Source organism: Sarcophilus harrisii, chromosome 5, assembly GCF_902635505.1.
Source record: "Sarcophilus harrisii chromosome 5, mSarHar1.11, whole genome shotgun sequence".
Lineage (NCBI taxonomy): Eukaryota > Metazoa > Chordata > Mammalia > Dasyuromorphia > Dasyuridae > Sarcophilus > Sarcophilus harrisii.
In genome coordinates this window covers 187,842,184-188,130,541 of record NC_045430.1, presented here as the reverse complement: position 1 = coordinate 188,130,541, position 288,358 = coordinate 187,842,184, and the positions used below count along the sequence as shown (strand labels likewise).

The following is a 288,358-nucleotide window of genomic DNA, read 5'->3' as shown; positions in this document are numbered from 1 at the left end:
TTTAAATCCTTAGCTGACATATTTAACATCCCGACAGAACCAAAACTGCATATCTAACAATTTCTCTAATAAGTAGCAATTCACAGACACAAATAACTATAACAAGAGCTGAAATAGTAGGCACCATCTTTAGTATTGCCAAATTCTGAAAATTAATACACTTTATTTGTAACTCTGAAAAATTACAAATTAAAATTTCCCCAATATATTTTCCTAGGGGTAAGAGATTTTGTCCTTCGCTTTAAAAATTAAGTAACTATAAGAAAATAAAAGCTTCAAAAATACTTATGTATTAAAATATTTAATCACAACTGCTAACCAATAACTAAACATGAGCAAAATTCAAGAGCAGAAGAAACATTAAAGAACTATGGGAGACAGGAACCATGCATGCATGGTGTGTTTCTATAGAAAAGTAATATTATTCATGCTTCTCTGTCACACTGAGGCCAACCAGAAAGTAGTTTACCATATATGACTATAAAATATAGACAGTAAAGTAATGGATTTGTAACTTGTTAAATAACCATACCCAAAGAGTAATGATTAATGGACCAAGGTCAACCTGGAGGGAGCTGGCTGGAGTGAGCTGGCCACAGGGTTCTGTCCTCAGCCCTGTTCTGTTCAACATTCAGGGATGTTGTAGAGGTGATTCCTGCATTGGGTGGGAAGTTGGAGTGGATGACCCACAAGGTCCCTTCCAACTCTGGGATTCTAACATTTTCATGTGAGAACTAGAGAATCAGTCTTATTAATTTTACATTGCTCTATGATTCACATATTTGGGTTGTGACCATCACATCCCCTGAGATCCCCATCCCTAGGAATATACCACTCAAACCAAGAGTAAACACCATGTTGCATTAAGACTCAAGTAATACCAAGGAGATGTGCTTAGAAAATGAAATGTCTGGTTGGATCTATCTTGCATTTGAAGGCCTCTGCACATGATAGTGGTAAAACACAGTCTCATGGCCTCCTCTTAACCTGTTGTGCCTTTACTCTGTATCTCCAGTGTGACTTTGACAGAAAAAGAGCAATCTTCTTTCCTCTTTTTTGCATGATATCCTTATTTGTCCCTCCACCCCACCCCCCACCCCCAAGGGTGTCAACTGCAGGAAAAAAAATATTCTCCACCCTATTTGAAACTTTTGGAACACCAGACCCTGGGATTTCAATAGAGCTTTGGGGGTTAAGGGGAAGGCTAACATAGATGAACCACATTCACTTTTCTCACCATTTTCTTATCATTGAATTACTAAGCCAACTCCCTCACTTAACTGCAAAATATGGAAACTACACTTTCCTGTAGGATCCTATCATGCCTGCCTCCCTTTCTTGCCTATTCTCTATTCTGATACTGAGTTGCAGAGCAATAGAATCAAAGGAAAAGTACTGTCCAGACCAAATAAATTCTTTAGGAAAGGGGATTTCTGGGAACCCCATCCATGCTCTCCACAGTTCCTCTACTCTTCTCCACTACTAGTAATATGAAGGAAGCAAAATCAGTTGTTGATGGACTTTGAAGTCCATCATTTTAAGAACTTCCTCATTCTAAGAACTAGGGAAGCAGGCCCAAACAAGAAGGACCTGCTTCCCTTATCTTTTAACACCAAAAGTAAGACAGGTTCCTAAAGCTTGTGTGCCAAAAGATGGATGAGCTATCTGCTACAGCTTCTGATGCTGTCATGCAGACAAAGTGTCCTTAAGAATGTGATCCTAGGAAACACTTGGGTTTTATGCAAACCATATTTGGGTTGAGGAACGAGAGAAAAATATATAACATAACTGGGACCAAGAGGGACTTTTCTGACTGATTTGCCTTTGATCTTTCCCCATTCCATTTTATCTTATAAGACAATTATAACAATCATCTTACTCATTTCATCATGGCACTCCCTTCTTTACAACAGAGTGGTTCTCTAACAGCTTAGTTTATCAAATCCAAACTCTTTATTCTTGCTTTCAAACACAGAAACGATGAAAAAAAAACTTCAATGTCATCCCACAATCTTCTACATAGATTCTCAAAATGTAAGTATTCAGTTTGTATTATTTTTACATTTAATGTACATTCAATGATTTTTTTAAAAAGTATTTTCTGTAGCTGTTTCATATTATCTCACTATTTAGATCTAAATGCCTTCAAGAACAACTGAAGTTTATCAAACATTTTTGTATATCCCCCATAGTTTCTACTAAGAAGAAAGTGAACAGCATCTTTGACAAGTGTTAACAGACTATCAAGGCTCTATTTTATTGCCTCTATGAAGAAAAATAAGTGACAGAAATAAAGGAGATGATATAGAAAGAATAGAGTATTTGTATTAGGGTAGAAGGAGAGGCTGGTCTATATGTTTTGCAGATATTTTTCCCCTTAAGATTTTATTAGCCTGTAATTTTTTTTTTTTTTTTTACTGATTCTGGTATAATGTATTTCTCCACAAATGACTCCACTATATTAATTATGTATCTTCAAACCAAAAGTAATAGTCTCTGGTCACTCCTACCACATACCTAGTTTAGCATTCCTTAGTAATAATCTTGGTCAATTCAACTTTACCAGAAACTGGATAAAGATTTTCTTTTCTCACTTTTTAATACACACATACCACATCCTATGCCATATACATCCATGGAATCTTAAGTGCTGGAAGTAATAGTAGAGGATAAACAGTATAACTTCTCTTCTAATGCAGAAATCCTATCTATAAGATACCTGTCAGGCAGTCATGTAGCTTGAATCAACATTTTATGAACAAGGCAATTTGATCTATTTTTGCACAGATTAATAATAACTGTTCTTCCTTTTGCTAAGTTAGAATATCTTTTGCTAAAATTTCTATTCATTTACATTATTTCTACCCTCTAGAATAATATAAAACAAGGTACTTATATAAGAATTATCACTTTCCTTCTAAGACTTCTCTTTTCCAGACTAAACACCTCCACTATCTTAAATAATACATCATATGAGAGTGTTGCAAGAGCCCTCACCATCCTTATTGTCTTTCTGCAGATACTATCTGGACGTCATCTCCAAAACTGGACATAATACTTCAGATATGATCTGGTTAACACAGAGCATAGTGGAATTATTGCTTTTGACTTGGACCTAACACTTATAGGAGAACAAACTTCTATTAAAGTAGAACATAACTATGTTGGCAGTTTCATTTTTATGCAGTTGTGAGACTGCTAGTTCACATTAACATATAGTACAAGTTCAGCAAATATTGATAGATTACCATACATATATGTGCATATGGTATCATTTCTCTTGGACTTTTTAGTCTCTCTCTCAGGATTCACATGAAGGCACTGATACCTGTCAAAATCAGCTTTGTGACCTATAGCTAGTTGCTATCTCTTGGTAAAATTCTACATCTACTTCTTGGGGTAAGAGAAGTCTTTGTATATCAAATTTCACCATATATTTAAAAGGCTGGCATTGTATAAACATAGTATAGTTATTTATGAATAGCCTTCTCTTGGGTAAATGACATGAAATACCAGCTACAATCTAGTTAAGTATTTGCAGCTGTTAACATGATCCAGTGGTATGAACAAGGAGAGAAGTGTCATGATTCATGTACCTCAGGCCTTGTCAGTTAACTATTGAATAATTTGGGAGTCAAAGGAGAAAACCTATTAGGAAAGAGCTAAAGGGGAGAATAACAGATCTGGTAATTGGGTCAAAGGGAATTAGTCTTATAATTGGAAAAGAGGCAATTTGATAGAATGATAAAGATGTAAAGAAATAATCTCAGGGAAGGTAAATAAGTTAGTTTAAGTCATGAAGCAGGAGTCAGATATATTTGGAATTAGGGAAAAGAAGTAAAATCTAAATTGGAATGAAAATCTACCGATGCCTGAAGATCTATCAACCAAAACAACCGAAGTCTGATTTCATATTAATTTAAATTTGAATTCAGAAGATTAAGGATCTTCTACTTTCTGTAAAGTCTTCCTTATTTTTCTTATGCCACTGTTTGTCCTTTGTGTTTAACTTTGGTTTTATAGCAAAAAAAATTTTTTAAACTTTATTTACTTATGCATGGTTTAGGGATAGTTCTATCATTGTGTCAAGAGAAAAAGAGGGGAGGATTAACATGCTCCTAATAGTAAATAATGTTGACAACAGTAACCTGTCATTTCCACACCTAGAAAAGGATCAGGTAAAGGTGAGAGAAAGAAATGGAGTCTTGAGAAAACAAATTGTTATATAATGGCATTTCCTCCCCGTTTCTTGATTGCAAGTGCCATCACCTTTCCAAAGAAGGAAGTGGATTGGAAGGGACAAAAAGATTATAGCTACTAGAGGGGAAGTGAGAGACTATTATACTTTAAGAGGCTGTATAATTATTGACTATTTTTCACTTTAAGTGTTTGCTGCACTGTAACATACAAGGTCAATATAGTGTCATGACTCCAAGCTTCATAATTTACTTACCAGTATATATTTCTAAGTGGCTCCAGAGTGATATTTGATCTAGCGGATTATTCCATAATGAACCAAATCTAGAATACATGTCAGTGAAATGACCTTTTTTCCTTTGAAAACTAAGGCTGAGGGGATAGGGGTAAAGTGTGGTAAGAATACAACCTGAACCTGAATGGCACCTAAAAAGTATAAACAAACATCTTGTTATGTCCATGAGTTTGGTAAGTTAAAACTTCTATTCTAGATCTACTCACTCAGCCTACTGAGGGTTTCAAATTAAAAGTGTATTTTAAATATATTTAATGTTGATTTTGCTTTAAAATTACATTTTTGGAAGCTTGATTTTCTTTCTCACCTGAAGAAAAGCTTTCTAATGAGAAAAAAATTCTATAAATCTTACTTTTGTTTTTGGAACACCTAGAAAACCAATATGTGAGGAAAACATGGATATCACATTTTTGAAATTACTAAAAGATTTTAATTTTTTTTCTCCTGACTTCTATCTGGCAATTGGATAAGCCCAATACATTTGAAGATGGAATTTAAAATATCTATTAATGAAAAGTTTGTCATAAATTTATTCTATAGATTCAACATAAATGGATTCATTCATAATGTTATCCAAACGACTTAGGAAAAAGAAAGATAACAATCTTTTACATCATCAGACAAATATAGATTAAGTACTTACCTGCACACTGGCTGTTACAACTGAAGACCCTGAGGCAGTGGATGGTCTATGTGGAGCAGACAACTGTTTAGTAGCACCCTGTGTTCCACTTCCGGTCCCCCCAGACAGACTAGTCCTATTAGCTCCGCTTGAATTTAGATTGCCACCTCTGCTGGAAGGTACATTCATTACAATTCCACTCAAGCTATTTTTGCCAACAGTTCCAGTGGATGCTGGGTTAGCTAACTTTGAAGAGGCCTGAAGATTTTTTGCAGACTGAAGGCCTGAAGTGCGACTAGAGGGCAGTAAATTCAAGGTAGGAGACTGTCTGCTGATATTTACTCCACTGGGCTGTTTATGGATTGGATTGTTACTGGTAGAGTGGCTACTCTGGGCTACTAGTGCACTTGAATTGGAAGAACTGGGGGATACAGCAGGTTTGGAAGTTGGATTGGATTTAGATATAAGAAGTTTAGTTGACATAGACGGTTTAGTTGATATAGAGGGCTTAGGGGAGGCAGAGGGTTTGGGGGAGGCAGAGGGCTTGGGGGAGGCAGAGGGTTTAGGGGATGTTACAGGTTTAGGAGATGCAGCGGGTTTAGGGGATGCAGCAGGTTTAGGGGATGCAGCCATAGAAAAAGGAGACTTGAAACCCTGGGTGGAAACTTGTGACACCATGGCCTTGGCTAAATAGTTACTAGAGGTAGAGGTGCTAGGTGCTGTCCGAGAGACCAACGGATGGGACCCTTGAGAGCCACTTCCAGAGGAAGGGTTAGACAAAGGAAGGCGGTATACAAGTGGTTTATCTGAAGTCTTGATGAGTGGGGAAGAACAAGAAAGTTGGGGATTACTACTTAATTTCACCACTGGGTTAGTCTGTGATTTACTAATGGTGGCTTGCAATGGGGACACATAGTTTTGTTGGACAGCTGAATGCTGGTGCACCTTTGTCACTTGTGTTACTGAGGAAGGTTCTTGGGCCTCTGAAGATGTCACCAAAACATGAGAGGAGGCAGCAGCTTGGGCTTGGGAAGAGGAAGAAGAGGCATGGGCCTGTGAAGAGGAAGATGCTTGGATTTGGCTTGACCGTTGGAGTCCTTGCTGAAGAAGCCTGGCTGGCAAAGGTTCTAAGGAAACTTTAGGATTCTGAATTGAGGAACCAGCAATAAGGCCTGAAGAGATGCCAGTATGAGCTAAGTCCTGGGGTTTCTTTGGTACTGGTCCTATGTGGCCAGCAATAAGACTTGATGAATGTGCAGTCTGTGCTGACTCTATTTTTTTTGGAGTAGCCAATGGCAGCTTGCTCATGATACTTGCTAATTTTTCTTCCCGAAGTCCTGGTCGAGGTCTTGTAGTTGGTACGCCAACTCCAGAGCCAACTGGAGGGCCCTTGGTCCCATTATTGATAACAGCTAATGCCTCAGAAACAGAATCCAGTGAAGGTGGATGAAAAGAAAGGTCTTCATCTAGTGAATCATCAAGGCAAATAGTTTCCTGGGCAGGTGTACTGCTAGAGCTGGCTGGAGCAACAGCAGAAGTAAGAGAGCTCACCGATGGACCACCAATTGAAGATAATAAAGACGCAGGTATTTTCTGGTCCTTTTTTGGACTGCAGTCCTTGGGTAAAAGCCAAAAAAAAAAAAGTTACACTGTGAAAATTTCTAAGAAACTAGAGTTCCCTCCCAATTGATTTTTAATTTTTTTTTTCCAAGGAAATTTTCATTAGAACTATAAAGAGAAGCTAGAGGACTTGGTATTCTGACTGTGCTACAGTCAGTACCTCTAGTCCAGTCTAGTTCTAATGAACAATACATGACTAATGGTCTTTGTCTGCCTTAACCCAAGAAGACTACTTGAAAAGGCAAAGACAAGACTTCCTCTACAATCGTAGGATCAAAAGTCACATTTCAGTGTGGACTCATCTGCCTATTCCAATTCCTGAGCAACTATTCCTTTATTCTCCTTGTTTCCTTATGCTTAGCTTGAATATGGCCTATACCTGGATTGTGCTTCTGGCTAAGGTTCCCTTTGCAGCCTGGATCTCGGAACAGAACAATAAAACCAGGTTTACTTTTTGTCCTATGCATTTAAGACTAATTCCTCTTAGTCTGACCACATTCTGGGTTTACGTCCACAACCTGTCCCTATCTTTCAGTACCTATCTATACTAAATGACCCTTTGATTTTCATTTTTCATATGTGATACAATATTCCAAACAAAGATGAGTTCTAGTTCTTGACATTTTACTTTGCTACCACATATAACCTGGAGATGACAAAGATGTTGATGCCTCAGTGCCATTAAATAGGAAAATGATTTATTTTACAACTATTTATATTGTGAACCTCATTCATGGGTTAAGAGAGAAGAGAATAGTAGTGAAAAGTTACTGGAACTTGATATTCTTCAAAGTACAAAATTTATTTTAAGAAATAATTCATGTTTTAGAAAACTGTAAGGCAAGGAGAACCCTAAGAGCTCATAGGGGAAAAGGAAAAGAAAAAAAAAAATCAACAGAAATCTATATATGTAAAATGCATTTTAAAATTCTATTCAATAAATATTATATGTACTGAAAGGAGGACATTTTCCCCAAGTTTAAGATAAATTGTAGAACTTTAATCTATGAGCAGGGTTTTGCAAACTTTTCTGTAGTGGCTTATGGGACATCTGTTAACTTGAGGATAGTAGATTCTTAGGCTTCAAACTAAGAAGAAAGTTTAGGGATGGCCTTAAGATAGAGGTAGCAAACTCATTCCTGGCAATAAGATTAAAATGTAATTGGGAAATATTTAGCAAAATAAATAAAAATAATAAAACATAATGTTAATTTGTACTTTTCAAAGTCAATATACTGCCCAGGAAATCTACTTGAGTTTGATAGCACTGACCAAAGGAATAGTCTAGGGAAATGTGGAGAAATTCAAAATCCCATAAAGGAGGAAGTTAAGAACTAGAGAAATTAAATGGAGGAGGCAGCAGAGAGAATGGATATGTAGTCTTATCAAATTCTTAAAATTAGTCTAATAATGCATTTTAATACCCAAATTTCTAACTTCTTTGGCAATACTAAAAGTTTTCTCTTTGAAGAAAACCACACACTGCATTACATAATACTAAGCTAAAGGGGTAGTACAGATGAAACATCAATTTATTTTGACATGCTATCCAAGTCAATATATATTGAAGATAGATAATCCACCATCAAAAATACTTTTGGGGAATGAAAACAAATTAAGGATTGAACAAAGTTTGGAATAAAAGAGGCTACGTTAAGAAAGAATATTTATCCTAGAAGGATTTAAAAGAAATCTAACACAAGAATACCATTGTAAGTGAAATAAATATGAATATGTGATTTCACTATGAAGAATTCAACTCAATAGCAAACATGATAAACAACTATTATATATGAGACTCTGTTGCTAGGCTATAAGGATAGAAAAATGGAAAATAACACAATTTCTGCCCTCAAGAAGTTTAGAATCCAGAAAGAAAAAGATATGCTACACAATTAAGTTTCATAAGAGATAGAATATCTATGATAGAGTTCTAGAGTGCTATAAGAATATCTGAGGAGGGAAGAGATCACTTTCAGCTAGCATAATTCGAAATTTGAAATACTTCATGGTAGCATTTAAGCTGGACTTAAAGGAAAGTAAAGACTTTAACCAAGCTATGGAGATGGGGTATTCTAGGTATGGAAAATTCTTTACGTCAATAGGTTTCAAACTCAAGGACTCCTATACAATCTTAAAAAATTTATTGAAGGCCTCCCAAAGAGTTTTTATGTGAGTTATCTTTACTAATACTTACTGTATTAGAAATGAAATATTTTGACATTATGAAAATAGTTTCAACCTCAAAAATTCCTTGAAAGAATCTCAGGGACCTCCAAGGGTTTCCTGGACCACATTTTTAAAACTACCACTCTGTGAGAATATAGACAGAAAAATGATTAACAAGAAATGAAGCTCTTATACTTAAAAGAAAAATAAGAAATTTATGTGAAAATACCATGTCACTGAATAATGCTAGGGCTTATAGCTAAAGTTTCAAAAATGTTATATATCATATTCCAGGAATAGACTATGCTTTGAAGCTGAGAAAAGTGAAGATAATAAAAATGATACTGAATGCTGAGGTAGAAAAATGTGGCAGTGATAAAAATGATGTGAAGGAGTGGAAAATCAATAGTAGTAAAAAAGGAGAATGGACTAATTAACTTCAGGAAAAACATTAGATAAATACATCCTCATGGTACATTAATCACTCAAATGAAACCAAGATATCATTAATTGGAGAATTCTCTCCGATGATGTCTAAAACATAGTCCATTAAGGCCACCTATTCCATACTACTCACATTCATGTTCTCTCAAAAGTTCAATGCAAGGGTTGTTCCCTAAACATGCTCTCAATCTCAATGTCAATTTCATTTGACATCATAAGCACTAGTAAACAATCTGATTATCTATCTATTATCTCTTGTTCTTGCCACAAAAACAACACTTTTCTTTCTGCCATACAATTTTCTGACGACATCCTTTATTCTAAGTTCTTTTCATTGATTATATGTTGCAACCACCTTCAACCTACCACAAGCCGTTTCATTGCCCTCTTTTGTTCTTAAGAATTAGAGATGTTCCACATTTCTGCCATATAAGACCACCAATAAAATGGCTATCCTAAAAGAATGGGCCTAGGAAGCATAAAGTCAAAACTGTGATGCAATTTCCCAAAGGTAATCCAGTCGTTGTTCCTTTTCAATTGTCAGCCGAATCCACTATCCATCTGTACTATCTGTTCCAGGTACATAGATTGTTGGGCAAGTTCTAGATGTAAATTGAAAACTGAGCAAAAGAAATTTGTTATTTATTTGGTCTTTTCTGAATGACTGGACAGGCCAAACTCCTTAAAGTGATCACCAATCTTTTCTAGGAGGCTCTGAAATGTTCTGGAACTTGATGCAATCAGCACAATGTTTTTCTCAAATAACTGAATTTGGAGGAGCTCATCATCCACAGGGAAGTCTCAAACTAGATTCTGTGCTAGACTTTCATAGTAGCAAATATTCTTGGCAAGCTTGCATGTCCCTGTTGGATGCTTATTATAAGATGATTACTGAACAAATTTATATTTCTTGTTAACATCTTCTTAGGGGCCTAAATGATCTTTATAGGTGGATAGAAAATACTCTGCTTTATTTTACTTGAGTTTAATATTTTGTTTTGGGGTTTTTGTAATCAATATAAATACAATATCATATCTTTATATTTCTCAATAAACTGTATCAATAAGTTAGTCTGCTGTTAAATATTGCTTGCAAAAACTTGATTGCTTTTTTACTAATGCCCTTTTGAATATGTTCTCAATTTCTATGTATAATGAACCTCAAAGATTTTATAAAGATATGAGGAAGGTAGTTACACAGGTCAGTAGTTATTTATGTTTTCTGGGTCACCTTTTTGGGCATATTAAGATTTATGATTTTTTCCATATTTTGATATCTTCCTCTCCCTTTAGGCCTGGCATTTCAGTTCTTCAATGCTCTTACATCTGTATCACTTCCTCTTGTCTTTGTTTTCTTTAATATCGTTTCTATCTCTTCTGTAAGCACCTTAGAAACTCGTGAAGTTATTGACCAAATGTGTAGTAGTTTATCTATCCTTGATGAAAAAAGGTTTGTTGAAATGACTTTTGCAAATTTTTTCCACTTATATTTGTTATCCTCTTTCCATTCTGGAATGTCCTTGGGGTGACTTTGCATAGTTGGATATCTTACCAAACTTGCTTTAAATCAGCTCTGCCTTCTATTGTTTCATTGTGCTTTATAAGACAATACAATTTATAACCATTCATAATCCATTTTTAAGATTTTACAAATGAGCTTATAATTTAAGTTGATGCTGTCTTTGACAACCATCTCTATTTGGCAAGTAAGTTACAAGTCTGTTTACTAAAGGACTACTCATGGGCTTTTTTAATGTTCCTATATGCAATTAATTTATAATGGCTAAATTTCTTAATTATTATAACTATGATCAATGTAATTTTTATTGACCATTCTCAACATTTTAAATAGTTCATTTAAACAAAGTCTTCATAACTTTATGCCATGTATTTTTAAAATAAATTTTTGTTACTCTTAATTTTTTAGTGTCATATAATATCCTCATTATGATTTCTTTGTTTATTATATTTCTAATATTTGGTCTGATGAATCATATCTATATTATAGTAATGTATGGGAAGAAGGATGTGTGCATATGTAAGGATGTAAGGATGCAATCTTAAAATTCAGCATTTTTCTTTCAAGTATACTCTATCTGCTATCTAATCAATATCAATCGTAATTTTATATTAAATCTGATTAAGGGACAGAGAGTCAAGGAAGGAATAGAGCAGAGAAATGAACCAGAAATATAGGAAAAGACAAAGACATCTCAAAAACAATCTAGAGCAAGTAAGGCTGGGACATAAAAGATGACATAATGAAAAAATTGTGAAAGGTCACAAATGAATATGGGAACAGGCATAAAGAAATTATGACACATACATACATAGAGAGAAAATCATAAAGCAACAATCACATTTTATTGTCATTTGACTCAGTTTCAACAGGTTTTTAAAACCATGTTGTATTTTTCCAACCATAGGAAGGCATGGAGATAACAACTATCAATGCTTGTTTTGAACAGTGAATGAAAAAGGTGCTCAATTTTTTTTTTGAGGAAAAAAATGATAGTTGTATTGCTACCATGTCACTTAGAAGGATTTAGATCACAATTAACACTAAATAGATTAACTGCAGAAATTAACCAGAATATTTTTCCTATATGAAACATATAATAAAAGGCCAATATTGAAACATACTAAAAACCTATATAATACAATTAAAACAAATGAAAATTCTATTAAGAATGGCCAAAAAATTAAACATTATGAGTGAAATAGGCCTAGAGAGAAACTCAGGACTAAGGACATATTCTTTAAATGGAAGTGGCCAATTCCATAAGGGAAGGGGAGAAAAAAGGAAGAGAATTCAGAGCTGAAAATAAAATTGAATTTTCAGTTCTGAATTTTTGCCATTCTTTCTCCCTCTTCCCTTATTCACCAACAAGGCAAAAAAGAAAAATTCATTATAAAGATGTTAGATTTCTAAGACATACACTAGATTAGAGAAGGCAGGAGGAAACAAAAAAGGTGAAAATGAAAAATTATAGGTATTGTTAAGCTGTAAAGGGCAGGGCTTAGCTATAAAGATAAGAATGAAAAACAAATGCATGAAATAAAATTCTGTTCAGAGGCAAGAGCAAAAAATCTATGCTTCCTCCTATATTATAAAACCCCAAAAGGTCTCCATTGTCACAATGAGAATCCTTAAGATTCTTCTTTTTTTTTTTTCCAAAGAAATATTTAGTTCTCAATATTCCTCTCCATGTCAATATATGTCCTCAAACTCATGCATTTCAACAGACACATTAATGTTCTCTTAAAAACCCTCAACTCCCAGTTCATTAACTTCCTCATAAATCAAAATCTACTTCTTTACTCCAGCCACTTACAGATGTGGTGGTCATCTATCAGATCTCACTGTTATCCTTAAATGAGTCCCTTTTATAAACTTGAATTCTCAAACAGTTTGGATTATCACTCCCATTTTCCCCAATGCTTCATTACTTCTCAACTTGTAAACTCTTATCATTATTTCCAGTCTCTATGGTCCTTCCTTGCCCAATCCAGCATCCCCTTCATTTGTCTCTCTCTTCTTCACAAACTTGAGCCTGTGATCAACCATTTCAACCAGAGAAAATATCCCATTGTTGCCATTTTTTGTATCTCCAATGCTTTAGTACAATGACAGATATGTATTAAGTGCTTACTAAATATATGCTGATTGGCTATTCACCACCACTGAAAACCCTTGCCCCCTATAGCCCAATGGTATCCAAATTCTGTCCAAAACCAATTCTGGGCTACTCTCATTTTCTACATAATTACCAGAATGAGGCAATTTTAGTCATAGAATCATGAAAAACAGATGTCACCAATCTTGTCTGAATTTTTACTGCTGTAATTTTCTTATTTTTTCCTTATTATATTTGAAAGGGGGGGGGGGAGGACATAGAACTTTATAAAAAATATGCAGATTATATTAATGCAAAATGTGTAGGATTCTGAGTTAGCAAAGGAGATAAGACTCCAAAGTTCTTTACAAGATACATTGTAGAGGAAATATCCTACCCTAGATTTCCCCAATGTTAGTACCCCCAAATAACTGTATTTATTTGTCTAAATATTATATTCTCTCCCTTTACCACTGAACAATATAATGCAAACAAGTCCATTTTTGTTTCTTTACCTCCAATAACTAGAATAATATTTTGCACATAACGGGTATTGTTGAATTGCATTGAATCTACAAATGATACTTTCTTCTACATTTTATAACAATGTGTTTGTTTGAGGACAATTGCCATATTATACCCAAAAGGAAGAAGTAATATTGCCTTTTGCTCCTGTTATATGTATTATATTTGTTTTGTCATGACCCACATTAATATAAAAAGAAAAGACATTTTATTTAACTATGACCTCTATCCCCAACTATACCCAAATATTTATTTATTATTGCTTTAATGCATACTGCTGGCTATATTCTAACAAATATTTACACCACTATAATTAGCTTTTATTATTGAACCTTTACAACTTGATAGCTCTTTGAATTTTTAATATAAAGATTTTACAATGTTAAAGTTTGAAAATGTCTTAACTATTTACAATGCCTATGTTGTATACTAAAATATCCTTTTGAACTGTAGAATAATTTTCTAAATTCATAATTTACACTTAAAAAAGCTGCTTTTAATACTTACCTTCACTTTGGGTTTAGGTGCCAGAATTACCTTTTTCTTTGCCCTAATTCAAGAAAGAAAGTCAAATGTGAGACTAAGACTAAAACTACTTGAATAATAGAGTGTTCATACCAACTATCTGACACTTATCACACAAGGTCTTATAATATACAAATTCTCTCTCTTACACACACATTTCCTAAAAAATAAAGAGACCTTGTTTTAATACATCTCCAAATTTTCTATAATAATTACAACAGTATCTTAGATAGTGCATTTATAAAAAATATCTGTGCAATGACTAGATTTTCAGTAAATTATAAACAAAATGAATTAAAGAACAATTTTTTAAAATTATGCCTTTATTGTATAATAGAGAAAATAAGGACTTCAGATACAGATTCTAGTTTCAACTGTACCACGCTAAACAAGGCTCTAGCCTCTCTAGATCTGTTTTCTCATTAATAAAGTAAGAGAAAGGGTTGAAACAGAGTCTTTCTAAATTTAGTACCTTTCCTGTCTCTCACTATTATTCTGAAGCTATGAAATACATATAACTCAAATTTAAAGAATAGAGCATTTATTATTACTAAGTATTTTAAGTAATCAAATATTTTTTCTATAATCTCATGTACCTTATTGAATATAGTCTTTCTTTATAAATAATACTAAGGTGTATTATTTTTCTGGCCAAAATGCTTTGATAGACTCTGAATTAAAGATTTTTTATGGAAGAAAAAATAGTAAAAAAGAAAAATAGGCAAGGCAGTAAAAAATGAAATCTTGTCTTTTTAGTATTAAATATAATAGAATGTAAAAAGAAAAGTACATTTAAAAATAAACATTATTTAGTCTCTGTAAACTGTCCATAAGCCTGTTTCAGAAATGGAAGCACAATCTAGATTCTGCATGTAAATAGGTTCAGAGAATGCTGAAATATGACAAAGTTGGAATCTAATTTCTTTATGTACCAACTAAACCTATTCTCAAGGCACAAGAAGATAATATTTCTTCTATTCCTTAGAAATAGACATACAATAAATATTTTAAGAAAAACAGGACCTGTGTAGTTTTCCTTCTATTTTTAAGTGAATGACAATTATGGAGAAGTTGAGAGCTATACCAATAAAGAAATAATATTGTCTTTGAAAAAGGAAAAAAAAAAGTAAAAGGAAAACAAGACAAAAATTTTACTTTATTGGAAGTCTCCAATTTATATGTAAATAAATCTACAACTGCTTCTAAAACCAGGTTGACCTACTCATTCTTCCAGCCCATACATACTTCCTTGCAATCCCCGTAATTTTTCTATCACTACCATTAAATGCCCTATGAAGAAAATTCAGAATTCTTCAGACAATATGTGAGTTCAGAGGTAGAAGAAAGAAAGGTAAAAAACAAGAACTTCTAGAAAGCTGATTTGGGAGTAGATATGAGGAGGGATTGGTTTATCTATATGGTTGTTTCCCCTGCCTAAAATTCTCTTCTTGCATGTTGCTTGAAGTTTTTCGCTTGGTTACCCTAAAACCCTACCAATTATAGATTGAGTTAACCAGTGTTCTCTCATAAAAAGACAACTATATATTTTGAATATTAGAGTTAACAATAGTATGAATAGCAACTCTGGTACAATAAATTGGTCTGCTAGGGAAAATTGATTAACTACCCTGAGAAAATGAACTTTTGACTATCAAGATGGAAAATTGCTAACTTCTGTAGTATTTTGAAGAATGGGGCAGGCATGAGTCAGAAGGCTACTGTTTGGAAGTTAGCACAACATAAAGAAACTGGGAGATACTAGGAGAGAGCCTGGAGGTACAGAAAATGAAGTAGGAAGATATATAAACAAATCCTGCCTGTTTCAAAGATTTTGCATAGTAACCTCATCTTAAGAAAAGATAAAACTTTTTTTTTTCATTTGTTTTTTAAACTACATGGATTCTTCCTTATAGGACCCAGGAATCAGGCCATTAATACTGTTAAAAAACATACTGGCTTGGGGGAGGTAGATGAGACAGTGGATACAGCACCAGCCCTGAAGTCAGGAGGACCTGAGTTCAAATCTGACCCCGGGCACTTAACACTTGCTAGCTGTGTGACCCTGGGCAAGTCACTGAACCCCAATTGCCTCACAAAAAACAAAACAAAACAAAACAAAACAAAACAAAACAAAACAACAACAAAAAAACTCTACACTACTTCAAATTTATATACAGTATTTTATAATCTACAAAGTGTTTCTACATTAAAACAAGCCTATAACATAAGTTATATAAGATAATTAAAATCTATAAAGAATGCTATTAATAAAGACTTAAGGGCACAAAAGCTAAGATTAGAGTAAGTTTTCTGATTCCTAGCAAAATGTGCTTTCCAATATACCACACTGCATCTAAATATTGTCTTTAGCTAGTTGTCCAGACTGGGGAAAAAGGGGACACAGGTAGTTTCATTTCTTAAGAGTGACATTATTTTTAGGGAAATCTGTATTCTAAGTATTAGCAACCTACTTATAGATAAACTTCGGTAATGCAATTTTTGTATGCTGAGTGCAGCTTAGATACTTAAGAAATTCAGTTCATCATCTCATTACATTTTTAATTGATTTCTTTTATCTCCTAAAATTCCTTATTATTGGTTAAAATGGGTTGAATATTATTAATTTTCCAGAAATTTTAAGAGACTAATATAGCATGACAACTGTCAAATAAGGTGAAATGAAAGCAAATGAGACTTAAAAACAACAATAACACTGTTTTTACTCACGGAGCAGAAGTGAGATGATTGTGAACACTTCGGCTTTCCTTAAAGAGCATTCTAGAAACAAAAAAGGCAGACAGATAACATTACCACTGAATTTTCAATCAATTATTGCTTACCATTATTTAGCACTTAAATTATCAGTCAATTTAATCACTGAGTTGGGGAAAAAAAATCTCAGTTATGGATAATCACAGGTAGGTTAGATGTTCTTACCAAAATGGCTGGAATAGGAGACTTTGCTTCTAATTATCCCACTGACATTTAAAGAATCATCATATCTAACTATGGGATAATAGATCTAATTTTTTCTATGAACTAAAGTTACACTGTAAAGCAGTTTGAAGACACAAAAACTGGATGACCTCTCAATTTGCTGAGGCAGGTCTCATTCAAGTATTTAGAAGCTATTTCCCTGAATCTTTGAGAAAATCCTTTTGAAAAATCTTTTTTTTCAGTGAAAAATTCTAATTGTCTACCTCCTACAGAATCTGATGTTCTTTTTTTTTTCCTATATACTCTAAATACAGATTGTTTTTGACTTGAATGTAGGCACTCATAATCCTCCTATTTTTGCTATTACTGAATTTCTAATATAATAATACAGTTCCTTCCCCCCAAAATTTATATTGTTCCTCTGAACCTTACCATGTTTTTCACCTTCCTATACTTCTAACAAAATAAAAACACACAAAAAATGTGTTGGGTGAAAAAGCAACTTTTTCTATTTCCATATTTTTTGTATCTATACCTACTTTATCTCTCTAAGGACATAAATTTTGTAAGACAGGAGGCCTAAGTGTTTCTATCCTGCTGTGTATAGTGCCCAGCACGTAGTAGGCTCTTAGCAAAATGTTTTTTTAAAAAATTTTTTAAGTAACATAAGGAACAAAATGGTACACAGCTTAGGATGCTTAACGTCTTACCTAGCCTGCATCCAGCCCTTAGGCCACAATGGTTTCACTTCTGTCTCCATAAAGGTCTTAAGATAATCCTCAGCAGATTGGCTTTTATTTGTCTCTAGCTCATAGCATCCCAACTTAATCTTGACAAGGTTACATAACAAAGCCCTAAACAGGAAAAAAAATCTGACTATAAAAACTGTAGACAATTATTTAAAGAGTTCAAGAAATGAAATTAGGGTAAGAGATACTATCATTTATAAACTATCTGGTGATGCATTTACTCTACTTCTAAAATACTTTGTTTAGATCACAGTGTTCACAACTAATGCAACTAACACCTTTTCAATTAAACTATTAAGGACTGACATAGGTTAAAAAATAGTGATATTCCATTAAGGAATACTGGCAAAAAAAGATGGAAAAGACAGCTGATTTATCTCACAAAGACACTCTACCCTTACAACAAATTTTTGGATCTAATCTATAAAAATGACAGAAAAATGTATTGCTTCTTGATTTATTCTGGGGAAGTAAAAATTTTGTGATATCACATAACTAACTGTGTAGTTTTAAATTAGTAATGACAAAAGATCTAAAGCAAAATAAGATCAATCTTTTCTCCCTATTCCTTCACCAGATTTAGTCTTCCATATAACTGGAGCCCTTTTATTACAAACCATACTGCTTTATTACATAAATAATTAGATAAAAAAACAAAGGATATATTTCAAAATACCTAATGGTATCATCCCAGTGGAATTTTTTTCTTGGTCCTATGACCCGTTTTCCTGGTTTTTCATCATCATCATCGTCAGATCCATTTTTTTCTCGTTCTTCATCTGCCTGTGACCTGAAAATGAACCATTTAATTTCATGGAATGGCAAAGCCATAATCCATGATAAAGTGTGCAGGGGGGAAATCAACATTTCCTACATAAAACTCTCAATTTAATATTAATTTCCAAATAATGTGGTAAAGAAGATCTTCTTCAGATTGTAAATCAAATAACAGCATATATAGTGCTTGGCCTCTCAGTTCAAAAAATATTTAATTGGAGCCAGTACTCAAGTTGGTCATTGTGGGTATTATCTAGCCAATATAAGCTGTGGCTGCACATTAGATTTCAATTACAACATATCCATTTAATGGAACTACCTTTTATTGTGATGATATCATGGGAATAGTAGGTATGAAAATTCAGCATGAGTAGGGACTACAACACTGGCACATTTGGATTTTTACTGAGGTATGGCACAGCCCTCTTGAAAGCCAATCCCTAGGATCCTAAAGTTCTGGCTGTGGGACAGATCAAATGCAGGAGGTCTATTCAATCTTAAATTATACATACCTAACACTCTTAGCTTGACTTCGAGCCTGACAATCCTCTTGATACTTAAACAGTTGTTCAGGCATGACATTGCTGACAGCCAATTTCAGCTTCTGCAATGGTTCTCTTAAACGATCATCCTAGGAGAAATACAACAAAGTTTTTTCAAGCAAATATACAAATGAATGCTGGAAAAGAATCTGGAGAAATCATCATTTCAGATTTGGGGAAATGATTATTTTAAATCACAATTAGGTTTCCAGAATAGGAATGTTCTAAAAATAATATACCCAAACATATTATAGTAAAATTCCTTTAAAATAAATTCATAAAACAGTGTTTAGTTTTTCCAACTCCATTTCATCTTTCTTAGATATCCAGTATCTGTCAATAAATAAAATTAATGACAGCATAATTCAATAATCAATATGCAATATATAATCTATCAGTTTGACGGCCATCTTGGGGAGGGGGGAAAGGGAGAAGGGAAGGGAAAGAAGAAGGAAGAAAAAAATAGAAATCAAAACTTCATAAAAATAAATGGTGAAAACTAATAAATAAATTTTTACAGGTATCCATGACTTAAAAGCAAACTTTTAAACCCAATTTAAAAATGGAAGCTTTACAAGTTAATTCTCCACAAATTTACTTTTCCTAAAGTCAACATTAGGCAACCAAAGCTTTAAAAATAACATGAGAATTCTATTTCATATTTTTATATGCATTTCTTCAAAAGACATCAAAGTTGTCATATACTGCCTAACTCATTGGTCTTCATAATTTCTTCCTAAAATGTCTGATTTAAGATAGCAAGGTGGCACAGTAGATAGAGCACCAGCCCTGAAGTTGGGAGGATCTGAGTTCAAATCTGACTTCAGACACTTAAAAATTACTAGCTGTGTGAACCTGGGTGAGTCACTTAACTCTAACTAAAGAAAGAAAGAAAGAAAGGGAGGGAGGGAGGGAGGGAGGGAGAAAGAGAGAAAGAAAGAAAGAAAAAGAAAGAGAGAGAGAGAGAGAGAGAGAGAGAGAGAGAGAAAGAAAGAAAGAAAGAAAGAAAGAAAGAAAGAAAGAAAGAAAGAAAGAAAGAAAGAAAGAAAGAAAGAAAGAAAGAAAGAAAGAAGTCTGATTTACACCTAGTTTAAAAATTGGGCTTAAAAAGAAATTATATAATTTACTCAGTCTTATCATAAGATCCTAAGACATAGGATCATTAATTTAGTTTAAGAAGGAATCTTTGTACTATTGATCAGAGAAATGCAAATTAAGACAACTCTGAGATACTACTACATACCTGTCAAATTGGCTAAGATGACAAAAAAAGATAATGAACAATGTTGGAGGGGATGTGGGAAAACTGGGACACTGATGCATTGTTGATGGAGTTGTGAATGGATTCCAACCATTCTGGAGAACAATTTGGAACTATGTTCAAAAAGTTATCAAACTGTGCATATACCCTTTGATCCAGCAGTGTTACTACTGGGCTTATATTCCAGAGAGATATTAAAGAAGGGAAAGGGACCTGTATGTGCCAAAATGTTTGTGGCAGCCCTTTTTGTAGTAGCTAGAAACTGGAAAATGAATGGATGCCCATCAATTGGAGAATGGCTGAATAAATTGTGGTATATGAATGTTATGGAATATTATTGTTCTGTAAGAAATGACCAGCAGGATGAATACAGAGAGGCTTGGAGAGACTTACATGAACTGATGCTAAGTGAAATGAGCAGAACCAGGAGATCATTATACACTTCAACAATACTGTATGAGGATGTATTCTGATTGAAGTGGATATCTTCGACAAAGAGAAGATCCAATTCAGTTCCAATTGATCAGTGATGGACAGAATCAGCTACACCCAGAAAAGGAACACTGGGAAATGAATGCAAACTGTTTGCACTTTTGTTTTTCTTCCCAGGTAATTTTTACCTTCTAAATCTGATCTTTTTTTGTGCAACAAGAGAACTGTACGGATCTGTATACATACATTGTATTTAAGATATACTTTAACATGTTTAACATGTATGCTTGCCATCTAGGGGAGGGGTGGAGGGAGGGAAGGGAAAAGTTGGAATAAAAGTGAGTGCAAGAGTCTCTTACCCATGCATATGTTCTATCAGTAAAAAAGCTATAATTAAAAAAATAAATAAAAAGATGAAAAAAAAAAAAAAAAAAAAGAAGGGATCTTTAAGGCCATCAGTTCAGCCTCTAACATATATATATATATAAACAAACAGAGACCTAGAGATTTAAGTGACTTTTCCTAGGTCAAATGGCTAATAAAGTGTCTGTATCAGGATTTGAACCGGGATCTTCGAGTATACCAATTCCCTAATAAGCCATGCAATTAAGTGATAGGGTAGCTGGAATGAGACTTCTAGTCCAGCACTATTCTAAGATTTATCAACTCTTCAAATTTCTCAACCAAGCAACTATGTTCTAGACATATATAGCTTGAAAGTAATGAGAAACTTCCACAAGTCACTCAGTGAAATAAGCTTCATGACTACATCACACCGCATATTCAAAATAAAGCTCTAAACTCTAAACTCTATCTTACCTGTACATTGAGGTGCAGCTTCTTTAGACGTTTTACCAGTGTGTCTTTATTACATGGTACAAAAGCCTCAAGGTGAGAATAGACTCCACTTCGGATGCCTGGGCTTTGTTCCTGTAACTGTAATTCAATGCTAAACAAAAGCAATTAAAAAATTACTACAGAATTTGTTAAGTAGCATCACAACTCGTAACAGCAACTAAGAGATGGATGGCACAAGTACATTAAGTTCCCCCCCCCCCCCCCCCCCCCCCCCCCCCCCCCCCCCCCCCCCCCGGTAATTTTCACTTCTTTGGTTGAGAAGTTCCAAAACTCCTGGTTAAGGTTACAAACCCCTCACTCTCCCTCATTTCACATGCTTATTTCTTATTATTTCTACCTTCAAAACATCTTTTGCATCTGACTTCATAATAATTATTGTTTAAGGGGGCAGCTAGGTGGCGCAGTGGATAGAGCATCAACCCTGAAATCAGGAGGACCCGAGTTCAAATTTGATCTCAGACACTTAACACTTCCTAACTGTGTAACCCTGGGTAAGTCACTTGACCACTGCCTCAGCAAAAACATAAAAAAACACTATTGTTTAGTCATTCCTTGTGACCCCACATTTGGGGTTTTGATGACAAAGATACTGGAATGTTTGCCATTTCCTTCTCTATTTCATTTTACAGATGAGGCAAACAGCATTAAGTGACTTGCTTAGGATCACATAGCTAATACATGTCTGGAGTTGGATTTGAACTCCAAGTGTACAAAGTGTTTTACAAGTATCATCTTATTTTTATCCATCCAAGAGCCCTAGGAATTAAGTGTATCCCCATTTTAAAAATGATGAAACTGAGGCAGACTAAGTAATTTGCTCAGTCACACTAAGATTAGTAAGTTTCTAAAGACATCTGAACTCTAGTCTTCTTGACTCCAAGTCCATTGTTCCACTTTGCCACTTGGCTGCCCCTTCTCTCCATTCACATACCAATTACAGTCAGTTCTGTATTTTTCAATATATGTATTTCCAAAAACATCATGCAATGCAAAACTACACAACAAAAACCTGTTTCCTCCATTAGAATGTAATTAGTGCCTTAAGAGTAGAGATTGTTTTATTCTTTGTATCTCCCTAGTATCTAGCACTTGCTTTGGCACATTGGGGGACACTTAAAAATACCTGTTCATCCAGGAAATTTTGCATTGATTTCTACATCTAACACATAGTGATCTTGACCTAAAGGACCTGTTCCTGGTAACTCAAGAAAGGTACAATCTAAAATCCATGGGAAAATTATACCCTGACACAAGGTAAATAAACTGAATAAAATTTTCCCACATCTAACTGTGGCAGTTTCTTTCTTAACTCAATCCTAGGAAAAAAACTAACACTTATAACATTTCCCTTTATTATGTTCTAAGAATTATACAACTAAACGAGTTTCCTTATATAATATACCTTCCAAGGGAATCCTGCTAAATAAACTCATTAATGTTCAATGTTCAAATATAGTAACTAAATTCTCTCAAGTGCCTGTTAATATTTATTTCTTTTTAATGTCTGCTTATTTTAACTGGTTGTTTTTATTTTCAAGTAAACTGTTTCAACCATAGTTTTATAAAGAACCTCAACTTCTTTCTTTGGAAGTAGGAAAGGAATAAATTCTAAGCAAACAAATAAAACGTTTAAAAGGTACTTGACCTAAGACTTTCTTAGGGGGGGAGGTGGGGAAATTGCCGGGGCGAGTGAGGGAGTGGCAATGAAGGAATATTCAGAAGTTACAAGAGCTTTCTATTAAGTGTGCTTTTTTCTTAAAGATGGAAAAATTTGTATGTGGCAGCTTCGGATTGTATTAAGTTGTAAAGGCTCAGCACAGTCCCGGTAAATATAAGACCACATTAAGATACAGCCTAGAGCTAATTAATAAAATATTACCAACAAATGTATAAAATAGGGGGATGATCTGAAAATTTAGACAATACTCTTAAGAACTAATACCATGGCTCAACTACTTCAGAATGAACTGTAATTTTGAAAAGGAAATGTAATCTAGCTTCCTTGTACAGAAGGGATTGGGAAAGGAAAAAATTTATATAAGTGCCTATTGTGTGCCAGGCACTGTGCTAACCACTTTTTACAAATATCATTCCTCAATGCAGTTGAGGAAACTGAGTCAATGTTAAATGACTTGCCTGACTCAGGGTTACAAATCTAATAATTGTATGAGACCACATTTCAACTCAGATTTCCCTGATTCCAGGTTCAGCACTACACCAAGAAGGTGACTCTCAATTAGCCTAAAAGGAGAAGGCTCCTTTGGATACTAGTTGGCTATGTCAAAGAAAATAAGGATTTCTCTGTCTCTCATGTTTTTACATGACATTACCCTCGTCTGGAGCTCCTTTCAGGCTCCTTTGCTAAAATGGATAGTTCCTATTATGTGTACTATCTGTGGACATTCCCCAAGTCTGTTCTTGGGCCTTCTTTTCTATTCTTTATTGGTAACCTCATTCATTCCTCATGAGGTCCTATGGATTTATCATTTTAATATAGATGACTCAAATCCAATCTGTCCCTGAATCTTAGTCTAGCATCACCAACTACCTGCTTAGTAGACACTTCAAAGTGAATGTTCCAAAGATACTTCACATTTAATGTCTCTAAAACAAGCATTCTCTATTATTTCCTTGGAAAAAACCCAATCCTCTACCAAAATTCTCTATTTCTATCGAGGGCACCAAAATCTCTCACATTTGAACTCAGGTTCTCCTAACTTCAGGCCAGTACTCTATCCACTGTGCCATCTAGCTGTCCTGAGGCATTCCTTTTCTTAAAGAAAATATTAAGAAATATTTCTCCAATCTTAACTCTTTCCAAGATTCACTTAAATGAAGGAAACCCTACTAATACCAAATCAATATTCTACAATAACAATCATTTCCTTCCTTTGAAAAGCCTACCTACTTTCTACTAGGAAACTCTGTAAAAAGGTTAAGAATATATCCTATAACAACAAAAAAAGGATTAAAGCGAGTAACTAGATTTAAGAGTGGGGACTACTTTAACTTAGTTAAAATAATTGCCCATCTTCACTTTTAACCCTGATAAAATAATTTAAGAAATGATTTTCTAGAATGAGATCACATGTTAAGTCATGATTATACTATTTGATGGATACATAGTTTTAACTGAATTTTTTATCTGAGCTCTGCAACTATGTTCTACCATACTGTGAAATATTCCTTGCTCAGAAATACTATGAAATTTAACTCCAAAATGGCTAATGGAAGATAGATTTTTAAAGGCATGAGAAGACTCTAGCAGTATTCTCTAAGCAGAAAAATGCTTAGATTAAATTAATTCAAATAAACGAAATTGTTTTTGTTGGATTTGTATTTAAAGTACAAAGAAAATAATTTCCTTATATACCATTTAATAAATGTTTATTGATTGACTTCTCCATAGAAATAAAGACTTTCTTACCTATAAAATAGAGAATTCTAATCAGTAGAAAAATAATTTTAACAGGTTCATGAACTAACTTCAATAATAATTTCATGCTTCAAATGGTAAAGGTAAAAGGACTGATATGGCTAGACAAGAAATGCAACTGACCAATTCAGATTTTTAATAGAATGTATAGAAGAGAAAACGTGCTATAATGGACAGTTAGCCTCTGAATACTTAAGACCTAGATTCATGAATTGCCTCCGATACTTATTGGCAAAATGACCCTGTGCAAGTCTGTTAACTTCTTTAGTATTCTAGGCAATTCATTAAAATTGCAAATTGCAGAAAAGGTACTGGCTTGCATTAATAGAGGAAATTTTCTATGTATAAAGTTGGAAGAGTATAATAAAATGAGGATTCCATTCAGCTCTATTCAAGAAAAACTTATTAAGCACCTAATATATACAAAAAACTATGTAAGGACACTGAAGAGAGACATAGTCCTATAAAAATACTGTCAAGGGTTCTAAAGTCTAAAATGATCAGAGGTGGTGAACGATAAGGACAACATGTACACGAGACACTTAAAATTCGGTGAATGATTTTTTTGAAAAAACAAATAACAAAATAAATTTAGGATTCTAAGAGGCCAAGGTAAGGACAGACTGCATGAAGTTTGTCAGTATAAAGACACAGGAGTGGGAAAGAATTTAGTATAGTAAGAATAGCAAATAGGCCAATTTGGTTGGCCTACAGATTATGTAAAGTGACATATGAAGACCTTTAAAAGCCCAAAAGAGTCGGTATTTGATTCTACAGGCAATAGGATTCAGGCAACTAACCACTGTAGGTTTGTAAGCAGAAGAGAAGAACATGATCAAAACCATGCTTTAAAAGCACTATCACTGCCCCAAAAGTTATCAAACTGTGCATACCCTTTGATCCAGCAGTGTTACTACTAGGCTTATATCCCAAAGAGATACTAAAGAAGGGAAAGGGACCTGTATGTGCCAAAATGTTTGTGGCAGTCCTGTTTGTAGTGGCTATAAACTGGAAAATGAATGGATCCCATCAGTTGGAGAATGGTTGGGTAAATTATGGTATATGAATGTTATGGAATATTGTTGTTCTGTAAGAAATGACCAGCAAGATGAATATAGAGAAGCTTGGAGAGACTTACATGAACTGATGCTGAATGAAATGAGCAGAACCAGGAGATCATTATATACTTCAACAACGATACTGTATGAGGACGTATTCTGATGGAAATGGATTTCTTCAACAAAGAAAAGATCTAATTCAGTTCCAATTGATCAATGATGGAGAGAAGCAGCTACACCCAAAGAAAGAACACTGGGAAATGAATGTAAACTGTTTGCATTTTTTGTTTTTCTCCCCAGGTTATTTTTACCTTCTGAATTCAATTCTTCCTGTGCAACAAGAGAACTGTTTGGTTCTGCACACATATATTGTTTCTAGGATATACTGTGACATATTTAACATGTATAGGACTACTTGCCATCTGGGGGAGGGATGGAGGGAGGGAAGGGAAAAAATCAGAACAGAAGTAAGTGCAAGGGATAATGTAAAAAATTACCCTGGCATGGGTTCTGTCAACAAAAAGTTGTAATTAATAATAATAATATAAAAAAAAAAGTACTATCACTGCTGGCACTGGAGGCAGAGACCAATTAGGAAAATACTGAAGTAGTCTAGATGAACTAGGATAATGGGCACATGAAAGAAGAAAAGGAATGCAAGAGACATTGTAGAGGCAGAACTGATAAGAATTGTCCACAGAATGGATTTGGGGAAATAAGGGAGAATGAATGGTTTAGTAAGATTACAAATCTGGGTAATTGGCAGTATTGTAACAGAAATAGGGAAATTAAGAAGCATGGGTAGGGGGAGGAGGAGGACATGAGGAGATTCTGTCAATTTGGACTTTTCTCTAAGCAGAAAAATTAATGGATTAAATTAATCTAAATTAATCAAACTTTGTTGAGATTGCACCCAAAATCCAGAGAAGTTTTTCTTCCACAATACTTAAATGTTTGTTGACTGATTTATTTGTCCACAAAAATAGACTTACTTATTTATATAGCATATGCTATGTATCAGGCACTGTGCTAAAAACTTATAAATATTATCTAACTTGATCTCATTGTATGTATGGATCATCTCTAGTTATATTCCATAAGACCAGGTAATTATAATTTGGGTACAACAAAAGTATTGGCAGTTGTAATTGTTGAGTATTTGAGTAATCATTTCAAGATCTTGGAGAAATTTGCCAAAGGGCAAATGTTTTGATTTTTGATAAAGGGAACTAAACAAAGTCTAAAAACTTTCAGTCACTGATCTTGACATTTTTTCTGGAGAAATTCTATTGTTAAAGAAATTGTTTGTGAACGTTCAGAAAGAAAAACAGTAACAACTAAAAGTCAACATGTTTTAATCGACAAGATTTCCTTTTCTGACAGTTAAATAGGTTATAGAAGTCAGGGAAATGTACACTTAAGTATGCTTAAATTTCAGTAAAACACTAAAATTTAGAGTCCCTCATATTATCCTTATAAATAAGACAGAGGAGGGCTTCTAAAAATCTTTTCCACTCACAAGCCCTTTTTTGCTTAAGAAATGTTTACATGATTCTGGGTATATTGGTACATAAAACAGATATACAAAATCAAACATTTACCAATAATAAACCATAATTTCGTGACCTCCACATTCAATTATGAAACCCTATATATGGGGTCGCAACCCATAGTTTAAGCTTTGAAATAGATTAATGTGGGCTAAATGACCATAAAAATCATAGTATCAAAGATTTAGAGTTGGAAAAGGTTTCAAAGGTAGAGGTTAATATTTTCATTTTATGGATAAGTACATTAAAGCTAAAAAAGGATCAGTGCTTAAGTAACTACACAAGCAAGTAGCAGAGGATGTCAAAACCAGATCCTCTTCCTTTTCTAAATGCAGAATTCAACTACACCAAACTCACAGGACATTTAGATGAATTTGGAATTGGCTGAATGATGGGCCAAATGTAGTAAGATGAAATTTAACAAAAATGAATGTAAATTTCTACCTTGGTTTAAAAAGATTAAGATGACAAAAATATAGCTCAATAATAATTTCTATAAAAAAGGTCTGTGGGATTTTAGTGAATATGAGTTAAGAGTAAGACACAAGAACTAGAGATAACCAATTATAAAAGTTAGTCATGCAAATATAAAATTGACCTTCTGCAAAAATCAGATAATTATCAAGAACTTCTATTTTCCAGGCCTTGTGCTAGGAATCAGTGATACAAACACACAAAAAAACAAAAAACAATTCATACTTTCAAGGATTTTATATTCAATTAGAAGAAACAGCATGTAAGCACTGCATAATACAGACTAAATTAAAAAATGAAAAATAGGGAGGGAGGGCATTAATAGAGGGGGAAATCAAAAAAGGCTTCATGTAGAAGGCAGTGCTTGCCCCGTATCTTGAACAAAAAGAGAGATACTATGAAGGGGAGGTAAAGAGAAAATGCCTTCCAATTATGAGGACCAGTCAGTGCAAAGGAAGAGAGATGGAAGATGGAATTTCATGAATGAGGAAGAAAATTAAGGCCAGTTTGGACTATAGAGTGCAGGACTGTGAGTAATGTATAATGAGGCTGGGAAGATAGGTTGAGATCAGGTTTTCAAGATCTTTACATGTTAAAACAGTTTGTTTTATCCTAGAGGCAATAGAAAACCACTGGAGCTTATTAAGGGAATAATATGATCAGAGAGGTGCTTAAAGGAAATAACTTTAGCAGGACTATAAAGGATTGTTCAGAATAAGGAGAGATTTCAATCAGGGAAAATTAGGAGGTACTTTTCAGGCAAGAGGTGATAAGGATCCAAATGAACTAAGGTCTTGATTATGTGAACAGAGATAGAAGGGGTCAGGTGTAAGAGATGTTGGGAGGAAGAAAAGACAAGATTTGGATATGTAGAATGAAAGATAGAGAAGAATCTGTAACTAATGCTATAAATTTGGGAAAGAGTAGAATAGTGGCACATCTGACAGAAACAAAAGAATATAGTAGCAAAGTTGAGTGAGTTCTGTTTTAGATATGTTGAACTAAGATGTCTTTAGGATATCCAATATGAAATGTCCAAAGGGCAAATTAGTGAAACAAAACTAGAACTCAGAAGAGAGAATAGGACTGGACATGTACATCTCTAAGACTTCACAGTCAAATCTATGGCAGTTAATGAAGCTACCAAAAGGTAAAGTACAGTCACAAAAAAGATTCAGAAAGGAAGAGGTGAAACGGTAGAAGACTCAACAAAACTTGGCACATGGTTGGATAGGGCAGTGGAGAGCTGCAATGTGGAAGAGGGAAAAGTTAAGGACTCTGAGGTTACAAATTTAGATAATTTTAAAATTACTTATAGAAAGATGGTGGTAGCTTCAAGAAAGAGAAATGAATTTAGGCAAGTTACAGGTTGTCTATTTAGGGTTCAGGGTTGATAGGGAAGGAAAAACCATGAAAATTACAAGCTCCATTTTAGACTTAGGGCATTTTAAATACCAATGCACAACCAGAGAGAGATGACCAACACTGCTGATCTAGAAAGAGAGAGCAAGGTGGTATAAATTCTAGTGGAACAATATACAGATGTTGCAGACAGATGTGGAGTAAATTTATTGAGTTTTGCTGAGATACATGTATTTCATTCCTAGAGCACATAACTTCCTACTAGAAAAATTACAAGCTATGGATGGAAAAGGAACCACGGAAAAAGGAACTGAATAGAAAATTCTATTTTAAGAAGTAACAGGTCAATACTAAAATAATGAAAGTCTGCTGACTTAAGGGGTCTGTCATGTCCTGGAGTCAGTAAGCACATGACTGACATTTTCCTGACAGAGGAATGGCTCTGTACTTGCCAGGAGAAAAGAGCTAAAAAATAAATAAATTCCTGCTTGAGGGGTGTGTGTGTGTGTATGTGTGTATACATATGTATACACACATACATACATACACACAAACATACAGACATAAATGTACACATACATATATAAAATATTAATGTTATACATATTATGAATATATCTTCTTAATTACATTTATTTATATATTTGCTTTATAAGACTGTACTCTCAATTGTCTCTATCACTATCAAAAATGTTAGTTCCTCCTAACTCCAACTGGGCATGCATTTGATTTTTTTTTCCTTCAGTTAGAGAAACAAAATCTTGTGAATCCAGTATTAGTCTGTCAAAATATTTTTGTTAACAATTTTATCCCCTATTGTCTTTGAGAAAACAGTCAACATTTGATACAATTTTTGGCCATACTCATTAATCCACAGGCTTATCAACATTACACTCTAGCAAAATGAACCAAATGGCTATTAATTTGATATCAAGCATGTGCGCACACACACACACACACACACACACACAGGGTAAATAACTTTTGTAGGAATATGGAGGGTTGCTCAGAATAAGAGGCAAATTCTCTTAAATTCTATAGTTCTTTCAGTTAAGATATTTTCCATTGGGTCACAGACACTTGATACAAACATTTACATAATTCATATTTATTCTCATTGAAAGCCAATAATCAGGGGAATAATAATTGTTCATAAGTCCAGAGAAATACCAAAGCAAAACAATGTAGTGAATCTTAGTATTTCATGGGATCTCAAAATAGGAAAATCATCAGAAGCTATCTAAACACAAGCCATACTTGACTGAGAATTCCCCTTATAATATTCCCAGCAAATGGTCATTTAGCCTTTGCTGAAAAAGTTCTATTTAGTGAAGGTACCTCCATGAAATATGATGTAGAGCCACTGTTTTGTTAGGTTTAGTTTTTTTTCTTTTTCTTTCTTTCTTTCTTTTTTTTTTTTTTTTTTTTTGGTAATCTAACCCAAAACACTGTTTCTTTTTAATAGAAACCTATGTAACAATTATCTCAGGGGTGCTTAACCAAAGAAATTAGTTACTTACTCCAGTAGAATGTTGTTCATATCCTGTGTGAAGAATTTTTTCCTACCTTCTTCATCAAAAAGCTTGGCAGCCTAGAACATACACAGTATAAAGTAAAAACTAATGTTTGCTGTAACTTTCATGATAAACAAACTATCTTGAGTTAAAGATTAAGCACATAATAGAGACCCAGAACTCTATACGCTCTTCATCCTATTCAGAGATCTTCTTAAAATCAATAGGAAATATAGAACATTCTCTTTCCATAACATAAACATCAAATATTTAGTGTAAATCCCCAGGTTAGTTCACTAACAGAATCAATTATGAAAATGCATTTTTAAAGTATGGTCAATTTAGGATTAACCACACAAAATAGTGGGGAATAAAAGCACCAGTAAATTTTTAAAAATTATTTTATTTGGAGTTTGAACAGTTTATTGTGCACAAATTAAGACTATATTGGTTATGGTATTATAAATTTCAATTTACTTCAAAGCAATGACATTATATTATTCAAAGACAATTTAGGAAGGGCTGTGGATTAAGGCCTGGTTTGCTACCACATTATATGGGATGATACCAATACTGAAAACCTTAATACTTACAAGAGCTATCTTCTCTAAGGATGCATGAAAACTCAACAAGGAAAACCACCCCCATGACTACTAGTGCTCTATTCATTCTGCATTCTCCCTCTTTATCCCAACTATCCCAGAACCCATCCGGGGCAGCTAGAAAAACACTTCTATTAAGGGTGTCCTCTTACCTTGCCTCACCCTCTACCCTGATTTCTGGGCTAATGATAAGGCTGGCACACCTGCACTGCCTCTGTGCTCTATAATCCCTGGTCTGTTACTTGACCTCTCAGAGTCTTTTCATCCATTCTACCACTGTACCAGTAGGACATCAAGGCCTTTCCACATAGCCTATGGCTGAACATTCTTTTATGGGTTATCTTTATCAATTAAAGTGTGAATTCTTTGAGAGAAGGTTGTGTCTGGCCTCTTCTATTTGTATATATGCACAATAGTGGTCAGGGCTTAATAAGTTCCTTTTGATGTCTTCATTTACTCAACAATTTCTAAGAAATGATCTTAATTAAAATGGTTGTACAAGGACAAAATCAACATTCTAATAGGAAGAGGAAGGAAGGTGTTCCTTCAGACCACAGTCTTTAAAGTATACTTGCAATTAAATAAAACAAACAAGAGACCTGAGGGTTGAATTGCTTCTATTCTGAAGGTTTGAAGAGAAGAAAGAAAAGGGATCATGAAAGGCATACATTTGTGTATAAAAAGGGAATAAAGAGGATAGAATTTGCTCTCTCATAAATGAAGTACATCAGATGAAGAGTATGTAAACATGAAGGAAGAGATAAGGGCAATAGCATCAGATGAAATCACTCTAATCTGATCACTCCCCCTAATAAGAAAGCTCCAATGGCTTCCTATTAACCCCAAGATCAAATATAAAATCCCATTCAGCATCTAAAGCTTTTCATAATCTTACACCTTTCTCACTTCCTAGTGGTCTTCCATTTTATTCTCATGAATACCTTAATCTTTTGACAGTTTTGCAAATATGACATTCTATCTCCAAACTCCCTGTCTCTGCACTGCTTCTTCCCTATTCCTGGAATGCTCTGCCCTTTGATCTCTAGTTCCTAGTTTCCCTGGCTTCTTTCAAGATTCACTTCAAATCCTACCTTCTGCAGGAGGCCTTTCCTAGTCTTCCACATTCATGCTAACTAATGCTGTCCCCCTTTCATATTAACTTCTTTTATTCTTCATACATCTTGGATATTTGTATGTTCTATTCCCCATTAGAATGTTTTCTCCTTGAAAGTAGAGATTGTTAGGGTTTTTTTGTATGCCCAAAATGACTGGCACAAAATAATAAGTGTTTAACAAATGCTTGCTGACTAATTACAAGTACCATCCTTCATCTGAAAAATATAAATAAATGTACGCTAGAAAATAAATACATAAAACACCACAAAACCAACCAACTTCAAAACACTTAAGAACTTTGGTCAATGCAAAGATCAATTATGTTTTCACAGGACCAAAGATAAAGAGTGCTATCTACCTTCTGACATAGTGGTAATGGATTAAATGTGCAAAATGAGACATTTTTGTTTTTCATGAATGCATTTTTTTCAAGAGTTTTCTTTTTACCCCCCAGTGGAGAGGAAGGAAGGAAAGAAAAAACACATAGTTAATAAATTTGTGTGTGTGTGTATAAATATTTACATTTATACTTATATTTATAACTAAAAGTTTTCCTCTCCATGGCTGGATCTTTATTTAGCAGCCCAAGGAAAAATGTACCAAGTAACAACATCAGAAAATTTTTGATTCTCACTGAAATGACAATTCAAAGCTACATACACAGCCCCAGTTCAGGCAATTTTAAGAAAGACTATCCCAAAAAACGCATCTGCTACTCGTATAGCTAATTAATTTTAATCTCTTCTTTAAGTTTGCTCTCAACCGCAAAACTAATTGAGGCCCTTTTGCCAATTTTAACTTTAAATGTCTACCTAGACCTAAACAGCCCATACAAACCTAAGATCTTAAATAAGTTCCTCTCACCCTTGGTTCATCAATCTCAAATAAAATGAGAAATATTCCAAGCCCAAATCCTTATCTCTCTCAAGCAATTTCTGGGTTTAAATATCCCAAAGTAAAAAATCTAGAAGTTAACAGATTAACATCTTGTTCCTCCCCAATCAACATCCTGAAACACTCCAAAAGAAGGGAGCTCTTTATCAGATATGTACAAAGCAGAAGGATGGGAAACCATCTAGAGAACTGTGACATTACTACTCCAATATGGATGCAGATTTGGAGATCACAGCACCCTACCCCCATCTTCATATGGCTTTAACGAATACCCTCAAATAAGACATTTAGATAAGTAATAAGCTAGCTTTCTCCTTTTCCTTTACCTAGGGCAGACACTGAATTACTACATAATCTTTCATCTGGAGAAGATTTTACAGTGAAATATAGAAAGTGAAATGAGTGAAATCAACCATGAAGATATCTCATTTTAGAATTCTTTAAATGTATAGAGAAAGCCCTCTTTCGGTAGTTCACCGAAGTGCAGAGAGCTAACTCAGGAATGAGCCCTACATCAGTAATGGGTCATCTCTTATCAGTTAAAATGTAATCAATTTCATTTTGGGGATGCTAGTTAGTGCTCTCCATGTCTAGAGCATTCTTATTCCCCACCCCAACCCCCAAAGCTAGTATTCACATGATGCCAATTTATGAGGATTCTTCAAAATCTTTGGTCTCTTTCACTTCTTCTAAATTACATTGTCCAGCAGATTTTTTTTTTTTAAACTATTCTTGCCTGTCACTATTTTGTGTTCAATTCACCAGGTATATTTTAAAAACTAAATTGATTTTATTTTGAAGGCCTTAAGAATTCTTTATATAACTTCAGTAATTCTTCATTTACAACATTTGTTGGTATATAAACTGCTATTATTTTTATGATGGTCTTTCTTGTACAAACTTATGAACACTAAAATACAAGATGAGTAAATGTTTCACAAGATTATTTCCTGAGATTTTTGGCCAAACAATAAAATCAACTTTATTATTTCCTTCTATTTGCTACTGTAAGGAAAATCTGTGAGCCAGCCTTCTATTTAATTTCAACATCATTTATAACAAAGATATCAAGACTGATACAATTTAGTTCCCCTATTAGGAGTTACGCTACTTGCTGGTCCCTGGACAAAGATATCACAATAGCAAATACAAAAGAAGAATAGCAAAGTTAATAATTCTGATAGTTTAAAAGTAGTATGGTTTTTAGCAGCAATTTCTGCTGTTCTGCTGTCATCACTACAGAAATGCAAGAAAGATATGCAACATGAAAGCTGACTTTGTTTGCCATGGCAAAAGAATTTCTAACCAGGGGGCAGTCTACTGGTAATGAGGGTCTTTCAACCTATATAAACTGATTCTCACAAAACTGACTTGGACTGTGCTCCAAGCATCTCCACTATGGCAGAATCAGGCAAAATGGGAGTTCTGCTAGAGTTCTGTCAAATACCTGACAGGATACATCTCCATGGTATAATGAGGTATGGTATCTCAGGGGACTTTACAAAAGAAAATTATATTAATACTGAAAATGTTTGCATTTGAATAATTTTATTCTGGTAAATGAAAGTCAGATAAAAGAGCACAGCCATTTTAAAAGCAGTTAAAATCTAATGTACACGTAAATGTATACATAGTATTAGAAAAAATGGTAGCTTAATGATTTGTCTTTAAATAATTCACCAGAGGATTGCTTTAAATAGCAGCCTTTTAGAACTTATTTATTTGCAGAAAGATACTCCCATGAAGATAATCTGTTTAAGGTGAAATTAATCTACACCTTTTCCCTTTAATTCCAGCTTTCCAGTTTTAGAAACTATTTAAGAAGGCACAGGAAAACCCTGAGGAACGATTTACACTAAGCAAGTGCGTGATTTATAAATCAAAATATCTATCTATTTACATATAGGGGAAGACATATTTCAAATACTCCACCAATTATCTACACAGAACTTCTACTTCCTAGTGGTTAGAACCACTGATGGAACTAAATTATATATCACATAGGTATATAATCAGAGCAAAACCAGATAAAGACAAACTAGAACTGCCTGATTGATTCCCCTTTTCCAGTCTAGGGGTATTTCTGCATAAAAAATAATTTATTCCAAATTACATATCCATTCACTGCAGAGCTCTTTGTAATTTTTTTTGTTTTTGTTTTTTATCTTATGAATCTAATGAAATTGCCTTCTTTTAGATTACCAACAATCTTATAACTATTAAATATAGTATTTTCTCATTTTTCATTTTACCAGATTTTTCTGCAACTTATAACACTGTTGCTATCCTTCCCCTTTCCTCTCTGGCTTTTTTTCATTTTTCCCCCAATGGTTCTCATTTTACCTCTCTGACCATTCCTTCCCAGTGTCCTTTTATAAAACTTAACTCAAGAATTCAATTGTACAAATATTTATTGAGTGCCAAATATTGTGTGAAGTCCAGAGGATACAAAAACAAAACAGTCCCTACCCTTCTGACGTATATATTCTACTGGGGGAAACAACATGTGGTACACAGGTAAGAAAACAAAACAAAACAAAAAAATACATACGTGTGTGTGTGTGTGTGTGTGTCTGTAAAATAGATACAAAGGAATGTTAAAAAGGAGAGCGCTAATAAGTGGCAAGATCAAGTAAAGCTTCCTGAAGGAAGTACCACTACAGCAACTCCTTGACAAGAATTAAGGTTTCTAAAAGGCAGAAGTGAAGGAGGTCATTTAAAGACTAGGGGGGAAACTTGTACAATGACATAGAGAGGAGAAAAATTGAACATTATTTGCATAGAAACAAAAAGGCCTGCTTGATTAGAATGTAGGGTGTGTGACTAGTCTGAAATCAGTTTAGAAAAATAGATCAAATTATAAAGGATCAAGTTTCAAAACAAGGGATCTATTATCTTAGGGACCACAGGAGCCATTGAAGCTTCTTGAAAAAGGGAATGATGTGATCAGACCTGTGCTTCCCTTCTTACTGGGCTTTGATAAATGTGGCACCAAATCAAATATTCTATTGCAAGAGCATAGAAAAGATCAAAAGGCACAATCTTGTATCCTTAAGCAACTTACAATTTAGTGCAAGAGTTGAGGCAGAAAACATAAATCAGAACACGGAGAAAACATGCACAGAGAAAACAAAGTTTAAGGTATGAAAGCCATACAACTACGGATTCAGGGAACTGCTGAGAGTAATTCTAACCGTGTTGGTTAATAGTCACTTGTAGACAGTGAGTTCCTTGAGGATAGGAGACTCTTTTGCCTATCTTTGTCACTGGGCTTAGCACTGTGCCTATCATATAGGAGATATAATTTAATAGCTGCTTGTTGACGTGTTGATTTAGTTAAGGATTTCCTTTTTTTTTTTTTTTTTTTTTTTTTGCTGAGGCAATTGGGGTTAAATGACTTGCCCAGGGTGACACAGCTAGGAAGTGTGAAGTGTCTGAGGTCAGATTTGAACTCAGATCTTCCTGAATTCAGGGCTGGTGCTCTATCCACTGCACCACCTAGCTGCCCCTAGTTAAGAATTTCTTTAAGAGATAAGTCAATCAAAAATTTGAAGGAAGGTACAAGATAGTACACATGAAACATGGCACTCAACAATTTAATGCACAATTCTAAGACACTATGAGGCACAGCTGAGACAGAAAACATTCTACTCATATGCCATCATTAATGAAGCTGTTCCAATTTTAAGGCTACTCTGCCCAGATTCATTTCCTATGATTAGTAAACTCAGACTACCTCTCTCTCTTCCAATCTGTGAAAAATGAACTGCTGACTGCCTAAGAGTAAGAAATCTCTGATTTCTCATTCTCTCATCACCAAACACCTTAGATATGTGCCTTTCGTTTACTAACAGTTACTAACTGTCATCTACCGTTTCAAAAAACCTGTGCCACAATATTTTGGAGATGAATTACTCCAAAGCTTATATAAATGATGAGGAAAAACCCCGACACTTCTATATATATGACATCAGTCCACAATTTTTTATAAGTTGTCTTAAAGTTTGACTTAACACTATTTCAGGCTTAGGTAATATTTTAAAAAGGTATTTTTAATGGTTTGAGTTTTGAAATCTCAGAGAACTTGTATGATGTAAATTTCTCATGCAACAACATCCTGGTGCAGAGAATGAGTCAATGAGTATCTAATGGTGACAGAAAGATAGTAAAAATATTACTAGACACTAATTTTATTTCTACAGGATGACCTCAGCAACTGTTCATTAAAGGAATATATGTGCTCAGACTGATGTAGTTTAGCCTGATTCATGGATGCCCCATAAGGACCACTGTGGTTCTTTGTCTCTCTACTAGACCACAACACTATTCACTCTTCATTAAATAATAGGTTTGCTCTTCTTCCATGGAAAACAATTTGACTCCTGCTACCTTCATTAAAGCTTTTAAATTCCACTACCACTATATATGCTAGATATGACTGCCACTTCTGCTATTAACTCTAGTGTTTGTCATTCTCTTTCTTCTATACCACTTCTTGTCACTTCTTAGTTTTGGGAATAGTGCTCATATTTTAAGAGCCTATGTCACTAGGTAAAGATTGTCCACATCATTCCGACCAATATAGCATCCTTAAATGTAGATTTTCAGGTTCTGTCAAATATAATCCTAACTTTCGGTTGGTTGGCAACTGCTTTACATTCACAAACAAATATAACTGGTGATTTCACTGTGACATTTAGTGTGCCATTTTCCAGGATAACTTGGCTTGAAAAACTTGGCTAAGTACATGTAACCTTTCTGTTCCAGAAGCACTTTAATCTTCCTTCTTTCCTTCCTCTCTTCCTCCCTTCCTTCTCAGCAAAGGACCTAATACCTCAAACTTTACTAAGAAAATAAAGGTCTTTCACCTTGAATCTCTCCTCTTTTCCCCTGCTATTCCAGGACCCCATACCTCACATTATCATCTCCTTGAAGTTCTGTATAATTCTGGTTCTAACATATCTGGCACACTATTTAGAAAACAGATGGAGGAAGATCCATCAGGTAAGGCTATCAGATGGTTCAGCGAAGACAACCGGGACTTTAAGCATGACAATTAAGTGTTTGCTGACAAATTACTTTCTGTGTGATTCCAGGGGTTCCCTATGCTGCTCTCCAGTAAAAAGAGAACAAACTTCTTAACAGGACATTTACTATTTTCCACTTGTGGCTATGGAGAAAGGAGAGGAATTCACAAGTATGCCTATTGCCTTATTTTTTTTAAGAGTGACAAAGATGCAATAAGCTCCTTTCATATGATCTCAATTTACCCACTTCCATCAGACACCACTGATAAACTTTCTAGAGATCAGTGTGGCTAAAAGATTATTATTAATATGGCATCAATAAATATAGTAGAGGATAGAAAGCTTTAACTATTTTAATACTTTAACCTATAATCATGATTTAGTGGGGCTTCAAAAGGTAATTGAATAAGACAGCTGAATGTGTTAAGAATAATGGGTAAGGCCCAATCTCCTGATACTCAATCTAATCATCATACTCTATTACCTACTTCATTTTCTGTGAATTCAGCACTTCTCAAGTGCTCACTGTCCATTTTTTAGAGAATTATAAGTGAAATAAACAATGCAGTCTCTCAGTAGGGAAAAAATTAACATGGTAAGTTTCTGAGAAAGAATGTCAAGGTGTTCTTTCTATTTCAGGTTATAATTTATCATCAAGTCACCTTTCTGCCCAGAATCTTTCACTAGCCCCAAGGAGCCTAAGGACTTAAGTTCAACTCTTCTGCCTGACACAGAAGACAATTTACAAAATGGTGTCAACCTGCATTATTTCAGGTCACTGTCTTCTGAGCCAGGCTGAATGAGTATACCATTTCATGAAGATACTCTAGGCTTTCCTGTATCACAATGTCTAACAACACTGTTCCTTATGCTGAAAAGGTCATCTCTCCTCTACTGACTGAATTCCTATCTATCTAATCAACTTCCATTTCTGTCCTTGAAGACTTCCATGATTGTTTTAACAGTAAAGATATTTTCCCTAATGGGCCTAAATATCATTTTATTTTACACCTCTAAGGTGCTACTCATGTATTTCTATATATCAGAGATTATGTTTCTCTCTCTCTCTCTTATAACTTTAAGAAGCACTAGGTATTATGAGAAAAGGCATAATCTCAAATACATTTTGTATTTGCCTCAGGGTATATATAGCACAGTGCTCTGTAGAAAGTATGCATTTTAAAAAAACTTTGCTTAACTGAACTGAACATAAATATTTACTAAATGATCACCTACTGCTTCAGGATACAAGTGTAACCTATCATCAAATTTCTGTTCTGTTTCAGTTCTTTCCAGTATTTTCTTGTTTTTCCAATACTGAGTTATAGTTCTATATATTAGTTCTCCCTAATGCTGCCAGTCTTAGGTCTTGCTACCTGAACATACTTATTTATAAACTTATTTGGGTATCTTATAATGGAAAAGACCTTTTACCAACTTGCATTTATTAAGAATTATAAAATTGTTAGACAATGAGATGAACCAAATCAGTTCCAATAAAGCAGTAATGAATTGAACCATCTACACCCAGCGAAAGAACTCTGGGAAATGAGTATGAACCACTACATAGAATTCCCAATCTCTCCATTTTTGTCCACCTGCATTTTTTTATTTCCTTCACAGGCTAATTGTACACTATTTCAAAGTCAGATTCTTTTTGTACAGTAAAGTAACTGTATGGACATGTATGCATATATCTAACATATATACTTTAACATACTTAACATGCATTGGTCAACCTGTCATCTGGAGGAGGGGGTAGGGGAGAAGGAGGGGAAAAATTGGAACAAAAGGTTTTGCAATTGTCAACGCTGAAAAACTACCCATGCATAAAAAAATTTTTTTTTAAAAAGACTTAAAGATTACATAATATATATAATTAAAATCATGACATTTTGCAAAAAAAAAAAAAAAATATATATATATATATATATATATATATAAAATAGTTAGAATTCATCAATTGTATTATAAAAGAAGCAGATTCATTTAAAAAGTTTTAGGACTTTGAAAATATTTCTAAGTTCTTAAATTAGTTAAGATTGACAAATCTGATTCATCCATATTTCCATGTTTACCAGAAATATTTTCTTTATAAGCTATCAATGATATTTATTTTTATTAGCTTGTAAGCCTTTATGGGAAGGGGCTGTCTTTTGCCCCTTTTTGTATCCCCAGTGCTTAAAACTGTACCTAGCACATAGAAGGAGCTTAATATATGTTTATTGATTTTTGGACTGCAAAATCTTAAGGAATCTCTCGGGTTCTGATCTATCTATTAATAACAAACAAGAAAAAAATTCCTAGGATAACTTGAAAATAACTTGAAATAACTTGAAAAAGATAACTGTGTTATCTGATACTTTGGGGGGGAAAAAGAGTAAAATTTCCAAATAATTGATTACTATTCTCCATTACTAGTCTCCATTGGCTACATGTTTTGCTATTTCTATTAGCTAGTCCTCTTTCTATATAATACCATTCAAGATACATCATTTCTTAAAATATTAGTTCATTTGATCATTACAAACAACTGTGCAAAGAAGATATTATCATCCCCACTTTATATCTGAGGAAATTGAAGAAATCAAAGGTTAAGTGATTTTGCCCAGGTCACATGGCTAATAAGCATTGGAGGTCAAATTTGAACTCAGGTCTTTCTTACTGCAGACTCTGTGCTCTATCCAAATGTACTGTCTAGGGGTAAAAAAAAAAAAAATCCTACAAAACCAACTTTTCCCTAGATATCCTTCAAATAAAGTTAAAAATAGTTACTTTCTTTTCAAAAGATTACACTTACTATGCGGAGGTCTTCAATGCGTTTTTCGAGACGAATTGGCAGACCTTCTGGGAGGGCAGGTACCACCTTGGGTAAAAGAACCTGAGAGGTGTGGGCTGGCTGGGAAGTGTTTCCATTCTCTCCTCCTGATTCAGACACTGGACTACCATTGGATGTAGCATCCAGTAGCCGATCAAAGTCTAAATCACCAAGCATCTCTAGGGCATTTTCAGCCTCCTGAAGTAGTTCATGTTCATTTGTGCTACCAAAAATGGAAAGGACTGGGTCAGCACTATTAAGATTTAAGTCTGAGACTTCATTTCCCATTGCTGTAGCTGCAGATGAAGGAGATTTACTGAGAGTGGTAGTCAGCATAGTAACTGGAGCTTTGGAATTAGACTCTTTCTTTTTTAATGCTTCTTTCTCTTTCTGAAATTTTCTTATCATGGCATCTAAAGAAAGGGGATCTTTGTAGAATTTCTTCTTCTTCTTTTCAGACTTATGTGAATTTAAAGCCACAACTCTGTGGAAAAAGAAAAGTTATATGTATTTTTGAAAGCTGAAATATTTTACAATGAATATGTAGATACTTAGTAAAATTTTAAAATAACTATATACCTTAAATTTTTTTTTATATCAAATTATGCTTTCTTATCAATCTCCTTCTTCCTTTTCAACAAGAAACAGACACCAATGCTAAGTAACTGTCTGACTATTAAATCCAAAGAACAGAAAGAAAAGATTAACAGAAACAAACCCAACTAAGGACAACTTAAGTTGATGAAAATCAACTAAAATTATGAAGCATACTTCGTATTACTAGAAAGCACTCTCTTTAGAAAGTGAATACATGTAAGGTAGTATACCTGTAAATCAGCAAATCAAAATCTAGGTCACTTAAAAAAAAAAAAAAAAAACAGGGAGAGAGACAGAGCAAACATTTGATACTATTCAAAAACATGTTCTGTTTAGCTTGTACTTCCAAAATACAGGAAGAAAAAGAATCTAAATTTTAAAACTCTTAATTTGGTGTTTCTTGATCCATTATTTGTGTTCTAAGAGCTTTAAATCACCACCCCCAATTTCAGATTCTTGTTTACCTTTGATTTCTACTTAAGTATATAAAAAAAAATAAAGATCAAGGATATCAGGCAAATATGTATAATTTTCAAAAGCAAAATTTTCCTATAGTTACTACTGAATAAGATATGCCTCATATAAAAATAATGATAAGTATTTAAAAATATAAAGTACTATACAAAAGAATCAATTATATTGTTATGTACCCAAATTTTGGAAAAGTCAATCAATCCATCAAATCAAACAAGCATTTATTAAGTACTTAACTACACAGTAGGCACTGTGTAGGCACAGAGGATATAATATAAAATAAAATAAAAAATCCTCTCTGAAGAGGCTAATGGGAAAGACAAACTATAAATGAATAGATACATACAAGATTTACACAGAGTAGGAAGACAATAACCTTAAGAGAGGAAGGTTCAAGTGACTGGGAGTAGGGAGCATGATAAAAGGGGTTGGAAAGATTTCCTGCAGAAGGAAGCATTTAAAGTGAGTCTTGACCATGGGGAGGTCAAGAGGCAGAAGTAAGGAGGAAGAGTATTAAAGGTATCAGGAAAAGTCTACGTAAAGATATGGAGATAAGAGGAAGAAGTATCACATTTAAGGAAGAATAAGTAGACAGGGTTCTGTAGCAGGAAGGGGAAGAGCATGTCAAGCAAAACAGTATTTATCAGGAGTTGATATGTGGAGTTAGTATGAGAGACAAATCAAGGATAACTCCAAAATTATGAACTTAGGCACTAGGGAAGACAGTAGTATCCTTGCAGTATCAAGGAAGGGCAAATGAGGGGACAAGTTTGGGAGGAAACATGAGTTCTACTTAAAGACTTACTGAGTTTGAGATGTTTACAGGACATCCAGTTCAAATTTTTTCAAAAGGTATTTGGAAATACAGGACTAGAACTTAATAGAAAGACTAGAATTGGATATAAAGATCTAGATATCATCTGATACACATGAAAACTAATCCTGTGGAGTCAAAGAGATCACCAAATAAGATAAAAGGAAAAGAGAAGAGGGTCTAGAATAAAGCCTTGAAAACTATCCACAGCGAGATGATATGATTGATCTAAATGGAATCTTAGTGTTACAAAAATCTACAAAAGAGAAATTATCTAGAATTGACTTGGGTATTTACAATATGATCAATCATTTAAGTTAGCATGAATAATTCCACACATCTCTGACCTCAATTAGAATCAATTCAGAGAAAAGGGTAGGTATGTTTTTCTTATTCCCATCTGGAAAAAAATTAATTTTTCAACCAGCATAACAGAATAGTAATGATTTGCCTTTTTCAGATTAATATGAGACTGCTTTCTTCTGGTCTTTCCATTAACTGTGAGTGTCCAGTATCTTAGTACCTCTCTTATTCTGCATCTTTACATTTGCATTTGATAAGATCATTTCTAGACAGATGATTCTCAGACTTATTTATCCAGCCCTAATCTCTTTTCCAACATCCAGTCTCATATTAACAACTGTCTATTGGACAGTTCAAACTCAATATGTCTAACTCCTTATCTTTCTTTCCTAGCTCTAGATTCCCTATTATTATCAAGAACACCAACATCCTCCTAATTATGCTGGTCTGTACCCATTGTGCTATCATTGACTCTCTTAACAGAATTTACCAGATATATCTTCCTTCTAGTGGATTACAAGGATTCCCTATTCTCTCCAAGATCAAACATAAAATCTTCCATTTGGCTAACAACATGGTTCTTTCCTACTTTTCCAGTCTTCTTACACTTTAACTTCCTCCATATACTGATCCAATGACATAACTTACTTATTCTTCCCTAAATTCAATCTCCCAACTCTGTGCTTTTCACTGGCTGTCCCTCAATTCTAGAATGTCCTTTCTTCTCATGTCTGACTTCTGCTTTCAAGATTCAACAAAAATCTCAGCATATACAAATGATATTTCATAGTCTCTCCCACCCTCTTCTTCATCCATTCAACTAGCCACTATTATCCCTCTGAGACATATTTCCATTTACACTGTCTAATCTTGTATGTACAAAGTTGTTGGTATGCTGCTTTCCACACTAAAATGCTAATTCCTCGAAGGCAGTAATGATATATTTTCCCCTTTCACATTATCTCTAGTGCTTAGCATAGTGACTGGCTAAAATCAAGAAATCCTTGTTAACTAACCAATTGATCTGTCTTCACATATAAGAAGAATACATATGAACAGAATCATATAATTTTATCTTCTAACTAGAGAAAAAGCAGGATAGATAATGTACAGATATGTATGCCAAATTTGAACTGTACATTTTTATTTACTCAATAGCATATTAAAAAAAAAAAAATAGGCCAAGAGGAAAAAAACTAAGCAAACAGTTGCCTCCTTTCAATAGAAGAATTAGGTACCATGAGATACAAAGGCAAACCTAGACACTACATTGGTTTTATTTATTTATTTATTTTTAGCTTGAAGGGGATAGGGAGAGAGAGGGTAGCAGGAGAATGATATAGGAAGGCTCACTGGAGTAGAGACGGTTGGTGAGAGGAAGTAGTAAATAGAAATTATCAGGATGTCAAATCAAAACTTTCTACTTAATTAAAATCTAAACAACAAAAAACAAAAATAAAATAAAGAATTTTCTCTTAAGGATTTCTGTCACAATTTCAGTAGAGTTTTAGGCCATTATAAGGATATATGGAGTAAAGCTAAAATGCATGTAAGAAGAAATACCACAAACTCTCTCCAAAAACAACTCTTCCCATTAAATATAGAAAATACACCAGAGAGGTTTGTTGAACTCTAGTACCACAGGAAAGTACCATATAAAACATCCCAAGGGCCAGGGACTGAAAGACCTAGAGTGAACATGAATACCAGATGGAGTTCCAGAGTCATACCTGATTTTATGAAGGTACAATAGGTGCCAAATGGCAACTGTTCAATCCATCATGTAGTTTGACATTATGGATCCAGAATGGATTGAGGAAGGCACCTTTGTCTAGGGATGGTACTCTGGAATAATGAATAGCCACAGGCCCTAACCAGTGTACTAAGCAATAAACAAGTTCAGAAGCAAGCAGCAACTATGTGGTTCAGACCCTTCCAAAGCTTACAAAAGAAAAAACAGGGCTAGAATACCAAAACAAAGGGAAAACTACAAAGCAATTTCATGATGAAAGAACAGAGCTTTTTTTCCAGTTGGCTAATGGTGGCTGAATCCATCAGCATCGACTGTTGGCTTAGACCAAAAACCATGTCAGAAGCTTGCAGAGCTCTACTTAGTAGAACGGTGATTGGATTTTGCCCTGGATCAGACTACTCTGGGAGCACTGAAAAGCTTGTAAGTGCCCAGCTTGAGCGACTCCTAAAAGCCTAGCATATAATAGTCAATGCCCCCAAAAAGCAGCCGCAGGATCAGACCATACCTTCTCTCTAGTACTATTACTGTGCAAAGGTTCGCCCTAACACAAAGTTCAAAGTCAGAAAGTAGACTGGAAGAACGAACAAACAAAAAAAGAATCTCATCATAAAAACATACAATTTTCTTTCAAAACTTTTAAGAAATAACCTCAGAAAAGCAGAACGACTCCAAAATATCTATAAGCAAAACCTCAAAGAAAAACACAACTTGGTGAAAAATTTAAATAAAATTCCTAGAATAAACGAAAAAAGAATTTTTACAAGTTTTTTAAAAGTTTATAAATCCTATCATAAACAGGGATCAGAGAATCTAATTAGACGAAAGGCTTAGAAGAGTTCTTTGTTTTGTTTTGTTTTTTGAGAAGCTTGTCGGGTTAAGTCACTTGCCCACAGTCACACAGCTAATACAAGTTAAGTGTCTGGGTCAGAATTTGAACTGAGGTACTCCTGAGTTTAGCACTGGTGCTCTACCCATTGTGCTACTGAACTGTCCCCTACCAGGGTCCTTAAAAGGAAAACATATAGGGAGGGAAAGAGATATACTTATACTAGTGGGGGAAAGGATGGGAAAAATTTTATTACATAGCTGGGTGCACCAGAAGTCTATACAAATAAGGAGGAAGAAATGGGACGAATGAGTGATACTTGGGCATCTCTCCCATTTGGATTGAGAAAGAAAAAACAATTGTGCTTGTGTGTGCACGCACACATGTAAAGAAACACATTTCACTCAATAGGGAAATAGAAACAAGAGAGTACAATGAAGAATTGGAAGGAGAGCAGATTAAGAAAGGGATTACATCCTAAGCAAAATAAGTTCTAAAGATATATAGGAATAGTTCTAGCTTTTCTTGAGGTGGCAAAAAAATGGGAATCTGAGGCAATATCTATAAATGGGGTAATGAATAAAAATGTTTTGCTACATTATATTGGGATGAAATAATATCATTCTATAAGAAGTGATGGTTTTAGAGAAATTGGGAGAACTTTTAGAACTGATGTAGACTAAAGTGAACAGAAAAGAAAAAAACAACCAATACAATGATGACAATATGGCAAAGACAAACAATTTTAAAAGACTTAGGAATTCTTATAAAGACTAAAAATGATTCCAAAGGACTAATGATGAAACATGCTACCAACTTTGTTTCTACCAATCTCAAAATTAAAAAACAAATTTTGTTATATGCTAATATAAAAAGAGAATCCATTTCTCTTGACTTTAAATATTATGCTCTATCACCTACAACAACATTTTATTTTTTAAAAAATACTACATTAAATTAAGAGCAGTTCAAGATAATAGCTGATTCCATATTTGTTTTAAGAATGAAGTCAAATAGTTAGTCTATGACTCTTTCCATTATTTTGTTTCTTAAAACCTACCCCAGTTGTTTAGGAACCTTTTTCCTAGGCTTCTTCTCTTTTTCCCCCTCTTCTTTCCGCTTTCGTTTTTTTATTCCAGCATCATCTTCTTTTACTTTAGAAACCTGTCAAGTGAAGAGAGAAGAATTTTACTTGACCCACAAGTAGTCAAGGTAGCTCAGTACTGTCAATAAAGTGCAAGGAATGGAGGCAGAAGAATGGTTATCAAACACTCCCTCTGAGACTTAAAGTGACTCTATCATCCAGGCAAATCTTGTGTGCCTCAAGCAACTTCCAAGAATTTCCCCGTCAAAAATGAACTCTTATCTGTTTGGCCAAAGCAATTTTCATAACTAAAAATTATGCATCAGTTGAAATATAGCAATTTCTAAGCTTTATTTCCAATAAAAGATACTATGGAAACTAACAGAGTGAGTTACTATCACTAGTACATCAAGAAATTCTAACTTTATAAATTTTGATGAAAATAAAGATATAACAGGTATGTTAGTAGAAAAATTTGAAAAGAAGAAAACAATAAGAAATTAGTTGACAGAAGTCTATTTTAAAGTCGAAAGGTTTGAATCCTGCCTCTGACATGATCTATGTGACTTTGAAAAAGTTATTTAGTATCTGTCCCTCAATTTCTTTATCCTAAAATGGGTATAACAACAGTATTTAATTAGAGTTGCTGTGAAGATCAAATAAGACCATGTATATAAAATGCTTTAATTTAAAATTTAAAGCATTAGTACTAATAAAAACAAGATACTTCTTGTATGCCAGGCATTGTACTAAACATTTTTTACAAATATTATCCCGAATCATACATTTTTAAAATAATAAAGCTATCTGTAATTAGCATTTCACTTTCTTAAATGTATCACTTATATATATATAACATATAGTCTATAAGCAAAATTACAATATTTTAATCTATTAATTGTATGGTTCCCCATCAGTGCATTAAATTTACAAAGTCTTACTTTAGGTGACCTGTGCTTTTGATTCTCTGAAAAGTCTTCATCTTCAGTATCTGATGCTTGGCGGAACTGTAGTGTACCCGTATTGATATAAAATCCTCCATATTTTGTGGTCAGAGAAGCAGGCACCAATTCATCATACTGCACAGAAAAATAAGAATTTATTAAATGCATAATGTGTTAATCTTCATTAAAATATTTTAAAAACTCATTCAACATGTTATTTCTCTTTATTCCTCAAATGCTAACTATAAATGTTTTAAATGAAAAAAAAACAATAATTGTTTCACAATCTTTTTTTTTTTTTTTAAACTCTCTCTCAAGTAAAAGAACAAATTCGCTGCATTTGGAAGAAGATAAGAAAACTTACACAACTGGAAAGGAAAATTATCATCCTACAGTTGTTAATATAGAAATTCTTAATTATCAATTATTGTTAAAATTTTCAATATTAAATTCTCAGAATATACAGTAAGAATTCAGCTCTAATAATTCCCTAATCAATAAAGCTGTCAGGAATACTAATATTGTTTCTAACAATGCATGAATAAGATGAGAGATTCAAACTTAAAAATTAAAACAACATATGATCAAATACCATTATGCAAAGAAGACATTTCATGGGTTCACTGAATAATTCTTAGAATTCATAATTCATAGAATAATACACGCAGAGTCAGAAGGCCCTCATCTAGTACAATGATTTTATTTTGCAAATGAAAAAACTGAAAGCCCAAAGTTGAATGACTTGACCCAATTCATCCAAGTAGTATGTTTCAGAGTCAGAATTTGAACCTAGGTCCTATAATTTCAAAGACAATGCTACCTCATCTCATCTCTTATTATGCATTATATCATTATCAACAAGTAAATGCTTTAAGACACTAAACATACCAAATTTCTTTATCTTTTCTAAGCAATTAGAAGATCATATGTTTTAGACTGACAAATTTAAAACAAATTGTTAAAAAAAAAAAAAAAGGAAATGTATGTGTCATAATAGATAATTACAATGGTATTTTGTTTCTTAGATTATCTAGTATTGAATTCAAATATCAGATTAGAAAAATGACGAAAAAAAAGAGATCAATCTTGACCTAGGAAGGCAATGAGATTGATACATCAAAGAAAGACAATTATTAATAGTTAAAAAAAAAAAAAAACACTCGGGGGGGGAAGAGGATTTTCAACAATCTGATACTAAAGGTCCTTTCAGATCCTCTAATCTTTGATTTAAAATGCTCAGAGACTGAACTATGGAAACTGGAAGAAGCAACATTCAGGTTTTCTCTTAAATTAGTGAGTTGACTTGTTTAGATTTATAAGTAAAGTCTCCCTCAGATGCAAAGGAGTAATCGAAGTATATTTTCTCATTTATTTTTCTGGGCCAACCTTGTACACTAACCCACAAATTCAGTTTTGTTGCTCTTCGTTTCAATTACAAGCCTGTAATCAATAATAAATATATTGGCTTCCCCAGTTCTGCTTTCTTCACTTCACATTAACTTTTCTCATGACTTTCCCTATTTTTTCAGTATTGTTATTTATAATGCAACTGTACAATATATTTATGTATCATAAATCATAGACATTCTTCAAGCGATAGAAATGCTGTTTCCAATCTTTACTACATCTTTGTTACATCTAAAAGTACTGCTACAAATATTTACTGTATATAGGACTTATTCTTTTTTGTCACTGATTCCTAAACTAACTGATATGTAAAGGTAATGGAATATTATTATGTCATAAGAAACAACAAACCAAAGAAATTCAGAAAAACTTCATAGCATATGTATGTGTGTATATATAGATATATGTGTGTGAATATGTAGATTTAAATACAGATATATAGATACAAGATAGGGAAAACAGAAACAAGAAAAGAAAATACACAAAGAATGAAATTATTTAAAGGAAAACATTGCCATGGGAAAAATTCAACAAGAAATAATGTCAATGGAAAAAAGAGAAACTGCTTCCAACTGAGCAAAGAACCTGAATAAACAAATGACTATCAGCATAGAACCAACCTGTATTTATTAAGGTCTTATTATATGTCAAGTATCAGAGATACAAAGATTAAAACAATATTCCTTCCCTGAGGTAGTTCACATTCTAATGTGACAATATATAAAGATAACATACAAGATACATTGCAAATGTAAGGAAATCTCAAAAGGAAAAGGAAGGGAAAGACCTCTCACCAATACAGGATTTTAATTAAGTCTTGAAGAAAGCCAAGGAAGGTAAGAATCAAGTACAAGGAAGGAGAGCATTTTAGGCATGGGGGACAGTCCTAGAAAATATATAGTTGGAAAAGAAGTATCATATGTGAACAATAAGATTACTGGTCTTTTCAATGCTCAGACGAGCAAATAAGACTTATTTTTTAAATAATTTTTTTTTTAATTTAAAGAAGGTCAGCATGACTGGATTATAGAAATACATGGAAGGAAATAAAAGTCTAAGAAGACTAGAAAGCACTTTCAATGCCAAACAGAGGATTTTATATTTTATCCTAAAGATAATCAGACCCATAGGAGCTGTGGAGTAGGAAAATGACATGGTAAGACCAATGTTTAAAGAAAATTGGCTTGAAAGCTGAGTGGATGATAGATAGGGGTAGGAAAAAACTTGAGGCAGGAAGATCAATTAGAAGGATACTGCAATCATCCAGGAGTAAGGTGGTAAAAACCTATAACAAAGTGACAGCTGTATGAGTAAAAAATAAGGGGACATATACTAAATCTCAGGATTTTCTACTATAAAGAGTATGCACTATGGAAAATATAATGTTCAGGTACTAATGCATATGTCTTTGATAGGTCCACTCTCAGAATTAAAACCAACTTGAACAGTTTCCTATATAAAAATTAAGTCTTAAAACTGGAAGTTAAAGATAGATCCTTCAATCAGGGGAGGTATGATTTTCTTTTAAACTAGAGAGAAATATACTGATTTATATAGAGGGATGAAACTCTTTTGAGTTTATGCACTGAGGTCCGGACAACTGAGTACTTAAGGCTAATTACCTATTGGACAATACTCTATAAGCGTATACTTGGAAAACAGCCCTTCCCACTATCCTGTGCTGGCTCGATAATTGGTGTATACAGAGAATTGTAGGAGGGACTAGGGAGTAGAGTAAGACTAGCCAGGGTCACTTCAGTGGTAGACAAGGAAGAAGGAAGTCATGGAGATTCTGCATCCATCCAATTCAATCCTACCTCTAAAGACCAAGAGTAAACACTAAGGACTTTTGCTGTTCCTGACTCTGGCTGATTCTAAGGTATCCAGGGTGCTAACGCGGTCATTACAGATTTGTCTTTACAACCAAGATCCAAAATCATTAGTAGAATTATAATGGCAAAATGTTTAAAAGTAGTATTTTCCCCCTATATTTCATCAAAGAAACTTCTAAAACTTATGGAAATAATAAAATATCTGGAAAGGAAAAGAATTACTCACAGCTTCTGAATTATCAATGAATGGATCTGTCTCATCATAGCCAAAACCTATATCAATTAAATCTTGTGGTCGATCTTTCCGGTGTTTAGACTTCACACCCTGCAAAAAAAAAAAAAATTAAGTATAAACAGTTCAAGATCCCTATTTATTACCTTGAATTAAAAAAAAATTCCCAAAACCAATAGTGCCTACATCTATATTATATTTTGCAGATAATGATTTTACAAAGTCTTCCAATACTGGCTTACTGGTCCAGGGTAGAAATCTATTATACCTTATTCAAACATTGTTCTAAAATCAACATTCTGCAAATCCAGGATTAATGCTGAAATCTGGTTCAATAAAAACAAATTTGTACAAAAGCTTGAAACCAGAATCTGGGGAAAGATATTTTAGGTATAAGTCCTATTCCTCTGGAAATTGAGTGGATGCCCATTAGTTGGAGAATGGGTGAATAAGTTATGGAATATCATTATTCTAAGAAGAATGATCAGGATAATTTCAGAGAGGCCTGGAGAGACTTACATGAACTGATGCTAAGTGAAGTGAGTAGAATCAATAGAACATTATACACAGCTACAACAAGATTATATGATCAATTCTGATGGATGTGGTTCTTTTCAATAATGAGATGATTCATACCAATTCCAGTAGACTTATGATGGAGAGAGCGATATGTATCTAGAGAGATGACTATGGGGACTGAATGTGGATCACAACATAGTATTTTCACCTTTTTTGGTGTTCTCTTTTTGCTTTCTTTCTCATTTTCTTCCCTTGTGCAGCATGATAAATGTGGAAATATGTATACTAGAACTGCCCATATATAACCTATATTAGATTACTTGCTGTCTAAGACAAGAAGTAAAGAAAGAAGAAGTGGAGGGAAAAAAAACTGGAACTCAAAGCATGTCAAGAGGATGAATGGTGAAAACTATCTTTGCAGGGATTCTGAAAGTAAAAAGCCATTATTTGAAAAATAACAATAAATCTTATTCCTAAGTAAAAACCAGTCTAGAGAAACTTTGTGCCTTCAAGCTTAACAAAGGAAAGAAAATTTCAAGCAGAAAAGTGGTGGTAGAAAGTACAGAAAAAGGTCATCACAAACTAAAACTGAAAATCACTGCCGACAAATTTTAGGGCAAAGCCTCATTGGCCTCTTTCAAAGCTTAAAAAAAAAGGAGAGAATTATTTCATCAAATTATATCTCTCCTTGCTTCTACCACTCCACTTTAGCTGAAAACAAACTCAAATATGATGTTAATAGAAATATCATAAAATTTTACTATTCAATTCCCTTGAATATTAAAGGCTGGATTAACTTGCAAGTTATATGCAGGAAAAGCACAAAAACATAAAAAACAGATTGTGCTTTGAATCAGCTTATATTCTGGTGAGTGGACTACTGCATCTACATAGTTGACTTTGTTCAAGACTTAGCCATAACACTCTAAGCAAATCCTTGGTCTTCCATATTCCTCTCCCAAGCCTAGACTCCAATGGTTCCCTAGCTCATATGTTTAAGTGTTTACTTTATTATTCTGACTAGAACAAGGCTTTCTCTCCCCCTTCCTGGCTATCTACATACCACAGCCCCATGGATATACAGCCCCCCTTTCCTCCTTACCATTAGAATGTTAGTTTCTCACCAAAGGTTATGAATATTAAGGAAATTGAGTTTTTAAAGTGGGAACAAAGGAAGTCTAGGAGTACCAGGTCAAAAACTAGACTTCAAAGCACTAATTAGCAAAATTATATTGTTAAAGCAACAACGTGGCTCAATGGATAGAGTGCTAAGCCTGAAGTCTGAAAGACTCATCTTTCTGAGTTCAAATCTGGGCTTCAAACACATAATGGCTGCGTGACCCTGGTTAACCTGTATGACCTAATCCTGTCTCCTTCAGTTCCTCATCTGTAAAATGAGCTAGAAAAGGAAATGGCAAGCTAGTCTACTATCTTTGCCAAGAAAATCCCAAAATGGGATCACAAAAAGCTGGACATAATTGAAACAACAACAAAATAAAAAAAAAAAAAGTTGATCCGTGGAACAGATTAGGTACACAATGTACAGAAGCAAAGGCACATGGTGGCCTAGCATTTGATAAATTCAAAGATACCAGCTTATTGGGATTAAAAATTCTATTCAAATGCAAATTAAGACAACTCCGAGATACCACTACAAACATCTCAGATTGGCTAAAATGACAGAAAAAGATGATGACTAATGTTGGAGGAGATGTAAGAAAACTGGAACACTGATACATTGTTAGTGGAACTGTGAACAAATCCAACCATGCTGAAAAGCAATTTGGAATTCTGCTCAAAAAGTTATCAAATTGTACATACCCTTTGACTCAGCAGTGTTTCTACTGGGCTTATATCCCAAAGAGATCTTAAAGGAGGGAAAGGGACCACATGTGCAGAAATGTTTGTGGCAGCCCTTTTTGAAGTGGCTAGAAACCAAGAAGATGCCCATCAGTTGGAGAATGGCTGAATGAATTATGGTATATGAATGTTATGGAATATTATTGTTCTATAAGAAACGACCAGCAGGATGATTTCAGAGAGGCCTGGAGAGACTTACATGAACTGATGCTAAGTGAAATGAGCAGAACTAGGAGATCATTATATACGGCAATAACAAGACTATATGACGATCAATTCTGATGGACATGGCTCTCTTCAACAGTGAGAGGATTCAAACCAGTTGTACTTGTTCAGTGAAGAAGAGAGCCATCTACACCCAGAAAGAGAGAACTGTGTAAACAGAGTATGGAACACAACATATTTGTTTGCATTTTGTTTTCTTTCTCAGTTTTCTTTTCCTTCCTTCTTGATTTGATTTTTCTTGTGCAACAAAAAAATTGTATAAATATGTATACATATATTGGATTTAACATGTATTTCAACATATTAACATTATTAGACTACCTGCCGACTAGGGGAGGGGGTGGAGCGGAAGAAGGAGATATTTTGGAACAAAAGATTTTACAAGAGTCAGTGTTGGAAAAATTCCCATGCATATGCTTTGTATATTAAAAAAATAATTAATTAAAACAAAAAAAGAAAAAGAAAAAGAAAATCTTAGCTCATATCAACTCTTCTGCAGACTACAGAAGATATTCCAAAAGAGAACATTCCCAATGGATTGTTTATGGGCAGTGTCAAGAAGATACTTATGAAATCTACCCATTCTAGAAAGTGGTTTCTTAAAATGGAAAAATTTTTAAATTTGATCATTTTGATTTCACTTCTTATGTAACAATGTATATGTCCATTATTTGATTCATGTTTCTATTTTGATATTTGATGGTGTTCTTTCTCTTTCACTTTGCAAATTCTAAATTTACTAATATCAAAGCATCTGATATATAGTATATATGTGCATATGTGTATTTATATATGCATGCATGTATGGGTATGTATAATATATGTATAATACATATATTACACATAGATGAGCACATATGGCATGTATGTTTATGTGTTGTATTTGTATATATACATCTATACTGAGCTGTGGGCCAGTGTTCCCAATCTATAGAAAGACATAAAATTTAATTTTTTCTGATAAAAAAAGGGAAAAATTACCCATGCATGTTTTGTAAATAAAAAGCTGCAATATAAATAAATTTTTACAAATTCTATTTAAGGCCTAGTTGTACCAGATTTAAAACTATATTATAAAGTAGTAGTCATCAAAACCATTTTGTATTGGCTAAGAAATAAGAGTAGTGAATCAGTGGAATAGGTTAGCTTCACAAAACACAATAGTCAATGACTATTATAGTAATGTGTCTGATAAATCTAAAGGACTCCCAGCTTCTGGTATAACTCACTCTGACAAAAAATTGCTGGGAAAAAGGGAAAATAGTATGGCAAAAACTAGGCAATGACCAACATCTATTCCAAGATAAAGTTGAAATGGATTCATGATTTAGACATAAAGAGTGACATTATAAGCAAATCAGGAGAATAAGGGATAGTTTACTTCTCAGATGTAGAGAAGGGAAGAATTTAAGGCCAAAGAACTAGGGAATACTTATGAAATGCAAAATGGATAATTTTGATTACATTAATTAAAAAGATTTTGCACAAACAAAAGGAATGCAGCCAAGATTAGAAGGAAAGCAGAAAGCTGGGGGGAAAATTTACATCCTGTATTTCTGATAAAGGCCTCATTTCTAAAATACATAGAGAATGGATTCATATTTATGTATAATATGTACAAGCCATTCCCCAGTTGATAAATGGTCAAAGGACATGAACAATTTTCAAGCAAAGAAATTAAAAGCCATTTCTAATCATATGAGGGAAAAAAACCCTCTAAATCACTTATTGATTGGAGAAATAAAAATAAGGTAATTTTGAGGTACAACTTCACCTCTCTCAGATTGGGATAAAATGACAGGAAAAGATAATGAATGCTGAAAGGGACGTGGGAAAAGTGGGACACTAATGCAATGTGATTAGCTTTGTGAATTGATCCAATCATTCCAGAGAGTAACTTGAAACTATGCCCAAAAGCTATCAAATTGTGCATATCCTGTGATCCAGTAATATTTCTGCTAGGTCTATATCCCAAGAGATCATAATAAAGAGAAAAGAACCCATGTGTAAAAATATTTGTGGCAGCTCTTTTTGTGGTGCAAGAACTGGAAACTGAATAGATGCACATCAGTTGGGGAATGGTTGAATAAGTTATGATATATAAATGTAATGGAGTATTATTGCTCTATAAGAAATGATAAGCAGACTAATTTCAGAAAAGCCTGGAAAGACCTACATGAATTGATGCTAAATGAAATGAGTAGGACTAAGAACATTGTACACAGCAATAAGATTTAAGTGATCAACTGTAATGGACTTGGCTCTTTTCAACATTAGGTGATTTAAGGCAATTCCAAAAGACTTGTGATGAAGAGCCACTTGCATCCTGAGAGAGGGATATGGGAACTGAATGTGGTTCAAAGGATAGTATTTTCATCTTTTTTGGTTGTTGTTATTTGCTTGCTTTACTTACCCCCAGCTTTTTTGTGTTTCCCCCCTTTTGATATGACATTTTTGTTCAGCATGATAAATATGGGAATATGTTTAGAAGAATTGCATATGTTTAACCTACACTGAATTGTTTGCTATATTAGGAAGGGGACCGGGGAGAAGAAAGGGAGAAAAATTTGGAACACAAGGTTTTGCAAAGATGAATGTTGAAAATATTCTTTATATGTATTTGGAAAAATAAAATACTATTTTTAAAAAAGGAATCTTACTACTAGACACCTCTCAGATTGGCTAAGATGACAGGAAAAGACAGTGACTAATGTTGGAGGGGATGTGGGGAAACTGGGACACTGATGCATTGTTGGTGGAGTTGTGAATGAATCCAACCATTCTGGAGAGTAATTTGGAACTATGCTCAAAAAGATGTCAAACTGTACATATCTTTTGATCCAGCAGTATTACTACTGGGCTTATATCCCAAAGAGATCTTAAAGGAGAGAAAGGGACCTACATGTGCAAAAATGTGGGTCCCTTATAGCAGCCCTTTTTGTAGTGGCTAGAAACTAGAAACTGAATGGATGCCCATCAATTGGAGAATGGCTGAATAAATTGTGATATATAAATATTATAAAATATTATTGTTCTATAAGAAATGACCAGCAGAATGAATTACTGAGAAACCTGGAGAGACTTACATGAACTGATGCTATGTGAAATGAACAGAACCAGGAGATCATTATACACTTCAACAATTCTATATAAGGATCAATTTTGAGGAAGTGGCTATCTTCAAAAATGAGAGGATCTACTTCAGTTCTGATTGATCATTAATGAACAGAACCAGTTACACCCAGCAAAAGAACTCTGGAGAAATGAGTGTGGACCACAACATAGTATTTACACTCTGTTACTGTTTGCTTGCATTTTTGTTTTTCTTCACAAATTATTTTTACATATATTGTATTTGACATATACTTTAACATGTATGGGACTACCTGTCATCTAGGGGAAAGGGTGGAAGGAAGAAAGGAGGGGAAAAGTTGGAAGAGAAGTTTTTGCAAGGGTCAATGTTGAAAAATTACCCACACATATGTTCTGTCAATAAAAAATTATTAAAAAAAAAAAAGGTATCTTATTTAATAAAAACTGAGAAAAACTGGAAAGTACTCTGGCAGAAACTATATATAGACCAACAGCACACACCATATACTAACCTAAATTACAAATGGGTACAAATGAGTCCAAAGAATGATTTCATATATAAGAGGACAAGGAAAAAAGTATTTGTCAAATCTATGGAAAGAGTTCATGACCAAATAAGAAACGGAGAGGATCACAAAAGGTAATATGGACAATCTTGTTTATATAAAATTTAAAAAGTTTTGCATGACTAAAATCAATGCAACTGAAATTAGAAGAGAAGTAAATGGGAGAAAATCTTTTTAGCAAGTTTCTTTGATGGAGTCATTTCTAAGATATATATAATATGATATATTAAAGATATTTAAAATATATAGATCTGCTTCAAATTTTTGAAAATAAGAGCCATCCCAATTAATAAATGGTCCAATAAAAAGAACAGGATATTCTCAGAAAAGAAATCCAAATTACAATGGTATATAATGAAAGATTATAAAAAGATGCCAAGGTAGAAATAAATGCTACTAATTTTATCTCTATGGCATCTCATAAAGAGCAAAAAGTCACAGAAAATAAAAGTTGATTTTAAATCTTTTTTAAGCTACTTCTCTTATTTGATTTTTTTCCCCTGAGGCAGTTGGGGTTGTGATTTGCCCAGCATCACACAGCTAGGAAGTGTTAAGTGTCTGAGGAATAATAAAACAAAGTTAAAATAAAAAACAAAAAAAAACACAACCAAACCTGGGGTTAGGGAGGACAGAAAACATAAAATATATACAAAAAATAGCCGATATGGAAAGCAAATTGAAAAAAATTTAAGAATCATTGGACTACCTGAAAGAGATGAACAGTCAATGAACATCAGTCTAGATATGATATTTTAAGAAATTATAAAGGAAAACTGCCTAGATATCTTGGCACCAAAGGGCAAAGCAGAAACTGAAAGATTTCACTAGTAATCTGAAAGAAACCCCCAAATTAAAACTTGGGAATATTATGGCAAATAAATCTTCAGAGCTTATGGGTTAAGAAAAAATTACTGTAAACAGTCATTTAAAAAAAGTGGAATTCAAATACTGAGGAGCCACAGTCAGGATCAAACAGAATTTAGCAGCCACAACATAAATGAAAAGAGAACTTGGGAAGGCAAAGTATGTACCTTTGCAATCCAGAATAACCTTTTCGGATAAAGTAAGTATAATCCTACAGATGGAAAATATATCTTTAATTATTTTACACTTAAGGATTTTGAAGCATTTCTTAAGAGCAGAAATGAGAAGAAAATTTAACATATAAAGAGGACTTAAGAGAAACATATAAAGGTAAACATGAGTGAGAAATTATGAGGAACTAAATCAGGTTAAATTCTTTACAAACCTATATGAAGAAATGACTCAGGTAACACCTTAAAACTTTATCATCACTAGGGGTCTAAAAAAGAATCAATTTATACGGGGGGGCTGGGTATGATTCAATTGTATTTAGATTATCTCAAAAGAATGAAAGAGTGGGAAAGAACAATGTCCTGAAGAGGAAAGAATGGGAGAAATTACCTCACATAAATGGGATGTACAAAAAAGTTACACAATGGAGAGGGCAGTAGTGAGGTACAAAAGACATTTAAACCTCAGTCTCATTTGAACTAGTTACAAGGGAAAAAATAGATATACTCCCAAATAAGCATGGAAATTTATCTTAACCAATAGAAAACAAGGAGAGAAAAAAGTGGAGGGGAGAGGGGACAAAAGAAAAGATGAATTATGGAAGGGAATGGACAAAAGCAAAATAAACTTTTAAAGAGGAAGTAAGGGAAAAGAGAAGGAAAAGTGTAATTGAAAAGGACTGCGGGAAATACAATTAACAAGTCATATATAACTCATAATTGTAAACGTGGGGATGAACTCGTCCACAAAGTGGATAGAATAATTTACAAATCAAAATTCAAGAAAAGTTGTTTACAAGAAAAAAACACTTGCAATATTAGAGTTAAAATAAATCACTTGATAATTTATTTCACTTTAAATAAAAATAAAAAGGGCAGAGGTAGCAATCATGATCTCAGCAAAGCAACAGCAAAAACACAGACCTAATTAAAATAGATAAATTGAGAAAATACTTTGCTAAAAAGTATCACAATAAATATCAACACTCTGTGTGTATACATATTTATGCACCAAAATGGTAGAGCATCAAAATTATTAAAAGTGAGTTACAAGAGGAAACAGTAAAACAACAACAGCATACTTCAATTTATGCTTCTCTCAGATCTAGATAAATCTAACCAAAAAATAAACATTAAAAACAAGGGAACGTCTTGAATTTAGAAACATTAAGATATAAGGTCTCTGTGGATTAAGGAATAATAATAAAAAGAAGTGTTATATATTTCAAAACTGTACAAAGCACCTTTACAAAAACTGACATATTCTATATAGAAGTTCCTTTTGGGGACAAAGAAATGAAAATTGAAGGAAGGCCCAATAACTGGAGAATGGCTGAATAAAATGTGATATGTTATTATGATGGAATACTAATGATGAGCAGGATGCTGGAAAGACTTCCATGAATGATTCAAAGTAAAACATACTATACTATGTACAAAGTAACAACAATATTGTAAGACAATCAATTGTGAATGACATTAGCTATTCTCAACAATACAATGATTCAAAGTAACTCTGAAGGACTTTTGATGAAAAATGTTATCCATTATGCCCAAAGGGCTATAAAACTATGCATACCCTTTGACCCAAGCAGTCATTATCCTGCTTTATTATCTTGGATTAATACCTAAAACACTGATTTTCCTCTTGTACTGTCCTGAAATTTGACAGTTATAAATATTATATACCAGACCTTTCAAATGTACTCCAGCATTTGAGAAGATACTTTTTATCATCAGTTATCTGATAGTATGAAGTGATCCTCTGATCTGTGATCTGTGTGAGCTGTGATCAAAATTCAGGCTGGTTTTGAATAGTGTTTTCTGATCTATCCTTTCTCTACCCAAGGAATGTGATAGTTTATTGTAGATATGATACTCACATGTCTTTCTATGTTTTTACTTGAGAATTCAAAATGCAGTATATTTATGTACACTTCTGAGAGGTCTGCTTTGTTAAAAATATATTCAGAGATCCAAGACGATGGACTAGGGCAACAAAATCAAAATTGCTAAACATTCCCCTCCAAAAATAACACCATAAATCAAATTTTAGAGTGGCAGAGTCAACAAAAGGTCAAGCTAAGAAAATTTTCCAGATTAAGAAAATTTAGGTCAGCAAGAGAAATTTCTGTCACCAGAGAGGAAGCCTCTCTGGAGTTGGGACATGCTACAGCACCAATGGTTGTAGTAACAAACAGCAGCAGCTTCAAGGATTATCAGCTCAGAGATGGTAATGGGAAGGTGGGGAGAGTCAACAAACAATTGGTCAGAAAGATTACAGGAGAGACCCTTTGCTGATACTGGAGAGAGCTAACACTGATTTGCAACTCTTCTGTCCATCCACAGTTCTGGATCACAATTCCAGGGTAGAGAGAAGTGCTGGAGGTAGGTCACGAGGGAATAGAGTCCCCTACCAGCAGTGCCAAGGTAAGGAGAGCTTGAGCTGAGGCCCTCCTTGGGTAAAGACCTGAAGAGCAGTGACTATTCCTCTATGCCTCTCCCAGGATCATATCAGCTCAGAAGCACCAAAATGCAGATGTCCAGAACTAGCTCTGAATATAGCGGCACAAAAAGTAACATTGGGAGAGTCTCCCTACCACTAGATATGCAAAGCCCAACTTTATCATCTCTTTGAGATACAGACCCAGTAGGTGTGATCAAAGGGTATGCAATTTGTTAGCCCTTCAGGCATAGTTCCAAATTGCTCTCCAGAGTGGTTGTTTCATTCACAACTTCACCAACAACATATTAGTGTCCTAGTTTTCTCACATCTCTTCCAACGGTCATTTTTTTCCCCGTCACCTTAGCCAATCTGAGAGGAATGAATTTGTACCTCAAAGTTGTCTTATTTTGCATTTCTCCGATCTATAGTGATTTAGAGCACTTTTTCAAATGACTAAACTGGTTTTAATTTCATCTGAAAACTGTTTATATCCTTTGACCATTTATCACTTGGGGAATGGCTTGAATCCTTATAAATGAGTCAATCCTCTTTTAGAAATGAGGTCTTTATCAGAAACCCTGTATTTAAGAAAAATTTTCCCCAGTTTTCTGCTTCCCCTCTAATCTTGGCTACCTTAGTTTTGTTTGTACAAAACCTTTTTAGTTTAATATAATCAAAATCACCCATTTTGCATTTCATAATGTTTTCTAGTTCTCCTTTGACCATAAATTCCTTCCCCACAGATCTCTGAGGTAGCCTATGCTTTGTTCTCCTAATTTGTTTATTTATCACCCTTTCTGTCTAAATCATGAATCCATTTCAACCTTATAGTGGAGGGTATAAGATATTGGTCAATGCCTAGTAAGAAAATAATTCTTTAAAAATATGACTTGTGCAAGTAGAAGCTAACAACCCATAAGACATTAAGAAACAATAAAATCAATTCAAATAAATGAAAAAAAATTAAGAAAATGTGAAATATCTGGAAAAAATAACTAACGTGGAAAATAGGTTAAGAAAAGATAATTTTAAAATTACTGAATTACCTGTGCCATGATCAAAATACTACAAAACAAAAACAGCTTAAACATCAAACTTTTAAAAATTATTAAGAAAAACTACTCCAATATCTTAGATCCAAATGGTAAAACAGAAATTCACAGAACCACTAATCACTTCCTGGAAAAGAATCCAGAATGAAAACTTCCAATAATATTATACCCAAATCCCAGAACTCCTAAGTAAAAGAGAAAATACTGCAAGAACCTGAAAGAAACAATTCAGATATCATGGAGTCACTGCCAGGATAAAACAAGTTCTAGCAGCTTGGTAGCTGCTGGAATAAAAGAAACAGAAGACTTGAAAGATGATATTCTGGAAAGTAAAGGTCCTAGGTTATCCAAAAAAACTAAGTGCAACTTTTCAGGGAAAGTGGATATTTAATGAAATAGATGACTTTTAAACATTCCTGATGAAAATAAAAAACAGCTAAATAGAAAATCTGACATCCAAACAAAAGACTCAAGATAAGTATAAAAAGGTAAAAATGAAAGCATAATCATAGGGGTCTCTAACTCCTGTATGGAAAATTGAGGCATGTAACTTCTAAGATCTTTATCACTATTAGGGCAGTTAATAGGGGATGGATGTGAGTTAATTATGCTGAATGAACTCCAAGAAAAATGGGATGATAAAGGATACTGGGAGAAGGGGGAAAGGAGAGGTAGAATGACATAAAAAAAAAATCACACAAGGAAGTGCTTTTATAGTGTAATGGAAGATAAGATGGAGGCTGGAGGAGAGGGGCAAGCAATGCTTGAATCCCACTCACATCAGAATTGTGAGAAGACAGTATACATGTTCAACTGAGTAGAGAAATGTAATTTACCCAAAAGAGAAATAGGAGAGTTCTAGCCCTCTACAGGGAGAATAAAGGGGAGGGTGAGAGGATAAAAGGGAGGATAGATTAAGGAAGGCAATAATTAGAAACAAAATAGACTTGAGAAGGGTCAGAATAAAAGAGAGAGAGCAAGAAACAGAAGAATATGGGATAGAGGGAAATACAAAGTGGTCATAATTGTGAATGTGGTTAGGATAAACTCACCCATAAAATAGAAGGAGATAGCAGAATGAATTAGAAACCCAGGTCTAACAATATATTATTTATAAACCTGAAACAGAAAAATGCATCTACAATTAAAGGGCTAAAGCAAAATCTAGTATGCTTCATTTGCACTAAAAAGAAGGCAGCGCTAGTAATAAAGATCTCAAAAAAAAAGAAAAAACCAAAAGTAAACCTAATTGAAAGGGATAATCAGGGAAACTACATTTTGAAGTATCTGATAAAATGCAAATATGTTATCCATTGAAATATTCCCTATTTGGAATAAATCGACTTTTCCTTTAAATAGTAAGATCAGGAGTGAAATAAGGTTGCCCATTGTATCATTGTATCAGCATTGTTATTCAATATTGTATTAGAAATATTAGCCTTGGCAATAAGAGTTGAGAAAGAGGTTAAAGGAATCAGAAAGAGGAAAGCAAATTATCACTCTTTGCAGATGATATGATGGTATACTTAGAGAACCAGAGATTCTACTAAAAAGCTATTAGAAATAATTCACAACTTTAGCAAAGTTGTAGAATACAAAATAAATCCACATAAATCCTCAGCATTTTTATACACCACCAACAAAATCCAATAGCAAGAGATACAAAGAGAAATCCCATTCAAAATAACTGTTGATAGCATAAAATATTTATAAAATATTTGGGAATCTATCTAGCAAAGGAAAGTCAGGAATTATATAAGCAAAATTATAAAACACTTTCCACACAAATAAAGTCGGATTTAAATAATTGGAAAAATATTAAATGCTCTTGGACAGGTCGAGCGAATATAATAAAGATGATAATACTCCCTAAAAAGTAATCCATTTATTTAGTGCTATACCAATCAGACTACCAAGAAACTATTTTAATGACCTATCAAAAATAACAACAAAATTCATATAGAAGAACAAAAGGTCAAGAATTTCAAGGGAATTAATGGAAAAAAAAAAATCAAATGAAGGTGGCCTACCTATACCTGATCTAAAACTATATTATAAAGCAGCAGTCTCCAAAACCATTTGGCATTGGCTAAGAAATAGATTAATTGATCAGTGGAATAGGTTAGGTTCACAGGACAAAATAGTCAATTATAGCAATCTAGTGTTTGACAAACCCAAAGATCCCAACTTTTGGGATAAAAATTCATTATTTGACAAAAACTGCTGGGAAAACTGGAAATTGGTATGGCAGAAATTAGGAATGGACCCACACTTAACACCGTACACCAAGATAAGATCAAAATGAGTCCAAGATTTAGGCATAAAGAAAGAGATCACAAATAAATTAGAGGAACACAGGATAGATAGTTTACCTCTCAGACTTGTGGAGGAGGAAGGAATTGTGACCAAAGAAGAAGTAGAGATCATTAGTGATCACAAAATAGAAAATTTTGATTACATCAAATTGAAAAGCTTTTGTACAAACAAAACTAATGCAGACAAGATTGGAAGGGAACAATAACCTGGGAAAACATTTTTACAGTCAAAGGTTCTGATAAAGGCCTCATTCCCAAAATATACAGAGAACTGACTCTAATTTATAAGAAATCAAGCCATCCTCCAATTGATAAATTATCAAAGGATATGAATAGACAATTTTCAGATGATGAAATTGAAATTATTTCCACTCATATGAAAGAGTGTTTCAAATGACTACTGATCAGAGAAATGCAAATTAAGACAACTCTGAGATATCACTACACACCTGTCAGATTGGCTAGGATGACAGGAAAAAATGATGAATGTTGGAAGAGATGCAGGAAAACTGAGACAGTGATGCATTGTTGGTGGAGTCATGAACGAATACAACCATTCTGGAGAGCAATTTGGAATTACACCTAAAAAGTTATCAAACTGTGCATACCCTTTGATCCAGCAGTGTTACTACTGGGCTTATATCCCAAAGAGATACTAAAGAAGGGAAAGGGACCAGCATGTGCCAAAATGTTTGTGGCAGTCCTTTTTGTAGTGGCTAGAAACTGGAAAATGAATGGATGCCCATCAGTTGGAGAACGGTTGGGTAAATTGTGGTATATATGGAATATTATTGTTCTTTAAGAAGTGACCAACAGGATGAATACAGAGAGGCTTGGAGAGACTTACATGAACTGATGCTAAGTGAAATGAGCAGAACCAGGAGGAGATCATTATAAATGTTCATTGCCATAATACAAAACAAGTATATGCAAACTACAAGGCTTCTAAGGCAGCAGTAGAGGGATTTATAAACAGAAAGAGGACACTCTCTAATCAACACAAAAGACAGACCTTCCTAAAGTTTATAACAAAGAACAATATCCTCTACAAGCTCTTACATGGCTTTCTTCCCTATGTGATAACCTTACTTCTTCATTCTGGTTCTCATTCTCCCATAGTCCAGTAGTTGGTTTACTTATTGTTGTTGGGTTTTCTGGCAAGGCACTTGGGAATAAGTGATTTGCCCAGTCACACAGCAAGTAAATGTTAAGTATCTGAGGCTGGATTTGAACTAAGATCTTCCTGACTTCAGGACTAGTGCTCTATTCACTGAATCACCTAGGTACCACTTCACATCTATTGGATAGGCTAACATGACAGAAGAAGAAAAGGATAAATATTGGAGAAGACGTGGGAAAACTGAGACACTAATGGATACTAACTGGGACACTGTTGGTAGTGTGTTGTAAACTGATTTAATCATTGTGAAAAGCAATTTGGAACTATGTCCAAATGGCTATTAAGCTGTGCATTTCCTTTCATCTGGCAATTAGGTCTGTATCTCCAAAAGTTTGTTGTTTTTTAAAAACCTATTTTTTAAGAACTACTTTTACAAAAATATTTATAGCAGCTCTTTTTGTGGTAACTAAGAAATGGAAATTGAGGTAATGACCATCAATAGGGGGAACGGCTGAAAGAGTTGTAGTATATGACTGTAATGAAATTTTAACAAGCCATAAGAAAATTAACAAGCCATAAGAAATGATAAGCAGATGATTCCAGAAAAACCTAGGCTTATATGAACTGATATAGAGTGAAGTAAAGAAAAAACCAGTAAAACATTGTACACTATAACATCAATATTGTACAATAAAGAACTGAATGGCTTAGCTCTTCTAAACAACAAAACAATCCAAAATAATCCCCAAAGGACTGATGATGAAAAATGTTATCTATCTCCAGAGAAAGAACTGATAGGGTCTGAATATAGACTAAAGCATTTTTTCTTTGCTCCCTCCCTCCCTTTCAATAAAATGATTAATATGTAAATATTTTAAATGATTACACACGTATAATCTGTATCAGATTACTTACTGGCTCAAGGAAGAGAGGGGAAAGAGAAGGAATAGAATTTGGAATGCAAAACTTAAAAAAAAAAAAACCCAAATGTTGAAAAATTGTTTTTTACATGCAACTGGGAAAAATAAAATACTTAACAAATTTAAAAAATAAAATAGAATTAACAAAAATATTTTATTTTCCCTCAATTTTTCAACATTAGTTTTTTAAAATTATCTTCCTTATCCACACCTTTCATTAAGAGAACAAGCAATTTGATATAGGTTATTTTTATGTGTCATGCAAAATATATTTCCACATTAGTCATGTGTGAAAGAAAACAGAGCCAAAAAAAACCACTCAAGAAAAATAAAGTTTAAAAAATGCTTCAATCTGTATTCTGACACCATCAGTTCTTTTTCTGGGAATGAATAGCATTTTTCATAGTTAAGTTCTCTAGTTATCTTGGATCACTATATTGCTGAAAACAACTTAAGTCATTCATACCTAATCCCTTATACCATTGTTGTTACTTTGTATTCAACACATTTCACTTTGTATCAGCTCATCTTTTGAGGTTTTTGGAAAACATACTTATGGCAAAATGCTATTTCATCACAACCACATAGAACAGGTTGTTTAGCCATTCCCCAGTTGATAGGCAGCCCCTTAATTTCCAATTCTTTGCCACCAGAAAAGAGTTGCTATAAATATTTTTTTTATATTAGGTCCCTTTCCTTTTTATTTTTTTTACCTCTTTTTGGATACAGAGTGGCATTGTAAAAGCATTACTAGGTCAAAGGGTATGTATTTATTGTTTTATAGCCCTTTGGGCACAGTTCCAAATTGTTCTAAATAATGGTTGAATCGGTTTACAACTTGTCCAACAATGCATTATTGTCACCTTTCCCTCATATCCCCTTCAACATTGCCCATTTTTATATTATTAGCCAATCTAATAGATATGAGTTAATGCCTCAGAATTAATTTGCATTTCTCCAATCAATAGTGATTTAGAGAATTTTTTCATATGGATATAGATTTGATTATTTCCTCTGAAAACTATTCATATCTTTTGATCATTAACAACTGGAAGTGGCTCTCATTTTTATAATTTTGACTCAGTTCTCATTTAAGAAATAAGATTATTATCAGAGAAGCTTGCTTCACAAATTTTTTCATATTTACAATTACTAAATGTATTTCTCTTCATCCTATCTTTCCCCTCACTCCCCTCAATTCCTGTTTGTCTGTCTCTCTCTCTCTTCATTTTGGGATATCTTTTGTACCTCCTTTTTCATCTGTCCAATTCTACTTTTTAAGGAATTTTTTCTTTCAAGTGAAACATTTGGCCAATTTTATTTTTATGAGCATTCTTCTCCTCATTAGCTTTTTGTATTTCTTTAATCATTTGCCCTATTGATTTTTAAGTTATTTCTTCACTGTGTGTGTATGTGTGTGTGTCTCACTTACCAAGCTCTGACTGTTTTTTCACGATCTAATTACATCACTCTCATTTCTATTCCCATTTTTTCTTCTACCTCTCCTGATTTTCAAAATCTTTTTTGAACTTTTCCATGGCCTGAGACCAATTCTTCCTTAATAGATTCATCCTTCACCTAGATGGAGAGCTAGTGTGGCTTCAGAAAGGCAAGAGGATCAGCTGATAGATTTACCACTTGACAACTCAAGAAGAAATGACAGAAGCTGAATAGAGGTCTATACACAAGACTTAACAATATAATAAAGGTCTGTGACACTATGAGTTATTAGGACTTGAGAAAAATCATGGCAAAATGTGATTGCCCAGAGAAATTCATCAGAATACCCATTTCATGATGGCATGCTTGCCCTAGTTATAGATAATGGATGATGCTCTCACGCTTTCCCTGTCACCCATGGAATGAAGCAGGGATGTGTGCTTGTTCCCATGCTTTTTAGCATGATATTTTCAGTGATGCTGTTGTAAACCTTCAATGAGGATGAAAACAGCATCAAGGTCAATTACGCAATGAGATAGTAAATTACTTAACCTGAAAAGGTTACAAGCCAAGAATGAAGTGGACAAAGTTGCTGCACAATCTTCTGTTTGCAGATGATTATACACTCGATGCAGCTCATAAGGTTGAAATGTAAAAAATTATGGAACAATTCTCTATTGCCTGGGCTAATTTTGGCCTAACAATTAATACCAAGAAAACAAGAGGCTCTCCACCAGCTAGTAGCACAACCATTCACACATGGAACTATCAATTAGAGCAAATGGAGAAATTTTGAATGCTGCGAATAAGTTAACTTACCTCGTCAGTGTACTTTCCAGGGATGTACACACAGATGAGGAAGCTGACGCATGCATTGCCAGAGCTAGTTCGGTGTTTAGGAGGTTCTGAAGGAAGGTGTGGGAGAGAAGAGTGTATTAGACTGCCTACTAAACTTAAAGTTACAGAGCCACTGTGCTCATTTTTTGTATGCCTGTGAAACCTGAATAGTACATAAGCACCATGACAGGAAACTTAATCACTTCCATTTCAATTGACTTAGCAAGATTCTGAAGATCACCTGACAAGATAAAGTATCAGACACAGAGGTCCTTTCTCGAGCTGAATTGGCAAAGATTCAAACTCTACTGTAGAGAGCATAACTCTGATGGGGTGGCCACACTGCTTGAATGCCAAACATATGTTTGCCTAAAAGATATTTTAGAATTCACTCGAATTCACTCAAAGCAAGCATTCACATAAAGATCAGAAGAAGAGATATAAGGAAATTCTCAAAATCTCTCTGAAGAACTCTGGAATCGATTATAAAACATGGGAGACACTGACTATAGGACCACCTCCCACACTGCATGCCTTCAAAGAAAGTGCGATACTCTATGAGCAAAGCAGAACTGCAATAGCTCAAAGAAAAAGTGCAGCACAAATTTAGAGACATCTCTACTATAAATGTTCATATGGACTACTGTGTCTGAGCTGTGGTAGAGCCTTCTGAGCTCATAGTGTGTCTGACACACTATATATATTCAGTCAGACACATTGCATCCCGACTCTGACATAGTAATGTCATTTTGGTACACTTCAAGAATAAAGGACAACAAGCATCGAACTGAACTGAAGAGAGCATTGAAAGAGGAATAAAAAAGAGGAAAAAATAGGATCTTGGATCGTCTCTAAGACAATTGGGGAAAGGCTGAGTAAACTGAGGTATATAAATTTTACAAAGTACTGCACCATGCAAAATGATAAAGAAGACAATTTCAAAGAACTCATAAGTATTATGAAAAAAAGAGTGAAGTGAACAGAACCAGAACAGTTAAAGATTAGAAACAATGTAAAGAAAAACAACTATGAAAGGCTCAAATACTATGATTACTGCAATGACCAATCAAATTCAGAAAAGCTAACATGAAACATTAAACCCAACTCCTGATAGAGAAGTAATACAGAAAGATGAATATATTTTTAGGTAGACCATTTTATAGATTTATTTTGCTTGTGTATGCTTTTTTGCTTTGTTTAAGTTTTAAAAGTCCTTAATTTTTTTTCCCTGGTACTACTATCACAATTTACAGGGGGAAATACCTGATGCAATGAAAAGAAAAAACAAAACTACAACACATAAATGACCTTAGGAATATATATATACATACATAGGAGTTGATATATTAACAATTGTACTTTTTGCAAACTATGTCTGACAATTTTTCTGACTATAGCTCATCAGAAGATTTTTGAAGTTTCTCTAATGCATTTGAGATGACTGCCAATGTAATCTGAAGGTTCTCAACAACTCATTCTCCTGCTAAAAACTGTAGCCTCCATCTGATCAGTTTTTAGAACCTTTTATTCTATTTCCACCATTTCCCACCACTAGATCCACAACTGTTATCTTGGGGCCACCTGGGCTCTCTCCACTAAAAATGTCTTCTTTTATAAGTTTATAATTTAATTATCCACTCTTAAGTTTCAAAATCATTACAATTCCTGCTGACATCACAATTACTATTGATAAAATTTTCTCCATCATCATATTCTCCACTACAACCAAACTATCATTTCTAGGACACTCCCATAATTGCCATTATCTCCACCAAATGCATTATATTCACCAATCTCTACCACCACAACTGCCTCTGCTACTACTGCTACCACCAAAGCCATCACTATTATCACTTCTTCCATTGGAGTTTCTATGACCAAAGTCCCCTGTACAACCCAGAAAATTACCCAAATTACTGCCATAACTAATTTATGAGCTAGCAGACTAAATCTCTTGCTTTGAAAGAGCCTTTTTCAATTCACGGTTATGCCCATTAATATTATAGTTCTGAATAAAAACTCTGTCAAGTATATCATGACCATCAAAAAATTGCAAAAGCAAATCCTTGCTTTCTACTCAACCAATCTTGCTTAACTTCTATGGTTTCAAAGTATGGTTCTATGGTTACCATACTTTTTGATGAAGTCTCTTAAATTATGTTCTTCTATGTCTTCTTTAATGCCACCAACAAACACTTTTTTTTCATAGTTACAAGTGTACCAGAAGTTTAGAAATAGCTATTTTTGGTTCAGTTACATGTCCATCAACCTTAGATGGCTGTGTACATATTGCAGCACCTATCTCTCTACATAAAAATAAGTCACAAAGTCAAAATCCCTGGAATGTTTTGTTTGCCTCATCACCCCACATTCTAGAAGTGTCATTTTTCAAAGTTTTCTCTTTAACTTCATCAATAGATTTGCAATTCAAGCCATCAATAAACAGTTTTCTTAACTGCACTGGTTTCTTTGGATCATGATCCTCCTCCTCCTCCCCCAACAGTCACAATGGCCACAGTCAGGTTAAGGTTAGGAGGACAGATGTTTTATCTCCATTTTGAGACCAAATATCAACTGCCTTTAACTCTGCCTATGTTTATTTGTTACAAAGTTTTTGGGGTTTTTTTTCCCTTCAGTTTTTAATGGTGGGATATGATTAGCAATAGTAATACCAAAAAAAAAAAAAAAAAAAAAAAAAGGGCCATTTAAACATTGCAACTAGGTGGTGCAATGGGTAGAACACATCTGGATCCAGTTTCTCCATCTCTAAATGAATTGGAGAAAAAAAAGGGCAAATCACTCCAATATCTTTGCCAAGAAAATTCCATATAGGACCACAAAGAGTCAGAAATGATTGATAACAACAACAAAAAAAGATACAGGTAAGTGAACATAAGTTCAGAAGAAAGCACAGACAGTAGTTTTATAAGAAATATGTAGAATTGATTAAATACTTAAAAAAAGCAAATAGTATGAAATGGACATTCATAGTTTCATAACAAATTCTCTGTTCTACTACACCTATATGCTTTTGGGGAGCCATTTTAAGTTTTGAATAAGAAAAAAAAATTAATTATTCTAATCAATGCAATGGCTAAACCATGACTTCAGAGGATTAAAAATAAAGCATTTTTCCACCTTCTGACAGAAGGGTAATAGATTAGAAATAAAGAATGAGAAATACACTTTAAGTTACAAATGTGTGGATTTGCTCTGCTTGACTACTCTTTTTGATTATAAGAAAGGATTATGGTTTGGGGTTTTTATATTTTTGTTTTTGCAAGGAAAGGAAAGGGAAAAAAAGAAAACTAGTGATAGTGATGCCAGAAAAGAAAAGAGAATGGACGTATCCATGAAATATTTTTTTAAATATATAGACGAGAGAATAAGAAAGTTCAGAAAAAAGAAAGAAAAGTGGGGCAAGCCTTGGAACATATGTGCTGAATTTATCTTTTTTTATTTGAGGGGAGAAAAAAGTTCTACATAATAGAGATTCATTGCTTCATATATAATTTCTCTTTTTCTGATGTTCTTTGTATATGAAAAAGATTGTAATTGTTGGGGGGTCCACATTCAGAACAAAAAATAAAAAATATATTTTAAACAAAAATAATATAAGCTCCTTGAGAGGAAAGATTCTCTATGTTTGGTAGGTACAAGGTAGGCACTTGAAAACTCTGTGTGGATCCACTGATTGAAAGGCTTATCTCCCCCTCCCACCCCCAAATATAACCTGTCTTCATCCCAGAAAATCAGCCACCTCCCCAAGAACACATTTAGTAAGTCCAAGCTGTGCAGAAGAATAGTTAATTATATGACTACCCCACCTAACATTTACAAAGTTTTCAGAAAAGGATTAAATACCCTGTCCTTAATAACTTGTTACAGCCAAGAAATGACAAAGATGCCAACCCAAGTTATTTAAAAGAATTATGAACTTTAACAATCCAAACTGTTTTAATAAAATTGTATATTTAGGTGATACAGCTTTTTTTTTTTTTTTTTTTGGCTGAGGCAATTGGAGTTAAGTGACTTGCCCAGGGTCACACAGCCAGGAAGTATTAAGTGTCTAAGGCCACATTTAAACTCAGGTCCTCCTGACTTCAGGGCTGGTGCTCTATCTACTATGCCACTTAGCTGCCCTGATACAGCCATTTTTTAAAAATTTTGGAACTACCCTCAGAAATGGTTTGTGAGCCAAAGAAAATTAATCATATTAATTTATGATTGCATAACTCTTTTTTATTTGATTATCTTCTTGATTCACCAGATTTGGCTACAAAATGCCTTTGGCTCTTTAGAAAAATCAAATGCTCTCTTAAAAGTTTGACAATTTATCACACAGAAGCTATTCATGTTGTGCCACAATCTCTGAAGTCAATTCAAAAAAAGAATCCAAAATTCAGGTCATGACACTTTATTATCACACTTCATATACTATAACAATGCTGAGGGTTTTCATAAGTTCTAATAAATAACTGTGGCAGTAGAGAAATTATTTCTTTAACAGGACATCAAACTAGAACATTATGGTCTTCAGCATTGTAGATATAAATGAGATAAAAAGAATAAAACAGCCAAGAGAACAGGTCTTCTATTTCTCTAGTTTTAGGTTTGGAAGAATACATTATACTTTGTATCACTGAAGTACCTCCATCTGTTACTTTAGGGAAAAGTTCCTGACAACAACACAGGTAATGATTCTTCAGCAGCAGCTATACAAGGCAGTTCTACTTAAGACTTTAAGCTTTACAATCAGAATGGTATGAGGAATCACATTCCTTTCTTATAATACTGCAAAGACTAATAAGGGAACAAACTTTTTTTAAACGGGAAATTTTCTGAAATGGAAAATATCCAATTAATTTTATGTAAGCAATTATGTCTATCATAGTATAAGAATTAAGTCTCCTACAGCTATCATGCCTCTTTTCTCCTCTAAACATATACAATCATTATTCTATTTACAGTTATTATTTATTAACAATAGCATTATCTTATCCTAACAACAACAAAATGGAAATAGGTCATAGAACAAGACAGCACAGAAATAACACACAAACTGGACAAGAGGGTATTCACTTTAACCAATTCTCATTTCCGTATCACTACTTTTACCACATCTCAACTTCTTTGAGGTCCCTTCTAAATACTATGATTCTAATGAACAATCTAAGGTTGGATTATATCCTTTCTTCCCATAGCATTTAAAGTTAAGGGAGAAGAGATTCTTTTGCAAATGACTAACCTCTGATCTACTTTTGCTAACTTCTCTAGTTCAAATAACAGCTTAGTATTTGCTGAGGATGCCAGCCTCTGCCCTAAACCTCCTTGCACTGCCCCCCCCCCCAAAAAAAAAAAAAACCTGCCTTCTGAATGTTTTGGACAACCTATGAAGCTTAATACCAGCATCACCAAAAAAAAAAAAAAAAAAAAAAAAAGATTTAACTAGAAGATCTACACCAGCACCACCTTCCAGACTGAATATACCTCTATATATCTTCTTTCCACTTTTATGAGGCTATTACCCAGTTGATGTGAAAACTCTTTATAGATTCTATTTATTTAACACTCTCAAATTCCCTCCTCAACTCTCACTGGCATCCCTTTGAACTACATAACACAACATTTATCATAGTGCACCATGAGGGAAGAATAACAAGTGATTCCAGGAACACAAATATTAGCAGGCAAGAGATACTAGATGAAAAGAAGTATTAGGTAGTGCATCATATAGTGGAAAGAACAGAGATCATGGAGGATACATGATTCTGAATTTACTTAAACATCATGAAGTAATTATAACTAATAATCTCTGCCAGTCTCCTTTTTCCAAAAGGAAAAGCAAACTTCAGCCCAAAACTTAACATCCCAGTTTAACCACATATTTTTTGAGTATCCCCACTCAATCACTATCAGAAGGAAAAATTATTAGTCAGAGTAATAACTACCCTTTCTTTCTTTTTTTTTTTAATTAACTATCCTTTCAAGAATATAAGTGCTACACATGTTTAACCTATATCAGATTGCTTGCTGTTTTGAGAAGGGGGGAAAGAGGGAGAAAAATTTGAAAAGCAAGGTTTTACAAGGGTGAATACTGAAAGCTATTTTTGTATTTGGAAAAATAAAACACTATTTTTTTTTTAAAGCATATGAATACTACATATAAAATGTGATGGTTAGACTAAAGGACCTCCAAACTTCCCCCTAGTTTTAAATTCTACAGTTCTATGTGTGGCAAGACTGGGGTTAGAGCTAACATTTCCTGTTCCTGGAGAGATTTTTCTTTTTTAAATGTTATCTTAATGGCAAATTATTTTTCCAATTACAAGCAAAGATGGCTTTCAATATTTATTTTTATAAGATTTTAAGTTCCAATTTCCACCCTCCCCTCCCAGACAGCAAGCAATTTGATATAGGTTATACATATACAATCAATTTCTAACATATTTCAATATGAGTTATGTTAGGAAAGAATAAAACAGAAAAACCACAAGAAAGAAAACAAAATAACAACAAAAAAGGGATGAAAATAATATGCTTCAACCTACATTCAGTCTCCATAGTTTCCCTGGATGCAGATAACATTTTCCATCTCAAGTCCAATTGAATTGTCTTGGATTACTACTGCTGAGAAGAGCTAAGTCTATGCTAGTTGATCACAATATAATCTTCCTGTTGCCATGTACACAATGTTCTCCTGGTTCTGCTCACTTCACTCAGTATCAATTCATGTAAGTCTTTCTATCATTTCTTATAGAACAATAGTATTCTATTACATTCATAACATAACTTATTCAGCCATTCCCCAATTGACGCTTATCCACTCAATTTCCTGAAGAAGTTTTTCAAAGCTGACATAGCCTTTGGTAACCACAAAGTCCAAGAAAGTAAAACAGTATCTCCAAATGTTCATTTGATCACTCAATTACTCAAAAGCAAGCCGTAGGCACCAAGGCTGAACAGACATTTTTATAAGCTGTAATTCCAAATTTATCTAAAGCCCACCAAGTAAGCAAGCAAATAAGGAAAATATCCAACTTCATCCATGGAATGACGATACTCACATATTTTGCTTCCAACTTCTTAGCCAACATTTCCACTTCATGCCTCTCTCGATGCTCATCATTAAACAGATCTTCTGAGTGATTGGGTTTCTTCTGTTGTAGCACAAATGAGAAAGAAGAAAGAAAAATATTAGTTTTATTTAAACAATGGGTTTATACACTCAGACATTAATGACCCTGAAAGCTAATCTCTGAAGACTGACAAAACTTAAGTCTTTTAAGACATGTTTGGTCATAATAAACAATATTCTGAATAATTTTATTTTCAGTATTTCTAGGTTTTCCATATTCTGTTTCTCCATAGCTAAGTAGTTTTCAAATTAATGAAAATTCCAAAATTGTCTCTTCAATAATCTGATTTAGATTTATCAGTGCAGAGATGGTTTTTTAAAATTTAGTCACAATGTGTTTGTTACTCCACTAACTAAAGATGAGAAGTTTATGTAAGAAAGTGCTTCTAAAAGAACATCTCTTCATTATTATTCCAATTAGCATTTCAATTACCCACATATAAATTATCTACCTCACGAATTATCTGCAATTAATATCTAATCCCAGATTGCCTCATCCTCTATCAACCAGCAAATCTATTATACTTTACTACTAGTCTCCTCAGTCAGTGGTACTAAGAAGAACACAAACCAAATTTAATGAGGTTAAACAAAAACAGGAAGGGCAATTTTTTTCTTTTCTTTTTTTTTTGCAAACAAGAACAAAAATTCATATAATATATTTTAAAACCAAAAGAAAATCAGTTTTTGATTATTTGTAGCTTTGGATTATGTGAAACTGTTTTCTTCTGTATTATCAATGAAACGAACTGACAATGGTCAAGTTAAAATAAATTTCAACAGTTTTAGTTGGTTGGTTTTTTTCCTTATAGCAAGTACCATTCTCTCTCAAATACCTTCTATTTCTCTTAAAGTCTCTATGATTTGAGTTTGCTCTAACAAAAGGGATATTATATACTTTATATCATTCCAGGATACAAAAAACAAAAAAACAAAAAACAAGGAACTACTCATGTGGGAAGATGGTGTTTTTCATTTAACTATGAATAATTCTCCATATAAAATTTTTAAAATAATTTTGTTCTTTTGAATAAAAAGCCAGACACAAAATAAACTGCTTCAGTAAAAAGAAAACACCAAGATAAATTTACATATGCACTACTATGTATAATTTTGGATGATACCTTGAGAGATACAACAGCAACTGGAAAGAATACTCAGAAGGTAAAGAGCATTCCATATGAGAACTAAAAAGATTCTTCAGATCAGCACAATGGCATAAGAAAGTCTACATGTAGATTGTACAGATTTGATCCCCAAATTGCCACTAGGAAATCGTTCTCCAATCTTGAATGAAGATGTTTTAGAATCAATTAAAAACAAGAGTCACAATATATTTTAGACTGCACATGAAATCCATTAATCAGATAACAGAGGTAAAAAAACAAACTTCTTCAATATAAAAAAGTATATGTCAGAAAAGAGACTGACATATACATTACTCCTTTCAGTAGGAATAAAGTTCAGTAGGAACTTTAGGTACAGACTACTGTATAAGCTAAAAGAATTGTTTGCTTTGTCAGTAGATGGTTGATTTTGCTTAACTATTATTGTTTCCACAGAAAATACAAGGGAGGAAAGGACAGGGGAAGAGTGTATATTGAGAAACAATTGATATAAATAAAGTTAAACACCCAAAGACATCAATTATTTTTTAAAGTAAGGAAAAAAGAAATTGAAAGGCTAGCGGAAAGGTACAAAATGGGTAACTACACACATAAATCCCATTCAAATATTTTTCAATCGATCATACTGGAATGACTAATAATTTATTTTAAAATGTTTTATTCATGCTTTTTGCTTTTACATTGTTACTTCCTCTCACATTTTGTTACATAAATGTAATTTTTCTATGATGAACGATTTAATTTTAAAAAATAATATATGACAAAACTATGACTCGATAAGAGAAAGTTAGGAATATTCTAAATCTAATCTTAACTTTACAAGTTTGAAGTAATAGAGGCATCAGCATGTCCCTTTCATACCACTCTCAAAGACCTGGGTTAGATAAGCTATTTCTTATGTATTTCGTTCTTGTTCAGTTGCTTCAGTCATATCTAACTCAACCTTTCTATAGGTATTTATATTATTACTCTTTGCAAATTGTATTCTACTCAAACTATAATATCAGATGCTTTTCAATTTCAATGCTTCACCTTCCACTTTTGTGTATTGGAATCCATCTTCCTCTAGAATATAATTAGAATATATTCTCTCAACTCTATTCTCAAAATTAACACTAAAGATTCACTGAGTTGTTGGTACTCTCTCTTACATTTATTTACTTTTGTGAATAGATCATATTTCCCAATAAGGGAGTACCTTAATGGTCAGAACTGTGTTGTTGTTTTTTTTGTCTTTGCATCTCTAACATTAAGGAGAAAGCCTTGCACATGCTAAGCATTTTGTTGCTTGAATTAGATATATAGCAAAGCAAAAAAACACATACTTTAAAAAATATAACTTAGGATTTAATATACTTTTAAAAGCATTTATGATTATTCTAAGACATCATATAAAAATATAAATCTAGAAAGAATGTATCTTTAATTATTTCTCTCAAATACAAGTAATCTATGAAGCCATTGAGTAAGTCTGTAAGTTATATAAGGAGACTACTGTGGATAAGTCTGATGTAGCCAGAATCATAACTACCCAATAGAGGTTTATCACTGCCCAACCAAATCCACCCAGCAGCAATAAAAGCTCATATCTGTAATCACTAAGTCATAGCCAAGTCTTCTCTACCAGAGTTCTTCCTCTATAAACTGGCCCATTCCCTCTTAACTTCCCAATCTCTATATTACTGAATTCCTAGATTTACTAAAAGTAAATAACTCCTTTCTTCTCAAGCACTACTGCCACTGTCTCATACCTATTGATCTCAACTCTACCTCACTAATAACACAGTCCAGCTCTTTCCATCAGTGCCACCATGCCTCCAGAATTCCAAACCCATATTAACAAAATTCTCTTTTGTTTAGCTTTCTTTTATGCTCCTTCCATATTCTAATTATGACGGAGACTAAGGTCCCTTGGATGACAAATGCATTTCTGGTCATCCTTTCCACTGTTAGTTCCTAATAATGCCATGCCTTTTTTCTTCTAATACAATGATCTAGTAGGAGAAGTTAAATTGTTTCTTGCTTTCTAATATTTCCAGAACATGAAAGCCCTTTATATGATAAAAGCCCATCACTTCATCTTTCCCTGTGTCCTTCCTAACCTTAAATCTATTCTTTGTTCTATGAGTCTCAATCCCTCTATCCCTTTGTATTTTCCCAGGCCATCATCCCTACTCTGATGCCAGTTTCTTTCCTTCTCAATTTCAATCCTTTAATCAGCTTAACTCTGTGTTAACTTCCATTATTGAAATCCCTGTTCCTTTATATTATTGCTGCTTATGCCTTGGTAAACCCCAACTTTGGACACCATCTGCCTTCTCCACTTCTAATCAAATCAGCTTAAAATGGTGAAGAAGTCACATTGTAATGACTGGATCCACTGCAAATGTAATCTAATCTTAACTAGGCCTTCAAAGCAACAAGGCAATCCTTTACTTTATCAAATGAAATAATAATTGCAAAGCGCTTAACACAATGTCTGGCACACAGTGTTATATAAATGTTAGTTACTATTATCATCATTATTATTATTATTCCTGTTGTTCAATCATATCTGACTCTTCTTAAAAACCATGGGGTTTTCTTGGTAAAGATACTGGAATAATTTGTCATTTCCTTCTCCAGTAGAATAAAGCAAACAGAGTTTAAGTGACCTGACTAGGCTGCATTAGAATTCAAGTCTTCCTGGCTCCAGGTCCAGGACTCTATTCACTGAACTACCTAGGTTCCTCCTATTACTTTCCCCCCACCCCACCCCCTCAGTGATTCTACATCCCATTCTCCACAGTATCTTAAAATTTTTCTCAATCCTCATATTTCTTACTGAGAAAATAGAAGCTAATCACTACAAGGTCCCTCTATTCTAAAGGAATTTTCCCCCACTCTGGATTTTCTGTATAACTGTACTCTTTTGTTTCTCCTACTTAGAGGATCTGTCCTCAGTCTCAACACCTGGTTATAATCCACAACTACCACCTGACATTGATTGTACCCCAATTCTGTCTGTTGCATAGAAGGTAGACATTGGATTCTCACTGAAGAAGGAAGATAGGATCCATGAACTTGGTTTGTTGTTTTTAATAAATATATTTCCTTTGTAATCCTACGTATACCATTTTATGCATTTAAAAATAGTATTTTAAGAAGTCCATAGCCTCTACTAGACTGTGAAAGAAGTCCATAACAACAACAAAAACACATCACCAAAACCTATAACAAAAAACAACATCCAAGGTTAAACACCCCTGCTCTAGATTCTTTATTCTTCATGACCTCATGAGTTCATGTATCTTTGTTGATGACTCCCAGAATTTCTAATCCTGCTTTCTCTTCAGAGTTCCAGACGCAAACTGCCTATTTGATATTTCAACTTTAATGCAATGTAGCAAACTTAAATTTAACTAATTATCTTTCCTCCAAAACTCAACTCTCTTCTAAATTTTCCTATTTCTATCAAGAGTACTTTCATCCCTCCAGTCATCCAGTTATTTACAACACTATTGTCATCCTTAACTGTTCACATTTGCTTACCTCCACCACACATCCAATTGCTTGCCAAAAATTGTAATTTCTATCTCCAAATCACTTCTCACAGCTATTCCCAGTCATTATCCTCATTCTGGTCCTTATCACCTCTCACCTGACCTACTTATTTCAAGTCTTGCTTCTCTGTATTTTATCTTTCATATAGCTGCCAAAGTGATTTTCCTGAAGTAGATCTTATTATGTTTTCTTCACACAATTCTAGTAGCTCCCTCTTATTTCCATAATCAAATATAAACTATATTTGGCATTTAAAGATCTTCCCAACAAGATTCCAAACCACCTTTCCAGGCTAATTAAATAGGTACACTGCTCCAATAAAATTAGTTTCTTTTTGATGTTACTCACAAATGACATTTTATCTCCTAAGTTCATGCCCTCATACTTAAAATGCACTTTTATCACATCAATTTTATTTTTACTTTTTTGAAATCTCTAGTTTTTTCTGCAAGATTTAGCTCAAGTGTCACTTTCCAAATAAGGTCTTTCCTAAACCTCTCAGGTACCAGTGCCTCCCTTTGAAAACCATCCTGTATATCTATTCTGTATATGCCTATATACTACGTACATGTTGTTTCCTTCTATTAAACTATGTTGAGGTTTGGAAAGGTTTTTTCCTTTGTCTTTGATTTTCCAGCATCTCCCATACTATCTGGGACATGACACACTTAAATGTTTACTTAATTGACAGATAATCTTAAAAAGAAATTAGAACTCAGTTGTTTATATATAGAAATTTGTCAAACAATCTTTTATCCTTTAGGGCAGTGGTTCTCAAAGTAAGGTCTAGAGAATCCTGGGGATCTCTGAAACCCTTTTAGAGGGTCTACAAATTCAAAAATAGTTTTTATTTCCAATATGGTAAATGTCTACAAATATAACCCAGATAAACAAAAACAATTTGGAGAGATCCTCAATAATTTTTAATAGGATAAAGATACTGAAAACAAAAGTTTGAGAACCACTGCTTTAGGGGATAAAAGAATCAAATGATCTTCAAATTTGATTTAAAATTCTTTCAAACAGAAAAACAGTTTTATAAATTTAAAATTTTTAAACAAAAAAAAACAAGTCTTCCCTTACACAGGAAATAAAAGTAATATATATTGGACTCAGAGATACAACTTATGAAATAAAGTTCTTCTAACACAATTAACATTATTTTCAAGTTCATCTGTTAAATAACTTGGCTTACAAGGTTAAACACTCCTAGTATGCCATGTAATAGCCAGTAATTTTGTTCCAAAAACTTATAAAACACTCCTTTTTATTAACACTTTAGTCTCTTACATTGTCATTTTTATAATAAAACCTCAATTAACTGTAATGATTAGGAATGGATACTGGGGTTAATAGACTGCTTTGATTACCACAGGGTTAAGAACTAAACAGAAAAATCTATTTTGTTTCAATCTTTGTTTAAATTGTCTCTAAAAGATATATACATTGTGCACAAATGTTTGTGGCAGCCTTCTTTGTAGTGGCCAGAAACTGCAAACTGAGTAGATGCCCATCAATTGGAGAATGGCTGAATAAATTGTGGTATATGAATATTATGGAATATTATTGTTCAGTAAAAAATGATCAACAGGATGATTTCTGAAAGGCCTGGAGAGACTTACACGAACTGATGCTGAATGAAACAAGCAGGGCCAGGAGATCATTATATATTTCAATACTATATGATGATCAATTCTGATGGATCTGGCCATCTTCAAAAATGAGATGAACCAAATCAGTTCCAATGGAGCAGTAATGAACTGAACCAGTTACACCCGGCAAAAGAACTCTGGGAAATGACTAAGAACCATTACATTAAATTCCCAATCCCTATATTTTTGCCTGCCTGCATTTTGGATTTCCTTCACAGGCTATTATACACTATTTCAGAGTCCAATTCTTTTTGTACAGCAAAATAATGGTTTGGTCATGTATACTTATTGTATATCTAATTTATATTGTAATATATTTAACATCTACTGGTCATCCTGCCATCTAGGGGAGGGAGTGGGGGAGAAGAGGGGAAAAATTGGAACAAAAGATTTGGCAATTGTCAATGCTGTAAAATTATCCATACATACAACTTGTAAATAAAAAGATATTTTTAAAAAAAGATATATACATTTTTAGTCTTAACTAAGTAGAAATAGCAAAGGGCTCCACTATCTGCCAAGAAAATCTTTGCCACTGACAGTATTGTCTATCGAGAAACTAAGAGTTGAACACAAATGAACTGACTGAACAAAAGTAGAATATTGTGAATATAATATTCTTTCACTAATGATGGAGGCTCTTGAACTACATCGAAATTATCATGAGTATCAATTAACATTGTACAATATAGTAGATTAGTGTACTGACACGAGAACAAATCCTAGATTTTTTTCTTTTGATAAAATAAAACAGGCAGCACAGGAGCAGGGGATTCTGTGTGTGAATGCCAAGGTTTTAACATATAAACGTTTTGTATCTGAAGAACAATGAAAACACAATAATTGATGGTTTTCTCAAGCAATATATATTATCATATCCTTTTCCCAGGCTTCCTAGATGTTTGGAGTTTAAATCTTCTCAGCATTTCACTCTTTTTTTAATAATTTTTTTATGCTGCATAAATGTTTCTGAAGTCTTTGTACCCAAAAGTACAAGATAATATATTTTAGGTTAATGTGAATTTAAGTGAATTTTATATTGAAAATATTGTAACACATCTGGACATTTCTTGAGATGCTGTTTTGTTGACTAAGAAATCAAATTCTATTATTCACATTTTGATTTTTATTGTCCTCCCTCTTGAGACTTACTCTTTAAAAAAAAAAAAAAAAAGAGACTTACTCTTAAACAATTACAACAACTTTAGTGGATATGAAAAATGCTCTCTCTCTCTCTCTCTTTTTTAATAATGACATTTCCTGAGCACAACAAATCATCCAATGTCTACCTTCTATGCAACAGAGTAATGTATTTTTTAAAAATGTATTTAAGATTTAGTATTACATGACAAACAACATGTCATCTCAGCAAAATATAAGAATTATGTTTCTAATATGTATCTACTAGGGGAAACAAAAATGGCTTTTTCCCCCCCAGACAGAATAAACAACTACTCTGATGGTGTAGAAAAAAAATTCCAAAAAATGGATTATCTACCCTTCATTAAATGATAGTAGCAATGATATAACTTACCAAGATAGCAGAGCTAGCCAGTCTAGCATAAAAAATATTTTCCTTTGTACTTCTCATTTACTTTAGAATATTCAACAGACAACTATTATTAATTTTGTGTCATAAGTACAATGGTAAAATATGGCTCATAATGAAACTTCCATCTTTTTTTTTTCCTTTTCCTTGTTTTGAAGAGCAGGAGGCAAGGCAAGTGAAGTTAAATAACTTTCCCAGGGTCCCAGCTAGTATTAAGTGTCTGAGGAGCATTTGAACTCAGGTCCTCTCGACTCCAGGCCTGCTGCTCCATTTACTGTATCATTTAGCTATCATTTTTCTACTGTGAATCCTTCTACTGAGAATCAGCTGCACTTCATTTTAGCTAAGAAAAAATTTTAAATTCAAACCAGATCAAATAACTATATATGACATATCGTAGAAAGAGGTCTTACCAAGTTATTATCCACATTAATTTACACACAGTAGCTTCTTTTAAAATGGGTAGAGGGTGAGGAAACTCTGGAATTTGAGAAGTGAAAATTTACTTAAATTTGAAAAGTCCAAATTATATTTGCTTTTTAATATTCCCAATCTCAAAGTTTCAAAGTTAATGGGGGAAAAGAGATAACACAATCCGTCAAATTTAAGTAAATCTAAACATAGAAATGATATTTTAAAAATCATGAAATGGAGGAGAGCCCTGTAACAGGATCCATGAGATTTAGATTCTAATTCTAGCGTTGTGTATTTGCTAAATATTTTGCCAAAGCTAAGTTTCCTCATCTATAAAATGAAAACTACAATTCCCTCCTAACTAACATTCTTCTTCAGTGCTGAGTTCAAACTCTTCTCAACAATTCAGATTGGTTGAACAGTTAGGTAAATCCTGTTCTAGGTAAAATTACCTAGAACAAATTACAATCATGAATAATGCCAAAAGAATTAATCAGATTATAAAACAAATACAACCTAATAGTATTAGTTAGCAATAATAATCGCCTAGTTATGAAAATTTACTTTAACCATTAAGCCAAGTGTAGATTCAAACAACACTCAAGAAATCCAGTAATGAAGTAAGTTATTAGACCCCAGTTTCTGGGCAACCACTAAATTGCATAAATTCTAAATAAACTGTGCAAATTCTAAATAATGATAAACTACTGGAGTAATCAAAATAATTCATATAAATTCTAAATAATCAATAATTATTTTTTCATTATTACTAATAGCACTATATCTGAGATTTTATCAAAGATGTCCAATAAGCATTGTAATGGCTAATATGATCAAATGAGAATTCCTATTTTCCTTCTTAAACCTTCTCATTTCTTTTGATGGAACATCATATTTTTGTTTGCCCAAATTCCTAATCCTAGAGTCATCCCTGACTTGTCCATCCACCTCATATTACATCAGTTCCCAAATCCTGTCAAACTTGCCTCCCTTTCATTCTCGTGTTCATACAATCCTTTGTTTGATCACCATCCTCAGGAATAGTAGGAAAGCCTTCTAACTGGCCTCCCTGCTTCCCATCTCTTCTATCCCCAATGTATCCTCCACACAACTGTCAAACTGATACCTCTTAATAAACAAATCTGACCATGTTTATATATTCTCCGCCCTACCCCCTCTACTCAACATATACCTCCCAATCCAAAAGCCTTCATTATCTATTGTATCTAGGATAAAATACAAAATCCTCAACCTGTCGTTTAAATCCCTATCTTTTTTTGATTTATTTGACTTTTCATAATCTTAGTTTCTGTCAAACTGGCCTCCTAAACTGTAGTCCACACAGGATATCTCATCTCCTATCTCTTGTCTTTATACTAGTAAGTCTTCATGAACTCCTGCCTAAAATCCCCATTCTCCTATAAACCACAATTCAGGTGCTCCATAGCCTCCATAAGGCCTTTCCTGAACCCCTGCTTCCATTATTAGCATTGCTATCACTTTTTATTTACTTACTTATGCACGTTATAGCAATCCTTTAAGAATAAAAGCTCTTTGAGGGCATGGGCTATTTCACATGTAATCGTTTGCATTTCTTATATAGTCTTTGGATTTTCAACACTCAGCATAGTGGCTTTTTACCACTCCGGAGCCACAAATATATGACACGCACAAAACCATACTGTTCACCAATTTCATTAAAAACAAGATTACTACATTTCAAAATGAAATTAACATGAAAGAAGTTCAAACTAAAATCACCTGCCAAAAGAATGATGGTCAATTACAGTTCCCCCCCTGATCTTTATATTAATAATTATATCCAGCCAAAAATAAATATGATGATGATGATGATAAATGCCAAGTAAAATGGAAGAGGAGATAAGTATCTTCCCACGCCTCAATTACCAACTAAGCAAGTCCCATAATGGGTAACTTGAGCTTTACCCAAAGGAACTAGAGAAGGTAACTAGATAATGTCCTCCAACTATTTCCTTGGAGTGGAATTCCTAGTCTTTGGCAAATTATTTGGACTAAATTACTTGCATAACTCCTTAAATACAAAAAAAAAAAAAACAAACAAACAAAAAAAAACATTTACACACCCATACATGCAATTTTGGGGATCTAGCACATGCAAAACAAATTGATGAGGAAAAAGGTTATTCATTCTTTCTGCCTCATTTCAGGGTTAGGAGGAAGTGTCCTTCCTCAACGTTTTCCTTTCTTACTCTTAGAAAAAGCCGGACATCTAAAAACATAGGGCACAATTTTGTCCGTTCGGAGTCTGGCGAGTCAAAAGAAGAAAGGCCAAACTATACAAGTTTCAGGATAGGAGAGGACAGTCATGGTGTGTTATTATAACCTTGGGGGATCTCAGGGAAATGAAGCAAAGCAAGGCTGTCCTCGAGGTGTGTGGTCTGCTCCCGGCCCACCTCTTTCCCACTCTAGGATGGTGTGGGATGGACAGAAGCCTCACCAGCCCCACACGTTGGATATCTTGGCTGCTCCCACCCGAGTTAAGAGGGGAAGTCGAGAAGGGAGGGAATGAAGAAAAGATGGAAGGGACAGGGGAAAAGATGCAGGGAGAGAGGGGGAAAAGTGACAGGAGAAAAATGATGAAGGGGAAAAGGAAATAATGGAAGGAGAGAGGAAAAGGTGAAAGATTGAGGGAAAAAATGAAGGGAGAAAGGAAGAGATGAAGGGAGGAAAGGATGTAAAAGAGGAAGAAAAAGATGCAAAGGAGGGAGGGAGAGATGCAAAGGAGGGAGGGAAAGATGCAAAGGAGGGAGAACGAGATGAAGGGACGGAGGAAACTGAAGGGAGAGAGGAAAAGATGCAAAGAAGGGAGGATGAGGCGAAGGAAGGGAGGGAGGAAAGGCTGAGGACGGCGGTGAGGGAGTCTGTTCGATACCCGTTGTTCTCCGCACAGCAGCAGCTCCGGATAACTGAACTCCACGCAGCTTTCGTCGGTGGGATCCTTCAGCACCAGCTCCAGGCGCACCGTCTCCCCCAGAGGCCTCGGCGGCTCGGCCCGGACGGCTGCTTCCCTAGCCGGGGGCGGCGGCGGCGGAGGCGGGAGGTGCAACTGGGGGGGTGGCAGCGGCGGCGGCTCGGGCCGAGGGGGTTCGCGGGGCTGAGGCGGCTGCTCAGCCCGGCTGCCCTCACGCGGCGGGGCGGGCGGCTTCTCCTGCTGCGGTCTCAAAGGTTCCGACCGGGGGTGGGCATCTCGAGGCACCGGCGGCTCCGGCCCGGACGACTCGCGATATGGCTGCGGCTCGAGGCGCGGGGGCTCCCGCGGATAATCGGGTTCACGCTCCGGCCCCGGGAAGTCGAGCTCGCGCCGCCTCACGGGTGACAGGCTAATGAACGGCACCCTGCGCGGCTCCGCCATCCTCACTGTCTCCCCTCACGGCTCCGGCCCTCCCCAGTCGACCGACCTGCCGCGCGCCTCTCCGGCTCGCTATCTGCCCTTCTTTCCTACCTTCGTTGCTTCTCTTCCCTGCACCAAGCCACAGCCGCCGCCGCCGCCGCCGCCGCCCCCCCAAAAAGAACTCTTCCCCTTCTCCCCCCCCCACTATGTTCTGAACGGCTCTACCGCCATCGCTCGGGTCGCTGCGGCCGCCATGTTGGATCCCCCACATAAATAGAAGCAGGCCGCTCTGCGTGGGCATGCGCACAGAAAAGACGCTCACGTACACCGTCGTGGCTGTTATTGCTCAGCGTTCCTCTTTCCTCCCAACGGTCAGGAGTCAGGACAGCTCCACGGAAGTGACGTATAGGCCCGGTGGGTTGCCCGGGATACAGAGACGCTGCCGGCTCTTTCTGCAGCTAGCGCCTTAAAAGGGGAGGGTTCCGAGTTTCCGGAAGATCTTTTCCTCTCATCCTCCTCCCGTGAATGAAGGAAGGAACCTGTCGCTGATTGCCGTACTCTACTACCTCTAATCCGAGCCGAGAACTAGCCAGCAATGGCGCTGGAGTTCTTCAGCCTCTGTCGAGCGTTTGTCCTGTGCGCTTTGGGCACGGGGGAGAGGAGAGGTTCGTCTGTGGGCGATACAGAAATGTCTTGGTAATGTTTTAACAAGCAGGGGGAAAAATTGCCATCAACACATTTATTCGCATTTGCCAGATTCTGAGGGATTAAAGTTCAAACTGACATTGTAACTTCGTGTCCGAGCTGGCTCCAGCACACACATCTCTGGGACAGGCGCAAGCGCCTTTGCTTCGGGCTTCTCTGCCTACCGCTGCCCGGGGAAGAGGATGCTCGGTAGCAGCTCGGGGGTCTAGATCCGCATTTCTGGCTCCCTGAACAGCCCACTCCACTGTAGCGGGTTCCCAGCCTCCTCTTCCAGCTCGCTGCTTCCCGTAGCCGCTTCCTTCCCGACCCCCTATCACTCACTTCCCCTCCTTTCCGCTTCTCACGCCTACCCAGCTTATTATTCTATAGTAGAGGAAACTGCCTGACGGCGATTTCCCCCACAGTCGTCCATCTAGAACCAAAGAAGGCAATGAGTTGTCCTGGTTAGAACCTTGCACTTGAATTCATCAGTGACCTGGGTCCAGGCTGCTTAACTCTAGGCAAGTTAGCAACCTTCATTGAACTTTACTTTCCCATTATATAAAATGGGGATAATAATTTTTATGGTGTGGAGTCGAAGTGAGTAAGTGAAAAAGCGAATGTATCCTCGGGTACTTAGCATCTAGTAGGAGCTCAATAAATGCTTTTTGACATGACTGTTAAGCACTTAAGTGACAATTACCGGGCTAATACAAGTAAAGTCAATAGGCATTTATTAAGTGCTTATGATGCAGTCAGGTAGTGTGCTAAGCTTTCATTCTAATGAATGAAACTGTACTGCACAAAGGAAAGTGGGAGTGAAGGGCTACAGTTTGTTACTGAAAGTTAAAAGGATTAGTGGCAGAACTAAGAGATGATAGTTCTCAGACTTGAAAATGGTCTCAGAACAAGAGAGCAGAGCAGAGAGGAAGGCTCCTTGGTAAGAAGTAGGTGGCTGAAGGAGTGAAAGAAGTACCACAAGCTATTTCTTGCAAAACTAGCTATTACTACATTGGCAGAGGGAGTTGCTTCATTAAGAGTTTTCTGAACCAATGTATAAAACGCATATAGAAAAGAGGTCCATTGAACCTTACATACCCTAATCTCTACTTAAGGGCTTAGAAAATCATATATTATCTATACTCCATTGTATTCCGATTTATAGAGTTGAGTGTGCCTTAATATGCGCCTGCCCTATGTTTTACACCTCTGCCCTCTACCAATGACATTTGATCTAAAATAGAAATACCTGTAGGAACCCCTCAGAAAGTTGTTATGAAGAACAAATGAAATAAGTACACAAAAGGTAATATAAATGTTTCATAATAAAGAAAAAAGGTAGGGGAAATTTAGGACTTCTTGGTAAAGGCCTAGAAAGTTTAAATAGACCATGAATGTATTAAGAATATAGCAAGTTGAATTGGCCTCTAGGGGCTATTTGATAAAAGGATACTTATGTAAGAGTGAATTTGTAATTGTCCCATTCAGGTTTTAGCTTGATATCTTAACTAGGTGAGAAAATGGCTCAGTCAATAAAAGAAGTTAGACCAGAGGTTCTTAGTTGTCTTTGTGTCAAGACAGTCTTTGACATTCTTTGGTAGTCTGAGGAACTCTATCCTTAGAATAATATTTTTAAATGCATAAAATAAAAGTATTATGAAGAAAACATTATATTGAAATACACAGTACTTAAAAAATAAGTTCAAAAATCCCAGGTTAAGAATCCCTGACGTAGACCAATTATGCAAATCTTTGAAAGATGAAGTAAAACGACATCAGACCAGATATCTGATCTAAAACCAAGAAGAGACTAGACTCAGAGTTCTACTAAGGAGCCCAGCAAACTAAAGGAAAGTTCTTGAATATCCCATGAATGTGAGCTCTTAAGTTGTCCCTTTGTACTCTCTAAGTTTGAGGCCACTTTCCCCTCATGCATATACTTGTCAGAAAAGTATATCACAGTATTTTGGATAAATATTTAGCTGTTTAACCACAGGCAAATCAGTTAATCTTTATATCAAATTTTTGTTTCCCACTATGTAGAATAGGGATAATTTTTGTGGCATGGAGTCAAAGTGAGTAGGTGAAAAAGCATATCCTTAGGATTTAGCACACTACCCAACATCTACCTAGCATTGAGTAAGAGCTCAATGAATACTCCTTGACTTGTACTAAGTGATTTCCTGTTAATTAATGTCCGTTTTAAAGCTACTTAAGACTAACTTGACTAAATGTTTTTCAAATGATAATTTTGGGGAGGATTGGATAATTTTGATGGGGATTCAAACCAAGAGCATTAGAGAATAAGTCCTCAACCCCTCAAAGGTACCCCTAGAATGCCAGAAAAGTACCATACAGAACCCCTCTTGGAATTGCCATTACTAATTCCAATTGACTGGAATTTGGGGAGCCTGCTGCCGGCCATGTGGTGACATAGTGATGACAATATTTTTTGTTTTAGTATAATAGCAGCAAAACATGAATAATTCTTTGGTCTTCTCCCACATTATGAATGAATGAATTAAATGTGAAAAAGATTTATTACTATATGGCAAGGACTGTAATAAGTATGGAGATATAAACAGAAAAAATTAGACAATTTCCTGTTCACAAGAGCTCACACTCTGATTAGGAAAACAACACATAAAAGAAAGTTCAACTTCTTAACATATATATTTAGAAGTTCTAAACATGCACCTGGACTACAAATGCTAAAGCCTGTAGGTCTGTAAATTTAGTTGTCAAAATGACAATCCTGGGGATCTATAGGGCTTGGAGGCATATGGCAAGTCCTAGAGGATCTTAGGTGGTAGCAAACATTAGATAGGAAGGCCTGGCAGTCCTCTATCTCATAAAAAGAAATGGAATTGCTGATTTCCATCTCATTCAAAATGTATGATCAGTTGAGCAGCCTAGGCAACAAGGAAGATAAAGGAGTAGGGTACTCTTATGCCTGGCCATTGCTGATGGTGTGGGAACAGCCTAGCCAGGGGAGTAAGGCAAGAAGGTTTGGGGAGAAGAGAACAGAGTACATCCCAATAATGGTAGCTCATCCTATTTACTGGTCTTCTGAGAGCCAAGGAAAAAAGACAATAAGACGAGAGAGGTAAGGCATCCATGCTGGTAGTGGCTTTTCCCATTACCTGGCCTTCTGGTTTGGATTTTGTGGTAGAAGGAAAGAGATTCCAGCTCACTCTTGTCTATGAAAATGGCATCATGTAAGACTTCCAGTGACTGGCCATGAGTATATGTCCTACCTAGAGGTAAGCCTGAGCTTGAGTCTGTAAAACCTCAAGTAAAATCAGGCATCTTCAGGATACTGGGTGGGAAGGGTGTGAAAAAAGAGGACCTAGCCTCCCTTACATAGAGCTCAGGATGTTTCTCTAATTTTCCTATTACTTTGAGGCATCACCATCCTCTCATCAATCACACAGACTTCAAACCTAGATGCCATCCTTAGCTCTTCACTCTCACCCTCCAAATCCAGTCCCTCAATGTTCTGTCAATTCTGCCTTCTTAACATTTCTTGTATATTCCCCATTTTAAAAACCATCTCCTCTATGTGCTCCAAAATCTAGCGAAACTATCTTGTCTCTCTCACAGGACATTCAATTTATTATCTTTAGGCATATTCTTTGACTGTGTGCTGTCCCTGGAATATCCTGCCTCCTCATTTCCATCTCTAAGCCTTCCTAGTTTCAAGTCCCAGTTAAAAGCCTGCCGTCCAAAAGAAGCCTTTCCTGATCTCTCTACTACCTTCCCCCTTCTACAATTTATGGTATTCTGATACTAGGTGTCAGTATTACTACCCAATCATTAAAGCTAACAATAGCTCCCATTTATATAGCATTTTAATGTTTATAAAGTGCTTTTCTTTCAAGAACCTGAAGAGATAGGTGGTATGTTTTATCCCCACATTTACAGGTGAAAAATTGAAGTGTTGAGGTCATATAACTTGTCATATAGCTAGTTGGTATAGAACAGTTAAGTTTTTTGATTATAAGCTTTTATAAAGGGCAAACTTTGAATTTTGGGACTCCCGTAATTCTGCATCTGTTGCTCTGCCTGATTTTTTCAACTCCTCAGAACAAGATAGCCCTTGCTGTTCCCTCCTTTTCTGTAGTTTTCTTCTCCCTTTAACTTGTGAACTACTTGAAAGTGGGACTGTCTTTAGTGCTTAGCACATTGTAGGTACTGACAAATGTTAATTGGATTGGATTAGCATAGAGATAATTGATTTGTGGAGAACTAATAAGATCTCTAAAACAAATCTAGACAGAAAAAAGAGCACCCAGGACAGACTAGGGAAGGAAGGAACAATTAAGTACCTTCTAAGTGCCAGGCACTGTGCTAAGGACTTTATAGATATTATTTCATTTGACTTGATGTAGTTAGTGGTCATGAGCTGAATGAAGATCTCAAAAAGGAGAAAAAATGATCAAGTAGGCCAAAGACTAATGGAGAGAGTCTTTCAAGAAAATATAAGAGGAGAAAGTCAAAGAGAAGGTGTTAATCTACATTGTTAAAGGCTGCAAAGAGGTCAAGAAGGAGGAGGACTAAGGGAAGGCTAATAGCCTTGGTGATTAAGAGACCTAGTAAGTAACTTTGGAATCAGCAGTTTTGGTTGAAAGAAGAGGTTGGAAACTAAACTGTGAACAGTTAAGGAGAGAATGAGAAGGAAAGTGGAAGCCCAATTATAGATGGTTTTTTCAAGGAAATCTACCACAACAGAGGAGAGAGATATGGTACAGGCGTGTGCAAGAGCTTTACAGGCATAGACAAGAGGCTGCTTTTTGAAGATGAGAAATAGAGTTATATTTGTAGAGAGTAGAAAACAGCTAGCAGACAAGGAGTGACTTTAGAAGGGACAAGATACTGAAAAACACACAGGATGGAATAAGATTGTTTGGACATGTTGCTTTGACAAGCAAGATGAGTGAAGGAGAAATGAAGGAATGAGAGAGAACGCTTATCTCTCCAGTGAAAGATGAGGCAAAATTCCCTATTGAAAGGGTGAGGGAGAGCCAAAGGATTGGACATAGATTGATTTAGAAAAAGGTACTATTAATTAGTGGGAAAATGGATTGAATTAGGAAAGTCTAAAAGAATTGCCTTGATTCAGATAATCTGCAGGTGCGGTAACAGGAGGCCAAATCAGTGTGGCTTTGTGATAGTTTTTTTTTCCACCTTGGCTCAGATGCATGAGAGTAAGAACAAAGGCAACAAAGTAGGAGTAATCCATGGCTGAGGCATGAGAAGGCAAGATCTTGATAAGATAAAGGAGGGAGGGATTCAAGAAAAAAAGGACTATGTAGAGTTGAGCTGGTTCACCCAGGGGTTTGAGTGAGAAGAATATAGCAAGTAGAAGAAGTGAGACTGATGAAAAAGAACTGAGGAGTGAAAGAATTGGTTTCAGAACTTCATTTTGAAGGTTTGGAGTTGCAAGGCAGAGGGAGAGATGGGATAATAGATTGTGATCAGATTTTTTTTTTTTTTAATTTTTAAAATAATTGACAGAACCCATGCCTGGGTAATTTTTTACAACATTATCCCTTGCACTCACTTCTATTCCGACTTTTCCCCTCTCTCCCTCCATCCCCTCCCCCAGATGGCAAGCAGTCCTATACATGTTAAATATGTCACAGTATACCCTAGGTACAATATATGTGTGCAGAGCCGAACAGTTCTCTTGTTGCACAGGAAGAATTGGATTCAGAAGGTAAAAATAACCCGGGAAGAAAAACAAAAATGCAAACAGTTTGCATTCATTTCCCAGTGTTCTTTCTTTGGGTGTAGCTGCTTCTGTCCATCATTGATCAATTGGAACTGAGTTAGATCTTCTCTTTGTTGAAGAAATCCATTTCCATCAGAATACATCCTCATACAGTATCGTTGTTGAGGCATATAATGATCTCCTGGTTCTGCTCATTTCACTTAGCATCAGTTCATGTAAGTCTCTCCAGGCGCCTCTGTATTCATCTTGCTGGTCATTTCTTACAGAACAATAATATTCCATAACATTCATATACCACAATTTACCCAACCATTCTCCAACTGATGGGTATCCATTCATTTTCCAATTTCTAGCCACTACAAACAGGGCTGCCACAAATATTTTGGCACATACAGGTTCCTTTCCCTTCTTTAGTATCTCTTTGGGATATAGGCCCAGTAGTAGCACTGCTGGATCAAAGGGTATGCACAGTTTGATAACTTTTTGAGTATAGTTCCAAACTGCTCTCCAGAATGGTTGAATTCATTCACAACTCCACCAACAATGCATCAGTGTCCTAGTTTTTCCACATACCCTCCAACATCATTTTTTCCTGTCATCTTAGCTAATCTGACAGATATGTAGTGGTATCTCAGAGTTGTCTTAATTTGCATTTCTCTGATCAGTAGTGATTTGGAATACTCATATGAGTGGAAATAGTTTCAATTTCATCATCTGAAAATTGTTCATTATCCTTTGACCATTTGTCATTTGGAGAATGGCTTGATTTCTTATAGAGTCAATTCTCTATATATTTTGGAAATGAGGCCTTTGTGATCAGATTATTAATGCAGGAGTGAAACACTTAATGCATCTTCCTATATAGCTGGAGTATAGGGGATCATGGAAGGAACTGAGAGGTTTGAAAGAGCCTCAGTATATATGTGGAAGTCTCCTATAAGGGCAGAAGTCAGGAAAGAAAAACTGTGAGTCAGACACTAAACTCACTGAAGAAAGGAGAGTGGCCTAGAGGTAATTGATAAGAATTAGAATCTTGATAAATATGTATTTAGTGAAGTACAAAGGAAGAGAACATAGCCCAACCCCCTCATTTTAACAGGTGAGAAATTGAAGCCCACAGTTAAAGTGTCCAAGTGATTGGGCAAGTATTTGAACACAGGTTCAATCTTTCCACGGTTATCTTCAGTAATCTGAAACCTAGCACATATGTAATGAGCCCCTCTGAAACTGACAGGTCTTTCAAATTTCTCTTTTAATGATGCAATCCTTATGCCACAGCTCACATCAAGGTCCTTATATCATATACCTCAAGTCCTGCCTACCTTAAGCCCATTTCTTTAAAAATCCATTTATTTATTTACAAAGCATATGCATGGATAATTTTTCCAACACTGACTCTTGCAAAACCTTTTGTTCTAAATTTTCCCCTCCTTCCTCCCACCTCCTCCCCTAGCTTGCAGGTAGTCCAATATATGTTAAATATGTTGAAATACATGTTAGATCCAGTATATGTATACATATTTATACAGTTATCTTGCTGCACAAGAAAAATTGGATCAAGAAGGAAAAGAAAAACTGAGAAAGAAAACAAAATACAAGCAAACAACAAGAGAGTGAGAATGCTATGTTGTGTTCTACACTCTGCTCTCAAGGTTCTTTCTTTGGGTGTAGATGGCTCTCCATCACTGAATAAGTGGAACTGGTTTGAATCCTCTCATTGTTGAAGAGAGCCACACCCATCAAAATTGATCATTGTATAATCATCTTGTTGCCATGTACAATGATCTCTTGGTTCTGCTCATTTCACTCAGCATAACTCAGTTCCTGTAAGTCTCTCCAGGCCTCTCTGAAATCATCCTGGTGGTTGTTTCTTACAGAGCAATAGTATTCCATAGCATTCATATACCATAATTTATTAAGTCATTCTCCAATTAATGGATATCCACTCAGTTTCCAGTTTCTTGTCATTACAAAAAGAAGCATATTTTTTAGGCAGAGTTTAATAGTATTAATCATCTAGTGACCAGTTTCTCTACCTATTCAGGTTAAGATCTAGTAAGAGACATCTATCAAAAATGACAGATGCTGTAGAGGATAAAGAAAAATAGGCGAAGTTCTCTAATCATTCTAGAGAACAATTTGGAACTATGGCCAAAGAGTTTATAAATGTGTTCATACCTTCTGATCGAGCAATAGCATTATCAGGTCTATATCCCAAACATTTTAAAAAAGGAAACAAGCCTATATGTATACATACACACACATACACCCCTCTCTTTGTGGTGGCAAAAAAAAAAAAAAAAAAAAAATCTTTCCATAGATTGGGGAATGGCTGAACAAGTTGTAGCAAATGGTTGTAATAGAGTGTTACTATAAGAACTGATAAGGGGAGTAGTTCCAGAAAAAAACACATAAATCTATATGAACAGATGCAAAATGAGAAAATCCAGATCATTGTGTACAATAACAGCAATATTGTAAAGATGACCAACTGTGAAAGACTTGGCTACTCCATTCAGTTCAGTGATCCAAGACAATTCCAAAGGACTTGTGATATAAAAATGCTACCTATCTGCCTTTAAAGAGAGAACTGATAAACTCAGTCCAGACTAAATTGTAACTTTTTTATTTTGTATTTTTGCAATGTGGCTCTTATGGAAATGTTTTCCGTGACTTCATATATCTAATTTATATCATTTTGCTTACCTTTACAGTGGGTAGAGAGAAGGGTGGGAGAAAGAAAATTTGGAACTCAAAATGTTAAGATAAAAGAATGTTTAAAATGAATTTAATTTTAAAATTTCTAATGCGAGTGCAATAACATAATTGACTCACCAGGTGGCAATATATTGAAACATTTTACCCAGTCTCCTCAGGTTTTCTCCCACAAGCGTGAAGAGTAGCCTTTCTAAGTGGACAGTAATGGCTATTATTTGTAACTAGAAGTCACTAAGCATGTAAATATCTAGGGTATTTCACTGCTAAGTCTTTATTTTGTCTGCAGCAGCAGCACTAAAAGAATCAACTTGTTGGCAGGGTACAAAATTGATATATGAAATGAGGTGAGATGTGACTCTCTAAGATTACATGGAAGAATGGGATACAGAGCTAGATTCCCAGTTGGGAAGACTTGGATTCAAGTTTGACCTCTACCAGATACTATGGGAATGAAAGATAAAACATTAAGCACTGTGTGTCAAGAACAATGCTAAGTATGAGGGACATACCAAAAAAGGAAAGTCCTTGTCCTCAGAGCTTCCATTCTAATGTAAGAAGACAAAAGGGATCTGGGACCTGGAAGTGTGTGTTGAGGGTGGGGGATGATTCCACATGGGGGTATGTGCCTAGAGACATAGAGATGGTGGCTAGGAAGGTTCCTGACAAGATGACCACCTACTAGCAGATCCCTGAGTTTCTGGGACAGAATTCAAGGTTTCAATGAGAGGTCATAGAAGAGATTAAAAATGATGGCTGATCCCTTAACCTTTCAATGCCTCCAGGGAACTTTAAAAAAAAATTCTGAATTTACAAGTAACGAACATTTTTTTAAAAAAATTGTACCACAAATCTCTAACAAAGTTCTAAGCACATCTTGCATTTTAAAAATATAAGTTCAACAGTTTTAAAGCTGTCCTGCTTGTATCTCCTTTCAAACTTTGTCCTGTTCTCTCTGCATTGTTTAAAAAAATATAATTTTTGGCTTCACTATAATTTGTCTTTCTCTCCTTTCCAAATCCCACATCCTCCCTTGCCAAGTAAAAATAAAACCCTATCTTGTAACACAAGCAATATTAAGTCCATGAATTGGCCATATATGTAAATTAACTGCCTAACTTGTGGACTGAGGGTGCTTGTGTTTTTAGTACCTCACCCACAATTAATTCTAAGAGTGGGATACCACAGGAACATGTTTCTCTAGAATAAGATAATGAGGACTCCCAAGGATTGGAAAGAATTTCCATGAAAGTGGAATTCTTTGACTCATTCTACTAGCCTGCTTCCTGGCTTTGAATTTGAGGGATAGGCTTTACACATTTCAGGAGGGAAAGTTTGGGCTGGATCTGTTGCCCAAGTTTTCAAGTATTAACCATTGTGTTTCTTATTCCAATATCTGAGACATCACAGCCTGGGGCACTGCAAACTTTCAGTGCTCCCACAGTGGTCTGCTCTGAGGCAAAATCTGATCGCTATTCTAATCTGAGCTCTGCAAGTTTCTGACTTGGGTAGAAGTCTGAGCAATAAAAGACTTGCCAGGGTCCCCTTTGTTAACAGGATTTCTGCACTAGTAATTCTTCTGTAGGTTTCAGATTAGGCTAGAAGCTAGAACTGAGAATTTGTTCTGCTTCTAGGATTTGAAACATTCCTGCTCATTTCTTAACTTGTTCCTCATAAGTAACACAGGCCTGACTACTCTTTATTCTGGTACTAAATCTGCCATGACTCAAAACTGGATACTGAAGGACAAAGTTGCCAGTTGACATCTATTCCTGTTGATGGATTTGGGACTTGGTCTTAAGTGGGTACATGGCCTCTAACATTAGGATGCTCTGTAAGGTACATTTCTAACCAGAAATCATCCCTAGAGTTCACAGACTGACCTCTCTCCTGATGCTGACCTGGGCTGGAAAAATGATTTACTGTGATTTTGGATTCAGAATGGAGTATTTTTCAAATCTGTTTGGAAGAGTTGGGTGGGGAAGATTTTGACAAACTTCTTCCAGATAATCACATCATCTTGATTCTGTCTTCTATAGCTCTCTTCACTTGTAGGTCTTGAGCCAGAATATCCAAATTCCAGATTTGGACACAAATGAGGTAAAAAAATGAAGCATGAAGGGTAAGATTTAAGCCATAGGGGGTAGAATTGCCAGTGAAATCAAAACTATAATTTACTGAAGGTCCAGGAGCTTCCTTGGCACATTTATTATCCTACCCCCATGTACCCACCATTCTCTAATTCCAGTGAATAAAACCCCTTTCAGTTGCTTTTTCAAGAAAAATAATTTTTCCCTTTTAAACTGGAATAATTATTATGACTATGACTTAACCAAGTCACAAAACTACTATCTCCACAATCATTATGTATTTCTTAGCAAAGAAGAGACACTCTCTTAAATGAAAAAGGCTTTTAGAGCCCTGTGCTCAGGTTCTTTTAATGTGCAGCCTATGGGAAAGAGGCAGAGGCATCTGATGATCTTATACTTAGTCACTTAATCTCCCATTCTCACAAGACTCAATAAAAGTACTAAAATATAAATCAAATAATGAACTTTAATTAATACATACCACAGTGGGATGCAATAATCTCAAGGTACAAAAATAAAAGATTTTCCTTTTCTATTTGAATATGCCATAATACCTATACACTGATATATAATATTCTGATACTATACAATATAAATATAATTTATTCCTGGGCCTAGGCAACTCTACTTTCCTCTATCCCAGATAAGAGCAATAATTGCTCAATTTGCCACAATCTTTTTTCTAGAATTTCTCAAACCATTTTACAAGTTATTATCTTAGTAGGTACAACAATGAATGGTTCCACTTATGTAGACCTCCAAATCTCACTTTGAATTATATTCTTAAGATTTTAAAGCCTTAATATTCTTTCAAAATTTTTTTTGAAGTTTAAAATCTTTTGGGGGGAGGGGCACATGTGTTCCTGAAAAAAAAAATCTGAACTAATCCTGTAGATCTAATATGTGGGTATGCCCTCAATGGACAAGTCATTCTAGCAAGAATTACATTTTGGAAACTTAAAGCAATTAGCTAATGACAAAAAGAAAAAACTTATTTCCAGCCACTATGAAAAAGGATTCCATTTTAATCTCTCTTTAAAAAGTATTTCCTTATATTCAGGTGAGGTGAAGATTAGAAAAGTAACTAAACATTAAGATTCAAGTTTTGTCCAGACAAGCTCTGGATAGTGCCTTGAATGGTGAGGAGTAGATATTGGTCTTCAAAATAGACACAATATGAGGGGAAGAGAAAAGGTGCTTGATTTTTTAAAATTTAAGTTGAATTAGAAGAGCCTATTAATTTTAATGAGTAATCAGAATTGACTCATAAAACAAAAGCCATAATGACACTAAAATTAAAAGATGAATGTAAGCCCTATGGAGAGCTGTGGCTATACCTCCATGGGGTAGAAGCCTGAAGGGAATGTTCTTGCTATCTCCCTACCAGTCGGGAGTTCTCATTGCTAGCATGTTCCCATCCCCATTGGAGCCAGGGTAGAAAGATGGGGGTTTGGTGGGTAGGTCCTTCCCTACTCCCCCACTCATGGAGGGGGCTTGGATAGCCCCTCTATCCTGGTCATCACAAAGAGCTAACTAAAAGTTCCTTTCAGGTCCCGTCTTCTTAGCTTCATCGTACTCATTTCCTCTGGGTTTTGGCTCTGGGGTATGAGCCCAAAGACTGCCTCATCCTGTTGCAGCTTGGTGTTGCCTCAGAAATGATAAGTCCTAAAACACTGAGGATATCCTCAGTAGAGAGAGATCTGTACAATCAACAATCCATGACTTGCATCAAATTCTTATAATAATATTAAAGACATAGTTATATAAAGCATTTTTATGATTTGTGATATTAGTTCAATGAGATGGGCTATGAGTTATGCCCATATGATTTGATATGAAGGCATCTTTGTTGTTTATATGGGGGTAGTAGGGAAATGTGAATATTTTTAGAGGTGATAGACTCAGAGCTTCCTAGAAATACATCTTCAAAAATAAAGCATTGATCTTTTTTCTCTGTTAAATTCAATCTCTTAGAAAGGTAATTTATACAGAACTAAGTTTAGTTTAATAATTTTTGGGCTCAATGAAAGAGGCCATTGTCATTCAAAACTTAATGCAGCCACTCATATAAAGATGCCAGAGAGGTTTCATTTATAAAACTTTCTATGTGAAATCAAGCAGACATAAAACGTGAGTGACCATAAGATCAGATAATCAAGTGATAGTCAATGACCTAGAAGCCAGAAGTTATTGCAGTAAGGAGACAGTACCATGGAACTCTATTATGGTAGAGATAGAAAGTAGCCCATACTTTCTCTTTAAAATAAGTTTATGTTACACAGATTGATTTGAGTTCTTTGAAAGGCACCAATAACGTTTAAGGTATTATTGCTATTATGACTTCACAGGGACAATAATGCATACTATGGCACTCTGCTCCATCAGAAAGCTGTCTCAATATGTGGTTCATTGATCTTCAAGGTAAATGGAACACAGGAAGAAAATATCCATAAAGATAATATCCATCCTGCCCTCCACATCAAAACTAAACTTTTTTTTCTCCCAACAAGATATTTGGTTCTCTTGAACTTGACCATAATAATGATGGCACCATCTCAGACAGGAACTCTGTTTTCTTTGGCCCACTTCTTCATGATGCGAATTATGTACTCTACCTGAGTATTACCAGTGCTTCTCAGTAGATGCAACACCTCTCGAAGGGTTTCTCTAAGAAAATGATATGAAAGGAAAAAAGTTTAAATACCTACATCTTGCTCCCATATGTGCTACCTTTTTCTCTAGATCAAAGCTTCTGAAACTGTAACAATGTCTCAAAATATCAAATAATTTATCAATCTGAAAATCACTGAACATGTTCTATGTCCTGCAGTATGAAACATTCCATCAAGATTTAATTCTTTATGTAAAAATCAAGCACATCCATCTCATTAGTATGTAAATTTGCTTTTGTCTTTAATAAATGGTAAAATTATATATATATCAAAGAATTGTTTTAAAATAAATTTCTTTTATGATTTATTATCAGCAGATGTTTGATTTGTATACTTATTTTATATATATCTACATACCTGGGGATAAAGTAAAAATTTTCAGTGGAAAAGGATTGAGAATGGAAAAAGTTTAAGAAGCCCTGCTCTAGATTCACAAGTTCTTTTTTTTTTTTTTTTTCACTATTGCCCTGGCTTGAAGAGGTAAGTCAGTAACTATCAGTCCTGCCCTTTTTGGGATAATCATAGTTCAGACAGCAAGATGCAATCCTTACCAGGGCTTCTCAACCTCTCTGCACTGCAAACACTATGATCTCTAAGACCTAGTCATGTAAAATATACAGAAATGTTGAAGCTATTTCTACTTATGTGAAGCTATTTGATTTGCCTTCTTAATCAAATGGACACTGTTCTCGTTCTAAAAACATAACTGTAAAAGCAATATGCCTATTTGGTGATTTAGCCCAATTTTTCATATGATGGGTAATGATTACTTTATAAACTTAAAGTGAACAGATTACGTACTTGGGTTCTCTGCCAGCTAATATCATTTGAAAAATGCCCACACAGGCCCCCCGTTTGCCTTCCCAGTATTCAGGGTTCGGATCCAATCTTTCCAGGACATCAAAGGCTTTGGCTGAATAGTAAAACTGGCCCATCTGAACAAAATACAAACAAAAAATGTTAAAGTGATAACATGAAAGCCAAAAGTTTGCATACAAAGAATGATTTTTTTTAAAGGAGGAATTTTATGAATTAGATAAGCAAGTGATGACACTTATATGCAATCATCTTTCCCTATCAGAAGGATAATTGCTTCACTTATACATACATTTTATCAAAAGAAGAAAAAAATCAAAATTTTGGTACAGTAAGTACTAGTTTTCTAAGACAGAATTTCACTTTCCACCCTGCATGCATGAAGTTGCAATTTTGAAATCCCAGATTTCCAACAGACATTTAGTCTGTTAAGTCTCCTGTTCACACAAGTGGTTGGTAAATTAGTATCTTTTTTTTTTTTTTTTTAGCCCCGGATCCACTCCTCAGTGTACAGTCATAGAAATTTAAAAGTTTTCAAAGCACAGAGCTAATGCCAATATGTACAAAGAGTCATGGTTATCAACAGTATATAGCTGGAGTACTCTTTGAACAATTATTACTGTACTACAGGAACCTTGAAAGCCTTGCACTGTTTTTGTTACACTTGGGAACAAATGCACAAAGCTATTATTAGAAGTTCACTGTATGCAAAATAACGATTAGGACATATATGCTTTAACATACTTAATATGTATTGGTCAACCTGCCATCTGGGGGAGGAGATGGGGAGAAACGGGGGAAAAATAGGAACAAAAGGTTTGGCAATCGTCAATGCTGTAAAATTACCTATGCATATAACTTGTAAATAAAAAGCAATAATAAAAAAATTTTTTAAAAAGAAGTTCACTGTATATATTCTTGATTTCTCATACTATTTTCTAGAGTAGTTATTTAAATTTTTTTCACCAGGATCTAACTTTAACTTAGGTTCACTTCCAGTAGATGACTTTGCCTCTTGCTTAAGAATATTAAGACCATTTACTTCAAGCTTTCTTAAGTTCTCTCTTCTGTAGCTCAACCTCTTTTTATATCTTTAGCCATCCTATTCTTTATTCCTCCTGCTTCTAAAGGGATAGCTTTCTCACCTGACAAGGCTGGTCATTTTCCTTTGCTGTCTGATCCCCTAAAATCTAGCATCGTAAATCATTCCGACTTTCTCTTATATCTGTGCTTTCAATATTTTAACTGTCTTTTCCTCTTCTGCCCACAAGTCTCCCTCCTGTCTCCCAAACTTTATCTATACCCCGATAAGTTGTTGATTCAATAAAACAAATACTTATTAAATGAGCATGCACATGTGATACTGGAGATACAAGGACAAAAACAAAATAGTCCCTGACTTCAGAGAGCTTCCATTTTCCTGTGTAATGAAATGCATATACAAAACATGCAACAGAGAAGTAAATTCAAGGGAATTTAAGGAAGAAATAACGCATTAACAATTAGAGGAACTGGGGAAAGCTTTATGTAGAAGACAGCATTTGAGTTGAACCTTTAAGGATTCTGAGAGTGAGAATGAGGAGAAAACATATTCCTGCCAAGAAGCACAAACTACACAGGAGCAGAGATACAATGCTAAGAGTAAGGGAACAACTCATAAACTAGCCTGGCATGGAATATGAAGGAGATGAATATAAAGTAAGTCAGATTGGGGAGGGCTTTAAAATGCTGGGCTAAAGAGTCTGTACTTCTTTGTAGAGGGCCAGAACTCTGGACAAGTATACTTGAAACAAGGTGCTAGCTCAGTGGAATTGATGAGATGATTGTTCTCTAGTTCACATATGTACTTAGTATGGTGACGTAATGGTTCTCTAGTTCACACATATATGGTATTCAGTGTACTGTAAGGGTATTTAAACTGGGGACAAAGTCAGACTCAGACTGGTTGAGAACTGTCAGACTGCTGGAGGAGACTGGGTCAGACTGATACTGGGTCATACTATGATAGGTAGAGACTCTGAAGGAGATAATAAAGACTTTGGACTCTATTCTTGTCCATTCTCGTGGTGTCTATCCTGCTGAGATCAAGGCCCTTCCTAAGGACCTCCAGAAAGCTAGCCCAAACATTACACTTCATCCTAAAGTTCTGTAAGGTTTCTCAACAGTAAAGTCACAAGATCAGACCTGTGTCTGTGGAAGAGTATTCTGCTAGCTCTTTGTAGGTTGGATTGGACAAGAGAGAGAGCAGCAAGCTGAATTAGGAGGCTATTAAAATAGTTGAGACAGGTGATAAGTGCCTAAGCCATGATAATGACAGAGTATAAAAATTCAAAGAGAGATGAAAAAATTTGGCCACTGACTGAACATGAGCTGTGAGGGAAAAGAGTTAAGGATGACTCTAAAATTCCAAACCTGACTGACTGGGGAGTTGAAGGTTCCTACAAATTCCCTCCCCCCAGTAAATATGGAATAATAGATAGAGATAAGTTCTATTTTGGACATATTGAGGGTTGAAGAAGCCAATAAAGCATCCTAGAAATATAAGGTCTGGACATAAAATCTGGGAATCATCAGTGCAAAGATAATGATATGATGATTGAACCTAGTAGCTGATAAGGGATATAAGAGAACAGAATCTTGGTTGATACTCATACTTAACAAACTGAAGATAGATTATGCTGCAGCAAAGATGACTCAAAAAGAGCAATCAATCATATAGGTTGAAGGAGAAAGCCATGTTATGAAGTCAAGGGAAGAGGAAACCCAGAAGAGAGAGCAGTCAAAATTATCAAAAGCTGCAGAGAGGACAAAGAAAATGGGAACTTATTTTAAAAATCAGCAAACACTCAATTTAGCAGTTAAAAGACTGTTGGTAGCTTTGAGGAGCAGCTTCAGTAAAGGAGTAGGGTCAAAAGCCAGAATGTTAGCAGTGAAGAAATGAGTGACCTTCCAAGAAGCAAAAATCAGGCTATCATATTCTTTTTCTTCTCCACATTTGTGAATACAAAGGCAATTTAAAAAATGTTGTCATCTTTAAAAAATACCTTATACTTGGAATAATGCAGTAATATTTGTCCCTAATTTTTCCTTCAGAGAAAAGGAATTCACCTTATAGCAGTCATTAGCAATGAGTTGTAAAAGACTAAAGGATTCCCCGGATGTTTCCATCTTCAGATAAAGCTCCCAGGCTAATCTTGGTTTCTTATTCATAATATCTGTAAAAATAAACACAATTTATGCTTTAAAAAGTATATAAATCCCTTCATGAAGCAATTTTTCATAATTTTGTCATCCTTCACATGAAAATACATAGTTCCAAAAGTTTTAGTGCATTTTAAAGCTATTCAAGTTAAGTATAGACTTTAAGCTGTTTAAAGCTTCAGTATAGGTTGTATATACTTTTGGGACTAAGTGTATATATATATATATATATATATATATATATATATATAGTATATGTATATATGTCTGTATATACACAAAGAGAACAAGAGAGACAGAGGAAGAGTGACAGAAAGGCAGGCAGGCAAAATAATGTGGACTTTATCTCTTTCACTAAAATACAGAGGCCTTCGTCACTGTTCTACTCTACTTGTAATACACGCATAAGTCAGTCTTGAACATAAAATCTTTTTTCTTTAAATATATGTATCCTATTCTCTTTCAGAGAACAGAAATTCATTTCAGTTAATATCTTAAATAATCTCCTTTGAATTCACAAACAGCTTGCCACTTATCTCTTATTGTGTAATGTATCTACACACACACAACTTCCTCTCTTAACATTTGCAATTCTTCATAGGCTCTCCTCTTTTTTTGTGTGTTCAATTACCACTGGTCCTAAACAAACTATAACAGTTCCTTAGATCAGCATGCATTTTCTTTGAGAAGCTATTTCTGATCAGGCAAAAGAAATTTTAACAAATTCATTTAGTTAAGATTTCTCTAAATACATCGTTCATATTCAGAGTTTTTAACATATTTTAACTATCATTATATGAATTTCTGTGTGCTATTAATCCTGGGATAATTCTGGGCAGCAGCTCAGATAGGAAGGAATATCCTATAGAAGAAACGCTGTAGTTCTTATCCCTTTCTTAATTTGGAACAATTCTTTTATTCTTCTCACCTCTGTGATTTGACAATTAAGAAGAAAATTACATTATTTGACTTCAGTTTCCTTGCCCATACTAAAAAAAAATCACAATTAAAAGTTAAAAAAAATCTGAAGCATTGTATTTTGATTAACTAAAGCAAACAACAAGAAGGTGCTTGACATTAAAGCTTACTTGAAGACTAATAATGTTCAGGTTGACTGAAAGCAGAATGGTCCAAATAGAAGATTAGTTTTGATACACTCTTGACCCCAAGATGTGTTTTCTAGTGTTGGCTCTGCAAGTTATCATGTGGTTCTAGGAAGCTCTTCAGACTTTGTAATTTTCTCATGCCATGTTCTAGGAACAATTCAGCTAGCTATCCTCCCTCCCCTATATAATATTAGGGTGTGGTTTCCTAATTTTCCTAAAGTTTATTTCTTTAAGTATTGTGTTTTCTAAAATTTTCACAAAATCCTATTAATATGCCTTGTCTATTCTTCTGTCCACTGAAACTTGGCTAAGTCTGAGAACTCTTAATTAAAGGTGGATGAGAAAAGCATTGGTTTTTAAAATGGATGATAACTATAAAGAGAATGTGTGATCCTTTGATAAAAGGTAATGCTCCTATTTAAAGTTCCAGCTTTTACTAAGTTCCTCTTCAGATAGTCTTAACAAAGTATCTTGTTGGAATCTTTACAACTGTTAAGCCATTAGAGTTGAACCCCCCTTCTTTTTATGGTGTTTTCACTCCTTTTTTGAGCAGTCAGGGAAGGTGTGAATTTGGATATCTCATATTAATCCCTGAAATCTCCCAAACGTGTGAACTCCATTGAGTATTTAAATACTTATGAGCTCTCTAAAGGTGTGAACACAAGCATCGTTTCTATCAGTATTAGCAACCCATCACCCTGCAAGGATTCACTCTAAGGTGTGAACCAACAAGCACTGTATCAATTCTATTGAGTTAACACCAGGACCCTGACATCACCCTTGAGTTTTCACCTTGTTTCAAGTTGAGTTGACACTAAGATTCCGACAGTATCTTATTTCTTTTTTCATTGCAATGACCTGTTTAATTGTCAACTTCTGCCTTTGAATGGTTAATGAGCAGGTTGATGATATAGTTAATAAACATTTCTTTCATTTTACCGATGCAGGATCACCATCTTATGGCAAACACAGGCAACTGCAGACTATATAATAGTTATTTTTGAGAGACATCTTTCACCTTTTCCAATAGAATTTTCAGGATCCATTCATTAAGTTTAAAATGGGCAATTAAGGGCTAGGAATAATCAATCTCATAAGTGCTGAAATGGCAAGGGAATATTACAAATTGAGACTCTATGCCTTTGGCAGGACAGAAGGATTCAATAGCCAACAGTAAAACTTCATTTATTTCATTAAAACAAACATTAAGATTGCTAGGTGTGATGTTAGGGATTGGGGCTACAGAGACAAAAGAGAAACAATTTCGTTCCTTAAGGAGTTTATATTTTATTGAGGTAGTAGAATTTTAGTGCTGGAAAGGTCATCTACCCCTATTTTATATCTAAATAGTCTCAGTGAGTTGTCCAGGATAACAGAGGAATTAGCAAATATCTTACTCCCAAGCTATTAGTTGTCTTCTTCCCACAAGTAAATGTGTATAAGATTAGTCAATGTTTTTTTTGCTAAGGACTGATTTACATGACTGCCTGTTCAAATCAACTCAAACTCTAAGCATCACTTGTCAATTGTTTGCTTCAAGCAGTTCAAACTATATAACAACAACAACAAAAAAAAAAAACCACTACTAGAAGATGGCCAGAAGGATTGTCACCTGAAAGATTTTATATAATATGAGCAAGCTGAGTAAGAGGAATTCCATGTTACACTGAAAAAAAGAAATAACTCACAGCATCGTGCTAACCAACTGAGGTAAATGTAGTCATTTTTCATCTTCTCACTCTGAATCAAAAGGAATACCTGAAGGGAAAAAGCCAGAATGAAAACCAGCATGAATTTTCAATAATGACAGATAGATCCCTATCAGCCTGCTTTGGTTTGAGAAGCAATAACTGGTTTCTATCAGTAAAATTCAAGAGCTGCTACTGCTAAGTGAGAATGATGGAGAAATGAGGAATTAAACAGTTTAGAGCAGGAATTTGCAACCTTCTTTGGTTCCTGGACCTGCTGACTTTCAAGAAACCTTTCTACTTCCTATTCAATAGGAAAGGAAATAAATTCTATAGTTTCCCATGGATATGCACATAAGAAATAAAAAAGATGGGATAGTATAGAGTTTTATCAAATATTTCTCATATCCCCCTTGAGAAGTTTTACATGTTCCCTGGGGAAAGCATACCCCTATCATCCAAGTTTAGAGTGTGAAACTGAAATTGATCAGAAATATCTTCAAATTGCCCAGGAAGACAAAAGTCAAGAGGACAGAAGTAATACCTAACAATCATGTCTATGACATAATGTTAAGAGACAGGTCAATTCTCCGAGAGCCTCCACAGCTGTGGATCATAGCATCTGAAGGAGTTGTGGGGCAGCCTTTGTTGATACAGGTGTTGCGAACTGGGAATGAGATAAATTGGTGGCAGAAGGAAGAGGAGAGAGGACAACGCAACGGCCTTTCAGTCAGAGAAGATAGAGAACAGCAACTGCCTCTCAGTCTCCTAGTATCATCCTCTCACACGAGGAGATCCATTCTGGGTTGGATCTCCAGCAGTCACTGTCGGGTGGCTCCCGTGTATTCCAACAATGTAACTGTAAAATGTTCTACATATGTGATTTTTCCCAGATAAATGAAGTTTAATCCTTGTAGTTACAACAAAAGTTTAGTGTTGCCATTTTTGTGGCAATCTCTTTAAAATGTTCTCTGCATCCTGTAGCTTCTTAAATATAAGAAAGTGAAAAAATTATTTCTGCTTGATAACTTGGGATTATAATTATGAACCTTTGTATATATATATATATATATATATATATATATATATATATATATATATATATATATATCACAGTTGTGTTATTTAATTCTTTTTTTGTGTTTTTCCCTGTTTCTGCTAAACAGACACCAAAGGCTATCACTTCTCATAGCTATTGCCTTGTCTCTGATCTGTTTAATCCTGTCCCTTCTAGATATGCCAAGAGTTAGCTTATTAAGAATTGTATTATAAATATAATTAAATAAGTTCAGGAGAGTCTATAGGCTCTAAGCCTCCTACAGGGCTTAAGATGTGATATCTATTTTCATCTTCTTCTGAAGCAGGGAGTGATAATATTTTCAATATCCCAGGGCTAAGTGACTAGTATTTATTTAATAATCCTTTCCTAAAATTTGAAAATACAATGTTCAAAGTGAACTTTCAAGTTAATTGTTCAATGTTTGCTTCACTGGAGTATTGTTGGATTGTTTGAATGTGTTTTGTATGCTAAAGTTCTCCAAGAATAGGTTTTGTCCTACTTCTGAGAAAACAATATGTTTTATTTCTCACAGAGAAAACTGGATTGCTCTACCAGCTTCAAAGAATATATCAGGACCATTCCTATTGTACCTCATTTTATACAGAGGCTTCTCCAAACAACCACATGAAAATAACCACATTTTGAAAGTTATAAAAGAATATGCCAAATGATCATTAATACATTATCAAAAGGTCAATCAACTCTTACATGACTATTGATAAGTTGTTTGACACTATGAAATCTTGTAATGATAAAACTGCTCTTGTAATACATTTATAAACTATTCAGAGGTAGTTGGGGTTGCTTTATTCAGAATTAAGTTTAATTCAACATTTTTGATCTACTGCTCTCTGAAGGGCTTATAATCTACCACATATACACAAATGTATACTATTCAGATTGAAGTGAAACTAAAGAAACTAGACAAGATATTTGAGGAAAATATGAATAGGGAGGGATAACTTATAGCTGGGGAATTGGTAAAGACTTCATGGAGAAGATGATTATCAGTGCCTTGAAGGAAGAGATTTTAACAATTAGAAGCAAGAAAGACATGTTCTAAGTATTGGAAAATGCCTCAGTGAATGAATTGGAGGGGGTAGAATGAAGCACAAGTTAAGGGAACTAGTCTAATCCAACTGAAATGCAGAATTATATAGAAACAGTGCTTTTTTCTTAAACATGTATTTTCTTTTTTTAAATTAAATTTTATCATCAGTTTTGAATTATCTCCCTTTTCAAACCCTCATCAAGAAAGCAAGAAAAACAAAATCCATTACAAATGTGTATAATCAAGCAAAACAAATTCCCTCATCAGTCATATTGAAAATAATACACTTCAATCTACACTAGGCCCATCACTTCTCTATTGGGTAATAGGTGGTGTGTCTCATCATGAGCCCTCTGGAATTGTGGTTGGCCATTAAAACAATGCTTTTGGAACACTAGGAAATGAATGTAAACTGCTTGCATTTTTGTTCTTCTTCCCAGGTTATTTATACCTTTCTAAATCCAATTCTCCCTGAGCAACAAGAGAACTGTTTGGTTCTGCACACATATATTGTATCTAAGATCTACTATAACCTATTTAACATGTATAGGACTGCTTGCCATCTGGGGAAGGAGGTGGATCAGGGAGGGGAAAAATCGGAACAGAAGTGAGTGCAAGGGATAATGTTGTAAAAAATTACCCTGGCATGGGTTCTGTCAATAAAAAGTTATATTAAAAAATTCTAATTTAAAAATTAGAATTGAACAACAACAACAACAAAAAAATGCTTTTGAAAAGTAGATACCTACCTCCTCACCCTCAGCAGTGTTCCCTGTGGCAGCTTTGGCTTGTGCATAATTAAAGTTAAAGGTGTCATCATTATAGAAATAACTCTGAAAAACAGTCCAAATAGATCATTCAAAGCATTAATGTGCTACATGAAGTCTCAGAACAAGTTATACAGAATAATACAAAAAGAGTATATTTATGATTTCATGAAGCATCCTCTGGGACATTTTTCTGATGATGCAGTTTGGAAAATGAATTGCTTTAAATATCCAACCCCCCCTTTTCCCAAAACTCATTCCTGTCATTTTTATTTGTAATATCCATTACACATCTTCCTTATTCTTCTCTCCTTTTCCCTTCTCACTGCCACCACTAGGACCTGTATTACTCACCACCTTGTACCTGTATTACTCTAGCAATCTTACCTAGTTTCTGTTAAGACTCAGCTCAAATCTCACTTTCTGCAGGAAAACTTTCCTATCCCATGATTCTTACCTCTCATCTCCCTACCCCACCAGTAGTGTCTTTTCTTTGAGATTACCTTCCAATTACAAAAGAATGTAACTTTCATAAACACTTTTATGCATGTTAGAATGTGAGCTCCTTGAGAGAAGCACAGTCAGTGCTTTTGTTCCATTTGTAAATTGCTGGATGGACTTCCTTTCTTCCCCAAGGATAAATTTCCCTTCATTCTGCATTTCCTTCTCATACATCTTCCATTCCCTTCCCTCAATGTTAACCTGATATCCCTGACCATCTTCCCCAGAACCAGCAAGAAATTGTCTCATATCCATCCTGTGACACACTGGTCCTACTCAAAGCCACTTCCACACTCTGCTTCTGCTGCCATTGCTCATCAATCATTCCATGAGCATAAGGATTTCCCATCTTTGATATCTACACATAACATAGTGCCAGGCATAGAACAGACAACAGATGTGTGCTGACTGACTGACATGTAGGAGAAATTCCTGTTATGATATATTTTAGAGTACAATGAACTCTGAGATTTTTTATAACTCTAGATTCTGTGAATTAGTTTTTTTTTTTTTGAATTGGACACAAAATAACACTTCAATGGTTCACTACTGCCTCAAGAATTAAATATCAGCTCTTCTAATTTTTAAAACCCTTTACAATGTAGCTGCAACCTCACTTTCCAAACTTATCACACACATCCTATATTATACTTTCCCTTTCTGTTCTCCACAGCCTTGCCAAAATGCTCTTATTACTGTGTCTCATTCATGACATTCCAACACTTACTTCTGCATTTGCAGACTTCCTACTGTCTAGAATGCATGTCTGCTTTTGTCTCTTGAAACTGTTCAAGAGACTCCTTCTATATGAAACTTTTCTTTATCCGCAAGTGGCTAGCACTTCCCTTATATAAATTTACCTTGTCTATATTTCACATATGGACATCATTAATTAGAATAGTTCCAACAAATGGTGATGAGGACCTGAACTGGGGTAGTTTAAATGGAAAGGAAAAGAAGACAAAAGCAAGAGATATTGCAAAGATAAAATCACTAAAGGCCTGGTAACTGACTGGATATAAAAGAGACACATAATTGGATATAAAAACTGAAAAGATTTTCCAGTGGTACAATATTCAAAATGTAGTCACTTCTTTGTTACCTAGTACACAAACACCTATATTTTATTTTCTGCTCCAGTAGCTAACTGGGAAAGTAGGGAGAATATAGTATAGGAAATGTTAGTTTAGTTCTCTAACATTAAAAAAAAAGTCCTGAGGCTGTCATTCATATCTATAAATGCACAAACATACTTGAGTCTGCCTTTAAAAATTTTTTTTTAAATTAAATTAAAAGTTAACTATAAGAGATGAAGAACGAAAAAAAGGATAGTTATCTTTCTTAAGAAGTTCTTGAGAATCTCTCATAATAATTAAAATTAATTAATCACATGATTAAAATTCTTAGAGAAAACTTCATAAGAAAATGATTAATTTTGTTGGAAGAGAAGTGAACTCCAGGACCAAAGGATTTAGAACTGAAAAAGATAATCTTTTATCTAACTAGTTCAACCATTACATATGAATCCCTTAAAAAGTATCTCCAAAATTTTGAGTTCTGCGAGAATACTAGAGTCAAGTGGAACTCATTACTACCCAAAGTAGTCCATTCTAGTTTTGGAATTATTTTAAAATTATTTTTAAAAGGCCCTCTAAATTATGAGAAAAAGAAAATTTCCTTTTAATAAAATATTTATTAACTTATTAGTCTAGCTAGGTCACATTTATCAAAGAGTTTTACTTTTTGTTCTCTATGTAGGCATTAAAGTATATTGCAATGTTTATAATATATTCTTATCCACTTTATAGGGTTCAAAGTAAATTTTTATGCTTACATATGTGTATAAAAGGTGAAGAACTTACAGATCAAGCATATTGATAAGAGACTGTTAGTTAAATTAATTGAAACCTTAAAGACCTTAGTTTTGACTTCTCTGGAGTAACGTGAATCCTGGCCTGGACTACATTCCACTGTACAAAGAAGGATACTGGCGAAGAAGTTATACATCACCTTATCTACTGTATTCCACTGACCAAATAGGGGAACAGAGACTTATATAACCAATCACAACATATAGAGGGTGGGATTTTGGGGGTTCTTTGTCTGAAATGTATAAAAACTGTGACCACTCTCAAGGGAGTGGTCTTTTTGCTGTGAACTTCAGCTCACAGAACGGGATGGCTCACTTCTCGAGATTCTAATAAATAATTCGGCTTTTTATGAGTGATCTTTGAGTAGTCAATTTGGGTAGGTGTCTTTGTCCCAAACATAAAAATGGTTGAATTTTTAATGTTTAAGTTATTAAGTTAAAATTTTATATTAAGTATTTTTATTAAGTATTTTATATTAAAGCATATTGTATAATTTTATCAAGTATATTATTTACTTATATATATTATATTATTTACTTATATATTATTTTATAGTAAGTATATCATTTATTAAATATATTGTAGTTATTAAATTAAGGTTTTATATTAATTATTAAGTTAAGGTTTGGCTGAAAGTAAGCCAATAATTACGGTGAATTTTCATTTTTTTATATTTATCTACAATGTTTGCATTACTTTATACATTATATCTAAATCCACATTACTCATAGTTTCTGTAACAAAACATTGACAGCACTTTGGTTCATGTTCCTGAAACAGTTCAAATTTACTTTACTAATCTATCCTAGATATAACTATGTAACATAAAAGTAAAATATCAACCATGATATATTTTACTTTTATGTTACATAGTTATTTCTAGGATTCATATAATAATGAGTTCTTGACAAGAAATGAAACCCTAATATTGTTCTTATGCTGAAAATATGACTTCTTTTATAATATGGCTTTAGAGACTCATTTTAATTTATAGAAGTTATGGATTCTACTTAATAGACTTATAAAACTAAAAATTAAACATGAGGACTGCTTACATTCTTTAGGTCCTTGAGGATTTATGAAGTCAATCAATGAAAAGCATAGCTCTCTTCAATGAAAGAACAGTCTCTATAAAACCAGTTTTTCTTAAACTCAAATTCCCTTTCTTCTACTTAAATGAAAAGAAATCCATAAGGATGTCTTATCTTCTCCAAGAATTACCTATAGGCAATTTCCTACATATGTCTATGCTGAAAATGCTATACTGACCTTGACAGAATTGAGGTAAATCAAGACATCATCAAATTGTCGAAGCAGGAAGAAGCAGGAAGCCATGCATTGTCTCCCTGGTATTGTGTCTGTAGTACAAGACAACAGCATGTAAATTTAGAAGCAGACATTTCATTTGAGCTGAAGCTTAAGTAGTAATAAAATTTAAAGACAGTTTAGGTCAAACAAGATATTTTCCTATAATTTTCAACCAACCAAATATGTTCAAACTTAAAATTGTCTCAAAACTATTTATGACCCTCTTCTTTTCCTCTGATATCTGATACCCACAAATCTTTGGCAGATACTTGGCTATGCCTTGAGGTGACCCTCTGCTATTACATCTAGTCTCTCTGACAACGTGTATTAGGAAAGAGGACTAGGAACATTATATATTCAGTTTTGACCAGCAATGCATTGGCAAAATAGAAACTAAAATAGAATCCTCAGATCTCATTATCAGATAAGTTTTCTTTCTCCCACAGAGCTTGTTCTAATTCAGTCATGTCCAATTCTTCATGATCCCCTTTGGCATTTTCTTGGCAGATATTGGAGTGCTGTACCATTTCCTTCTCCACCTCACTTTACAGATGAGACAAAGAGGGATATGCCCAAAGTCACACAACAAGTGTCTGAGCCAGATTTGAACTCATGAAGATGTGAGTCTTTCTGACTCTAGGTCTAGAGCTCTACCTACTTACACAATAGCTTCCCCAGGGCTACTAAAACTTAATCCAACCCAACAAGAATTTTTAGGTACCTAGAATGTGCAAGATACTTTGCTAAACACTGAAATGATCTCTTATTCCCATCTCTTTGAGGAATTGCCACATTTTGTTGTAATCCACACAAAGGCTTTTTTCAGTTGGACCATTTTAATTACCCCCAACTGAAAAAGCCTTACTGGGTCTCTTCTCCCTTTCCTTCCCCACAGGCTACAGAAGAAACTCTCCTGGGATGATCTTAGTCTCAAACAGCTCTCAAGCGCTGCCGCTTCTTTATTTCTTGTGCTTCTTATGCCCCACATTCTGGTGCCATTTGTTATGGGAGCCTCCTGCTAGTGGCTGCTGGGGATCTAATTCTTATCAACAGAATAGATCCCTTCATGTGAGAGGATGATAACATACAAGGAGACTGAGAGGCACTTGCATTCTCTGACATCTCTCTCCTTCTCTCTTGCCTACAATTTCATTCCCAATCCACAAGCAACATCTGCATCAGTAAAAGCTGCTTTGCAATTCCTTCAAGTGTGTTATGATTCACAACTGTGGGGGCTTTTGGAGGACCAACCTGCCCCTTCACACTTAGATGTACATCTTAACACTTCCCCATGGGGTTTTCTTAACAAAGATACTGGAATGGTTTGCCATTTCATTCTTTCTACTATGATCTGTCCATCTTGGGTAACCTTGTAAGGCATAGCTCATAGTTTCCTTGAATTATACAACCCCCTCCACTATGACAAGGTATTGAGAATAAAAGGTATCTCATTTAATCTTACTGAAGAGAAAGGAAATCAAATGATGCTGAGCAAAATGATCAGAATTACAATATTGATATAACAACATTATATAGACAAACAACCTTGAAGGACTTAAAAATGCTGATCAATGTTTTGTCATTGATAAGTCCAGAGAACTTATGATGATGTATGTTGCCCCACACACACACAACAGAGAGGTAAAGGGCCCAATGTGAATGCCCAATGGTGAATGCCATTCCCCGCTCCCTCATCCTCATTCACTTCAGATGGGCTCTACATCCTTTCCTTCTCTGCCTTCTCTCTTCCATTATGCCTTCTGGAACATCCTTTCTATAGATATTAACTTTCCTTTCATGCTAAATTTCTTCCTCTTACACTTTTTTCATCTTATTGTACTGAATGAATTATGGTTCCTAGTGGAAGAAGGTGCCTTTTACTACTATGGCTAACAGCCAAATATGTCTTAGAGGAGATCACAGAAGACAAAATAGATACTTTTCCGAACTTGAAATTTTAAAGCTTTTGTACAAAATAATTGCAGCTGGAATAAGGAGATACAGGAGAAGAAAAAAATATCTTTACTAAATCTCTCAGGGTAAAGAACCCATTGTTTCATTCCTTTAATTAGAGCTCTTGATGGAGGAGGGGTACTTATAAATGACTTTATAAGATCCCTGACCTTGGTTATGGTTAATCTATGTTATCAAAGAGAGTATAGATTTCAGACATACCACATTCACTAGCTGATCCACCCACCAACTGGAAGAATTGCTGGGCAATTTTCAGATGGTCTCTCTGAAAGACAAAGAAATCCTTTCATTAGAAAAATAAGCAGAGTATCCATATTTTTAATAAGACACTAATAATAATAAAAAAACATAATATATAAAACATATATATAATATAATAATTAAAAATGATAATAAAACATAATATAAAACAAAACATTAAAAACTATAAGATACTGACAAATTATCAGCAAACATGAACACCTTTAAAGAACAGAAATACAGTATCATATATAAAGCTGTGAACTTCTATCATATATATGTTTTCTTGCTTTAAAGAATATATAAAACAGAACTATGCCAAAAATATCATCATATTATTATTGGCTGTTCTTCAAAGGTTTAAAGTGTCTTCACACATAGGATTTCATTTGGTCTTTGAAAAAATTATTGATCTTATTAGTAGTAATAAGAAATTTGCAAACTGGAACCAAAGAAAATTTGCATAGTGTTTTATAGATAAAGAGGGAAAAATCAATCAACAATTAAGTACTTGATGTCTGATATACATAAGGGAACTGAAAGCTAATGGCATAAAGTATGTTTTAGCTTTTTTTTTTTTCAGTTTAACATTAAAATAAAAATAAAAATTTATCTCACTTCTGAAGTACAATTATAATGTAACCTGTTTTTGAAAAAGGATTGTACTTTCAACCAAATGAAGCTAAGTATGTGTTTATATCTATACATTATCAACATCATTATTCTATGAATAAACAAAAACATGAAAAATTACAGTGCATGAGAAGAGCTTTGAAAAGTATTAATTGCTATATATATTAAAATATTATTATATATAAAGTCTTATACATATCAGAAAAAGTCCCAGAAAGCAAGGGGTTTTTACATAGAGTTGATATTACCCTCATCATCTAACATATGCCATAATTTTGCTAAGATGTTTGAACAATTTTTAAAATTTTTCCTGGCTACATGATTAAAAACAAACTGGGGTGTGGAGAGGATCTATAAAACTATCACATGATCTTGCTTGATAAAAGCAATGATTATGGATGTGGCTTGCTCAATGAAAAATGATAATTCTCAGTATCAAGGGAAAGCAGCAATTGTTTGCTAAATAGTCCAAAATACCTTGAATGTAAGCTGATGATAGATATACAGAATGAATGGTATTACAGAATATGTTCATTTTGAAAACCACCTTCAACTGCAAAAGAACCTTATAATACTCGTTTATATCTACTACAAATCTATAATGTCATAAATACCAGAGATTTTATACTCACCAAACCCATTTCTTGTCCAAGAGCTGCATTAACTACTCCCTTAAGAATGTATTCCTACAAATATAGAATATTATTTTAGTAAAGATAATAAAGGCATGATGGGATTGTTTGAGTCATTTCAATTACATTCAACTTTCTGTGATTCCATTTGGAGTCTTCTTGGCAAAGATAATGGAGTAGTTTGCCATTTCCTTTTCCAATTCATTTTACAGATGAGGAAACTGAGGCAAACAGGGTTAATTGACTTGCCCAGAGATGCAGCTAATAAGTGTCTGAGGATGGATTTGAACTCAGATACTCCTTACTACTTTATCTACTGCACCATATAGCTGTCCCTGGGTTTAGATAGGATCTTTCAAATTCAATTTTAGTATCTTCGATAATCCTTCTAACCTAGTATGTTCTTTTTACCTAGTTCTAGCAATAGATACCCAAGAGATACTTAGGTGTTTTTAGTCCAGTTCCCAAGAGACAATGTGTCTACATGCTAGAATATTTGTACAAGTAACAGTGACACTAAGCTTTAGTAGAAAAAATTTAAGAGTATCTAGATTACATTTAATACTTAATTTTTTATAACTATTGATCAGAATGTATATAATAGGATCTGTTCCAGTACCACTTGTGTTACACTTTTTAATACTGTCACTAAAAAGTCCTAACCAGTTGATATATGGGCTATTTTGATTCAAAATGCCTCAAAATAGGAAAATAGATATGGAGATATTGAAACTTACTAAACTTGGTATATCACTGGCCTGGTCTCTGTGGTTTAAAAACCCACATTTTCTATTTGTGAATTTCTTTGGGTACCTATAATTTTTGGGCTCATCATTGCTATAAACATACAAATCTTTATACTCTAGCCCTTTTGAAAAACCAGGCAGGTGCAAAGTAGGTCAATAAAAAGCCCAGGATACTCACCTCTTAACATTTCTACATTTCAGGAAAATTGTTTTCTAAATTAATATACACATCTCTTCTAGCAGTTCTCAACCTAGAATCTCTTTTCATGAGCCTTTCAGTTTACCTTTTTCAAGCTCTCTTGATTTTTTTTCTTGATTTTTTTCTCAAATTGTCTTTATTAGAAAACATAATATATATATAATAAAACAAAACATAAAACTATAAGATACTGACAAATTATCAGCAAACATGAACACTTGCAAAGAATAGACATATAGTATCATATATAAAGCTGTGAACTTCTATCATATATATGCTTTCTTGTTTTAAAGAATATATAAAACAGAACAGTGCCAAAAATGCCTTATTCCTTGTGAACTTCCTATGACTTCTTCTAAAAATCCTTCTACTCTCTTCTGGGTATTTAAAAATGCTAATTGACAATCTTACTTTTTTTTCTTCTTTCCCTTTTGTCATTCTTTTCATTTTCAGCTCAATAATATTCTACTATATTCATATGCCATAATTTGCTGCCATTCACCATGATGGGCACTTGCTTTCTTTCCAATTCTTTGCTCCAAAAAGATGTAGCTATAAATATTTTAGTACATTTGGCTTTTTTCTCCCTGTCTTTGATCTCTTTGATTCTGACCATAACATCTCTGAGTCAAGAGGATTAAGTTCCACTGGTTTTCAATAGGCTATAAGTAGTGAGAAAAGATAATATTATCAATTACCTGAGGAGTTGTAGGTTCTAGATCTTTAATTAAGTTATAAGCCTCTTGTACATCATCTGAAAGACCAAGAAAATTAGTTAGAATGAATTCTACATAGTTCCTCTTATACTAAAACATTTTAAGAATTAAATACAATGATCCTGAATAAATGGCTCTGCTTCAGAGCCCATATAACAAACTGCAGTAAAATCACTCAGAACCAGGGTTCTAAAGCTCAAAAAAAAAGATCACCTCATACAGTCCTTTTATTATATAGATAAGCTAACAAACACTTCATAGAGATTACTTGGCATCTTGGTTTTGAAAAATCTCATCAAATTTTTCAGATTATATGCTGATTTCAAAGCAACAGAAATAAATTCAATAAAAATATTTATGAAGTGCCTGCTCTGAGCAAGGTGTTGTACTAGGTAGTAGAAATACAAAGAAGAAGCTTACAATTTAATGAGGAGGGAAGAGATTTATTTAAATAACTCTCTTATAAGGCAAAGTGGGAAAAAGAAAAACTTTTATTATTAAATTAATTATAACTATTGATCAGAATGTATATAATAGGATCTGTTCCAGTACCACTTGTGTTACACTTTTTAGTACTGTCATTAAAAAGTCCTAACCAGCTGATATATTGGCTATTTTGATTCAAAATGCCTCAAAATAGGAAAATAGATATGGAGATATTGAAACTTACCAAACTTGGTATATCACTGGCCTGGTCTCTATGTGGTTTAAAAACCCACATTTTCTATTTGTGAATTTGTTATTAAATGTTATTAAAATGTAAGTCTGGAGTGAATCTTTTTTAGCTATTGAGTAGGATGGAGGAAAAGCCTTTAGGGAGGTTCAATTTGATTGGATCCATAGAAGGGAAGGACTTCCCAAGATAGAGAGAGATGAGAGAAGAATGGGTATCCTATTACAGGCAAAGACGAGATGGTGACATAATTTAAGGCACTGAGAGAAGAGGTCAGAACAAGAATGGAATAATCCACTTTGCCTAAAAGGATATACAAAAGTTTAAAATACAAGCTATCCTCAAAGTCTTAGTGCAGATTTATGCCTGTGTAGTTTGAAGTTTAAACTACCTAAAGTTTAAAGGTCATAGAATGGGGTAAGCACTGAATGCCAAAATCAGGAACTGATATTATATTGCTTATTAAAAGGAGAGAGACTTCATGTTACTATGTACTTGCTAACCATTTTTTCATTGGTTACAGAAAAACTTGTTATTAGATGGACCATTTATTTGCAATAATATTTCTTCTTATTGTTCCAGGATTTGGTTAAGAATTATAAGATGATTAATCCTAGCAATGTTATATGACATATATCATCTGGCTTCTCATGAATTACTATTAAGACTTGTTAATTACTTTTTAAGAATGACACAATGTCTAAAAGAATAAACTATACCTCATGATCAGCCAATCAATAACGAAAATTTTTATTTTCTTTTAATAACACAATAATTGAGCCTTACTGTTTCCAAGCATTCAACATGTTCTGTCATGGACTTAGTCCAGTGGATCTATTATACACTAGTGTATCATCTAAGTGTGAGTATTACATAACTTTGGTTATCTTCTTAGGATCTAGCATAATGCACATGACTCAGGACAATAGAAGTTCAATAAGTATCTGTTGAACACTAAATGAAAAAAAATCCCACATTATCCAAATTACTCCATTATGTGAATTATGCATTCACATTTAACAATATACTTCTATATTTTAAAATTTAGCTTTCTCATTTTTTTCTTTCTTATTGAGAACTCAGCAAGTACCAATGTAAAAAATTGCTTAGTACATTAGCTCATGTTTTGGTTTCAAATAGTTATATAGAAAAACATATTTTTTGTTATATAGTAATATAGTTATACATTTTATATATATATAGTTACATATATATGTAATATAGCTATATAAGAGTTACATAGTAAAACATCTTTTGTCCCTTTCAGCAGGGAAAACTTGTAGAAACTTCATCAGAGTGAAGAGAACAGAATCCACTCAATAATAACTTCTTGTAGTCTAACACTGGTGGAGTGTGTCATTCAGAACTGAAGGAAATGCTAAATTTTAGTTACAGGCTTGTAGAAATAAAGCTGTATTTTTTTCCCATCCAAGTTAATAGATCCTAGGTTAAGAAACCCTGTCTTACTAGCTAACATGACATGAAGGGAAAATAGCCAATGTTGGAGGGGATGTGAGAAAACTGAGACACCAAAGCACTGTTGATGAAGTTATGAATCAATTCAATCATTTGGGAGAGCAATTTGGAACTATGTCAAAAGATGAAAACCGTGTATAGCCTTGATCCAGCAATATCACTATTAGGTCCCTATCCCAAAGAATTTTTTTTAAAAGGAGAAAGATCCCTATGTACAAAATTTATAGCAATTCTTTTTTGTGGTGGCAAAGAACTGGAAATTGAGGGGATGCTCATCAATTGGAGGACAACTGAACAAGTTGTAGTATATGATTGTAATAGAATACTATTATGCTATCAGAAATGATGAGCAGGAGTGTTTCAGGAAAAACTAGAAAAATACAAAGTGATGCAAAGTGAAGTGAGCAGAACTAGGAGAACATTGTACATAGTAACAATATTGTACGGGGATCACCTGTGAATCACTTAGCTATTCTGAGCCATATAATGGGCCAAGACGATTTATTTCAAAGGAGTCATGATACTTGGTAAATAAAGATATCAGGCCCAATTCCCTTTCTTTCACACATATTTTCCAAGATTGGGCCACATCATTCTCATGGCTACATTCCCAAGGTGAGATAGTCTGAGGATCCAACTACATCATTCCCAAGCCCAGGTGACCTGGGAATTTCTTGAAAAAAAAATGGGGTTTTTACTGTCACAGTGTAATGTTCTTTTGGTTTTCTGGAGGTCTTTGGAGCAGTCTTCTTTTCAGTCAGAGTAATAATCATCTCAAGAATTGGCAGGTGTTAGAGTCCAAAGTCCAAATTCTTTTTTATCTCCTTTAAAGTCTTGTCTCCTTGCCTGGGGCTTCACCTAGCTTTCTTAGAGGCCTTCCAGAGTCTTGGTTTCAGTGAAGAATATGCAGGAGGACAGGTCTGCCACCACAGGGTGTGAAATGGAATGAATGAATCTGAGTCCCAGGCCTTGTGCTTCAGCCTCCAGTCCGCTTGTCTTCCCTAGCTCTGAATCTGAGCCTCTCAGTCCCCCAGGAGAGCCACCAAAACCCTGACTGCAAGTGGAAATGAATCTTGTCCAGTCCTTACTGGCTGTTATATACTCCATTATCATAGGTATGAATCTTGTGGAACTGTATTAAATACTAAGTACATGTACTGAACTATAGAACTATAAAGCACCATGCTAAACTAGATAACCATTGTATTTATCAATTCCACCAACTTAACACCTTGTAAGAATCCTTGTTTCAGAATTCTGGCTCATAACATCAGAGTTATATGGCTAATCCATGCTAGATATAAGACTTACTATCAATTTGGAGTGGCACTAAAAATCATTATTCAGTATGCCATGTTTTTTTTTTTTCTCTACAAAACTTATTTATTACTTCATACATTCTCTATTTTGACAGCAGCAGACTATGTTTCAATTATTACACAAAAGCTCAGTCATATCACAGACTACCTTGGTATGAAAAGAATTAATCAGTGATTCAATTTTATTAGAAAAAAAAATAACTTACTTCCCCCTAATAACTGCCCATGTGCATGTTATACCTACATTTATTTATTTTTTAAAATATAACTTTTTATTGACAGAACCTATGCCTGGGTAATTTTTTATAACATTATTCCTTGCACTCACTTCTGTACCAACTTTTCCCCTCCCTCCTTCCATCCCTTCCCCCAATATATCCTAGATACAATATATGTGTGCAGAACCGAACAGTTCTCTTGTTGCACAGGAAGAATTGGATTCAGAAAGTAAAAATAATCTGGGAAGAAAAACAAAAATACAAACAGTTTACATTCATTTCCCAGTGTTCTTTCTTTGGGTGTAGCTATTTCTGTCCATCATTGATCAATTGAAACTGAGTTAGATCTTCTCTTTGTTGAAGAAATCCACTTCCATCAGAATACATCCTCATACAGTATCATTGTTGAAGTATATAATGATCTCCTGGTTCTGCTCATTTCACTTAGCATCAGTTCATGTAAGTCTCTCCAAGCCTCTCTGTATTCATCCTGCTGGTCATTTCTTATAGAACAATAATATTCCATAACATTCATAGACCACAATTTACCCAACCATTCTGCAATTGATGGGCATACATTCATTTTCCAGCTTCTAGCCACTACAAACAGGGCTGCCACAAACATTTTGGCACATACAGGTCCCTTTCCCTTCTTTAGTATCTCTTTGGGATATAAGCCCAGTAGTAGCACTGCTGGATGAAAAGGTATGCACAGTTTGATAACTTTTTGGGCAAAATTCCAGATTGCTCTCCAGAATGGTTGGATTTGTTCACAACTCCACCAACAATGCATCAGTGTCCCAGTTTTCCCGCATCCCCTCCAACAATCATCATTATTTTTTCCTGTCATCTTAGCCAATCTGACAGATGTGTAGTGGTATCTCAGAGTTGTTTTAATTGGCATTTCTCTGATCAATAGTGATTTGGAACACTCTTTCATATGAGTGGTAATAGTTTCAATTTCATCATCTGAAAATTGTTCATATCCTTTGACCATTTATCAATTGGAGAATGGCTTGATTTCTTATAAATTAGAGTCAATTCTTTATATATTTTGGAAAGGAAGTCTTTATCGAACCTTTAACTGTGAAAATGTTTTCCCAGTTTGTTGCTTCCCTTCTAATCTTGTTTGCATTAGTTTTATTTGTACAAAGGCTTTTTAATTTGATATAATCAAAAATTTCTATTTTGTGATCAATAATGATCTCTAGTTCATCTTTGGTCACAAATTCCTTCCTCCTCTACAAGTCTGAGAGCTAAACTATCCTATGTTCCTCTAATTTATTTATAATCTCGTTCTTTATGCCTAAATCATGGACCCATTTTGATCTTATCTTGGTGTACGGTGTTAAGTGTGGGTCTATCCCAGCATGCCATGTTAACGATCACTATACACTACAGTGAGTTCTAACTGGATTAGAGATATAATAATTAAAAATTAAAAAAACTTAAAATAAGTGGAAAAAAGATATTGTATAATCTGGTGAAAGAGAGAGAATAAAGTAAGAGGAGAACAAAATTTTCCTTTGTTTTTTTCCTTTCTGTTTTTCTATTACTTTGTTCTCTCTTCTTTATTTACCCTATCTGTGACCTTCTCTTCATCTCAACATCTTACAAAAGTCTTTTTTTGTGCTCTTTTTATCTGAAATTTTCTTCCTCTGACATATTTGAGAAATGGAGGTATATAAGATGAATATAGAAATGTGACTTTGCCATCATGAATGATAGTTAAATTTGCTGGCCACACACCTCTCATGAATAGATAGATATAAGGCCAGGAACCTATCAGGGCTGAAGAAGTTCCCTGGACACTCTCTTATTTATATTTAGAAGAGAAAAGAGAGATGGGAGAGGAAATAGCAAAAATAAAAAGAGGGGGAGGGTGGTAAAGAAAAAGAAAAAAAAACCAATAAAGGTGGGCGGAAAGAAAAGGACAAATAGGACATAGCAATATCCATCTAAGTTTTCTTAACTCTCTTCAAAGAAGTAAGAGCCAGTCAAGTACTAGTCAAAACAGAAATTAAAGTCATATTTGGATTTAAAAAAAGTTATCAAGTGCTAAAGACGTTATTCTCAGGAGTAAATTGGGGGGAAAAGGAATGGATTAATTACTTGAAATGAACAGTTTATCATAAAAGTCATATGTAAATAATCACAAGCAAGTTTAATGTTAGGGATGGCTTTAAAAACTAGAGAATTAGTTCTGTTTAAGATCAGATTTTAAATAGTTTGAAAGTCCTCCCAAGTTCAAACAAGATTAAGACCAATTATTTCCTTACCTTGGCGAAGATAGTAAATCACTAAGTTTAGTCTGGCCTCGGGAATAACATCAACCAGGGGAGGCAAAACCTGCAAAGCACCTTCACCACCTCGGAAAACAACCTACAGAGAAAGAAGTCATGTTAAGCCAGCAGCAAGTATAGGCTTCGGAGGGGGGTATCTAGAGTGGAGAAAGAGTTATTGCATATTCCTGGAGAAATGGTATCTAAATTAACTTCAAAATACTTAAATTTGTGGAGAAATTGTTTATGAATTATTTAAACTGATTATTATTTAGCTTTTGTTGCTTTTTTTGTCAACTTTTTTGTCCTGTCAAAATGTTTCATTTTTTAAACATCACCCTAAACTTTTGGAAACTATTTACAAAAATTTAAATAAGTACATGAGAAATAGAATAAAGTCAAAACTCCTAGGGCAATTTTCTTTCTTATTTCTCCATCCATTCTTTCCTACTATCCAATAAGTTCAAAAAATTATCTGTTTTCTGTCTATCCACAGTTAGAAATGGTTTGAAGTAGATGGTAAAATAATTATCTGTGGCCCAGACTCACTCCTGTTTTAAGAATTAGGAATATAAAATATAGGGAAATTATAAAGCCCTAAAAAGGGGTAGACTTTTGGGAGGGATAAATAAAAATGTGAGGATAAGGGGGGGAAAATTAAACAAAAAATCTCATATATTACTTTGGTAATCCAGGAACAGAAAAAAATACTATAAACTTGATTTGATCATAGAATTATTATGTTTGGTAAGAAAAGCCTTTTAGACAAATGAGGAAAAATGTAGGTTCTAGTATCAAGTTCTGCTTCCATACTTAACCTTGAGCTGGAAAATTTTAAAGATTTTTGCTCTAGATGATCTCTAGGCTGGAACTCTAACATTGTTAGGGAAGAAATGAATGGCAATTTTACTCTACTCTAAAATTTTAGTTTATTAAAAATTATGTGGGTGGTTCTTTAAAATCAATATGTAAATCTTCTGGAGTGGGACTGTCAGTAAGTAGTGGAATTTACTTTCAAAATATCCTATATATTGGTTGGTTTCAGTTTAAATAAACTTAACATTTTTATCTTATGCTACTATTCATATATCTAAATAGATGAATGTACCAAGTACATGTCAGTATTAATCAAAATAAAATTTGTATTTAAAATGTAGTTTGTTCAGAAAAAATTATAAATTTACTAATTGAGTTTACTTTAAAAAGTTTTATATTCATTTCAAATGGAGATACAAGCCGCCAAACTTTAAGTAATCCAGCATTTCTTAGTTTTTGTCACTTTATGAGAAGCTATATAATTGTACTAAAACAGAAATTGTCAAAAAAAATTATGTATAGAAATATGTCTTCTAGACTTCTGATAATATACTCCATAGTATTGGTATGAAAATTCCTGCTTTTCAAAAACTACCAGCTATATTATAGAAGGATGACTCCCAAATCTGTATTTCCAGTTCTAACCTTCCTCATTTCCATCTCATGATGATTACTACCCCTCCTAACTTATATTAATGATACCATTATTTTTTTAGTTATACAAGTACAAAGTCACAAGTCCTTGTACTTCCTCCATACTCAATACAACATTAATTTTTCCCAATATCTTTTGCACTTATCCTTTTCTATGTTTATCCTTAACTTAAAAAAAATCCTCATTTCATGTCTGGCCCAGTGAAACAAATAGCCTTCTACCTGGTCTTCCTGTTCTTATTATTTTACATTTTGAACCAATCTACAAAATTAAGTTAGATTAATCTTCCGGAAACATTGCCCTCATTTCATATCACTTTACCACTCAAAAATTTGCAATGGAACTCCAAATTCTATAGTTTAAAGAATAAATTCCTTAATCTGTTATCCAATCTGCAGTTGTCCATGTTCTATCTCTCAGGCTCAAAACTCTGGTAATTTATCTCATATTATTCACCAATCTAGTCTAAATGCAATGTTTTAGGTTCATCATTAGCCTTAGTATCTTTTTTTACTTTTATCATCAACCAAATTGCTTAAGTCACAGCTATCTAGAGTTTAAGCTTTCTTACCTCTGTGCCCTTACATATTACCATTTCTCCATTCCAGAATGTTCTTCCTGTTCCTCTCTACATACTGAAATTTTACCCATCTTTCTAAGCCCTGTTAAGTCCCAACTTGCCAATGAAGTCTTCCTCCCGAGGTTACTTATACTCTCCTCTGAATTTATAGAACTGTTTATGAAAATAATTTGGAAATTAATTATCTATAACTACATATCTTTTGTGCTACCTTTTGGGGTTGTTATTAACTTGTCATGGAGCAATAGTCTAGTTTAGGAATCATAAAACTTGGATTTGATTATCTTCTCTGCCACTAACAAGTTTAGTGATATACAAATTTTACTTAATTTCTCTGCACTTCACTTTCCTCATCTAAAAAAGAAGTGACTGAACAAATTCGTTTTTAGGTTCCATGTCAGTTTCATAATTCCACAATTCTAAAGAAATTGTCATTGAAGTATTAAATATATCAGAATATGAGGACTGAGAAGAGTTTACATTTGTGTTTAGGATAAAGGTACCAATCACTTTTAAGAGTATACTTTCAATATGATGGTTTCAACTGCAGCCAAACTCTATAAGTTCCATACCTCCCAGATCTAACCAATTACCAAATAATATTATAATGATTCTTGTATCTGTTCCTCTTTATTCATATTGCAAAAACACTAATTTGACCCTTCACTTCACTACTGCTTCCAAGAGCTTCCACTAGGACTTTCTATGGGGTCTCTGGTTTCAGGCTCACATGCAGCCAGTTTACCTCACACACTATTGGATTAGCCTTCTTGAATAAACCTCTTGTCATTGTCTATTCAAGAATTATAATGGCCCTCTGCCATAGAATTGATGTAAACCCCATAGCTTGTTGTTTAAAAAAGACATACCATAATTTGATCCCAATTTATTATTCGATTTTATTTCCCACATATAAACCAAATATACTTACTTACAAATATACTCTTATAAAGGATATTATTGTTAATCTTTCCTCTGTCCCTCTGATTATGCTGTTTCTTTTCTTGGAATGCATCTTTATTCCTCTCTAAATCTTACCCACCTTTCAAATTCTATCCCTATGATGAAGCCTTCTTTAATTACTCCAACCTATATTGATCTCTCTATAATTAGCATCTGCTACTATTCTCTTCCTTAAATTGTCTATTTTCTGTATACATAATCACAAGACTAAAAGATTCTTAAGGTAAGTAAACAATATATTAATACTTCTTTTATATTCCCCCTCCCCACAGCAAATCATTCAATGCAAATTTATTAGTTTCTTGGTTTATAGTAGAATGCTATTCACTGATGAAATTTCCTGCACACATTTATGTGTGTGTACAAATATATATATATATATATATATATATATATATATATATATACATGAGTGTATATATATTCTATATATACATATATATTCTCTCTCTCTTCCCTGACAAAATATAAGCTCCTTAATTTGAAGTGCTGTTTTATTGTTGTCTGTGTATCAAAAATACTTAACATTGTGCTTGACACATAACAGAGCTTAATAAATTCTTATTTATTGAAAAAAAAAAGAAATTTCCTGCACACATTCTTTTATAGAGTAAAATGTACTGCAATAGAATGGAAGCCGATTCATTCAAGATTTGAATCCATTATTTACCAGATTGTGCTTGATAAGTTCCTTGGCAAATTCAAAGGAAGAGGAGGCATTGTCCATCAGGCTCTTGAGTTCTGCCTAAAATTTTTAAAAAGACATAATTAAGAAAATCATAAAAATGTATAACTAGTGCTTTATTTCCTCACTCCCTTATTATATCCTCATAATGCTTTACAAAGTGCTTTCATGCATATTATCTTATTTATGTGTGTGGGTATATGTGTGTATATACACATATTTATCTGTGTGTAGACAAACACAGTAACCTTGAGAAGTAGGGTATTAATGTCCCCATTTTATAGGTAAGAAAACTGAAGTTATATGTTTAGTAAGTAGCAGAGCTGGAACTAGGTATAATTCTTCCTTTTTAATTTAATTGCAAACCTGGACCTGTACATTAATGCAGTCAAAATCTCTAATATTTCTTCAACCATTCATATTCTTTTGTCCATCAGTTTCCTTCTCTCTCTGCCTCATTAATCAACCCAAACCCCTGTAATCAGATATATCAACAATGTTTCCTAGAATAATTTCCATTCTGTTATACTTGCTAATAACCATTGCCTTCTTAGTTTTACCCATAAAATATAGGTATTTCCTATAATGCTACTCCCCAATCCTCTTCAATGTTTCTACTATCTCTGCAGACCTCAATTATTTCTATTGATTCAAGCACTCTCTCCTCACCTGTTTCAGAGAAGTATCCTTTCTTCTCGCCAAGGAAGTTGTAACCTTTACATCTATTACCTTGATACCATTCCTTCTGAGATTCCAGTCTACCAGACTAGCTTCTAGCTTGATCTTCATTCTCTCTCTTCATGTCAATACCAAACTTCGTGAAAGAGTAATCTATCCTTGTGCTTCATTTTCTCATCACTTATTCCCTAAAATCTTATGATCTGTTTTTCCCTCTACAATTCTACGAAACTGCTTAAAATTAACAACCAACGAATTCCTAATCATAAAATTCAATGGCTGCCATAAAAGAATAAGTTACAAAATCACCTATGAAGGTTTTCTATTTAATCATTTAAAATATTATTTAATAACTTTAGAATTCTTTACTTTCTAAATTTTGAGTTCCAAATTCTCTCCTTATGACTCTTCCCCTCCCACCAAGAAAACAAGCAAAATTATATTAATTAATTGCACATGTGAAATCACACAAAACACATTTCCATATTAGCTATATTGTACAAAAGAAAGCAAGAAAAATTACACTTCAGTTTGCACTAAGAATTTATAAGTTCTTTCTCTGGAGTGGATAGCATTTTTTCATTAGGAGTCATTTGAAATTGACTTAAGATCATTGTTACTGATCAGAGTAGACAAATTTTTCATAATGCATTTTTGTTACTTTATCTGATGATTTCCCAGTTCTGTTTACTTCACTTTGCATCAATTCATATAGATCTTTCCCCATCATCATTTCTCAATAGCACAATAGTACTCTATCACAATCATATGTCAATTTGTTCAGCTATTCCCCAACTAATAGATTTCTCCTCTAGTAGTAGTATTGCTATAGCTCCTTAGACATAGTTTCAAGTTATTCTCTAGAATGGCTGGACCACTTCACAAATCATCAATAGTTTATTAGTATGCCTATTTTCCCTCATTCCCTCCAACACTTGTCATTTCCGATTGGTTTGAGATGCTACTTCAGAGTTGTTTAAATTTGCTTTTCTCTAATCAATAATGACTTAAGAGCATTTGTTCATATGACTATAAATAGCTTTGATTTCTTATTCTGAATACTGCCTGCAATCCTTTGATTATCATTTGGAGAATGATTCATCGACTCAGGTCCCTATAATATTTGAGAAATGAGGCCTTTATCAGAGAAATTTGCAATAAAAACTTTTGGTATTATTCCATTATCTATGGTACCTTTTTAGCAAAATGTAGTTTCCCTGATTATTTCCTTTAATTGGATTTATTTTTGTTTCATTTAAGATCATGATTATTATTTCTGCTTTTTTTTTTTAATAAACTTCAGCTCCAAAACTTTAAAATACTTTCCACACAAATAAAGTCAGATCTAAACAATTGGGAAAATATTAAGTGCTCTTGGATAAGTCGAGCAAATATAATAAAGATTACGATACTCCCTAATCTATTTATTCAGTGGTATACCAATCAAACTCCCAAGAAACTATTTTACTGACCAGAAAAAATAACAACAAAATTCATCTGAAAGAACAAAAGGTCAAGAATTTCAAGGGAACTTATGAAAAAAAATCAAATGAAGGTGACCTGACTGTACCAGATCTAAAACTATGTTATAAAGCAATGGTCTTCAAAACCATTTGGTACTGGCTAAGAAATATATGTATATGTATACATGTTTATACAATTGTCTTGCTACACAAGAAAAATCAGATTTAGAAAGATGATAAAAATAACCTGGGAAGAAAAACAAAAATGTAAACAAACAATAATAGAAAGAGTATAAATGCTATGTTGTGGTCCACACTCATTTCCCAGTGTTCTTTCTGGAGTAGCTGGTTCTGTTCATTACAGATCAATTGGAAGTGATTTTTTGTTTTCCTTCTCAGGTTTTTTTTTTTCTTTCTAGATCTGATTTTCCTTATGCAGCAAGATAACTGTATAAATATGTATACATATACTGGATTTAACATATTTAACATGTATTGGTCAACCTGCCATCTGGGGGAGAGGGGGAGGGGAAAGAGGAGAAAAGTTGGAACAAGGTTTTGTAAGGGTCAGTGTTGAAAAATTACCCATGCATATGTTTTATAAATATAAAGCTATAATAAAAAATAAATAAACTTCAGCTCCAGCCCTTTAACTGTCTTTGTGTTTCAAGTGTGTTTTTGTAGAGAACATACAGTTGCTAATCCATTCCATTATCTGCTTCCATTTTATGCATGAGCTTATCCCATTCACATCTATAGTTATGATTCTATTTCCCATCAACTTAATTCCTTTTATTTACCTTTCTCTTTTTTTATCCTGTCCCTCCCCAAAACTCTGTTTTGCTTCTGATCACTGCCTCCCTTAATCTACTATTTCTTTTATCACCTCACCCCTCATATCTTCAATTCTCTTCCTCTATATTCCTCAGTTGGAAAATTTTCTCCATTCTACTTTATCCCTTCCCTCTTCTCCTAGTGAATCTCGCTCACCTCTTCATTTTTGGAGGAAATTTTTTTGAAATCATCTCAACATAATCAACTCACACTCATACCTTTTGGCTATGTAGATTCCCCTATGATAATGATAAAGTTCATAGGAATTACATGTATCAGTTTCCCATATAGGAATGTAAACAGTTCAATCTTATTGAATCCCTTATGATACTTTTTAATGTTTGTTTTTTAATCCTTTTCATTAGTCTTGTATTTTAAATTCAAATTTGTCAGTTCTGATCTTTTCATTAGGAGTGCTTGAATATCCTCCATTTTATTAAATATTAAGTTTTTCCTCTGAAGGATTATACTCCATTTTGCTGAATAGGCTATTTTTGGTTGTAATTTTAGCTCTTTTGCCTTTTGGAAGATCATATCCCAATTAAAATTTTTTCCACTCCTGACCCCTTTTCACCTGAGAAATTTTTAAGCAACCCCAAGTATATAGGTATATAAAAGAAACATACAAATCAAGTATTTATCGATAATAAATCACAAAGAAATTTATTTTAAAATAATTCTTTGTGTATACATATATAGAGATAATTTTACCATTTGTTAAAGACTAATGAGATGGATGTGCTTGTTTAATTTTACACAAAAAACTGAAATCTTGGCAGAATATTTGATACTGCAGGATGCAGAGTATCTTCAATGTTTGTCAAAGTTGATTTTTTGATATTTCACAATTCCCAAATTAAGGTATACTATATGGGGTCATAACTCAGTTTAAGAAACTTTGTTCTAAGAGGATAGTCAATCTTTTAGATCTATGGAGGAGGAATTGGTGGCCAAAGAACTAGAGTACATTATGGAATGCGAAATGAATAATTTTGATTATATTAAGTTAAACCGTTTCTGTACAAACAAAACCAATGCGGACAAGATTAGAAGGGAAGCAGTAAACTGGGGGAAAAATTTTTATATCCAAGAGTTCTCATAAAGGCCTCAGTTCTAAAATATGTAGAGAATTCATTCAAATTTATAAGAATACAAGCCATTCTCTGATAAATGGTCAAAAGATATGAACAATTTTCATATGGAAAAATTATGACCATTTATAGTCATATGAAAAAATGCTCTAAATCATTATTGACCAGAAAAATGCAAATCAAAACAACTTTGAGGTACTACTACACATTTCTCAGATTGTCTAAGATGACAGAAAAAGATAATGATGAATGTTGGAGGGCATTTGAGAAAACTGGGAGTTGTAAACTTATCTAACCATTCTGGAGAGCAATTTGGAACTATGCCCAAGGGGCTACCAAACTGTGCATACCCTTTTATCCAGCAATGTCTTTACTAAGATTGTATCCCAAAAAAGATCATAAAAAAGTAAAAAGGACCTATATGTACAAAATGTTGAAAGCAGCCCTTTTTGTAGTGGCAAGGATCTGGAAATTGAGTGGATGCCCATCAGTTGGAGAATGGCTGAGTAAGTTATGGTATATGAATATAATGGACTTATTTTTGTTCTATAAGAAATGATCAAGTAGGATTATTTCAGAAAGGGCTGAAGAGACTTACATGAACTGATGCTGAGTGAAATGAATTGAACCAGGAGAACATTATATAGAGAAAAAGCAAGATTATACAATGATGTGGCTCTTTTCAACAATGAGATGATTCAGGTCAATTCCAATGGTCTTGTGATGGAGAGAGCCATCTGCACCCAGAGAGAGGACTGTGGGGACTGAGTATGGATAACAATATAGCATTTTCACTTCTTTTGTTGTTGCATACTTGCTTTTTTGTTTTCTTATTTTTTTTCTTTTTGATTTGATTTTTCTTGTGCAGCATGATAATTGTAGAAACATGTATAGAGGAAATGTACATGTTTAATATACACTGGATTACTTACTGTCTGGAGGGGCGTGGGGGAAAGGGAAGAGGGAAAAAAATTGGAACACAAGATTTTGCAAGGGTGAATATTTAAAAATATCTATGCATATGTTTTGAAAATGAACTTTAAAAAGGAAAAAAGCAGCTTTGCTCTAAGCCCTCCATTTCTTTAATGTGGAAGTCACTAAATCTTTTGTGATTCTGGTCTGTGATTCCATGATGTCTGAATTGTTGCCTTCTGGCAGCTTGTAATATTTTCTTCTTGGGCTGGAATTTGGTGATAATATTCCTGGGAGTTTTCATTTTGGGATTTCTTTTAGGAAGTGCATCAATAGATTCTTTGAATTTCTATTTGACCCTTTGATTCCAGGATATCAGGGCAGTTTTCCTTGATAATTTTTTGAAATATAATGTATAGACTTTTTTTTAATCAAAGCTTTCAAGAATTCCAATAATTCTTTTTTAATTAAATAATTATTTTTATATTAAAAACAAATTTTTCACATTTGTTTTTAAAACATGAGTTCTAAGCTCTCTTCCTTATCCATACCCACAATTGAAAAACTACATGTGAAGTTATGCAAAGCATTGCTATAAAAGTCAAGTTGTGAAAGAAAACATAGATCTCCCACCCTAAGGAAAATTAAAAACCCTCAATAAAAATTAAGTTAAAAATATATATAGAGAGAGAAATAGAGAATGCTTCAATCTGTATTCAGATATACTCAGTTCCTTCTCTGACTATGGATAAGAATTTTTATCATAAGTCCTTCAGAGTAGTTGTGGATGATTGTACTACTGAGAACAACAAAGTCATTCACAGCTGGTCATCCCAGAACATTGCTATTATTTTGTATACAGCATATTTTATTTTGTTCATGAAGGACTTTCTAGGTTTTGTTTTGTTTTTCCTGAGAGCATCCTGCTCATCACTTCCCAGAGAAAAATATTCCATCAGAGAAATGTTCTTTGAAATTTTTTTTTACAATTATTGCTATTTATATTTCCCCCACATTTATTCTTTTTCACCCTGTACTTCCTCAAAAATGTTTTACTACTGACCATTCCTTTTCCCAATATGTCCTCTCTTTTATCACCCTCCCCCTTCCTATGTTCCATTCCCTTCCTATTTTTCTACAGAGGAAGATAGATTTCTATACCCTTATTGAGTGTATATGTTATCTCATACAAATTTTTTAACTGACAAATAGTACTTTATTTTTCTCCAATTGCTAGTCTAATAATTCTTAATTTATCTTTCCTTGATCTGTTTTCCAAGTTAGTCAATTTTCATTCTTTTGTCTTTGTTTTATTGTTTCTTGAAGTTCCATAGAGTCATTAGCTTCTATTCATCCAATTTAATTATTTTATTATAGCTTTTTATTTACAAGATAATAATGGGTAATTTTTCAGTGTTAACTCTTACAAAACTTTCTCTTCCAACTTTTCCCCTTCTTCCCCCCAGTCCCTCCCCTAGATGGCAGGTGGACCAATACACATTAAATATGTTAAAGTATATATTAAATACAATATATGTATACATATCCATACAGTTGTTTTGCTGCACAAGAAAAATCAGACTTAGAAATAAGGTAAAATTAACCTGGGAAGAAAATAAAAAATGCAAGCGGACAAAAACAGAGGGATTGGAAATGCTACGTAATGGTTCACACTCAATTGCTAGAGTTCTTTCACAGGGTGTAGCTGGTTCTCTTCATCTGAACAAATGGAACTGTTTTGGTTCATCTCATTGTTGAAGAAAGTCACGTCCATCAGAATTAATCATTATATAGTATTGTTGTTGAAGTATTTAATGATCTCCTGGTTCTGCTTATTTCACTCAGCATCAGTTCATGTAAGTCTCTCCAAACCTCTCTGAAATCATCCTGCTGGTCATTTCTTACAGAACAATAATATTCCCTAACATTCATATACCATAATTGATTCAGCTATTCTCCCATTGATAGGCATCCATTCAATTTCTTCCTTAACAAAGTCACTACAAAAAGGGCTGCCACAAATATTTTTGCACAAAAGGTCCCTTTCCCTTCTTTAGTATCCCTTTTGGGTAGTAGCACCCAGTAGTAGCACTGCTGAATCAAAGGGTATGCATAGTTCCAAATTACACTCCAGAGTGGCCGGATGCATTCATAATTCCACCAACAATGCATCAGTGTCCCAGTTTTCCCACATCCCCTCCAACATTCAACTTTATCTTTTCCTGTCATCCTAGCCTAACCTAGAGAGGTGTGTATTCATTCAATTTTTAAGTGAGCTTTTGTACCTTTCTCTTTTTGGGGGTGCCTCTTTTATAAGACTGTTAATTCTCTCTTAATTTTCTTGTATTACTCTCATTTCTTTTTCCAATTTTTCCTCTACCATTCTTATCTCTTTATTTAATGCTTCCAGGAATTCTTGTTAGAGTTGGATTCAATGAACATTTTTCTTTAAGGTTTTGTTTATAGTTATTTTTATATGGTTGCCTTGAGTTTTATATGTTGGTCTTCCCTGCTGCTATAGTGCTCACATTTTTTTGTAGTTTCCTCATTTTTCCAGCCCATTGCTCAACTTTGAATTTAATGCAAAAGTTGGGTTTTGTTCACCTAAGGTTGGGATAGCATGTCCCAAGCTTCAGGCTTTTTCATGTGCAGTTTTCAGAGCTACAAGTATTTGGTGCTTCCAAAGGGGTATGATCTGTCGAAAACTGTGGTCACTGCACCTGGTCTTTACCTAGGAAATCCCCTTCCTCTCTGCAGCTACAAGACCTAGGAGCTCCTCTTGGCCTTGGAACTGTGATCAGGTACCTTGCTCTCCTTCAGCCACAAGTGCTAGTGTTCTTTACCTTGAAACTGGAACTAGAGCTCCTATTCCCTTGAGAATGATCACACAGACACTCTTTTCCACACTGGAATGGCAACCTAGAATTGTGTATGGGCAATAGAGATGCCAATCAGTGCCAGGTGCACCCAGTGTCTTAAAGTGTAATATCTTTCTGACCAGTTGTCCAAACCCTTGATGTCTCTGGACTAAGAGCTCTTGAAATTGCCACTGCTTTCTGTGGCTCTCACAGCCACCTCCCAGGTCCACTGCTAGTGCTTCTGCTATGTGTCAGGCTGGCTCTCAATCCAGGATTACAGACCTCTTCTGAAACTTCTGAAGATGCCTTAGGACATAAAAATGTCTCTTCTGACCAGTTTTTTGGCTTTCAGCTAAAATATGATTTTGATAAATTTATGAATATAAAGTTATTTTAAAGTTCTTTAGAGGGGAATGTTTGACAGCATTCAGCTGGATTGCTGCCTGAACTCTACTATTTTGGCTCCCCTCTCCAATGGCCTTTTTTCTATCCTGATCTCTCTTGATTTCACAAACCATTTACTGCTTAAAACTCTTCACCCTCAGTCTCACTAGAGTGATATTCTTTTGTCTCTATGGTACCTTCTCTAAGATGAAGCATGTAAAGGAAAACAATAAAAATCTGACTATTTTAAGGGGGCCTCACACTCACAATGCATTTGTCCCTTGTAAAGAATGCAGACCCTTTCAAAATCTAGTGGATCGTTTTGGACCTTATAGAACATATACAACTTTGTCTGGTTCACTTGCACCTGGTAAAGGATGTGAGATCTAAAGTTGTTTGCATATGAAAATTCAAGAAAAACTATTAAGCAACTAGCAGAAACCATGAATTTGCACCCATGGCATAGATTTTTCTCTGTATATTTTCTCTGTTAATTTACATAGAACACTAGGAAAACTAAGAGGGTTTTGTTTTGTTGTGTTTTGTATTGTTTTTTAAATGAAAACCCTGAATCCCAGAGCTGTTTGGAGTTGTCACCTGATATACAGAGATGCAGATTTGGGAAATATACTGGATAATCACCATAAATTAGGATGAACAAGGGCTCCTTATGATGGGGACCCAGCCCTTGAACAGGAAGAGTTGTCATAAAGAGACACTAAAGCCTAAAGGATGACCTACTTTCCCACTTCCTACCTGCAAGCTGTCAGGTCCCATAGCTGAATCTCCAAGGGAGTTGGACTGAAGGAGCTTCTGCTAGGACTAAGGTAAAAGATCTTTCTAAAACAGCACCATAACATTCCAGCTAAAGATTGTAGCTGAGCCTGAAGAGAGATTTGGTAGTGACTACCACCACTCAAGGAGGTCAGTTTGAGAGCCAAGCAGGAGTCAGAATGGATAAAAAAACCAGTTACTCACATAGACCTAGAGAAGATTCTACAGAAATAGACTTCCAGGTCTGGAAGTCAAAATGTTTTATCATAAAAACAGACCAAGGCCAAGAACCTCTCTCCATTACAGAACCCCTAGTTAGTATTTCTGTATCTTTTTCTTAGGAAGTTAGATGGCACTAGATAGTGCTTTGGTCCTAGAGTCAGGAGTGAATTCAAATCCAACTTCACTTTTACTAGCTATGTGACTCTGGACAAGTCACTTAACCTGTTTGCCTAAGCTTCCTCATCTATAAAATGGGGATAAATAATAGCATCTACCTCCTAGGGTGGTTGTTAGGATCAAATGAGGTAGTAATTGTAAAGCACTTAGCATAATGCCTGGCATATAACAGACACTATATAACAGTTACATAACTATAACACTGCAGTGTATTGGCAGAACATAATCTCTTTTAGGGGTTCTGAAATAAAAAGTAGAGCAATAGTTACAGACCTTTTAAGAACACTTTCCATAGCAGAGAAGGGGCTCTTATGCTAGGAGATCAATCTGAGCAATAAGTCAGTGGGGAGGAGGAGAAGGAAAGGGGAATGAGACAGGTGAGGCTGAACAGATCTATTCACCAGAGAACCCCACCCCTGCTACATTGTATTACAAAAAATTGGTAAACAAAGTTTTAGATAATAGTTTATTTGACAGTGGCAAAATAATTATCAAAATGTAAAGAATGTGCAATTTTCCTTTTATGGAAATCTTATGAATGTCAAACCTGCAAGTTTAGATAGATTTGAGCATACTGAGAATATTCCTAAAACTCTGCATTCTCTTTTCTCTGTATTCTCTTACAATAGTATATGATCAGCAAGATGTGATATAGGGTTTTCAACAGAAATTCTTATCTCATGCAATCTCTAATCAAGAAGAAATACATCATGTTGATGGCAATAAAAGAGAAGAAGGTAGGGGAATAGTTTTAAATGGTTCATGGCTTTAGTCCTAACAATCTTTATGGTAAAACATTTTGACTTCCAGATCTGTCTGCCAGATCTTCTGACAATTGTACTTCTACTCTGGCAGCTTCCCATGATTTCTCGAGTTCTCTGCTTTTCTATTTCTGTAGAGTCTTCTCTAGGTCTATGTGAGTATACACAAGTTAAATGAAGCCTTTAAAGAAAAAAAAAAAAAAAAAAAAAACCCCAGAAGATGGCTGAACTCCTTAAAGCTTCTACTTGTCCTAATTATCCCTAGCTTTCCCATAAATCAAGTAATCTATATAAACAAACTGTCAGATTTGTGTCTTGGACTCCAGGTATGATAGTCACTCTACCCTGTCCCCTCAAAGCAGTGACTCAGTCTGTACTCTTCAGACCCCAAAAGGTAAAAGCCAATAACCTATTCCAAGAATAGGGAAGAAGACTATAGTAGTGCAAAGCTAGCAAGAGCAGAATGGATTTCCATGGCCAAAGTAAAAAGACCTATAAACTTAGCTGTCAGCCTCACTCCTCTCCATAAACACCGTATCTTAAGCTGACTACAAACTGTTCCCTGATCTCACTCTGCATCATGCAATTCATTCTCTGCTTCCAAGTCTTTGTAAAACTGTTCCCATTCCTCTCCAACTCTGAGAAGTTAGCACACAGTACTCCAAATTCCCACCCCTGATGGAATATAAGCTCCTTGGAGCCCAAGGCCATTCTGCATAGTGTGTTTGTATCCCTCATGCTGGGCACAAAGCAAGCTGCTGAACAAATGCTTGTTGAACTGAAGTGACTGCCCTTAACACACAGAAACATCATTGTATTTTCATTTAGTATAACTGTGTTAATGACAAAATTACAAGTCACTTAAAAATATGAATATGTCCTTTATAAAGAGGTTCTTAAACAACTGGGAAATGTTTGCAGAGTACTTTCAATAAGAATGAAATTAAAAGCAAATTTCCAAAAATACCTCAGCTGCTTTGCCGTTGTAAAGACGAAAATGGTTACAGGCCTTGAGGTTGAGAGCAATGGTACTATCAGGAATTTGCTGAAGGTAAACAGCTAGCACTTTTTGAGATACATCATAATAATCCAATTTATAGTGAAAGACCTGCCAAAGAAGGTCTTTCACATGCCTTTTCTCTTCAATACCATTCTCTTCATCTTAGCCTCCTAAAATGTCCTTTTCTCTTTCAAGATTGAGCTCTTCGATCTAATTCAGTTTCAATTGATCAATGATGGACAGAAGCAGCTACACCCAAAGAAAGAACACTGGGAAATGAATGTAAACTGTTTGCATTTTTGTTCTTCTTCCCGGGTTATTTTAACCTTCTGAATCTAATTCTTCCTGTGCAACAAGAGAACTGTTCAGTTCTACACACATATATTGTACCTAGGGTATACTGTGACATATTTAACATGTATAGGACTGCTTGCCATCTGAGGGAGGGGATGGAGGGAGGGAGGGGAAAAATCGGAACAGAAGTGAGTGCGAGGGATAATGTTGTAAAAAAATTATCCAGGCATGGGTTCTGTCAATAAAAAGTTATAATTATGAAAAAAATAATAAAAATAAAAAAAAAAGATTCAGCTCTTCCAGGAAACCTCTAATGCTCCCAAATAAAAGTATTTTCTCATCCCTAAAATTTTTTGAGAGCACCTTGTCTTAATCTCTACTTTGCCCCTCCCCACTCCAAAGTGTATCATACTTATGTGCATGTTAGAGCCACCTTGGTGGATCTTTGGTACTACATGGTGTAGTGGAAGGAACATTTCGAGAGATCCAGGATTGAATCCCAGGTTCAAGACTTACTGCTGGTGTGACCTTGCAGGTCACTGAACCTCTCTGTGCCTCAGGTTCCTCATTTATATAATGGGGAGAATAAGATATGAAATGTGAATGGCTATTGTTGCTAATCCTTCAGAGGTAGATCTTTTTTTTTTCATCTTTGTATCCTCAAGACTTAGCACCATTTCTTGCACAGTAAATGCTTAATAAATGTTTGTTAAATATAATCTAAAAACACAGTGTTATACAATATATATTATTATTGTCCTGGAAAAAAACAAAACAACAATGCTCAAATTCACTTTAACCACTCACAGTTGCTAAGCCCTTGCTAAGCCCATGTAATAAAAATACATAAATGAAAATTCCCTTCAGGAACTCTTGACACACAGAAACATCATTGTATTTTCGTTTAGTATAACTGTGATAATGACAAAATTACAAGTCACTTAAAAATATGAATATGTCCTTTATAAAGAGGTTCTTAAACAACTGGGAAATGTTTGCAGAGTACTTTCAATAAAAATGAAGTTAAAAGCAAATTTCCAAAAATACCTCAGCTGCTTTGCCGTTGTAAAGACGAAAATGGTTACAGGCCTTGAGGTTGAGAGCAATGGTGCTATCAGGAATTTGCTGAAGGTAAACAGCCAGCACTTCTTGAGACACATCATAATAATCCAATTTATAGTAACAAAGAGCCACATAAACATTGAGAGCAAGGTATTCCCTGAGAAATAAGAGAAGTAAGAGCATGGATAAAACATTCTACTACTACAGAGAAATATAATTAGAGCACCAGAATCATTTTTATAGCCCTATGGAATAAAAGCAAGATAGCAGAGTAGAGCAGAAAGAGAGCTGGCCTTCAAATCAGGAAAATTTGGGTTCAAGTGCTGCCTCTGAAACATAATGCTAACTGTGCCCTAAGCAATTATAAAATCTCTATAAATTTCAAACATACCTCTGAATTCCACACCAGAGAATCCTATATAATTACTAAATCACAAATTCAGACCACAAAATGTAAAGGGATCCCTGCAGCAAATTAAGTCAGAAGGTATTTTATGCATCTTTCAAAAGAGGAAGAAAAATAATGAGTAATGAAGAATTGTTTTTTTTACAATGTAATATATTTGTATTTCAATATTAAGAAACCAAGAAATGACACCTACCAGGGTGGGGTAAATGAAGGTGGGACAAGCCTGCATTTCAAACACTAAGGTCCAAAGACCTAAAGTTAACATCAGAGTTTTATCATATCAAGATAATCATGCGCTAACTACCAAACCTCACTGGGCAGACATACAAGGTGGGAAAACCATATTCATGGGGCACTTTGGCTTCAACAAAACTAATTATGTCTATAAATAGTATTTTATCAAAATTAGCAAGATGAAAAGTTAAGGCACAAACCGGTTATCCAGCAGAATTCGCTTGTAGATATCAATAGCTTCTTGGTAGTGAGAGCGCATATAGTGAATCGATGCCAAGCTGAGCTGATCTTCAGTAATATCCTGAAGATTCTGGTGAAAATTCATCAATTTCTTCTCATCGTTGAACTAAGATACAATGTGATAAAGGATACTTGTAGATTCAACTGTTAATAATACCAAATTAGAAATCAATTATAGTTAACTATTGTGTGGGTGGAGTTTTATTTTTCCCTCTCATTCTCCTTCTATTTTTATTTCCATCTCCCTCTCCCATTCTCATTTTTCTCTGTCTCTCCCTTCTTTGTCTTTCCTTTCAAGGAAAAAAAAGAAAAAAGAAAAGCCTCTGGAGAATTAATTTTGCAAATACAAGTCTACAAAATGAGAATAAAATATGTTTATCAATCCTTCCATTCTTACCCTAACATTATACTCTTCTTTTTCTGTTACCTTTTCAGTTTGTTCCCTTTGTTTCCATTTTCACATTCTCTCTACAGTTCTCTCTTAAGTAACTAGCCATAATATAAAAATAAGGCATACTTCTTATTGAGTTTGTCTTGTTAAATAAAATTCCAGGTTCCCTCCTCTTCAGCTTCTCCTTCCTCCTCTCCCTGAGGCTTGTGAGAACTTCAAGCTGCCCGAAGATTAAATCAGTGTCCTGTGTAAACCTACTGCTTTACTTGGCCAACAGAATGGTTTGTCTTTTACACAGAAACAGAAGAAAATGTTTTCTACAGTCCAGGGCATTTGACAGATTAAAAAAAAAAAAACAAAAAACTTGTTCTCTCATATTTTAAGTATAAAACATGTATTAGGAGGTTTACTTGAACATTATAGTGAGAGGGAAAAGAGGAGGTGATACATGAGTCGATAATCACTGAACTAGAAAGACTCAAATGAGAGATGAAAGCAGAGTAGACTTAGCTAAAAAGCTATAGGTTGAAGCTCCTGCTCTATCACTTACTATCCAACAAGAATTTATTAAATGTCTACCAGGTGGAGGTACTGTAGGAGATACTAAACATAAAAAGAAAAGAGGAAACAGTTTGTGTTCTAGGGAGTTTCCATTTTATTTACTCCATAATACACACAAACAGATAGGTAAGTGGGTCTATATACACATATACCCCTACGTGCACATGCATTATGTATATATATTACATATAGATATGCATCTCTATATACACATGTACTTTTTTTTTTTTTTTTTTTGAGGAGGAGGAACAGGGCACTAACAATGAGGGGAATCAGGAGATGATTTCCACAGGCTAAGAGGTGACCCATGAGCGGGTTCATGAAGGAATCAAGTGATTTCAAGAAGTGGAGGTATGGAAAAGTGTTTCCTAACCATCAGGGGCAGTGTGAGAAAAAGTAGGGGGGCAGTAGATTAAATAGTTTATTTGGAGAACTGCTAGAGGTCAATTTGGCAGTATGTAAAAGGGAATAAGGTTACAAGCTTAAAAAGATAGGCTGAAGCCAGAGAGGCAATGGGGATTGATATGGTGCTCTTATGAAAGCTCATAAGATTCAGAGTTTAAAGGAAACTCAAAGGTCATCATCTCATTAAATGCTTTATTTCACAGATTAGGAGAGATCTAGTGACCTGCCCATGATTATTCAGAAAACTCACCAGCTTTAAATTTAGCTCCTTTCTTTCTCTTGAATTTTAGTCCCACAGAATCATGGGTTCAGAGCTGGAAGAACCTTAAAGGCCTTTCAGTCCTATCCCTAATTTTAGAGAGAGGGATTTTTCTCAGAATTATATAACTAGTAAATGTCTGAGGTATGATTTGAACCCAGATTTTCCAAGAATATAGCATCTTGTACACTATGTCACAACAAAGTCTCTTTTATGAACTGCCTATTGAACATCTCAAACTGGATGTCCAAGAGACAATTCAAAGCAAACTTTCCTTTTTTCCTATTGAAAGTATCCCTATTCTTCCTTTCTCTTCAGCTCACAATCTCAGTATTGTCTTTGACTTTTTACTCTTAACCTTAAAGTGACAAATCTTGCTATTTCTGTCTCTACAACATTTCTCCTTGCTAAGTCTCTCTATTCACAGAGCAAACAATCTAATTCAGATGTTCATTACCTTTCTCCTAATTGGGAGGAGGTCCAGTTGGGATTCCTGTTTCAATCTCTTCCTCATGCAAATCCATCCTCCAAACTGCTGACCATGTCACTCCTGCACTAAACTCTGCTGGCTCCTCATAAATAAAAGAACTCCTCAGGCTTGGAGAGCCCTTCATAATATGACTCTAATCTCTCATGCTATCTTTATCTACACTGCTCAACACCCTGCTTTCCAAAATTGGGCTATGCTGGCCTTCTAGTTGTTCTTCACACGTGGCTTTTTATCTCCCTTGTTTGCATAAGCTATCTCTTGTACCTAGATATTACACTTTCTCCTTTCCTCTCCTTCAGTGAGCCCTTCATTTCTTTCAAGATACAACTTAAGCACCATCTTCTAAAAAAAAGCCTTTCCCGGCTTTTTTCAACTGCTAGGATTCTCCCTCTGTACCTTTTATTTCATTTTAGTTATTCTGTATATACTCATATATTCACCTGCTGCCTTCCTCAGTAGAACTTAAGGTACTTGAAGATAGGTATTGTTACATATTTTATTTATGTCTCTAGCACTAACACAATGCCTGGTCCATAGAAGGCATTTCTATATATTTTAAAAATATATACTTTTTGACTGATTATCAACAGCAAGTTTCAGAGGTGAAATTTGAACATTTAATAAGAATTATTTCAATTCTATCTTAACGGGATAAATGGACAAATTCAACTACCATTTTTCAAACTGTAGCTTAGAAAAGAGAACTGATAACTCTAGTTACCACATGTATAAATTTTGGTAGTCAGAAAGCACATAGCATGAAAAAAAGGACAACTGAAATTGTTCTTACATAATAATGGGATCAAAATGTTCATAAGAGTTATATAAAATGAGCTGGTGTTCTTTGTATAGTTTCCAAGTGATAGGAGTTTAGAGTACAGCTGATTCATATTGATCTTCTTAATGACTACTTTCACAAAGAAATTAAATTCCAACATCTATGATTATGTTAAAAGTGTAAGGAAATCAGTGGAAGAAATAATCCTGCATAGCATATTCAACTTGTTCTGAAAAAGCAGGGAGAACTTCCATTATTAAGAGTTATCAGGCTTTCTATAAATGTTTATAATGGAAGAAAAAAAGAAAAGAGAAAAGAGAAGAATACAGCAAGGTGCACAAAGTCAGTAGACATAGAATACCTTGTGAGCCAAGTGGAAGAGGAGACGATTTTGGAGTCGGCTTTTGGGAGCTGAAAGAAAATAAAGGCTGGCCGTTAGAGAAGCGAGGGGTCCATATCAGACTCATACCTTCAATGGAACAGAAAAACCCCTGCATTTATACTTCTTCAGTTCTTAACTCTGAACCTTAAAGATCTCTGCAATAATAAAAATCCTCTGCTTGAGTTCATGCTCCTCAGTCACTATAGTAGCATTAGCAGAGGGAGCCAAAGACAAGACAGCCCTTGGACGCAGCCTCACTTAATCAGATCTCACTGCTGTGGCCCAAAGCACAACTCTCCAGGTCCAGTGCAGTAAGCAGCAACACTCTGCTTTATGTTGTTCAGCCCATACCAAACCAACCACAGTCACCTCAATACATGCATTTGTATTCTATGTTCTAGCTTTCCTTTTCTTTGCCAGTAAATTTTCCATCACTATCCCATAAAAGAAGTCCTTTCCATCCTCCATTTATTTATCTTGTATAATCCCATCATTATTTAATGTTTTTCTCTTATTCATTCATTCCAATATCCCAGTCCCTTGAGATGGATACAATGGAGACTTACAATCTTTGCATGGAGCAAACCTGTTTCTTATGCTTGAAGATAAACTCCCAAAGAAAATCAACCAACAATTATTTACTGGGAATCTCTAAGTTTATTCTAGCATAAACTAGAATTATTACAGTTATAGTAACTCCATTTCTAAAAAAAATCTTCTCAATTCTTTAATACATTCTTCCCTAAGTTAAATACTTAATGCCAGGCATATTGGCTCTTCTCTAATTACCCTTCACAACTTCTTCTCCTACTCTTTCCCTCTTCTTCCATTCTTAAATACGTATCCCACATCACCCCTAATCAGTCTTGAGTAGAATTTTTCTCTTGTAACTATGAGGATGGGAAGTGGGAGGTAAGGAAAGAAGTCAGACTTTTTTCAATTTTTGTTCTGACCTTGCCTTTTAGAAAAGGATAAAACAGTCATATAAAAGGTATTAACAATAATATAAATAAAGCTTGGGAATAGAAGAGCATTGTCCTTTCTTGTTCCCCATTGTCACCTTCCCCCTTTTCTGTTTTAATGTATCTAATTCCTATTTCCTTAAATTCTCTTTCTTTAACAGTTATTTAAGATAGAAAAAGTTTTGTTAGCTGGTATTCTGGTAGCTACTTGAAATAGTAGCTGCAGTATGCTTAAAAGTAGGGGGGAGAGGAGGAATCAGCTTTCTTAAACAAAGCAACAAAAACACTTATTAAGTATCGTATAAAATATACACAATCTTACTAATTTATTAATTTATTTATTTTCTGCTTCTATTTTTAAAATCTCAAAACTACATAACTACGGCTGCTCCAGAGAGTGATATAACTGAATGGGTCATCTCACCTTTAAATCCTGCTGTTTCTGCTTGTTTATACATCCCAAGGAAGAAATAAGTACAGGCCAAGTTCACCCAAACTTCAGGATTACAACCTTCTTCCTTTGTCACAGATTCGTATTCCTGAAATGCAGGATGTTATATTTAAGTAATTAAGTAAGAAAACAACTTGCGAATCATGGATTCCCGTGTGTTTTTCTTTCCCTGAAAGGGTAAGCAATATGCCAGAGAATAATCTACATAATTCTAAAAGAGATATTGCCTCACTCCTCCCAGTCTTTTTCCTCTTCTATCTAGGGTCAAAAACTATAGAGATGTCAGGTTGCTAAAATTTTTCGTCTGGGTTAACAAGCTATACAAATGGAAGGCTGCTCAAATATTTTCATTTTCTAGAAGTAAGCATAATAATGATGGCTAATCTTTTCCTAATACTTCAAAATTTGCAAATCCACTTCATATACAGTGCTACTTGGAGTCTCATAACACCCCTATGAGATGGATGCTACCTGCATCATTATCCCCATTTTATAGACAAGGAAACTGATGCTCAGATAGATAAGACTTGCAGATAATCACCCAGCTAGTATGTAAGCAGGATTTGTATACAGGTCTTCCTTATTCCAAGCATCAGCCTGGTGACAATTAAACTTCATCAAGTACTCTTCTAGCACACAAAGAGTTCCTCTCTATTCTCAGTTCAGATCCTTTAAGACTGTCTCAAATACCACCGCACACCTCTCAGATTGGTTAAGATGACAGGAAAAGATAATGACGAATGTTGGAGGGGATGTGGGAAAACTGGGGCACTGATACATTGTTGGTGGAGTTGTGAACTGATCCAACCATTCTGGAGAACAATTTGGAACTGTGCCCAAAGGGCTACCAAACCAAAAAATCATCAAAATCATAAAAAAAGGAAAGGGACCCACATGTGCAAAAATGTTTGTGGCAGCCCTTTTTATAGTAGCAAGAAACTGGAATGTGAGTGGATGCCCATTAGTTGAGAAATGGCTGAATAAGTTATGGTTTATGAATATTATTGTTCGGTAAGAAATGACCAGCAGGATGATTTCAGAGAGGCTTGGAGAGACTTACATGAACTGATGCTGAGTGAAATGAGCAGAACCAGGAGATCGTTGTATATGGCAACAACAAGATTATGTGATGATCAACTGCAGGACATGGCTCTTTTCAACAATAAGGCAAGTCAGTTCCAATAGATTTGTGATGGAGAGGACTGTGGAGCCTGAATGTGGATCATAGTTCTTTCATCTTTTTTGTAGTGTGCTTGTTTTTTTTCTCTTTGATCTGATTTTTCTTGTGCAGCACCATAAATATGAAAATATATGTAGAAGAATTGTACATTTTAAACATATCACTTGCTGTTTGGAGGGGAGTAGAGGAAGGAAGGGAGAAAAATTTGGAACAAGAAATTTTTCAAGGATGAATGTCATACTGTCTTTGCATGTATTTTGAAAATAAAAGGCTATAATTTAAAGAAAGAGAAGAGAGAGAGAGAGGTAGAGAGAGAGGGAGGAAAAGAGACAGGGAGGAAGAAGAAGAGAGGGAGGGAGGGACAGAGGGAAGAAAAGAGAGAGGAAAGGAGACAGAGGTAGAGAGTACAAATAATGCTGCTTGCACAAGTTCTCAGAGTTAGGGAAAGGGCCTGGATCTGTGACGGATTTTGTTGGTTTGGAGAAGGTTCCTACAAAGGCTGGTTAGTATCTTCTCTGTAATTTTTAGTCTTGGTGAGCTGCCTGGAGACTTGAGAGATTAAGTGAGTTACCTGGGCTTACACTGCCACCATGTGGCAGAAGCCCAAACCTGAACTCATATTGCCCTGGTTTGGGTTTGCTCTCTACCTGCTTTGTTATATTTCTTCTTGTCTCAGTTATTAGCTTTATTTATTTGCATAAAGGGATTTTATTTTCCACCAAGACCACATTTTGAAATTCATGTTGCCTATTATTCAGCTAACCTTTCAATTTCTTAAACCTCTTTCCCAATGTCAATGCTCCTTTTGTTTTTTTCCAATGTTTCAAAGCCTATCTTCCTTTTTTTCTCCAACCTTCACAAATAACTAACATTCCTATTCAGTCAATTCGATTCAACAGATGTTTTCCTGATATCTACAGTCATCTTGCTTGTCCTGGTTCCTTTTGTGCTTTAGCTCAGTCTCCACTAATTAAATCACCACTTAATCCTTAAAACCTCTGCATCACTTATTAGGTTCTCAAATATTCCCAGGCTATACCTTAAGACCGAGAATATATGCTCAGATTACAAATTTAAAAAAAAAAAAAAAAAGATTTTCTTCAGATAAAACTTTCCCAAAGAAGTTCTATTCTTTTCCCCCAAAGAATTTCTAAGAAGAAATCACAACTTGAAATTATTTTTTTACTAACCTCTAAAGCTCTCTTGTAGTCACCCAGATGAAAAGCACAATATCCAATCCATAGATCAGCATCCTCTTCTTGCTCTCCCACATGCCGTTTGAACTTCAAGATTTAATGATATGGTGAAATAAACAATGAAAATTAAATCTTTTTTTAAAATATTAATTTAAATTTTCACTTGATAATAATGGATTATAGACACTGAAAGTAAAACTTCTGGTTTTAGTTAAATTTATGTTATGGTAAAGTTATTAATATATTTATATAGTGATTTTTACTTAAAAAATGCATCTACTATCCTTACAATTCTGTGATACGAAGAAAGTAGGGTATACAGAAATCATATGACTTGCCTTAGATAATATAGTTGTCTTAATACTGGAATTAAAACCCAGTTCTCCTGGCTGTAGGCCCATGGTTTTTTCCCACTAGACTTATGTCCTCTGGTCCAGTAATCAATTTTAAACAGTATTTCAAAGAAATGTTTTTTTTTTGCCCAGCAAGGTTGATTGAAAAGTGCTAAAAAACAATATTCTAAATCTTATATTTTCCATCAAGAATCCACTATATATCTTAGCCCACATGGATTATGAAAACATTAAGCTTATTCGTATTTCATTTCAGGATGTTAGAATACAGAATTACAAGGAGGTTTCAGAAATCATTAGGTTATTCCTTCATTTTTCAGAAAGGCCAGAGATCAGAGTGATTGTATCTTGTTTTTCTATAAGTTTACTACATGCCACAAAGTATAATAACTCTTATTTGTGGTTGGTTTACTATTTTCAAGCTTATTCTTCTTAGTTTTGGTACTCAGTGATGGTGATTACACACATTCAAAGACGTTGATCTCTATCTTCTCAATCTCTCTCTCTATAGACTTATTTTATTAATATTTTATTCCAACAATAGGGCACTACTCAACATTCAAGCAACAGCCCTCCAACAAAACATATTCTTTGAAAAGGGTTAAGCTACCCTGATAAAATGAATATGATTTTATAGTCTACAATTTAGAAACATAATTACCAAAGGCAAATTTCAGAGCAAGAGCAACTGTAGTCAAGGGCAAAGCAGCCACCAAATGGGACCAAGAAGATGACGTGAGCATGCAAATACCTTTTGGAATCCATTATGTAGAAATAATACAATGCAATTAAGTTCAATTCTTAAGAGCAGAAGGAATAGAAGAAAAGTTCTTGCAGGAGCTCAGGGGATTCGGGGTGCCCAAGTTGGAAGGGATCTTGGAGGTCACTGGATACAAACCAATGCTCTGGTGTCCCAGGCTCTTCCTAACTCCTCAGTGCCTCAGAAAGGACTCTTAAAGAGAAGGCAGTACTATGAGAATTTCCTTCCCTCTCCTGGGGTGGGGAAGGGAGAAAGGGATAAACTCCTCAGAAAAGAGGGAGGTAAGGGAAAGCCCTGAGCAGGATAAGGGAGATTTATCCTTGAGAAAGAAAGGAATGTTACAGGGTATAATCTGATGCTGATAAGATCTAAATCAGCTCTTCTACCACCTAAGCAGGAAGCAGAAATGTTGCTTTCCTGACTTTCGTTCAAAGCTGAAGTAGTATAAATGCTAATTTTTTTATCCCTTTAAATTCTCTGTTCTTTCCTACTCTGAAGCAAAAGAATAAAGGCAATACATGCCTTTTTTTTTTTTTTCTGGTACCAACACTGTCAACTGCATTTAACCTAGTTTTTGTTCAAGAAATCAAATCTCCCTTCAATTCGTTCCAATTTAATTTAATAAGTATTACTAAGCATCTATTATAGAGCAGGCATATAGTGACCAAAGAGTTCATCTGTGAAACTCTTCATCTAGATAGAAATTTCAGTAATAATCCAAAATCCTCCAGCTCAATAATCATTTCCTTTTTTTCTACTTAACAGTATTTTATTTTTTTCTTATTATATGTAAAGATTGTTATAAAAATGAATGTTGAAAACTTTTTAAGAGGACTCCTTCCTCTTCTTTCCTCCCTCTTCCCCAAAATGACAAGCAATCTGATACAGGTTATACATATACAATCATATTAAAAACATTTCCATATTAGTCTTGTTGTAAAAGAAGAATTGGTGCAAAAAGAAAAAAAGCACAAGAAAGAAAAAAAAAAACCCTAAAATAGTATACTTCTTTATGGTATATGAATCTTATGGAATATTCTTAGTTTTATAAAAAATGATCAGCAGGGTGATTTCATTGAGGCCTGGAGAGACTTACATGAACTGATGCTAAGTGAAATGAGCAGAACCAGATCATTTACTTTCCTTTTTGATTTGACTTTTCTTGTGCAGCAAGATAATTGTGTGTGTGTGTGTGTGTGCGTGTGTATATATATATATATATATATATATATATATATATATATATATATGATTTAACATATATTTTACCATGTGTAACATATATTGGATTACTTGCCATCTAGGGGAGGGAGTGGAGGAATGGGGGAAAATTGGAACACAAGGTTTTGCAAGCGTTAATGCTGAAGAATTGTTCATGCTTATGTTTTGAAAATAAAAAGCTTTAGTAAAAAAATAGTATACTTCTATTTTCATTCAGACTCCATAGCTTTCTCCAGTTATAGATAGCATTTTCCATCATGTAGTTTAGGTCAACTGTTCTGAAAATCATTCAAGTATTTTGAGACTGTTGTGATTTAGCTATATTGGGATGATTGTTGATGATGTCTAAAATTTCTCATGTGTTGGCATTTAATAACAGTGTCCAATCTGCCTGTTTTAGAAATATTTTGGGGATAAAATTTCCTTTTTTATTTTTCTTAATAAAAATAAGGTTGACAGAAAATAAGGGATGTATTCAGCCTATGTCTTACTTAACTTTTCATTACAGCTGTTTTACTTTGATTTTCTGTTTCTATTTTCCTTTGAAGCTCTGTGACACTGGCCAAGTCACTTAAGTCCTTCTTTCTCTCAGAATTAGTACCTTACATTTTTATGGTGCTTTAAAGTTTGCAAAGAACTTTAATACATTATCTCATTTGTGAGGTAGGGGTTATTTTTATTTCCCTTTACTGATGAGACTTGAAGCTCAAGAAGTGGGTGACATAAGCAAGGTCACTCAGCCAGCAAATTGTGTAGGGCAGGATTCAAATCCAGATTTCCTGATTTCAGAGGGTAACATTCTACTCTATGCAAAGACTAAAGTTTAAGGTCTGTTTATTATTCTTCAGGAAAGTCCCTAGCTTAATGGATGGAGAATAAACAATTTATATAAGGGCATGGACAAGAGACACAAAGGATGAGAACATACTGGAAGGGGTTTCAATTTGTACTATTAGATGGTGTATATCATCAGTATGACCATTCAGCCATCTAGTTACCAAAGTACTATTTATATCATAACTAAAAAAAAGTGAGAATATTTACAATTGAATTGGAGACAAAACATGAGAGGCACTTATCTTGCATCCACAGTTCTATTTTTCTGAGTGGTACAAATCTAATTCCTAATTTTTCATCTCAATTACAATTATCAGTGAAGTGAAGGCCTTCTGTTTTTTTCATTTTTTAAAAAATAATTTTCTTTTTTATTATTTTTAGTTTGATAAATGCTAATAAAAACATGAACATGTGCATAAATCTATTATACCCAACTTGGTGGTTTTAAAAAATACCCAATTAATCCAGGACAACGAGAGGGCACAATGGATAGAGTACTGGCCTTGAAGTCAGCAAGAACTGAGTTCAAATACGGCCTCAGACACAAACTTTACTAGCTGTGTGACCCAGGGCAAGTCACTAAGCCCTAATTTCCTCACACAAAAAAAAAAAAAAAAAGAAAAAATATGCAATTATCCAATATAACTTCAAAGTTGCCCACTTGGCTATGTCTCTTTCTGAACTTCCTTCTTTTCTCATTTGTACATTTTTTGTGCTATTATTTCCATTTTTTTCTTCTTTCACTTTTTTGATATGAAATAAAGTTTCATTTCTTAATATTTCTCTAGCATTTTGAAATCCCCTTATGATATGAAAAGAAAATAAAAAATATATTCAAAATCCAATTGTGTTATTTTTATTGCTTATAGGAATTTCTACAACAGATTATTTAAGACAGAAATGAAAAAGCAATAATATTTGGTGTGTAGCCATTTTAAATGAATGGTTGTGATGACTTTAGCAGAAAGCATTAATGTCAATCTATTTCCTTCTCTTCTAGCTATTAAGTCCCTTTTGAACCTCATTCATTTCTTTGTAATATACATCACTTTAATTGAAAATGTAGTTCCTCTTGTACGTGAACTAAATTAAATTGTCCTAGGAGTAGGAACAATACACTAACTCACAGTAAACTATTCTTCAAGTAAGGATTTACTATTAGAATTGTTTGTAATTTTTGTAATTCCTTGTAAGTTCCTCTTCAAATACATTTTTTGACTCACCCATATAAGGGAGTACTCATATTGACATGGTATTGAAATTCCAGTTTTTACTTCATCTGCTTCTTTTTTCCTCCCCTTTTTTATTTTCTAAAAAATTCTTTTTTCCTATATGTTAACTCTGACTCTTGATAGATAACCTAGTCAGCAACAAGTAAACTTATTAAGCATTTACTATGTTCCATAGTAAAGGAAGGAAAGAAAGAGCATGTCTGTATTGGGTAATAAGTTTGGACAGTCTAAATCTGATAGGAGAAGATGTTGAGGAATGCAACAAATGGATGCAAAGTTTGTTTGCTCTGAATAATTTTTACATATCCCTTTCACATATTCACTTATTCCAGAATTTCATTAATTTTTTAATTGATTTTATTGATTTATTATGAGAATTAACTTGGATCTATACCTAATATGATCTACTGTAATAAATTTCACATGAATAAAAAATTAAGCTTTTAATTACTATTTTTAATCTTTAAATAACAAAATTATCTGAGATATGAAGGAGAAATCTGATTATTTGAGGATGATTAATCAGAACTAAGATTGTTTTGTTTGAATATATATATATAAACTGTTTATACACTAAATAAATATCAAATAGAAAATTCATACTCTAAATATAATAAATATTAAATAAAAAGTAACTAGGGAAAATGAAAAACTTAACTAGCAATAAGTTTCCTACCTTATACAAAGACCCTATATATATCGAGAATCTATCTAATAAACAATCAATGAAGACAGTTTACATAAGCACTAGTATCATGTAATTAAAAGGAATTGTGCCTTGACATCAGGCTTGAATTTCAGTCACAATTCTGCCACTTGAAAAATGTTATGATCCTTCTGAGCCTCAGCTTCCTTATCTGCAAAATCCACATAATAAAAGCTTGCAGGATTATTTTGAAGTGTGAATGAGATCCTATAAGTAGAGTTTTGTCCACTATGAATTGCTTTATAAACTATGGCACTGCAATAAAAAGAAAAAATTTTAAATAGCCCCCATTCCTATAGTATTTTAACATTGTGAACTTTGACATAGCTTCAACTAGCAAAAACAAGTTAAAAATTGTTTTAATCTTATACTAACAAGAATGTGGTGAAACTAGGGCACAGGAATATGTTGATGCTAGTAGTATTTATCACTTCAACAATTCTGCATAGCAATCTGACAAAATATGTAATAAACTCAATTTTACCCAGTAATTTCACTTAGGGAATATGTCAAAAGTTATTAAGTAAAACAACAAAAAATATACCAACACTTTTGTAGTAGCACATATATATATATGAAGAAAACAATCAAAATGTCCAATCAGATGGAAATCATTAAGTAAAATTACAGTAATGATGGTCTACACAGTGCACCTGAGAAGGCAGCCCCTTTGTGATGACATGTAAGGAAATACCCTGAAGAGATGGTTCCAATCAGTAATTACAGTAATTAAAGAGGAAGCTCTTTGACTAGCTGCAGACACATTAAAAAATGGCTGACAGCTTCAAACTCTTCTACCTCACCTCAGCTCTCTTGGGGAAGCTCAATGACCAATGAAGGAGCTGTGATCGAGGGTCAAGTCTACAAGTCATTGCAGGAACAAAGAGTAACATTGAGAAGAAGCTGAGACAAGGACTCATCAGTATCCATGCTGTCTCTGGATAGGAACACTTGATAGGAATGACACTTCTAGGAATGGAGCTGGTAAGCCTAAGGTGATGTGGGAGAAGAGATATCCCTGAGATACTGGGAGGCAGGAGGAGGGGAAAAGGGAGGAGAGGAGGTAAAATACTTCTGCTTTATCCTTCCTGTGTCTGAAAGAAATATCCCTTTGTAATAGCCACTTGATGTTAAGGGGTCAAATGGAACTAAAACACTAGTCACAGGCCCTCTAAAAGTGGAGCAGGAAGCAGAGTCAGTCGACGTTGGCTTGAACCAACATCATTACAAAAGAGAATACTCTCAGCCTTCTTAGGGAATCCTAAAGTCTGAAGCCTGGAGATAATAGGGCCAGAATATCGTGTATATTAACACAACTTGAGATACTGTATATATTTTTTAAATCCATCAATTTACAAACACTCATTAAACAAATTATTAATATCCTAGGCTTTAGGAACATAATTACAAAAATCAAACAGTTGTTTCTTTAAGGAGCTTATACTCTATCAAAGGAGACATGTATAGATATATATATGTACAAGTATATATATATATGTGTGTGTGTGTTTATGTGTGTGTGAATGTGTGTGTGAAATGTTATAATGAACACATGAGAACTATTAAAGCTTAAAACAGCACTAAGACTTTCGGTCTTCTCTGTCTAAATGTACACATATGTCTATGTCTATATTTCTGACTCCTTTCCTTCATAGGAATCCCTGCCATGTCTGTAGCTGTGCCCACACATATGCTGCAGAAATGTTAAAGTCTTAGAGTGACAAGCTTGTCCCCATTTAGCACACTGATGAGGAGGGGGTAGGGGTGGTTCTTTTCTGTAAGTGCCAGTTACATTGTCATGAGCCTGTCTTCTTTTGGATCTTACTGACTAGATTAGTTCTGACTTCAAAATGTATGTGTGTTCGTTCTAGTCCCCAAGAAACAAACCATAGTATGAATGATATACAACCTGGTAGTTCCAACTTTAAAAGAAAGGAAAGCTTGGGAAATGATATTCCAGCGGATAAAAGATAATAAAACAGGATTTCCAAGTATTTCTAATGAAAAGACCAGAATGGGATAAATACTTTGAAAAGCAAGCAAACCAGTTGAAACAAAGAAAGGTAGATATATTTAAACAATCAGGAGGATCTTTATAATGATAAAATATTTATACTCTAAAGTGGACAAAGAAACAAAGATTTCTTTAAAACACTAATGTCTCCAATGGTAATTAAAAGGAGCTTAAAAAAGGTCTGGATGCAATTTTGTTATTTTTTTATTATTATCTCATGATAATAAGGTAGAACTTATTTTCTCTCATAAGCAGGGTGCTTCTGTAGAAAATGATACAAACAAGAAGAAGAGAGTGGGGAGAACAAACTAAACATAAATCTCACTTCTATCTGTATCAACAGAGTTGAACACAAATGTAAGAGTATGGTGTTGAACTATGTTAAACTCAATAGATAATCAAGTAGAAACTAAAGAGAATGGAGAGGAGAATTAAGGATTATAGATTCAGGGAGGTATTAGTCATAACACCAATTCCACTTTCCTAGCTCATAAAGAAAAGATAATCTATTTTCAGGAATTGGACAAGAAATAAAGAAGAACAGTAGTGGAATGGAAGTTGACTTCATTGAATATAGCTCCCTAATGTTAAGCACACCTCTCTGAACAACTCCTTTTTCTTAAAAAGTGGAGAAAGGATGTCAAGGAGAGGAAAAAGTATAAAAGAAAAGGATAGATAGAAATAAATATATACAAAACAATGATAATTTTGAGTGTAAAAATAGGACAGGGTAGCAAAATAGATTAGAAAGTAGAATTCAATAGCAAGTTTATAAGAAATATAATGGAAACAGATTCACAAAATCTAAATCCCAGAAAACATTAAAGAACTTCTAACCCATATCTTTCAGGCTAGCTTACCCACCTAGATGGCATATACACCTTATCCAAAGGTCCTTTTTCCCTAAATTTAAATTCCTAAGTTACTTTAAAAACTGAATAACAGACCAATCTTTCTGTAAACACAAAATTCTCTAGAAAAAGCACCTCTTGTGATTTGCAGGATTAATGTTAGAAGAAAAACATTAGCCCAGTCAATCCAAGAAAAACTATTAAGAAACCCTTAGGAGTTAATTTAAGACCTCATCCATGTATAATCTTCTTTTAGCGGCCACTGAATTTAGTTAAGATATCTTCAAGCAAAATTTTCTGTTGTCATTTTATTTTCAATTTAAGTTATAAACATTTTCCATTTTAAACATTTCCAAATATCTTTTTTTTAAAAAAGATATCTTTTGGGGGCAGCTAGGTGATGTAATGGATAGAGCATCAGCCCTGAAGTCAGGAGGGTGCAAGTTCAAATTTGATCTCAGATATTTAACACTTCCTAGATGTGTGACCCTGGGCAAGTCACTTAACCCCAATTGTCTCAAGGGGAAAAAAAGATATCTTTAAGTAGCTCTAGGTCCTACCCCTATCTCCTACAGATTACAGCACTTTGGGGATAAAAATACCTTATTGCTTTGGAGAAACTGAGATATTTACAGTAACAGGAAAGAATCATGCATACAAATAAATATACATAGCATTAATCATTATTGCTGACTGAATGAGAATCATTTTCTTGACTTAGATAAAAACCTATCAAATACACTCCACATTATCATTATCCTCACAAGGGGATGAGTAGGCCTGTCAGGTGTTTCATTTTAAAGGAAGGATAAAACAAAATCAATGTTTTTAAAGAGACAAAAGCTGAAAAAAAGAAATACATAATAACAATTAGAAGTATATTTACTATACTTATAACTCATGTGGTTGACCGACTCGGAAATAGTGCTTTAGAAACTATTTTGGCATCATGCCGCAAGAAAACCTTGATTAGGCTTTTTTCTTTTATTTTAGTGTCCCTTCCTCTGTCTATGCTGCTTTAACTCATATGAGCCCCCTTTTCATTACTCAGAAACATTTCTAAAAGTTATTTTTTATTACAATAAAAGCATCAAAACCCAGGATTCTTTAAACTTACACAAAATGCTGCAACAACTACTCCAAGAATTAAGTGGCCAAAATTTGAGTTGAACAAGACAATCAATTTGTGAATAATTATTATAATAAACGTTTTGTTTTGTTTTTACCACAGCATAGAGACCAGTTAGGTTTTCTATCCATCACATAGTAGATTAAACAGAATCTAGATATAAAAAGGTTTTCACTCTTCAAAAGGTATATACTAGCCTTAGATCATATCGTTGGAGCTTAATAAATGCTTGTTAACTGACAGTTACTTACAGAATCAATTGGGTTTTAAGCTCATGGAGGGGAAAGGACATTCATCTGCTAGATTGGAATCAGAAAGCTGGAGCTAGAAGAGACCTCAATTATCATATACTTTAACTCCCTTATTTTCTATCTGAAAAACTGAGGGTCCCCCAAAGAAGTTAAAAGATTAGAGGTTACCTCCAATAGGGTAATGGCTCCAGTGAAATCTCTTTGTGATAGCAGCTCTTCTAGTTTTGGAATCTTTCTCCCTTTCTTCTTCCGCTTGTCAATTTGCTGTAGGTCTCCACCCACAGCAGGCTTAGCTCTTGAAAGCATCTGAAAAGCGCAAGGAAAATAGTGCTGTGATCTAAACCGGGCTTTAACAAAACAGAAGCAAACAATTCTAGCACCAGCAGAGCCTGTTACAAAATAACTGCAAGCTGAAATTCCTTACTTGGATCAAGACAAATATTAAAAAAAAAAATAAATAAGGTGGAGAAATATTTTCTCAGACCTGGAAATATTTATGTAAAGGATCAAAGGATAAGATTTAGAAGACCCCTAGTCCAACCCCTTCATTTTACAGAGAAAAATGAGACCAATGCCCAAGGCCACACAGGTAATAAGGTTCAGCATGGAGTCAAACCCACTTTCTCCAGTTCCAAATCCTGCATTCTTTCCAATGCACCAGTGAGGGAGCAAAACCCCGTGTAATGCTAGAAAAGGGAGCGGGCACAGCAGCTCTGGCTTTCTGTTCCTTTCTGCTGGTCCACGGGAATCCAGCCGCTTCTCAGCTGTCTCTTCCCACGCTCTCAATTTCCCCTCCAAGAAGGGGATCAGCTGCTCCAGCCCTGCTTCCCTCACTCTCCTTTTTCTAGGCTCCTCATCACAAGTCTCTGGGTTCCCTGGCTAATAATCTGGCTACGAACAGAGGTGATTACAGGGCAGGTAGTATCCGTGGTGACGGAGGAGGAGGAGGAGGAGGAGGAGGAGGAGGAGGAGGAGGAGGAAGAGGAGGAGGAGGAGGAAAAAGAAGAGGAGGAAGAAGAGGAAAAGATCAGGAGAGGAAGGAAGAGGAGAGAAAAAGAGGAAGAAGAGGGGGAGAGGAAGGAGAGGAGAGGAAGAGGAGGGGAAGAAGGAGGAGATCTGGGAAAGGAGGAGGAGATAAAGGAGGAAGGAAGAAGAGGTGGAAAAGAAGAGGGGAGACGAACAAAGAGGAAGGGGAAAATAAAGAGGGAGAAAGAGGAGGAAGAAGAGGGGGAGAAAAGGAAAAGGGGGAGAGGAGAAGATCAAATCAGGGAGGAGCGGGAAGAAGGCAGACAGAGATGAAAATAGAAAGAAGAGAGATGAGGAGATAAGAGAAAAGGAGGGGAGAGGAGGAGGAACAGAGGGAGGAGAGATCAAGGAGGAAGGAGGAAAGATGAGAAGAGATAAAGGGGGAAGGAAAAGGGAAAGAGGAAAAGAGGGAGGAAAAGGAGATTCAGGGGAAAAGAGAGGGGGAAAAGAAGGAAGAGAAGGGGTGAAGAAATTGAGGAGAAGAAGAGGGAGGAAGGGAAGGAGGGGAGCTGAAAGAGGACAGAAAGAAGTCAGAGTCCATGGGTCCATGTGTGGGGCTTGGGGTTCCGACACTGTATTCCCTCCTGCCAGGGAAGGTCCCCAAACAGCCCGGCACTGTAGCCGCTGCCTCAGCCAGAAGCCGGAGTCCCAGAACAGGTCGCCCCCTCCTAGCCCACCCCAAGTCCTGGCCGGGCTCCTGCGTCCAGCCAGCAGCCGCGCTTTTTGCAGGCACACTCACCATCTTGGCGGCTGAATCGAGCCCACTCTGTGGAGAAGAAGCAAAGGCCCGGCTCCGGTCACTCGGTGCATCCGAGCTCCCTCCTCCGTTTCCACGGCAACCGCGAGGGAGGGGGAAAGGGAAGAGGGCGCGAGGGAAAGCGAACGTTGCGCCAGGAAGAAGCGCCCTCCGAGAACTTGGTCCACCTGGCTCTTGGTTCCTTGCTGCTTGCGGCAATCCCAAAGGAGAGTGTGCCACCTGAGGCCGGCTCGCTGGCTTTGTGGTTCTTTTTTGTTTTGGAGAGAATTCATCACCTACAGGCCATCTTCGTAGAAAGGCGCCTCTCCACAGCTCCCTGGCTGGGCTAGAAAGCAGACAGGTCCCATCCATCCTCAGGACCCTACGGAAGGCTTCCTGGTTTGAAAAGAGCACTTTAAGGTTTGCCAAGCACTTTAAGGAGTCATTCTTATTTAACCTTTACGACAACCCTGTAAGATAGGCAGTCAGCTAGCATTTGCACCGTGCCAAGCTTGAAGAATACAACGTTCAAACAACAATCCTTGTTCTCCGACTAACGAAGCTTTATCTGAGACAAAGGAAGCCCAGGAGGCAGGAGAGGCAGTTTGTCAGGCACCAGCAAAGGGGTCGAGATGCAATGTCCGGACAAGGCCAACCGGTCTGGTCGCTGCTAGGTGCTATTGCTATCTTTTCCATTTTACAAAATAGGAAGCTGAGACAGAAAAGCGTTATTTGTAGAATGAGGAAACTGAGGTTGAGAGAGATTAGGCACCCAGGGTCGCGCGCTAGCAAATGTCTGACGCAGGATTTAAACCGACAATCTCCGAACGACCAAGTCCCACCGTAGAACTACTGCGCTGCTCTGCACGAACTCCACGGCAAGCCGGTTTAACCTTCGGGAGTCCGCGTCACCAGCACCCAATGTGGCAGCATCTCAGAGGAGGACTTGACCCCCGTATTATGGAGGCGACTTCAATCCCAGCTCTATATCATCACTTTAGGAAGAGGCTGTTGACTTGACGTGTATGATGCTGGACAAAATGATGTCTCCCTCTTTGAGCCTCAGTTTCCTCACCTGAAAAACGAGAGGTCCTAATTAGAGAATGACGAAGGTTTCTTTGAGCTCTAGTTCTGTATAACCTCCTTTAGGAGGATTGTAATTTTCAGGGAACTACTTCCGGTGGGATAGCAGTTCTTTAGTTTCCATAGTAACTTGCCAGGCTTTGACACGTGATCTCTTGCCTGGCAAAATGAAATAAACCGCGGAACTCCGCTCCAAGGAGATAGTTGGCCACTTTAGACCAAGGGCTGGGTACCTATAGAAGTATCGAGAAAAGCAGCAGACACTTCGTTAACGGATTTATTGTTGTTCTTCATTCTCAAATTAGACCAAAATGACATTACTATGTTTGAATTACATTAGTGTGTCTGACTGTAGCTGATCAGACCAATATGAGCTCAGTAGGCTTTGCCTTAGGTTGGGTAGAAATAGTCTCTGAACACTTGAGGTGGATTCTCTCGCTTTGGGGTTCTGGTGTTTTTTTCTGAGCTAATCCAATTCTGCTTTGCTCATAGACCCCAGCATCTCTGATGAGAGAGTACTATACTAGATGGTCCTATGTCATACAATAGATTCTAAAGTTCTTAAGAGAGACCTTGACATTGTCCTTGTATCACTTTTTCTGGCCATCTTGTGAACGCTTGCCCTGTGTGAGTTCTACATGCACTTTTTGGCAAAGTGTACATTGGACATTTGAACAATGTAGTCAACCCAACGGAGTTGAGCTCTCCATAGCAGAGATGAAATGCTTGGCAGTTTTGTGTGAAAAAAAGACCTAAATTACCCTGACAGGCGATCTTCAGAATCTTCCTTCAAATGGAAGTGATTCAGTTTCCTGTCATGGCACTGATACATTATCCAGATTTCACAGGCATACAACAATGAAGGTAGCACTATACCTCTGTAGACCTTCAGTTTGATAGTCTAATACCTCTCCTCTTCCACACTTTCCTTAGAATCCTCCCAAACACTGAGGTAGTTCTGGCAATTCATGTGTCAAACTTTTTACATCCTTGGAAAGTATACTGCCAATGTAAATGAACTTATCCACAGCATTCAAAAGTTTTCCATTTGCTATCATTGATGCTTCCACATATGGATGATGTGGTGCCAACTGATGGAGTTCCTTTATTTTCTTGGTGGTGTTAGTCCAAAGTTAGCACAAGAAATAGAAAATCTATACTTTGTTGTATCTTGACTTCTGAGGCTGCATTGAGTAAATGTAGATACAGAAAAATGTAGGGCTAGGCAGGATCTCAGAAGCTATTCCCTCCTATTTTACAGATAAGGAAACTGAGACCCAGAGGGATCAATAATAATAGAGACAGAAGCAGAGCTAGTATTTGAATTTAAGTCCTTCTGTTATCCCACTTCTGGCCTTTCTTCTCCTGCATTAGGCTCTCTCACATGAGATGGATTTGTGAGCTCATTGAGTTGTCTTTTTCTCTCCAGTATGGATCACAACTGGACTTAATCTTTGTGTTCAATGCTTTTTGTAAATCCTCCATAGAGATTTTTTGCCCAAAGAATTGAACACCTTCTTCTATGATCTTTCACATCTTGTAGAGGATGAGGGGTTGCCCCTGTGTTAGTCTTTGTTTTGGCTACATGGTCGATTCATTTTCTTTTCCTGTCATATCTGCCAAATGTACAAATCATTAGCAAATCAATGATCTGTAATTTCATATCAATATAATTTTATCTCCTTATATTCAACAGCGTATCAACCTGTTGATTTTTGGACAACTCACATTTCCAACATCAACAATGAAACTAGACCTTGTACAAAAGTTGTTGGTTTTGATGGTGATTCTCTGCACTCTGTTATGTAATTTTGTTACTGTCATTGCAAAAGTAGATGAGGACTCAAGGATTTTTTTTTTTTTTGATGTGTTCCATCTCTATGGCCAAAAAAGATTGCCTACTGGCCAATCTGGCAGTAGACTCTCCCCACTTAGCTAAGTTGTTAGATGCCCTTAAAATCAAAATATGCTATACCTTTTACTCAGACTTTTCAGTTTAATGGGATATGCTAAACCTTCAATAGGCTCTTTGAGCAGAGCTTTAGAAAATCCAGGGTTTCTGCCATATCACAACAAAGCATCATAATATGGCTTTTATGGAAAACACAATTTCCTCAATTATTTCTTCAAAGCAAGTAATTCCCAGACCTATATCTCTATATTCAAATTTCTTTGCTAGCTTTAGTCCCTTTTTTCTAATCACTTCTGAGTTAACTCCAGCTGAATAATCAGCATGTTCCCCCACTAAACCCATCTTCCCCTCTAATTCCGCTCCCACCTTTGGACAAAGTTCTTGACTTCTTACCCTATGTACTCAATGAATTGTTAAATCCTGCTCATCTTGCTTTCACAGTATCTCCCATAACCATTGCCTGCTCTCGATCCTCCCTGAAAGTAGTTATTTAGATAATTTAAAATTATTCTTAACTTAAATACCAAATAAAATTTTCATACTAAAGGGAAAAGAGGATTATTTATTAACCTATAAATCCCTATTATTCTACACCTTGATTTTCCTTGATATAACAATAATAAATATTGTATTTGTTATATAACAAATTCTACCTCTAACTTTCAAAGCTCTTGTTTGTTTCCTTGATATGATGAGGATTGTGAGCAGGTAATGAATACGAAAAAAATTGATTCACCTTTAGGTGGGGTGTTGTGAGGGTTAGTCTATGGTTTGTTTCTCCACAATTTGTTCTATTTGAGTTCTACTTTCATCTTTGTCTCCTTATTACATTTAGGAAGAAATAACTTAATGGTGTCTCTGTTGCTATTTTATTATTGTTATCCTCAGTTGCTGTGTTTCTTTGTATTTCTGTTGTTTGGAGTATTTGAGGAACAAATAATTTCTTCTGTTTTCTTTCTAGGAATGTTTCAAATGCCTTTTTAAAATTGAACATTTTTCTTTTTCATTCTTTTTTATTTATTTTTAGGCTTAGATTTACTGTTTCATGAATTTTGGCTACGTTTTGAACACATTTGCTTTTCTAAATGCCTTACTCCATTCTCTCTTGTGGTTTTTGTGGGTGCAGAATAGTCTTGTGTTACTGAAATCACCTTTCCTTTACATATTAAATCTTTCTTCTGGCTTCTTGTAAATTTGTTATTTGTCAGGGATATTGTTAAATTTAACCACTAGGTGGCTTGAAGTTGTAGCATGCATTATGTTTTGCTTTGTTTTCTTGGAGGCAATCCGTGGATTCTTTTTATTGACATAGTTTTATGTGTTCCAAAGTTCTAGGCATTGGGTTTTTTGTTTGTTTGTTTGTTTGTTTGTTTTTGGTGATATTTCGAGCATTATGTGTTCAGATTTTTTGACTTATCATGTTCTTTTGGGAGATCTACAATCATTAAGTTGTCTATGTGTATCTTTTCTTCTACATCATTATGTTTTGCTTATATGGAGATTATGTTTCCTTATATTTCCTTTTAATATCATTACTCTTTACTTCTCTTCTTCCAGATTGTCCTTCATTTTTATATATTTACATTCCTGATTATGCTCTTTTTTGTTTCTTTGACAAGACTTGCCACTGTGGATTCAGGTATTTTTATTATGCCAATTATTTCTGCTATGCAAGTCATAAATTCTGCTTTTGAATTATTATTTCTCTTTTAAATTGTAAATTTAAATCATTTTAAATTGGAACATCTTACTGTGATTTCATACTTTCTTGGGAATTTGCAGGGTCCTCTGTCTCATTAGTTATTTATTAATTTTCCTCAAGGTATTTTTCTTATTTTCTCTTAAGTATTTATTCATATGTAATTAGACTCTTTTTATTAGAACTGGAGGCCATATTTCCTCTTTGCTATTAATAACTTCCTTTTTTTGTCTGCCTATTTCAAGGTCTTTGAGTTTTCTTCCTCAGATCTTTGAAAATTTCAGTTTTCTTCCTCAGTTGTCCTTTTGCTCACTTTCTGACTTCCTCCCCTTTGATGGTGGTTTCCCTAAAGGCCAGATATCAAAATATCTCAGCCTCCTGTCTTGCTTTTTCTCTGCCTCAGTGACTTCTAGGAGAACAGAACAGACCCCCTCTAGATGATGAGCTTTCTCTTTCTCAAGCTTAATTGAAAGTTGCATAGCTCCCTACAAATGTATTCCTCTGTTCCCTCATTTCTCTGATTCAGTGGCACAGAATGAAGTCATGCTGCTGACACAGCTTTCAAGAAAACCTCAGATCACAGTACATTGAACATGACTGAAACAGCTAAACAACAAAATGTAGTGAGAACATGGACCCGGTACTTCTTGTTCTCTTTTGCTAGGTTGGCTTGTTCAAATGACCTTTATTGACATTAAAAGTCTGGGGTTCCTAGAGTGGGCAGGACTGACACAACATTCTCATGGTTCTAGGGCATAACCCTGTTGGGTGGATTGAAATGATAGTTCCTCAGTCTCTACAAGCTCACTTCTCATTTAACAAATCCGTCAAGAAGAACTCCATTAATATATTCAGAAATATTTATTAAACAGAAAAGGAGGATACATATGAAGTAATGAATCTCTGCTATGTATAGCTTCCTTTTTTTAAGCACATAATAAATTTAGCCCATAACTTTATCTTGCTTATCACAATGCTACTGAATTTCTTTCTATTTTCTTCTAAGTGTTTCTTAAATGCTTCAATGACCCTTTATTTTCTGAGGGTATCACTATCTTCTAGCTTCATCCCTCCTTCCAAATTCTTCTCCACCCAATTGAAAAGAAAAAAATCCCTTATAACAAGTAAGTATAGTCAAGCAAAATAGCCAAATTGTCCAATTTTTGTCTCATTTTAAAGTTCATCACTTGAGTTCATCACTTCTATATGAGGAAGTAAAAATAATACTTCCGTATTAGTCCCCTAAAGTCATGGTCAGTCATTTCATTAATCAGAGTTTTTAAATCTTTTGAAGTTATTTGCATTACAATGTTGTAATTATATTGTTCTCCTGCTTCTCTCATTACAACATTACAACAGTATCCTACTGTGAGACTCTTCCCACAGGACTCAGGAATATCTGCATTGTCAACCAATGAGCCTACCTGAGAAGTGCTACTCAAGAACTAAAAATGATTATATCCAGCCCACTGGTTTTTGACATATATAAGCCTTGGCCTTGCCCAACTATATTAAGCCCTACTTAGGGGAGTAAGGTGATTCCTTCATTTTATAATTCTATATTGCTACTCATCTTTGATGGTATTGATTTGGCAACTCCTCAAATAATGTACCAGAATGCATATTTTCCACAATCCCTTCAACATTTTCTTCCCATCTTTTGTTATCATTGTCAGTTTATAAAGATATAAGGTAAAATCTCAGGATTGTTTTGATGTACATTTCTCTTATTATTTGTGATTTAGAGTATTATTTTATATGATTTTTTTAAAGTTTGCAATTGTTTTTTAAAACTATTTGGTTTTTAAACTACATATCTATTGTCTTTTGGTTATATGCACAAGTATGTATCTGTTAACTCTTTACATATCTTACATATCAAATCTTTTTATAAGAAATTTGCTATAAAGATTTTTTTCCCATTGGTCACTTCTCTTATTACCCTAGGTACATTAATTTTATCTGTGCAGAAACTTTTCAGTTTCATGTGATCAAAGTTATCCATTTTATCTTTTGCTTCTATTTCTTTTTGGTTAAGAATATATTTCCTGGGACAGCTAGATGGTACAGTGGATAGAGCACTAGCCTTGAAGTCAGGATGACTTGAGTTCAAATGTGGTCTCAGACACTTAACACTTCCTAGCTGTGTGACCCTGGGTAAGTCATTAACCCCAATTGCCTCAGCAAAAAAAAAAATTATATATATATATATATATATATATATATATATATATATATATACAGACATATATATATGTGTGTGTCTGTATATATATTTTTTTCCTACCATAATTGTAAAAGTAATGTAATCTGCTGCTTCTCTGATTTTCATATAGTATTTAAACTCTCTACTCATATCAATTTAACTGATGATATTAACATGAAATGTTTACTCAACAATGACCAAATCAACACTTAATAGAAAGAAATTAAATACTGCAACATTGACATTCTTGGTATGAAATAAAGCCAGAGGGTTTAAAAAGTAAAATAAATGAGTATACATTTATTTAGCATTTTATATACATTATCTAATCTGACCCTAACAACAATTCTCTGAGTTAGGTATTATAGTCACTTTCCACTTTTCTAGATAAGGAAACTGTGGCTTAAAGAGATTCATAACAGTTTGCTAGGGTAAATCAATGATCTTGTGACCTATGATTCCAAATTCAGGTCTTGAAGAAGTAAATCAAAGTAATTTGATTTCTTGCTTAATCACAGTATGTCTTTATTATTTACACCTGCAAGGGAAGAGACATTCATTTAAACACACACACACACACACACACACACACACACTACACATACATACACCCTCTGTAGTATTATGAAACAGCTCTTTTGAGAAGACAAAAAAATCAATAAGGGTAGTACAAGGTTCACAGCTAAATGAGGATATACAAACTTAGGAGATAAATGGGAGTACATAGAATTAGGAAATTGATGAAAGTATATACTGTTAGAATAAAAAGATAGTATAAAAAGTTGAATAGCAGGATTTAGCAATAGAATTGTAGATGAGAATATTCTGGGGGGGAAAAGTAACATATTAACAGGGAAATTAATTACAGTGAATTGAGCAAGTTCTCTTTCATTGTTCCACCTAGAGACAGCAAGGGTTCCCATAGTCCTTCAGGAAAAATGGAATTTAGATTGCTCATAGTTCTGCAATAAGCTCAAAGAGTTAAAAAAAAAATAAGTCAATCCAAGAATCTGATTACACATTCTCCCTGACTTTTTAATGCTTCTAGTATAAAAGCATTGCTATTTTGGAAATTTAGGCCTTTTTCATAGTGAGTATGAGATTAAAAACTCCACAAATCAGATCTCTTCTAACAGATTAGAGGTGGTGGTGGCTTGGTTAAAAAAAAATATATATATATATATATATATATATGAGAAACAATAACAACTAAGCATTACTCCAAGTACTAGGACAATGAAATAGATAAGGCTGGTAGAGATGCCGCCTGCAATTCACTTCTCAATATTATATATAGAAGGTCATAGCATAAACAAATAAGAAAGGAGATACATCTAGGGATAGAGGGCAAGTACTTGACAAAACTTAGGACAATGAGGATCACAGGAAACAAAAATGAACAATTTTGGTTGCACAAAACTTTAAAACTTTTCAACAAACAAAATTCACGTGGCTAAACTAAGAAAGGAAATAATTTAATAGGGAGAAAATCTTTGCAACATGTTTTTCTGATAAAGGTCGGATAACCAAGATATATAGTAAACTGATTAAGCTATATAAGAATAAGGATAACTGGTCAAAATATATGAGCAGGCAATTTTCAAAAACGAAATCCAAGCTATCAGCAATCTTATAGGGAAAAACATTCGAAATCACTAATGAGAGAAATAAAAACTAAAACAACTCTCTGGTTCTACTTTATATTCATCAGATTAAAAAGATAGCAAAAAAAGGAAAAGGACAATTGTTGGAGGATGTGTATAGTAGAACACAGGGACACCGATGCACTGTTGGTAGTTTTGTGAAATATAATTATTTCAGCCATTCTGGAAAGCAAATTGGAATCAAGCCCAGAAAGTCACTAATTTGTGGATACTTTTTGATATGGTGATCCAATATAAGGTATACAAATTAAAAAGGGAAAGAACTCATGCAAACATAAATATGTATCTATATACATATACATGTATATTCATAGTCATACTTTGTCAATGAGGGAATGGTTAAATAAATTAAGGCATTTGAATGTAATGGAATATTATTATATTACTCCTTTAAATGATCTTTCCTTACTCTGGCTAAATAAGCCTCCTCTTGTTATCTATTAAATGAATTATAAATGTCTTATTTTATTCCACTTTCAAATCTGATATATTGGTTTGGCTTGAGCCTGTTCTAGCCTACTATTCTCTCCCAATTTCCACCCATCATGAGCAAAATGCCTCCTTGTAATAAATGAGCATATTCAAACAAAACAATTCTACCTACTGGTCTTGTCCAAAAACACGTCTCATCCTATATCTCTAATTTTTTCTGTTAAGAGAAGTATGATAATGTAATACCAGAGAAACTGAGGCAAGATAGAGATTAAAGAGTTTTTAATGTTTTATTGAAAAGGAGAGATTTACTGGGACCAAATGGATGCATGGTTTGGTCCCAGGGCTGAATGAGATGATTGTCTCCAAGAATCCAGCATCTAGCATTCAGCAGCCAATGTGAGATCTCAATGACATATTTATACACAGTAGCTAAACAAAGGCAAGGGGGATGGAGTCCAAACTCTGGTGATCAGGAATCTCCAGGCAGGAACCATCAATTCAGTTCTGACAGGTTGGGGGGTAGGACCATAAATTCTTAATAACTGAGAGGTAAGAAAGTGTCTGGCTAGAGACAATGTCTGGATTCCCCCTTTCTGAGTTTACACATTGACAATTTATATCCTCTGAGTTATACCAGTCTTAATGAACCGGAGGGGGGCGTTGCAACTAAGGGGATTGAGGCAGAACAATTTAGGGAAACTAAAGAGGACAATTTAAGGAAGCTGAGGCAGGACCAATTAGGGAAACTGAGGCAGGATAATAAAAGAGAACTGTGGCACAACAATTCATCATTAGTTTTGAGGCTTCATGGTTATCACCTTGTTTTTCTTTAAAATAGTATAATTGACACATAAGTGGTTATGTTGGACCTGCTTTTTTCACTCTATAAGACTCAAGGCTTTCCAGTCTAAATCCCCCTGCTCAAAGTAATTAGGATGCTTCCTGAATGACAGCCCTGTGATGCTGCTGTCCAGTTCACTCCAAAACCAGAGTTAATAGAAAGAAAAGGATATTTGCTGATGATGTAACTTTGATTCAACTGAAGGAAGCTCTCTTCTTTGGTGGTCTGTTTCAAAAACCTGAAATTCACAAGCTAAGGAGGCATCATCAGCAACCCAAATCTTAATCTCCAGATCCAGTTAATACTTGAGAATAATTTTAAAACTTTTTAAGGAAAAAATTAGCCTAATCTTCATAGTATTAAGTATTAAGTTTCAAGATACTGTTTGCACCAAATGCTAATACAAAAAAAAGAGAACAGAAAAAACAAAAATGAATTTTTTCTTTTTGTTTTAAAAATATTTTATTCATATCTTTTTTCTTAATCAACAAGGTTTTCCCTAGCATCCCTTATTCTCCTCCCTCTCAGAGAATCATTCCATACAACAAATGATATTTTTTAAAGGAAAAAAAAATCAGCACACCTGATAAATAAATACGTCAAAAAAAGTTTGAAAACATATGCAGTGTACCACACCCTTGGACTTCAATCTCTGCAAGGGAATGGGGTGGGGATGGGGTTTAATCACACATCACATTTTTTCAAGGCATACTTGTTCTTATAATTTTGCAAGATTCATTTTTGATTGTTTTATGATTAATCCTTCTGTTTACACTGATATAGTCATTATGTAAATTATTTGAATTTGCTGACTTCATTTTGCGTCAGATCACATAAAACTTTTTGTGTTTATATTTGTCGTATTTGTCATCTCATGTAGCGTGGTAATATTCCATTATATTCATGTACCAAAATTTATTTAGATATTCCCCAATTAATGTGTATCTACTTTGTTTCCAATTCTTTGTTATCACAAAAAATATTGCTACGAATATTTTGGTATATATAGAGACTTTGTTCTTATCAGTGACCCTGGGGCATAAACCTAGTAATAAAGTCTTTGCGTCAAAGGGAATAGACATTTCAATCTCTTTGTTTTTCAATAGCTAGCCAAAACTGAGAAAGTAGAGACAGAAAAAGAATTTGCATTCAAAATTACAGAATGTACAAAATATTTTAGTCTACCTACTAGTTCATACATAAAAATTATACGATAACAACTTCAAGACGTTTGTTGTGGTGTAATATCAGAGAAACTGAGACAAGACAGAGATCAGTATTTAATCGAATGTGAGGAGTTCCAGTCTAGCAGTGGGATGGGACTCTTGTCCAAAGCATTTGGCACAGATAAACCGAAGCAGGAATCCTATATGTGGTTTTAGCTAAGTAGGGTTTAACAAAGGCAGATAGGGGAACAAGGATGCTGGGAGAATAATTTCAGGAAAGAAGCATCACTTAATTCTGACAGAATAGGGGTCAAGATAAAAAGGTCATGGACAGGAGACAGTGAGGTGAGGGGAAATACTCAAAAGGAGGGGGAATTATCCTAGCAAGGATTGAAATAAAGCACCTGGAGTTTATGACTTAATGGTATGTAAGGGTGGCCAGAGCTCCAAGGTTTTTCAGGCCTGATGATGAGGGGGCGGGGTGGGGGGAGCATCACTTTTTTATTCAGGGCATAACAGTAGAAATAAAGACAATTTTAAATAACTAGAGATATTTATTGTTCATGGTTGGACTAAGACAAAATAAATGACATACAAATGTCATTAGATGACAATATTGCCCAAATTTAATTTATTCAGTGACATACTGATAAAACAACTAAAAATTTCACTTAATTATAATTGCTTCCCAATTTGGTTGTACTGATTTGCAGCTCCATTGATAATGTATTAGTGTGCTTATCTTATCATAATCTGTCTAACTCCATTTCCATTTTTTTGTCATCTTTGCCCATTTATAGGGTGTGATGTAAAACTACAAGATTGTTTTGATTTTCATTTCTCTTATTACTGGTAATTTGGAGTACTAGGCAGCACTTGTTTTAAAATGCAGAAGAGAACAGAGTGGTTTGGAAGAAAGCATGAACAATAGGGACTTCTTTGGAACTAACATGCTGAATTTATTAGACATATTTTTTAAAGGTATATGTAATGGCGATTTGTAGTTTTATCATATAGTCTGAGTTTTTTTTTTTGTTGTTCTTTTTATATAGAGTTAAAATTATTGATGTTTATTGAGCTCAGAAAAACAAAAAATTAAAAGAAAAACTTTTGGAGGTTTTTGCTACTTTCCCAATCAGCTGAACAGATCCTTCTATTTTGTGGGATGGTGTTATGCAGTTATAACTGAACTGTAGTTTATATTAACTTTTCAGTTGAAATTGGAATATATAGGTTCAGCATTGCTATAATAGTAAGATAAGAATCTCCCTTTACCAAGCAGGATATATGTTGTCTTATCTGTGTAAAATTCAGAGATATAGAGTAGAGTAGCATTTTCCCATCTTTACATAGGAAGCCATGACTTTACACCAAACAGCTGATCAGTTATATCTCTGGCAATTACTAGGGCCTTAACAATACAAGATCCCAAAGAGGTGTTATAAACCCAGAGTAACTCAGGAAATCATCTGGGCCAAGAATGGCTGCCCAGACAAGTCCTTGCAGCAATAGGGAAGCCTCCCAGCATAGTAAGTGGATAATATTTGTTCTTGGAAGGCTCTGATACAGTTCATTAATGCCTACAATAATTCCATAGAGTACCACCAATCAGATAGTGTTTAGAGAATTGATATCCCATTAATGTTTATGGTGAACAAATCAGTTTTCTTATTCATAGCAGACTTTTTATTTATGCGAATCAGGGGCAAAATATCTGGCTATTTAAATACTGTTTTAGTGCACATTTTTAACTTTAAAAATTTTTAGTTCCATTTTGTACTTTTATTGTCTCTGAGTTCAGTATGCTGTGGACAATGAAATGTTGGATATGCCGTGCTTCACAGATTCTTTTCCTTTTCATTTTTTCTGGTAAAATAATTGAGTGCCTTTGTCATAGTTGACAAAGGAAAATAAAAAATAATAACAATGGTTAATATTTATATGGAGCCTACAGTGTGCCTAAATATTTTACAATGATTTTCTCATTAATTCTCTCAACAATCCTGGAAGGTAGAGGATAATATAGCAATATCACCTCCATTTTACTTATGAAGAACCTGAGGCAAACAGAGACTTGCTCAGAGTCACACAGCCAGGAAGTGATTTAAACTCAGATATTCCTAACTCCATGCCTTTCACTCTATCTACTCTATCCTGTCACCTTGATGCTTAGTAAATCTAGGAATAGGTTCTTTTAAAAGTCCTTTACTAATTGTAACAGAATCTGTCTTATCATGATGGGCTTCCACGCAACTGGTATACATTCAAAAGATGGTATTTTGGCTTTTGTATCAATCTATATACTATGTTACAGCAGCCATGAGGGACCAATGTGGAACGAACTGATACTTTTTGTTTCTATTCTCCACTGGCCCACAAAGGCAAGATATGGGAATAAAATCTTTAGAGAGCCATAGATTTTTGGAGAATAAAGGATAAGCTTGACAATCTCTGAGCACTTTCCATGGTTTTCAGAGCCTGATCTTAAAGGATAACAACAGCTTAAAAGCTGCCCCCCAGACTTGAGGTAGCTACATAGTACAGTACCTAAAGTGCTAGCCCTAGTTAGGAGGATCTGAGGTCAAATGCGCCTTAGACATTTAACCATCCTACCTGTGTGACCCTGAGCAAGTTATTTTAACTCCAATTGCCTCCAGTCCCTTCCCCTAGCCAAAACTCTACAAGAAACAAAGGTTTTCCAGACTTAGAAAGGATCAGGATGTTTATCTCCTGATGCAAGTTATAGTGGGATTGGCCTGGATCACCCCAAAGATATTTACAAGAAAGTTAATGTTCCCATCATTGTAGACTTACATAGTGACAATGAACTTCTCATAAGATATTTGAATATATTCTTCAATGAGACTATTTTACTATAATGGAGAAAGGAGGAAAATGATTATAGCAATATTAAAACATTATATCCCATCTACTGGTCATCCTGCCATCTAGGGGAGGGGGTGGGGGGGTAAGAGGTGAAAAATTGGAACAAGAGGTTTGGCAATTGTTAATGCTGTAAAGTTACCCATGTATATATCCTGTAAATAAAAGGCTATTAAATAAAAAAATAAAATAAAATAAAAATAAAAAAAAATAAAACATTATATCCACTGGATCTAAAAATTATGAAATTGATCTTTTATAGGAATATTGGTATAAAATCCCTATAACTTTTTTTGTTTCTGGGTAAACATAAATTATCTAGAATAGCTGGGTGTACACATTATAACCTCATATTATTCAAGGAGTGTGATAGCCAAACTTGTGGTCTGACAAGTGAGAAACTTTTCTTTCAAAGGGAAGAAGCAAAAATAAAAGGAGATTGCATTGTTGGTAGAGCTATGAAATCAATATAAAAATTATAGAAAATAATTTGAAATTTTGCAGATTAAGTGACGTTGACCCAGAGATTTGGTTATCCACAAGATGTTAATTGATAAGAAGAAAGTCCTTATAATACACCAAAATATATATAGCAGCGTTTTTTGTCTAGAATGATAATTTTTAAGGAACAAAGCACCAGAATTATCATTTACCTGTTTTACAATTTGACTATATCCAAATATTCCCAGTTCAAGTGAACTATTCATACCCCTAAAAGGCATTACCTACTCATTATTATAAAGAATAAGAGTTGCTAAATTTGAATGAGTTCACTTTCAAATCAACTCTTTAATAAAATGATGCAAAGTATTATCTTCCCTGCTGATAGAAGGAATAAGGACTCATTTACATGGCAGGTATTTTGTATTGACAAGCTAATATTCAAATATACAAATTTATAAACTCCACATAGCCTTTTTCTTATAATCTGAGACTTTTAAAGTCAGAACCCAATTTTCTAATTGCTATGTTTAAAAAGTTAGGAAATAACCATTATATTGCTGAGCTTGGAGTTAGGAAAACCTAACTTCAAATTTGGCCTTGGGCAATAGTTGTGTGACTTTGGGCAAGCCATTTAATCTGAGTTTCATCAAATATAAAATAGAGATAATAGCATCTACTTCTCGGGGTTGTTGTGAGGATCCAGTGAGATAAAAATTGTTAAAACACACTGTCTAGCATCTAGTAGGTATTATATAGTAGGTAGTGTTTGCTATTATTATTTTCATTTATTCATTTTCAGGTTTAAAATTACATTTAAAATACTTGTCACTTGGATTGCCTTTTCCTGAAGTTTATTAATTATAAAAACAAATTTGTAGAAGAACAAGGGACAATCTATCTCTCACATCTATGGAGAAGGAAGGAATTTATGGCTAAAGAAGAACTAGATTGTTATAAAGTATAAAATGGATAATTTTGATTATATTAAATTAAAAAATGTTTGTACAGACAAAACCAATGCAGACAAGATTAGAAGGGAAGCAGAAAACTGGGGAAAACATTTTATATCCAAGAGTTCTGATAAAGGTCTCATTTCTAAAATATATAGAGAATTGACTCAAATTTATAAGAATGCAAGTCATTCCTCAATTGATAAATGGTCAAAGGAACTCTGAAATACCACTACACACCTCTCAGATTGGCTAAGATGACAGGAAAAGATAATGATGAATGTTGGAGGGGATGTGGGAAAACGGGGACACTGATACATTGTTGGTGGAGTTGTGAACAAATCCAACCATTCTGGAGAGCAATTTGGAACTATGTCCAAAGGGTTATCAAATTGTGCATACCATTTGATCCAGCAGTGTCTACTGGGCTCATATCCCAACGAGAACTTAAAGGAGGGAAAGGGACCTGTATGTGCAAAAATATTTGTGGCAACCCATTTTTCAGTGGCTAGAAACTGGGGACTAAGTGGCTACCCATCAGTTGGGGAATAGCTGAATAAATTGTGGTAAATGAATATTATGGAATATTATTGTTCTGTAAGAAATGACCTGCAGGGTGATTTCAGAAAGGCCTGGAAAGACTTACATGAATTGATGATGAGTGAAGTGAGCAGAACCAGGAGATCATTATACATGGCAACAAGAAGTTACATAACGATCACTTCTGATGGACGTGGCTCTCTTCATCAATGAAATGATTCAAACCACATCATTTGAATCATCTCGTTGATGAAGAGAGCCATGTGTGATGGAGAGAGCCATCTACAGAAGAAAGAAAACTATGGGAAATGACTGTGGACTACAACATAGCATTTCCACTCTTTCTGTTATTGTTTGCTTGCATTTTTGTTTTCCTTCTCAGGTTTTTTTTTTCTTTCTAGATCCGATTTTCCTTATGCAGCAAGATAACTGTATAAATATGTATACATATATTAGATTTAACATATACTTTAACATATTTAACATGTATTGGACTACCTACCATCTAGGCGAGGGGGTGGAGGGAAGAAGGGGAAAAGTTGGAAAGAAGGTTTTGCAAGGGTCAATGTTGAAAAATTACCCATGCATACGTTTTGTAAATAAAAAGCTATAATAAAAAAAAGAAAAAAATAAATGGTCAAAGGAAACAAATAGACAATTTTCAGATGAAGAAATTAAACCCATTTCTAGTCATATGAAAAAAATGCTCTAAATTACTATTGATCAGAGAAATGCAAATTAAGACAACTCTGAGATACCATTACACACCTCTCAGATTGACTAAAATTACAGGAAAAGATGATGAATATTGGAAGGGATGTGGGAAAACTGGGACACTAATATATTGTTCATAGAGTTGTGAACTTATCCAGCCATTCTGGAGAGCAATTTGGAACTATGTCCAAAGGGCTATCAAACTGTGCATACCCTTTGATGCAGCAGTGTCTCTATAGGGCTTGTGTCCCAAAGATATCAAAAAAAGGAAAAAGGACCAACATATGGAAAAATGTTTGTGGCAGCTCTTTTTATAGTGGCAAAGAACTCCCCTCTCTCTGAGGCAAGAGATATTCATTTTCATCTTCCATCTTGGTGCTGGCTGGAGGCTGAAGAAAGCAGAGGCAAGAGCAAAGGACAAAGCTGCAAGAGCTTTTAGAACCAAGCAGAAAGATAGCCCTCTAAGAAAACTAACTGGGCTATATTGAAGGATACAATAAAAGATCTGAACTTTTATCAGCTGGCTGTGATTTTGGGTGATTATTTAGGGTCAGATACAAACTTTGCTATTTACACAAAATAAAGGATTGGGAAAGCACATCAAACTCTTATAGTTTGCAAGATTCATCTAAGAAGTTTCTTTAAGAAAGATTAATTTGCTTAGAATACTTTTCAGTCCTCTTTATTAGCCAAATTTTCGTGAAAATATTTGGTTTTTATACTTCTCTTTATGTTCTTTCATATTAAAGATATTTCTGGACTGGAAAAATATTTAAAAAAGGATGGTATATTATTTTAAAAGAATTAGACCATTACAACCTCTGATTTTTTTTTCTTCTCCACAGAGAAGAAATCAATAGGAGATGGCTGAATAAGTTATGGTATAGGAATATTCTGGAATATTGTTGTTCTAAAAGAAACACCAGAATGATTTTAGAAAGGTCTGGAGAGACTAACATAAATTGATGTGAACATTGCACACAGTAAGATTATATGATGATCAATTCTGATGGATGTGGCTCTTTTCAATAATGAGGTGATTCAAGCCAATTCCAATAGACTTATGATAGAAAGAGTCATCCTCATCCAGAAAGAGGACTCTAGGGACTGAATCTTGATCACAACATAATATTTTCAGCTTTTTCGTTGTTGGCTTGCTTTTTGTTTTCTTATTTTTTCTCCTTTTTGATATGATTTTTCTTGTGCAGCATGATAAATGTCAAAATATGTATAGAAAAATTGTATATGTATAACATATTGGATTACTTGCTGTTTAGGAGAAGGTTGGGGGGAAGGGAGAGAGAAAAATTTGGAACATAAGGATTGTTTGCAAAGGTGAATGTTGAAAACTATCTCTGCATATATTTTGAAGCTAAAATATTTTTTAAAAAGCAAATTTGCTCTTTTTTCTATTGGAGAATCATAAGTTGAAGCCACTAGTTTGAGATCATTATTGATTAATAGCTGCTGCATTTTAAATTTTTCAACTTTTGATTTATAGAATCACATTTGAGAACTGGAAGGAACCTCAGTAGCTAATCTAGTTCAGTTCTTACACAGAGAAAATTGCTACACAGAGAAAATCACTTATCAGACAAGTGTTATTTACCCTCTGCTTTAAGATCTCCAATGGGTTGGATAATCTATCACCTTATACTTTTGGACAGCTCTAATTGTTAGGAAGTTTTTTCCTGGTTTTATATCTAAATTCATATCTTTGCAGTTTCCAAATTCTGCCCTTGGAGACTAAACAAAACAAGTTTGATTCCTCTTCCAGAAAATTGCCCTTGAAATAAATAGCATGTTCCCCTCTCTTCCAGGCTAAACATGCCCAATTCCTTCACCTAATTTTCATTTGATGGAAAAGTTGGTACAGTGAATAGAACACTGGACCTGGAATCAAGAAGACATGTTCAGATGTGGACTCAGATACTTCTAGCTGTGTGAACAAAGGCAATTCACTAAATGCCATTCTGCCTTGGTTTCCTCATTTGAAAAACGAGGGAAAATAATAGCGCCTTCCTCTTAGGATTCTTGTAAGGATCAAATAAGATAATATTTATAAAGCATTTTGCAAACTTAAAGTTATATTAATATTAACTAGATGCCATGGACTCAAGTCCATTCGCCACCTGGACTGTATAGGTTATTATTGTATTTTTTAAATTACCTTACCCAAAATGGAACACAAAAATTTAGATGAAATTTAAGCAGTGCAGAGTACAGCAAGATTATCTTGTTTCTCTCTTTCTCAGCTGCCCCTTTGTAGGAAGCTATCAATCAATAGATAATTACTAAACACCTTCTAGATATCAGGCACTGTACTAGCTATTAGAGACACATTGCAAAGAATAAAATAATTTCCACTTACATTCCTTTTTTTTTCCCCAGCACAAGATCACATGAACTTTTTGTATTCCAATTCAGTAAAGCCCCCAGATCTTTTTTAGAACCACTATCTAACTATGCTTCTATTATCTTAGATCTTACATCTATCCATATGGAATTTCATCTTATTAGAATCAATTCAATGCTGTAGCCTGTCAAGGGTTTTGCAGATCATAAATTCTGCTTAGTGTGTGATGGGATGATGGGTACCATTATCATCAACAGGTTCCCAACCTATGTGTCATACTTATTTTCTCTCACTCCCAGTTTGGGAGTTATCATTTTCAGTTCATGTTATCTGTACATTTAATGAGATGCCACCTATCCTTTCATACAAATATTGATAAAAATGCCAAGGAGTGCAGGGTGAAACACAGATCCCCTGGGGCTGTTACATTGGGAACTGTTGCCATGTTGACACTGAAACACTAATAGCTAAGCTACTCTTTGAGTATATATACGGTTCCAAGGACAGTTCAGGGCGATTAGGTAATCCTGGGAGATGAGCAGTGATGTCGCTAGATTGATGTGTTAGCAAGTGATTTATTAACAGGTTGAGTTTAGGGAAGAGAGAGGGGACTAATGGGATTTAGGTCTGGGTCAGGGAAATAAAAAAACAAGAATTGAGCCAAGATGACAGAGTAGAGAACTCAGCCAAGTTCTCCCAAATTCCACTCCAAACAACTCTAAAATAACACCTCAAATCAAACTGTAAAAGTTTGGGTAAAACAATTTTCCAGGTCAAGATAACTTAGAAGGTTGACAGGAAAGGTCTGTCTCACCAGAGTGATGGTCAGGATTGTAAGCACAGTGCAAACTGGGCAGCTAGCAGCTGGACTTGGAAGTGGCTGCATTCAGGACAGCAACAATGTCAGGAGTTCTCAGTCTATGGGGAGATAGGGAAGGAGGGTGATTGAACAACTGGTTGGAAGGAGATTGTAGGGTACCCTTTGCTGGCGGGGTGTTCAGAATCCTGTTGCATTACTCATACACAGTTCTAAACAACATGAAAGGCCCAAAGCTTAGAACATACCCCCTCTAGTGTGGGAACAAAGCCCGCCTTTAACATAATGTTCATAGTTAAGAAATAGCCTGGAAAAATGAGCAAACAACAATTACAAAAGAACCATGACCATATGGTGATGGGGAAAATCAAGACACAAACCCAAAAGAAAATGATGTCAAAGCAAGTATAAGCAAAACTCCAAAGGGAAAAAATATGCACCCAACAAGAATGGTAAAAATCAAAAAAGATTCTAAACATCAGAGAAGAGAGGTAGAGGAAAAATTGGGAAAAGAAATGAGGGTGATACAAGAAAATTATAAGATAATCAATAGGTTGGCAAAAGAAGCAAAAAAAAAGTACTAAAGAAAATACCTTAAGAAATAGAATTGACCAAATGGTAAAAGAGGCACAAAGAACTTTTTTTTAAATTTATTTTTATTTATTTTATTTTATTATTAAAAGAACTTTTAAAGAAGTTTGTGGTACAGCCACAAGATTCTGTGATGATCAGTTGTGGTGGATTTAACTCCAACAATGGGTCATTCAATACAATTCCAATAGACTTGTGATGGAAAGAGCCATCCGTATCCAGAGAAAAACTATAGAGACTAAATAGTATTTTTATCTTTTTTGTTGGTTGCTTGTTTTTTTTTCTTTTTTTCCTTTTTGATTTGAATTTTTTGTGCAGCATGACAAATATGGAACTATATATAGAAGAATTGTACATGTTTAACTTGTATTGCTTGCTGTCTAGGGGAGGGGAGAAAGGAGAAAGAAGAGAGAAAAAATTGGAACACAAGGTTTTGCAAAGGTTAAAGTTGAAAACTATATTTGTATGTATTTAAAAAAATAAAAAGTAATAAAAAACCAAAAAAAGTTTCTTATCATTCAATTGTTTTAGTTGTGTCTGATTCTTTATGACTTCGCTTGAGATTTTCTTGACAAAAATTTATCAAGATAAAATAAAAATCAAAAGAATGGAAAAAAAAATAGATGTGAAATATCTTATTGGAAATAAAGGACAAAAACAGAAATAACCAAAATTCCATGGTCATACTAATAAGGAGGTTAGGTAGATAGCACAGTGAATAGAGTACCAGGCCTACAGTCAGGAAGGCTCATTTTTCTAAATCCAAATCTGGTCTCAGAGATTTACTAACTGTGTGTGACCCTAGATAAATCATTTTATCCTGTTTGCCTTTAGTTTCCTCACCTGTAAAATAAGCCAGAGAAGGAAATGGCAAACTACTCTAATATCTCCGTCAAGAAAACTCCAATTAGGGTCACAGAAAGTCGCCATGACTAAAAAATGACTCATGGGAAGAAAGATGTAGCCATAAATGGTATCCAAGCTATCTCCCTCTAAGAGCAAGCTTGACCAGGTAAGGTTCTTTATTTCTACTTAAGGCCACGTGTGAGGGAGTGATTTCTTGAAAGGTTATGAATAGTGGTAGATTACTCCAGTAGTATCTTGCTGAGAACAGATACTTAATGCAAATTATCACACTCTTGGAACAGTTATTAATTGAAGGCTATGTATGGTGGTTTCCAGGGACCCATAACCTCTCTTAATTTATCTAAATTGTTCAGCTGTCTATAATTTTATATCATAATATTTAAAAAGTTATTGCTGTTCCTTGGACACTTCATTTCTCATCTCCGTGCCTTTGTCCTGCTGACACTGAGCTTGGAATCTTCATCCTCCATAAAAATCCCTGACTTCCTTCAAGACTCAGCTCAAAAGCTTCCTTCTATAAGAGTCCTTTCCTAATCATCTCTAAAATTACCTACTATTCTACATATCTTGTGTAAATACTTATTGACATGTTATCTCTTTCATTAGACTACAAATTTGAGGAAAAGAACAAATTTTGCCTTTCTTTACAGGAACTGTGTTTAGTTCAGTGCCTGATACTTAAAGAAGTGCTTATTGACTGATTATTCACAAAAATAAGAGATTTTTTAATCAAAAGCTTTGTTAAATTCTTGGCTGAAATATATTCACAGTATTTTCTTCATCCACTGGTTTAGTAATCCTAATAAAAAAGGAAATAATTCCTTTGTCTTGACTTGTATTTGATGAAAGTCTCATATTTTTGACCATGTTTCTCTATACAAACCATCCTTATTGTCTTCTAATTGAAATTCAAATTTTTACTTTGATAATTCAAACTTCCTGCTAATTATTTTTCTAGCTCCTAACTTTGACCCACCCATTCAATTTTCCCAACCTCTAATTGTTTACAGATGCCTTGGACTCTGGCTATTACATTGCATGTTTTATCATTGCAAGTTTCTGTTTCATTTTCCTTTCTAGTACTTTACTGTGGGATACTCTGACTCATTCTCTCAAGGCACAAGGCTACTCTCCCTTAGGATTCCAAGATACCCAGAGGGAAGCTTTTTTTCTACTGTCACTGGCTCAAGCTGCCATGGGTTGTGTTCTTCACATTGTAAAAGGAGTCCAGTGACTAGCAGCCCAATTCCGTTTCACTATGTAATATCAATTAGCTTTTACAAGACAATTGCCAAAACCCATACAAAACATTTCTCTCAAGTCCTCAAAAGCTGCAGGCCCTTACACTTGGACTATCCCAATATTCAGATATTCTGTCTGTTCTAACTCTCTCCTAACTTCAGTACATCTTTCACTCAGTGATCAAAGTGATCTTTTTAAACTTCAGGTTGGATCATGACATTCCCTCTGCTCAATAAACTTCAGTGATTTCCTGTTGTGTCCAGGATCAAATATTCTAGTCTAGTATTCACAGCTCTTCATAACCTGTCTCCCCTTTCTAGTCTTCTTATACATATTCATGAATTTTCTCTAAGAAATCATTTTTATCATATATCTGGGGAAAATATTTTTTCCCCTTTAGTTGCTGTGAATTCTCCTTCCCATTCTCCAACCCCCTTGATATGGATAAGTTTTTTCCCTTAAAAAAAAAAAAGCCCAATGGTCAACAATCATTTATTAAGTATCTACTATGTAATAAGTATTATATACTAAGTGTTGGGTATACAAATACTAAAAAGGAAAAACCTTATCCTTAACGGGATTACAATCTAATACTATATCAATGCTGTCCATGAGATTTTCTTAGCAAAGAATTGGAGTGATTTGCCATTTCTTTCTCTGATAGATTAAGGCAAACACAGGTTAAGTGACTTGTCCAGGGTCACAGAGTTAGTATTTGAGGTTTGAACTCAGGTCTTCCTGACTTCAAGCCTAGACCTCTGTCCACTGAGCCACCTAGCTGCCTCTAATCCACTCTAATAGGGGAAGACAATACATAATAGGAAGCTTAAAAGAGAGAGGTAGCTAAGGTCAGGGAATAATGGAGAAATAAGAAAAACACCAAAGTATTTCAGCCAGATGGGAAATGAGATGTCTGCAAAGTCCTTTCTTCAACTAGAGCTTTTAGAGCTCATTGCTTTGTCTTCTAGTCCAAGAGGCAGAAGGTAGTGATAAGATGAGAGTACTAAGTGTGATTTGATCTTACAGGACCTAAGTATCTTAATAATTTTTTCTTCTCTTAATAACAGGCCCCATTTTTATTAGTTGAATGATTTACTTTTTGCTTTCAATTTTTTTTCATCTTTTGAAATTTCAGCTTTATTGCTTAGATGAGGAGTTTGATGTTATTTAGATTTTTTTTTTATTCTTGAAAAATCTTTAACAGCTACTTCAGCTATATCATGTAATTTTTAGCATGTTTTCTCATTTTTTGTAATTTTCTATTATTTCTATGATTTGTTCTCTAATTCACCAGTTCTGTAGAACTATTATTTATTTTCCAATTACTTTCCAAATTCTTTTCTCAAGTGACCTTTTGAATATAATTTATATTGCTTTGAAATCAATAAATGTTGTGTTTCATATTTCTGACTTTCTAAATTTTTTCAAGAGTTTATGCCCCAATACACAGTAAATTTTTATAAAAGTGCCATGTATTGCTGAAAATATATAAATTCTTTTGTATTATATTTAATAATCCCCATATCTATCATATGGGGATTTTTACTCTCCACACAAGCACCATCTTCTATAATGAAGCCCCAAATAGTTCTCTGTGTGTGGTGCTATCTTTCTTTCTGTCTCTCTCAAACTTCCTTGTTTTTGCGTTTACTTTGTAAATGTTCATATGTTGACTTCTACAATAGAAAATTAGCTTCTCGAGATCAGGAACTGTTTTAGTTTTATCTTTCTGTCTCTGTCACCTAGTACAGTTCCTGGAACATTGTAGCCATTTAATAAATGCTGATTTATTCATTTGTGGAATAGTAATGAACAAAAGCAAAATTACTTTGACAATTGTTATATATATATATATATGTATATATATATATATATACTATAAACTTACTATATAAAATATTACTATATATTATTACTATATTACTATATAAAATTACTATATAATTATATATATATATTTATATTTGTGAAAACACAGACATATGTTTACTCCTTTTTCTTACTTTTCAAAAATAAACTGGTCCTTGCTCTTCTGGGTATAAGCCTTTGAGAACAATATTGCTAGGACAGGAAGAGATGGAAGGAGTAGAGACAAACAAAAAGTTTTGAAATACTAGTTTCCTCACTAAAAAATAAATCTCTGCTCACAACAACCAAAGTTATGTGGGGAAGACGGGAACTATAGCTACATGTCAAGTAGTATCAACTATATATCAACTAAGGTTTCTCCCATTACTATTTGGATTTAGTTAATAAAAGAAGTACATTTTTTTGAGGAGGGAAGATTTTCCCTCTGTAATCTCTTCAAGGTCACAGCTGCAGTTGTAGAAACAAAGACTTCTTCAAAGCAAAATTTTGGCAAGTAACAGTGTTTGCCTTATTTGTTATATGTACAGCAAGTTCTCAGATGTAAAAAAGTGGATGGAAACTAGATTTTCTCAGATTTACTTATGGAGGGGAATTAACCAATTAAATGACAACATTTATTAAGGACCTATTATATTTCAGGCACTTTAAATAATACATGTACATGCATAAAAAAAGGGAGTAGTAGCTAACAGTTGACTTAGGATTTTAAGGAAAATAGTTCATTGATCTACAAAACCTCATCGATCTTTTTTTTTGTGATCAGCAAACTTGCCTTAAATCTCTATTTTTCTTACCTCAAGGATTCTTAACCAAAGATCTATGAACCTGTCTTTAAAAACTACTTTGATAATTATATTACAATATCATTGGTTTCTTTTGGATTCCTATGTATTTTATATTACACACTTAAAATATTATTCTGAAAAGGAATCTGTAGGTTTCATCATGTTGCCAATGGGATCTATTTTGCACAAGACAATTAGGAATTATTATCCCATGTAAATTTATAAGCTTTGATGAAGTCAGAAAGTCTTCATTGTCTAGAACTGGAATAGGCAATTTTTCATGTTAAAGCATCCTGCATTTGTCAAATGGGTTACGATGATTGAATCTGTGAAAAGTATACCGTACACCATATAGGAAGTAAATGCAATCCAACCCCCAAGATAGCACAGATCCAAAGAAGTATAATAATAGCTAGTATTCATTCAAGGTTTGCAGAACACTTTATAACTCTTACCTCATTTGATCCTCATAACAACCCTGAAAGTTCCTTTATCTTATAAAGGAAACTGGATCAGACAGAGTTAAGTGACTTGCTCAGGGTGATACAGTTAGTAAGTAAGTAGATTTGAGTTTAACTGATTCTAAGCCTATCAGAATCAGTATTCTGCTCTACCCCCTGCACACAGATATGGTTCCTTATATTCGAGACCTGAGACTTCATTGATGTAGAGATTTCCCATGTCTGGAAACTTCTACTAATATAGATTGTCAACTCTTCTGAAATTTATAGTTTTATGAAATTGCCTGGAGCATTGGGAGCTTAAGCAATATTGCAACATTGCCAGGACAAGAAGTTCCAGATACTGATTATCTAAAGGTTAGAGCATCTGAGCATATCAATTTATTAAGCAATGCATGCCAATTATATAACAAATTGGGACCAGGCCTTCTCAGTTTGACAATGGACCCCAATACAAAAAGAGATTTTTTTGCATTAGCAGAAAACAATTAGCAGGACTTAAACAGGATACAAGATTAGGTCTGCTTTCTAATTGGAGAAAAGATTAGAGGCTTTCCAGTTAGGAGGGGGAGAGCAAACAAGTATAATTTCCTGAAATCAGAAAAAGAGGTGTTTCACTTCTCTTCAAATATTTGTATTCAATCAAAGCAACAAAGAGATAGTTAAGTGATTGATCCATTTAGGGCCAGTTTTCAGATAAGACCAGTATGCTGTTTGAGATATATATATATATATATATATATATAATTTTTAAAATTAAAGCTTTTTATTTTCAAAACATATACATAGATAATTTTCAACATTTGCCCTTACAAAACCTTGTGTTCCAATTTCTTTCCCTCCCTTCCTTCACCCCCTCCCTTAGACAGCAAATAATCCAATATATATTAAACATGTACAATTCTTCTATACATAGTTCCACAATTATTGTGCTGCACAAGAAAAATCAGATCAAAAAGGAAAAAAAAATGAGAAAAAAAACAAAAAGCAAGCAAACAATGACAAAAAGAGTGAAAATACTATGTTATGATGCATACTCAATCCCCACAGTTCTCTCTCTCTGGGTGCAGATGACTCTTTCCATCACAAAATCTTTGGAACTGGCCTGAATCGAGCTGTATAATTGTGAGAAATTTTCTTGGATCAATCTTCAGATGTGATTGGGTTTCTGATCAGCATAACCTATGTCCTTAGTTAAAGATCTCTATGCAACAGGTAGAAGTGGTCCATGCCGTCCTAGGATCAAACAATGCAGTTAAGCTTTCTTATAATTCCCATAACGGAATAAAGTTTTCTCACAAGACAGAAATTGGACTAGATCCAGAACCGAATGACAAGATAGAATCAGAGGGATCTGATTTGCTCAATTCCCATAATTCTCACAGAGACTGGCTTTGAATTCAGGTTACCATGATTTCAAAGCAGTTCTCCATTACTACAACATGTTGCCTTTCCCTTGTGGTAATTTTAAAAGGACAAACTATAAGTAGTAAAAAGAGGTTGAAATCATCATTTGACAATAAAGACAATTTATCACAGAATTACAAAATTTGAGAATTGAATGAGAGCTCAGAAACCATTCTCACTCATACACAAAGGGAATCCCATGGTAATGTACTGTAAGGGTAAGGGTCTATTGATCAAATCAATCCATAAATGATCCTACTTTATCTGGTAAAAAAACATCAGATTAGAATCTATTTCAATTAAATCAGTCAGAAGTGTGAACTAGACACAAACAAGGCCTGGATAACTGCACTGAATCATTCAATCAATGGCATTTCATTTGGATCCAATAAGGTTTTTTTGGTTGGTTTGTTTATGACTGGTTAAGGGACTTAACTTTACCTTATAAAACCAACGAACTAGTCTGGAAACAGGGATTTCAATTTCTGACAGTTTAGTGATGGAAACTTCTGTCCAAACCCTGAGAAGAAACTGATTGGGAGAAATGGGAAGAACAGAGCACCAGCCTCATATTCTTAATGAAAAGAAGAATTTTTGTTCTTCTATCAACACAATTCCATCAAGTCATGGCCTGAAGGTACAGGAAGGCATTCTAGAGAGAATAATGTCCGAGTCCTTCATTTGTAAAGCTGAATCAGGAAGAAGTTCACAACCATCCCACCTCAACAGAGCAAGGTATAGACTGAAAATCAGTACACTGACAAAATAAAGTGCTGAGGCAAATTTTAAGAAACAATCATTTCATTGACTTTCTTGATGATGGTAGTTGTTCATCCTTCACTCTCCAGAAGACTAATGGCATCACAAGGATGCTTGTGAACTAGATTTAAGTGAAGCTACATTGTCAACCTCACTCTTTCATTGTCATCCAAGTCCAGTGGCAGGACAAAGTCAAGATCATTGTCCATAGCCCAGAATGTAGTGGGTGATCTTGGTCTTTCTAAATTAAAGTTTTTCCCAGGTCTCAATTTGTCTTGAGGCATTGTCCATTCAATGGCCTAATTTACCATCACAAAAATTACAATCTTGAAGGGGAAGACCCTTACAGTTTCTGATTAGAACAGAAAACAATCACCATTTATATTCATTCTAAGTCATCAAAATCTAAACAATGAATTTGGTCAGGGGATATTATTGGTCAACTAAATGAAAGCCAGAGTAATTTGAGTTTAAAGGTATAATCAGTTGACTGCAAGACAGACTGAATGAGTGACACATTCTGCTATTTTAATGAATTAATCACATTTATGTGTCATCAGTTATAGATTGTATTATCTAATTATATATTATTTGACCAATAATATGTATTATATAATTATAGAACACATTACATTTAAATATATTGTAATAAATGCTAGTTGGTAATACTTAGTATTAATACTTATTAATTTATTAATATTTAATAATACTTATCACCAGAATTAGTATTTATTAATACTATTATAAACAAACATTTATTACATGATTTTTATATGCTGAGCACTGGAAATATAAATACAAAAGGACTGTTTTTCCCAAAAGTAAGCTGACACTCCAGTAGAAGACGATAACAGAATTAGCAAAGTGGTGACCAGGGGAGACTGCCTTGGTCTGAGAAGTCATTTATAAAGTGACTTTGGTTGATATATGTTGATCTGATTAATGTTGCTGGAACAGAAAACTTGAGTGGGGCAGTATCCACTTGGCAGAAAGATGACTAAGATGGAGCAACAAGTTAATTTAAGATGTGAAGAAATCCTGGAAAAATAAAGAGAAACAAAATAGCTAGCATGTAATAAATTATTAGGACCATTAGGTGGAGCAATAGAGTTTCAGCGGGGACTCCAGAAGAACTGAGTTCAAATACAACCTCAATTTACTGGTTGCAAGTCACTTCACCCTATTTGCCTCAGTTTCCTCATCTGTGCTGGAGAAGGAAAAGGAAAGCCATTTCAGTATCTTTGCCAAGAAAACCCCAAAGGGAGTCATGAAGAGTCAGACATAATTCAATAATAATAAATGTTGACATACGATTTCAAAGTTTGCTTGAAAAGCACTATGTATATTTTATTTGATCCTTTGTCAAGTTGTTTTTTATGTTTTTACAATTTTTGTTGATGAGTTCATTGACTGATTTTACTCTTTCTTTCCAAGCTCATCCTCTCTCAGGGTACAGAGAATACAGGCCACATTAGAGAATTTAGAATCTTTGCCAGGCTATAGTATACTCTGGGTTGGACCAATTTTATATGCACAAATCAGCTTGTGACCTCTTATGGACTGATGGTTGGAGGTTTGCTCCTGTACAGGCTTAAACTTCCTGAATTAGGAATTTGGGGAGGATATAGTTGAAAATAAGATTCCCACTAAGAGAAGTCAGAAGTCCTGGGTACTCACTCAGGGTCAGGGGCTGGTTTTGTTTTGATTTTTCCTTATCAGAGCTAGGAGGCAAGGCTATCTTCTTCCTTCTTTGCAAAAGTGGAAGCTATGGTTCAGAATCAGATGAGTGGTTTTAAATTTTGTTTTTAACTTTTCCTTCTTTTTTTTATTCTTTTTACGAGCAATAGCTCATTGAGTAGGACAGTAATTTTAGAAAATAAAAATAGATTTTTAAAAAATTTTGTCTTTTTTGCCTTTCTCATGGCTTAACATAGTGTTCCAGACACATAGTAAGTGCTTAATAAATGCTTGTTTAATTGATTACAACTATCTAAATGGAAAAAAAAAACAATCTTGAAAGTGGATGATGTGTAACTAAAAAGCCCAAATTTGGTTTCGTTGAAAAGATGAGAAATAGCACCCTTTTGGCAAAAGTGAGTATCTAAGGAAAATGGCATGTACTGCCATGTTCGGTAGATGTTTTATTTAGTGCTGCTGAAACGATTTTTTCCCCCTTCTTTTATTCTTTGTTAAGAGGAACGAGAAAGGATGTAGCAAATGTACCGGTGAATGTTTCACAGTTTTTTGCGGGGAAGGAGGAAACAGATGCAGGATACATTTTAAAATTTAAATTGCATTATTAACATCTCCCCATCACTTTCTTAAAACCAGATAACCAATCAAACAATTGTGAGGTGTAAACGATCATGCTCAAAAATCAACAGTTGGCTCTTAGGATCCCGTAGGAGTTGGTTCCAGCACATCCTTATTTGTAAAAATAAAAAATATCAATACAAGTTCTTTTGCACGTTGAATAACTGGTATAAGTGCAATGTGTGCACGCAACAGAAGGTTCTGGATTAACAAATAACAGTATCTCCTATTTACAATGATGTGTCAGACTTGTGTTGTCTCAAGTGACCCTTACCAATCACCTACCGGGAGAGGGGGTGCCTCCCTCGGGCATCACTGCGGTCAGTAGAAGTTTCGAAAATGGAAATCAATTAATAGACATTTATTATTATTATTATTATTATGAAGCGACTACTGTGTGTCGGATACTGCAGGAGGCTCCACAAGGAATGGAAATAATCCTTTTTTTTGAGGAATTTGCGAACATAGATGGCAAGAAGAGGCAAGAAGCGGGAGTCGGAGCTGGGGGAGGGAGGGACCCGAGGGCCGGCCACAACCACCCCGGGCTACCCCGAGACACTGGCCCGCGTGCCCCGGGCGGAGGCTGGTTTCGGGAGTTTCCCGGAGCCCCGACGTAAGAAGCCCGGGGAGTGACCTCTTCCCTGGCAGAGTTCCCCGGCGATGGAGAAAGGAGGGAGGAGGGGGGGGGGGTCCCGCGTCCGGCCCCCGGTCTTTCTGGCCGGGCGCTTCAGCTGCTTTGGAAAGCCATCAAAGCGTTGCTCGCTTTCGGGGCCCCCGAGAAGGCCCCGATCCGGGGCTCCGGGCCAAGCCGTCTTCCACGGAGAAGCTAATCAGCGGGCAAGCCTGGGTCGGGGCGTTTCCGGAAAGCCGCAGGCCAGGCTGGGCCCGCCCCCCGCCGCCCCGAACTCGGAGTTTCGTTTCTCGGGCTCGGCGCTGCTCGGCAGTCGCGGCTCGGAGCCTTCGGCGCCGCACTCGCTTCTCGGCGGGCGGCGGGCGGCGGCGGCGGCGCTCGGGAGCCCGCGAGGACCATGGCGGACCCGGCCGTGTGCGGCTTCCTCACCGCGCTCCTGTGCGCCCAGGGGGGCCGCTTGGCCCTCCGCCAACTCCTCGGCCTCATCGAGCTGTCGGAGGAGCAGCTCCTGGAGGTGCTGAGCGAAGCCGGCCCCGAGCGCTTCGTGCTGCTGGCCCAGGGCCCCGACGCCGGTCCCGTCGTGCTGGCCACCACCCCGGTGCGAGTGTGCCGCCGCGTAACGTGCGGGGGCGCCTGCGAGGCCCTGCACCTCTGCAAGCTCAACCTTCTGGGCAGGTGCCGGCGCGAGAGGTGAGTGCGGCCGCCGCCGCCCGGCCTTCTCCCTCCCCGCCTGCTACCCCCCTCCCCGCCTCCACTCTCGTCTCCCCCTCCTCCCGGCTGCTCTTCTCGCCTTTCTCCCCCGCCATTTCTCCGTCTTTCCATTTACCTCCCCCATTCTTCCTCTCGTCCATTCCTCCCGTTCCAGTGGCCTATCTCCTTCTTCCCATTCCCCCTTCCGTTTCTCCGCTCCATCGTACCGCTTCCATTCGCCCGTCTCCCAACCCCCTCCCTCCCCCTTCATCCGACTATCTCCCAATCCTCTTCCTAATATCCATTCCCCGCTTCCCTTCCGTTCCCCTGCATCCCGGTCCCCCCCCCCTCCCGCCGTCCTATTCCCCCACTCCTTTCCCCTCACCTGTCTCCCAATCCCCCTCCCCCCTCCCATCCCCCCACTTGCCTTCCATTCACCGATCTCCCAATGGCCCGCTTCCCTCTTCCCTCTCCCACTTACTGCCTTTTCCGTCCCGTCCCCCCTGCCCCCATCCCGGAGCTCGGCAGCCCCTTCCCCCAGGCCACAATTCTGCCTTGGAACTTGACTTCTAATCCTGCCCTTAACTTCCTGCTTACGTGTAACTTGGCTGCAAGCTGTCTAAGCATTTTAATAACTTTTGACTTAGGCATCCTCGCATCGTGCCTGGACGGGCCCGGAAATTGGGTCTATTTGTGAGGCAGGGATTGGAGAAGAAAACCCGAGTGTGGAGACTCTCTCCGACTACAATTATCGGGCTTCAGTTCCCACCAACCCCGAGATCCATCCCTCAGTATCACCGCCCAACGCCCACATGCTGTTTTCTCTCGGCTTTAGAACCACAGATACCCGAGCCTCCTGCCCCAGCTGCCATCCTCCCCACTCTGAGCTGCTGGCTCTTCTGCCCCGCCCCCCACCTCCTTTTACCTTCATTTTCTCCTCACCAGTTCTAGAACCTTGCTTTTGCTCTTCGCGACTGCTGAAACTGGACTCAAGTTAGCAGTATTGATTGACCAGCCGCTCCTAGAATCCTTTTTTTTTTTTTTTTTTTAAGGGAATTTTCTTGGATTTTGTTACCACATTAGAGGCCACCATTTGACACACTATGTAAAGCCAGTCTGTGCATACCTAGATTGATCAGTTCTGTCTTTGGCGGTGAATAATTGCGTCTTTCTTCATAGATCCTTTGTAATTGATTTGAATATTTGTAATCATAATAGCGTTAGTCATTCACAGTTTTTTTTTATAAAGTTTTTTTGTTCTAATAGTATTTTATTTTTTTTCTAATTACATGTGTTTACAGACATTCTTCAAACTATTGCTGTTGCTATACACATTCTCTTGTTTTTTTTCCTTATTTCATTCAAGTTTTCCATGGTTTTTCTAAAATCAACCTGCTCATCTCACACAAACACACAAAAAAAAGTCTTTTGACTCCCATATTGGTGTTTTCCTTCTGCTTCCTGGACCTATTCTATCTTTCCTTTTCCTCTAACCACCTAGATAAGGTGGGGTACTTCATAGCTAAGTCCTTGAAGCAACCTTTTTTCTGATAGTCTTGCTCCATACTGCTCTTTCTCTTTGGAGTTTTTATCTGTCCCTGTGGCTTCAACTATCTGCTCTGGTTTTCTCACCCAAATTTACATTTATATTTCTCTGATAAGTCCAGAGTTCATATTTCCAACACGGTCCATATCTCCAATTGCACTGTGGAAAAGGAGACACCTAGTAAGCTCAAATCTGTGTCATCTTTCTCTGAATTAGCTTCTATTTGCCACTTCATTCTAGTAGGAACCGAAACTTCAAACTTATTGAGATGTATGCCTGTGTGTGTATATGTGTGTGTGTGTATCTATCTATCTATTTGTATACATATAATTTGCAAACCTATTATTCGATTTCTCATCCTTTCTTTTACTCAGTCACAACTTCTAGTAGAGCAAATACATTTTTTTGTGTTATGGACCCTTTTGGGTATTCTGATAAAACCTGTGATCCCCTCCTCAGAATTATGGTTTTAAATGTCAAAAGTTAAATCTGTTGTATTTCAAAAGAACTTAAAAGTTTCTAAAAAATGAAGATATAATTTCTTTTTTTTTGTAAGTTCGAAGACACTCTAAAATCTATCCACAGACACCTTATGGATTTATGGACCTCAGGTTAAGAATTTCTACCAGAAAAAGGTTTTTTGTTTTTTTTTTAATATTCCCTTCTCTCATTTATTTATGAAGCCATTTTCCTAATTCATGTTCCTATACCCAGTGGCCCATTGCAGTGTATTCCTAGTAGTTTCCCAATACATTGCAGTGTATTCCCTAGTAGAAGTCTGTTAGTTCTTCACTACAATTTATTCTATTCATTTTCCATAGGTTAATTTTTCTTTGTTCCTTCCTTCCTTCCTTCCTTCCTTCCTTCCTTCCTTCCTTCCTTCCTTCCTTCCTTCCTTCCTTCTTTCCTTCCTTCCTTCCTTCCTTCCCTTCTTTCCTTTCCTTCTTTCCTTCCTTCCTTCCTTCCTTCCTTCTTTCCTTCCTTCCTTCCTTCCTTCCTTCTTTCCTTCCTTCCTTTCCTTCCTTAATTCCTTCCTTCCTTCCTTCCTTCCTTCCTTCCTCCCTTCCTTTCTTTGGTGAGGCATTTGGGGTTAAGTGCCTTATCCAGGGTCACATTCTTGGATGAGTTAAGTGTCTGAGGTTGGATTTGTATTCAGGTCCTCTTGACTCCAGGGCTGCTGCACGCTGCCCCCAAGTTAATCTTTCTAAAAGAATACTTTGAACATGTCACCACCTTGCTCAGAAGTCTTTGATGTCTCCCCATTGCCCAAGTGATAAAGTCTGACCGATGTGGGCTGGTACATAAGATTCTCCAGCCTTTTCTTTGATCATTTCAAATACCAATGATATCAAATTATACATAAGGATCCCTGCAGCTACATATTGACTTAAAAAACTACATGCTAATAATTATCTTTGTTTTATTTACTTCATTAAATTTGTTTTTCTAAACTCATTTAAGCTTTATTTTGCTAACCAGAGACATGAAAATAACCATTATGGTTTAATCTGGTTTCCCTCCACAACAAAGAATAAAATTAACAAGTAATAAATAATAATAATAAGACAAATAATAACATTATATTTTAATCTGATTCCCTCCTACAGTAGGAAATATTGTAGGTCTCAGGCCTCTGGGCCTCCTGTTTGACACCTGTCTTGAACAATGCATATAGTGGCCAAACTGTTTTGCTTTTTGTTTCCCCAATGCATCATGGGCGTTCCTGCTTCCCTTTTCTACCGAATTTCCCACCCTCTCCCTGCTTTTTCTTTTATTTATACCATCCAATCAAAGATGAACTCAAGTCTCACTTCCTCCCAAAAATCTTTCCAATCCTACGTCTCCTATCCTCCCAGCTTTATGGGAGTATTTCTCCCTCAGCACTCCTGCTGAATTTTGTTTGGCATTTAACATATGGTGTTTTATATGCTTAGGATGTTTCTCTTCCATCTTCACCTGGATTGTAAGCCCTGAGGTCAGTGCCTGTTTTATAACTCTTTACATAACCAACAGCTTGTATAATATCTTAATGTCAAATAAATTTTCAATGAATATCATTTGATTATGATGAATTTCGACCTGCTTAGTCACAGAAGAAAATATATTATTTCTTCATGTTTCTGTTGGAAGAAAATTCACAACTCTGACAAAAAATTATTATTGCGTATATTTCTTTTGCTTCTAGTCTGTTGATGATGGTTGATGTGAGAGAGAATGAGAATTATAGAATTAATTATTCAAAATAAGAAGGCCATAAAGAGCTATGAATCATAGATTTTTAGAACTAGAATTTATAAGAAACTTAGAAATTGTTTAGTTTAGTTCCCTCATTTTTCAAATAAGGAAACTGAGACCTAGAAAAATGAAGTAGCATTCTCAGTTATAAAGTAAATTAGAGGCAAATTCCAGTGACATTATACTGCAATGCCCCCCATGTTCCAACATGCCCTTCAGGAATGGACAGTGGAAAAAACCAGCAGGTGGCGGATAGCCCCAAAAGTTTCAGGGAATTAAAAAAAAAAGCAACCTTAAAAATAACTTTGGCATCATAACAGTGTGCAGGCTGTTCCTACCTGGCCTTCTTGCCAATTAATGCCTTCATTTGGTGAGACCAAAAATCCTCTGCAGAAAACAATCTCTGTTTTGTTGATTAATGTTTAGAAAGGCTCAGACATATTTGTTGGCCATGATGTCAACTTTGTCACTGCAAAGACTGAGGCAAATGTGACAGGGGCTAGTGAGTTTTTTTTTTTTATTTTTTAAGCATTGTCCTTTCTTCTTGTTTCTATTGTCCTTTCTTCTTGTTTCTGTTGTCCTTTCTTCTTGTTTCTGTCATCCTTTCTTCTTTCTGTTGTCCTTTCTTCTTGTTTCTGTCATCCTTTCTTCTTTCTGTTGTCCTTTCTTGTTTCTGTCATCCTTTCTTTCTGTTGTCCTTTCTTCTTGTTTCTGTTATACTTTCTTCGTGTTTCTGTCATCCTTTCTGCTTTCTGTAATCCTTTCTTCTTGTTTCTGTCGTCCTTTCCCCGAGGTCCTGGGGAGGAAAGACGGTTACCTCCAGAAAAAATGTCAAACGCTGACAGTGTTGTTAGGAAACATTATTTTACATGGTGAATGAATGATAAATCATTTATGAAGCACTTACAATTTGCCAATCACGGCCCTCTATGCTGGGCATATGGATCCCAAAACAAAACAGCCCTTGGCTTCAAGAAGCTTACTTCTATCCCAGGAAATGTTGTGTGCAGTGAGGTTATGGGAAGGCTATTTTGGTTTGAGAAGTTGCAAAGATGAAGATTGTCATCACTGGTTCTGACTTCATTGCTGTTCTAGAACAAGTGTTGGCAAGACCAATGGCAAGAGAGTATTCGGGATAGAGGATCATGGAGAATAGAAAGCTTGGTCCAAGGCAGCTTGGATGGAGTTCTTCCAAAATTTAGTATAGAGAGGCCCTGGTTTTGTTCTCAGGTAGGGCCGCCCCCTTAGAGAGGATGTGTCTCTCCATAACCTGCACAGACATGCACTACTCTGTACTTCAGTGGATTTTAATTTTTAGGAGATTTTTCTTGTTGCCTCTTTACCATTTTTACTCATTGGACCAAGCAAAACATGTCTAATCTGCCTTAGCCTGGAGGATAGAGGGCTGGACTTGGAGTCAGGAAAATCTGAGTTCAAATGTGGCTGCAGACAGTTGTTAAGTTTATTTATTTATTTATTTTTACTTTGGGCCAACCACTTAACCTCAGTTTGCTTCTGTTTCTTTAGTTGTAAAATGGGATAACAATTGTAGGGATCAAATGTGGTAATATTTGTAAAGTATTTGGCACATAGTAGGTTTTTTTTGTAAAGTATTTGGCACATAGTAGGTTTTTTTTTGCTTTTTTTTTTTTTTTTTTTTTTTTTAGCTAGTGTGATGACCGCATTAGAACCCTGGATACCTTAGAATCAGCCGGAGTCAGGATAAGCAAAAGTCCTTGGTCTTTATTCTTGGTCTTTAGAAGTAGGATTGAATTGGATAGAAGCAGAATCTCTGCAACCTTCCTTCTCCCTCATCTACCACCAAAGTGACTCTGGCTAATCTTACTCTACCCCCTAGTCCCTCCTACAATCCTCTGAATACAGCAGTCATCCAGCTGGCACAGGATAGTGGGAAGGGCCATTTTCCAAGCGTATGTCCATAGAATATTGTTCAATTGGTAGTTAGCCTTAAGTGCTCGGCTGTCATGACCTCAGTGCATCGAATCAAGAGTTTCAAGCCCATAACATCTCCCGCTTTCTTTTGTTTTAGAACACAGGTGGTCACACCATCCCTGACTAATCAGGGAGGTGAGAACCCCCAAAATGAGGTGATCGTGCCCTCCCTGACATCTCAGGAAGGGAGATGAAAAGCACCAAAGGGAAGTGGGGATTGCTAGTGGGTATCTGGGCTGAAGGGTCTTATTAGAAACAGGTATGCACAAACCCATCAGCATGGGAGGTATTTATTACACAAGCACATAGCAGTAACACACAGGCTATTAGTGGTGACTCTCCTCATAGCCAGTGCTGGCTCAGTGTAGTGTAACAAACATGAATTGTACATGCAAGTAGTGGTATAACAAACAATATAAATCAACATGATGTTGTAAAAGATTTCCAGAAGTCTTAGAAGGAGGGTATATAAACAACAAACATACGCTGCCTTCAGCAGTGAAGAGATAGTTCAAAACCAATCTATTGTCCATTGCTTCATGTGTCAGAGAATCCAATGATCCCCACAAGTTTTTGAAGTCCTGCAAGAGTCTTTTTTTTGTGTTAGGGAATCCAATGATTCCAGCAGATTTTGAATGCCTGCAACAGTCTTATAATTTCTCAGAAAATCCAATGATTCCTGAGGGCTTTCAAGTCCTACAACAATCATACCACGTCCCAGAGAATCCAGTGATTCCTAAGGGTTTTCAAGTCCTAAAACAATCTTTTCATGTCTCAGGGATTCCAATGATTCCTGAGGGTTTTGAAGTCCAACAATTTTCGATGTCCATGAGTCAAACGCCATAACTGCCATGCTCATTCAGTGGTGGGCACAGTCAGCAACAGAACCACCCAATGTTTTTTGGATCTTCTTCGTTTCAAGGATCTATTCCATCTCTCTCCAATGGACAAGGCGAATACGGCTCGTTGGCACCCATCTGATTCCTTCTCCACTTGTAGAGATACAAGCAAACCCTGTCCCCCAAGCAGTTAACTTATCTGGTCCCTTCCATTCCCCACTTTCTGGGTCTCTCCACATCACTTGGCAATTATCTAAAGATAGTGGAGCTGCTTGCCCTGGACATTGCCCTTCCAGTGAGTTATAAAACCTGTCTGCCGGAGCCAGTGCATCTTTGTCAAAAATCAAGAATAGTATAAAGAGCTAGATTTAGAAGTTCTCCAAGGTTACCTGTGGCTCCCCCTTTCTTTTGTTTTTGGAGGAGCTTCTTAATATCTCTGTTTCTCCTCTCTATTATTGCCTGTCTTTGAGGATTAAAAAGTATGCCTGTGGTGTGTAAAATCTTATACTGTTCACAAAAGTGTGCAAAATGTTTGGAAGTATATTCAGGCCTATTTGTTTTTATGGCTTGTGGCATACCCATAATTGCAAATGCTTGTATAAGGAATTCAGTGACCACTCAGGCTGCCTCTTTTGCTTCTGGTGTTGCAAAAGTGAATCCTGAAAAAGTGTCTACCACAACATGGATAAAAGACAGACAACCAAAAGATTTATAATGGGTCACATCCATTTGCCAAATTTCATTGTGTCTCAAACCACGAGGGTTCTTCCCTGGAGGCAGTGTAGGAGCATGGAAAGAAAGGCAAGCTGTACAGGCTTTTACTATGCTCCTTGCTTCGTCTCTTATTCCACATTGCAAATGTAAAGCTCGAGCAGCCTGATGATATTTAGAATGAGATTTTTGGGCTTCTTGGAATAAAGGAGTATTGGTCAACATGGTTAGAAGCCTATCTGCCTTTGAATTACCATCAAAAACAGGACCTGGAAATCCACTTTGAGAGTAGACATGCAAAATATAATTCTTATCTGGATGCTTTCTCACTTGCTCTTGAAGTTTCTTAAAGAGCTGATATATATTAGAGATTACAAATTTTATTTGGGCTGTGGCAACTCTTTGTACCACACCTACTAAATAGGCTGAATCAGATATTATATTTATATTTCCTAGATAATAAGTAAGAGCTAAAATGATTGCATACAATTCATTCTGTTGAGTGGACTAAAAAGGAGTTCTGACTACTCTCTTTATAGTTCAGTCACAAGACTGTACAGCGCAAATATTATGTTTGGATGCATCTGTAAAGATAATTGTTCCTTTAAGAAGAACTTTAGGAATCTTCTCTTCAAGAATCCACTGCCAATTATGTAATAGTCTGGTTATCTTTAATGGAGACCCGTGTGTAAAATTTGGAGCCATGGCTAATAAAATTTGCCACTCTGGGATGGTTTCACACCATACATTAATTTGTGCATTAGTATAAAAGATGTATATCTTGTCAGGTCTTATCCCAGATAATTGTACTGCTTGCTTAATGGCCTTTAATAAAATTCTAGCCACAAGCACTGGATAAGGAGTAAGGCTTTGTTCTGATTGTGCTGGAGGCTCACGCACTCTATCATACTGTCTCCTTGATGAAGTACTGCTGTGGGTGCCTCTTATGTAGCAAAAACTAATATTTTCAAGGGTTTTTTAGTGATTCTTTCAACCACATTGGATAAAGCCAGTTCAACTTCTCTCAAAGCTTCTTGAGTTTCTTTTGTAAGCTGGCGTGGTGAGTTTAAAGCACTGTCTCCCCTTAAAATGTCATATAATGGTTGTAACTGATAGGTAGTCAAGCCTAACACTGGGTGCATCCATTGAATATCTCCTATCAATTTCTGAAAGTCATTTAAGGTGTTTAGCTTCTCTGTTCTTAAGGACAGTTTTTGTACTGTAAGCCACCTTAGGGTATACTTCATACCCTAATTATTGAAAAGGAGCATGTCTTTGAATTTTCTCTGGAGCTATGTGAAATTTGTAGTTTCTTAGTGTTTCCATGGTCTTTTGTAGACATTCTTCTAACATTTGTTCCTCAGGTGCACATCCCAATATATCATCCATGTAATGTAGTAACATAACTTTTGGAAATGCTTTTCTTACTGGAGCAAGAGCAGCAGCAACATATGTTTGACACATAGTGGGGCTGTTTTTCATTCCCTGTGGCAAAACTGTCCATTCATATCTTTTATAAGGCTCAGCTAAGTTAACGCTGGGCATTGAAAAGGCAAATCTTTTCATATACTCCTTATCTAGAGGGATAGAATAGAAATAATCTTTAATGTCTATAACCCAAAGAGAACATTCTCTAGGCAATTGAGTAGGAGATGGAAGCCCAGGCTGAAGAGTTCCCATAGTTTCCATCTGTTCCCACTTAAACCAGTCAACATCCTCCATTTTCCAGATTTCTTTCTTACAACAAATACTGGGGAATTCCAAGGACTTAGAGAAGGTTGTAAGTGTCCTTGGTCAAGTTGCTCCAGTACTATATTTAATAAGGCCTGAATTTTATTGCTACCTAAGGGCCACTGTCCTATCCACACCCAGTTTTCCATTGGATAGGAACAGGTAAAAGTGTTGGCAGGCCTTCAATAGCAGCCCTGCCTAAAAAACCAAAGTACTCATTTTTAATCCTAATTGTTGTAAAATGTCTCTTCCTCACAGATTGATTGGGATTTTTCAATTGTAAAAGGAGTAAAAACTCCTGTTTCAGCTTCAAATATCCATCTCAAAGGGTTAGCACTAATTTCAGCTGCTGTTGATCCTCCTATGCCAGACATAGAAGTGTCTGCCTTAATCTTTGGCCAATGACTGGGCCAGTTGGCACCTCTAATGACTGTACGATCTGCACCTGTATCTACCAATCCTTCTAATGGTAGGCCATTTATATAGATACTGAGCATAGGTCGGTCAGCTGTCACAGCTGCTGTCCAGTATATTCCTAGATTTTGTTGCTTGGAGTCAGAATCGGATGACTTATCACCAGATTGCCTCTTAAGAGTTTGTATAGTAAACCTGATGCTACTACTTCTCCTGGGTGATAAGTCACACATTGTCTACCTGTATTAGTGACTGGGATATTATCTACACATTCCCCAGTTTCCTACATCAGTGTATGGATGGACACTGTTTTGTACGTACTCTCAGGAGGTAAAATGGTCAAGCCTACTGTGGCTGGAGGCAAGGGATCCATAGGCTGGAGAGGAACAGATTTCACCTCTCCAGGGGGTATAATAGTTGTCCCAGCTGCATACAACTCTATTCTCCCCAATTGTAATCCCTTTCTCCCATCAGATGGCTTCCTGGCTGATTGGTCATGTCTGGGTATCTTACTTCCAGACACTCTCTGGGTATAGAATCGGCTGCCATCATGCCTCAAGTGTTTTTTGTCTTGGGCTCTGGAGCTGGGCCCCTCATCCCGTTTCCCTGAATCAGTCTACATTCTGAGGCCCAATGAAACCTTGTTGCATTTTGGACATGGGATTTTGGGTCTTGTTCTCCCACCCTGTTTTCTCACTCTGTCTCTATGCCAATATTGAGCTTTCAGATGCCCTACTTTACCACATTGAAAGCATTGATGAGTCTCTCTGGAAGTCCCTTGCTAGAAGGGACTCTGTCTTCCCATATTGGGATGTTGGGCAGTCTGCATCATATCCTGGCTATAAAAGGCATTTGTGCCCACTGTGGCACAGCGTCTTATGAGCTCCTCTAAAGGATCATCCTTGCATAGTCTTAGTATAATTCTTCTACAAACCTCATTAGCATTTTCTTTAGCAAGTTACCTTATCATAATATCTGTTACTGCATTTTCACTATTAGTTCATTCGACAGCTGTCTGCAGATATCCCACAAAATCAGCAAAGGGTCATTTGGCCCTTGTGTTATTTTTGTGAAGGTTTCACCCTTGCCATTTTTACTGGGGAGAAAAGCCCAAGCTTTGATAGCAGCAGCAGCAATTTGTTCATATACTGCTAAGGAGTAATTAACCTGAATTTCTGAAATTTCTGCATAAGAACCTACATCTGTTAGTTGGTCACAGGTGATTAGAGAATTAACTCCACTATGACTGTTTTATTGGGCTTGTATCCTACAGAGCTCACTATATTCAGAAAGCCACAAGTTTTGTCCAGGTTCTAAACATGTTCTTGCTATAGATTTCCATTCCCTAGGGGTTAAGACTTCATACGCCAAATTCTGTAATGACATCTTAACATAAGCTGATGTAGCCCCATAAAGAGTGCAAACCTTTTTCAGATCTTTGAGGATTTCTATATCAAAAGGAGTATATTTTCTACTTTCTTGATCTGAAGAGTTAAACTGTTGAATCACAGGATACATTTCTGGTTTCAACTCAGATATATTCTTCCCTTCCTCTGTGGCTTTAAGTATTTCCTTTTGCTATCTAGTCATAGGAGGGGGTGAATTTGGGAGGGGGGGGTGCTGGTGGTGTCACTGCCTCTCCCACTACTCCTTCCCCCTCCATCCCTGAAGGTAAAGTTGATGGGGGTGGGTCAAGAACCAGTTCTGGTTTAGGCAGGGTTGATGCTGCCTTGTGAGAATGAGAATCACCACGCCCTTCTTCCTCACTTAACTCCCTATGCCCTCCAGTGATTACTTTTAATCTGTTCTTTGTCCTCTTTTTCCTCAGACCTCCTCATCTGGCTATTCTTAGAACTTTTCTTTTTTCTATAACTTGCAGGATTCTTTAAGGCCAATTGTATTATGCTGTACGTATAGAATGTTTTCTTGGAAATTGAAGGAGGACCTTTATCATTGTAGTATTCACATAGTTGCTCTCCTACCAGCTTCCAATTATCTAGCCCTAGCTCTCTTCCTTTAAGAACCAAGGGGATGTGTGTTCTAATGTACCCAATAGTCTAACAATCTGCAACAAATTACAATTAAGCCTTGTCCTTGATCAATTTAACATGCTTCTATAGCACCGTTGGGGCAGGGGTGGGTATGGGGGTGGGGTGGGAGGGTACTAGTTTAGCCCTTAACAAAGTAAGTTCCCTGTTTGTTTAGAGGACCTTTATCATTGTAGTATTCACATAGTTGCTCTCCTACCAGCTTCCAATTATCTAGCCCTAGCTCATCTTCCTTTAAGAACCAAGGGGATGTGTGTTCTAATGTACCCAATAGTCTAACAATCTGCAACCAAATTACAATTAAGCCTTGTCCCTTGATCAATTTAAACATGCATTCTATAGCACCCGCTTGGGGCAGGGGTGGGTATGGGGGTGGGGGTGGGAGGGGGATGGGGGAGAATCTTTTCCCAATATCTACCCTATTTCAGCTGGAAAAGGTTACTAGTTTAGCCCTTAACAAAGTAAGTTCCCTGTTTATCTATTAAAATACTCACCCTATTTCCTGGTCACCAGGGACTTCTTCAGTGAAATTAGGGTCCTTGGTCCACACGTTGGGCACCAAATGTGATGACTGAGTTAGCTCCCTGGATACCTTAGAATCAGCCGGAGTCAGCATAAACAAAAGTTCTTGGTCTTTAGGGGTAGGATTGAATGGGATGAAAGCAGAATCTCTGCAACCGCCTTCTCCCTTATCTACTGCCAAAGTGATCCTGGCTACTCTTACTCCCACCCCCTAGTCCCTCCTACAATTCTCTGTATACACCAATTATTGAGCCAGAACAGGATAGTGGGAAGGACCATTTTCCAAGCATATGCCCATAGAGTATTGCCCAATCAGTAATTAGCCCTAAGTGCTGTGCTGTCCTGACCTCAGTGCATTGACTTAAGAGTTTCAAGCCCATTACAAGCTAGTATACTTTTTTTTTTTTTGGTAATAATTTTTCCAATTATATATACAGTTTTTTTTTTTAACATTCATCATGTTCTAAATTTTCTCCCCTCTCAGACAGTAGGGTGTTTGATATAGATTATTATACATATATCTATGTAATCATGCAAAACATTTCCATATTAGTCATATCATAAAAGAAGGCACAGAACAAAAGGGAAAAAAAAAACATTGGGAAAAAATAAAGTGAAAAATAGTATGCTTTCAATCTGCATTCAGGCTCCATAGTTCTTTCTTTGGAGGTGAATAGCATTTTTAATCCATAGGTCCTTCAGAAGTGTCATTGATCTTTGTATTGCTAAGAATAATTAGATCATTAACAGTGGATCATTATACAGTTAGTGTATTGCTGTTACTGTGTACAACATTCACCTGATTCTGCTCACAAAGGAGGTGGTTTTAAGATGCTAGCTAATATTATTAGTCACTTGGTAAACATTAAGTCCCTACTATGTGGAAGGGATACAAGAGAGAGACAAGAGACCTTAATAGACTTAAAATCATTTTTTATTCTTTTTCTCTTTATCATTGCCTTCTACGTGAGAAGCTTTTGATATTCTAGGGCCAAAAGACATTTCTAGATAAAAACCTCTTTTTCCTCCTCATTATTCTTTTTCTCTTTAACATTACCTTCTATTTGAGAAGTTTCAGATACTCTAAGGCAGCCCTCCTAACATCTCTAAGTCTTTTCTAGGCTAAGCACTCTTAGTTCCTTTAAATAATCCTTCTGTGGCATAAGCTCAAGGACACTTCCACCCTGCTGGTTGGTTTCTCCAAAATCCTTCCAACTTTACAGTCTCTTTTCCAAAATGTGGCCCCCATAACTGAACACTGTGCAAGGGGACAGACAAGAGCCTGCCATATTGGGGGATTATCATCTCCTGTTCCTGTTTTTTGAATCCAGGTGTAAGGCATTTTATATTTTTTCCTCAAATAATTTCATCTAATTCTATCTGATATCTGTAACCCTTCAAGATAGGTTTTTAATCTTGCACTCAATGTACTAGATATTCCTCCCAGTTTTCTGTAACCTGCAAATTTGATAACCTTGGTCTTCATTTATCTAAGTCATTGATTAAAATATTATTAAAATTTTTAAAAATTGTCCCTCTTACTGTCCCTTTTGTTTCTTTATTGAGCAATTAGAAAACTAAAACCCTCAGTATGTAGCTCCATAAGCCAGTAAGACTAAGGCTTGCTTTGGCCATGTCTGAAAGTGTACAATTTTTTCCTGCGTTTTAAGGTTCTTGCCTCTCTGTCAGAACATGAACAGTGTATTTATTCTTCATTCTTTCACACTTGTGGGTTATCATTTCTGATGATCAGAGCTCTAAAGTCTTTCAAAGTGGTTTTTCTTTTAAAATGTTATCATTGTAGAAATGGTTCTAGTTCTATTCCCTTTACTCTGTAACAATTCCTCTGGAACTGGTCATTTCTTAGAGGACAATAATATTCCATTACATTCATTTAACCATTCTTCTTCATACATCTTCAGTTTCTAATTTTTAGCTACCACAAAAAGACCTGCCGTAAATATTTGATATTATAAGTATGTGTATGTATGCATGTGTAAATGCACATGTTTACATATACATATACATATATACACATCTCCTTTCCCTCTTTCTTTGATGATTTTGGGACCTAGGATATAGCTAGTTCACAGAGGATGTGTTTTTTTAAAGTTCCAAATTTTTTTTCCAAAATGCTGAACTAATTCATACCTATAGCAAATAACATTTGTACCTAGTACAAATTCCCTGGAAGATTAGACACATCTTTATTTAGGGCATACAGATTAATTATTAGGGATGATTAATAATTAGGATATGCCCAATTAACACCTTGTCCCTGGTGTTGCACCTCCCATTTCAATTAAGTAGAAACTTGTTTAGGACAATGGTGATTGCATCTTTAGTTAATTTAATATCCTATTATCAGCTATTAACTTTTGTGACTACATCAATTTCTTACAGGTGGGCAAGGGAGGGAATCAGTTCTTCAGAAACCAGTTACTCCACGTGCTCTATTTATTGGGGTTTATTGTGGTTTATAGTAGCCTAAGTTATAAACCTAATTTCCTAGTTCTCTCAGCAGTGTCTATCAAATAGAGAATTCTTTTCCCAGTTGGATTTGTCAAACACTGGATTACTGTTTTCTATTCCTTCTGTTACTTGTTTATCCAGTCTTTCCCACTAAACTACTTTTCTATTTTTTAAGTAACATTTGTTAATTATTGTTTTGTAAAATAGTTTGAGGTCTGGTATTGTTATGTGTCTAATTCTTACCTTTTTCCCATTTTTTTCCCTTAAGATTTTAGATAATTTCTGTTATTTCTCCAGTTCCACAAAATATCCCCATGGTAATTTGATTGTTAAATTGGCATGGCATAAGAAACTCCATGAATTTCTGATCAAGTATTTCTTTGAAAAATGGGCTGTACAATTTGGAACTATGCCTAAAGGGCTGTAAGATTTTGCATGCCCTTTAATCTAGCAGTCTCACTACTGGATTGAAAAGGATCCACATGTACAAAAATGTTTGTGGCAGGCCTTTTTGTAGTGACAGGGAACTGGAAATTGAGCGGATGTCTATCAATTGGAGAATGGCTGAATAAGTTTTGGTATATGAAGATTATGGAATATTATTGTTCTGTAAGAAACGACCAACAGGATGATTTCAGAGAGATCTGGAGAGACTTACATGAACAGATGTTGCGTGAAGTGAGCAGAACCAAGACAACATTGTACACAGCAACAAGATTATGTGATGATCAACTATGATGGACTCGGCTCTTCAAGGTATTTTCAGTAGACTTGGGAAGGAAAATGTCAGCATCCAGAGAGAGAATTTTGGAGACCGAATCTGGCTTAAAGCATACTATTTTCACCTTTTTTTGTTTGTTTTTTTTTTCTCGTTTTTTTTTTCCCCTTTTGGTCTGATTTTTGCACAATATGATAGATACGAAAATATGTTTAAAAGAATTGTACATATTTAACCTATGTCAGATTGCTTGCTGTGTTGGGGAGAGAAGTGGTCAGGGAGGGAAGGAGAAAAATCTCAGACACTGTCTTACAGAAATGCATGTTGAAAATTTGTATTTGGAAAATAAAATACTTTTGGAAAAAAGTGTACTACAGATTGATATTTTTTTGTATGTCAGAAGTAGGTTAACTCCCAGGTATTTTGTACATTTTAGTTATTTGGAGTGGAAGTTCCTTATTATTTTGCCCTTCTTCTAGATATTTCACTGAAGCTACTCTCTTAATTTTCTTTGGAGAGCCCTATCGTCTGTAAACAGGGATAGTTTTGTCTCCACTTTGTTAATGTTTACACTTAAAAATTTTTGGTCTTATTATTAGAGCATCATCAGTGATGAAGCTGTGCAGGTGCTTGGCGATCACAGCTTCCTTTTCTACATATTCACTAACCATTTATTTAATAATTATATTCTGGAATTTTACCACAAGTCAAAGTCAAATACACTGGCTTTCAGTTTGCCGGCTCTGTCTTCTCTGTTTTGAAAACCAGAACAACACTTCTATTATTAAAAAAAAAAAAAAAAAAAATCACTGCTAGCTAGTGGTATCTTCCAATTCTTTCAGTAGCTGCGGACATAGTTCATCAGAGTGAGGTGATCTGAACTCATCTAGGGCCACTGAATGTTTTTTCTTTCTTTTTTCTTTATTTATCTTGATGAATGAAAGCAATATCCTAACTCCCACCCCCTATGCAAATCTGGTTGATTTTTTTCTCAAAAGTTGCTGAAACCATCCTCAGGATTTGATTGGCTGGGAAGACTAAAGGTTGTGTCATAACTTCCTGCTTATTTAAATACAAAGCAACCACAATGTGCCTTCCAGTGTTAAGGATGGGCAGCTCAGGCTAGGAGCTCCCCTCCATTGAGTCCTCCATGGCTGGCCTTGTGGAACGGCCGCCTTCTCTCACCGCCAAGTCAGTCTCCTTTGGTTCACTCTTGGCTGACAGGGAGGTGTCTCATTGTGTTCCATTATCTCACCTAGCAGGGATTGGCCTGAGCTAGGCCCAACCCACCGGGTGTCAGTCAGCCTCCTCCATGATGCAGTCCAAAGCTCATTCTCTTATTAGAGAAACGAGAAAGACGACCTCATGAGCACTTCTGTATTCTTGTCTGTTTTCATACACCCAAATCATTTGGGGGCCAATATGTAGAAAGCTCCTTTCTGAGTCCCCCCATTTAGGTCAACATTTATAGTTTTCAGGATTTGCCTTGGGCAGAGATTCCACTTCTTTTACTAGTAAAATGAGTCATATCTCAGAGTATAGGAAACTTATTTTTATAGGGCATTATATATAATATAATATGCACATGATAGTATAATTATATTCAATATAATTTAATATGCACATAATATGCATATTATACATAATATACATATTTAGGGCATTATATATAATATGTAATGTGTATGTTATACTTATACATGTCTATACACACCACACACTAATTTATAATGCAACATTAGTATGCTATATATACATACATATGTACATGCAGACCTCTTTCAGGAGAGACAAGTGAGGTTATCTCAGCACTGGGTTCGTGGAGGTAATCAGTCAGGCCTTACTTTAGCATGAAGAACCATCAGGAGAGGGATGTTGCAGAAACTGGGGTTTTAGTTGGTACTTGAAGTATATTAAAATACTTGGAAAGGTTGTGGGGAAGGGCTAGGTTATGAAAAGCTTTAAACACCAAATAGGGGATTTCATATTTGATTGTGAAGGTGATAGGGAACCACAGGAGTTTGCTTACTATGGTGCTGACATGGTCTGACCTTTGCTTTATTTAGGATGATTCCTTTGGCAATTGAGTAGACATACTAAATAATAATATATAAATAATAAAATACAAAGCATTTAGATAATGTATAAATAAATAACATAATAAACATACAAACATAAATAAATATAGTAAATATAAAATTATTAGGAAAAGGATTTTGTAACCATAGTATCCTTTATAACTCAAGTTCTATTGGTCATTTAACGAGAAAATACAATTTTGAAAGATTTGAAAGTGCCATATGTGTATATGTACACGTACATGTATATGTGTGTATGTGGATATATACACACACATACTCCTAAAGAAGAGATAAGCAGATAAAGTAAAAGATGACATTACTAAAGTAAAGATAATACTTGCTAAATTAATATATGTCTAATAATAAATCTAATAAATAAAATTCTCAGAGTAGTTTATGGCAGGGTATATAGTTATATAAAATAGTTATACAAATCAAACATTTTACTGGTAAATAAATCATAATTTTCACAACTCCCACATTCACTTATTGACAGTTTAAGCAGCTTTGGTTTATAGAACATGACAAACTGACATTGAAATTCATTTGGAAGAATAGGCAAGATTATAAAAGAGTAGTTTTTAAAATAATATTAACAAAAATGTTGATTTGCCCTACCAAACTGCAAAACAATTTAAAAAGCCAGTTCTTGACAAATATAAAGTATTGGGGTTAAACAATGTGATAAAAATCAAATATGAGAAACTTTTAGGGCCAGTTTCTTGGCTATAGATATACGTCTCATTCCTTTGTGGACACTATGGGTATTTGTGTGTGTCATTGCATGGGGAGGGAGGGGTTATGTTTATAAAAAACAGAATCAGATGGACTCATCGGCCTCCTGTGCCTTTAGATTTGCCATGTGGCCATATGGTGGTACCCATCTGTAATCCCAGCTAGTAGGAAAACTGAGGCTGGTCCATGTCTTGAGCTTGGGAGTTCTGAGATGAAACAGGATCAAGCCACCTGGGTGAGTGCACCAAATCTTAAATACCAATCTGGTGAGCTTCTAGGAGTGGGGAGCTGGGGAGAACCAGCCCAGATCAGAAATAGAGGGGGTTACAGCTCCCACACTGATCAATTAGTAGTAGGACTGGGCTTGTGAGTAGCTCCTGTACTTCTAGCCTGGGCAAGTACACAGACCCAGTTTCCTTCTTCCCAAAAAGTGAAAAGGAACACTATATGGCCCAGTGCTGAGGAAGCCTCATTTATGCTTCCTGAAGGGAGAGGGCTACATACATGTATATGTATATGCATATATATAGATATAATCATGAGAACATAGATTTAGAACTGGACACACACACATATAAAAATATACCAAAGGAGAGTTGAATTGGAAAATGTTAGTAGCATCATTATAATATCTCCTGAGTTATTTCATACAAGATAAATTGGAGGAAGTAATCAAAATCATGAGCTACGGGCCCTAAGAGCAATTCCAAAAGATGAATATTATATGTTATATGTAAAACATAGTATGCAGTAATATTGTATATTAATATAGGTTGTATGTAATTATATGTTTGTATACTTATAATGCATGTTTGTGATAATGTATTAAACATATATATGATATGTATATATGTGTCAATATATCTCCTTTGTATATTAATGGTTTACCTGTTGTCTCCCCTGTTACACTATGAGCTTCCCAAGGGGACTGTCTTTGTCTTTGTATTTTTAGTGCTTAGTACCCCATAAGGCACATCGCAGCTACTTAATATATTAGTAATTTAATTTTAAAAAATAAATTAATAAATAAAAAACAGATAAATAATTGCTTCAAGGTTGACAGAATATTTAATATATTTTATCTAATTTGAGTCTCAATACCCTTGTGAGAAAAAAATAATTTTTGTTATTGTTTCTGGCGAGATTGATTCTTTGTTAGCACATTTGGGGTTTTCTTGGTAAAGATATAGAGGTTTGCCATTTCTTTCTTCAGCTCACTTTATGGATGAGAAAACTGAGGGAGACAAAGGGAAGTGACTATTCAGGAAGACACTGCTAGCGTGTGTGATTTGTGGTGTGACTCCAGGTCTGGCACTCTGATCCGCTGCCCAAGGTTACATTGATATTATTATCCTCTTTTTACAGCTGAAGATAAAAAGAATTTAAGTGACTTGCTCTTGACTTCTCATTAAATCTGAGAGGTGCCTTGGGAAGAGAAATAAAGCAGGTAAAATTCTCTTCATTTGATTAACTAAGGCTCAAGAGATTGTCACTTGTCCAGGTCCACGCAGTTGGTAATGAGAGGCAGCAGATAGGTAGGACAGTATGAAAAGTGTCGGGGACTCAGGAAGCCCATGTTCTGGGGCTGCTTTGGTGTTTGACCTATAGCAAATTTACTGAAACTCCTTATCTCCAGCATGAAATCATAGCCAGGGACACTCCCAGCCGCAGATCTGCTCTCCTGTCCTGGTGAGGCTGGGGCTGAAGGGCCTAGACATCTGTAAACAGCTGTGTCCATTAAATAAGAGATAATGTGTGATACACTGGAGGTTGTTGTTTCTGCTGTTGGATGAACTGGGCAAAGTCTGGGCATTATGGGGAACTCCCAGAGGCTTCTTATAGGATCGTAGCTGGGACTATAAGTGCCCCAAACACTGTTCTGTAAAGCACCTTGCAGGCCTGTTAAGTGCCCCTTAAATGGTTTGTTATTAGCCAATACTACCATGCACCTTATCGGTACAGACATTTCCTCCATGCCTTTTCAGCTTTGTGTAATTTTCTTGGGTCCCCCTAAAAACCAATTTGTGTATTAAAATAAATCCTCATAAATTTTCATATCATTTTGATAACATGGATACTAAATTTCATGGAATGCCTTCTGAGAAAACTTAGAGATAATCATATTATTCTTACTGTTTTTCCTTTTAATGTGATAAATGTTGTTGGTAGTTTTCTTGTATTAAATCAGTCTTCCATTCTGAGGTACTGACTCCAGTTGGTCAAAACAGATAATTCTGTATTTTATTCTGTTTGTTAAAAAGAAGTGAGATATTAGTAGAATTTATTTATATGTGTGTGTGTTAGAACAGTAATTGTTTTCTAAACTAAATTGGGAAATGTTATTTTATGTAATTTTATGCAAAATGAAAATATTTTTTTATTTTTTTTTTAATTTGGAAAAATTCTCCAGGATACCGTGCTTGGAAATGAATGACAGTAATTTGTTATTAACTTTTCCTGTTTCTTATTAGAGGCGTGTTCTTCATGTCTTCTTGCCTCAGTTTAAGTTTGGGTTTCATCTCCACTTAGTTACCATAGTTCTTATCATGTAGCTGAGTTTTTAAAATCTTTGTTCTCTTCTCTGGGGGACATAGCAAAACTCTGATGAATCCTAAAGACCTAGAAACACTTCCAAGAGAGATCAGCATGCACCCTGGCCATTGTTGAAGGACAAGTTTAGAGAGAATTATCTCCAGAGGGTTGACCACTGATTGCATAATTTTGTTGACTATCTCTGCTGAGGAAGACCTTTTCCTAAAGTCTGGAAAAGATTGTGGTCTTCCTTGGTGCCTTGAAATTGTGGATTCCTGACTTACTGAAGGAGTGAATTAGTTGAATAGCCTCCATTTCCATTCCTTACTTTGTTGATTTGTATGTTTTCTCCTACTTTTCAGGATTGGTTTAATTGCTTTTCCATGTTGGCAGTGGTCCCAGAGAACCAAGAGGCAGCATGGCAGTTGATAGAGAATTGGTTTTGGAGCAGGAAGAGCTGGGTTTGAGTCTTGCTTCTGGTGCACAGTTAGCTCTGATTATAGAACGTCACTTAGCTACTCAGCCCTGGATAACTAAGACCCAAACTGCGGAGTAGCTGCCAGCTTGCATTGGCTAATAGGTTCAGAGCTAGAAAGGAGCCTATTATTCTCTCTTCTCATTTTATGGATGATGAAATTCAGGCGTGGAGCTATTATAGGATCATAGAATCCTAGAGCTTTGAAGCACCTTGGCAATGAAATGAATAGAGTACTGGACCTGGAATCAGGAAGACCTGTAGTAGTTACACTGTGACCCTGGTCAAATCCCCTAACCGGGCTTTCCTCAGTTTACTCCTCTGTACAAAAGAGCTGGTGAAGGAAATAGCAAAACCTTCCCAATATCTTTGACGCAAAAATTCCAGAAAGGATCACATAGAATTAGACATGACTGAAATGAAATCACAGTTTGAAAACTGAAAGGGAACTCACATTATAGTTAAGGAAACTCATTATAGATAAGGAAATTGAGTCCTAATGATTTGGCTAGGAGGACACAGATGATATATATGCCTTCTCCTTTATTAGAATGTAAACTTCTTGAGGGCAGGGCCTTCCGTTTTGTTGTTTTTTGTTTTTGTTTTTTTGTATCACCACTGCTTAGCACAATGCATGACACGTTAGTGAGACAATCTCAGTGGTATCTAGGCTTATCCCAAACTGTTTGGCCATTTAGATTCTTAGCAACTTGCCTGGGAAGGTACAAGGTTAAGTGAGTTAGCCCCAGGGTTTTTCCCCTTTCCCTCCATTATATGTCAGAGGCCCAACTGGATCCCAGGTGCCCTAATTCTAGGACCTTCAGCCTAGGCATTCCTCTGAGCAGTGGCTGATAACTTGGTTCTATATGCAGGTGTAGCTATAACTAGGTTTTAATCTTTTTTAGTTCTTTTGCCTCTCCTGCCTGCCTGAGTTTTTCTTCAGCGCATTTGGTTTTTTAATTGTTTTTGATTTTACCTTGGAATTAACTGCTTGGTTAAATTCTAGGATTATAACTAATGTATATTTGCTTTTTATATTTATTGTAGATTTTAGTTTGGTATAGAGTATTTAGATTGCTTCAGTCCCATAGTGACCTGTGTATAATGATCTCCTGGTTCTGCTCATTTCACTCAGTATCAGTTCATGTTTAGTCTCTCTGAGTCTCTCTGTATTCATCCTGTTGGTCGTTTCTTACAAAACAATAATATTCCATAACATTTATATACCACAATTTACCCAACCATTCTCCAAGTGATGGGCATCCATTCAGTTTCCAGTTTCTTGCCACTACAAAAAGGGCTGCCATTAACATTTGTGGGTCCCCTTCCCTCCTTTAAGATCTCTTTGGGATATAAGTCCAGTAGTAACACTGTTGGGTCAAAGGGTATGCACAATTTGATAACTTTTTTAGTATAGTTCCAAACTGCATTCCAGAATGGTTGGGTCCATTCATAGCTCCACCAACAATGCATCAGTATCCCAGTTTTCCTACATCTCCTCCAACATTATCACTTTCTGTCATCTTAGTCAATCTGACAGGTGTGTGGTGGTATCTCAGAGTTGTCTTAATTTGTATTTCTCTGATCAGTAGTGATTTGGACCACTCTTTCATATGACTAGAAATGGTTTCAGTTTCATCTGAGAATTGTCCATTCATATCGTTTGACCATTTATCAATTGGAGAATGACTTGGATTCTTGTAAATTTGAGTCAGTTCTCTTTATATTTTAGAAATGAGGCCTTTATCAGAACCCTTGAATATAAAAATGTTTTCCCAGTTTATTGCTTCCCTTCTAATCTTGTCTTCATTTTTTTAACTTAATGTACTCAACATTATCTAATATGTGTTCAGTAATGATCTCTAGTTCTTCTTTGGTCACAACTTCCTTTCTTCTCTACAGATCTGAGAGGTAAACTATCCTAGGTTCTTCTAATTTGTTTATAGTTTATATAATAAATTAAAATTTATTATAAACATGAACTCATTTCAACCTTATCTTGATATAGTGTTATGTGTGGGTCAATGCCTACTTTCTGCCATATTAATAGTTTCCAATTTTTCCAGCAGTTTTTGTCATATAGTGAATTCTTATCCCAAAAGCCGGGGCCTTTGGGTTTGTCAAATACTAGATTGCTATTGTCATTGACTATTTTGTCCTGTGCACCTATTCTATTCCACTGATTGACTACTTTATTTCTTAGCCAGTACCAAATGGTTTTGATGATCACTACTGCTTCATAATATAGTTTTAGGTCTGGCACAGTTAGGCCACATTCATTTGCAGTTTTTTTTTTTTTCTCTCATTAATTCCCTTGAAATTCTTAACCTTTTGTACTTCCAGATGAACTTTGTTATTACTTTTTCTAGGTCAGAAAAATAGTTTCTTGGGAGTTTGATTGGTGTGGCATGAAATAAGTAGATTAATTTAGATAGTACTGTCATTTTTATTATATTCTCTTGGCTTACCCATGAGCACTTAATATTTTTCCAACTGATTAGATCTGACTTTATTTATGTGGAAAGTGTTTTGTACTTGTGTTCATATTGTTCCTGACTTTGTCTTGGCAGGTTGATTCCCAAATATTTTATACTATTGATAGTTATTTTAAATGGGATTTCTCTTTGTATCTCTGCTTCTGAACTTTGTTGGTAATGTATAAAAATACTGATGATTTCTGTGAATTTACTTTGTATCCTGCAACTTTGCTAATGTTTTTCTAGTTGTTTTTTAGCTGATTCTCTAGGATTCTCTAAGTATACCATCATATCATTTGCAAAGAGGGATAATTTGGTTTCCTCATTACCTACTCCAATTCCTTTAATCTCTTTTTCTTCTCTTATTGGATGGTCCCCTTGTCATTCAAAATTATCTCCCTCTTCCGTTCCACCTTAAAAAATTCTTAGTTTCTTTTGAACTATATCTCAAGTGCCAGATTCTGTGGATTTTTCTTGATTCCCCTAATTACTAGCATTCTTTCCCTCTTGAAATAATTTTGTATTATTTTGTGTATACACCATACTTCCTAATTTGTGAGAATGTCTATAATATTTCTTTCTGGTAGAAAATAAGCTCTCTTCTCCCTTCTCTTCTTTCCCCCTCTCTTCTTCTGTCACTAGCATGTATTAGGTACTTAATAAATATATGCCATGTTGAGTTGAATGAACTATTTGCACTTTGATATCTCTGAAAAAAAATCAATCCATTTAGCAACAGGCATTTATTAAGTGCCTACTCTGCAGGTGAGCACTGGAGATAAAAAGCCAGAAGTGAAGATGTGCTGCCCCAAGAATCTTGAATTAGATTGAGGGAGATAATATGTACACATAGAGGTATGTATAAAATACATAGAAAACTGAAATAAGCTGATTTGAGGTAGAAAATATTAGTAGTTGGAGAAAATTAGAAAAGGATTTCATGTAGAATGGGGCAGGGGAGGGAGAGGACTGAGTTGAGTCTTAAAGAAAGCTTCTAAGGTATATGGAAAAATAGTCCAAAGGCCAAGTTGACTGGATTGTAGAATCAGTCAATAAAGAAGCATTTTTTTTAAAGCCCTTATTATCTTTTTTCTTCTTTTTTTATTATTATTATAGCTTTTTATTTACAGATATATGCATGGGTAATTTTTTAGCATTGACAATTGCCAAACCTTTTGTTCCAATTTTTCCCCTCCTTCCCCCATCCCCTCCCCCAGATGGCAGGTTGACCAATACATGTAAAATGTATTAAAGTATAAATTAAATACAAAATAAGTATACATGTACAAACCGTTATTTTGCTGTACAAAAAGAATTGGACTCTGAAATATTGTACAATTAGCTTGTGAAGGAAATCAAAAATGCAGGTGGGCAAAAATATAGGGATTGGGAATTCGATGTAATGGTTCTTAGTCATCTCCCAAATTTCTTTCCCTGGGTATAGCTGGTTCACTTCATTGCTGCTCTATTAAAACTGATTTGGTTCATCTCATTGCCGAAAAAGGCCACGTACATCAGAATTGGTCATCATAGTATTGTTGTTGAAGTATATAATGATCTTCTGGTCCTGCTCATTTCACTCAGCATCAGTTCATGTAAGTCTCTCCAGGCCTTTCTGAAATCCTCCTGCTGGTCATTTCTTACAGAACAATAATATTCCATAACATTCATATACCACAATTTATTCAGCCATTCTCCAATTGATGGGCATCTACTCAGTTTCCAGTTTCTGGCCACTACAAACAGGGATGCCACAAACATTTTTTGCACATGTGTGTCCTTTTCTCTCCTTTAAAATCTCTTTGGAGGGAAGCAATAAACTGGGAAAATATTTTTACAGTCAAAGGTTCTGATAAAGGCCTCATTTCCAAAATATATAGAGAATTAACTCTAATTTATAAAAAATCAAGCCATTCTCCAATTGAAAAATGGTCAAAGGATATGAACCAGACAATTCTCAGATGAAGAAATTGAAACTATTTCTAGTCATATGAAAAGATGCTCCAAGTCATTATTAATCAGAGAAATGCAAATTAAGACAACTCTAAGATACCACTACACACCTGTCAGATTGGCTAAGATGACAGGAAAAAATAATGATGATTGTTGGAGGGGATGTGGGAAAACTGGGACATTGATTCATTGTTGGTGGAGTTGTGAACGAATCCAACCATTTTGGAGAGTAGTTTGGAACTATGCTCAAAAAGTTATCAAACTGTGCATACCCTTTGATCCAGCAGTGTTACTACTGGGATTATATCCCAAAGAGATTATAAAGAAGGGAAAGGGACCTGTATGTGCACGAATGTTTGTGGCAGCCCTTTTTGTAGTGGCTAGAAACTGGAAACTGAATGGATGTCCATCAGTTGGAGAATGGCTGAATAAATTGTGGTATATGAAAATTATGGAATATTACTGTTCTGTAAGAAATGACCAACAGGATGATTTCAGAAAGGCCTGGAGAGACTTACACGAACTGATGCTGAGTGAAATGAGCAGGACCAGGAGATCATTATATACTTCAACAACAATACTATATGATGACCAGTTCTGATGGACCTGGCCATCCTCAGCAACGAGATCAACCAAATCATTTCTAATGGAGCAGTAATGAACTGAACTAGCTATACCCAGAAAAAGAACTCTGGGAGATGACTAAAAACCATTACATTGAATTCCCAATCCCTATATTTATGCACACCTGCATTTTTGATTTCCTTCACAAGCTAATTGTACAATATTTCAGAGTCTGATTCTTTTTGTACAGCAAAATAACGTTTTGGTCATGTATACTTATTGTGTATCTAATTTATATTTTAATATATTTAACATCTACTGGTCATCCTGCCATTTAGGGGAGGGGGTGGGGGGGGTGGGGTAAGAGGTGAAAAATTGGAACAAGAGGTTTGGCAATTGTTAATGCTGTAAAGTTACCCATGTATATATCCTGTAAATTAAAGGCTATTAAATAAAAAAAAAAAAATAAAAATAAAAATAAAATAAAATCTCTTTGGGATATAAGCCTAGTAGAAACACTGCTGGATCAAAGGGTAGGAAGAGTTTGATAACTTTTTGAGCATAGTTCCAAATTGCTCTCCAGAATGGTTGGATGTGTTCACATTTCCACCAACAATGTATTCGTGTCCAGGTTTTCCCACATTCCCTCCAACATTCCGCATTATCTTTCCCTGTCATTCTAGCTAATCTGACAGGTGTGTAGTGGTATCTCAGAGTTGTCTTAATTTGCATTAATAATGACTTGGAGGATCTTTTCATGTGGCTAGAAATAGTTTCAATTTCTTCGTCTGAGAATTGTCTGTTCATCTCCTTTGACCATTTATCAGTTGAAGAATGGCTTGATTTTTTATAAATTAGAGTCAATTCTCTGTATAATTTGGAAATGAGGCCTTTATCAGAACCCTTGATTGTAAAAATGATTTCCCAGTTTATTGTTTCCCTTCTAATCTTGTCTGCATTAGGTTTGTTTATACAAAAACTTTTCAATTTGATATAATCAATTGATATAACTTATCAATTTGATATAATTCAATTTGATATTTGATAGAAAAAACAGAAAAATTTTTGATCAATAATGTTCTTCTTTGGTCCTAAATTCCTTCCTCTTCCACAGGTCTGAGAGCTAAACTATTCTGTGTTCTTCTAATTTATTTATAATATCATTCTTTCTACCTAGGTCATGAACCCATTTTGACCTTATCTTGGTGTACGGTGTTAAGTTGGGTCAATGCCTAGTTTCTGCCATACTAATTTCCAATTTTCCCAGCAGTTTTTGTCAAACAGTGAGTTCTTATCCCAAAAGTGGGGTCTTTGGGTTTGTCAAACACTAGATTATTAAAGTTATTGACTATTTTGTCCTTTGAACCTAATCTATTCCACTGATCAACTAGTCTATTTCTTAGCCAGTACCAAATGGTTTTGGTAACTGCTGTTAAAGCCCTTATTATTTAACATAAACTCTGCTAAGGACGAGGAGGCTGGATTTGGGCTCACGAAGAAGGTTTTTACTCCCTGACTCCAGGCCCAGTTGTCCTTCGCCAGAACAAAGTCTCCACAATAGTTGGAAATTACACAAACAGGTGATGATTATAGGCAAGAGAAAACTGAGAAATGACGGAAAAAAGAGAAAGAGGTTTGATCTGCAAAGAGAAGTATCAAAGCAGAAGGAAAATTGAGGTGGAGTCGACAAATAAAGTGAATTTTTGTGTTTGAATTGCCTTTTGGACATTTCAGTCTATACATGCCAGCTGTTTGCATCGTAGATGCTAAATGCCTGATGGATTGACTAGCTGATGGATGGTCCTTGCACATCTGAAACATATCAAGAAAATCCCGAACGGGATCACTGTTGTTCCTCCTAGGAGGTAACTGGGTAGCAACAGAGGACAGAGAATTGGGCTTGGTTCCAGAAGACTCATATTCATGAATTCAAATCCAGCCTCAGACACTTACTGGCTTTGTGACCTTGGGCAAGTCACCTAATCCTGTCTACCTCAATGAGCTAGAAAAGGAAATGGCAAACTCTTCCAGTATTTTTTCCAGGAAAACCTCTAAAGGGTCAAGAAGAGTCAGAGAAGACTGAAAAAAAGAGTGAACAACAGCTACATTCTGCATTGGTTCTGTTCAGTATTATCAATTTAAAATGTTTTTTGGAGTTTTGAGGGATTTATTTTCACTTTTAAAACACCTGCCTTCATTTGAACTTGCTTTGTTATTTGTCTTATTTTTCCTTTTGTTTCGGGATTGCACTTCAGTCAGGACTTGTGAATGGGACCTGGACTGGTGGTGTATTGAGCCCCTGATACAGTGTTTTGTACTGACTAGGCTCAAGAAATGTTTGTTGAACTGAAATTAAGTGACTGATTTTCTGTTTCTGAAGCACACTTCTTTTTCATTCTATATAAATAGAATTTTAAAAAAAATGTCCAGTAGGCATCTTCTCTCCTTTAATCAGATCATCCAGTCTGAGACCATCTCCTCAACTCCTCCCTGATTCTGTCCATCAATCATTTCCTCAATTCTTTTCAGGTTTCTTCCCCCTTCCTTCTGTTTATAAAAATTACCCCTTTCTAAACCACATCACTTTTAAAATCACCTTTGGATTTTGTCCAGGACCTTTTCTCTTGAATAAAGGTATCTTTTGGCAGGGAGAACAACCCAATGTTTGAATCTAGCCTTTCTAATCAATAGTTATTCTCCCGAACCTCATCAGGCAGTTAGATATATTTTCTTTCTCTTTTTCTCTGTCTCTTTCTGTTTCTCTCTCTGTGTCTCTGTTTCTCTCCCTGTGTGTATATAAATAAATATTAAAAGAAATACATTTTAGAAACAAAATCATTTATTTTATTTCAATATATTAACATATATTTTGTATTTTTTGTATATTTATATGTGTGTACATTTACACTGCCTTTATTTGTTGCTTTCAAAAAGCAAGGAAAATGTATCCAGGGATTATAAGTGAAATTTACCTTCATCATTACCTTAATACATTTTCTAATCTTCACATAGGACTACAGGAGAAGTGCAAAGTTAAGTTCTCTGTAAACATTCAAAACAAATAATGATTTTTTTTTCTTTTCTACCCTCAAGCACTTTCTTTGCTCAATCCGTCCCCAGTTTTAGACTTCACTTTATTCCCAATAGATATCATTGGTGAACTTTACACAGGAATCTTCTCTTTTTCCATAACGGGAGAAGGAAGAATGTAAAAAGAACTTGAATGTTCTCTTATTGCTTGAACCAGAGGAGAGGAATTAGCTTTGGCCTTCCTCAAGCCTTGGACTGGGAGGGAGTCCAAGTGGGAGGGACGGAGTGGGAGGGAGAAAACATTACGTCCTCTGCAGAGGTTACAACAAAACTTTAGCTTGTAAAAGAATTTCTGGCAGGCAGTTAAACACAGGTCATTGTTCATCTATTGTTATTTGCTGCATTCAGACTTAAAATGTTTTTCATATTCGTGGGAAAAGAGATTTGACTTTAGGTTGGGTTCCTCTAGGGATCCCTGACCGCATTTTAAGAACCTCTGTTCTAGAAGTGACCCTCCTTTTCTGCTGTCATTTAGGGTACCCTTGGTACTCATAGTGCTTTTAGAAATTTAAAATTTTAGTAATGAATATATGAAAGCCATATGAAAATATTCTAAATATATAAATAATTGAGTGTGACTAAAATATAAATAATTATAGTTAAGTATATTAAATACTTGAAATATAAATACATAAAATAATTATATGTTGCATATATATATTTTTTACATTTGGTCATTTTAGAATCAGAACAGCTAAATTTGAATTTTGCCTCTATTCTACTCTGAAACATTAGACAAACTACTTTACCATTCTAGACCTCATTTTCCTTGTTTCTTGTCAGGTGGACTTTATAATCCCTCTTTTAAATCCCCTCATGGCATGAGGCCTTAAAAAGAGAGGAGATTGTTCAGAGTGAAAGTGCAAAACCTTGATTGACCCCTTTGTAAATGTGGTTGGTCTTGGGTATTAGGCCTATGTTATTCCCCACTTTTTTTTTTTTTTTTTTAAATAACTTTTTATTGACAGAACCCATGCCTGGGTAATTTTTTACAACATTATCCCTTGCACTCACTTCTGTTCCGATTTTTCCCCTCCCTCCCTCCACCCCCTCCCTCAGATGGCAAACAGTCCTATACATGTTAAATAGGTTACAGTATATCCTAGATACAATATATGTGGGCAGAACCGAACAGTTCTCGTTGCACAGGAAGAATTGGATTCAGAAGGTATAAATAGCCCAGGAAGAAGAATAAAAATGCAAACAGTTTACACTCATTTCCCAGTGTTCTTTCTTTGGGTGTAGCTGCTTCTGTCCATCCTTGATCAATTGAAACTGAGCTAGATCTTCTTTTTGTCGAAGAAATCCACTTCCATCAGAATACATCCTCATACAGTATTGTTGTTGAGGTATATAATGATCTCCGGGGTTCTGCTCATTTCACTTAGCATCAGTTCATGTAAGTCTCTCCAAGCCTCTTTGTATTCATCCTGCTGGTCGTTTCTCACAGAACAATAATATTCTATAACATTCATATACCACAATTTACCCAACCATTCTCCAATTGATGGGCATCCACTCAGTTTCCAGCTTCTAGCCACTACAAACAGGGCTGCCACAAACATTTTGGCACATACAGGTCCCTTTCCCTTCTTTAGTATCTCTGGGGTATAAGCCCAGTAGTAGCATTGCTGGGTCAAAGGGTATACACAGTTTGATAACTTTATTAGAAATTGTGTATTGTATTAGAAATGCTAGCTTTGGCAGTAAGAGCTGAGAAAGAGATTAAAGGAATAAGAATAGGCAATGAGGAAACAAAATTATCACTCTTTGCTGATGATATGATGGTATACTTAAAGAACCCCAGAGATTCTACTAAAAAGTTATTAGAAATAATCCACAACTTTAGCAAAGTTGCTGGTTATAAAATAAACCCACATAAGTCATCAGCATTCTTATATATCACTAACAAAACCCAACAGTCAGAGTTACAAAAAGAAATTCCATTTAAAGTAACCACTGATAATATAAAATATTTAGGAATCTACTTGCTAAGGGAAAATCAGAAACTTTATGAGCAAAACCACAAAACACTTTCCACACAAATTAAGTCTGATCTAACCAACTGGAAAAATAATAAATGCTCTTGGATTGGGTGAGCAAATATAATAAAGATGACAATGTATACCTAAACTAATCTATTTAGCGCTATACCAATCAGAGTCCCAAAAACTATTTTGATGACCTAGAAAAAATAACAACAAAGTTCATATGGAAAAACAAAAGGTCAAGAATTTCAAGGGAATTAATGAAAAGAAAAAATCAAATGAAGGTGGTCTAGCTGTACCAGATCTAAAATTATATTATAAAGCAGCGGTTACTAAAACTATCTGGTATTGGCTAAGAAATAGACTAGTTGATCAATGGAATAGGTTAGGTTCAAAGGACCAAACAGCCAATAACTTTAATTATCTAGTGTTTGACAAACCCAAAGACCCCAGTTTTTGGGATAAGAACTCACTATTTGACAAAAATTGCTGAGAAAATTGGAAATCAGTATGGCAGAAACTAGGCATTGACCCACACTTAATACCGTACATCAAGATAAGGTCAAAATGGGTTCATGATCTAGGCATAAAGAATGAGATTATAAATAAATTAGAGGAACACAGGATAGTTTACCTCTCAGATTTGTGGAAGAGGAAGGAATTTATGACTAAAGAAGAACTAGAGATCATTATTGATCACAAAATAAGTAAATCTGATTATATTAAATTGAAAAGTTTTTGTACAAACAAAACTAATGCAGGCAAGATTAGAAGGGAAACAATAAACTGGGAAAACATCTTCACAGTCAAAGGTTCTGATAAAGGCCTCATTTCCAAAATATATAGAGAATTGACTCTAATGTATAAGAAATCAAGCCATTCTCCAATTGATAAATGGTCAAAGGATATGAACAGACAATTTTCAGACGATGAAATTGAAACTATTACCACTCATATGAAAGTCTGTTCCAAATCACTATTGATCAGAGAAATGCAAATTAAGACCACTCTGAGATACCACTACACACCTGTCAGATTGGCTAGAATGATAGGGAAAGATAACGCGGAATGTTGGAGGGCATGTGGGAAAACAGGGACACTGATACATTGTTGGTGGAATTGTGAATACATCCAGCCATTTTGGAGAGCGATTTGGAACTATGCTCAAAAAGTTATCAAACTGTTGTTTACTTCTATGAGTAGACCCTGATAATCAGCTTCAGTGGACTCCCTGAAAGTGAACTTCATTAAAAACGTGAAGAGAGGCAGGAAATCTTTTAGGAAGAGAGTGCAGTGGAAGTGGAGAGGGGCTGAGGGAGAGGACCTCAAGAGGTGAGACCAGCTTGGCTGTTCTGATTCTATGGTGATTTCCATATGGTACTCCCATATGTTATATGCCATAATGCCCCTCCTGTGTTGGGGTTGTATTGTTAGGTGACAGCTTTTTTTTTTTTTTTATAATAGCTTTTTATTTTCAAAATACATGCAAAGATAATTTTTAACTTTTTTGTAAAACCTTGTTCTGAATTTTTCTCCTTCCCTTTCTCCCAGCTCTCCCTTAGACAACAAGTAATCCAATATATTAAACACGTGCAATTATTCTATCCATATTTCCACATTTATCATGCTGCATAAGAAAAATCAGACCAAAAAGGAAAAAAAATGAGAAAGAAAACAAAATACAAGCTAACAACAACAAAAGAGGTAAAAATACTATGCTTTGATCTACACTAAGTTCCCACAGTCCCTTCTCTGGGCACAGATGGCTCTCTCCATCACAAATCTCCTGGAATTGGCTTGAATCACTTCATTGCTGGAAAGAGCCACGCCCATCAGAGTTTATTATCATATAATATAGTTTTATATATATATATATGAAATATTCCATAACATTCATATACCATAATTTATTCAACCATTCTCCTTTTTGATGGGCACCCTCTCATTTTCCAGTTTCTTGCCACTGCAAGAAGGGCTACCACAAATATTTTTGTGCACACATAGGTCCTTTTTCCTTTTTTATGACCCTTTTGGGATACAGACCCAGTAGAGACATTACAGCATCAAAGAGTATGCACAGTTTGGTAGCCTTTTGGGCATAGTTCCAAATTGCTCTTCAGAATGGTTGGATCAGTTCACAATTCTGCCAACAATGTATCAGAGTTTTCCCACATCCTTTCCAGCATTTATTATTATCTTTTCCTGTCATGTTACCTAATTTGAGAGGTGTGAAGTGGTACCTCAGGGTTGCTTTAATTTGCATTTCTCTGATCAATAGTGATTTAGAGCATTTTTTCATATGACTAGAAATGGTTTTAATTTCTTCATCTGAAAATTGTTCATATCCTTTGATCAGTTATCAAATGGAGAATGGCTTCTATTTTTATAAATTTGAGTTAATTCTCTATATATTTTAGAAATGAGGCCTTTATCAGAACCCTTGGAAAGTAAAATTTTTTCTCCCAGTTTTCTACTTCTCTTCTAATCATGGGTGCTTAGATATTTTATTTGTTCAAAAACTTTTTAAATTTAATATAATAAAAAATTTTGCATTTTGCATTTCATAAGGTACTCTAGTTCTTCTTTGGCCATAAATTCCTTCCTTCATTTAGAGAGAGAGCACTCAGAGACTATCCTTTGTTCTTCTAACTTGCTTATAGCATCACTCTTTATATCTAAATCATGAACCCATTTCAACCTTATCTTGGTATAGGATGTTAGGTATTAGTCAGTGCTTAGTTTCTGCCATACTATTTCTCAATTATCCCAGCAATTTTTGTCAAATAGTGAATTCTAATCCAGAAGCTAGGGTCTTTCGGTTTATTAAATACTAGATTACTGTGGTCATTGACTGTTGTATCTTGGGAACCCAACCTATTCCACTGATCGACTAATATTTCTTAGCCAGCACCAAATGGTTTTGATGACCTAACAGCTATATCTTTGGAGAACTATTAGCTGAACATCTTTGTTCCCTTCAGAAAATGATTCATTTGCTACAGAGCTGCAGTTTCCTTTTCAACCAATAAGAGTTGTTTATTAACCATAGTAATATTTGCATTACCTACCACATAGGACTGTGATGAAATCATGTAGATAAACTTTCAGCATCACAGAATGTCAGAGTTGGAAGGGAACATGAAGGACATTGTGTCCATCACCTATAACCCATCTTTGGATATCCTCTCCCCTTTACTACCAACATCTCCCTCCCCTTCTGCAGTATCTTCTGGAAGTAGTCATTCAGTCCTTATGGAAGACCTCTAACAAATGAGAACCTATTCCATCTACTCTGAGACATCTTGTTCAATTTTGGGATGGTTCTCATTATTAGGAAATTTCTGCTCGTGTTAAATCCAGTTGCATCTTTGAAGTTTCCAGCTCTTGTTCCCTAGATCTGTCCTCTGGAGCCAACTAGAACAAATCTATTCTGTCTTGTGGGTGAGCTCCTTTCAGATTTTTTAAGACATCCAGTTTCCTCCTAAGTGTTTTTTTTTCATCAGACACATCCCATTTAGTACTTCTCACATAGCATAAGGATCCTTTATCAGAGAAACTTATTTTCATTCCCCATTAGCCTTTTTCCTTATGATCTTAGCTCTATTGTATGTATTGACACAGAAACTTTTAAAATATTGCATAATCAAAATTATCACTTCATCTGTCATCCTCTAACCTATATTTGGTCATGAGCTCTCCCCCATTCCTTGTTTTAAAAAATTATTGATTTCTCGTATACTTTAAGCTCTAATATTCCTAGCCATACTTCCTTCTACTTTTTAAACCATTTCCCATAAGTTCCTAACCTTCTGTGCCTCCCAATTAATTTTTACCACTGTTTTCTAGTTCTATTAAATAATCCTTTGGTAATTTGTTATATCACTGAATAAATTAATTTCATTAATATCATTTTTATTAGATTGGCTTGGTTTACCCACAAGCAATTAATATTTCTCCATTCTTATTGTTGTTCAGTTGATTTTAATTGTATTGCAGTTCTTCATGACCCCTTTTGGGGTTTTCTTGGCAAAGATAAATGATTTGCCATTTCCTTCTTCAGTTCATTTTACAGATGTGGAAATTGAGGCAAATAGGGCTAAGTAACTTGCTCAGAGCCATATGGCTAGTAAATGTCTGAGGTTGGATTTGGACTCATAAAGATTAATCTCCCTGCTACCAGGAGTAGTACTTTATCCACTGTACCACCTAGCTGCTTCCTTAAAAGAAATGAAGCAAGAGAGTTTAATAAAAAATGGAAAGAAAAGTCACAGAGGGGAGAGTTAGGAGAGTAAGTATCTTAGAGGAGAAAGTCGTAAACATCATGCAAATTACAGAGTCTCTGAAAATCAGGGAAAATCAGAATGGATGGAAAAATAAATAAATTGTGAATGAAAAGCCTGAGAGACTGGGTTTGGGGGCATTTAATAATCTATTAATTAGATCATCTGATAAGCAACAAATTGATGGTCATTGGTTTTTCTTGGTAACCAGAGACAACTAAAGGAGAAGATGAATGCCTTAATTTTTTTTTTTTTTTGAAAGGAAATGATCCTCACAGGAGAAATCAATCCTGGTTGTTGAGCAGTTAATGAGGAGGTGGGCTAACAATTCAGCTCCTCCTATTGAGAACACGGCTTGCCTGTGGGGTTCAGCCACCTCCAGCCAATTTGGAAAGAAAGTCCATCTCCACCCAGACCACTTGGGTTGGATTTCTCCTTCATGAGCAGGTCACCTTAAATTCCAATGGGGCAAGGGGTATACTAAAGCATAAACTTGATGCTTTGGGTTTGAAATCCACCTAGATTAGATTCTTTGTACATTCTAAACAGAACAGTCATATCTAAGATTTAGGAGTGTGGGATCCTGTTGGATCTGGACAATCTCATCTTTCAATCTTGTTCTTCATAGACTGGCTGATTAACCTATAGGGGCTGGTTCCTGCATAAGGAAATAAAAAGAAAAAGCTTTTAATACCTGATTATTAATATAATAGAAAAATAATTCCCCTCAATAGAAATTGATAACTTTATGAGATAGCAGAAACTATTAGGTTCTTTATTGAGCTCCAAGCTTATGCACCTATGAATTTTATATGTTTATGACAATTTATGTTCTTCTCACTCACAAATCACAGCTCTTCTGACCTTCTTAATTACTTTTGAAAACCTTTTGTTTGTTGGTCATTTTTGATTCCTTTTTCTCTCCTCCCTATATAGCCAACTAATTGCCAAATCTTCTAAGCAAGGTAAATAAATGTTTATTAAGTGCTTGCTGTGTTCTAGGCTCTTTGCTAAATGCTAAGGATACAATTAGAGGCAAAGAAAAAAAAACAAGAAAGAAAGAAAGAGATCCTAACCTCAATTTGTATACCATCTTAATGGAGCTAACATGCAAATAAATATACATAAAACCAGCTAAATATAGGATAAACAGGAAGTAATGAACAAAGAGAAGGCACTGGAATTAAAGGGAGAAGACTTAAAGAAGTTAAGTTCTACTCCAACTATATCTTTCCTGTTCCCTGTCTCCCTGCTAACATGACTACCACCCTAATTAGGGGCCCTCATTAACTCCTGCTTGTGCCATTGCCTCCGTTACGCTGGAGATGTGAATCACACAAGCCTGTAATTACATAACTCCACCCAGTGCAGCTAAAATTACATTAAAATGCAATTAGGAAATGTTTAGCAATATAAACAAATGAATAAAAAGAGAAATATAGAAACATTTTTTCACTTAATATTTTTTCCAATTACATTTAAGATAATTTTTTAGCATTCATCTTTGTAAGATTTTGAGTTCCAGATTTTTTCTCTCTTTCCTCCCTAAGACAGCAAACAGTGTGATATAGGTTATAGAAAACAGTGCATTCTAGAGCAAGGATGTGGCCTGCAGGGTTCTGTATATATGGGTTATTGGCTCCAGTGTCTATTTACGTTTGTCACCTCTGGTGTACCCCACTTGGTCTCTCTGCCTTTAGTTTTTCCTCTCTGTGTCTGCATAGCTGCCAAAGCAATAGTCCCAAAGTCTGGTCACTCTCAGTAAACTCCAGGGGGTCCTTATTGCCTCCAGGATCAAATACAGACTTGCTTTTGTAGAATTTAACATCCTTCCCAATCTACTCTGTAGAATCTTTCTTCAGGAGCCATCTCTTCCATAAAGCCTTTCCTGATTTTCCCCAGCTGGTATCCCTCTCCCCCATTCCCTTGCATTATATGTGTACTGTTATTTACCTTAAATATCATAGCATATATACCATGCTTGGTATATAGTCCAAATTTCATAAATATTTATTGACTGACTAAATCTTAAGTTCCTTGAAGGCAGAGAATGTTGAGTGTTTATCTTTGTATTCTTAGAGTCCAGCATCTTTTTTTTTTTTTTGTCCTTTTTTCAATTTTCTTTTTTTTTTTTTAACATTTTTTCTTTTTTATTTAAACTTTGAGTTCCAAATTCAGAAGGCAGACACTAATATAAATTGTACATATGCAGTCATGCAAAACATTTCTAATTAATCATGTTGCAAAAGAGAACACAGATTCCTCTCCCCTCCAAAAAAAAGAAAAACCAAATATAAACCCTAAAACTTTTTAGCTTTGTTACCTAAAAGAAGTCACTTTGCCTTAATTTCTCAGTAATAAAGTGGGAATCGTAATAAAAATGCTCCCAGGTTTGTAGTGAGAGTAAAATGACATCAGGTATTTATAGCTCTAGTTGAACAAATGAATACCTGAAAACAGAGATTTCCCCATACTATACATTCAGCAAGATTGCCAACTTTTGCTTAACTGTCTCTGTAGAGCAGGATCCCAGTACCTCCAGAAGGCATTCCCTTCCACTTGTGGAGAGCTTTAATTATTAGGAAGTTGTTGCAAATTTTCCACCCTTTGCTGGTTTCTGGTACCAAGTATATCAAGTTTGGTCCTTTTTTCATTTTAATATTCTATCAAATATATGGAAATTTCTGCTTTTGCTTTCTTTTGCTTGATTATGCATATTTACTGCAAGGGTTTTGATTTTCTTTTGGAAAACGCCTATATCTTAATGTATCAGAAGTCAAATTTATGGAGCTGAATTTAGGAGGTATTTGTCCTTGGTCTCAAATGGGTAAAAATACAGCTGATATGTGGACCTCTGTCCAGTTCTAGTGGAACATGTTCTCTAGCATTCCCCACAGTTGGGAGTGAGGTGAAAGGGTAAGAATAGCTAGAATTAGGATTGTTTTCCCTTGTCTCTTCTCCCGTCAAAAAGAGAGAGAGAGAAAGGAGAAGGAGAAGGAGGAAGAAGAGGAGAAGGAGAGAAGGAAGAGGAGGAGGAGGAGGAAAAGAAGGAGGAGAAGGAGAAAGTAGTCATGGAAGCATTTTTTAAAATACTCAGAAGACAGTGGAAAGAAGGCCAGAAAGAGCTGGACAGCTTTGAAAATTACATGGTCAAAGGAAAAACAAGCTGTACATAAGAGATTTGTACTTCCTGTTCTACTGTATATATGGAAATGTTCATTTTATTTGTTGTTAAATTCTTAATTTAAAAAAATGCTTTGAAAAATATAACTATTATTCTTTCCTCGTCCCCCTCAACTCTCCCAGTTTATTGGGGATTTCTTTAAAACAGGAGTTTAGAAAACTTTTTAAAATCGTTTTATCACTTTGAATATAATTGATTTCCTTTGCAGTCCAATGTGTTTTATACTTTTTAAATTCTTTATTTTATTTTTAACTTATTTTTAAAATTTTTATTCTTTTATATTATATCCTGCATTATGTAATATGTATAATATTTATATTATTATACTTTATACTGTCTAGAACACAAAGATTTTCAAGAGACAGAAGGTTTTTGGATAAATTACAATCAATTTTATCAACCACTGCTAGTAAATAGGTTAAGAAAAAGGGCTCAGTTGTTCTCTTGATGCTCAAAAAGACCTAATCTTTTGAAACAAAAGGTCTTTGAGGGGGGGGGGGGTACATCTGAGAGTGGAAATCGACTCCAATTGGTCAACAAGTAATTAAAATAAATATTATAATGAGAAGTAGGCTTATTCTAATAAGGGCTTGAGGGACATGACTGATCACTCAGTTTTGGCCATAAATTCATATATATCTATGTAATTTGATAAAAAGGAAAATTCACATTTTCCCAGACCTGAGTATGACACCATTAGTTTTACTTTTTGAACAGACAAGTTTTTTCTCTCAAAATGAGCTCTGATTTCTAGATGAAGGAATGTGAAAGGGGAAAAACCTTAGCAAGAGAGTGAGATTTGTACATTTGAAAAGATTATTCTGAGAAGGGCTCCATAGATTTCACCAGACTGCCCCATGCACATAGTACACACATATATAGGATAAAAAACCTCTGCTTTAAAGTAAAGGTGGCAGATCTAATCAATTGGAAAAATAATCAATTACAGACTGATAACAGAGGAAGATGGCAAAAATTATGCTGGAAAATATTAGTCTAGATTAAGAAATTAAAAGGAACAAAGATATATAGAATACTAAAAAGGATCATGTCTGTGCATGAAGGTTTTTTTTTTTTTTTTTTCTAAGAAGAGAATTGGATATTACTAGATGTAGGGAGCATCTTTTTAAAAAGTAAAATTGAAAGAAATTTTAGTAGCAAATTAGTTTGCATTTGATGAGAGGTAGGGGTGGAGTCTCTTAAAAATCTGCTGTGTTTCCAAAACTATTTCTAGCACTATACCTATCATCTAGTTTAGGGGGTGGCAGGGAGTAGCCTGGAGCAGCTTGTATGATTTTGGGCTAATCAGCACATTTCCTATTCTTTAGTTGATCACAGCTCCACCCAGCAAAAGCACCCAGAAGCAGCTGTGAAAACTTCCTGACTCTACGTTCAGACTTGGATGGCTAAAAGGCCTAAAGTCCCTCAAGTTAGAGCTACTAGGCTCCTGGTCCAACTTCATTTTACATGAAGGCCTTCAGAGAGATTATGACTGACTTTTCAGTCTCTTAACTAAGCCACCTTCTTTATGGAGATTTCTAATAGTGGGGATTTGGAATGATGCAAAGGAGACCTGAAAGTTAGAAAAGACAGTCTCTTCCCCCATGAAACTTCCTGTTTATGAGGATTTGCCTAAACTTAAAATGTCAGTAGTGGTTATAGCTTCTATCCCCTAGTATCCTATTGCATTCAAAACAAAAACCCCAAGGTTGATTCAACCATGCATTTACTCGCTCTGAGTATAGCGCCTTACACTGCGCCCTTAGTGTTGAGCAAAAGAGTCCTGGGTTTAACTTCATTTTCTACTGATTTATTGAAGTGATTTTCCTAAAATGTGTCACCCCTTCATCTTTAATAAGTTCCAGGGGGTCCTTTTTCCCTCCACAGAGAAATTATTTAAAGGAGTACTTTCTTTTGTAAATTAAATATGATTTTTTCCGTGATAGAAAAGATTATACCTTCCCCTTCTCTCTTCATCCCTATATTCTAACTTTTGTGAGTTGGATTTTTACAGGATTTCCTGTTAGAAGTCCTCAAGGAGCCAGATGGACATTGGCTACTTAAACTTTCTCTGATATGTCTTCCCTGTGTGCTTCATATAGCAGAGATTAAATTATTGCTACATTAGAACTAGCTTGGGCAAGTTATTTAATCCCTGTTTGCCTCAACTGTAAAGAAAAGAGGAGAATATCTCCTATTCTCCCAGGGTTATTATGAGAAACAGTATTTGTAAGATGTGCCTGCCTATATGGTAAGTGCTATAAAAATGCTAGCTGCTGCTGCTACTACTACTAAAGATGATAATTCTCTCTTTTTTTCTTTTCAGCAATTATTGCAAATATTCCCATGACATTCATTCAGAAAAGAACATCAAAATCCTGAAAAAGCATGATATTTCTGTACTTTCCAAAAATGAGTTGGCTGTTCTCCTCCTCCAGAGTGACCCCTTTTTCCTTCCAGATGTAAGTCTTACTTTTTTCACACCAAACATGACCAAACATTACCTTGTAGAAATGCTGGGAGTTGTTTGAAGGAAGCATTGTTTAGGAAGGAAAAAGTAAATTTATGTGGCATCCCTCCTCCAAAAATTCATCTCAAAGGTGCTGGAGCGAGGGATAGTCAAGGATCCCTGGTTTTAATTTAGTTCCTTTGGAGAGGTTCTCTTGTTTATGAGCGTGGAACTCCCAATCCCTTCCTACCCCAAGCCTGATAAAGGAGTCCACTTACTTTGAGGATGTAATAGGAATGGTTTTCCTCAGTTGTAATCCTGGAAGACTTCTTCTTTACCCTGGCTTTTTATATGGGAAGGCTTACTTCAGACAGGAAGAATCAGCAGCTTTTAAAATCTTCCCCTAGGAAAGGAATTGACAAAGATATGATAGATCAGGAGGGAATGGCTGAAGAAGATGGTGAACAAAGCAGCTCAATTGAACTAAAGAAAATTGATAGGAGAATGAATGATGTCCAATTAGAAGAAAAAGAGTGAGTGGGAATGATAAAAGACTTTGAAGGCAATGATTACAAATTGGGTTATGATTTAGTGAGCTTTTTTTAAAAAAATAATTTGCAAAGCATTTTATTTTTAAGTTAATTTTTTAAATTAACAAAAACCTGTTTTCTCTCCCTTATACCCTTATTCTCCCATTGGGGAAATTTGACTTTTGTCTTGCCAGTGGACTTCAATGACTAGAAGAGTGAGGCTGATGACTTTTTGCAGCTCTGCTTCACCCAAGTTCAATTTTTGTGCAAGTCAAGACATTATCCCACGATGTCATTGGTCTTCTTTATGAATAAAGGACCGAATGATCACAGTGATTGGAGAAAAAAAAAAACAAATCCTTGTAACATATGTGTAGTCAAGCAAAATAAAGTTTTCAAAATTGGCTATGTAAAAAAAAAAAGATGTCTTATTCTCCTCCCTCAGGTCTCCGACCCCTCTGTCATGAAATGGGTAGCATGCCATCTATATTGATTCTTGGACACTTCAGTTGATTTTTGCACTGATCAGAGTTCTTTATAAGATTGTAAGCTTTTTAAACCATCTTATGACAAGATACTGATAAGATCATCAAAGGAACCTGGCTTCTTAAGTCTTAATTCTTAAAAATTGCTTTTTTCCTTTTATTAGGATCTAGATGTTCCTATCTGTCAACCTCTGACACTTGTACAAAAATTTGAGTGTATTTTGACTAGGGTGGTGGGATGGGAAAATGCATTAGCAATGTTTGTGGCAAAGTAAGTGGGATGGAGCTTGTAGTAAAATATTCTTGACTATTCTCCTCTTTGATGGTCATTTAATTCGCTCTGGTGCCAAGGGTATTTTAAACCACTTGAGTTAGTGGAAACTTTGTTTGGGTATACAGATGGGTGGAAAATACCTCATATTCTGAGGCTCCTCATCTTTTCAAAGATCCCAGAACTTTTCTCTGGTAGTGATTTGAGATAATTAGATTATTGTCCTGCTCAGTGCTTCAAGCTCAAGACTTAACATACTCCTCCATGAAAACTGATATTCTGATGTAAGGGAAAGAGTGTTTGTTTAAGAAACAGATGATCTGACTTTGCTGTTCCCTATCTCTTTAGGGTAACTTTGGATAAATTATATTACTTTCCTGTTGCCTCATTTTCTTCCTCTGTAAAATGAGATTAGTGACATCTCACTTTTTTTTTTTTTTTTTTTTTTTTTTTTTTTTGGTGGTTATAGGATCAAGAAGATGATGGATATAAATGCCAGATTACTTTTTGTCTGTGCTGGCCAGACTCAGTTTCCTGAAGACAAGGACTATGTTCAATTTTTTTCCCAAGCACCTAGCATGGGGTCAGAACATAGTAGGCACTTAATAAATGCCCATTGACAGATTTATATAACTTTTAAACTTATTAAGTGCTTTTCTCCCAATATCCTGTAAGGATTGTAGTGCATAATATCATTACCTGTGTTATAAATTTGAAGACTTCTGAGGCTTAGAAATAAATTGCCCCAAGGCACATAGCAAGTTAGTGCCAGAGTCAAGATTTGAAGGTAGGTCTTTCCCTATTCCAATTCAAATATTCAAATACTCTTGCCACTCTACCACGCTGCCTTTCTACTTGCTAATTTCAGTGTAGTCTGTCCTTTAGAAGATTACATTTTACCCCTTACTTAACCATACTCTATTGGTTTTTCTCCTCTCTCTACTTTCCCTTATGTAACCCCATTCTTCATCTGCACCATGACCTCCCATCCTTTGACCCCTCAGTTCCTTCCCAAGTTGTCTTCCTTGTACTTCCTCCTCTTTTCCCCATCTTGACTCCTTGGTGAACCAGGAGTCTCTACACTATCCTACTCTCTTGAATCCCTAGCCCCCTTATATTGCCAGTTATCTACCAAGCTTTCGCCTTGGACCACTCCCACCATTCACTGCCTTCTTACTGCTGAGTGAAGCAGTTCTGATAGGTCTGCTACAGATTTTGTTTTACACAACCTCAACTGGGCCCTTATTGCGATTTTATAATTCTACTTATTAACTTATTATCCCCCTCTCCAATTTTTTTCTTCCCTCTTCAAATCTTCCATGGTTTCTCCTTTCCCTCAATCTCTTAGCTGAGAACCTTGTCTCATGAGTCCAAGAAAAAAGTGGAGGCTATTTGCCATGAAGTTTTTCTTCTCATCTCCTATCACTCCAAAGTCTTCTGCCCCTATCTCTTCCTACACCCCTATTTCCCATGATGAAGTGGCCTTATTCCTACCCCAATCCCTTTACTTCAAGTGATCCTATTTCATCCCATTTCCTCCAAAATCTGTTTTCCCTACTCTTTCACTTATTTTCAATCTCTCCCTCTCTCCAGCTCCTTTCCTCCTGCCTACAAATATGCCAGGGTCCCCTCTCCCATGCTGAAAAACTTACTGGGCCCTTCCATTCTTGCTAACTATCTCCTGTGTCTCTTCTGCCCTTTGTAGCTAAACTCTTACAAAAGACTGCACCATAGATCTCTCTCTACCTTTTTTCCTCCTACTTTCTTCTAAAACCTGGCTTCCAACCTTATTTATCATCCCATTGAAACTGTTCTCTCCAAAATACTAATGGTCTCTTAGTTACCAGATCCAGTGGCTTTTTCTCAGTCTTCATTCACCTTGATCCTCCGTAATACTCCTGGCCATCCTTGACCCTTTGATACTCTCTTCTCTCTCATTTTATCAGGACCCTGCTGTATCTTGGCTCTCCTCTTGCTTAGGGGATCTATTTTTCTCTGTCTCCTTTGTGTAGATAGATGTTTCATCTCCTTCTCTACTACTTCACTTAGGGATCTCATCAGATTCACGGATACCTTCTCTATACTGCCAATTCTCCTCTCTCTGCTGCCCCGATCTCTTGGGAAACCTCTAATCTTACATTTCTAGCTGTCTTTCAGACATTTTGAATTGGTTATCCAATGACCATCTTAAACTCAGTATCTCCCAAACAACTCTCCCTTTCTCCTGCCTTCCGTATTACTGGCTAGGGCACTGCCCTCTTCCCAGGCTCAGTCATCCTGGATGCTTCAATTTCTCACTATCTCACCACCCCCATTTCCCCCATCCAAGCTGTTATTAAAGCCTCTAGATTTTACCTTTGTAGCATCTCATAAATGAGCTTTCTCTCCAACACTGCCATGCTTTAGTGCAGGCCCTCTTCAGCTCATGGAAGTCCTACTGCAGTAGCCTGGAGGTGGATTGGTGGGGCTCAAGACTTCCCTCCTCCAATCTTTCTACCAAGCATGAAAGTCATTTTCCTAGAGTGTAGGTCTGATGTAACTCCCCGACAGTGACTTCTTATTTTCTCCAGGAGTAAATACAGAATGCTCTGACATTTAAAGCCTTTTTATAACCAGCTCTCTCCTACTTTTCCAGTTTTCTTATATTTTCTGATACGTACCCTTTGATTCAGTGACCCTGGCCCCTTGGCTGTTCCATGGACATGACAATCCCTGATTCTGGGTATTCTCTTCCCCCCCCCCTTTTTTTCCCCTGAGGCAATTGGGGTTAAGTGACTTGCCCAGGGTCACACAGCAGAAGTGTTAAGTATCTGAGGACAGATTTGAATTCAAGTCCTCCTGACTTTAGTGCTGGTGCTCTATCCTCTGTCCCCTGGTTTTGGGTTTTCTCTTTGGCTATCCCCCATGTCTAAAATGCTCTCCTCCCTCAACCCCAACTGCCGATCTTTGTCTTCCTTTAAGTCCCAACTAAAATATCACCTTTTATAGAAAGCCTTCCTCAACCCCTCTTAATTCCAGTGCCTTCTTAATTTCTGTTTTTCCTTTATAGGTTGCTTTGCCTATATTTATTTGCATTGGATTGTAAGCTTCTCTTTTGTCTCTCTTTTTATCCCCAGAGTTTAGCACAGTGCCTTTTATATAAGACCTACTTAATAAATGTTTATTGATGGATTGTTCCTTAAGATCATTGTTAGTATTTCTTGGTCAGCCTTTGGCTGTTTTCCAAATAGCACTAATTCTGTAGGCTGTATGGAATGTTCTCTTGCCTTTGTCCGGTCCTTATTTTGCTTTATCCAATGCAGGAATCTTTGTGTATTTATACTTTGCTTCATAAAGATAAGGTGGATTATAGATTGCTACTTGAATTGATGAATTGTTTTCTCTCTGGTTATTCATTCCCATTATTGGTATCCTTCCTGTCTTCCCCAGATATGCAAATACTACAAGGGAGAAAACAAGAAAGACTCTTGCACTAACACAGAATGCATGAAACTGCACATCTGTGAGCACTTCGTTGAAGGGAAATGCGGCTTTGTGAACTGCATTCGGTCCCATGACTTGATGGGTACAAAGGTCTTGGAACTCCTCAAAGAAGAAGGGCTGACCATCCCAGTAATTAGGAATATCCAGGACATCTGTGATCAGAAGCATATCAGGAGTAAAAAGCGTATTTCCAGGAGAAGAGGTGACTTTAATTAACAATTGGGATAAGGAGTAATAAATGGGCATACTGATGTGCTCTTTACCCAACTTTAACAACTTAACATGTCAACATTTGCCTTGGTACATTTACATGGTCCATACCTCAGCCCTGAAATGCCCTTCTATTGCATTTCTCTCTCTCTCAGCTTCTTTCATTTCCTTCAAAGACCCAGAGCAGGTACTTCCTTCTTCCTTGCCTCTGCTCCCAGATGAAAATGCTCTCTGATACTCTTAAGAGTACTCTGCCTAATTACTCCCTTGTTCTGTTATTCCCCCTTGTGTTTTATAATTATCTGCCTCCATCATGTTACAATGGAAAAAAGCACTGAATCAGAGAGCTTGGATTTGCATCCCTCCTGTGACATTTAACAAGCTCTGAGACCTTGGTCACTTAACTTTCCAGGCCTCAGTCATCTCATCTGTAAAAAGGGATGGTTGGACTGGCTTGTCTATAAAGCCCCTTCCAGCTTTATTACCTATACCTATCTATCTATCTAATCCTATGCTATATCTCTTCCCCTATCCTTCCCTCAAGGATAGGAACTAAAAAAGAGAAGGGACTGCTCCATTTTTGTCTCTGCATGCCTAGTGTTCATTGGTCATGCCTCAGGCACATAGGAAACCTTTGTTGAATTGAATTTAAATCCTCACAGTCCAGAGCAGGTAGACCTTAGCTTATCTGTCCTGTATGCACAGCTCACATGGACTTTCCTCACAGCAGCCATGGGGCCTGGTGTGTTTAATTTTCTCTTCATCCTCATTCTTCTTGAGTTCTTGGTACATTTGACATCAGGGTGTTCACTAATTTTCTTCTTGTTTCTGCTCTCTCAACCTAAAAAGAAGTGTCTGACCACTTGGTATCCTTGCTGGTTCATGGTCCACATCATTCCCACTCATGAGGATCGGCCCCCAAGATTCCGTCTTAGACCCTCTTCTTTTTCTAGATTCTTTCTCTTAGTAACCTCATTAGTTCCCATAAGTGTAGCCATATTTCTCTGTGCGGATGACTTACAGATCTCTGTATCAATCCTCAGTGTATCCTCTGAACATCACTCTTGCATCACCAACTGCCTGTTGGATGTTTTGTGCTGGAAGTTCAGTCAACAACCCAAACTCAACATGTGCAAAACTTTCTCCACAAAGCCATCCTCCTCCCAAACTTCCCCGTTTCTGATGAAAGTACTCTGCCTTCTTCCAATATCCTCGTTTACTTTGTTATTTATTGGTCTTGGCTCCCTACTTCCCGTTCCCCCAAGTCTGTTGTCCCATTTTGAATGTCTGCCTATCATCTCTCCTATCCAATCTCTTCTCTTTACTTTCATACCTGTCACTGAAGCTCAGGCCTTCTGGATTATTTCCACTGCCTTTTTCATTGGTCTCCCTGTGTCAGATGTCACTGTCTTCCTCAGCTAACTCCAAGAAAGTTGAATCTTCAACTTAATATATCACCTTCTCTGTTTAGCTTTTCAAGTCTGTCCCAGCCTGACCCAATTCCTTTTTCCAGAACCCTGCCTTCTTCTTTTTTTTTTTTTTTTAAACAGTACTCATCCTCCTGTGATCTTTGGCTCAGTGAAACCAACGTTCTTTCCATTCCTCCAATATTGCACTTATATTTCCTCTCTCTATGTGCCTTTCTTTGCCTTCTCTGTCTTACATCCCTAGATTGGATTCCTTCCTCATCTGTAGGATCAGGAAGACTCATCTTCCCGAGTTCAGATACTTAATAACTATGTGGTCCTTGGCCATTTAATCCTGTTTGCCTCCATAAAATGAGCTGGAGAAGAAAATGACAAATCACTCTAGTATCTTTGCAAACAGGAGTCAGACAAGACAGAAAAACTCCATTTTCCCCATAAGTTCTGTGTTTTTATTGCTCAGTTTTGCATAATGCAGCATTTTTTGGGAATACAAGTCACTGTGAAACCGAACTGACTGTGTGCATATATATAGATGTATTATATATGTATATATACACATGTGTGTGTGTTATACTTCTTGTCTCTCCTATTAGAATACCATTTCCTTGAGTTTAGACTGTTTTGTTCATTATATTAGTAACTCCACACCTGGCACTTAGTAAATGTTTAATAAAGGCTTGTTGACTAATGATGGATTAATGGATTTGTACCCTCTTTTTTACAGAGGAGAAAAGTTCAGGAAGTTAAGTAGTTAGTTTGCAATCATGAAACTGCTAGTATTACAGAGTAATGCAAATCCAGGTCTTCTTCCTTTTTTTTTTTTTTTTTTTTTTTTTTAATTTAATAGCCTTTTATTTACAGGTTATATGCGTGGGTAACTTTAACAGCATTGACAATTGCCAAACCTCTTGTTCCAATTTTTCACCTCTTATCCCCCACCCCCTCCCCCAGATGGCAGGATGTAGGTCTTCTTCCTTTCATGTCACATTGCCCCTCATACTCTGCATTTCTTCCTCATTCATTCTCCCTTCCCCTTCTTCAGAACAGATTGGAAACCAGGATGAGGAAGAAGAAAGCAAAGATATTTCTCCCTGTATCATCATCTTCCCTTTCCATACTGCTTCCCTCTCTAAGTTCTACCATTTCTGTCTTTCATCCCTAGTGTGTTGAAGAGGAAAAGGAGAAGGAAAATCGCAACAGCTGCTCAGCAGTCAGTATTTCTACCAGGTTTTCATCCACCCAACTCATTATTTTAAGGTTTCTTTCTGCTCTTGCTCTTCATGTCCGAAAGATCCTTCTTCATATCCCTTTTATGAGCACCATTCCTCCACTCTATTTCCTCCCCTTTATCCTCATGGTTTTCTCTAAACTCCTTTTTCTCTTCTCACTCTTTATTCCCCGAACCTTCCTAGCCTCAACTGGCCTCTCTTGTACAACACTGAGGTACAACAGAGCTGTTGAACTCAAAAGTCTAGTGGTTCCTGAGCAAGATTAAAATCTAATTGGGGAGCATTTAACAAAATTAAAGCACAGCTCACGTTCTATTTGTGGTCTAATATGTCAATGTACAGCCTTCAGGGCTCTTCTGAGTTTGATACCATTACTAGCCAGAACTCTATATTCTCTTCTTTAATTGACTTCTTATCTCATTTCCTACAGTTGTTATTATAAATCTCTTATCCCTCCAAAGACCCAGTTTCTGTCCTAATCCTATTATTCTGGCTTCTTCTTCTACCAAGAGTTTGGGGCCATCTGATGTGAACTTCACTTTTTCGCTTTCTCATCTTAAGATTTCTCCATATCTTTTCCCATCCCTTCCTGTCTCCAAGAGTCAAGTAGGTCAAAATGAACTCCTTCACTTGTGCCTCTGATTTATTCTCCTCACTTATCTTTCAGAACTTCGCCCAATTGACCCTTTTCTGTTTGCTTCTTCTTCTCTTTTTCTCTCAGTTTTAAAAATGAGGATCTGCACATATGATTTCATTGATGTAGAGAACTCCCAAATTGAAAATTCCCTCTAGTGATGCAAATCAACATCTTATCTATAACTTACACTCAAGAATATTTTGAAATTAAGTGACTTGTTTTTGGTCACATAGTTAATAGGTATTGAGAAAGGAGGACTTGAACCCTGGTTTTTGTTTTTGTTGTGACTCTATGGCCAACTCTTTGTTCACTATGCCATGCTGCTTTTCTGTTCCTCTTGTTAATGGCTCCTTCCCCTCTACCTAATGGAAAAAGATGGAAAAGATGAAATGATGGGAATCCACTTGATCCCTTCAAATTTTAATTTGTACATTGCATTGTACATTATTACATGCACATTATTGCATGTAATTTTGACAGGATTTGAGCTAAGTGATAGATATCCTTGAAAAAGGTAAAAGGTAAGAATTTAGACAGGAGTTTGATATAGTTGAAAGAACTCTGATTTGGGGGTCAGAGGATCTTGGTTTATATCTTGTTTGGACAAGGCCATTACCTACTTTGGGCATCAGTTTCCTCATCTGTAAAATGAAGAAATTGGACTAGATGATCTCTAAAGTCTTTGTAGCTATAAAACTACGATTCCTATGCATTGTATTCATTTTCTGTGTTCTGGTTTTTATTTTGTTCTTCATCTCCCCTCCCGATCCCCTCACTCCTTTTTCCTCAGATAAGTCAACCCAAAGAAATGTAGGATATAGAAGCCAAAGCAGAAATCGTTATTTTTTTGGGACACAAGAATTGCCAACATCTCCTTCTGCCTCTGTTGAAACTGCCCACATTCCAGAACCAGATAAAACGGGCTCAGCACCATTGCCATCCTCTGAAGGCAAAGTGAATGAGAAGGGAGTGCCTGAGAATAACAGTTCTTTGAGGCAAGATAGTGTCCAGTCAGTATCAGCATCAACTAAGACTGTCAGCATCCAACAAGCGAGTCAACTTGGAACAAACTTGAGCCGCCGAGAAGGCCAGTATGGTACCCAGGATGGTACCCAGCATGCTGTCTCCATCTCTGCACCTGCTCCGGCTGCACCTGCAGGGGATAGCCAGCTTTTCAGAAGAGTAAAGGTGTTATTTGGGAACGATGATGACTCCTGCTCTGATCCAGCTCCCCAGACCACTAGCAAAAGTGAATCCATGTCCTCTTCTAACGCTACAAGTGCAGGAAATGACTGCGAAGGTCAGAAGGCCCATCCTTCACTCGCTCCCAATAAAATTGTTGATACGTGGGACAAGAAAAGCAGTGCTGTGGTGTTTTCAAAATACAAGCCCGCAACTAATGTAAAAAAACAGGAATTTCCATCTAAGAGTCAAGACAATCAGTCCACGCTGGTGAATGCCCAAATGGCTAAGACGGCAACATTGAAAGAACAGAAAACCCCAGCTGCAAATAACCTAGTCACTAATGACCATCATGATATGAGATTAGAAACGTTGCATGAAAAAATGCAACGGTGGGAATCGTCAGCACATAAAGTGGATGCCATGACTCAGAACTTGGAAAGGATTTATAGAAATGACAGAGAAGAGACCCTTTGTATGCCTCAGAAGGACCAAGCCTCTCCCAGGGACAAAGCAGCAGCAGCCTATGTACAACCAAAAACGCCATCTGCAAGTGATGTCCCCCAGAGTGGTATTAAGAAGGATGGTTTAGCCCAGTCTTCTTTACCAACAGGTAAGATGAATGCGGGACCTTCAAATCTGTCCAAATAGGGATCACAGAAACTAACCTATTATACCTAGAATCCAGGGTTATAGAGTAGCAGTGGTCACAGATCACTTTCCCTGGTGGGGTTATACTGTCAGGGAGCTTAGAGATTTAAGGTGAGTAGTAAAGAAAAATAATTTGAATGTGTTGCTGTGGAGTTGTGAAATGATCCAACCATTCTGGAGAGCAGTTTTGGAACTATGCCCAAAGAGCTATCCATACCCTTTGATCTAGCAGTCTCACTTCTGGGTATTTCAAATAGATCATAAAAGAGGGGAAATGGACCCACATGTGCAAAAATGTCTGTAGCAGCTCTTTTTGTAGTGGCAGGAACTGGAAATTGATGCCCATCAATTTCATCTGTCCATCAATGATGGATGCCCATCAGTGGGGGAATGACTGAATAAGGTATGGTATAATGCAAGTAATGAAATGTTATTGTTTTACAAGAAACGATGAGCAGGCTGATTTCAGAAAAGCCTGGAAAGATTTACATGAATTGATACTAAGTGAAGGAAGCAGAACCAAGGGAACATTGTACACAGTAATAACAAAATTTTGTGACTATCAGGTGTGATGAACTTGACTCTTTTTAACAACAAGGTGATTCAAGGCAATTCCAATAGACTGGTGATGGAGAGGGCCTTCTGCATTTAGAGAGAACTGTGGATACTGAATGTGGATCAAAGCATAATATTTTTACCTTTCATTATTGTTGTTTGCTTGTTTTTTCCCTGCTTTTAATCAGATTTTTCTTCTCAGCACAACAAATATGGAAGGAAATATGTTTAGAAAGTTTAATCTATATTGAATTTCTTGCTGTCTTGGGGAGGGGGGAGAAAGAGAGACAGGAAAAAAAATTTGCAACATCAGTCTTTGCAAAGGTGAATGTTGATATATACTTATATTGTATTTAATTTATACTTTAACATATTTAACATGTATTGGTCAACCTGCCATCTAGGGGAGGGGTGGGGGGAAGGAGGGGAAAAATTGGAACAGAAGCTTTGGCAATTGTCAATGCTGTAAAGTTACCTATAACTTGTAATTAAAAAGCTATATATATATAAAGGTGAATGTTTAAGGTATCTTTGCATATATTTGAAAAATAAATTTTTTTTAAAAGGAATAATAATTTAGAAATTAAACTCGCAATTTCATTGGTATAATGAACTTCTAATAAGGAAGCTCTTTTGAACAAGATAGACCATACATAAATTTACAAATGTATTTATATACAGACATATTAATAATGTATAGTTATCTTTCTTAATCATCACAGTGAGTGACCCTGTAAAGTGATCATGGCAGATAAAATTTCTCCCATTTTAGAGCTATGATGTGGTAAGTGTAGTAAGAAATGGAGCTAGGACCCTATCCTACTTGTTGTGTATTTTATGGTTCTAAATTGTTGCCTAGACAGTTGAGAATTTAAGTGACTTGCCTGAACGTGGGGTGCTAGGATACGTGTCTAAGTCTTTGGTAGTGATCTGACTTCAAGACTAACTCTATCCATTTCATTATCATTATTATTATTATTATTATCTTTGTATCACATATTGAATTTCATAAATCATTTTATGTGCCTGATGTCCCAAAATATTTAATGCAATTTTAAGTTATTAAAGCAGCAACTTTGTTTACTGTTTTGTTTGAGCCATACAATTACTCTATGAGAGAGGTATGCTAGGTGCTATTATACTCATTCTAATAATTGAGGCTCAAGAGAGTTTAGGTGGTCATCCTGCTTATAGTAAATTTCAGTCAGGGTTTCATCAATCATAGATTTTAGAGCTAGAAGGGACTTTGTGGAGTTTATAGTCCCCCTAGTTTTACACATGAGGAAATTAAGCCTCAGAAATTAAATGTCTTTCTTTCAGTCACACATATTAGGATTTGAACCCAGACCTCTCCTTTTGGCCAAATCCAGCATTTCTTGAGCTATTGTGTAGCAAAAGAGGGCATTACACAATTAGGAAAGTGGGTAGAACTATCTCCCCAAATCTCTTGAAAATGAAAAAAAATGTTAGAAATAGAATCTTTATTAGGACTATAGTTAGCAAGTAAAATATGACACCATGAAAAAAAGGAAGGAAGAAAAGGATTGAGACCAAATGTCAATAAAGAACAACTTTGTGGTTATTTCTTGGGGGAGATAGGAAGCAGAAATCTAAGCAACAGATGCAGTAAGAACATGTGGGATTTTCATTGTTTCCCGGCAGCATCTCTATTAGACTTGGTGTTTCATCAGTTGTAGCTTCAGTTTCCATATCTCTGAAATGGGAGGAATCATATCTCCTACAGTCATTTTGCAGGGTTGTTGTGAAGATTAAAGGAGATAAATGTAAATTAGATAAGTGTATTTATGTATGTATTTATATGCTTTGAAAAATCTGTTAAGTCCTAAATAAATTATATAAGGCGTTACTAATAAAGACTTGTGGTCATCTTAAATGTAGCCAAAATAAAGCTTATGATCAGAGCTTACATTTTCATTATCCCTAGTGATGCAAGCTTCCCTCCATCTCTATAACAGCCCCAGACCTCAACAAAGCTGCAGCTTCCTTGAGGAAACAAGTTATCCATATGCAGGACTCGATTGGTAGCCCAAAGGGCTCTGTTTCTGCCTCTCCTAGCCAGACTCTGGCCACCTTGGGCATCAATAAAAGCAGAGCTGTATCTCCTTCCAAAAGTACAAATGCAGAGGGTAAGTAGAGAAGTCCAAACTGACTGTTCTTTATCTACTTCACCTACAGAAGACTGGATGAGAGCTGTTCATTATCTTAAACTGGAGTGTTTTAATTTTATCGTTGATGTTATTGTTCTAGGTCTGTAATTTTATCTATGTAAGAAACTTTCAACTGCTGAAATAGCCTCTCAATGTGAATCAGTACCCTCCTCTACACTTGATAGTTTCAGAGCTAGATCAAGTCTTCCCATCTTGTCCAAGGTAATCGTGAAATTCCCCCACGCCTGGATCAGATCCCACTACCACTCAGCCCCCAAGCTTTGGCTGACTTGGTTTCTGGCCAAGGCCATTTCGCCTCTCCTTAGGCAGCCTGGTATCTCACAGACACACAGTAATCAGGATGTTCCAGTCAGTCAGTCAGTGTTTATTTATTGATTTTTAAATTAAAACAATTTTTTTAAAAATTTGTCTTTTCTTTCCTTCTCCATTTCTCCCTCCCTCTCTCCACTGAGAAAAAAATTCTACTGGTACAAATATAAATGATCGAGCAATGTCTGTCTTCACTATGAATTCATCATTTCTTTGTTGGGAGGATGGATAGCCTTCAAAAAGTCCTTATTAAGTGCCCACTATATCAGAGACTGGACTGACACCCAGATTGTCCTGACTTGAAGCTTTCTGGGCCCTATACCTCTTTTCCATTCCCTTGTGGTACTTGATACCACAAAGCTATACCTGGTTATCTGACTGTTCACTTCCAGCATCTTCAATTTGCTAGCCTAATAATAATAGGGGATTTAGGAATGAGTTAATAAATATTTATTAAGTGCTTTCTTACAATATCCCAGGCACATTACTAGGCACTGAGAATTGTTAAGAATAGTTTACAATTTAATTGGGGTGACAAGTAAACATGTACATACCAACAAGATATATACGGGATAACTATGACATAACAGAGGGAAGGCACACTAGAATTAAGAAGAACTGAGAAGACTTCCCACATTCTTTAAGTAACAAAGGTAGATTACTTTGGTAATCAATTCCATCCAATTCAGAAGAATACAGACCTGCATTCAAAAAAACGGGAGAGTTTTTTTTTCCTCCGGGGAGGCTAACATTTTATGTCTTCTCTTCTTTAGATTTCAGAGCCAGAATTCTTAATACAATACCTTCAGGAATGGAGAATAATAACTCCAATAAGATTTGTCTTGACTACCTTAATGGAGATTGTAAACTGAAGGGTAAGTAATGTTGAAATAACTAATCTGGAAAATACAGAAGCTCTGGAATTTGAACTGGGATGGAAGACATAGGGATGGGAGAAAGCATCTTAATAGAGCATTGAACTGGATTTGTAAAATGCCATTATTTTAGGGAACTCTCTCAGAAGAATGGACTCCTTTTACCAGTACAGATTGACATCTCGGCAATTTATAGTCTGAGCTTTAACCAAGAGGTTAGACTTGCTTACTCTAACTAGAGTCCCACGGACAGTGGATATTCAGTTTGATTGAGACAGCTCTCAATCTGTCTTCTCTTTATTATCTTGTTGGAGAGATTTTAAAAGGCCTTTCCTATATCCCTGTATTCAGAAAGGTCTGGGAAGTCCAGGGCCATGGGAGGGTTAAACATAGGATGCAGCCTTTCAGTTTCTTGGGTTTCAGGGAATATTTAGAGAAAAGTACCCACTCTGAGTGTGGTTAATTTAATATATCTTATTTTCAGTTCACATCTTCAAAACCCAGAAATCTGTAAGTTGACTTGTTTTGTTGCTAAAAACTTTTATTTTGTCCCTGACGGAATCTCTAACTTTCTGTAACTTCCTTCCAGTTCTTTTGGATTTCCCCTCCTTTTAGTCAAAACAAGAAAGTTAAAGAGAAAACCATCAAGATCTAGTGTGGTACAGCATCTTGGAACTTTCCTCTTAATTAGGATGTTTTCACCTCTCTTTCTTTGTCAACAAAGTCATTCCCTCCTTCACCCCCTTGCCTCTTCTATTTTCTATCAAAAATCTATAGATGAGAAATCTGATTTTGCCTCAGACTTGATTGTGCTTTTCAAAAGCATAAAGTGGACTTCTGGTTGCACAGTCAAGATGATGGAGCTGCACTTTCCCAATTTCCCTCCAAAGGACTTTAAAATAATGCCTTAAATGGGATGTTAAAGCAGGAGCCAACAATTGGAGTTAACATGGCAGCGACAACAGTGGTAGGCCTTGGAGGTGGCAGAAGCAACAGTTTTAGGAGATTTCAAACTAAAAATGGTAATGGAATCAGGCGACTAGTAAAAAGAAACTATAGGGTTGTGGAACGGGACTGGCTACTCCATTGCCTAACTTTAACATAAAGACATAGGCTAGGAAAATGAGCAAACAATAATAATAATTAAAAAAAAGATTCATATCATAAAAACACTACTATAGTGATCAAGATGGAAACTCAGAAGATGCAAGCAAAGCCTCATAGGAAAAAAAAAATTGAATTGGATATGAGCCCAACAAGAATTCCTAGAGTGGGAAATGAAAAACTGGGAAAAGAAATGAGTGTGATACAAAGAAAAAATTATGAGTAGATAATTAACAGCACAAACACCCTAATCCTAAATGTGCTGTTTACAAAAACCATATTTGAAGCATTCACACATACAAATACACAGAGTAAAAGCAGAATCTATTGTTCTGTAGCTGATGTAAAAAAGACAGAGGTTGTAATCGTGATCTCAGATGAAACAAAAGCAAAAATATGCCTAATTAAGAGATAATCAGGGAAGACACATCTTACTAAAGTATGATGAACAGTAAAACTATCATTACTGAACAAATGCACCATATAGCAAAGCACCCAAATTGTTAAAGGTTAAATGAGTTAGAGTATAATAAAACTATACCCAACTTCCTCCCCTCCCCAGATAATCTGGGGATAAATCTAAAATAAATAAGAAAGCAATGGAATTTTAGAAAAGTTAGGTATGATAAATCTCTAGTTAAACAAAAAAAATTGAATGGGAATAGAAAAGAATATACTTTTTTCCCCTCAGCTTCTCAAACATTGTATCTCATCAAAAAGTTGTTCCATACCAGCTCCATCTCCTAAAGAAATTGTTAAAAATAAAAAAGGAAAAGTTATTATATACAAAAGTATTCATACCAGATCTTTTTGTCATGGCAAAAAATTGGAAAAAGAGGGTATGTCCCTCACTGGGGGAGTGGCTGAACAAGTTATATTATATGATTGTAACAAAATACTGTTGTGCTATAAGAAGTGATGAGCAGGATGATTTCAGAAAAAACTTGGACTTTCACAAACTGATAAGTGAGCAGAAATAAGTGAATATTGTATATAGTAATGACAATATATAAGGTGATCAACTGTGACTCTTCAAAAGACCCATGGTGAAAAATGTTTCCAACCTCCAGAAAGAGAATTGATAAATTGAATGAAGATAGAATCATCCTTTTTTCCTTTTTGTTTTTTCTTTTTTTATTGTTTGTTTGGGTTTTTTTTTTTTTTTTTTTTGTAACATGGCTAATATGGAAATATGTTTTGTATGATTTCATGTGTATAAATGTTATATTGCTTCCTTCTCATTGGGTCAGGGAGCAATGAAAGGGAAGAGAATTTGGAGTTCAAAAAAATTTTTTTAAAAGAAGGCTAAAAATAAGTTAATGATTTTTTTTAAAAAGGAAAACATAGAAAACTCGTATAAAGACATTTTCCATCAAGGCATATCAGCACCCCATCACTTAGTAATTAAGTCCTTCAGAGTTGTCTAAAATACATAGAACTTAAGACCTGAGCAGTGTCTTTCACCTAATAAGTATCAGAAATGTGATTTAAACCCCTGACTTCCTGATCTTATATCTCTTGGTATTGTGTTGGAGAGAATTCTTTTAACTTTGCCACAAAATTATATTTTAAAACATCAAGCTATATGATTAAGATGGTTACTTGAATCTTTTTTTTTTGCTGCAATTAACTTTATTTTCATTAAAATTTCTATTTTTTAAAAGGAGAAAGGAAAAGAAAGTACTAAAAATCACATAGTTCTTAAGCTATCAACATTAATTTTAATTGTAGGTGTTCTAATTGGGAAGTGTTTGTCCCAGTCACCAGTTACTTGCCATACTTTTGGATGAGTTGAACCTGATTATCATTGATATTCTTTCTATAAATGAAACCAAAAAGCAGTTTTTCATCATTTTCTAAAAATTGTATTATATTCTCCATTGTCAACTAAAAATGGCTTTGCATTCCTTGGATTCTCCCTTACTCTGAAGCTTACTATTTGTGTGACCTTGAGGGGACAATCACTTAATCTTTCAAGGGCATAGTTTTTTCATCAATAAAGTGAGAGGGTTGAAATAGATGAATATTCATATGTCTTCTGTTTCTAAGTTTACAGTCTCATATTCCAAGAAATGAACATAGCTGGAATCAACATTTTGTGTTTTCTGACAGTGATATATGGTAGATGATTACAAGATTATGCTTAACCAATATTTACTGAAAACAAGTTTTAAGAAATTGTTTTGCTTTTCAAGATTGCATCAGTGTGAAAAGTGGAGAATCTCTGTACTGTAGTGGAGAGGTAAAGGACATTTTAGATAGAAGATACTTTATAACTGTAGAGTATATACTTGGGAGACTAGGAGTTGAGAGGTATTGTTTGGAGGTGATATTAAGTGAGGAGCTATGCAAACAGAATCCATTGAGTCTTATACTGATCCTGGGAATTCTGTACCTTCTTTCCAGAGTGCTGCAAAGATATCCATTTTTACCTACCCTACCGATGGCAGGTGTGCATTTCCAATGTCTGGGAAGATTTAAAAGACATGGAGGAGATTGAGAAAGCTTATTGTGATCCAACTATCTACAAGTAAGTTAATGCTTCCCCCTGTTACAAGGAACTGAGCCAAGGGGGAGAGCATCCTTTCTGCTTACCTTCATGGAACTTTGAGGCAGATGAAATGGGCCAAGTTCAGCTGATTGATTGAGTGAAAGAGTTCACAACCATTGAGGTCATCTAGTCCAGGTGAAGAAAAGAATGTTGAAGTAACTGGAGTTATGTGGATAATAAATATCAGACATGGGACTTGAACTAAGGTCCTTGTTCTTCAAAGCCAATATTCTTTATGCTTTTCTGTGGTAGAAGCAGAAACTCAAATTCATAATTAAATGATTTACTTTTTTTCAGATCCCTGCAGGTTTTTTTGTTTAGTTTTATTGTTTCCAAAATTAATATTTGACAATCTGCTTTTTTTCTTTAAGCACACACCCACATGAACATATATACACACAATTATTGTGGCTCCCTATTGAGCTTGAATCTGTAGAAAAATATGGCACAATATAAAAAATCCCCTTTGGCATAATTGAAATGATAGCATTTCATTACTTATGTCTTTTTAAAGCCGAATGCAAAGGGGCAGACTTTAGATTCTTTGATGTTTTAAAATTTCATTTCTTTTTCTCATATTTGAGAAGGATCTGTATAAATTCAATCTATTATAATAAAAAGAGCTCTGCAGTTGGACATTAGATTAGATTCTGGCTCAACAACATTGGACTTAATCTATCTGGTATACAGCTTCTTGAGCTATAAAAAAGAGGAAATTTGGGGTAGGAGTATGGTGATAAATGCAGCGGTCTATTGGTGAAAGTTAAACAACTGGATCTATCGAGAGAAGGGAATGCAAGAGGACACACTTTTAAATTTAATCTGTGTTACTAACATTTTCCACATCAGTTTCTTAAGACTAGACAATAATTAAAATGAAAAATCAAACTTTGTTTGTAGTGTTTGCTGATTTCCAAGCTATAAATGCCCACATAGAAAAATTTAACTTTTGGCTCTCAAAAAGCTAATTTTACCTGGCTTTAATCCTCCCCTTGCTAAATGTCCTCTAAGGTCACTTCTTACAGAAAATCCTCTAATCATAATTTTGTTTTGTTCTAGACAATGCCAATAGGATATTATTAATAACCAAAATATAGCCTCAAGCAAATTATTTCACTTTCCTAGATGCTGTCCCTTTTTTCCATATACAAATGGAGGTTATTGGTTTAAATGATCTATAATTCGCTGAATCTAGTTGTCTTCAAAGCTTGGAGGCTTTAAAAGAGAGATATGAAAGAGTTAGGGATGGACAGCTGAGTGAGGGGAGAGAGACTGAGAGACACATGTAGGTCAGGGTAGCATTTGACTAACTTTAAACTTTTTTTTCTCCCCGAACATTTACTTTCAGAAGTCACAGTATTGATTTTCAGGAAATGCTATTATTTGGTTTTTATCCTGTCCGACGCCTTTCTACTCCATCAACTATCCAAAATAGCACTTGTGCACTGAGCACTAAGTGGCACTGGTATTGGAAGAATGAATTGGACCAGTGGATTGAATATGGAAAAGAGGTGAGAATCCATTTCTTTCCTGTTAGTGCTCTTGTTCAAAATTTTAGGTTTTAAAGAAACTCATTACATATTTTATTTTAAAATTTTATTATTTTTTTTAAACTTTATACTTTATGTTTAGACCAGGATCTGTGCATTTCTAGCTGGAAAGTTCAGATTGGTTCTTTCTTTGGACTATTCAGTATTATATTATCTTTGGATGTCAGGGACATCTCTGGCTGAGGATCTGGATCAGGACTCCCCAAAAAGGGGAAAAATATGATTACTCTTCTCCTAGTCTGAGTTCTGCAAGATCTTGTCCTGGGTTTGGGTCTGAATAACGGTAGCTTGTGCTGCTGAACTCAACTCCAGTTATCCAGGATGTAAAGCTCTATTGCTTCCTAGTGATAGAACTACAGGCTCCCCTTTGGTCTGGGATTCCTATAGAAACTTTGCACCAACCTGGCTTTGGATACCTCTTCTAGCTTACTATATAAGATACTGATTCAATAATCATAACCAGCTCATCTGCAAAATCCTATTCCTAACTCCTCAACTTTATGGAATCCAATCTCCTCAAAGGAACAAATTAACATGCTGAGAGGTAGCATTTTTATTCTTGGTATAGAATCAATAAAAGCAATAAAATAATGCAGAAGAAAGGAAACAGGCATTTAAGTGCCCACTCTGTGCCAGGCAGTGTGTTAAACATTTTAGAAATATCTCGTTTGATTTTCACTGCAAGCCTGAAAGTACTATCATTATCTCCATTTTACAGTTGGGGAAACTGAGGCAAACACCAATTAAGTTACTTTCCTGTGATCACACAGCTAGTAAGTGTTTGAGGCAGAATTTGAACTCAGGCTTTCCTAACTTGCAAGTCCAACACTATATCCTCTGTCCTATCTAGCTGTCTAGATTCATCTAGTTCTGGCAGTCTGAGTCTAAGTTGTATTTTCTTACCAAATGGGAGTAGGGGAAAGGGGTCATGATCTCTCTAGAGCTAGCATTTCCAGTGGGCTTTTGTAGCCATTTGGCTTGTAATCTATCAACCCCTTTGGTGAGATGCTTCAATAGAGTTTCAAGTGAAAGGTCTGTGTGTAAAAGTGCTAATATTTCATTATGAATTGGGAAAGACATCCCTAAAGCTTTTAGCATTAATTCATGTATTGGTCAGTTACTGAATGCACTTAGCACAGTGCCTGACCAGAGTTTTAGATTAAGAATACTCAATCTCAGTAAACTTTGGTTTAGAAAATGCCATTTGCATTCAAAAAAAGAACTATGGAGACTGAATATAAATTAATGCATGCTACATTTACTTCTTTTTTTTTTCTTTTTTTCCCCTCTCCCATGGTTTTTCTCTTTTGTTCTGATTTTTCTCTCCCAACATGATTCATAAAGAAATGTGTATTAAAAAAAATTTGATGTACATGTATAACCAGAAAAAAAAAATAAAACAGTTTAAAACATGATTACCTCTGACTGCAGCACAATTGAGGTGTTCTGGGGTGCCTGGGGCCTCTTTACTTGTGTATGGATATGGAGCTAGCCTTGATGGAGCATTTGACCAATGACCTAACATATCTCATTTGAACTTCATATTCTCCTTGGGAGACAGATGCTATTATTATTCCCATTATACAGAAGAGAAAACTGAGTCTTCCCTCTCCTGCCTTTAGTGACTCCCCTCTGAAACCCTCTCACTGTGTGTTTTGTGGCACCTTGCTGTTTGTTTTTTTCTCCAATATGTGCGTTTCTTGAGGGCAGGGACTTTGCTTTTGCCTTTTCTCCCCAGCCCTTATCTCAGTTGCTTGATATATTTCTGCTGACTAGGTTAAGGTACTTCCCCAGGACCATACAGCCAGTAAGAGTCTCTGAGGCAGCATTTGAACTCGGGTATTCCCTGACTTGTGTTCTACCCTCTGGGTTAGCGAACAGCCTAGGGGTCGATGCTCCATGGTTTTATCGGTGTGAATCCTGATAGTCTCTTGTACTCCTCAAGCAAACAGACACATCTTTATTTGAGGAGTTGAATGATGATATCTTCTGTTGTACTCTGACAACTTGGTCTGATTTTGATAGCTGAAACTATTGTCCCAAGACATAACAGGGAAGGATTTCTAGAGAAGTACTTTAGACACAGTCTGGAAGGAAATCAGACACTGTTGTTTATTTAAATCAAATGGCATTAGGTATTATGGTAATAGTTTCTCTGAAACTCATTCTTCTTTCTTTCCCTTCATGTTATTTCAAACAGGAGGATTCAGAATTCACTTCTGAAGATCTGGAGTTGTTCTTTCTAGTCAGTCCAGAGACAGTTTCATTAAGTCATCATAAATATAAACTGAATTTTAACGGTATGACTTCTTTAAGGGGGATCTTTTCATGTTCTTGGCATAAATGCACATCATTTTGGGGGGGGGAGGTTCTATTTACTGTGTTCTGCATTAGTTCATACAAAACTCCCTAGGATTTTCTGAATTTTTCATTTGTTAGGTGATATATGAGTATAATAATAAGTAATGATGAGTAATAAGAATTACTTAGTAATAAGAAATGATGAAAATGAGGAATTCTCATGAACATGGGAAAACTCAAATGAATCTTTGAGGTTGACCTAAATATGAATTGAAAGTATGGTCAATTAAAGAAGGGAAGGCAGACTTTCATAAACACTTTTTAAATAACAGATCTCTTCATAGTCACACAGGTGCCTGAAAGAGAATACAAGATCTTCCTATGTTAATTTTTGTTGACTATCAAAAAACAAAACATTTGATTTGGTAGAATGAAATGCAGTCTTAAATGCTCTAACAGGAAGAGTTTAAAGAGTTAGGAAAAGGTGAGTTCAAATTCTACCTCAGATCAACTGTGAAATAGGGATAATAGTAGCAGGAACTGCTTCGTCCAGCTGCTATCAGTAGCTCTGATAGTTATAACCATTTTAACTTTGGACTCTTTTTTTCTGTCTAAAGATATGACCCAGACAAACATAGTCTCTGGTATTACAAGGGAAGTTCGAAGGCGGCCTCAATTTGTGTCCTCTGTGACTGTATACTGGAATCAGAAACGGAAAAAGTAAGTATCTAAGCAGTCCTGTAGGGAACAGGGGACCCTTATCAATTAATTATAATCATAACAGTACAGTAAGGCCAGATTCATAACTAATCCAGACAAGGTTGAAATTTACATATTATCTTCAAGACTTTATTCCATTTTCTGTTTTTTGACAAGCTCTATTCAAAGCCTTGATGTTCCAGAACTAAAACAAATTAAAATTAGATCCTGCTTTCAAGGAACTTACATTCTGCTGGGACAAACAAAATTTAGTTTAAAATCTCTGCAAAATTAATATCATGTGATTTCCAGGTTGAGGGCACTGATATCTGAAAGGATCTGGATATATTTGAGCAGGGCTTTGAAGGAATATTCTGAAGTGTAGGGGAGGAGGAGAGTGCATTTGAGGTATAGAATATAGTTTGCACAAAGATGCAGAAACAATGGTTCACATGTTCTCTACAAGGAATAGCAAATAGTTTAATGGAGTTGGAATGGAGAGGAATGAGTAATAATCCTGGAAAGGTAGGATGGAGATAGTGCAGAAGGGTTTTATATTTTAACCCAGATGTATGATACCAATAAGAAATGCCTTTTAGGTAGTTGTTAATAAGATCGGAGATTAAAAGCCAAGGACATTTTAGAGGTTTTCTGTTGCACATCTCTCATTTTGCAAACAAACAAACTGAATCCTAGAGCACTTGACCAAAATGATATTTTAAGACATGAATTCAGCAAAGAGACTAGAGCTGGATGTTTAGATTTGAGAATCATCTGACTGGAAATGATAAATGATAGGGGAAACAGAGAGAATGAGAATGAATATGGAGTATACACAGATGTAAGCAGAGGATAGGACTTCTAGCAAAGTTGGCTGTCTGCATGGGAGGCAGACCATCTCCATATCACTTCAGAAAAACCCCAAAGTTATACTAGACTGAATAATGATCAAGAAAGTCAGTGAGAAACTACTTCCATCCCAGAACCACAGAAAAAATCAAGAAATAGGAAACAGGGCCCACTAACCATAAGATACAGGATTCTCTGAAATGATGACTTTTTTTTTAAAACATGGATTCATTATGTAGTAGTCATTAATGTAAATTGCACACATCTGTTAGAACCAGAGGGCAAAATAAAGATAGAAAGAATCTATCAGTACCTTCCTAAAAGAAAGTTAAGGCCTAGGAATGTTTTATTTAAAATCCAGAGCTCTATATCAAAGAAGAAATGCAGCAAACTTCCAGAAAAAGTAGTTCAAATATTAAGGAGTTAAAGTTCGCATCACACAAGAGCTGGCAGCATCTCCTATAAGAGAAAGGAGATCTTTAAATGCAGTTTTCTAAAAGGCTGTCCCTTGTGGTGATGAAATGGGTAATGGAAGTGTTGTCAGCAACCTTGCCTACCCTTATCAGAGTGTCAGCTGCTTGAGAGTATGGACTGCCTCACTTTTTTTTTTTTTTTTTTAAATAATAGCTTTTTATTTTCAAAAATATATGCAGAAATAGTTGTCAACATTCACCCTAGCAAAACCTTGTGTTCCAAATTTTTCTCTTTCTTCCCCCACACCCATCTCCTACTTAGCAAGTAATCCAGTATAGGTTAAACATGTGTAATTTTAAAAAACATATTTCCACATTTATCATATTGTACAAGAAAAATCAGATCAAAATGGGAAAAAATGAGAAAGGAAAAAAAAACAAGCCAACAACAACAAAAAAGGTGAAAATACTATGTTGTGATCCACATTTGTCCTCCTAATTCTCTTTCTGGGTGCAGATGACTCCATTCATCATAAGTCTATTGGAACTGATTATCTCACTTTTAAACTTGTATCCCCAGCACTTTGCACTGTCCCCAGCAAGTAATAAGCACCTAATAAATAGTTTTCATTCATTCCTGCCACATTTTTTGCTACCTCTTCTCTTATAAGGCATTTTTGGTGGCTTTGCCATATTTAACAGTTATTTGTGATCTGTGACATTAATCTCATTTTCCCACCATACGTGACACTGGATGTGTCAGGGAAGACTAATATCTCTGGGGTGAGGGATGCCAAGTCCTTTACAGGGCTGTTTTCCACCTTTGGTGTCCACCTTGTCCACCTAAGTCTCACCTGTGGCTCCAAGGAGCTGCAGCAAGCACATTTCAGCCTGCGGGTTTGAAGGTAACCAAGGGTTCTCAACCCTGCTGTGAGTTAGGGGATTATCTTCCCCAAACTCAGAACGACTTCTGGAATGGACGGATGAGACCAATTTGTTGCACCAGCCTTTAAGGTGGATTGTGGAGGCAGGTGGTAAGGAGCGCTTAGTTAGACATGACAGAAATAGGGTCATCCATTGTGTCCTGAGTGATCACCAGTCTTGACTCTGTCCTGCCACTGGATGGTGATGAGAGTGCAACTCTGCTTCTTTAAATCCAATTTATTCACAAATCAGAAAACAAAACAAAGCATCTGATAATTACCTTACAGTTTATTGACACCACAGAATTGTTTGCTAAATGAATGAATGGTGGAGAATTTGATGGTATAGTGTGTGTGTGTAGAACATATATGTATACAAGTATTATTAAATGAAGTACTATATATGTGTGTATTTTGCCTTTATATTATGTTGTAAAATGAGGCATTACATGTGTATATGTGTATGTGATATATGTGTATCTTAGCACATATTTATGTTTCTATATACGTACAATACTCTTTTAACATACATATGTATATATTATACATACATTTATGTCAGAATAGTCTTACTAGAAAAGAATAGGGAAAGTCACTGTACAAACTACAGGGGCTAATCAATTCTTACTTTTTCTTATGTTTAGCCAATCCCGAGAGCAAAACACTGAAGAGTCTTTCAATTTCCCTTCATCCTGGAATCAAATGGACCTGTCAGAAAGAAAATATGAGGTACACTTTTTTGTTATTTCTTTAGTGCATAAATTAGTTGAAGTGAAGATTTGGAGTTTACTGAGTTGTTTGCAACTGTGAAATATAGTTTGATTTGCCTGCTTCTACAGGGAAAGAGAAAAATGGGAAAATCATAAAGAAGAAACTTTTTCTCTTTTTATCTTTTTTTCCCCCGAGGAACTTCTTCTAGAAAAAAAAAAATTTAATGCTGCTGCTGCAAATCTCATGGGCATAAAAAGATATAGTACTGGGGAGTATCTGCACAAGTACTATTAGTTGGAAGTAACAGGATTTTTTGTTTGGCTTTGGTTTTCTGTTTATTATTTATTATAATATTCTTTTCTTTTTAAATTGAATTCCAGATTCTCTGCCTCCTTCCCATCTCTTCCTGCACTGATAAAGAGAAACAATAGGATATCAATTTTACATGTGAAGTCATGAAAAATATTTCCATGTTAGCCACATCATAAACTCACATACACAAAAGTGAGAAAAGTATACTTTAATTTGCATTTAGAGTTCTTTCTCTGGAGCTGACTTCTTTGATCTCTTTGGAGTGCAGACATAGTAGTTATATTACTGAATTATAGGGAATATAGGGTTTTTTAGACCATTAGGCATTGTTCCAGATTGTTCTTTAGAATGGTTGGACTGTTCATGACTCCACCAACAGTTCATTAATGTACCTATTTTTCCTCATCTCTTTCAGCATTTTTCATTTCTGGTTTGTGTGAAGTGGTACTTCAGATTTGTTTCAATTTGCCTTTCTGTAATCAATAGGGGATTGAGAGCATTTTTTTCACATGACTACTGATAATTCTTAATTTTTCTGGAAAATACATATTTATATTATTTGGCCATTTGCCAATTTGTGGTATGGCTTTTTTAAAAAATAAATTTAACTTAGTTTCCCATATATTAGTGTAATGCCAAAAAAACTGAGCAAGACACAGATTAGAGACCAATTCAATAGCTTATTAAATGGAGAGATATACTGGGACCAATGGATCCATGTTGGTCCCAGGACTGGAGGAGACTATCATCTCAGAGTCCAGCAATTAAGTATCAGAGGGCAAGCTTTTTATAGGATAACAAGGACAATGACATAATGGGGGAGGTACCTGGATTGGGATAACCTAATGATGGGGGAGGCCCCTAGGATGATGACACAATGGAGGGAGGTTACTGATATTCTAATGACATCTAAAATGGATAAACCTTTATCCTGTCTATAACCTAAAGATATAAAACTTTTATCTCATCAACCATTTAAGAGGGAATTTGGGAGTTTTGGGGCAGAGCAACTGGGGTAGATCTTTATCTCATATCAAACATTAAGAGGGAAAGGTAGAATAACTAAATAGGACAATTGGAGAAACTGGGTCACAACATTGGGCACAACATTAGAAAAATGAGGTTTTTATTGGGAAGCTAGGTAGCATAGTGTATTGAGTACCAGCCTGAAGACTCATCTTTGTGAGTCTAAATCTTACCTCACTTACTAGTTGTGTGATCCTGGGCAAAACACGAAACCCTGTTTGCTTCAGTTTTCTCATCTGTAGAATGAGCTGGAGAAAGAAATGGCAAATTATTCCTGTACTGTTACGAAGAAAATCCCAAATAGGGTCAGGAAGAGTCAGTTAAAACTGAAATGATTGAAGAATAACAGGAACAAAGTCTTTGTCAGAGAAACTTGTAAAATTTTTGAGTTTAACTTTATTGAGTCCCTTATGACTGCTTACCCATGCTTACCTTTTTATCCTCATGAGTTTTGTGTTTGATCTTCTTGATGAGGTTCAGGGTTGTGTCCCCAAATGATGAGGTTTGGCACAGGGCAGGGAGTTGTGGGAAACCCCTCTCTGGTGGCACGGGTTCTTTGTAACATAAAAACTTGAAAAGTTAAATTGGCAAAAGAAGTTTATTATTGGCATTGGGAAGTCAGCTTTTGCTAGAAAGACTGAATTCCTTTGGTGGCAAAGTCCTCACAGAGGGATATAAAATTTTTAGCAGAAAAATCTTATCCTAGCAGAAACAGTGAATAAGATCTTGTTAGGGAAATAGGAAAGAGAGAGATAAAGAGTGGGTAACGCTGAAATAGCCAGCAAAGTCCCTCGCAGGTAGCTATGCCAAGGGAAGTTCCTTGGCCTGGCATGATTCCTGCTTTGAGATCCTCAACTGCCAGTGATTTGAGCTCAGCTGCTCTCTTTTATAATTGAAATCTTGGCTAAAAAGTGGGGGCAGCTCTTGGTGGGAGCTGGGAACAGTTTGTGCTGGAATCAGAATAGAAAATCATGGAATTGAATGAGTGTCTCTGGGCTAATTTCCAGTTCAATAGGGTTAAATAGAAATCTCCAGCTGGGCCTAAGTAGGAGTGGTCCTGGACTCAGCCAGTCCCACCCAAATAACAGAATAAAACTACTTTATCTTGATTCCCTGGGCAAGTCTCTCATGGAAGAGTTTTGGGGCTCCTCTCATCATTTTCCTCAGAAATGCTTGAAAATACTCACTTTAATTAAATGTCCTTTTTTTTTCCCCTTGAAGAATTATACTTTTTTTTGTGGTCTCTGGTGGCGTTGCCAAGATTGTTGTTGATTTTTTTTTAAGCTTTTTATTTTCAAAACATATGCATAAATAATTGCAAAACCTTGTGTTCCATTTTCCTCTCCCTTTCCCCATCCTCTCCCTTAGATGGCAAATAATCCAATATATGTTAAACATGGTAGAAATATATGTTAAATCCAATATGTGCATACATATTTATACAATTATCTTGCTGTACAAGAAAAATCAAATCAACCAAGAAAAAAGTGAGAAAGAAAATAAAATGCAAGCAAATGACAAAAAGAGTGCAAATGCTATGTTGTGATTCACACTCAGTCCCACAGTCCTCCCTCTGGATGTAGATGGCTCTCTTCATTACAAGAGGATTAGAACTGCCTTCAATCATCTCATTGTTAAATAGAGCTATGTCAATCAGAATGGATCAGCGTATAATCTTATTGCCGGGTACAATGATCTCCTGGTTCTGCTCATTTCACTTAGCATCATTTCATGTAAGTCTCTCCAGGCCTTTCTGAAATCATCCTGCTGATTGTTTCTTATAGAACAATAATATTCCATAACATCCATATGCCATAACTTATTCAGCCATTCTCCAACTGATGGGCATCAGGTTGATGAGATGTATGAATGAAGAGATACCTTTTGTTCGGAGGCACAGCAGGTTCAGAAGTGAATTTCGCTAAACCCAGAGTCTGCCACAAAAAGGAGATTTTTATTTTACACTGAAGCTTTCCCCTTAGTGGGCCTATTTCTTAATGAAGAAATATTTTGCAAAGAATGACTGGCAAAGACCCGCTTTAAGAGAAAATCTGGGGCAGTTTGAATTGATAATGAGACCAGGATTTCTCAGTTGAATGAAAATTTAGAATTTCTTGAATGAGGATGTGACTTCCCAAAAGATCAATAGAAGTTGATTTGCTCTTCAATAATGTTGCTTCTCTCATCCTGGGAGGATGGGCCCTCTCAGCTAGATTCCTTGGAGCCTGGAAAACCCTGATCTCTTCTTTTGCAAATCCAACAGGACATAGTTTCAGTGATGATTTTACACAATTTTTCAGTGACTATTTTACACAATTTTTACAGAGTTCCCTCGCATTGTAATGCTGAGGCAAAATAGAGATTAGAGAGTATTTAATATTTTATTTGAAAGGGAGAGATTTACTGGGACCAAATGGATCCACAGTTTGGTCCCAGGACTGAATGAAACAATTGTCTCCAAGTCCAGCAAACAATCTGAGTTCTCAATGACATATATACATGTGGCTCAGATTCAGGGGGAAGACTGAGGCAGGGATGGGGTCAGGGTACTGAGAGCAGGAACGGGACTGTGACAATCTGGTTCTGACAGGATGAGGGAAGGCATGGTGGAAGGCACCGGAGATGGGGGGAGGCATCTTGATAAAACAGTATCTGGTATTCTTATAGCTTGGGATAGGGAGAGACATTCCGATATGCTAAAATATAAGATCTTTTATCTTTATCAAATATTCTGATTAAGAGGGAAGGGTGGTTTTTGCAGGTTTTGCAGGATTGAACCGAACAATTAGGGAAACTGAGGCAGGACAATTTAGGAAACTGAGGCAGGATAATAAAAGAGAACTGTGGCACAACAGTGTCCAAGTCAGTTTCCAATTTCTTGCCACCACAAAAAGGGCTGCCACAAACATTTTGCACATTCCCTCCTTTAAGATCTCTTTGGGATATAGGCCCAGTAGAAACACTGCTGGAACAAAGGATATGCACAGTTTGATAACTCTTTTGAGTTGCCAAGATTGTTATAGGTATATCACCTGTACTGTCTTCTTCTGCAGACCAGCTGTGCTGGTACGCAAAGTCTAAAAAGGTTTAAGTGTCATTCAGACTGACTTTGTATCAGGAAGTTTGACCAATTCCCCAGAAGGCAGAAGTTGGTGCTACTGTATTTGTTTTAAATTTTAAATTTTAGTAACTTTTAAGGAGGCTGCAAAGCATTTGTTTTAATATTTGTTGTAGTATTGAGGCAATGCTTTCTGTTTAACCCTTCCTAATTTATTTTAAAGGAGTTCACTTCTTGGGTAAGGTTTATCTTTGACTATTCTAAGCTATTCTGTCATCTCTTTCATTTCCTTTAACATTGCATGTTCTAAGTCTTTATTTCCTGTTTGACTATAAGCAGTAGGCATCTCTGGCTGTGAGTCTCCTTGAGGGTGGTAAGGTATAATTCTAGACTTCCTAGTGCAAAGGAAGTCTTGAACTCAAGCCAGGAAAATATCCTTAGGCTAAGATTAAAGTTTCCCATTTCCTTTGTGTCTTTTGAGTCCCAATCCTTTGTCCCTAGAAATTGGTGGATTCTCTTAGATTTGGTTTGCTAATTAATTTAAGATGGAGTCTAAGATTAGGGGAAGGAGGCAAACTAGAATTTCTTCCTGTTCCTCATTTCTGCCTATAATATTATTAACCTTTTCCAGTATTTAACTAAGTTTGAAAAGCTTTCAAAAGTGGCTTAGAATTTATTCTTGAAAAGGTACATGTGGTAGAATACAAACTTTTCAGGATTGCAGAATGGTATTATGTCAAACACATCCTTCTTGTCCCCTGGTGGCGAGACTTTTGTCCAATAGAGCCCCTGATTCCTTTTGCTTCCTACCTGCTTTTAGATTCCTTCATCTTCTGCAGCATGTGAAAGAAATTGTTCTCTGGTCGAAAACACTCACAATGAATCAAGAAGTACACAAGCATGTGGAAAGATAAAGAAGCTGATCTCAATGTGGGAAATCCTTCAGTTTACACAAGTCCATAAAGAAGAAAATCATAAAATATCAGGAGAAGCAGAAACTACTGGTAGTGACAGCTCAGAAAATGAGACAGGTTTGAAATAGGTCATTCAACTAAATTCTAGTTAAGTAAATTTTGAAGGGTTTTCTTCCTTGTCTCCTTTTCTGAATTTCACTGTTTCTTGTTTTAGAGTCATAGGTATGACATATCTAATGATTTTGTTAACTATAATGTTGCTTTGTTCCCAAATTTCTGTTTGCTTATCATTAATTAACAATCCTCTCATCTCCAAAAGTGGGATTTTGTATCGAGGTTTTCAGTAGTTTGTTATAATTTGAAGAAAAAAATAAAAAAAGTTACTTAATTGTAAATTTAATTAGTAATTTTTAATTCTTGTTTGAATAAACTAAGTTAAATCATATGTTGAATCTTCTGATCATGATCATTTTTGTGCAAATCAGCTTGTTGACAAGTCTTTTTGCTCCAGGGGCTTGTAGCCGGTCCTATACATGTACCTTATATTATAAATATTGTCTATATCCTTTCAGATATGCCTGTCTTAAGCTTACTAAAAGGTATTGTGTCATTGCTAATTATTCGGTGAGGGAGAGTAATATCTAAACTGTTTATATGGCTGTACTCTACTTGAATCACTACCCAGTGGTCTCATCAGAATCTCTCTGGACTGTGCACCAGAGAGTTCTCATTGGTTGAGAATTATAAAATATACCCTGGTTGAGTTCAGAATTTAGATTAAGGGATTACATGGAATATTGTTCAAAAATACTTTTTAGAAAGAATTTTTCATCTCTGTCCAAAGACCCTCCACATTTGCAGAACATAAGTAATTATAGTTATCCTGTCCACATCATAACTTTCTCCAATGCCGTTTTGATATATCACAGGTCAGCATAAGAATTAAAAGGAGAATTTTGGGGTGGTTTTTGGGACCTGCAAGGTGGCCTATAAAGGCCAGCAGATGATACAGAAAAAGCGTAGAAATTTAAAAATGCAGGATTGTTATTTTAAAATACATTCCGCTAGACTATGGCATAATATGAGAAAATGTTAAGTTCTTATATGATTTCCTAAGGAAAATCTTTACTCTACAGATATTACATGGATTTCTAGATTGTTGTGAGGCAGTAAGGAATGGGGATTAGGAAGAAAGGGATTACAAAACTGTATCTCCAATATCTGATTCCAAGGCAGGGTGGATTTAGGAAGCCATGATCTCCTCATCCTCCTGTGATCCTGACTATTGACAATGAATGTCTTGGACCATGGTAACCCTCTGACAATAGCTGCCATCACCATGGGATAACCTGGAATATTCCACCCTGTTATGTAGATTCTTTGTCCATGGCCTATTAAAAAAATCTCTTTCAAGATTGAAGGATGAACAAAAGGAAAAACCCCAATCTGTGTACTTGTGCCAGTCTTATGTGAAATTTGTACTTCTTCAACTTCATGCTTTTCAGAAATTATAGACAAATGAAAAATGTTAATTTTTACAAGCTGGACTCCTGCTAAGGTTAGTGTAGGGGGTAAAGTAGAGGAGTAATAAACCCAAATCCCATTTTTAAAGAACTATAATCATTACACAAGCCCAAAGGGGAAAAATGATAAGAGATTCTTAATCTTTTTTTTTATTTTATCTAGCTTGGAAGTCTGGTAAAGCCTATGGATCTCTTCTCAGAATAATGTTTTCAGATGTATAAAATATATAACACTACAAAATTATATTGACATATTTTTAATATGTTTATTGATATATGTAACATGTTTAAATATAAATATATATTTTTTAAAACCAAGTTTGTGGGCCACAGGTTAAGAACCTCTGATTTAGATAGGCGAGATCCTGTAGAATGGATCCGAATTAATCCATATACTTAGTTTACCATGTTACATAAAAAGGTGACATGATTTATAAAGGAATTTTTAACATTTTAACATGTCTGGTCATCTTTAAAAAAAAAAAAATCTAATGATTGATCCTGAATAAAATTAAGATATTTTACAAAAAGTAGTAAGTGAGGTGAATAGGAAGTTGATGGCCTGCTAGGAAATACAAGAGCCCAGATCTCTTATAAACACTCCACTGAGACTTAGAAGCATACCAATCTAAAAGGAAATAAGAAAAATCACTTGTAGACCTTTCAACCAGAGTTGGGATCTACAGAAGAATTCCCAGAATCCTGCTCTGTAGATTTCCAAAGATAGACAAGCCAGGGTAGGTAAAAAATAGAGTGCTAAGCAGTGCTGAGTGGTGCTCTGAGTTGGATCCAGCACTGTATTAGATTGAAGTTTTGAGACCATCAGTAAGAGAAACCCTAAGCAAAGAGTAGCCCAGAGTATTCTTTTAGTCTGGAGCCCAGCCTGGGAGGGGAGCCCTGAGGAGCTCTAACTGGGGTCTGGCAGGTCACCAGTGGTGGATGAAAAGCCTTTAGCAGAGCCAGGTCAGGGTGTCCCCAGAGCATGGGGAGAGAGTCCATTGCCTAGAAATACCCTATCCCTGAGCCCAGCAATCAAGGAGAAAGAACCCCAGATAGAGCTTGAGCTCTCTGGCAAGAGGCAGCCCCAGAGTCCCTTAAAGGAGGAACCATAACCAGGACCAGGCAATCCCTGCCCATGCCTTCCTTGATTTACCAACCTAGATAGTAAAGATTGAGATAAACAAACTAAGGAGAATTCCAAACAATAATATACTTTTGTTTGAAAGATGCCCACTAGAGAATAGAAATCCCACAATGCAGATAAAGCCTTAGATAACAAAAAATTCCTGACTGTAAGGATTACAAGACTACCTTGAAGAAATAAAAGTCACAAAATGGAATAACTAAGAAGAGAATAATGATAAAGAGAACAGTATCCTTTTAAAACTGACATGAGCCAAATGGTGAACAGTGACAACTTATAGAAATGTCATAGCTCAAATCTAGAATTCAAGTTATACCCACACAAAAAATAGTACAACAATCTAAAAGAAAGTGTTCAAGTGCCACAATAAAGATGACACATGACTTCATCAGTTGCCACTATTCAGAAGACAACTTGAAATGCAGTATTGTAAAAAGTAAAATATAGAGGTTTACAGCAAGAGTAACATGTCTGGCAAAACTAAGTCATTATAGGAGAAATGGAGCTTTAATGAAATGGAGGGTTTTTAAGCATTTTTAATAAAAAGGCCAAATTTGAGAAGATACTTTGAAAGGAGAATATAAGTATCAAGACAAACGTAAAACTACAAATATTTCTTAAGTAAGTTATTTGTAAGTAACGGGATAAAAAATAAATGTCTTTTCAAAATAGAACCCTAATTTCTTTTTCTTTTTTTAAAATTTTAATAGCCTTTTATTTACAAGTTATATGTATGGGTAACTTTACAGCATTGACAATTGCCAAACTTCTTGTTCTAATTTTTCCCTTCCTTCCCCCCACCCTGTCCCCCAGATGGCAGGATGTTAAATATATTAAAATATAAATTAGATACACAATAAATATACATGACCAAACTGTTATTTTGCTATACAAAAAAAAACTGGACTTTGAAATATTGTGCAATTAGCCTGTGAAGGAAATCAAAAATGCAGGTGGGCAAAAATATAGGGATTGGGAATTCAATGTAATGAGAACCCTAATTTCTTTAAGAGTTACAAAGAAAAGTGAAAATGACAGAAGGACTAGCTTGGTTTTTATGATCTTAGGAAAAATGGAAATAGGAATAGGGAACTTTATTGACAAGAAAAAGCATAAAGAAAGGAAATCATGATAACATAAAAGATGTGTATAAATTAGTTTATATAATTAATTGGATAGTGGAGGGAATGAACATCTCATTAATTTTACTTTTATTTGAACTAGATAATGGAAGATTGACATATTACATTCAAAGGGGAAATAGGAGAACTATTGGGAACAAAATAGGAAAACAAATGGGAACAAAAGAAAGAGCTAGGGTTTGAGAAGAAAGGATTAGTAAGGGACTAGTGATAAGCAAAATATTTGAATTTTGGAGAGAGGAATGTGAAGGGAGATTGAAATAGAAGAAATAGTTGAAAATCATGGGTGAGGCAAGAGAACTAGAAGACTTTCAGTACAGAAAACAGGATATTTCATTTATATCACAAGTATCCAACTCACTGCTTTTACTACTTTATTTATAAAGAGGGAAATGAGGACAAAGAGAAGAAAAAACTTCAAGAAGACAGGATGAATGTGTGAATGTGAATGGGATGAACTCACCCATAAAATAGAAGAAGTATAGCAGGATGAATTATAAATCAGAATCTAACAATATGTTGCTTTCAAGAAACATATTTGAAACAACGAATCATATATAGGGACTAAAGCAAAATCTACTGTGTTCCAGATGAACAAAAAAACGGGTAGAAATCATGATTTTAGATAAGACTATAGTAAATATAGATATGATGAAAATAGAAAAATTACATTAGATATAAAGGCAGCAGAGTTAATATCAATACTATATTTGCATTAACTTATCAAAATATAAAATATTTTAATGATGACAAAAGAGGGGCAACTAGGTGGCCTAGTGGATAGAGCACCAGCCCTGAAGTCAGAAGGACACGAGTTCAAATCTGATCTTAGACACTTAACCCCAATTGCCTCAGCAGAAAAGAAAAAAAAATTGACAAAAGAGAAATAAACTTATTATTTAAACTCAATATTAGAACTCAATATTATTTAAACTCAATATTAGAAAAAATATTAGTTATTTAAACTCAATATTAGAAATAGAAAATATTAGAAATAGAAAATAGAAAAAATATTAGAAAATATTAGAAAAAGAAAACAAGCCATAAATGAATGCCCAAATGAAAAAAACCCAGGACCAAATCAGTGAGAATGTATTAACTACCTTCTATGTGCCACACATTGTCTTAAGTACTAGTATTATCCCCCCCCAAATGGGAGAAGCAACATGGAAGCAACTATGTACAAAGATGATATATACAGCGAGGTTAAGGTGCTAAAATAAAGACAGACTGAAGAAAGCTTCTTGGAGAAAGTGAGATCTTAGCTGAGAGTAGAAGGAATCCAAGGGGTAGAGATTAGAGAAGAAAAGCATTCCATATATATGGAACAGCCAGTGAAAAGGTTGGAAGTTGGAAGATATAGAATTTCATATTCTAGAAAGCAAGGAAAGGCCAGTGTCACTGGGGAAGGTAATACAATAAGCATTTATATAACACCTACTATGTGCAAGATACTGTGATAAGTACTTTATGAATATCTCCTTTGAGCCACACCACATTCCTATAAAGTAGGTGCTTTTATTATACCCATTTTTACAGTTGTGGAAATTGAGGCAAAAATGGCAAGAGTCACACAACTAGTTTATTAACTTTCTCACTCTAGATCCAGTACTCCATCTGCTCTATCACCTAGTTGTGTAGGGTTACTGGATCAGGATACATGGAGAGGAGTGAGATGTAAAGAGATTGGGAAAGTAGGCAGAAGTTGATTATGAAGGGCTTTGAAAGACAAATCAAACATTTAATACTTGATTTTGAAAGCAATGGGGAACCACTGATATTTTTTTTTTTTTTCTTTTTGCTGAGGCGATTGGAATTAAGTGACTTGCCTAGGGTCACACAGCCAAGAATTGTTAAGTGTCTGAGACTAGATTTGAACTCAGGTCCTCCTGATTTCAGGGCTGGTGCTTAATCCACTGAGCCACCTAGCTGCCCCATGATATTTTCTTTTAAAAAGATCAATTTGACATTGGAGGATGGATTTGAATAGCAAAAGACTTGAGGTAGAGAGAGTATTGCTAGTGCTATTGCAATAGTCCAGGTAAGCATTGATGAGGACCTTCTAGCAGAGTAGAGGTATATATGAGAAATATTACAGATGTAGAAATGACTGGCATTGGCAACTGATGCTTAAGAATTGAGGGTGGAGGGAGAGAGAATGATGAGTTGAAATTGAATCTCAGGTTGTTGGTCCTAGGTGACTGGAAGGATGGTGGTACCCTTAACAACAAAAAGAAACATGGGAAAGTTCAGGGGGAAAGATAATAAGTTTAGTATTAGATATGTTGAGTGTAAGATGTCTACAACATAGCCACTCTGAGATGTCCCTTAGCAGTTAGTTATGCAAGATCGGAGACCAGGAGAGAGATTAGGGCTGGACAAATAGATTTGAGAATCATCTGCAGAAGTAATAGTTGAATCCAAGGGGGCTAATGGGTTCAGTGAAATAATAAAGACAGAAGACCACTGTGATTCATCAGTTAGTGGTGAATGAAGGTCCAGTAAAAGAAGCTAAGAAGGGGCAGTCAGACAGAACATTTTGGAGGAGAGAGAGAAATGTCACAAAAACCTAGAGAGAGGAGGGTATCAAAAAGAAATGCTGATTGAAAGTGTCAAAGTTTGCAGAGAGATTAAGGAGGATAAGGATTGAGGGAAAATGATTAACAAATAACTTTGAAGAGGCCTATCAGTTGAAATTATCAGAGAAAATGACTTTCCTAGCTTCCCTCAAAAATGACATAAAATCAAGCCTCTGAATGGAGTTTGGAACAACAGAGCCTTCAAAGAGACAGAATGAAACCTCTCTCCAGCTCAAGACATGTTGGAAGGACTTCAAGAAAGGTCAGTCTCTCTGGGGTAAAATGGGTGCTCATTCCAGTTCAGATGGTGTCTAGGAAAGCCAATGGGAGGGTCTTAATCACAGGGGATCAACAATTGAGACCTTCTGTCCGGGCTCAGCAGAGCAGACCTTGGGGCAGCCTCCAGTCCTGGCAACTTGCCAGCCTGGGAAACTAGCAACAACAGGAGGGCTTTGGTTGTGCTACCCCAAGCTGTGAGCAAGTCACCTAAAACAAGGGGCTCCTGTGCTCAAAGCTGCCCAAGAAGCTTGGAATAGTACCCCCTGTGCTTGCTTCTCCAAGAGCAGAGCTCGAATGTAAAAGTCATAAAATAGGAAAAAGAAAGAAATGAGCAAGAAACAAAAAAGAACCTCAATCATAGAAAGTTGCTATGGTGACAGAGAAGATCAAAACAGCAACTCGGAAGAGGACAAAATGTTCACATATGAATCCTCAAAGGAAGATATGAATTGATCTCAAGCCCAAAGAGCCTTTTTGGAAGAGCTCATAAAGGATTTTTAAAAATCAAATAAAAGAGGAGGTAAAAGAACAGTTGGGAAAAAAGCCTAGAGTTATACAAGAGAGAGTCAGCAAGTTGGAAAAGAAAAACAATTCCTTAAAAAATATAATTGGCTAAATGCTAAAAAAAAAAAAATCCACTGAAGAAAATACCACCTTTAAAAGTGGAAATGGAAAAGGAGATAAAAACTACCTGAAGCAAATCAAACATTAAAAACCAGAACTGGGCAAATAGAAACTAATGAATATGAGACAACAAGAATCAGTCATACAAAAAGAATGAAAAAAAGAAAATATGTAAAATGCCTCTTTGGAAAAACAGCTGATCTGGAAAATTTTTAAATTATTAGAATACCTGAAAGCTGTGACAAAAAAAAAAAAAAAAATCCAAGACAGCATTCTTCAAGAAATCATCAAAGAAAACTGCTCTGATATACCAGAACTAGGGGGCAAAATAGCTATTGAAGGAATCTATCCATCACCTTCTGAAAGAGATTCCCCCAAGGAAAATTCCAAGAAATATTGTTGCAAAACTCCAGAACTATAAGGTTAAAGAAAAAAATACTACAATCTACCAGAAAAAAACAAACAAACAAATAAAAAATAAGTATCGAGGAATCACAGTCATGATTACCAAGGATCTTGGCAGCTTCTACAATAAAAAGTATCAGAGAGCCAGGAATACCAGAAGGCAAAAAAGCTTGTATTACAACTCAGTGAGACTGAGATTCGTCTTTCAAGGGAGGAGATTGACCTTCAATGAAGTAGAAGACTTTTAATCATTTCTATTGAAAAGATCAGAACTAAATAGAAAATTTGATCTACAAATATAATGCTCAAGAGAAGCATTAAAAAAAATAAACAAGGAAAAAAATATTTAAAAGTTAAGCTGTTTATACCTCTACATGGAAATTTGATACTTGTAACTTTTGAGAACTGTATCTTTTATTAGGGTAGTTAGAAGAGGTACACATAAAGTGTGGGAATGAGTTGACTCTGATGTGATGATATTTTTAAAAGGACATTAAGGGGTGGAAAAAGGATTGTATTGGGAGAAGAGGAAAGGGAAGGTAAAATGGGATAAATTAGAGGCTTAAAAAACCTGTTAGCATAGAGGGTAAAAAAGAGGAGAATAAACTAAATCTCACCAATTTTGTCTCCAAGAGGGAATCACATACACACTTAGTTGAGTATAGAAATTTATTTTACTCTATAGGGAAATAGAGGGTGAAAGGGGAAAGAAAAGGGAAGGAATGGATTAAAAGGGAGGGTAGAAATGGAAAAAGGAAAAGAGAAGAGAGGTGATGGAAGGATAGATTGAGGGTTGGGTTGGTCAGAAATAAAACACTCCTAAGGAGGGATAGGATGGAAAGAGGGGGGAAAAAGTATATATGGAGAGAAAATAGGATGGATAGAAATAGCTGCTAATCATAATTGTGAATGTTAAATGGATAAACTCTCCCCCAAATCAGAAGTAGATAGTAGATTGGATTAAAAACCAGAATCCTACAATATGTTTATGAGAAATACATTTAAAACAGAGATATATAGAGAGAATATATTATTCTTCAGCTGAAGCAAAAAAAAAAAAAAAAAAAAAAAAAAAAGAGCAGGGGTAACATTCCGACCTCAGATAAAGCAAAAGTAAAAATAAATTTAATTAAAAGAGATTAAAGAAGGAATCTAGATCTTGTTAAAGGGTACTATGGTCAATGAAGTAATTATTAACACTAAACATATATGCACTGTGTAGTACAGCATCCAAATTCTTAGAGAAGAAATTAAGTCAGTTATAGGAAGAAATAGACAGCAAAACTATACTACTAGCAGGGGAGCTCAACTTCTTCCTTTAAGAATTAGATAAATCTCACCACAAAATAAACAAGAAAGGTTAGGGAAGTTAATAGAATCTTAGAAAGCTTAGATAGACTCCTGGAGAAAATTGAATGAGGATAGAAAAGAATATACATTTTCTCAGTGAATAATGATACCTACACAAAAATTGACCATATTTTAGGGCACAAAAACCTCACAATTAAATGTAGAAAGGCAGAAATAGTAAATGCATTTTTTTCAGATCTCGATGGAGTGAAAATTGCATGCAATAAAGGACCAGGGAAAGATGAACTAAAAAATAATTGGAAATTAAATAATCCTAAATAATGGGTGGGTGTCAAGCAAGATGATTTCATAAGAGGCCTGGAGAGACCTACATGAACGGTTGCTAAGTGAAATGAGCAGAATCAGGCAATTGTACACAGCAACAAGATTATACAATGATCAATTCTGATGGATGTGGCTCTCTTCAACAATGAGATGATTCAAGCCAGTTCCAATTGTTCAGTGATGAAGAGAGCCATCTACACCCAGAGAGAGAATCGTAGAACACAACATAGCCTTTTCACTCTTTTTGTTGTTGCTTCCTTTCATTTTATTTTGCTTCTTTTTTTTTATAGGTTTGATTTGATTTTTCTTGTGCAGCACAATAATTGTATAAACATGTAGGCATACGTTAGATTTAACATATATTTCTACCATGTTTAACATATATGGGATTACTTGCCATCTAGGGGATGGCATGGAGGAACAGGGAAAATTGGAACACAAGCTTTTGCAAGAGCTAATGTTGAAGAATTGCCCACACACATGTTTTGAAAAATAAAAAGCTTTAATTAAAAAAATGGGTGGGTCAAACAACAAATCATAGAAGCAATAATTTCATCTAAGAGAATAACAATAATGAGACAATATAATAAAACTTACTGGAGGCACTCAAAGCATTTCTTAGGAGAAATTTTACATTTCTAAATATTTTATGAATAAAATAAAGAAGAAATCAATGTATTTGGCATGCAACTAAAAAAGCTAGAAAAAGAACAATAAAAACCCCTGGTTAAATATCGAATTAGAAATTTTGAAAATCAAAAGAGATTAATAAAGTTGAAAATATTGCACTTAAAAATAAAACTGAGTTGATTTTATGAAAAACCCAACAAAATAGACAAACCTTTGGTTAATTTAATTAGAAAAAGAAAAGAAAACTAAATTACCATAATCAAAAATGAAAAGGGTGAACTTAGCACTGATGAAAAAGAAATTAAAGCAAAAATTAGGAGGCATTTTGTAACAAATCTGACAATCTAATTGAAAATGTCCGAAGCCTAACTGCAGTATTAGGAAGAAAAAAAGGAATTAAAAGCTGATTTGTAAACAGCCATCTCAGGAGTTTAGTCACAAAAATAAGGAGACATATGAGAAAATAACTAGTAGGGAGGGACTGAATAAGGGTTTTTGGTTTTGTTTTAATCAGGGAAATATAGGGCAAATGGGGCAGTTTGTGGGACTTTGTAGCAGTTAGAATATAGGGAAAGATTGAAAATTATTGAGAGTGATGATAGATTAGTCTTCTGGAGAAGAAAGGATGAAATAGGATCATTTCTTAATGTGGCAGGGTTTACCTTGGCAATGAAAAGCAGCACCTCTTCACGTAAGATGAGGTGAAAGTACTGAAAATGGTGGTGAAAGATTTCTCAGTGATGTGAAATGAGAAAGAGGAGGACAAGGGGAATTTTTGGTGAATGCCCTCACTTTTTTTTTAGTGTAATGAATCAAGATTCTTACTTAAGACAAGGCAGAGATAGGAGAAAAGGGAATCCACGGAAGATTTAAGGAAAGGAGAGTGTCCTGGAGCTAAGTGGACAGTCTTAGAATCTTGATATTAGGTAATAAATATGGATTAAATGACCCTCTGAAGAGAGGGGGAACCTTGAAGTGGCAATGAGGAGGAATGAATATTCCAACTTCCCATCCCAGTAGTCAGAAGTATTGAGTAAAAAGGCAAACAATGCTGGAAATGGTGGTCAGAGAAATGTCATTAGGAGGGCTCCAAATCTCATGGAGTACAAGAAAACAGTAAGAAAATTTATGACAAAATCTAATTTTTTTACTTAAGGTGCAACCATTCTTCAGAATGTAGAGCACAGACAGAGAAAAGGTTAATTTTAGAGTAGTACATTCGGGGAATTGGGTTGAAAAGAAATAGGAACATGGGAACAGTCATCAGGAGATCAAGAATGGCATTTGAATGATGGCAATTTCTGAGAATTGCTGGTATAGTATTGTTTGGAATATTTTGACTATTGAGGAATTAGTTTAATAGGTTATCATTGGACATCTGTGTTTAGCTGCAAAGTGAGTGGTGGGTACTGCAAGGAAGCTTCTGTAGGTGCACAGAAAGAGTACCTGGAGCATGGTGGAATGGCTACTCAAGAAGACTAAAAAGCTCTTGTATTTAGATACACATAAATCAATCTTTGTGGAATTGTAGGTACCTAGAGAGAGTTCCTGGAACATACATTTAATGACAAAGAATTATAGTAGTATATATTGTTATTTGCAACGATAAGAAAAAAAGATACCTTTCCAATCTTTTTCTATAATACAAATATGGTTTTGATTCTGATCTAGGGAGACAAAGCAAAGAAAGAAAACTTCAAATCAAATTAATTATCAACATTGTTGTGAATATCTTAGCTAGCAAAGTGACTAACACAATGTATTTAAAAAAAAAAATAGTGTTCTGTGACCAGAGTTAGTTGATATAAGGAATGCAGGGTTTGCTCAATATTAAAAAAAAACTATAAATATAATAAATCATATTAATACAGTGACAATTACATATTAGTAGTTACTAAAAAGCCTTTTGACAAAGTACAACACACATTTCTATTAAGAATTGAACCTTTCAATTAATGTAGTAAATTATATGTATCCTAATTCAAAAGCATACATTATATCATGGATAAAAGTTTGAGGTTTTACCAGTAAGATTAAGAATAAAGCAATGATGTCCATTATCAGAACTGTTATTGAATACATAGAATAAGAAATCAAGAGAATAAGAAAAGAAAAAGGGAAATTACTGCTTTTTACAAATATAAAAATTCACTTCCTGGAGAGTAAACAAAAATGATTTGAGTTTATTTATAAATTTAACAATTCCTTAATAAAAATTAATCTATGTAATATCATCATTCCTACATTTAATTAACAAAACTCATAAGGAAGATCTAGAAAGAAAAATTACATTCAAAATAACTTTTGTTTGATCAGTCATGTCCAACTCTTTGTGACCCCATTGACCATACTATCCATGGAGATGAGTGGTTTGCCATTTCCTTCTCCAATGTATCCCTTTTTTGTAGATAAGAAACTGAGACAAATAGGGATTAAATGATTTGGCCAGGGTCACTCAACTAGTAAGTGTCTGAGCGTAGGTTTGAACTGAAATCTTAACTCCAGACCCAGTGTTCTATCCATTATATCACCAACGGCCTTCTCAGAAATTGCAAACATTTGGAGTACTCTAATGTTCTCCTCTAAAGTGTCATCTTCTCTGGGAGCAGGTTTCTTGGGGTTTCTTTGGTTTCATTTCAGTGTAATAATCACCTCAAATGCAGCCAGCTGTTAAAGTCCAAATCCTTTATTGTCTCTTCCAAAATCTTATCTCCTTCACTTGGGGCTCGGCTAGCTTTCTGGAGGCCTTTTAGATCTTGCTTTCAGTGTTTTCTCCAGGACAGCCTGCCAACACTTCTCTGTCTTCCTTCGTTCTGCCCAGCTGCCGTCTCTGGTTTCTGAATCTCCTCGACTGAATCCTGGCTTGTGAATCTCCCAGAGTCAATCCGGGAGGCTCCTGGCTTATATATATGCTCTCTTAAAGGTGTGAATCTTGTGGAACTGTAGTAAGTATTAAGTACATCTAGAGAACTGTTAAGCACCCTGCTAAACAACCATTGTCTCTATCAATTCCACCGACTTAGCACCTCGTAAGAATTCTAACCAAGTACATCTACCAAAATATGCTGAGGAACTATGTGAATCCATTTATATAATCCTAGCAAAATTAGACAGTTTTAAATAATTGGAGAAACATTAATTGCTCATGGATGGATCAAGCCAATATAATTACAATAGTATCTAAATTAATTTCCTTATTTAATGTTATACTAATCAGAAAATCAAAGGAATGTTTTGTTGAGGTAAAAATTAGTAATAACAAAATTCATATAGAAGAACAAAAGGTCAATAACTTAAAAGGGCAATAATGGGGGGGGGGGGGGGGGAGAGGGGGAAGGGAAAGTACCAGATCTCAAACTTTACTGAAAGACAGTAATCATTAAAAATTACTTGGTAGTGATTAAATAAACAAAAGAGGCTAATGGTACTGATTAGATACACAACATACAGAAGCAAACAAATAGTAGCATAGCATTGACTAAATCTTCCTGTTACTAAGAGAATGACTCATTATTTGATAAACACTGCTGAGAAAACTACATAGTAGTCTAACAAAAACATACTTAGATAAGCTACAAATAGATATATATGACTTGATGTAAAATGTCATTTTACAAACAGGAGCAAGGAAGAAATTAATTTTAAGATGGATGGATAGGAGAAAAATTCATGATTAAAGTAATAAATATCATAAACTGGATGATTTTCATTATATTATAACATTATTTTCTATAAACATCTAATATTAAAATGAAAACAGAACTAGGTGACTTGGAAAAAAATCTTTGCAGCAAGTTTTTCCTGATAAAGATTTCATATCTAAGATATATAAGGAGCCAATTTGAATTTATAAGACTAAGACCCATTCCTCAGTAGATAATTGATTTGAAGATATGGACAGGAAATTTTCAAAGGAAGAAATCTAAGCTATCAACAACTTGAAAAAATTATCTAAATCACTAGAAATTAAAGAAATGAAAATCAAAACATTTAAGTTCCATACACACTCATCAGAATGGCAAAGATGACAAAAGAGGAAAATGATAAATATTGGGAAAGCTGTGGAAAAACAAGTAATCTGTTACACAGTTAGTAGATCTGTGAATTGGACCAGCCATTCTACAAAGCAATTTGGAAGTAAGGTCAAGAAGTTACTAAACTGTGCAAACACTTTGAACTAGCCATACTACTATGCTAAAAAAAATCAAAAGTGGAAAAGGACTTAACTTTATATATATATATATGTATGTATGTATGTATAAAAATATTTGTAATAGCTCTCTTCATTATAGCCAAAACTTGGAAACTTAGGGACCATTCTAATGACAGATAGCTAAATAGGTTGTGATATATTTAATGCAGTATTCTACCATAAAGAAATAGCAAAATGACCTATTTCAGAAGATACTGCAAAAATTTCTATGAAGTGATAGAGAATCAAGGAAGGAGACTTATGAGAACAATGTGTATGACAGCAACATTATAGAGAAAATTTAGAATTCTTTAGAATTCTTTAGAACTCTGACAAGTACAGTGATATTCCATGAAATCAGAAGACTGAAGATGAAACATGTTGCTAACTTTCTGCCAGAGTAATTATGGATTAAAATTCAGAGAAAGATCAAGCATTTTGGGGCATGGTCAGTGTGAGAGCTTTTAGACTTCTGTTTTTAGTAGGGATTTTTTTTTGTTTGTTTGTTTATTACTAAATTGAGGGGTGCACTGGGAAGGACATATTATAAAATTATTTTTAAATGGTCATGTGTAATATGACAAAAAATTCTCAATTCAGTACTCTTCAAACAGTTAATTTCATCATTCAAAAGAGTTTGAACTTTCTCCAGTGTGCATTTGGGGATCACTAGAGATTTTTGAGCAAAGGCCAAATCTATGCACAAGAAAAAGTATTCTTGAAACAGTTTGGTAGATAAATTGGAAAGGGGAAGATATATAGAGAAGCTGTTATTATAGTCCAGGTTGGAAGTAATGAGGGCCTGAACTAGGATATAGATGGTGGGAGTTGAGAAGAGAAAATGGACATGAAATATGCTATGAAGGTAGAACTGATAGAATTTTGCAAGTTATTGACTGAGGGGTATGGGAAAAGTATGAGTCAAGTATAAGTAAATGGAAACCTGGGTGATAGTGAGGTCAGAGAGAAGAGCAGGTTTGAGGGGAGAGACTTAGGCTTTAAAAATTATAAAGTAGACTTAGAGATTCATAGACAAAAAAAATTCACTATTAGGACAAAACTCAACCATTTGACAAAATTTGCTGGGAAAATTGGAAAATAGTTTGACAGAAACTACCTATAAACCTATGTCTCAAACTGTATACCAAGATAAGATCTAAATGGATATATGATTTATATGTAATAGGTGATAGATGCAAATTAGGAGAGCATTGAAAAGTATAACTATCAGCTCTATGGATAAGAGAAGAAACAAAGGATAGAGAGGATTTTAGGAAGTAAAATAGATAATTCTGATTACATGAAATTAAAAAGGTTTTGTACACACAAAACTAATGCATCCATAATTAGAAGGAAAACAAGAAACTGGGAAAGTTTACAAAAATGTCTTTGATAAAAAGCTCATTTCTCAGATATAGATTTATAAGAGTATGAGTCATTTCCCAATTGATAATGATCAGAGAATATTTATAAGCAGTTTTCAGGCAAAAAAAAGTCCTGTGTGTGTGTATTACTATATATTTATATATGAAAAAATGTTCTCAACCACTATTGATTAAAGAAAAGCAAATTTAAACAGTTATGAGTTACCATCTCACATCTAGCAAATTGATTAATGTGACAAAAAGAAAATGACAAGTGTTCAAGGATATGTGAAAAAATTAAGACATTAATATATTGTTGGTGGAGTTGTGTATTGATCTAACTATTCTGGAAAGCAATTTGAAACTATGCCCAAAGGGCTTATAGAACTGTGCATACCCTTTGACATAGTAATACCACCACTAGGTCTATATCCCAAAGAAATCAAAAGGAAAAAAGGAAAAGGACCTATATGTACAAAAATATTTATAGCAGCTTCTTTTGTGTGGTGGCAAAAGGTTAGAGATTGAGAGGATGCTCATCACTTGGGGAATGGCTGAACAAGAATGTTTTCAGAAAAACTTGGAAAAATTTACATGAACTAATACAAAGTAAAGTGAACAAAACATTGTACAAATGACAATATTGTACAGAGAATGACTTAGCTATTCTCAACAATGCAGTGATCGAAGATAATTCCAAAAGACCTAGGATGAAAAATACTATCTACCTTCAGAGAAAGAACTGCTGGAAGTTTGGGGATCTATTTTCTTTTACAATATGACTAATATGGAAATATGTTTTCCATGCCTGCATATGTATAAACATATCAAATTGCTTGCCTTCAATATGGGGGAGAAAAGACCAGTTTCAATGATGAATATTGATACATATGTATCAGTTAATATTATTAATAAATATTAATGCTATTAATAAATACTATTTATTCTTTTAACATATGATTAATAAATCATAGTAATACTGTTAGTATGCTATTTATATTATTAATAAAATACTGCAGATTTATTTTCTAAAGTAGACATGACACCAGTGAGATTTATACTAGGAATGCAAGAATAGTTCAATATTGTGGAAAATTTAACATGATGGACCATATTTATAATAAGATTAATTTTAAACTATATGGTACTAATAAATGCAGGAAAAGTGTTGACAAAATATAACATCCAGATTGAGGGAGGTGGTGGTCAGAAGCAAAACACTGGTGAGGAGGGAAAGGGAAAGGTAAGAGAAAAGTATAACTTGGGGAGAATAAGATGGCAAGAAATACAGTTAATTTTAATTGTGAGGAGGGAAAGAAAAGAGAAAAGTATAACTTGGGAAAATAAGATGGCAAGAAATACAGTTAGTAATTTTAATTGTGAATGTGAATGGGATGAACTCTCCCATGAAATGGAAGGGGATAGTAGACTATATTAAAAGCCAGAATCCTAATTAAAATATATGAAGAAAGAAATATAGGTTACCATAGATAATGAAGTAATATCAATTCTAAACATATATACACACCAAATGTTATAGCATCCAAATTTTTAGAGAAGTTAAGAGAGCTGCAAGACGAAATAGACAGCAAAACTATACTAGTAGGGGATCTCAACCTTGCTGCAGCAGAACTAAATAAAATTGAACCACAAAATAAACAAGCAAGAAGTTAAGGAATTAAATAGAATTTTAGGAAAGTTAGGTATGATGGATCTTTGGAGAAAATTGAATGGTTACAGAAAGGAATATACTTTTTTTCTCAGTGTTGCATGGAATCTACACAAAAATTGACCATGTATTAGGGCATAAACACATCAAAATCAAATGCAGAAAGGCAAAAATAGTAAATATATCTTTTTCAGATCAGGATACAATAAAAATTACATGTAATAAAAGCCAGTGAAAAACAGGCCAAAAATCAATTGGAAACTAAATAATCTAATTTTAAAGAATGAGTGGGTGAAATAACAAACTGTAGAAACAATTGATGATTTCATCCAAGAGAATGATAATAATGAGACAACATATTAAAATTTATGGAATGCAGTTCTTAGGGGAAATTTAATAGCTCTAGATGTTTACTTGAATAAAATAAAGACAAAGATGAGCCTAACTTTTGAAACACTAAATGAAAACTGATTAAATCCTCCAATAAAACAAAAAAGGATCACAGAATATAATGAAATATAGGTTCTAATAGTATATTGTTAACTAGAAGGGAATTTCATCAAGAAATATTTAAATAGATTTAAAGTGAAACTTTCTAAAATTTACCATACTATAGCAAAATCATAATCAAAAGTGGGACTAATGATATTAGAAAAAAAGTGAAATCAGAAAACAGTAAAAGAGATAAACATTTTTATTTGGTTGACATTTATTTTATTTGCCTTTATTTTAGCCATTTTCTTCCCTCTGCTATGACTGAGGAATACATAACAAGCCTGGGTTCCTATAACTGTCACTGTACTATCTTGGCAATATGCTTTTTCACATGCTATTCATTTGTTTTTCATTTTCTTGTTTTAGTTATTCGAAATTAAAAGACCGTCCTTTGAATATAGTGAAATCGAATACTCCTTTAAAAGTACTATGAAAAATTTTGAAATTCAAAAGATAATGAGGATTCAGAACCCATCGCTCTGGAACAATTTTCAGAGGTTTGTAGCCATGTTAAATACTTGTACTAATCATAGCTAATATTTATATGATGCTTATAGTGTGTCAGGCATTGTGCTAAGTACTTTACAATTTTAATCTCATTTGATCTTTACAACTCTGAGAGGGTAGATGCTTTTACTATCCTGGTTTTACAGATGAAGAAACTGATAAACAGAGTGACTTGCCAGGGTTAAGAAGCAAGTAAGTGTTTGGGGCTATATTTGAAATCAGGTCTTTATAACTGTAGGCTTGGGGCTCTAAGCACTGTAGTATTCCCTAGTCACCTAGCTAGTTATACCCCCAAACTGACCCAAATTCTGTGAAATCTTTTGAAATACACATTTGCTTAGTAGCCATGCTAATCACCCAGAAATTTGTGTGCAGCATTATTTACCACTGTTACTTTATTTTATATAAGTTTCTGCCCTTATTTGGGGGGGAGGGAAGCAGGGGAGAAGGTTCTAACCTGAATCTGTTGGATTAACTAAGGAGAAACTGAAAGCTGATGGGATAAAGTATTATAAGTACTAGAATATAGTTGAGATCTTATTATCAGAAAGGCATAGTCTTGTTTTATGTGTTAAAGCTGGTATTTCTCCCATTAGGAAGCAAAAGAAAATGCTGAATGGAGGAAATAAAAAGCTATTATTTCATGCAGCAGACCCAAACAGCATTGATTCAATTTGCAGTAACAATTTTTCAATTTGGAGCCCTCAGTCATTTCAACAAACTATATATGGGACAGGTTTGTATTATCTGTGTAAGTTATGATAATAAAAATAATAACTGATATTTATATAGCCCATGAATGTTTACAAAGTGTTTTATGTACATTTTATCCTTACAACTACCCTGGGAGGTAAGTATTATTATTATTATTTCCATTTTATAGTTGAGGAAACAAACACAGAGTTTAAGTGACCTGACCAGAGTCCCACAGGCAGTGAGTGTTTGAAGCCAGATCTGAACTTGGAACTTTTTGATTCAGGCTCAGCACTCTATCTACTACTTAACCTAGCTGCCTATCATCACCAGCTTTGCAGTTTAGAACCATTGCATTCCCTGGGGCAGGGAGGATTTAAATGACTTGACCATGGTTACACAGTCAGTATGTTTCAGTGGCAGGACCATGAAAACATGTTTCTTACTCTTGAGTCTTCATGTACTACACTTGAAATGTGGGATATTACATATACCGGAAGACAGTTAGTTGCTTTTAATAGATCTTGTTAGGAAGAAGATAAAGGAAGGATATATTCAGAATGGAAGGTACTTTTTGATGAAAGATATATTAAAAAAAGAAAATAGAGTAGGGAAATTAGTAGCTAGACCACTGGCCTTGGAGTCAGGGGAATCTGAGTTCAAATCTGTGTTGCTTGCTGTGTAATCCTTGGTAAGTCATTTAACACTGGTTGCCTCAAAAGAAAAAAAAGAAAAAAATTATATGTATATTTTTGAGTAGAAGATTTCTCAACAATGGTTTCCTCCCTTCAGTGGCCATATTTTAGGTAAGCTCGACCTGGGCTTACCTTTTACCTCTGACCCATGTTATCCAAATAACCCCAAATCTCTCTGTGCTTCAAATAACCCTGAAACTGTTGTATTGTCCTGCATCATAGTGGAATAACTCTTAGAAAAGACGAAATGATGGATAGTTAGTTATAAACATTGAGAAGAACTTTCTGAAGTATTTAGAAAACAAAAATAAAACAGCCTTTTAATTTTGGTCAAGTGGGTAGTGCTTCTGTTTGAAATGACTCCAGGAACTTCTCCACAAAAAAACATAGCCTCTGTTAGCTCCAAAACCTGTCCATAAATATTTCAAGGATACAGTGTGGAATGCCAGACATTTTGCTATAGTGTCTAGGTTTGGGAAGAAAATAAATTAAACATGCAAACTTGGCCAGTCATTCCATTCTAGAAGGATTTGTTCTTATTTTGGAACAAAACCTCTCCTTGTAGATGTATGAAATGTCCTTTAGTGCCTCTCCTACTATCAGATCTGATTTGCCTTTTCCCAGCATCACATCAGGGGATAAAACCTCAAAATCTATGTAGAAAGGCAGAAATGTTAAATGTATTTTTTTCAGATCATAATGCAATAAAAAACACATCTAACATGGGGCAATGGAAAAATAGATTAAAAATTAATGGAAACTAAATAATTTAATCCTAAAGAACAAATGGAGAGAGCAAATCATAGAACAACCAATAATTTCATTAATAAGAATGACAGTAATGAGACAATAGATGGGACATAGCCAAAACAGTATTTAAGGAAAAAAAATCGCTTCTCTAAATTCTTATATCAACGAAATAGAGAAAAAACAGATTGATGAGTTAGGTATACAACCAAAAAAAAAACCAACCTAGAAAAAGAATATAATTGAGCACCAAATTGCTAATCTTCAAAATCAACTTAATAAATAAATTTAATTAAAACTGAAAGTAAAAACAGAACAAAAACTATTGAACTAATAAATAAAACTAGGAGCTGATTTTAGGCAGGGGGAACCCAACAAGATAGATGAACCATTTGTTAATTTGATTTTAAAAAGGAAAGGAGAAAAACAAATATCCAGTGTCAAAAATAAAAAGGGTGAAGTCACCACCAGTGAAGAAATTAAAGCAATCATTAAGAAGTATTTTGCCCAATTATTTGCCAATAAATCTGACAATCTTGATGAATATTTATGAAAATATAAATTGCCCAGATAAATTGATCAGGAAATAGAATGCCTAAATAACCCCATCTTAGAAAAAAGAAATTGAACAAGCTATTAATGAATTCCCTAAGAAAGAATCTCCAGAGCCACATGGGCATACAAGTGAATTTTATGAAACATTTAAAGAACAATTAATTCTAATACTATATAAACTATTTGGAAAAATAGGTGGAGTCCTACCAAACTTGTTTTATGACACAAATGTGGTGTTGAAACCTAAAACAGAAAGAGCTAAAACAGAAAGAATTGGTAGACCAATTTTCCGAATGAATATTAGTGTATAAAAAATTAACAAAATACTAGCAAGGCAATCATAGCAATATATTACACGGATTATACACTGACCCATATGAAATTTATTCCAGGAATTTAGAGTTGGTTCCAAACTCTGCTCAAATGTTACTCTTTCCGTGAAGCCTTTTTATGCTTCACTATCTGCAAGTGACTGCCCCAGTTCCAATTTACTTTGCATTTATCTTTTCTATACTTTATTTATGTACACGTCTATTCCTTGAAGACAGAGCCTACTGCAATGTTTGGTATATAGTAAGCACTTAAAAATGATTGTTTTTCCTTTGATTGATTGGTTATCACATAGCTAGCAGAGTAGGGACTGGAATTCAGATTTCTTAATTTTTTTTAGTACTATTTCCACTATATTGTGCTTTCTATATACATCTCTCTCTTTCTCTCTCTCTCTCTCTCTCTCTCTCTCTCTCTTTATATATGTATAAGACAAATCTATTAACACAAATTAAAATGTGACAGCAGCCTCCTTATTGTTGACTCTTCATTTCTTCCCTCCAGGGATTTTCCTTGATTCTCCTCTATCCTTAGAATACTTCCTTTCTTTATCTCCCACTTCCAGCTTCTCTAGCTTATGTCCAGGCTAAAATCCGACCTTCTATAGGAAGCTCTTCCTTAAGTGCTAATTAGTGCCTTCTCTCTGTTTATTATCTCAGATTTTTTTTTGTCTTTATTTTGTTTGCATGTTGCCACTTCCACCAGACTATGAATTGTGTTTTGGTTTGGTTTTTTGCCATTCTTTAATTTTCCCCCTGATGCTTCTATGGTATCTGGCACGTAATTGAGTTTTAATAAATGCTTGTTAACTTGTCTTGTCTTAACTATATTTTTATAATGATATTCAAATAATATATTACATATTGATTTTTTTTTAAATGTGGAGGGATATAGTGTTAATCATTTTAATATCAGTAGTAATGAGGAATGTGATTTCAGGTCATGTGGAAACAGGGATCAAATTAGCAAAGTGGTATTATGTCCTTATGTATTAAATGGTCTCCTTTCAATATTATCCTCATTCTTGCTCTGTTCTGATCATTTCTAGGTATATACTTTACAAAAGATGCCATCTCTTCTCACTACAAAATTAAGAACAATCACAAAATCAAGATTATGTTTATTGCCCAAGTGTTGGTTGGAATGTCTGTTCAAGGAAAAGTGGGATACACTTCTCAAAATCTCCCCATATATGACAGCTACGTGGACAATATGACCAATCCTTCCATTTTTGTCATCAATGATAAGGAAAATATTTACCCTCATTATATCATCGAATATACAGATATTGATAAAAGCTGTAATATTAGTTAGGAAGGAAGAAAAACATGATTGCACTCAAAATAATCAAACTGTTCTGTACTGTAGAACCAGGTTGCCTAGGATTATGGTGAAAATTTATGCTCAAATCTAATAATCAGATATAAAGTATTTGACCCCAAGTTTTTGGTTATCATGTTTTATTTTGTTTTTGTTTTTTCCAAGAGCAATACCGTACCTATTGTGATTGGTTTGGTTCTGTGACAATCATTGCAGCCTCATATTCCTAATATATTGTATGGAGCTAACATTTGAGAATGTTAAAATAAATTTAAACTGATTTGGAAAACTTTAGAATAGCCATTGGGGTATGTACATATATTCTGAGGTCTTTTAGACATAAGGATGAGAATTTGAGCTGTAAAGCTGAGTTCCTAATCTTTGAAATTCTGGAAAATGATTTCTATTAAGTGTGCTGTTGCAAATTAATAATTATTATAACTTCTACTTGTGTGATACTTTGAAGTTTAAACCTGTGAATCAGAAAACAAAATTCAGAAAAATTTGGAAAGGGAGATAAATAATGAGGACAAAACAAAGGAAAATGTCTTGGAAAATGGAACAGCAAAAAGGGTATTATTTAAGGGACTGGAGCTAAGCATGGTGGCACACTCCTGTAATCCCATCTATTAGGGATGCTGAAGCTGTAACATAATTAGGTATTTATTCTGAGTTTAGCATTCAGTTGGTGAGCTCTTGTGAGTAAAAAGTAAGGACCACTAAATTGCCTAAGAGGGGTGGACCAGCCCAAGTCAGAAAGAGAGTTCCCATGCTTTTGGATACTTGTGAGACTACTTGTGAGTAGTCTCTACATTTGGGTCTGAGAGAGACCCAATCTTTAAAAAGAAATATATAAAAAGAAAGGATTTAATAAAGGGTGGGAGTGGGAGACAAATAGGTAAAAACAAAAGTCATCAGTAAACTGTTTTTCAAGAGATAGTTGGACCTCTAAACATCAAAAACAGTTATTAGCCAAGTTACACAAATTATTCTCAAGTATTAAGAAATAGAAAACATTTTCCAAACTTTTTTTATTAGATAGAGTTCTAAGAACTATGCCAAAAAAAGGATAAAGCAATGAAAAAGAAGCATTGAGTAATATCACTAATACATTTGGATGCAAATTTTTTAAAAAAATAATTTTCCCAATTGCATGTTTAAACAATTTTTAATATATTTTTTAAAATTTTGAGTTCCACATTCTCTCCATCTCTCTCTTTCTGAGATAGTAAGCAATTTGATATAGGTTATACATGTGTGATCATTAAAAACATGCATGTTCCAGAAGAAAAAAGACCAAGAAAAAATAAGTCACAAAAAAGTAAAAAATAGTATGCTTCTATCTGTATTCCTACTCTATCACTTCTTTCTCTGGAAGTTAACATTTTTCTACATGTAAAATTTTAAAATAAATTTCTAGCAAAATATCCAAAAAATAATTCAATATGATCAAGTTGGATTTATACCAGAGACATAGAGATGGTGCAAAATTAGGAAATCAATTAGAATACTCATATTA

The 288,358-nt window shown here is 35.3% G+C and overlaps 3 protein-coding genes across 11 annotated transcripts in view; 1 reads left to right on the top strand and 2 right to left on the bottom strand.

The window, feature by feature from the left end:
- The window catches only part of UBN2 (ubinuclein 2), a 103,856-nt gene extending 15,644 nt beyond the window's left edge, over positions 1–88,212 (bottom strand). Inside the window, exons 1-15 of one of the 4 annotated variants that reach the window (XR_004229703.1) lie at positions 87,452–88,212; positions 76,182–76,274; positions 51,682–51,780; positions 48,214–48,351; positions 47,249–47,352; positions 41,404–41,905; positions 30,971–31,041; positions 21,532–21,661; positions 18,990–19,108; positions 18,377–18,490; positions 17,662–17,805; positions 16,742–16,792; positions 13,997–14,039; positions 5,136–6,731; positions 533–655 (exon numbers count right to left, since the gene is read on the bottom strand). Coding sequence is in view for 3 of the 4 variants with exons in the window: in XM_031939158.1 (XP_031795018.1) it covers positions 5,136–6,731; positions 13,997–14,039; positions 16,742–16,792; positions 17,662–17,805; positions 18,377–18,490; positions 18,990–19,108; positions 21,532–21,661; positions 30,971–31,041; positions 41,404–41,905; positions 47,249–47,352; positions 48,214–48,351; positions 51,682–51,780; positions 76,182–76,274; positions 87,452–87,931 (3,684 nt within the window). In the remaining variant the exon portion in view is untranslated. The remainder of the gene's footprint in view (positions 1–532; positions 656–5,135; positions 6,732–13,996; positions 14,040–16,741; positions 16,793–17,661; positions 17,806–18,376; positions 18,491–18,989; positions 19,109–21,531; positions 21,662–30,970; positions 31,042–41,403; positions 41,906–47,248; positions 47,353–48,213; positions 48,352–51,681; positions 51,781–76,181; positions 76,275–87,451) is intronic. The other 3 variants (XM_031939158.1, XM_031939160.1, XM_031939159.1) reach the window with 3 other exon arrangements.
- An 11,369-nt stretch (positions 88,213–99,581) lies between these two features.
- TTC26 (tetratricopeptide repeat domain 26) lies at positions 99,582–162,719 on the bottom strand. 4 transcript variants are annotated; one of them, XM_023504908.2, is made up of 18 exons: positions 161,549–162,713; positions 159,952–160,089; positions 150,424–150,516; positions 148,027–148,141; positions 146,620–146,669; positions 143,335–143,480; positions 142,477–142,648; positions 129,967–130,041; positions 126,280–126,382; positions 120,297–120,352; positions 118,654–118,707; positions 117,350–117,413; positions 115,136–115,224; positions 111,477–111,560; positions 108,617–108,686; positions 105,730–105,836; positions 102,607–102,740; positions 99,582–101,800 (listed from the first exon to the last, which is right to left on the bottom strand). In XM_023504908.2, exons 1-18 carry the CDS (start codon positions 161,915–161,917, stop codon positions 101,689–101,691), a joined length of 2,031 nt encoding a protein of 676 aa, XP_023360676.1. In that variant the 5' UTR covers positions 161,918–162,713; the 3' UTR covers positions 99,582–101,688. The 4 variants fall into 4 exon arrangements, with proteins under 4 accessions (XP_023360676.1, XP_023360677.1, XP_031795017.1 ...); XM_023504909.2 differs by lacking the exon at positions 161,549–162,713 and adding an exon at positions 160,404–160,736; XM_023504911.2 differs by lacking the exon at positions 99,582–101,800 and adding an exon at positions 104,806–104,848 and having other exon boundaries at positions 102,629–102,740; positions 105,729–105,836; positions 161,549–162,719.
- A 29,755-nt stretch (positions 162,720–192,474) lies between these two features.
- Positions 192,475–288,022, top strand: LOC100932203 (zinc finger CCCH-type antiviral protein 1). Of its 3 annotated transcripts, XM_031939154.1 has the most exons (14): positions 192,475–192,870; positions 233,745–233,880; positions 238,583–238,838; positions 242,930–243,934; positions 246,504–246,674; positions 247,799–247,900; positions 251,411–251,534; positions 252,904–253,066; positions 255,306–255,405; positions 256,024–256,126; positions 258,935–259,019; positions 282,359–282,489; positions 283,096–283,235; positions 286,568–288,022. In XM_031939154.1, exons 1-14 carry the CDS (start codon positions 192,578–192,580, stop codon positions 286,831–286,833), a joined length of 3,075 nt encoding a protein of 1,024 aa, XP_031795014.1. In that variant the 5' UTR covers positions 192,475–192,577; the 3' UTR covers positions 286,834–288,022. The 3 variants fall into 3 exon arrangements, 2 of the variants coding, with proteins under 2 accessions (XP_031795014.1, XP_031795015.1); XR_004229702.1 differs by lacking the exons at positions 283,096–283,235; positions 286,568–288,022 and adding an exon at positions 277,094–277,217 and having other exon boundaries at positions 282,359–282,423; XM_031939155.1 differs by lacking the exons at positions 282,359–282,489; positions 283,096–283,235; positions 286,568–288,022 and adding an exon at positions 264,218–265,962.
- The last annotated feature ends 336 nt before the right edge of the window (positions 288,023–288,358 follow it).

Coding starts and splice junctions, on each gene's coding strand:
- LOC100932203 (XM_031939154.1), top strand. CDS start 192,578: ATGGCGGACCCGGCCGTGTGCGGCTTCCTCACCGCGCTCCTGTGCGCC. Junction 246,675..247,798: donor CAAAAGTACAAATGCAGAGG/GTAAGTAGAGAA, acceptor TCTCTTCTTTAG/ATTTCAGAGCCAGAATTCTT. Junction 283,236..286,567: donor ACAAACTATATATGGGACAG/GTTTGTATTATC, acceptor GATCATTTCTAG/GTATATACTTTACAAAAGAT.
- TTC26 (XM_023504908.2), bottom strand. CDS start 161,917: ATGGATGGGACCTGTCTGCTTTCTAGCCCAGCCAGGGAGCTGTGGAGA. Junction 148,142..150,423: donor ACTACAAGAGAGCTTTAGAG/GTTAGTAAAAAA, acceptor CCTGCATTTCAG/GAATACGAATCTGTGACAAA. Junction 111,561..115,135: donor TTTACCTCAATTCTGTCAAG/GTCAGTATAGCA, acceptor ACTGTTTTTCAG/AGTTATTTCTATAATGATGA.